This window comes from Scyliorhinus canicula, chromosome 1 (genome assembly GCF_902713615.1).
Source record: "Scyliorhinus canicula chromosome 1, sScyCan1.1, whole genome shotgun sequence".
Lineage (NCBI taxonomy): Eukaryota > Metazoa > Chordata > Chondrichthyes > Carcharhiniformes > Scyliorhinidae > Scyliorhinus > Scyliorhinus canicula.
The window spans coordinates 275,250,553-275,538,910 of NC_052146.1; the positions used below are offsets into that span (position 1 = coordinate 275,250,553).

The 288,358-nt window shown below is 48.0% G+C and overlaps 2 protein-coding genes and 1 long non-coding RNA gene across 3 annotated transcripts; 1 reads left to right on the plus strand and 2 right to left on the minus strand.

The window, feature by feature from the left end:
- Window positions 1–101,930: 101,930 nt before the first annotated feature.
- On the minus strand, window positions 101,931–213,333 carry stpg4 (sperm-tail PG-rich repeat containing 4). The gene is made up of 7 exons (XM_038819472.1): window positions 212,509–213,333; window positions 212,325–212,393; window positions 204,980–205,225; window positions 174,689–174,750; window positions 165,839–165,926; window positions 109,601–109,708; window positions 101,931–102,078 (listed from the first exon to the last, which is right to left on the minus strand). Exons 1-7 carry the CDS (start codon window positions 212,632–212,634, stop codon window positions 101,995–101,997), a joined length of 783 nt encoding a protein of 260 aa, XP_038675400.1. The 5' UTR covers window positions 212,635–213,333; the 3' UTR covers window positions 101,931–101,994.
- A 6,330-nt stretch (window positions 213,334–219,663) lies between these two features.
- On the minus strand, window positions 219,664–226,251 carry calm2a (calmodulin 2a (phosphorylase kinase, delta)). Its single transcript, XM_038813652.1, has 6 exons — window positions 226,112–226,251; window positions 224,205–224,235; window positions 223,139–223,282; window positions 222,945–223,051; window positions 222,094–222,229; window positions 219,664–220,340 (listed from the first exon to the last, which is right to left on the minus strand). The coding sequence occupies exons 1-6, from the start codon at window positions 226,112–226,114 to the stop codon at window positions 220,312–220,314; spliced, it is 450 nt and encodes a 149-aa protein (XP_038669580.1). The 5' UTR covers window positions 226,115–226,251; the 3' UTR covers window positions 219,664–220,311.
- Window positions 225,523–240,768, plus strand: LOC119974629. Its single transcript, XR_005462538.1, has 3 exons — window positions 225,523–225,694; window positions 235,907–235,976; window positions 239,388–240,768. It is a non-coding gene; the product is annotated as an uncharacterized LOC119974629 (long non-coding RNA).
- Window positions 240,769–288,358: the final 47,590 nt, after the last annotated feature.

Consider the following 288,358-nt stretch of genomic DNA (forward strand, 5'->3'; position numbering starts at 1 on the left):
AAAAACGTGGTCTTAATGAGTGGTCAGGCTTTGTCCGCATGTCTGGGGACCTACTGGGCGTAATAGGAGAAAAGCCCCAAGCACCGTTTGAGTGCCTTGAGGCTACGGGGAAGGGGAAGTTCCTTAAGGGGGCGCATGCGGTCGGGGTCTGGGCCTAGGACCCCATTATCCACGACGTAGCCGAGGATGGCTAGCCGGGTTGTGTGAAACACGCATTTCTCTTTGTTGTACGTGAGGTTGAGGGCCGGGCAGTCTGGAGGAACCTCCTCAGGTGTGTGTCGTGGTCCTGTTGATCATGGCCGCAGATGGTGACGTTGTCCAAGTACGGGAAGGTGGCCCGTAAGCTGTACTGGTCCACCATATGATCCATTGCCCTCTGGAAAACGGAGACTCCGTTTGTGACACCAAAAGGGACCCTGAGGAAGTGAAACAGCTGACCGGCTGCTTCGAAAGCCATGTAGGGGCGGTCCTGTGGGCGGATAGGAAGTTGATGATAGGCCGATTTAAGGTCGACCGTGGGGGATACCCGATACTGGGCGATTTGGGTCACCATTTCTGCTATGCGGGGAAGTGGATACGCATCGAGTTGCGTAAAGCGGTTTATGGTCTGGCTATAATCCACGACCATTTGCTTCTTTTCCCTGGAGCGGACTACCAATACATGAGCCCTCCAAGGGCTGTTGCTGGCCTCTATGACCCCCCTCTTTTAGTAGCCGCTGAACCTCTGACTTGATGAAGGTCATGTCTTGGGTACTGTACCGGCGACTCCTGGTGGCGACGGGCTTACAGTCGAGAGTGAGGTTCCCGAAGAGGGGGGGTGGCGCAACTTTGAGTGTCGCCAGGCTGCATACTGTGAGTGGGGGCAGGGGGCCCGCCGAACTTCAGTGTCAGGCTCCGGTGGCTGCACTGAAAGTCCAGACTGAGCAGCAGGGGGGGCGCAGAGGCGAGGGAGGATGAAGAGTTTAAATCGGGTGTATGCAGCGCCTTGAATTGCGAGGTCAGCGACACAATACCCCATGATTTGTACCGAATGGAACCCCGAAGCGAGGGCGATAGTTTGGGAGTCAGGGTGGGTGCGCAGGGGGCAGCGCCTTTCCGTGTCTGGATGGATAAAGCTCTCCGTGCTCCCGGAGTCGAATAGGCAGGGAGTGTCGTGGCCGTTGACTTGAACCCGCATCATCGAGTTCCGCAGGTGCTTTGGCCGCGATTGATCGAGTGTGATCGCTCCTAGTTGCGGGCCGTCAGAGTCGAACTCACAAAATGGCCGCCCGGAGTCACAAGATGGCCGCCGCCACCGGTCGAACGTGTCAGGTTTCGAAGATGGCCGCCGCCAAGATGGCCGCTCCCATGACTCGCACGAGGTCGATGACGTGTCGGAAGTGGGCGTGCCCGGCCGCAGCGCAGCTGGCTGCAGGTTGAGAGCAAATGTCTGGCGTGTACCTCGTTAGTAGGTTTTATGAAGCGTTTCTTCAGTATTTCGACCGCGCATCATAGGTCGTAGCGTTCTCGATCACGGCGGAGAGCCGGTGGCCCACCCGGCCATGTAGTAAACGCAGCTTGCGAGTGCTGTCGACATCAGTCGTTGAGGAGTCCAGATAGTCCTCGAAACACCGGAGCCAATATTAAAAAATTTCCGGGGCTCCCGGCGGCAGGCGTCCAGGTTGAGTTTCTCCGGTTTTGTGTCTGTAGATTAAATTGAGGCACCCTCAATTATGACGCGAGAGCGAGGTCAGTAATCAAAAGGCTTTAATCTACAGAGAACTGAACAGCATCCGAGAGAAGTGTGCTCACCACATGGAGCCTTATCCTATAGACGGTTTCCTGGGGGCGTAGCCAGAGGCGGAGTCCCCCAGGGTTCCTAGTATCTTAAAGGGGCAAGGTATTAAAGGTCAGGTACCGTTTACAGCAGTTATTAATGCCGTTCATCACACAAGTAAAGGAGCCTACATTATTTTCTTTTCATCTAAATTAAGGAAGGAAAAAATCAAGCCAATTCCTTCCTAGGTGCGTATATTGGCTCTCCCCACTTTCTGCAGTCCAGTGCTTCCAGCTCATCCAATCTAACCAGAGGCAGACCCAGGAAGATCTCGTTGAAAATTTAAATGAGTAATGACTGATTGCACCGGTCTTAAATGTACATAGAGCCAAGCCAAGTGTTCAACTGTACAGAAACTTGGCCAGGATTTAGGACTGGACCTTGTTTAGGAAAGCACCACAATGATTATATCATGGCCTGATCTCTCTATTTGCTTTGCAGCTGATTCCACATCAAGAGACACAGATGGAAGAATTTAATTTCCATTTTTTTTTAAAACAGCAGCCTTTTGAAAGGTAGGAAATTATAGAAACTCTTTTAGGAGGATTCCACCCCCTCACCCGCTCCCCGGCCCCACAACCCCCACCAAAAAGGCTGCAGCCGTTTTATGCATATGCATGTTAGTTCGATTTAATCAGATGAAAAAAGTCATAGCTCCTGCTCCTAATTTCTAACTAATGTTTTCAGTTGGAAATGTGTATTTGTTAACATCATGTGAAGCCAGGTTTACACTCCTGCTTATGACAGCCCAATCAAATAACCTGCGGATTGCTTCCTATTTAGCTCCACATGAGGATAATGGCCAACTCAGCACAACAACATATATAAAATCAGATGGAATCCCGACATGGAAGCATCCCCAGCAATGAGTCCATCCATCCTTGAGGAAAGAAAAGAGAAAAATAGGCAAGGAAAAGTAAGGGAAGCAGAAGTAGACAGAAGAAATCGCCAAGAAATAGATGCTGGCCAAGTCTTCCCTGTATTAAGTGATAACCGTTTGAGAGACTTGATGTCCTTTAAATCCAGACGTATCTTGTTTCCTATGTACTACATCCTTAAAGTAATTCAACCACATGAAAAACTGCATTTCACTGCTTGTTGCAGTCAATCAGTGTTATTTGTCCTGAAGTTTCCTCCAGCTGTAAGCCTGATTGTTATCTTGCATTTGTCACTTTGATTCTGTGTGGTTGTTTGGAACTTCATCTTTTTTGCGCTTTAAGAATAAGTTGGATAAAAAAATGACTGTCAGTCAACCAGCAAGATATGTTCAGGACTCTAGCTCGAGATTTGGCTGCACACTGCGGCTGGAGCTGGCACCACAGGACGTCAGAGGCCCTTAGAATGGCGGCTCGTGCTGCCTCTTCTGGCATGCCCCAAGCTGAATAGTGCCAATGTGCTTGTGCCAGAAGTGATCAAACTGGCAACAAACAGCTGTTCCGGCAGATTTGATGAAGGTTTCTGAAGCTTGGACTTAACAGGTCCCATGAACACATGACCTAACTAAGGAGCATGTGAGAGAGGACATCTGTACCAGCATAATTTAAAGGGTGAGCCCTAAACCTGGCTGTTAGGGGGAGTTAAGTTAACGTCTGTGGTGATATGCATATGCACAGTAATGTATATAGCTATCTATGAATGTTTGTAGTGATCTTTATGACCTCCAACCAGCAGGTGGCGATAGAGATCCATCATGTGACTCCACAGATCAACAGTTGGTAGTAAGTCATACTGGAGGACAGTCACATTAGAAGTAGTTCCAGAATTCATTTATTCACTACCGTTTGTATTATAGTTCGTTAGTCACCTTTCCACTTGTTCATTTTGTCAAAAAACTATCTTACTAGTAAAGGACTCGATGTTCCATCTGCATCTTTACAATGGCCACAACACAGAACATAAAACGTCTGTTATTGCAAAGTCTGCAAGCCTTTGGAGGTGTTGTGGCGAGTTCCTGGAGTTTATAAAGAGTGTTGTCGGATCCTGAAATGGAAAGGAAGAGTATTTGGTGACCTGTCCGCACACAGGATGCACCAGGTTTGGGCTTCAGGTCTCTGAGACTGCAACAAGGAGATGGAGCAAAGGCGGTGGAGAGAGATTTAGATTTGTTGTCATGTGTACTGAGGTACAGTGAAAAGTATTGTTCTGCATACAATCCAGGCAGATCGCTCCATACATGAAACAACATAGGAAATATGATAGATACACAATGTAAATGCACAGACATGGACATTGGGTGAAGCATAAGGAGTGTAGTGCTACAACAGTAGAGAAGATCTGTGGAGATATTAGTTCAAGTGATCATAATACGGATGTTCAGGAGTCTGGTAACAGTGGGGAAGAAGCTGTTTTTGAATCTGTTAGTGCGTGTTCTCAGACTTTTGTATCTTCTGCTCGATGGAAGAGGTTGCAAAAGGGAATAACCTGGTGGGAGGGGTCTTTGATTACGCTGCCTGCTTTCCCAAGGCAGCGAGAGGTATAGACAGAGTCAATGGATGGAATCTGGATTTGCATGGTGGACTGGGCTGTGATCACGACTCTCTGTAGTTTCTTATGTTCTTGGGCCGAGCAGTTGCCTGCTGTGATGCAGCCAGATAGGATGCTTTCTATGGTGCATCTGTAAAAGTTGGTAAGAGTCAATGTGGACATGCCGAATTCCAAGACGAGACTTGCACTGAAATGGAGGAGAAGGAGAAAGAGGCGGATGCAGCCTTCACCCAATGAGTGTCTCTGTTCAGACTCCAGTTCCCATAAGATGGTATATCCATCATACTGTCACTCTACTATTCCTCAGCTTTCTACACATCATTGATGTCACATTAAGTTCTCTTGGATAGAATCCTACATTGAAAGAAACCATGTAATAATTATTTTATCATAATAACCTCATCATGACTTGTTCAAACAACACATCCAATTACACAAGAATAATCTATTAATCATTGTGTGTTGCCTCAGTGCCTGTTTTGTGGGTGCTTTGTCTGACCTAGTTCTGTTATGCAGTGCTCCCCCATTAGTTACACAATGCCTGCTCTCTTTTTGTTGGAGGACCTTGCAGGATAACCTCAAGCAGCTCTGGGCCTTGAAGGCTGGCTTGAGACTGCACCATCTCATCATGGGCGATATTGGTCTATGCTGGCATGCTAAGAGACAGCAACAAGGGCACGGATGGAGTGATAGTGATGGGAACAAATGTTGTCATCCTGAAGGAGGATGGAAGGAAACCCTGCCACTTCCCTGAGGTAGCACCACAGCAACCCTTGCAATCCACTGGGTGACTGACTGTCAGACTGCTCCTTTCAGCACTGAGAACCGCAGCCATGGTGTCAACAGTCTGAAGCAGCATGGAGCACATTACATCAGTCTAGGCTTCCATTGTGCCACTGAGTCAGGTGTTGTTGCAGCAGAAATGGAGGCTTTGGTCAGTGGACACTGCATCACAGACAGGTCTGGGAGTGCTGTTGTTGAGTTGGCCGTTGTTTCCACACTGGGAAGGATGTGCTACAAGCTCTGTGAAGTCCTGTGTTAGGTGTCCTGCTTGACAGTGTCAACAGGCTGTTTGACAGGCCTACCAATGCACCAAACAAGTAATCAAGGGATCAAGCAACAGTCCTTCTCCATCAATGATTTTGCCCTTCCTTCTGAGACTGCTGTAACAGGGCAGTTGGCTGTTCTTGGGTGTCTGGGAACAGGAAACCAGAAGGGAAAGATTAGGTAAGAGAAAGGGTGGGTGAGGTGGAAAGTAGGCGTTGACCATCACATAATCAGCAGCTTGTACATCACGTCATGAAGCAGAATAACGTGCAAATCAAGTAGCAGCATAAGACAGAAATGTACCATCATCGGCAAAGTTCTCAGCAATGCCAGATGCAACAAGCTCTTTCATAGCCAGTCCCAAGATGCAAAGAACCATCTCCTCCATGCGGCTCAGGAGATGCAAGAGTGCCTGCCCCAGCAGTGCTGTCTGTTCCTGGTGGGTATAGGCCATCTTGTTCTGCAAGAGTCAGGGCAGAATGTCAGTGATTGTGCCGACTGTGTTTGTGTAATGTACCGGTCACAACTGAGGAGCAGGAGGAATGTGGAAGTAGCAGGGGTTTGGGGTTGAGGCTCGTAGAATTGGAAGGTTGAAGTGCGGTGGAATATCTAGATGTTTGGCCTGGGACGCGACTGCTAAAAACTGCTGATGGCTGAGTAATTGGGATTAGAACAAGGAAAATGACAGCATAGGAACAGGCCCTTTGGCCCTCCAAACCTGCATTGACCATGCTGCCCATCTGAACTAAAACCCCCTACCTTACCGGGGACCATAGCCCTCTATTCCCATCCTATTCATGTATTTGTCAAGACGCCGCTTAAAAGTCACCCTTGTATCTGCTTCCACTACCTCCCCCGGCAGCGAGTTCCAGGTTGCCACCACCCGTTGTGTAAAAACCTTCCCTCGTACATCTCCTTTTAACCTTGGCCCTCATATCTTAAACTTAAGCCCCCTAGTAATTGACTCTGCCACCCTGGGAAAAAGCTTCTGACTATCCACTCTGTCCATGCCCCTCATAATCTTGTAGACTTCTTTCAGGTCGCCCCTCAACCTGCGTCGTTCCGGTGAGAACAAACCAAGTTTCTCCATACCTGGCAACATCCTGGTAAATCTTTTCTGTACACTCTCCAAAGCACCCACATTCTTCTGGTAGCGTGGAGACCAGAATTGAACACTATATTCCAAGTGCGGCCTAACTAAGGTGCGATAAAGCTGCAACATGACTTGCCAACTTTTAAACTCAATGCCCCGGCCGATGAAGGCAAGCATGCCTTATGCCTTCTTGACTAACTTCTCCACCTGCATTGCCACTTGAGGTGACCTGTGTACCTGTACACTCAGATTCCTCTGCCTATCAATACTCTTAAGGGTTCTGCCATTTACTGTATATTTCCCATCTGTATTAGACCTTCCAAAATGCATTACCTCACATTTTTCCTGATTAAACTCCATCTGCCATCTCTCCGCCCAAGTCTCCAACTGATCTTTATCCTGCTGTACCCTGACAGTCCTCATCGCTATCCGCAATTCCACCAACCTTTGTGTCATCCGCAAACTTACTAATCAAACCAGTGCTGCATTGAACAGTGTGAGAGGTTGTGGTGGGTTGGAGATATCATGTGAAGATCCATTCACTGACCTTGGCCATGTGCGTAAGGTGATTGAAATTTGTGTGGCACTAACACATCTTGGGATCAGACTGCAGGCACTGACCTCTCTAGCCACTCGCACCCATTCCTTTCCGAGATTAATCTTTGAAGACTTACTGACCCCCAATAGGAATATGACCTCTCTCTTCCTGCCCTTTTCCATATCTAAGGCCTCCAATGCTGCATTCAAGATCCCAAGATCCAGGTGCTCCATTTCTACAGAACTCTCTCACCAGTATCAGTCAGCAGCATCTTCTGCTGAACACAACTCTCCTTAAAGGGAGACAAGTTGCCTTTAAAAGGGGTTAACTTTGCTTTGAATGAGGGCAGCACGGCGGCCTAGTGGTTAGCACAGCTGCCTCACAGCGCTGAGGTCCCAGGTTCGATCCCGGCTCTGGGTCACTGTCCATGTGGAGTTTGCACGTTCTCCCCGTGTCTGTGTGGGTTTTGCCCCCACAGCCCAAAAATGTGCAGAGTAGGTGGATTGGCCATGCTAAATTTCCCCTTAATTGGAAAAAAATAATTGGGTAATCTAAATTTAAAACAAAAAAAAAACTTTGCCTTGAATTATCAATGCTGTTGGGCCTCCTGCTGATCACTCAGCCAGTACGCAGAACAATACTTCTCACTGTACCTTGGTACATTTGACAATAAATCAAATCCAATCTAGTCATCAGTGTGGGTACTGCTTAGTCCAACGCTACAATCATTTAAAAGGGAGATTTAGCTGTTAGCCCATAATCTCATCAGGGCTATTTACATGATGGAAATGAAATAAATAAGCAATTGTTTTGAAGCATTAATATGCTGAGGCTGAGACAAGAGCTTTTAAAAAACTTTTTTATGGAGAAACTCAGTGTTGCAAACTGTTGCAATTCTAAAGAAATTCTGAAAAGAAACCTCAAAATATCATCGAATCGCAGAAAGGTTACAGCACATGAAGGAGGCCATTTGGCCCATCTTGTCCATGCCAGCTGGAGGACACCCAGGTGGCCTTTCTAATCCCACCTTCCTGCACCTGGTCCATAGCCCTGTAGCTTAGAGCACTTAAGGTGCAGATCCAGGTATTTTTAAAAATAGTTTAGGGTTTCCGCCTCCACCACCAACTCGGGCAGCAAATTCCAGACTCCCACTACCCTCCATGCAAAAATGTTCTTCCTCATGTCCCCTCTACACCTTCTGTCACTTATCTTGAATCTATGACCCCTGGTTCTAGAATTTGTCCCCTGGTTCTAGAATTCTACACCAGGGGAAACAATTTTATCCTGTTCACACTATGCCTTCCCCTCATAATTTTGTACATCTCATTTAAGTCACGCCTCAGCCTTCTTTGTTCCAAGGAAAATAACACCAATTTATCCAATCTCTCCTCGTAGCCACACTTTTCTAGCCCTGGCAACATTCTTTTAAACCTCCACTGCACTCTCTCCAGAGCAATAATATCCTTCCTGTAACGTGGCACCAGAACTGCACACAATATTCCAGTTGTGGCCTCACCAGTGTTTTATACAATTCCAATATTATAACCTTACTTTTATATTCTATACCTCTGCCAATGAAGCATTCCATATGCTTTCTTAACAACCTTGTCTACTTGGACAGCTGCCTCTCGGGACCTGTGTACCTGTACACCAAGATCTCTCGCTTCATCTACCCCTCTAAGTATACTCACATTTAGTGTGTACTCCTGATAACTGTTTGACCTCCCTAAATGCAGGACCTCACTTTATCGGCCACTCTATCAATCCATCTAAATAATTTTGGAGATTATAGCTATCCTCTACACTGTCCACCACTCGGCCAATCTGTGTCTTCTGCAAATTTACCAATTATTTACCAATCATGCCCCCCCTGTTCACGTCCAAATATAACACAAACAGTAAGGGTCCCAACACCGAGCACTTTCCAATTGCAGGGCCAACCATCAACCATTATCCCTTGTTTCCTGTTGCTAGGCCAATTTTTTATCCAGTTTGCGACATTGGCCTGTATCCCATATGCTTTCACTTTCTTGACCAATCTGCCATGTGGGACTTTGTCAACCACCTTGCTAAAATCCATGTATACCACATCCACTGCACTACCTTCATCAACCCTTCTTGTCACTTCCTCAAAGAATTCAATCAAATTCGTGAGGCAAGACCTTCCTTTATCAAATCAATGCTAACTATCTCTGATCAGTCTATGCCTTTCTATGTGACAGTTAAATCTATCTCTCAGGATTGATTCTAGTAATTTGCCCAACACTGATGTAAAGGTAACTGCCCTATAATTGTTTAGCATTTCCTTTGATCCGTTTTAAACAATAGTACCACGTTTGCATTTTTCCAGTCCTCCTGTACCTCTCCTGTATCTAGTGATGATTGGAAAATCATCCTCAGAGCGTCTGCTATCTCCTCCCTGACCGCCTTCGGTATCCACGGAAACAATCCATCTGACCCTGGCGACTTATCAACTTTCAAGGATTTCAAGCTTTCGAGTACTTCTCTCTTTATGATTATCCCATCCAGTATCTAGATCATAGAACAGCACAGAACAGGCCCTTCAGCCCTCGATGTTGTGCCGAGCAATGATCACCCTACTTAAACCCACCTAACCCGTATACCCGTAACCCAACAATCCCCCCATTAACCTTACACTACGGGCAATTTAGCATGGCCAATCCACCTAACCCGCACATCTTTGGACTGTGGGAGGAAACCGGAGCACCCGGAGGAAACCCACGCACACACAGGGAGGACGTGCAGACTCCACACAGACAGTGACCCAGCCGGGAATCGAACCTGGGACCCTGGAGCTGTGAAGCATTGATGCTAACCACCATGCTACCGTGAGGCCCCATCTCACAGTGTTTCTCTTGGACTACTATATCTGCAGCATCCATTTCCTTTATAAATACAGAGACAAAATATTCATTCAAAACCCTTCCCACAGCCTCTGCATCTACACACAAGTTCACTTGTTCATCTCTGGTAGGTCCCACTTTTTCCTTAACTAACCTTTTACCATTAATATATTGGTAAAACATCTTTGGGTTTTCTTTAACTTTACTCACTAATCTTTTTTCATGCCCTCTCTTTGATTTTCTTAGTTCCTTTTTTAATTTGTCCCTGCACTTTCTATATTTGTCTAGGCTATCTGCAGTGCTTGCTTCTTTATGCCTATCATATGCTTTATTTTTCTGTTTGATCTTCCCCTGTATTCATCTCCTCAACCAGCGAGGTCTAGATTTGGCAGTGCCACTCTCATTTTTGGAGAGGACATGTCGACTTTGTACATTTAGGATCTCTCCTTTTAGTGCTTCCCACTGTTTTTCCACTGATTTATCCTCTAGCAAAGATGGCTACTCCACCTCAGCCAAGTCCCTTCTAATTTCTTCAAAATTTGCCTCCCCCCGTTCAAAATTTTTACTCCTGCTTCATCTCTGTCCTTTTCCATGGTAATACTGAATCGAACTGAATTGTGATCACTATCCCCGATATGGTCGCCAACTGTTGCTTCACCCCTTCTTCATCTCCCAAGACTCGGTCTAGAAGTGCATTCCTTTTGTTGGGTTTGTCACTAATTGATTGAAAATGTTTCCTGGACACACTGAATAAATTTTTCTCCCTCAGTTCCCCTTATATTCTTTGAATCCCAGTTTATATTGGGATAGTTAAAGTCTCCTACTATTATTGCCCTCTTGTCCTTGCGGGCAGAAATCTGCCTACATATTTGATCTTCTATCTCCCTTTCACAATTTGGGAATCTATAGTATATTCCCAGTAGTGTGACTGTCCCTTTTCTATTTCTATGTTCAACCCATAAGGTCTCCTTTGTTGACCCGTTTAGTATATCACCCCTTCTCACAACTGGAATTGATTCTTTAACCATTAGTGCTACTCCCTTCCTTTTTTATCTCACTCTATCCTGCCTGAAAACCATGCATTCAGGGATATTGAGCTGCTAATTTTGGCCCTTCTTTTGCCAGGTTTCCGTTATAGCAATGACATCCTGCTGCCATGTGTCTACGTGTGCCCTTAACCCGTCTACCTTGTTTATAATGCTCCTTGCATTGAAGTATGAACAGTTTAACCCCGCCATTTTGCATTGCTGGAGACTTTTAAAACTTTGTTTCTTCTGTAATTCCAAGTCTATCACTACATCTTCTACATCACTAGCTAATGTTCTACCTCAATTGTCCTGACCTTAATTTGACCTATCTGATCCTACTCCTGGGATCCCAATCCCCTGCCACATCTAAGAATCTTGAGCAGGTGCCACAGGAAACATCTCAAACTCTCACACGTCCACATCAGTGTCACATCGGAATTTCTAGTGAAGGAATAGGGAGGTACAGAGTCCTTGGATTTTATGGTATCCCAAAAGCCGTCATAGTATTCAACTGGGTAATTTGCAAAAAAGCTTTCTTGATTAAAAGAGATAGTTCTATTGCTGATAGGTGTGTGACACAAACCTAAAGATTCAATCACTCCAATCTTCAAAATTAATGGGATGATTTGGTAACAAATGTTTTAAAACTCAAAAATCATCATTACACTAAAAACATTGCTCAGGTAATATTACAAGAAGCAAGGTGATTAGAGTTGCCGGAAACATTGTTTCGGAGAAACCTTGGAAGCAATTAAATGTTTTTGAATGCTAAAGTTTCAGGGTGAGATCTACAGGCTTCATTGCAACCCAAAAAGCTACGCGGCTTGGCCGGTAGATCCCAGATCTAATGTGATCTTGCGAGACGATGCAATGTAAATCCTGCCCACTGTGGGCAGGATTGCTTTCTGGCAGATCTGCACGTTAGAGTGAGACAGCTTGTCACACTCTAATATGTGTTCCTGAGATCTAACCAAAGCGTGGGATCTGACCCCCTTGCCTTGGCGAACTCGGGTGAGCGCCATTCAGTGCTGCCCTCCACAAATGGGGATCAGACGGAACAGCATTTGTGGGGGTCTCCCAAGGGATCCAAGCCCCCCAGGTGCTTTCCCTCTGGGTAGGGTGGTATCTGGGCACCCTGGCACTGCCAAGGAACCCAGGTGGCACTGCCATCTTGCAGGGGCACTTTGTCCAAAGGGGATTGAACCTGGGGGGTTCCTGGTGGGGAATGGGGGGGGGGGGGGGCAAGGACCCCCTTATAGGTGAGTTGGGGCTTGGGGGGTGGGGTTTGGGGATCAGGGGGCTGAGAACTCCTCAGAGCAGGGAGATATTATAATGCCATTTTTAAATGGCGTCCCAATCTCTCCCTGCACTGACGAGTTCCGGCATGAGCGCTCCTCGGAGCATAAAATAGGATTAAGTGCTCCTTGTCCGCGCTGAGGCACCTGAGGTTCCTGAATGGCCGTTCAATAATGTGGTGTTTCTCAGCACTCCAAGTGCTGGGAACCACCCGGCTAATCACCCTCTGGGGCTCTGTGAAGGTTTGAGAGATGTAATAGCTCTGATGATAATGAATTGTCATGCAACCTTTTACCTCTTTCCCCATCACTAACAATGTATTTTAGCTTAATTGTAATTAATACGTAGACCGAGCGGTCACTTGGACAGAATGATGACATGGCTACTTAAGGGGCCATGCGTCAGGAGTGCAGGAATTCTCAGCGGAGCACGGGCAGAGTCACAGCATGTAAGAGCTGTAAGAGTACTTCATAAAATGTTGTTCTTATAAGTTGTTGTTGGTTGCTTCTACAACATGATCAAAGAGGTTTTCCTGTTACGGCCAAGTGGCCCAGTCCACTACTTACTGAGCAAACCTGAAATGACCCAAATTGGACCAGTTTAATTTGTGGTGAATGAACTTATAAGAACCTTCTTGCAGGAAACATGGGATGTGGGCATAATGAAAGGTTATCTCTTGCTTAAGGAAGGGGAGAAGGAAGGACAAGAAACAGGAAAAAGATCTGGGATAATTACTGACAATTGGCTGAAAGTACCAGTCTGCGTGAGTAAGTACGCAGGGCTAACTTCGCCTGCTCCATCTCAAGGGCATTTGATTATTAGTCATAAGAAATTACATTAACCCTACATAATTGGCTTTCAAGGCCACATTTTGCGCATTATGTGGAATTCAAGATGGTATCATAAGTGTGGAACTGGATAATGTTCGCGCAAACCAGAAGCAACAGGCCTTCAGTCACCAGCGATGTGGGTGCCCCTTCACCAGAGGGACTACAGGATAGGCCACCTTCTCAAGGGCAATTAGGGATGAGCAAACAATGCTGGCCTAGCCAGTGATGCACACATCCTCTGAAAGAATATTTTTTACTAATAATAATAATCTTTATTATTATTAAAATTCCCTATACCAGAAGGCTTGAGGGCCGTGTGATATTGGGACTCAGGCTTTATATAAATCAGTTGGGTGCAGCTAATGTTCCCTGTGCCAGAACAGGTTGGCTCGACAAACCACCATTAAGTCAGACCAAATGTCGATACACATTGTAAATTCCCAGGGAGCAGATCAAGCGTCACGTGGCCCAAGTGGAACTCAGAGCGGGGAATCTCTCTAGGGGGTGGAGCCCTCTTCGGGAAAAAAAACATGTCGGGCGGGATTTACCGGCTGATCACGCCGGTGGGAAATTCCGGTCCAACGCCGGTGCACTGGTTTCCCGACGACGAGGGATTCAGTCAATGGCAAATCCCATTGACAACGGCCGGACTGATAGATCCCGCTGGCGAAAAACACACGGAGAGGGTTGGTCAGTAAGGTGCTAGCTTAAGCCATGCTGCTACTGAATAATTCTGATTAATAAATATCTTTTGTGATCACTAATGGAGTCTCTAAAAATGCATCTTTACACTTGCAGAGCCAGTATATATAACAGGGCTACATAGAGAGGAAAGTGTGCTTTACTTTACCACAACAGCACTAAATGCAGAAGATCTAATACGAAAGCAGTGTAACATCTCCATTTCCCACCGCCGCCACCTGATCTTTCTGTATGAGGAAGTGGAGAAGGCAGGTTGCTCTTCAGTGGCTGCCCTTTGGCAATCAGACGGCAGCCCCCTGAGATCGAACCACCTGCTCCACTTCCTTCCTACCTACTTCCTCCCTTAAACCCACCCCCTCCCCCACCTCTCTTCCTATCCTACCCAAACCCTCTCAGTCTGGACTTACCTCCTCCAGGGATCCACAGGCGTTGCTCTTCTTTTTCTACAGTCCCGACAGCCACCATTGACACCTTCCTGGAGCTGCCGGGACAGATGGAGGTGCCGGTCAATTCTTTCGATGAGAGCTGGAAGTACCTCTCTGCACTTGTTAACCGCTCACAGTGCCTTATGGATACAAGGCGGGTCAGCCTGGAGTCTGTCAGCTCCACACTGACGTTGTTTCCGGTGGGGTTGTTGTGGGGGGGGGGGGGGGGGGGGGGGGTGGGGGGGGGGGGTCGTGCCGTCTGTTCCCCTGTATTATTCAGCCCAAGGGATCTTTTTTGACCATCTGAAGATGCAGGCATGATCTCAGTTTGAGAGTTCAGAGGATTGATGTAAAAGCATATAAAAGAGTAGGCGAAGCTTCGGACATTGGTTACTCTCAACCTGCTCCAACATAACAGTTTTAGCTTTGTGTGCACCTCGAAAAAGCACCCTGATTCTAATTATTGAATGGGTTTTCGTCCCAGTTGGCAGTGTGAGAGGACCTCGCTTGGCTTTCTGGTCAGTGGACCTGACCATGGCTACCTTGGTGCATTTTGCATCCATAGAATATACAGCACTGAGACAGGCCCTTCGACCCAAACTGCTCCATGCTAACCAAAAAGCCCGTCTATGCTAGCCCCATTTGCCTGCATTTGGCCCGTATCCCTCCAAACCTTTCCTATCCATGCATCTGTCCAAATGCCTTTGAAATGTTGTCAGTGTCCCTGCCTCAACCACTTCCTCTGGCAGCTGATTCCACATACCTACCACCCTCTGTGTAAAGAATTTGCTCCTCAGGTTCTCACTAATTCTTTCCCCTCTTAACTTAAATCTATGCCCACGAGTTCTCGTCTTCTATTATATGTGATCTCGACTTCGATTTCTCTCCTGCTGGTAAATATGCTGCATGATCTTGGCTGTGCTCCTGTAATATTTCTTAACAGTTCATAGCATTTGTGCAGGTGCCAATAGAAATCAGGAATTGGTCACAAGCAGCATTGTTTATGAGTGAGAGGAGCAAAGCAAAATAATCGAGAGGTTGGCAATGGAATAATCTGCCCATTCTTAAGTATATCCTATTTCTCAATTTAAGGCAGAGAAAGTAGTTGCATTTTGATAATGCCGATTTGGGTTTTGAAATGCAACCGTTCCACATGTCTTTTCTGGCTTGCTGTAGTCAGGTGACCTGAGCGATGAGGCAAACTCTATAAGCTGCCATCTTTGATCAGTTCCATAAGGACCTCTCACTATAACGCACAGTGAGAAGCTGTGCTGTCTTTAAGCATGATTTCAAGAAATGGAGCTAAAATAGAGATTTAAAATCCTGACAGATAATCCATTTTAGTGTTACTATTAGCCAAGAAGATCTCTCCTGCTCCCCATCATTGAGTGCCATGAGATTTTCTTATTCACCTGAAAGGGTAAATATGACCTCAGTTTAGCATCAAACCTGAAAGAGAGTGGCTAGCATTTCATCATCAGTATGTCCTTCCCAACATGGAAACTGGAACCGTGCGTCACTTCCACTTTATCACTTTTTGCCGCTTCCCACATCATTATCGTCAAAATTCTAAGTGCCAGTGGCTTACATGGAAAACGTACGATTTTGTGGTTGGGGAAGATTTTCAGTGGTGAAACCCACCACCAGCTGACAATGCTACATCTATGGACGGATTATTAAAGAACCTGAAAGAGCGAGGCTGTGCATCACTGCCAGCAGAGCCCATCGCTTGGGACTGTCATATTCTTTGGAGAGGTGAATGACTGCAGGGTCAGACTAGCCCCATGGTTCAGCGATGCCACCCTGCACGTTCCCCTCCAAACTATTAAGGAAAGGTGGTGGACTCTTTCCTGAAGATGGCATCAGAAGACACTCGTACCAAAACACACGGCCTGGATAGAGGTGGCAGAGGAAGTGAGCAACACTGTGATAATGCACCTAATCTGGATCCAGTGCAGGAAATGGGTCAATTACCTGTTTTGATCTGCAAGGGTAAGTGTCAGTGTTACGTCTTCAACAGGTGTCTCGTGTGATGACAAATGTACGTGGGTGAGTGGGCAGCTATGTCCGAACGGTGAATGCATGATCATCCCTTGTGCCACTTGATACTTGGGGACAAAGAATGTGGATGTATGTCTTTTGTGTGTGCTGGGATGCAACATGCGCATGAGAGGCCTGTATGTGTGATGCATGCAGACAAGGGGGAATAAGTGTCATTTGACACTTTGTCATGCAGCACATAATGCCAAGGAGAGGAGACACACAGGAGGAGGAGTTCCTGACCGCAGGCTCCTCACAGCCAAGGAGGAGGCGATGGACATTACTGGTGAGGTAGGAGTGCAATCAGTCACAAAGGGTGAGGCTAGGCTGGCCAAGGATAAGGAGGAAAATACCTAAGGGTACACAGCATGGATGTAATGAAATGTGAAGCCAGAGCATACAAGGCTACGGACCAAGTGCTAGAAAATGGGAGTAGATAGCTGCTTGATGGCCAGCGCAGACACGATGGGCTGAAGGGCCTCTTTTTGTGCTGTAAACTCTAGCACTATAACAAACTGCTGATTCTTAATCTGATTCTTTTTGTTCTCCACTGCAGTTCATCACTATCCAAGGTCCAGGCTGTGACAAATGGAGAAGCCTGAAGACTCCACCTCTGGGGCTGAAGAAGCCAGTTCCTTAGAGGATGCACCATCAATTTCCACATCAACCATAGAACGCCTACTGTACAGAAGGAGGCCATTCAGCCCATCGATTCTGCACCAGCCCTGTGAAAGAGCACTCTACCTAGGCCCACTCACCTGCCCTATCCCTTTAGCCCCATAACTCGACCTGACCTACACATCTTTGAACACAAAGGGGCAATGTAGCATGGCCAATCCCCTAACCTGTAACATCTTTGGACTGTGGGAGGAAACTGGAGCACTCGGAGGAAACCCACGCAGACACGGGGAGAAAGTGCAAATTCCACACAGGCAATCACTCCGAGCCGGAATTGAACCCGGGCCCCTGGCGCCGTGAGGCAGCACTGCTAACCACTGTGCCACCAAGCCACAGTTCCACACACATGGTTCTCAGAGGGGTCATGTGTACATCTGGTGTGCACACCACAGACACATCCCAACAGCTGAGGGAGGATGTGACAGCCGAGACCTCAGGCAATTGGAGGACTGTTGGGCAATATGAACTCACCCACCCAAACCCACCCTTCTCCCAATCCAAAACGAGCTTACATTCTGAAAATCTGTGTTTGAAATGGGAGCCTAAAATTCTGGTGCATGTGATTTTTTTAGATCCACTCCTGAACGTTCGAACCTACTGTCACTCTCATTCTTGCCCCCATCACTCTTGATCCGCCCAACACAACATTAACCCCAATTAAGCCTAACCCCTCTGTTACCCTTGAACCTCCTCTATTTGCTTAGGCCAATTACCATTTCCCTACACATGCCATATTTTCCTCGTGTCTACACCTGTGATTATCCCAATGCCCTCTCTGACCCTGAACCCACCTGTTATCCTCCTCAATGATTTTATTTGTGACCCAACCCATGGAGCCGTCCAAACCCTGACTCTAGACTTGCACTCATTCCAAGTTAAATTCCCCCCTTTGACTGTGACTATTCCCCCCACCACCCAGCACCCTCAATTTGACCTTCAGTACCCTTATACTGTTAGCGACGACCCTGCCATTAGGTTATTATCCATCTTTCAATCCAAGCCTCTAATTACAACCCCACCCCTATAAGCATCACAGGACCACTACACCCATGATGCTAGGCCCTTCCTTCCACCACATCGCCCTGCACCAGTTCATCAATCCTTGGCCACCCTTCCTTCCCTCCACCTCACTTCTTTGAATCCGAGCACCAACATGTCAATGTCTACCGCCTTGTGTCACGGAATTCAACACGGTCAACCACTGCATAAAGTTGAGTGGTGCTCATCACCTGAAAATATTACGATTCCTGTGCGCCACTACCTTTATTCCAAAGGCAGGGCTTTATTGACAATGGTTTCGCAATGATGAGTATTCATAGCATTATGAGTATGAACGTGCCACGGGCCGGAGTGATGCTTGATGCGTCACAAACACGCCACTGACTTTCTCGGTTCATTGGGGAAACCAAAATTTCAAATCCACCAACATGCCACGTTTCCCGCCGTTGTGGGCTCCATAAAATCTCCCTCAGCATCTCCAATGGAACAATAGCATGGTAGCATTGTGGATAGCACAATTGCTTCACAGCTCCCGGATTTGATTCCAGCTTGGGTCATTGTCTGTGCGGAGTCTACACATCCTCCCCATGTGTACTCCGGTTTCCTCCCACAGACCAAAGGTATGCAGGTTAGGTGGATTGGCCATGATAAATTGCCCCTAGTGTCCAAAATTGCCCTTTGTGTTGGGTGGGGTTACTGGGTTATTTGGATAGGGTGGAGGTGTTAACCTTGGGTAGGGTGCTCTTTCCAGGAGCCGGTGCAGACTCGATGGGCCGAGTGGCCTCCTTCTGCACTGTCAATTCTATGTAAAAAAAAAATACTCCCTCCGTACTATGCTGAAGTGTCTGCTTACACAATGTGCTCAAGTCCCTGGAGTGGAGCGAGATTCTGCAACCTTTTGCCTCAGAGGTGAGATTGTTTCTGCTGATCCATGACTGACTTTTGAATTAACTCTGGATGGTGGCGGAAAATGGGCAGATCCTTACTCTGTTGCGTTTAATGGAAAGAAAAATAAAGCCGGAATCGCATCAAGGGTCACTGACCTTCTGTCATTATCCAAATTCAAAACCAGCCCTTGGAGTTCCATGTAGCTAAAACCTGTGGAACCAAATGTTTTTCAGTATTCTGTCATGTGACCAAGAGAACACCGAATTCAGAGGATGGAGAGAGACAGTTTTATTGGTAAATACACCCTCAGGTTATTCTGTGGTTTTAGTAGATTTTCAGCCCTGCTTAATATTATATGACCAATTCAGTTGCCGCTGCACCCTGTTCACGTCGGCACAGAATGATATTCTTGCATAATGTCAGATTTCTGACCAAGTACAATGCAAACAAATCAAATTACACGTGCTTTTTTAAAAAAAACGCCTAGTCTTCAAGAATAAAACGTGTTCCTTTGATAGGTAATCTAAAGCAGTGACACATTTAGATTATTTGTGGAATTCTTGCGAAATGATCTGTGGCCCATTGTCGTTAACAAGTTGTTCAGGATAACCAAATCTTGTAAAAAAATTCGCATCCAGCCTTTCCATTGTTCTCTCGGAGGACGTAGTCCTCATAATGGTGACTTCAGATTATTTCGAGTGTCCGTCTACCACAACGAAAAACATTCATCCTCCAAATGCTCCGGCATAACCAGCATGAATCTTTGCCATTGTCCTTCTGGCCATTCCCATGGCTGTGATGGCATTGGTGGAAGTTGATTTAGAATCTTAACGCAAGCCAATCACATACCTGCCTTCTCCTCGATTTCACATTCGAGCCCTGGCCACCAAAAAACAGCTTCGGCCTATTTCCTTCGTCCTTCCTATCCCAAATGATGCTTGGGCCATACACCGGTATTCCCCTTCATGAAGTTGGTTTCGGACATTTTTCCTTCACAATGGCGGAATGATGACTCTCATTCCCCAGACGAGACAACCAGTTTGTATGGACAGTTTGAGTCTTCGGATAACAACAGGCTTCAACTCTTCCACGGTCTTGCCACAAAGTGCCTTGTCCATAACCTCTGACAGTACAGGATTATTTCTGGTATACTTCTTAACTTGTCCTGTGGTTGCAGGAATGTTATTGATGTCTTTGAAATAGAAAATATTACCACTCAATGACTCATTAGGTAAAGTAATCCCGAGCGTCCACCAGCGTCCATGGAAATTTGATTGACGATATCTTATTGTGTATGTGTGTGCTGATGACAGCAATACCAATCTCTGCATCTGGCTCGCTGCTCATAGATCATAGAACTTACCATAGATTATCATAGAACTTACAGTGCAGAGTGAGTGAGCGAGTGTGTGGGTGAGAGTGAGTGGGCGAGTGTGGGTGCGAGTGAGAGTGAGTGAGCGAGTGTGGGTGCGAGTGATGGTGAGTGAGCGAGTGTGTGTGGGTGGGAGTTAGTGAGCGGGTGAGTGCGAGTGGGAGTGAGTGAGCGAGTGTGTGTGGGTGAGATTGAGTGTGTGTGGGTGGTAGTGAGTGAGTGTGGGTGGGTGTGTGTTTGGTGGGAGTGAGTGAGCAAGTGTGGGTGGGTGGGAGCAAGTGAATGTGTGTGTGAGTGGGAGTTAGTGAGTGTGGGTGGGTATGTGTGTGTGGGAGTGAGTAAGCGAGTGTGTGTGGGTATGTGTGAGTGAGCAAGTGTGAGAGTGAGAGAGTGTGTGTGGATGTGTGTAGGAGTGAGTAAGCGAGTGTGCGTGGGTGGGTGAGAGTGAGTGAGGGAATGTGTGTTGGTGGGAGTTGATGTGTTATGTACTCTGGGATAACACAGGCTGCAACTTGATGCAGCTTTAACCAAAAGATACTCCAGACCTTGAAGTTAGTTCAATCTGATTTATTGAACCAGTAGCACAGTTAGCACAGTGCTCTATGAGTTCGACTCTCTGCTCACCTAAGTGTGGTTACTCTGTCTGACTGAACCAGACTAGCTCTAAGCCACATGCTGGAGGTGTGATATTGTACATACACCCTGACTCACTCTGTAGATGTTCATCAGTGGAGAGGCGGAGTGTGAGTGCCTCGTACCTTTTATAGTGAGATACCACCCCTGAGTGTCCTGCCTGCTCATTGGTCATGTTGTGTTCTCTGTGCTCCTTAGCTGCCTGTCTGTATATCATTATGTGTGTGCCTGAATATCATCACAGGAGTGAGCGAGTGTGTGTGTGTGGGTGAGAGTGAGTGAGTGTGTATGAGCGTGTGTGGGTGGGTGTGAGTGAGTCTGGGTGGGTGTGAATGAGAGAGTGTGGGCGAGAGTGAGTGAACGAGTGTGGGTGGGTGTGTGGGTGGGTGTGTGAATGAGTGTGGGTGGGAGTGAGTGAGAGACTGCTTTACCCCCAGTCTTACGTTTTTCGCTCACTCTTACCGCCATACACCAACACATAGACACATGAACACTCACACTCACTCACCCTTTCAAACGCTGGTTGTTTCTATTATTTATTTTAGTATAACAATGTATTGCTGATATAGCTGTACTTATGCTCAGAAATTCCTGCTTTCCTTAAAACCTCAATTTTGTTTCTGAAATACAGATAATTTTTGTTCCGATTCTTCTCTTTCAGAGATTTGCTTAGCGGCTGCCCAATGTGACCAATGAGCGAGACAGTTGGATGAGCCGGGACTGGAAGGAACAATTTTCTATTCACGTGTAATGGGCGGGATTTTCCGCGTTCCCCACGGAATATTTTGAGAGGAGGGAGTTGGCCAGCCGTTGGCTAGTGGCGGGATCGTCTGCTCCTACCATTATCAACGGGGTTTCTCGTCGGACTGACCCCCCTCACCAGGAAACCCACGGCAGGAGTTCGCTGTCGGTGAGACTGGAAGATCCCGCCGGAGGGAACGGCCGGAAAATCCCGGCCAATTACTTTCCTTATAGACTGTGGATGCGGGTACCTTGGGACCGCAGATATTGGTGCGTGAAACTTTTTTTCCCCTTTTATGAATAGGGGTATGTTTGGAGAAATAACTTTGTCCACTGCTGCCTCTTGTGTACTGTGGCTTGCCAGAATCATGTGACCTCTGAGGTAATCTTGGGGAAAACAAAGGTTTTTGGGGAAGAGCCATTTTTATACAGCGGCTGGAACAAGGCAGGACTTGCAGGGTGAAATAGGGCCGCAAGGTCAAGATAGGGCCCACAGGGTAGATCGAAGCATAATCCAGGGCTACACTAATCAAGGAAAAGCCAACAGGATAAGCATGAGTTGTGTAGAACAAGATATAATCCACAGTGAGGCAGCACTTTGTGGGATTGACAAAGCAAGAAGCTTTGCAAAATCCACACACCAAAATGTTGGAAATAAAGCTTACCTGCCAGTTTTACAGGAAGTAAAAGATCAATGTTCCCATGATTTGTACCTGGGAACCACCTATCCACTATAATGCGGCCTGGAAGAGATTCATGATGTTAGGCCTCCATCCCTATTACTTTACTCAGTTGTTTAACACTGTAATCCAGGATTTGAGCACACAATCCAGAATATCCCTTTCGTGCTGTACTGAGGGGGTGCTCCTTTGTCACGGTAGCCTATTGGATGTGACATTAAGTTGTGACTGTCACTACCTGTCCAGATGGACTCAAAAAGATCCTATCTGATCATTTTTTTGTAAAAGGCAGAGGGCCCTGCCTGTGTCTCGGTCAACGATATTTTCTTAACCTTCACCATCAAAAAAACTCTTAACTGACTTTTACTCAGTTGTTCTTGGTGGGACCTTGCTGTTTGAAAATGAAAATGAAAATCGCTTATTGTCACGAGTAGGCTTCAAATGAAGTTACTGTGAAAAGCCCCTAGTCGACACATTCCGGCGCCTGTTCGGGGAGGCTGTTATGGGAATCGAACCGTGCTGCTGGTGTGCCTTGGTCAGAAGCACCTTGCTGTTGTACAATTGGTTGTTGTGTTTGACTGTGTAACAATGACTGTGCTTTACAAAGTAATTCACTGGATGTTAAGGGCTTTTTGTCAAGTGACCCCAACCTCTTTGGCTTTTTTGGTGAAATGACTTCCCCCGCGGATTGTGGAAGCGTCACAAAATGGTGTCCCGAAATTTTAGAGCTTCATGGCAACTCTTGTGTTGAGATCAGGATTTGTTGGTAGTGCTGGAGGAACAGACTCCCAATACGTGAGGCAGCCACCGGCAACTGTAAACTAAAATTTTTTTTTTTTAAATGTATTTATTCAAAGTTTTCAATAAGCTTACAAAACCCTCCAAAAAGGAAAATAGTACAAAGAAAGAAGGGCAACATGCCAACAGAACAGAACAACTTAACCCTCTAAACGATAAACAGTTTAGCAAATTAACACCCAATTCAAAACAGGATAGAGCATGCGACCCTTTCAAAAAGGAAAAGATATCCCCCCCCCCCCCCCCCGGGTTGCTGCTGCTGTTTTTTTTTAATTAAGGTTTTGCAAAATTTTCCATATTAAATAGTAATAATCTTAACACAGCAAATCAGTGAACATTAACATCGTGCAACAAGAGAGTATACATCAGCAATCCACTAGATGTTACCCCACGCGCCTCAGTCCTCCCACCCCCTCCCATCAGGGCACTCCCCCCCCCAATGGGTCGCTGCTGCTGCTGAAGTGTTAATTTTCCCCGCGAAGTCAGCGGACGGTATTGTGCCCCCGTCCAACAGCGGCAGCTCTGTACCCTTGGCAAAGTTATTTACACACATATGTAGGCATCCATTCGTGGTGTTGGCCCTTGCTTCTTCCGGACGGAATTCGCTGACGTCGTCGTCTCGTGCGCACTTCCGCTTCTGCGGCCCTCCCGTCTTCCCCATTTTCTCTGTTCCTGTGGATGTCAAGTTTGTTAACATTTCCCTGGCTCTCCTCTATTGTTCCCTGACTCTCCCCTCTGCCCCCCCCCCCCCACCCCTCTCCCCGCTTCTGCCCTCCCCCCCCAGCCCTGTGGTTCCCCTTTCCTTCCTCTTAGATTTAGCTGTCCCTCCCCCCCCCCCCCCCTCTCCCGGTCTATCCCTCCCTCCCCCGCCTCGGCTACTTTCCCCTGATTCTTGGCTACCTGGCTATTCTTCTGCTTGTTCGTTGGCCACAAACAGGTCCCGGAACAATTGGGTGAATGGCTCCCACGTTCTGTGGAAGCCGCCGTCTGACCCTCGGATGACGAATTTGATTTTCTCCATTTGGAGAGATTCCGAGAGGTCGGACAGCCAGTCTGCGGCTTTGGGTGGTGCTGCTGACCGCCAGCCGAACAGGATTCTACGGCGGGCAATCAGGGAGGCAAAGGCGTCCGCCCTCCTCCCCAGGAATAGATCTGGCTGGTCTGAAACCCCGAAGACCGCCACTATCGGGCATGGCTCCATCCTCACCCCCACCACTTTGGAAACGGCCTCGAAGAAGGCTGTCCAGTACTCCACAAGTCTGGGGCAAGACCAGAACATGTGGGCGTGGTTGGCCGGGCCTCTTTGGCACCATTCACATCTGTCCTTCACCTCTGGGAAGAACCTACTCATACGGGTTCTTGTTAAGTGGGCTCTATGTACCACCTTTAGCTGCGTCAGGCTGAGCCTTGCGCATGTGGAAACTGTAAACTAAAATAAAAGCAAAATACTGCAGATGCTGGAAATCTGAAACAACAATAGACATGTTGGCGAAACTCAACAGGTCCAGCAGCACCTGAGGAGAGAGAAGCAGAATTGATGTTGCAAATCTCAACGACTCTTCTTAAGAGCTGAAGAGAGGGATAAATTTGATGGGTGTGAAGGATGCGACACAAGGACTGGGTGACCACTTTGCGGAACGCCTTCACTCAGTCCACAGTCAGAACCCCGACCTTCCCGCCGCTTGCCATTTCAGTGCAGCACCTTGCTCCCACGCCCACGTGTCCGTTCTTGGCCTACTGCAATGTTCCAGTGAAGTCCAACACAAATTGAAGGAACAGGACCAGCTCTTCTGACTAGGCACTTTACTGACTTCTGGACGTAACATGGAGTTCAACAACTTCAGACCATGGCCTCTCCCCCTGAACGTTCGCAGAGCGCTGACCTCTGTTCTGCTATTAACACTTTCCGCTACCTCACCTTTTGCCACTATTAGCACCTTCTTTAGTCTTTAACGCTACCATTAACACTCCCTTTGTTTTGGGCTGGTTTAGCTCAGTGGGCAAGACAGTTGGTTTGTGATGCAGAACAAGGCCAGCAGCACGGTTCAATTCCCGTACCAGCTTACCCAAACAGGCGCCGGAATGTGGCGACTAGGGGCTTTTCACAGTAACCACACTTGTGACAATAAAAGATTATTATATTATTATTATGTCCATGCCATTTTAGTCAAATCTCTCCTGAGCTCCCACCTGTCCCTGACTTGGTTTCTTCCACTTGCTCCACCTCCTCTTAAACAGTATAAAATCCATCACGTTGCTCCCTCTCTTCAGCTCGCAAGAGTCATACAGACTTGAAATGTTAACTCTGTTTCTCTCTCCACAGATGCTGGCAGGCCTGCTGAGTTTTTCCAGCATTTCCTGTTTTCATAGCAACTGTAAGCTCGCTGCATTCGCTATTGTCAGAAAGGGTTGTTTTTCTAGGTCGGCCCAGCATCCAGCAAGTTTACTTTAAGTTTCCTGCTTGCTGCAGAAAACCTGTACTCAGGACTGGTTGTCCTAGCAACCCGCTAAACCTAATATCAAATCAGTGAACAGTTGGCAGACAGGCTGCTACTCTGGCTTGTAATCATTTGGATTCAGCATAAAACCTAAAAATAGAGATAGATAGATAGAGAAATACAGCACAGAAAAGGCCCTTCGGCCCACGATGTTGCGCCAAACTTTTGTCCTAGGTTAATCATAGAAATTTGGACAATTTTTCATGGCCAATCCACCCAACCTGCACATCTTTGGACTGTGGGAGGAAACCGGAGTACCCAGAGGAAACCCACGCAGTCACGGGGAGGATGTGCAGACTCCACACAGACAGCGACCCAAGTCGAAATCGAACTTGGGACCCTGGAGCTGTGAAGCAATTGTGCTATCCCCAATGCTACCGTGCTGTCCTTAAGAAGTTAACCTACACTCCATTATTCTACCCTAATCCATGTACCTATCCAATAGCCGCTTGAAGGTCCCTAACTTTTCCGACTCAACTACTTCCACAGGCAGTGCATTCCATGCCCCCACTACTCTCTGGGTAAAGAACCTACCTCTGACATCCCCTCTATATCTTCCACCATTTATCTTAAATTTATGTTCCCTTGTAATGGTGTGTTCCACCCGGGGAAAAAGTCTCTGACTGTCTACTCTATCTATTCCCCTAATCATCTTATAAACCTCTATCAAGTCGCCCCTCATCCTTCTCCGTTCTAATGAGAAAAGGCCTAGCACCCTCAACCTTTCCTCGTATGACCTACTCTCCATTCCAGGCAACATCCTGCTAAATCTCCTTTGCACCTTTTCCAAAGCTTCCACATCCTTCCTAAAATGAGGTGACCAGAACTGCACACAGTACTCCAATTGTGGCCTGACCAAGGTTTTGTACAGCTGCATCATCACCTCACGGCTCTTAAATTCAATCCCTCTGCTAATGAATGCTAGCACACCATAGGCCTTCTTCACAGCTCTATCCACTTGAGTGGCAACTTTCAAAGATCTATGAACATAGACCCCAAGATCTCTCTGCTCCTCCACATTGCCAAGAACCCTACCATTAACCCTGTATTCCAAATTCATATTTGTCCTTCCAAAATGGACAACCTCACACTTGTCAGGGTTAAACTCCATCTGCCACTTCTCAGCCCAGCTCTGCATTCTATCTATGTCTCTTTGAAACCGACAACAGCCCTCCTCACTATCCACAACTCCACCAATCTTCGTATCATCTGCAAATTTACTGAGGAGGAATTGGCTGTATGAGGCAGTGGGTACTTTCTGGAGGACAGGTGGCAGAGTTGGGGAAAGTGCTGGATGGACATTGTCAGGGATTGATCTTGGGGACCCCACCCTGCTTCTAACTTACACGACCGAGCACAGATTCAGAAGCTCAAATTCTCAGCTGATATCGATTGTATCTGAGGAGGCAGCCAGGGACATGCAAAATGACTGTTGATAAGGAAAAAGGTCAGAGGCAAGCAGATGAAAGTTAACACAGACAGGTGTAATGGACTGCACGTAGGGATGTTGAGTTCTAAATTTTTCTCTGTAGGAGAGGAGAAATCCAGATAGATTTCCTGCCACCAGCCACCATCCAGTACACGAATGCCAATGCTGGGTGAGGACCAGTTTAGGCAGAGTTTGAAATGCCTCGCAGGGTAGAAGAGCAGCAGCATTCAGTGTCTGGATCATATAACATAGAACAAAGAACATACAGTGCAGAAGGAGGCCATTCGGCCCATCGAGTCTGCACCGACCCACTTAACCCCTCACTTCCACCCTATTCCTGTAACCCAATAACCCCTCCTAATCATTTTGGACACTAAGGGCAATTTAGCATGGCCAATCCACCTAACCTGCACATCTTTGGACTGTGGGAGGAAACCGGAGCACCCGGAGGAAACCCACGCACACACGGGGAGAACGTGCAGACTCAGCACAGACAGTGACCCAGGCCGGGAATCGAACCTGGGACCCTGGCACTGTGAAGCCACAGTGCTAACCACTTGTGTTACCATGCTGCCCCAGATGCTGTGTCATTGCAAAATGTTACTGTGAGTTGTTTTGTTTCCCTTGTCGATTTGTAGCAGTTTAAATGAATGATCAACCCGTGTACATCTTTCATGTGCTGGTATATATTAAAAGGACAGCAGCAGCAGCAGACATTCCTATTGCTTTCGTTACAGACAAAGAACACTTTGAAATTCTCAAATCTTCTTACAATGTCAGCTGCCCCTGAAGAGGACGTGAACGTTGGGCTGAAGATTTGCTTGCGAGGGGGAATGCCAGGCTTTGCCTCAAGACCGACTGGAGAAATACCTCCGTGGCCCCCTTTGTGAGTTTGGCAGTTATCCTTACTCATCCAGGCCTCAGGCTCTGTCCTAGTAGGCCCTGCTATTGCTCCTGGTCAGAATGGTGCAATCATTGTGCAATTACTGAATTTCTAATTGCCAGCTGTTTGCCAGGAATAATTGCATAATAACAGTCAGAGTACATATTAAGCATTATAGATATCCATTATGTTGGAATGAGAACGATTGGTTGCTAAGGGCTGTTGTCTAAACAAAGCTCTGAGCTGGTGTGTATCAAGATGACTCGGCAATAGGAACTTGACTGAAAAGAGGTTTGTGAATGTTTCCTATCACCACGTTGTGTACGGTCTGAATGTGCCCTGCCTCAATTTTATCATTCAAAAGTTTGCTTCACACATTTCTTTTATCAATTTCCTTCTGTGCCGAGTCTGATTTTAAAGTCCGTTGCACCCTGTCTAATTTCCAAGTGCAGATGTGACGTACTGGAGCTCCAAACAATGAAAAATCAGTTCCTGCTAACAGCTCGAACCAAATTTGGTCTGCGCCCAGGCAGCTGTTAGAAATTCCCATCTGATGGGCAGCACGGTGGCTCAGTGGGTAGCACTGCAGCCTCACGGCGCCGAGGTCCCAGCTTTCGCCCCCACAACCCAAAGATGTGTAGAGTAGGTGGATTGGTCAATCTAAATTGTCCTTTAATTGGAAAAAATGAATTGGGTACACTAAATTTACATTAAAAAAAAGAAATTCCCATCTGACGAAAGTGAGCATTTTGTGACTAAAGTCAAAAGATGGGGGGGGCGGGATTTTCCGTTGCCTGACGCTGAAATCGTGTTCGGCGATTGGGCGGAGAATGGACTGCGACGCGGAAATCGGGGCCGGCACCGGTTTGATGCCCGTCAGCCATGCTCCGCCCCCTCGGAAATGGCATCATCGTGCCGCATGCCATTGGAACGGCTTTGGTACGTTACTGGCCGGTCCATCCACGGTGCTCCGCCCCCTGATGGGCCGAGTTCCCGATGGTGTGGGACACGTGTGCTCTCAACTGTGCAAGAACCCGGCGTGGCGGCTGCGGTCTGTGTCCAGCGCTGCCACCCTTGGCCGGGATTCATACCACTGGTCTGGGGGCTCCTGCAAGGGCTGGGGGGAATGGTGCAGGGTGACCAGGGAGTGTGCTGTAGGATCCATGCAAGGCCAGCGCCATGTTTTTCGGCGTAACGGCTGCAGATCGTCAGCCGTGCGCATGCACGGCCCAGGACTCGGCTGTTTTCACCGCGGGAGGCCGAGGTTTCACTCGCCACCGGTGGTAGCCCCTCACTGGTCCCAGAATTGGTGAGGGTTTCACACCAATTTTGTGGTCGTAAAAGACCACACATGCTCCATTGACACCGACGCTTAGCTACTGAAACGGAGAATCCAGCCCGGGATTTGGGGAAGAATTGTATTCCATTTATGGTCTGCAGGATTTTTAAAAATCACCCAGGAAATAGCAGATACCGGAGAAGTGATGGTCCTGATTTGAAGCTGGGGTCTGAATTTGGGATTTGACATGGGCAGGAGGCACTCATGACCTTTGTGGAGTGAGGCTGGATAATTTTAACTCCAAAACCTCATGATCATGTAGCAGATACATCTGCGACAATGCCTGTGGAGACCAATGTCTTTTAAAAAGATATTTTAATTGCCACTGACAGACATGGAAGAGTTCAGGTTTTAAGACGCTTACTGCAACAAACAAACAAAATGCAAACATTAACAAAACACTCATAGGAAAGTTATAAATTATACATTAAACTACAGAAAAGATCTCCTGCGTGACCTTTAGACAAGCAAAAATCCCGCAACAGGGTTATACCTTATACTATCACTGAAGTAGATATTTATTCTCCCAGAACCAGTTATTCTGCACTCAAGGTGACCTGCTTCTTTTTTCCTTTCACAGCCGGCTACCTTCTAATCCCAGAACTGACTTGCACTGTGAGAGCTTCATTGGAGATTCCTCTTGCTAGCCCTCCTTTCAGTCCTCAAAACCCTCTTCAAGCTGAGTATGCACTCCGACCTGTATTCTAAGAATCAGCAAGGATCATAAACCCTACTAGACTCCTTATACACCTATGACTGTGTGGCCAAGTTCCCCTCCAACTCGATTTTCAAATTTGCTGATGACACCACAGTAGTTGGTCGGATTTCAAACAACAACGAGTCAGAATACAGGAGTGAGATAGAGAATCTGGTGAACTGGTGCAACGACAATAATCTCTCCCTCAATGTCAACAAAACGAAGGAGATTGTCATCGACTTCAGGAAGCGTAGTGGAGAACATGCCCCTGTCTACATCAATGGGAACGAAGTAGAAAGGGTCGAGAGCTTCAAATTTTTAGGTGTCCAGATCACTAACATCCTGGTCCTCACATGCCGACACTACAGCCCACCAACGACTCTACTTTCTTAGAAGACTAAGGAAATTTGGCATGTCACCTACGACTCTCACCACCGTCTACAGATGCACCACAGAAAGCATTCTTTCTGGTTGTATCACAGCTTGGTATGGATCCTGCTCTGCCCAACACCGCAGGAAACTCCAAACGGTCGTAAATGTAGCCCAATCCATCACGCAAACCCATCCATTGAATCTGTCTACAATTCCCGCTGCCTTGGAAAGGCAGCCAGCATAATTAAGGACCCCACGCACCCCGGACATACTCTCTTCCACTTTCTTCCGTCAGGAAAAAGATACCAAAGTTTGAGGTCACGTACCAACCGACTCAAGAACAGCTTCTTCCCTACTGCCATCAGACTTTTGAATGGACCTACCTCGTATTAAGTTGATCTTTTCGCTACACCTTGCTATAACTGTAACATTATATTCCGCTGTCTCTTCTTCCTTCCCTATGTACGGTATGCATTGTTTGTACAGCATGCAAGAAACAATACTTTTCACTGTATACTAATACATGTGACAATAATAAATCAAATCAAATCAAGCATTTCCTCTGCTTCAGGTGCAGGAGTAGCTGCCTCTATCACTTGCTCTCTATCTTTCTCTCTCTCTATCAGCTTCATGCAGACTCATTTGGGTCACTAAAGCCCCACTGATATGCTGATATCGCAAGAAACCTTGTAACCTGATACTTCAATGGCAATGAGAATCACATGAGCCTTGAATCCAGGTAGAAATGCTAATTTGCAATCCTGTAGACCCTCAGTTCCATTTAGTCTTGCAATTAGACAGACAGTTTGAATTATAACCATTTATAAAACCTGACACTCCTAAGACTTCCCGATAAGACATGGGCCAGAATTTTACATTAAAAGTGCAGGTACGCGCTCGACCCAGAAGCCCATGGGAAGACGTTGGCCATGCATCCTGGCATCATCACACACCTGCACGATATTTCGGTTGGCGAGAGCAAATCAGATGTGTTCCCGCCAACAATTAAGCAGCTAGTTAAAAGGATTAAAAGTACAATTAACTTGAATTTTATGTTGCCTGTCTGGTTTCAGGTCAGTGCACGCGCAAGATGGGCAGACAGCCAATCCGGTTTTGCGTTTTTGTCATCCAAGGGTGGGATAAAAGGAGGCAGGAACAAAGCAGACTGAGTTGGCAGGTGATAGAGTTTGATGTGGGGTTAAACTGGAGATTTGTGACTGTTTTCTGTGCTTTCTTGTGAAGTTTTTGCATATGCTCTGGACTTGTCAGGACATTTTAATCTGGTAAGATCTCTGAGACTTTTATCCCATTGGCATATACAGTGCAAAGGTCGGCTCCATTTGCATATCAGCAGATGGGTATTGTTTACTCAGCAGGGTGCACCTCCTCCTATGACAAAGAGAGGAGCTGGGGAGAGAGCAGGCCAGGTGGATGCAGGAATTACTTCAGAGGAGAGGCGCAGGCACAGGGTGTCCAGAGCCAGCAGGAAGGGCCAGGAGAGTTGGCCAACTGCAGAAGACGCAATTATCTATCTGCCGGGGTCTACAGGCCACGATGCAGCCAGCGTAACATGACAGAGGTCCAGTGCTGCAGGAAACCCTGCCTCTCAACGGAAACCATCGCTTGATGATTGAGCCAGAGATAACTTCCAACTATGTGGGTGGACACCCAAAGTTTGTGGCTCTCAAGGTCACTGTAGCCCTTAAGACTCAGTGATGATCTTTATGGAGTCTCCCAGTCAGATGTGTATAGCTGCATTAAGCTGGTCACTGACTCTCTGTACAGAAGGATAATGACCTTCATTAATTTCAGGATGGACTAAGCAAGCCAAGCTGATTGAATCAGGGGTCCCTCGCACCAGGGTGCCATTGATTGCACCCAGGGTGGTACAGCGGCACAGTTATCAGCATTGCTGCCCGACAGCCCCAGGGACCCAGGTTCAATTCTGGCCTTAGGTGACTGACTATGGAGTTGGCATGCTCTCCCCGTGTGTCTGCGTAATTTTCTTTGGGTGCTCCGGTTTTCTCCCACAGTCCAACAATGTGCAGGTTAGATGGATTAGCCATGCTAAATTGCCACTTAGTGTCCAAAGGTTAGGTGGGTTTGGGGGATAGGACGTGGTAGTGGGCCTGGATTAGGCAGCACTATTGGAGGGTCAGTGCAGACTCAATGGGCTGAATGGCCTCTTTCCGCACTATAGGGATTTTATGTGGCTATGAAAGTGCCAGCTGACCATCCGGCACCTTTGTCAATAGGAAGTGGTATTACTCCATGAATGTTCAGACAGTGTGCAACTACAGGACCCAGATTCTGCACGTTTGTGCGAGTTTCCCTGTCAGTTCCCATGATGCCTGCATACTGCGCCACTCACAATTGCAAAGGCTGGTGGCAGCTCCAGCTCGCCTCGATAAACAGTTGCCGGATGACAACGGGTATGACTTGAAAAGGTGACTGATGATGCCACTCAGGCACCCAAGGTCAGAGATGTAGGAAAGATGCAATCGCTGGCATGCTTCTAAAGGTGCTGGTGGAGACCTGCTCTTGTAGCCTCTGGTAAAAGCAGGAGTCACCAAAATTCTTAAATGGGGAGGGTGGCATATCGGGATGGAATGGCTGGAGGTGATTATGATGATGGTGGGGCAGGAGAGGCCTATAGTTTCCATGTGGGAGCCAGAAATATATACTTGTTCCTCTCAGCGAAAGAAACTTGAAAGAAAATATTTTAAATGAAGTGGACATCTCTGACAATGTTCTTGCCAACTGTTAGGTTTCACTGGCAGTCTAATACTGAGGATCACTGCTTACAAACAGCAGGTAAAATTTATATTCAGAAGGCCCCTGCCAGCCTGTACAATCCCACAGTTAAAATGGCAGAGGCCAGACTACCCCAGCAGTAGGTTTCTCGTCTCAAAAGACCCTGGGCGGGATTCTTTGATCCTGAGGCTAAGTGTTGACGCCGTCGTAAGCGTCAACGCGTTTTACGACGGCGTCAACATGCCCTCAGGAGCAGCGATTCTGAGCCCTTTGGGCGGCCAGCACGGCACTGGAGCGACCCACGCCGCTCCAGCTGCCGACACCGGCATCAAATAGGCGCCGCGGGTATGCGCATGCACACCGCGACCAGCGCGATTACGCGCATGCATGGTGGCTTCCTTCTCCGCGCCGGCCCCGACACAACATGGCGTAGGGCTACAGGGGCCAGGGCGGAGGAAAAGAGGCCCTCAGCCCGAGAGTCCAGCCTGCCGATCGGTAGGCCCCAATTGTGGGCCAGGCCACAGCGGAGGCCCCCCTGGGGTCAGACCGCCCCCTCTCCCCACACCAGGCCGCCCCGGAAAGGATGTATGCGCGCCCAGGTCCCGCCGGGTAAGGCCACACGCGGACGGACCGGGGGGACTCGGATTTGTTTTGCGACCACTCAGGCCATCCCGGGCAGAGAATTGCCGGGGGGGGGGGGGGGGGGGGGTGGCGTAGAGCGGCCCCAACCGGCGCCGAGCAGACCGCAGCAGTGCCAATGGCGGCGATTCTCCGCTCACCGGAGAATCGGCGGACCGGCGTCGGGACTGTGTCGCGCGATTCGCGCCTGGCCCGGCGATTCTCCAACCCGGAGTGGGCGGAGATAATCCCGCCCCATGAGTCGTAAATCACACTCAATTCAAAGCTACCCAAATGAGCATCAGTCCCATGAGAACTAGCCAAATGAGTACTAGCCTGAGGTGCATCACTCATGGGTACAAGAGTGAGGAGCAGTATTCTGTATGTTCAAATAGGCGGTTCATCAACACCTTCTCAAGAGCAATATGCCATGGCATGAGATGTCTCTCTCTCTCTCTCTTGGGCAGTCCCTCAGGATCGAGGATGATTTGCTTACACTCCGGGAGGTGGGTTCTGCGGTGACTGAATAGTCCAGGCCTTGTTCCGCTGACTCTGCCACAAGTTTGGCAGGTGGTTGTTGAAGAGGTGGGTGGGTGGGATGTTCTGGATTCTGCTCTCTCCTTTTGCTGTTTGTGCTTGGCCTCCACGTGCTCCACCCTGCAATGCTCAAGCTGATTGGTGCATTCGCAGATGCTTTTTCTCCAGTTTGTGTGTTCAAAAGCAAGCGATTCCCACGTGTCGGGAGGGATGTTGCATTTATTTAGGGAATCTTTCAGGGTGTCCTTGTAGCATTTCAGAACATAGAGCATACATAGAACATACAGTGTAGAAGGAGGCCATTTGGCCCATCGAGTCTGCACCGACCCACTTAAGCCCTCATTTCCACCCTATTCCCGTAACCCAATAACCCCTCCTAACCCTTTTGGTCACTAAGGGCAATTTATCTTGGCCAATCCACCCAACCTGCAGGTCTTTGGACTGTGGGAGGAAACTGGAGCACCCGGAAGAAACCCACGCAGACACAGGGAGAACATGCAGACTCCGCGTAGACAGTGACCCAGCGGGGAATCGAACCTGGGACCCTGGTGCTGTGAAGCCACAGTGCCAGCCATTTGTGCTACCGTGCTGCCCTTCTAGTGATCGCTTGCCATTTCGGAGCTCGGAGTTTTGGGAATCTTGTGTTGGGCATGCGAGCAATGCGACCTGCCCATCGCAGCTGGTTGAGCATGACCAGTGCCTTGGTACTGGCGATATTGGCCTGGGAGAGGACACTCACGTTGGTACGTCTATCCTGCTACTGGATTTGCAGGATTTTACAGAGGCAGTATTGGTGATATCTCTCCAAGGGTTTGAGGTGTCTGCTGTACATTGTCCATATTTCTGATGCGTACAGGAGGGCAGGGACCACGGCTGCTCTGTAGACCATGAGCTTGCTGCAGGGTTTGAGGTCTCAGTCTTCAAATATGCTGTTCCTCAGGCATCCGAAGACTGCATTGGCGCATTGGAGTCGATGTTCTCGTCAATGTCTGCTCACACCGAGAGGAGATTCCTGAGGGAGTGGAAATGATCCACATTGTCCAAGGGTTCACCATGGATCTAATGGTTGGGGGCAGTTTTGTGTGGCAGGAGCGGGCTGGTAGAGAACCTTTGTTTTCCGGATGTTTAGTCTGAGGGCCAATCTCTTAGATACCTCGGTGAATGTGTCGGCGATGGTTTGTAGCTCAGTCTCTGAGTGTCCACACACAGGTGTGGTCTGCTCGATGACGGAGTTTGGGTGGTCTTGGTTCTGGCCTCGAGGCATCGGAGGTGCGGTAGTTAGCTCCACTCCAGCGGGCAGCTTCAGGGTGACGGTGTGGAGTGTTGCTGCGAGGAAGATGGAAAAGAGCGTTGGTGCGATGACACAGCCCTGTTTGACCCCAGTTTGCACACGTACTGGATCTGTGCTGGTGAGGATCACAGCTTGCATGTCATCATGGAGCAGGCAGAGAATAGTGACGAATTTCTGCGGACAGCTGAATTTAATAATAATAATCTTTATTATTGTCACAAGTAGACTTACATTAACACTGCAATGAAGTTCCTGTGAAAATCCCCTAGTCACCACACTATATCGTCTGTTTGGGGACACAGGCAGAATTCAAAATGTCCAATTCACCTGACAAGCACGTCTTTTGGAACTTGTGGGAGGAAACCGGAGCACCTGGAGGAATCCCACGCAGACACAGGGAGAACATGCAGACTCTGCACAGACAGTGACCCAAGTGGGAATTGAACCTGGGACCCTGGCGCTGTGAAGCAGCAATGCTGCCCACTGTGCTACCATGTTGCCCATGACGTAAGGAGGATGCTCCACAATCCCTCACAGTTGACAGAGTCAAAGGCCTTTGGGAGATCGAAGAAGGCCATGAATAGAGATTGATGTTGCCCCCTGCACTTATCCTGGAATTGTCAGGTGCTGACGATCATGTCCATCAAGCCTCTTGATGGGCAGAAGCTGCACTGAGACTCAGGGAGGAGCTCTTCAGCCACGGGGAGGAGGCGGTTGAGGAGTATTCTCGCGATGACCTTTCCATTGGGGGTGAGTAGGAAATCTTTCTGTAATTCCATAGTTGGACCTGTCTCTTTTTTTGTAATTGGTCACAATTAAGGCATCTCTGAGATCATCCGTATGCCCTCTTCCTTCCAGACAGCGGTGATGAGGTTGTGGATTCTTGTCAAGAGCACATCTCCATCGCATTTTAGTTATTTTGCAAGGATTCCATCTGTCCCAGAGTCCTTGCTGTTCTTTAGCTGTCGAATGTTTTGTTCCACCTCATGGCAAGCTGGGGTTGTGTTTAGCTGGCAGTGGGTAGCGTGTTGCGGGATGATGTCGAGAACGCTTGTCTCGAAGGCTTTGTCTTGGTTGAGGAGGTCCTCAAAGTGCTCTTTCCAGTGGGCGTTGACTACCTCTCTATTTTTCTTTTTCTTTTTTTTTAAATTTAGAGTACCCAATTATTTTTTCCAATTAAGGGGCAATTTAGCGTGGCCAATCCACCTATCTTGCACATCTTTTGGGTCGTGGGGGTGAAACCCACGCAGACACGGGGAGAATGTGCAAACTCCTCACGGACAGTGACCCAGAGCCGGGATTCGAACCCGGGTCCTCAGCGCCGTAGGCAGCAATGCTAACCACTGTGCCACCGTGCTGCCCGCTACCTCTCTATTTTTGATGACTGCCACTCGTTTCTGGCTCTCAATGGGGTGGGTCCCTGGGTACCAGGAATGGAGAGGGTTTTGATTGTGCTGAAGAAGCTTATTGTGACTGTCGGTGAGTTACTGACTCTCCTGCGCTCTTTCCACGCACCATCTGTTCTTTAGTTCGTGGATTCTTTGTGGCACCTCGGCCTCCAGTTGCCTCGAGGCTTGTTTCCTCTCACTCGAGTTTTGGTGGAGCTGCCAGTTCAGGAAGATCCTGTATCTCCTGATGATTCTTGTCGAACCAGTCATGTTGTTTCCTAGTCGAGAGCCTGAGCGTCTCCTCACAAGTGCTGCTTCTGGTGGCTTTTAAGGTGGACCAGGTGTTATGGGCGTCCTATGGCTCTGGCTTGTTGGTCGTTGCCAGGTTCGCTGTGAGGCCCCGACTGAGTAGCTCCATCTTCTTGGGATCTTTGAGTCCAGCGATGTTGAGTCTCCTGCGGCAGAGTTCCTTCTGTCTGTGTCGGTTTGGGGCAGGGTGATGGAGATGGTAGAGAGGATTAGTCAGTGGTCAGTCCAGCAGTCGGCAACTCTGCTCATTGTGCGGTTGATGCTGACGGCTTTGCAGTCCCTTGCCCGGACGATGATATAGTCTATTAGGTGCCAATGTTTGGAGCAGGGTTGTTGCCATGAGATCTTCTACTTGTCTCTCGGGCAGAACAGAGTTTGTGATAACCAGGTCATGTTCTAAACATTTTGTCAAGAGGAGGACTCCGTTGGCATTTGTTTTCCCTACGTCTTTCCAAAGATTTGCATCATTCCTGACTCTAGCATTGAAATTGCTGAGGAGAATCAGCTTGTCTCCCTTTGGGATACAGGAGAGCAATTGGTCAAGGCTGGAACAGAATCAGAGAATTTACATTGCAGAAGGTGGCCATTCGGCCCATTGAGTCTACACCAGCCCTTGGAAAGAGCACCCTACATAAGCTCACGCCTCCACCCTATCCCCGTAACGTAGTAACCCCAGATAACCTTTTTGTTTTGGATACTATGGGCAATTTATCATGGCCAATCCACCTTACCTGTACATCTTTGGACTGTGGGAGGAAACCGGAGCACCCAGAGGAAACCCACGTAGACACGGGGAGAACGTGCAGACTCCTCACAGACAGTGACCCAAGCTGGGAATCAAATCTGGGACCCTGGAGCTGTGGAGCAACTGTGCTAACCATTGTGCTACTGTGCTGCCTAAATAGAATGCCTCTTTTGTCTCTCCATTGCATCTAAGGTTGGGACGTAGACACTGACGGCTGTGATGTGCTTATTCTGGGCCAGAGTGAGCCGTAGGGTGATGAATCATTCGCTCAATCTGCAGAGGGGTCCGTTGAGATGTCCGAACAGTTTGTTTTTTATGGCAAAGCCCACCCTGTAGAGACGGCGTTCTTCTTCTACTTTGTCTTTCCAGAAGAAGGTGTATCGACCACCTTGTTCTTTAAGCTGGCCATCTCCTATCAGTCGTGTTGCTCAGAGCAGTTCTGTCAATGTTGTGACGTCCGAGTTCCCGGGCTGTTGCTGTTGGGGTTGTCCATGAGAGCCCTGGCGTTCCAGGTCCCGAAATTCATTTGGTGGGTGGGGTGGGGTTGAGGTAGCAGGAAATTCTGAGACAGCTGGAGACCAGGCTTTGCTGTAGGAGGAGGACTAACACACACCCTCATCATCCTCCGGTCATCTGTGATCATCAGTGATGTCACATCCTGTACGAATGGAGAAAAGGGAAACCTATTCAGAAAAGTACTACATGTTGAGCATTTGGGCATCAAGAGATGTTCATTCAATCTTCGGTCTGTAAACTAATTCTTCAACTTTCTGGCATTTGGGAAGTTGGTGTATGGTCTGTTTTCCTGGCAGTTGATTAGTCTGCCTTGTCAGAATGTCATCGATATAGAGGTGGGCTGAATAGGTGACTGTTCCTTAGTGTAAAACAAAGGGGGTGTGAAGGGGGGGTAACAGGAATATTAATGCACAGGGCTTCTTGTCAGTTGTTGGGTGGGTTTATTGAGCAGGTCAACAAACATGTTGAGACGTCAACTGCTCCCTGTCCTATCTGGGTAACAGACATTATACTGCACTGCACCTCCTCCTTCTCACTCTGTCTCATCTTAACTCAATTCTTCCTTATTTGATGGCACGTCTCTTGTAGCGGCTGTGCCTCCTGAACTCCAATCCTTATTGCAGAGCTGTGTATGTAGAACAAAGTATTCCATTATGATACTGCTGGAGCCTTCAATTCAAGATTCCAAAAGTATGTTCACTTATGTCCCTGGCTGTGGTTTTTATTGTACCAATGTTGCTCAAATCCTTTGCTTAGGTTTCTGAATAAAGAACTGAGAAATGCCACTATACCATCCCATTTATGCTCCTGCCGTTACCCTATTAATTCGGAATGATGATGCATTTTAGTGGCGGATGCTGATATCACAGCCTTATCTTTCATTCTGCTTTGCAGCATTTCATGAATAATTATGACCTTGTTGAAAGCAAATGTTTTTTGTCAGCAGGAAGAGGGATTTTGAAACTCTACAAGCAGGCGAAGCCTCTAAGCACAGCTTGAACCATGCCATACGCAAGATGATAAGAGCACCTTACTTTAGCATTCATCAAGGCGAGAAGGCAGTTTTTTGTAATATTGCGTTCCTGGGTGAGCTAACCCCCATAGCCACTTGTGAATGGAGTTCCTCATTGCTGCAGCCTCTGCCTAGCACATTAGCAGTTGCTGATAACTGAGACCTTCACTTAACCTCGAGCTTTGTGGACTGGGTTATCTGAGGTAGACTTGGTCAGCGAAATGGAGGGAGGTGGAATCGTTTTCTCATTTCAGGGACTGCACACCCGTACTTAAATGTTGAAAAAACAACTGAATGTCTTTTTGGATTTAAATGGGGTTTCAACATTTCCTGGAATAATCAGGCCAGCAGGAACCTTACAGCGTAACACAAGCATTTTATTTTTCTTACTTTACCCCTGCGTTTTAATTTCTTCAAACATCTGGCTTCCATCTTTGCAGTTCTTATTTTGCTTCTTCCATTTGATTGAGATCCAACTCCACCTTATTATTCCTGAGCTGGTTACAAGAAATAGCCTTTTCCATATAAGCGATCCCTGTCCTTACAGGTTGAGGTCATCATCGAGTTGGACCCTGGCCGTTCCTCTTGTAACTCATGTAAATGAGCCTCCATTATCAAGCCAACAGGGCTGAAGGGCCTTTTCTGTGCTGTATCACTCTATGACTCTATAGCATCTACCCTTGGTGCTCACAGCCATGATCATGATTAAATAATGGATTTCTGGTCCTGACAAACATCTTGCATTAATATAGTAAATAAAAATGGAAAGTGCTGAAAATGCTCAGCAGGTTTGGCGGCATCTATAGAGACAGAAACACTTTGAGTCCAATATCTGTAGTATGACTAGCGTATGACATACAGAAGTAATGGAACCAGGCATTTTCTTTTTGTTCATTCATGGGATGTGGACGGTTCTGGCTGGGCCAGCATTTATTGTCCATCCCTAACTGCTCTTGAATTGAGTGACTTGCAAGGTCATTTCAGAACGGCATTTAAGAGTCAACCACAATGCTGTGGATTTAGGTTCACATAAAGGCCAGACCAGGCAAGGATGGCAGATTCCTTCCCTTAATGCGTGGGTTTTTACGGCAATCGACAATGGTCTTATAGTCATCGTTAGGCTTTTAATTCCAAATATTTATTGAATTCAAATTCCATCAGTTGCCACGTTGGGATTTGAACATTAACCTGGGCCTCTAGATTACCAGCCCAGTGACAATATGATATGGGGCAGCACGGTAGCACAGTGGTTAGCACAATTGCTTCACAGCTCCAGGGTCCCAGGTCCGATTCCCGGCTTGGGTCACTGTCTGTGTGGAGTCTGCACGTTCTCCCCATGTCTGCGTGGGTTTTCTCCGGGTGCTCCAGTTTCCTCCCGTTGTCCAAAAATGGGTAGGTTAGGAGGATTGGCCATGATCAATTGCCCTTAGCATCCAAAAAGATTAGGTGGGATTACTTGGTTACGGGGATAGCGTGAAGGTGTGGGCTTAAGTAGGTTGCTCTTTCCAAGGGCCAGTGTAGACTCAATGGGCCGAATGGCCTCCTTCTGCACTGTAAATTCTATGATCTATGATTGTGCCATCGCCTCCGCTAGTGACTAAATGCATGGCCTAAAACATGGGTCAACAGCAGATTTATTGAGGCATTCAGAGAGTAGCAAAGACAAAGTGGTTTAATGAGAGAGTTCAGGAGGAGGTCTAATCTCAGAATGCTCTGCCAATGAAAGAGTGAGTGGAGGACTGGGGGTGTACAGGGCCAGGTGTTCCCTTGGGCATAAATCTGGAGACGTTAACAAAGGCATGGTGGGGTTAGGCATTGGATGGGTTTGTAAACAAAGGTGAGGAACTTGAATACAGTTGATTAAGGAAAGAAGAACAAGTTGATGACCGTGGGTGAGGGTACGTATTACGGGATGGAATTCAAGCCACAGAGTTCTGAATGAGTGTGAGTTTCTGTAAAGTGACATTCAGGAGGCTGACGAATGCAACAACGGATTGAAAGCAATTGCTTCCCTCCAGGAACTTCAAATATTCTCAATCATGAATGGCCTCCTTCTGCACTGTAGGGATTCTATGATTCTATCTCCTTTCCTTACATTACAATGAAGTACTTTTAAAAGTACTCCATTGGCTCCAAGGCAGCTTGCAACATCTTGAGGTTATGAAAGTGTTATGGTCCCAATGGGGAAACCATAAACCATAGACCAAATATACTGAATGGCCTCCAGGTGGAGAATTACTAACAAGATTTCACTTTTTGTAACTTTTACTTTAACACAAATCAGAGTCAATGTAACTTAAATATAACTTAATAGACAAATGTAATTTCAAATAAAAAGGTAAATATCATTTTATCTCCTTTGCGTCTGCCAGCCACAAGGCTTTCATATGTTAACTTCCTTCCATACAGAAGTGTTACATTTTTCACAATCATAAGAATTCCCTTCAGCATGTACAGCATTACATAGCTACACAATATACTGTTCCTTATTCATGCAGGATAGGTCTGGACTCCTATCCAGCAGCAGCTTTTACCTCTGAGTTTCATGGATGTGATTATCATCACCAAGGTATACTTATACAAGCCCTCTCTTGCTTGGGTCACAGCAGTCCTGATGGTGTAACTCTCTCGAATTGCTTTGCAACCCGCTACGTGGTTTGACCACCTCTGATAAAACACCCAGCTCTTCAGTATCTCCAAGCTAATTGAACAGCCTTCGACATTATAGGCCTTTTTAACCCACTGGCATTGTGCCTCAAAGAGCCTCCGCTAATGTGTGCTGATCACCTTCTGTCTTCAGCTCTCCTTTGTGTCTGCCAGCCACAAGGCTTTCATATGTTAACTTCCTTCATATAGGTACTGTTTCCCAGTCAAGGGTCGCCAGGTAAATGAATCAGTATTTCTTATTAGCCAAGAAATCTACAATTTATCCCTTTACAATTGATGCAAAGTCAGTTTTGAAGTTAGACTAGGTTTTAATCTGTCCAACATTTCCTGGGTAACTATTCAAGTCAGTACATTGGAACTGTCCCGACTGTCCAATTCTAACTCAGAGTCGGAGACATTTGAACAGGGTCCTGAGGAAAAGGGGATTGTTTGTTGGAATTTCAAACTTCCCGGGCCATCCCACATAGGTCTTCCATCGGGTCCTGACACACATCTTTGGTCATATGTCCAGCCTTTGATGATCTGGAGAGCGGGAGATTTGGCCCAATATTGGAAAAGAATGTATTCAGTTACTTGTGGATCTAAATTAAAATTAGGAGTGGTGTTAAGGGGTTCAAGTGATCCTTGTAGTGCATCAGAGGTGGAGAAGCTGCAACAGAAAGTAGCAACTTTAAGAACAAGAGACAAATGGCCGGCTGTGAGAGGGGGTGAGGGGAGGGTTTGCATTGAGGCAGTAAATGTATGGGGTATTTTTTAAAAAGGAGTTTAATATGGAGGAGAAAGGTTGCTGACCTCAATGTTGAGTCCCGAGGCCTGCCATGTGTCCAACCGAAGGATGAGATGCTGCTCCTCCAGTTTGGGCTGGGCATCACTGGAATATTGAAGCAGGCCAAAGACAGATACGTGGGCATGAGAGCAAGGCACCAAGTTAAAATGACACGCTCCCTCCACCACCGATGCATATTAGTAGCAGTGTGAACCATTTTAAGATGCACTGCAGGGACCCACTGAAGCTTCTTTGGCAACAACTCCCAAACCCACAGAAGGACAAGGACAGCAGATAGCTGGAATCTCCACCACCTGGAAGTTCCCCTTCAAGTCACTCCCCATCCTGACTTGGACATATATCACCGTTCCTTCACTGTCGCTGGGTTAAAATCCAGGAATTTCCTCCCTAACAGCACAGTGGGTGTGCCTACACTACATGGACTGCAGTGGTTCAGAAATGCGGCTCACCACCACCTTCTCAAGGGCAATTAGAGATTGGCAATAAATGTTGGCCTAGCCAGCGGTTTTCACACTCCTTGAATGTATAAAAAAGTTGGATTGAGATTAACTTCCCTCTCCTTTATTCAATCTCCAGTTTTAAAAAAAGCGCGGTATTGTTAATGGGAGACAGATGTATTCCAAACCTTCATGCGGCAAGTGGATTAGCCAAATATAAAATAGAAGTTTTAGCCCTATGGACCGCAGATTAATAGCCCGGGATATGAAGTATTAGGGCTATTAGTTTTATTTTTCTGTAACCTTCTGCTTTGTTAAACTATTACCTGGATTGGGCGATTGTCTTATGAGGAAAGGTTGGACATGTTATCTATCCAGTCAGAGTTTAGAAGAGAAAAAGATGACTTGATTGAAACATATAAGATCCTGAGGGATATTGACAGGCTGGATGTGGAGAGGATATTTGCAATTGTGGAAGAATCTAGATCTAGGGGTCACTGTTTACAAATAAGGGGTCATCCATTTAAGACAGCGATGAGAAGTGTTTTTCTCTCAGAGGGTTGAGTCTTTGCAACTCTCTTCCTCAAAAGGTGGTGGAAGCAGAATCTTTGACTATTTTTAGGGCAAAGCTAGATCAACTCTGGATAAGCAAAGAGGTGAAAGGTTATCTGGGGTCAGTGAGAATGTGGAATTGAAGTTATAATGAGATCAGCCAGAATCTTATTGAATGGGGGAGTGGACTCGAAGGGCCGAGTGAATGACTTCTGGTCTTAATTTATATATTTGTGAACTATTTATCTTGTATACCTTACCAGTGGTTTGATTTGTGTGGATCCATACACAGAGACATATATTCCATCATTTCATGGTGCAACCAGTTACTAGGGCCAGAATTATGAGAAGATGTTGGGTGCCTTTCAGCTGGGAGTCGCGTGCAGGATTTGGAAGTGTAGGTGGGCAATGAGGCCCATGAAGGAGCCAATTGAACACAATTTCACATTGCCCATCTACTTTTATGGTTGGCAGGCCAATTGGGCTTCACTGTTGAGCTCCATCCTCGATCCAGGGTGGGACGAAATGTCGGGGCTGGAACAAAATTTTAAAAGGCATCTGGAAACTGAGGTTTTCTGAGTTCTGCTGTCAGGCGCTTGAACGTGCTGCCTATTCACAGTTTGCTGGGTTTAAATCATCACATTTAACTTGTAAATGTCTGCAGCAGCTGTCAGCCATGAGGAAGCCCATTAGGAGCACTAGCCCGCCACCGCCCTTTTCTTAGCTCCACCCTCTTCTCGCATTCCAACCCCCCCCCCCCCCCTCCCCCGCCCCCACCTTCTCATTACGCATGTTACACTGATTGCCCGCGTGAAATTGCGTCCCAGGGCCAACCGTGGGCGGAAGCACATTTCGCATCCGCTTCCGGGCCTGCAGAGGGATCGCGCCCGAGCGGTGTAAAAAGCAGACCTTGAGTTCCAGGAAAGCAAGTGGAGAATGCGTCTGTCTGATCTACAGCCTGATTCTGTGAGAACATGCATGGACTTTGATGGGTGGCTGCATGCAACAGGACAGCTGAAAATGGAAATTTGCAGAGGAGGGAAAGGGGCGGGGACAGGAGCTCAAAGGTATATTATTTATATTTTCAGCCATGAGTGATTATCTGATTTTCCATGGTATGTGGAAAGTACACTATTTTTGTACAAAGTTCCCCTGTTGTTGTCTCCAATGTGTTCAGCACCAAGCACCTCAACTTTTCAAATAAACCAGAAGCAGCTGCTGGAAAATAAACTCATCACTTACTTGGAAACATAGAAAATAGGAGCAGGAGGAGGCCATTCGGCCCTTCGAGTCTGCTCTGCCATTCATTATGATCATGGCTGATCCATCCACTCAATAGCCTAATCCCGCTTTCCCCCCATATCCTTTGATCCCCTTCACCCTAAATGCTATATCTAACTGCTTCTTGAAAACATGCAATGTTTTGGCCTCAACTATTTCCTGCAGCTACAAATGCCACAGGCCAACCACTCTCTGGGTGAAGAAATTTCTCCTCATCTCTGTCCTAAATGGTCTACCCCGTATCTTCAGACTGTGAGCCCTGGTTCCGGACACACCCACCATCGGGAACATCCTTCCTGCATCTACCCTGTCCAGTCCTGTTAGAATTTTATAGGTTTCGATGAGATCCCCCCTCGTTCTTTTGAACGCCAGCGAATACAATCCTAACCAATTCAATCTCATAGGTCAGTCCCGCCATCCCAGAAATCAGTCTGGTAAGCCTTCCCTACACTCCTACAGAAAGAGCATCCTTCCTCAGATAAGGAGACCAAAACTGCTCACAATATTCCAGGTATGGCCTCATCAAGGCCCTGCATAATTGCAGCAAGACATCCCTGCCCCCAAACGCGAATCCTCTTGCTATGAAGGCCAAAATAGCATTTACCTTCTTTACCTCCTGCTGCACCGGCATGCTTACCTACAGTAACTGTTGTACAAGGTCACCCAGGTCTCGTTGCACATTCCCCTCCCCTAATTTGTGGCCATTCAGATAATAGTCTGCCTTCTCGTTTTTGCTACCAAAGTGGATAACCTCTCATTTCTCTGGAGATCTCTGCATCTCCTCACAGCTCACCCTCCCACCCAACTTAGTGTCATCTGCAAATTTGGAAATATTACATTTTGTTCCCTCATCTAAATCATTAATATATATTGTGAATAGCTGGGGTCACAGCACTGATCCCTGCAGTGCCCCAATAGCCACTGCCTGCCAATTTGAAAAAAACCCATTAATTCTGACTGTTTGTTTCCTGTCTGCCAACCAGTTTTCTATCTATCTCAATACACTATCCCCAATCCCATGAGTTTTCATTTTTAACACTAATCTCTTATGCGGGACTTTGTCAAAAGCCTTCTGAATGTCCAAATATACCACATCCACTGGCTCCCCCTTGTCAACTCTACTAGTTACATCCTCAAAGAATTCCAGTAGATTTGTCAAGCATGATGTCCCCTTCATAAATCCATGCTGACTCTGTCCAGTCCTGCTACTATTTCCTAAGTGCTCTGCTCTCAAATCTTTGATAATGAATTCTAGAATTTTCCCCACTTCTGACGTCAGGCTTATCGGTCTATAAATCCCTGTTTTCTCCCGACCTCCCTTTTTAAATAGTAGAGTTACGTTAGCTACGCCCCAATCTGCAGGAACTGTTCCTGAGTCTATTGTATCCTGGAAGATGACCACTAATGTGTCTGCTATTTCTAGAGCCAGTTCCTTAAGTATTCTGAGATGTAGATTATCAGGCCCTGAGGATTTATCAGCCTTCAGTCCCATCAATTTCCCCAACACCATTTCATTACTAATATTGATCTTCAGTTCTTCCCTCTCACTAAATCCTGGATCCCCAACATTTCTGGTATATGGGGCGGCATTCTCCCCTACCCGGCGGGACGGGGGGTCCCGGCGTAGGGGAGTGGCACCAACCACTCCGGCGTCGGGCTTCCCCAAAGGTGCGGAATTCTCCGCACCTTTGGGGGCTAGGCCTGCTCCAGAGCGGTTGGCACCACGCCGACTGGCGGCAAAACCAGAACCAGCGGCCTCTCAGGCTGGCCGCCCGGCGCCAGGGCTGGCTGAAAGGCCTTCGCCGGTTCACGCATGCGCTGGTGGTGACGTCAGCGGCAGCTGCCGCTGACGTCACCATGGCGCATGCGCGCTGGGGGATTCTCTTCCACTTCTACCATGGCGGAGGCCGTGGCAGCGGCGGAGGAGAAAGAGTGCCCCCAAGGCACTGGCCCACCCGCCGATCGGGGGGCCCCGATCGTGGGCCTAGCCACCGTGGGGGCATGTCCCGGGGTCTGATCGCCCCGTGCCCCCCCCCCCCCCCCCCCAGGACCCCGGGGGCCCTTTCGCGCCGCCGATCCCGCCGCCACCAGAGGTGGTTCAAACCTTGGCGGCGGGAGAGGCCTCCCAGCGGCGGGACTTCGGCCCATCGCGGGCCGGAGAATCGCCTCAGGGGCCTCGCCGATCGGCACGGGCGTCACGCCGATCGGCGGGGCGTGATTCCGCCCCCGCCAATTCCCAGGTGGCGGAGAATCTCTGCCACGGCGGGGGCCGGATTTTCGGCGGCTCCAGGTGATTCTCCGACCCTGCTGGGGGCCGGAGAATTTCGCCCCTGATTTGTGTCCTCATTTGTGAAGACAGAACCAAGGTCTGTATTTCGTTGCTCAGCCATTTCTTTGTCCCCTATAATACATTCCCCTGTTTCTGACTCTGAGGGATCTACATTTGTCTTCACCAATCTTTTTCTCTTCACGTACCTATAGAAACTTTTACAGTCAGTTTTTATGTTCCCTGCAAGTTTACTCCTGTACTCTATTTTCTCTTTCTTAATCAATCCCTTGGTACTCTGCTGAATTCTAAACTGCTCTGAATCCTCAGACCTATTGGGTGGGATTCACCGTTCCCCGACGCTGGTATCGTAATCGGCGATCGGGCAGAGAATCCCTTCCGATGCCCAAATCGGGGGCGCCGCCGGATTGACGCTAATTTTCTATCCTCTGCCCCCTCCGAAATGGCGTCATCATGTCGCACAGCGCACGCTGTTGGAACGGCGTTGGTGCGTCACCTGAAGGCCCTCCCCTGATGCTACACGCCCGATGGGCCGAGTTCCCGGCCGTGCGGGGGACGTGTTTTCTCAGCGGTCAGGAACTCAGCATGGCGACAGCGCACTGTGTCCAGCGCCATCACATTCGGCCGGGAGCCTTGCTGCTGGCCAGTCGGTGGCTTCTGCGAAGCCTGGGGGGAACTATTTAGTAGGTCGGGTCTGCGCACAGCTGGTGCCATGTTTTATGGTGCGACTGCTGCACGGCCGTGCGCATGCGTGGCCACAGACCTGGCCATTCTCCAGTCATTTATATCGTGGGAGCCAGGAGTTTTATTCGGCATGGCGCCGATTTTGGCATCGTAAAACGCCAGTTACCACGCCGGTGGTGAATCCAATGTGTATGCTTCTTCCTTGGATCAAGTACTATCTCTAATTTTATCATACAATTTACAGTGCAGAAGGAGGCCATTCAGCCCATCGAGCCTGCACCGGCTCTTGGAAAGAGCACCCTACCCAAGGTATCCCCATAACCCAGGAACCCCACCCAACACTAAGGGAAATTTTGGACACTAAGGGCAATTTATCATGGCCAATCCACCTAACCGACACTTCTTTGGACTGTGGGAGGAAACCGGAGCACCCGGAGGAAACCCACGCACACACGGGGAGGATGTGCAGACTCCGCACAGACAGTGCCCCAAGCCGGAATTGAACCTGGGACCCTGGAGCTGTGAAGCGATTGTGCTATCCACAATGCTACCGTGCTGCCCTTTCCCTTGTAAGCTAGGGATTGACCACCTTTTCCATTTTATTTTTGTTCCAGGCAGGAATAAACAATTGTTGCAGTTCGCCCTTGCGCTCTTTGAATGTTTGCTATTGCCTATCCCTTTAAGTAACGTTCCCCAATCGCCTCATACCATTGTAGTTTCCTGTATTAAGATTCAGGAACATAGTCTCAGAATCAACTACTTCCCTCGTCACCTTGATGAAAAATTCTTATCATATTGTGGTCAATCATCCTCAAGGGGTTTTGCACAACTAGATTGCCAATAATTCCATTCTCATCATACAGTACCCAGTCTAGAATGTCCTGCTCTTTAGTTGGTTCCTCAATGTATTGATCCTGTAAACCATTCCGTACACACTCCAGGAATTCCTCCTCTACGGTACTGTGGCTAATTTGATTTACCCAATCTATATGCAGAATAAAATCACCCATTATTGCAGATGTTCCTTTATTGCATTTGTCTCGAATTTCCTCTTTAATGCCATTACCAACATCACCACTGCAGTTTGGGGGTCTATATACGACGCCCACTAATGTTTTTGCCCCACTACTGGGGCTCTACCCATACAGATTCCACATAGTCAGAGCTAATATCCTTCCTCACTATTGCGTCAATTTCCTCTTTAACCAGCAATGTCACTTCACCGCCTTTTCCTTTTTGTCTGTCCTTCCTAATACTGAATACCCCTGGACGTTCAATTCCCATTCCCGGTCACCCTGCAGCCATGTCTCCTTAGTCCCAATTATATCATACCCGTTTGTCTATTTGCGCGATTAGTTCATCCGATTAGTTCATTGCGAATGCTCCACACGTTAAGGCACACAGCCTTTAACCTTGTCCTTTTAACATTACTAGTCTTGCACCCCATATTTTTCTGTGCCCTTGTTTGAATCTGGTTCTTTGTTTGTCTGCCTATCACTTTTCTTATTCCCCTTTCTGCCTTTTGTTTTTGTCCTTGTTCCTCCTCCTCCTCTGACTCCTTGCATAGGCCCCCATCTCCCTGCCATTTTAGTTTCAACCCTCCCACCCACTCTAGCAAATACCCCCTGGGACATCAGTCCTGGTCCTGCCCAGGTGTAACCCGTCCAGTTTATACTTCCCCCAGAACCGGTCCCAGTGCCCAGGAATCTGAAACCCTCCCCCTCGCACCATCTCTTCAGTCACATATTTATCTGACTATTTCTGCTCTGACTAGCATGTGGCATTGGTAGTAATCCTGAGATAACTACCTTTGAGGTCTGACTTCTCAACATTCTCCCTAACTCCCTATATTCTGCTTTTAGGACCTCATCGCTTTTTTTACCTATGTCGTTGGTACCGATGTGCACCACGACCACTGGGTGTTCACCCTCCCCCTCCAGAATTTCCTGTAACCGCTTCAAGACATCCTTGACCCTAGCACCAGGGAGACAACATACCATCCTGGAGTCTCGTTTGGGGCCACAGAAATGCCTATCTATTCCCTAAGAATTTAACCCCTATAACTATTGCATTCGCACACATTTTACTCCTCCCCTCTGCAGAAGAAACAACGGCGATGCAATGAATTTGACTTTTGCTGTTTTCCCTGAGAGGTCATTCCTCTCAATAGTATCCAAAGCGGTATATCTGTTTTGCAGGGGAATGGCCACAGGAGATTCCTGCACTGCCTGCCTAGCTCTCGTGCTCTGCCTGGTGGTCACCCATTCCTTTCCTGCCTGTGGAGTTTGAGCCTGTGGTGTGACCACTTCTCTATATGTGCTAACCATGACATTCTCCATTTTGTGGATACCCCACAGTGTCCCCAGCCGTTGCTCCAGCTCTGAAACCCAGGCTTCCAGGAGGCTGTAGCTGGAGACATTTCCTACACACATGCTGGTCCTGGACATTGAGAATATTCCCGGCCTCCCACGTGGAGCAAGAGGAGCAAACCAAGGCTTTGAGCTCTCCTGCCATGATTTGCCCCTTTGAATTAAATCTTTGAAAGATGCTTGCTATTAGATTAAATGCAATTCTTTATGGCTCTTTTTTTCTTGTCACTACCAATAATAGCCCTTACAGTTTATTAACCACAAATCGTATTTTCAAATATAAGCGATAAAAGTTATAAAGACTTCCTGATGTTTACCCATTACTTACTACTCAGCTCTCTCCCTTATAGCCTCAGCTGCAGCAAGGAGCTGCTGTTGGCACAATATTGTCAAGTTGAATATTGGAATCGGTTATGCTTTTTACATTCCAGAGCAGGGTTTCTGGGGAGAGTGTCACTGGAGATGATCACTACAGGGATTTTGAAAATAACTCTCGTTGAAAGCAAACTGAAAAATATGTCAGGACCAGTCAACCATGGTTACGCCTGCAAATAGCACCAGCTTTATTGCTGGATTTTGGCTGCAGGTGAACACTTATAGACAAAGATGGATGGTAAACCATAGGGTTAGCATGTGCTCTCAATCCACTCGACTCAGCTATAAAAACCCTCACACTGTTTGGACATTGTAAGGTAGATTTATGCTCATTTATATTACACCCAACTGCTGAAAGAGGAGTAACACACTCACCCACGTACTGTTTGTCTTTGTATTTCCATATTCACTTCATTAAGTTTAGGTACAAATCTTGAAAATATTCTGGGAGCACACTAGTCCTGGCAGAGAGAATTGGTGAAATTTAAAGGAACACTGGGTATTATAGGAAAGTATCATAGAATCAGAAGGACCTGTGAGTCTGCACCTACGCTCTGAAAGAGCACTCAAAACAAGCCCACTCCCCCGCACCATCTCAATAAACTCATAACCTAAGCTGCCAAATGCAGCAAGGCCTGGACAATATCCAGGCTTGGGCTGACAAGTGGCAAGTTAAGTTTGCACCACACAAGTGCCAGGCAATGACCATCTCCTATAAGGGAGAATCTAACCATCGCCCCAAGACATTCAATGGCATTACCAAAGCTGAATCCCCCACAATCAACATACCATTGATCAGAAACTGAACTGGACTAGACATATTAATATTGTGGCTACCAGGGCGATCAAAGTCTAGGAAACCTACGGCGAGTAACTCACCTCCTGACCCCCCTCAAAGCCTGTCCACCATCTACAAGGCACAAGTCAGGAGTGTAATGGAATATTCCACTTGCCTGGATGAGTGCAGTTCCAACAATACTCAAGAAGCTCGACACCATCCAGGACAAAGCAGCCCGCCTGATTACTCCCTTCCACAAACATTCAAACCCTCCACCACCAACGAACAGTGACAGCCGTGTGTACCATCTACAAGATGCACTGCAGTAACTCATCAAGGTTCCTTAGCCAGCACCTTCCAAACCCACAACCACTACCATCTAGAAGGATAAGAGCAGTAGATACCTGGGAACCCCACCACCTGGAGGTTTCCCTCCAAATCACTCACCATCTGACTTGGAAATATATCGTCGTTCCTTCACTTTCGCTGGGGCAAAATCCTGGAACTCCCCTTCTAACAGCACAGTGGGTTTACCTACACCTCAAGGACTGCAGCGGTTCAAGAAGGCAACTCACCTCCACCTTCTGAAGGGCAACTAGGGATCAGCAATAAATGCAGGCCTAACCAACAGCGCCCACATCCTATAACTTATTTTTCTTTTTAAAACACATCTTTGGACACTAATGGGAAATTTAGCATGGCCAATCCACCTAATTGGAACATTTATGGACTTTGGGAGGGACCTGGAGCACACGGAGGAAGCCCATGCAGACACGGGGAGAATGTACAAACTCCACACAGTGACTCAAGGCTGCAATTGAACCCCGGTCCCTGGCGTTGTGAGGCAGCAGTGCTAACTATTGTGCCACCATGCCACCATTTGTCAACCCGTGCCATGGCTGAAGGCAAAAAGTTGAGAAGATGTGCTCACAAATAAAATGAAAGGAAATCTAATGTGTTGGCATGGCCACATGCAAGTGGCACAGCAAACTAATCCTCACCATTTGTTGACTTGAAGACAGTGCTGCAAAAGGCAGTGATGAAGGAGGTAACCGTCACTTTCACTCGATGTTAGCATTCTTTAGTTGGAGTGCTCCTGCGGGTAGGTGATGATAGGTTTTAGGCAGCAATTGATGGACATTGTCAGTCAGGCACAGGGTCATTCCAGGTATCCTATCAGCAGATGGCACTGTTCTGCATTTGCTCGAGTGATGATCCAGAAACAGTGAAGCCATTGCCAGGTAGTTGTGACAATGCCGACACACACAGTCAGTGGCATTCGATAGTTGCACACAATCGCAATGTGCTAGCCATTGATTACATTGGCATGTCTTTCCTCAAATACCACTGAAAGCATTGCTCTTCTCAATTCCTTATCCAGAACATCGCTTGCTCGACTGCATCACTGAGTCCAATAATCATCTGCGTTACATCAAGTGGCTCTGCCGCTAAATCACTGTGCTATTCAAACTCCAAGATTACTGCATTACCCCACTGAACTGACCCATTTTTTAAACTTACCCCCTAACTTACACGATCCAGCCCCCTTGACACATTCGTTTTATGAAAAATGCAAACCACAGAGGACACACTCAAACAAAATAATTATGTTTCCCATTTGTTATAGAAATTGTCAAATGCTGAGTGCCTTTCATTTTAATCCATCACACAATTGCTCGATATCCCTGGGCTGATGTGCAAATTTCATGCATACATGGACAGTGCTTTTGTTCCGCCTGCTAATAATGCTTGAGGGTGCTTCATGGGGATTTTGCCGGCTGGCTGGTTAACAGGAATATTCGCTATGGATTAAGGAATAGGAGGTTGTTTACATGTCCCCAGCCAATGGCACTTCTCCATTACTCTTGTCCTGACTCAGCTATACCTCAGTCGCTACCACCAGAGATAGGACGCTAGAACTGTACATTTGTCAGTTGCCACATTGAATTAGTCACGTATTGAATATAAAAGTACCTCACCACATCTGAATGTTGCTGCAAGCTATTGCAGATATTCAAACCTAGCTATTTCCTCACTGAAGCAGTTTTAAACAGTCACGTTACCTGGACTCAAAGTAAAAATGCCCAGTAACAAAAAGATGAGAATACTCTCAGTGATATTTCTCAATCTTTCTCTTAGTCTTCCTGAACAGCAAAAATTCTATTCCACAGATGTTCCTCCAACAGCCTTGTTCAGCCGAAATTAAGACTGATTGCGCAGTTCTCTACTCCCAACTCATGCTCAAAAATTTAGCTCCCTCGACCTTCCCTTGTTTCTACAATCCGCAGGCTTTTAAAACACAAGCTTGACCTCAGCTAACCACTGCTTTTAGATTCCCTTCACCCTCATTGCTTCGTTTTCAAGCTGGTCTTAGTGCTTCATACACCTGCCAACTTCCTCAAACAGGAAATAAAACAATTCACAGCAAGAGACAGCGAGGATATGGCTCCCAAAGTATATAAAATATTACATGGTACAGATACGATAAACCTATATTCATATTTTTAAATAACCTATGAAAGTAGGAACATATATTTAACAAATACAGGAAACAAATTGAATCCATCTTAGTTCACACATCTGGAGAGATCTTAATGTCTCCCTAACCTTTATATTCTTCTTCAGTTCAATGTCTGAATGCAGGACCTTGGTGACAGTTAAGTACTGAAATGATAATTCTAAAGGTAAGGCAAGGAGGAGGGAGTCTTGTGGTGCAGTGGTAGTGACCCTACCTCTTGGAAAGAAACTCTGGGTTCGGTTCCCATTTTAGCATTTGATGGCCAAGGAAGGTAAGTTCGTAATGTGGCCAAATATGCCGATTAGCAGTTTGTAAACCCCTTTTAATATACCTGGTGGCAGGTGGTATGAGCAGGAAAGTTTCCTGCTCAGTCATACTGCAGAAGGCAATGGCAAACGCCTTGGACCAAGCCAATGGAAACCCATGGTCACCAATGCCCTCTTAGGGCATGGTATCTGAAGGAGGAGGTCATGGAGCCAGGCCCAAAGTTTATCTCAGCCAGAATGGGAATCGGCAAGTTGTTGGTGTTAATCTGATCCATCACATGCTGGCCAAACAGCCAACTGAACTAACTCGCCCCCCCAGCCTCCATATTGTGGCACCAATTATTTCTCAAACGATTCTGGGGATTAAACCCCATGCTTATGTCTGAGAAGTTTATTCCACATGTTGATCACTTTTGGCATGAAAAACAATTTCCTAACATCAACCCTTAATTTTTTTACTAGTTTAAAGCCATGGCAAGTGACTCAACCTGCAGTGTTCCACTTAACTTAATCGTCCTGATGACACAATGTTCAACACCATTCACAATTCCTCAGTTACTACATCAGTCTATGCCCATATGCAGCAAGACCTGGACAATATCCAGGCTTGAGCTGATAAGTGGCAAGTAACCTTCACACCGCACAATGCCAGGCAATGGCATCTCCAAAAAGAGAGTCTAACCATTCCCTCTTGACATTCAATGGCATTAATCACTGAATCCCCCACTACCACCATCTTGGGGGTTGCCATTGGCAGAAGATTAACAGGATAACCATACAAATATTGTGGCTACAAGAGCAGCTCAAAAGTATCTCAGCTTCTGATTCCCCAAGGCACAAGTCATGAGTGTGATGGAATACTCTCCACTTGCCTGGTTGAGTACAGCTCCAACAACATAAAGCTTGACACCATCCAGTACAAAGCTGCCCATTTGATCAGCACCCCATCCACCACCTTCAGCACTAATTTCTTCCACCATCATTGCACAGTGGCAGCAGTGTGTATCATCTACAAGATACACTGCAGCAACTCACCAAGGCTCCTTCAACAGCACCTTCCAAACCCCTACCACCTAGAAAGACAAGGGCAGGAGATGCATGGGAACACCACCACTTGCAAGTTCCTCTCCAAACCACACACCACCTGCTCAAGGGCAATTAGGGATGGGCAACAAATGCTGGCCTCGCCAGTGACGATATTCCGGATTAACCTTTTTACACAAATCTTCTATAAGGTCACTTCACAATATATGTTAAGTACGTAGAATGGACAGAACCTAGGGTCTCTTTCAAGGTGGAAATGGTGGGTAGTGAGGAGGGGTGCACTGTTGGACAGTAAGCTAGTCCTCCTCCACAAAGCGGGTGGCGATGAGGGCGACACTAGCCCCCCCATGCCTTTTTGCACCCTTGCCTCCGCTTGTTCATGCTCGTCACACTAATTGGCCGTGAAGAGTTAGCTCTTACCAGATAAAAGCAAATTACTGCGGATGCTGGAATCTGAAAGTGGGAAATATTTATACTGTGGAGTGATCATCTCATCTTTCATTCTCACTCCACAGTATAAATATTTCCCACTTTCTCTGTCTGTTAGCTTTGACAAAGAGTCATCGGACTCGAAACGTTAACTCTTTTCTCTCCCCTACAGATGCTGCCAGACCTGCTGAGATTTTCCAGCATTTTCTCAACTCTTATTAGAGTCAGCTCCCCTGTCTCAAAGTCAAGGAATGGGATGAATCCTCAGGGTTCAGGTTTTAAAGCTTGGTTGCATTGGATCAAATCGCTTCTCTGCCAGGACCCCAACACCTGCCAGTCATATCCATAAGTGGGTGAGGGCATAGGCCTGGGCCAGTTCTGTTCTGAGATGTGTGTGAGTGGTCACTATCGACTAAGGTCTGGGACTAGCTGCTTCCAGGTCACTAAAAACTGAGGTCCGGATCGCGTCACCAGGGTTTTGCCAAAATTGATACTTTGCCAGTTTTTGGGGAAAACCTGCCCCATGATTTCTTTCTCCATTGGCTTCAGTTCCATTCCTTGTTGGGTGGTTATGAGCATCACATTAAACCTGCTCATATGAATAACATTGCACTTGTCGAAGTTGAATACAGTTTGCAAAAGGACTTAACTTGGGGCGGGGGGAGGGCTTCTTCATCCCCACCCTTTTCTGAGTGGGGGGGGGGCCCACACGCAGTTGCACATTCAGTAAACTGTTAAATGCCATCAGGGTTCTCTGGACATCAGAGGACCCCCTTCAATTATCACAAATGAATAAGGTTGCCGTCTGAATCAGCTCTGAAGAAGAATCAGCCGGACTCGAAACGTTAACTGTTTCTCTCTCCTCGGGTGCTGTTGAACCTGCTGAGTTTTTCCAGAGTTTCCTGTTTTTATTTCAGATTTCCGGCCTCTGCAGTATTTTGTGTTTATCGTTATGCTGCCTGAATAATTTGGGCCAGTGGAGCAGAGCTGAGATGGAAAAGGGTGATAGATTGGTGTGCAACTGTATTACCGTGCCTTTTTTCACAACAGAGATCCCTGCCACTGAGGGTTAGAATTGAGTCTCTCCTCTGCTTGAGTGCAGGAAACCAAATTCAGAAAATCATTATGGAGCTGCTTCTGTGAAAGAAAACCTGTAAGAGGCGTTTTCCCCGAAGCGTTTGGTTTTACAGTACACGGCATGCAGCCAATGGTTTATAATTATCCCTCCATTCATCACCCACCACCTCTACCAGCCCGGACTCCCCACTTGGCCTTTGCAAAAATTAATCCTTTCAGCCTTCATAAAAACTTGTCACCTCAGGGGTCACTAGACCCAGTGGGAAGGTGAGAATAAATAAAAAAGAACAATCATCAAATGCGGGGACTCTAAAGAACAGAAAGAGCAGATTAATGTTTTTAGGAGGTCCCTTCATCAGAACTAAAAATTAAAGATAATCAAGCATGGAATCAAAAAATAAACTAATACAGATCACAGCGAGGAGTTTGGGGTAAAATGGTCTGCACGATGGGAAGCAGATGTGAGACAATGGAAAGAGATTTTAAAGATATGCAAATAGGCAAGGGGTTGGAAGGCCCACCTAGGGAAAAGGATAAGAAAATTGGAGAAATTGTCATGAAAAATAGAGAAGAATTACAGATGCAGATTTTAATTTAAGGCCAGGGTTTTACCAGCCCTCGGGAGACATGATAATATATGGGAGAGCTGGCAAAATGGCGGCAGAAGGCACCAGGAAGGACGCCCCGATGACTTCACGCTGTCACAAGATATTCCCAAAGGCGGGACGAGCAGCAGATGTCAGTGGCCAATTAATCCAGTTCACAGGCTACTCAATATTCATTTTATGAGCCTGTCAGCATTTTACAGTGTTGGGTCAGGAGACTGCCAGGAAAATGGAGGTGGCCTCCAAGGGGCTTCCAGAGGAGATTTTCATTTCTGGCAACTCCATGTCCCAGAGAGGGATGCACTGGCAGCAATTGCCGCCCTCTGTTGTAATATGCCTTACAAATGTATCAGCATGGCATCATGAGAAGGGGAGTGTGTTTATGATCTGGTCTTAGTTTTACTTTCATTTTGTGTAGAGCACACACGCACAGCTCTGAGGTCTTCAGGTTTTATGCCTAGGTATAATTTTTCTAATGAGCCTAGTGTTAATAAGTGAGTGAACAATGTGTTGGACCCAATCCCTTAAGAGAGATTGGTGGCTATGTCATTATAATAACACCGTACCCCCAATGTTGCCACCGTTGAAGTAGTGACCCCTCCAATTCCGGGGCCTGCCTGTGTGGTCCTGACACAGAAGTAGGTGTGCTAACTTACCTGCAAGGGCGCTGATTGGGCCAACAGTTTTGAGGGAAAGGCTGCTGTCCAACCCTATGTGGCAGTCCTGCTGATGGCCTCTTAATTGCCTGCCATTGATAAAACAGCTCCTGTGGTTCCACTAACCCCAGCATTTTCTGTGACGTCTCTGGCTCCGATGATGAGGTCCACAATGTGCCAGCAAAATTCTGATCTGAAGTATTGGAAACGTACGGTGGATGTGACAGCCCCATAAACTATCCTACTGCTCCTACGACGAGTCTCCACAGTGCCTCCCACCTAGGAGGCCGAAGGTTGCTGAACTTTCATTAAGGATATTTCAGGTGGCCATGGAGCAGTGGGTGACCACAAATGACTCTGAGTTTTAGATTGGATTGTATTTGTTTATTGTCACGTGTACTGGGGTACAGTGAAAAGTATTGTTCTCCGATCCTTCCAAATATGAAAAAAAATTGTGTAAATACATAGACACATGAATTGGGTGACGCATACAGGAGTGTAGTACTACCCAGTGGAGAAGGTGTGTGAAGAGATCAGATCAGTCCATAAGAGGGTCGTTTAGGAGTCTGGTAACAGCAGGGAAGAAGCTGTTTTTGAATCTGTTAGCGCGTGTTCTCAGACTTTTGTATCTTTTGCCCGATGTAAGAAGTGATGCAGCCAGATAGGATACTTTCTCTGGTGCATCTGTAAAAGTTGGTAAGAGTCAATATGGGCAGCACAGTAGCACAAGTGGCTAACACTGTAGCTTCACAACGCCAGGGTCCCAGGTGTGATTCCCCGCTGGCTCACTGTCTGTGCGGAGTCTGCACATTCACCCCATGTCTGTGTGGGTTTCCTCTGGGTGCTCCGGTTTCCTCCTACAGTCTAAAGACATGCAGGGTAGGTGGATTGGTCATGCTAAATTGCCCTTAGTGTCCAAAAAGGTTAAGAGGAGTTATTGGGTTATGGGGATAGGGTGGAAGTGAGGGCTTAAGTGGGTCGGTGCAGACTTGATGGGCCGAATGGCCTCCTCCTGCACTGCATGTTCTACGGTCTATGTATGTTCTATGGACATGGCGAATTTCCTTCGTTTCCTGAGGAAGTATCGGCACTGTTGTGCTTTCTTGGTCGTAGCATCGACATGGGTGGACCAGGACAGATTGTTGGTGATGTGCAGACCTAGGAATTTGAAGCTGTCAACCATCTCCACCTCAGTCTGTTGATGCTGACAGGGGTGTGAACAGTACTTTGCTTCCTGAAGTCAATGACCAGCTCTTTAGTTTTGCTGGCATTGAGGGAGAGATTGTTGTCGCTGCACCACTACACGAGGTCCTGTATACCCTCCTGTATTCTGACTCATTGTTGTTCAAGATCCAACCCACTACAGTCGTGTCACCAGCAAACTTGTAGATGGGGTTGGAGCCACATTTTGCCACATAGTCATGTGTGTACAGGGAGTATAAGTGAGCCTGGCTACTGGCTGCAACACCTCACCATGGGCCAGAGTAATCTCGCCAAGGTAGTGTTGTAGTACTAACAAAGCCATTGCAGATTTCAGTAGGAGGCACAAAAATCAGTTTTATGCTGGCATAAATTTCCCATAGAATCCTGGCATTGCAGAAGGAAGCCATTCTGCCCATCGAGTCTGCACTGACCCTCTGAAATACCTTGGCCCAATCCCCTGCCCTATCCCTGTAACCCCACCTAACCTGCACATCTTTGGACTGTGAGGGGGGAACCATAGCACCCGGAGGAAACCCACACAGACCTGGGAAGAATGCGCAAACTCCAAACAGTCAGTCCTGGTTGGAATCAAACCCATGTACCTGGTGCTTTGAGACAGCAGTGCAAACCACTGTTCCACCCTGCTGCCCCGTGAGATCTTTGGCTAGTGCCACCATGGCGGATTGGGATAACCGGCTGGAGTCCGGTAAGAAACCCACCACATCCCACTAATGGAATGCAATGCCCGATTCTCTGCGGCAGCAGTGGGCAAATTCGCCAGTACAAAACATTGCTGGTGAACGTGGCGTGCAGAATGTTCCTGGAGATTTCCCTTAATTCTCAGGAGGTCCATCTTCCAGCCTCAGAGATCTCACAGAGATGCATCTACATTTTCAGGATATCCACTTCTTTCTTCAATAGTGGGGCAGTGATGCTGGGCACCTTTTCAATATGGCACACGGATTGATCGTCAGACTACGCGCCATCAGGCCTGCACCACCACGGAATATGCTGCAGAACACCCCATGTATAATTAATGAGTTTGGGGCCATAAGATTTGGCATGCTATCCTGCCAGCCTCCGCAGTGGGACCACTCCATAGTCCTGCTCCCAATACAGCATTTAGTCACAACATGGGAGAATTGTACCCATAGACTGGCACTAGGGGAAAAACATACAAGATAGGGGAGAGAGTTCATGGTCTGAAGTTGTTGAACTCAATGTTAAATCCAAGAGGTTGTAAAGTGCCTAACTGGAAGATGAGGTGCTGTTCGTCCAGTTTGCAATGGGCTTCAGTGGAACATTGCAGCAGGCCAAGATCAGAAACGTGAGCAAGAGAGAATGATGGTGAATTGAAATGGCAAACAACAGAAAGGCCGGGGTCCTGACTGTGGACGAAATGGAGATATCCACAACGCAATCACCCAATCTGCTTTTGGTCTCCAATGTGGAGAGGTTTCCTTCTTTGGGAGGCTGGGTCCTCAGAGCGAACGTCTGTCCTCTACAACAGAGATGATATGTAATCTCACCCTGGTTCTTGTGACAGCTACCCTAACTCGTACACATCCCAGTGATTTACCAAGCGTGGAGCCATTCTCTAGCCTATCCTCTGATTTATGTTTGGTGCCAATCTTTGAGCTGGGGATTGCCTGTTTTAATTTGTATCCCAGGGAATTGGTTCATGTAAACCAGCTCCATTCTGGTAACTTGAATTTCCATAGATCAGATTCAACAGAGTAAACGCCAGGAACAATCTCACAAATAACAGGATCTTGTGACCCAAATTTTTAAAATAAATGTAAAACCAGCTTACGTAGTACAGCCTACTGACTCATCGTTGCTGTTAATGAGATTCTGCAATTCACAAATTAGCTAAGTGGTCCCTTACAAAACAACAGTGATCACTCTTTCAAAGCAATTGATCGGATGTGATGCAGTTTAGGATACTTGATCATGAAAGTATAAAAGATTCTAATGATATGAGCTCCTGTGACTAAAAACCTGCCTGATTTAAAAATACGTCATGTATTGACAGGGAATATTTTACCAAATCAGACTGCCTTTGTCAGTTCAGTTTCTGTTACAGCGCTGACTCTTTCATATAAACCAGTGCATGCGCCCAGAGGCTCAGGACACCATCTTGGAGACAGAGTTGTTTCTTGCGTCTAGTTTGCATGCGTTGTCAAAGGTGTGCAGCAGCCATTTTGTTTTCTATGCTTAACCAGCATAGAAAAATACAAACCAAAAGGAAATAAAGGACAAATACAAACGACTTCATGTCCTGAGTCTCCAGGTTTAAAATGGTCTGGCTTGTAGGGAGCACTTGCTGTGTCCTCCTTGCTGCGTTTGTGGTGATATAATTGCTGAGGGATCGCTCTCCAGAGGCAGCTGGAATGTGGGTAAATCCATTGTGTCAGTACTGGGGGGGTGACTGTGAGGTGCCTGGTTAGGGGTCCCACGAGAGGTCAGGCTGCCTGGGCAGAGTGGGGAACACTGACAAGGGGTGTTTTGCAGCTTGAGGCAGCATTGTGAAGCCAGAGGATATGAGATGCCTGGAAGTTCAAGGCCTCTGGTTATGGAAGCCAGGCTGTCAGGAATTAGTGCCCGGGTGGCTGGCTGTTTGTTTATTCCGCAGCCCATGTGAGCTGGGGCAATGATAGTGCCCTCTAAGGATGAAGTTCACATGCTAATTGCAGTCTTCACACAAATCAGATGTGCCACGTCTGCCACAAGGGGAAACCAGTTACGTAATTAGCTCCCTGACCCTTCATTGGTGAGTCAATTGTGCCAATTAAGTCAGCATTGCAATGCATGAGTGTGCCAATGTTTGGCAACCAAATTTGTAACCCTTTGGAAGCATGGACACCAAGCATTGAACTCCAAGGCTCATAACAGAGAGGTGACACAGATGTGGCCCCCAATATATTATGGTGACGTCTCATATCAGTTACACCATGCAAGAGATGACGGGAACAGTGTCTTGTTTCCCCTTGAGGTTAGAACATGTAATGCACTCAACCTGCCTCCCTCCTCACCCTTGGGGAAGCACACGGACCACTGAGACTCTCAAGGGTGGAAGCTCTTCAATCATATGGAGTTGAGAGGGACAACTGTGGTTATTGTGTGACACAGTGAGGTTTAGTGGAAAGGTGCTCACAGAGGGGAAAGCACATGGGTGGGTGTCCCAGATCCTGAGAGGGCTGAGGGTTAGAACATAACAACTAGGAGCAGGAGTAGGCCATCTGGCCCCTCGAGCCTGCCCCATCATTCAATTAGATCATGGCTGATCTTTTGTGGACTCAGCTCCACTTTCCGGCCCGAACACCATAACCCTTAATCCCTTTATTCTTCAAAAAACTATCTATCTTTACCTTAAAAACATTTAATGAAGGAGCCTCAACTGCTTCACTGGGCAAGGAATTCCATAGATTCACAACCCTTTGGGTGAAGAAGTTCCTCCTAAACTCAGTCCTAAATCTGCTTCCCCCTGGGGCAGCAGGGTAGCATGGTGGTTAGCATAAATGCTTCACAGCTCCAGGGTCCCAGGTTCGATTCCCGGCTGGGTCACTGTCTGTGTGGAGTCTGCACGTCCTCCCCCTGTGTGCGTGGGTTTCCTCCGGGTGCTCCGGTTTCCTCCCACAGTCCAAAGATGTGCGGGTTAGGTGGATTGGCCATGCTAAATTGCCCGTAGTGTCCTAATTAAAGTAAGGTTAAGGGGGGGGGTTGTTGGGTTACGGGTATAGGGTGGATACGTGGGTTTGAGTAGGGTGATCATGGCTCGGCACAACATTGAGGGCCGAAGGGCCTGTTCTGTGCTGTACTATGTTCTATTGTTGAGGGAGTTGGTTGGTGTAGAGGCAATGCCACTGGGCTGGTAATCCAGAGGCCCAGGCTCATGACATGGGTTCGAATCCCAGCACTCCAGCTGTTAACGAATCCGGAATTGAAAGTTAGTCTTGGCAATGTTGACTGAGAGTGAGCATCGTTTGTTATGAGCACAAATCTGGTTCACTCCTGTCCTTTGGGGAAGGAAATCTGCTGTTTTGGGGCAGCAGGGTAGCATGGTGGTTAGCATAAATGCTTCACAGCTCCAGGGTCCCAGGTTCGATTCCCGGCTGGGTCACTGTCTGTGTGGAGTCTGCACGTCCTCCCCCTGTGTGCGTGGGTTTCCTCCGGGTGCTCCGGTTTCCTCCCACAGTCCAAAGATGTGCGGGTTAGGTGGATTGGCCATGCTAAATTGCCCGTAGTGTCCTAATAAAAGTAAGGTTAAGGGGGGGGTTGTTGGGCTACAGGTATAGGGTGGATACGTGGGTTTGAGTGGGGTGATCATGGCTCGGCACAACATTGAGGGCCGAAGGGCCTGTTCTGTGCTGTACTGTTCTATGTTCTATGTTCTATTTTGAGGCTATCCCCCTAGTTCTGCTTTCACCTGCCAGTGGAAACAACCTGCTCGCATCTATCCTATAAATTCCATTTATAATTTTATATGCTTCTATAAGATCCCCCCTCATCCTTCTAAATTCCAACGAGTACAGTCCCAGTCTACTCAACCTCTCCTCGTAATCCAACCCCTTCAGCTCTGGGATTAACCTAATGAATCTCCTCTGCACACCCTCCAGCGCCAGTACGTCCTTTCTCAAGTAAGGAGACCAAAACTGAACACAATACTCCAGGTGTGGCCTCACTAACACCTTATACAATTGCAGCATAACCTCCCTAGTCTTAAACTCCATCCCTCCAGTAATGAAGGACAAAATTCCATTTTCCTTCTTAATCACCTGTTGCACCTGTAAACCAACTTTCTGTGACTCATGCACTAGCACACCCAGGTCTCTCTGCACAGCAGCATGCTTTAATATTTTATCATTTAAATAATAATCACTTTTGCTGTTATTCCTACCAAAATGGATAACCTCACATTTGTCAACATTGTATTCCATTTGCCAGACCCTAGCCCATTCACTTAACCTATCCAAATCCCTCTGCAGACTTCCAGTATCCTCTGCACTTTTCGCTTTACCACTCATCTTAGTGTCATCTGCAAACTTGGACACATTGCCCTTGGTCCCCAACTCCAAGTCATCTATGTAAATTGTGAACAATTGTGGGCCCAACACAGATTTGTCAGGACTCCTCATTGCTCACTTTGATGTTCTCTTCCTTTCAGTTTATGATTCTGGAGAATCATGGAACCAGTCTACTTGGCAATTCTTTTGATTGCAATCGACCACACGGCCAGGAACAGCGGCCTGCAGAGGAGGGGGAGATGGGCCCCATTGCTCTTGTGGAACAGGGCCACAGATGGTGGAGACACTACCAATCATGGATATTCCGGTATCAAACTACCTCCAGATGTCAGATGTCCAGTGTGGAACAGTGGACCACCTGTGCCAGGGGATGCAAGAGTTGGCACCAAATGGACTGGGAGGTCACCCATTGCCTGTGGCCCTGAAGGTTTGAACTTCAATGCCAGTGGCTCATTTCAGGGCTGCACAGATGACTGTGGCATATCCCAGTTTGCGGCGCACAAGTGCACAAGGGAGATCGTATTGCACTATTTCTGAGGGTTCACATGTGCATCAACTTGGACCGGGACTAGGCGAGCCAGGACACCAGGGCCATGGGCTTTGCCAGACAGCAGGTATTCCCCAAATGCAGGGTGTCATAGAATCATAGGATCCCTATAGTACAGAAGGAGACCATTGGGCCCATCAAGTCTGCACCGACTCTCTGAAAGAGCACCTTATCTAGGCACGTGCCCCGCCCAATCTCGTAACCCAGTAACCCCACCTAATCTTTTGGACACTAAGGGACAATTTAGCATGGGCAATCCACCAAAACCTGTACATCTTTGAACTGTGGGAGGAAACTGGAGCACCCGGAGGAAATCCATGCAGACACAAGGAGAATGTACTAACTCCATACAGACAGTCATCTAAGGTCGGAATTGAACCTGGATCCCTGGCATTGTGAGGCAGCCGTGCTAACTACTGTGCCACTGTGCTGGCCCAACATGCACCCACATGGCTCTGCATTCCCCATGCTTCCATGGGGCATCAATTGTGAGCCGCAAGGGGATGTCACTCCCTCAATGTCCAGGTCGTCTGTGACCATGCGATGCGCATCATGTAGGTGTGTGCTATTTTCCAGGGGTGCGTCTATGTGAATTACATCTTGGGCAATCACCGCTCCCAGCTATTTTTGAGGGAGAGCAGCGCCCCACTGATTACAGAGATTAACATCGGTATTTACCGAGTAACCAACTGTGTTTTTCGCGGGCGGCGAGAGGTGGCCAGCCATTTGCCAGAGGCGGGACTTTCTGGTTCCACTGTTGCCATGGGGTTTCCCATTGAATGCAACCTTCATGCCGGAATGCACTGCCGGGGTCTGCTGTCAGCGGGAGCGGAAGATCCCGCCGGCTGAATGGCCGGAAAATCTCGTTAAGTTTTCCTGGGGTGAGTGAATCAGAGACAAGCCACGAGCGCTACATTCATTCGATGGGGGAAACAATTGTTAAGGAGGCTCAATATTCAGTGAGTTCTCCTGCCGTTGGCGTCGGTGGGATTCTCACCCACTTCCTCACTGGAACCAACACTTCGAAAAAGGATAGTAAGAAAATGTGCGCATCGTATTAATAAAGTCATTTTGAAGTAACCTACTGGAGTCTGATCAGAAGTTGGTCATGGGGAGAGGGAAACCCTGCTAATAGATTAGGCCATGAGACAAAGTACATAACATGGTGGCAGCGAAGGGATCTCAACCTACGCCCCCGAAGAGACTGGGCAAATCACAAAGTAAATACTTCACACCAGGCCACACAAGACTATTTTAGGGCAAATGACCAAAAGCTGAATCAAAAAGGTAACTTTTAAGGAACAAATTAAAGGAGGAAAAAATGCAAAGGTTTTGCAAAGGGAATTCCGAGTTTTGGGGCCTTGAAGCTAAAGGTACAGCCACCTTTGCAGCTATTAAAATCAGCGATGGTTAAGAGGTCAAAGTTGAGGAGAGCAGATTTCCATGAGTGTTGTGGGGCTGGATGAGATTACAAAAATCAAGCTCATTGGTGGATTTGGAAACAAGGATGGGAAATTTATAATCCAGGCATTATTCAGCTGTAGGCTGACAAGTGCAGGAGTGATGTGCGAACAGGACTTGGTGTGAGTAAGAATATGGACAAAATAGTTCAAATATAGACAAGGCAGAGCTTGAGCTGACCAGAGTAAGTAAAGGGAAGGGGAGGAATCTTGCCAGAATTTTCAGGCCCAGACTGAAAACCCAGGTGTTTCTTTCCAGAAACACAGCTGAGTTTTCAGATCAGGTTTTCTGGCACTTAGTGAAGCCGCCAGAGGCAAAGGCTCCATCACGGGCTGGTGTTACAGCGTCAGCCATTTAAGTATATTCAATTTATTCAAATTATTGCAAATCAGGTTCACACCCTTTTTGGGGTTGAAGGGAAGATCTCAAACCAGGATCTCGGTGGTGCAAGGCCCGCTTTGGCCATTATGGGATTTGTGCCCGCAGCGATCAGGGCCGCTAGATTGCACCCAAGGTATATTCGCCACCCCTGCCTATCTCCAACCCACCCTCACTGACAAGAATGGAGGTGGGAGCGTGGTGGGGTACTGAAAATATTGGCATCAGTGGACATGTTAGTCTCAGGACACAGGGGGCGATTCTGAGCGGGATTTGCGGCACATGCAGAAAATCCCGCGAGAATTGGGAAATGCCGTTCTCGCCGGAGAGATTGCGTTTCCCTATTTTCGCCGTCCCTCGCTGGCGACGTCACACGGTTCATGCCCTCAAAGCCAGGGCCGGCTCAAGGCACCGGCAACTCGGGCTGTTGCCCGGGGCGCCATGTGCTAGGGGGCGCCAGACTCGGGTCCCGCGCATGCGCAGTTGGGCCGGCGCTAACCAGCGCATGCGCGGTGGCCGCACTCCCCCAGGGCGGCCCCCCTCCCCCAGGGCGGCCCCCCTCCCCCAGGGCGCCCCCCCCCCCCGGTCCGTCCCCTCGGTCCGCCCCCCCGCTCGGTCCGCTCCCCCCCCCCTCGGGTCCGCCCGCCCCGCCCCCCCACTCGGGTCCGCCCGCCCCGCCCCCCCCCCCCTCGGGTCCGCCCGCCCCGCCCCCCCCTCGGGTCCGCCCGCCCCGCCCCCCTCTCGGGTCCGCCCGCCCCGCCCCCCCATGGGTCCGCCCACCCCTCCCCCCCCTCGGGTCTGCCCGCCCCGCCCCCCCCCCTCGGGCCCGCCCGCCCCGCCCCCCCCTCGGGTCCGCCCCCCCGCCCCGCCCCCCCCCTCGGGTCCGCTCCCCCCTCGGTTCCGCTCCCCCCGGGTCCGCCCCCCCCGGGTCCGCCCCCCCTCTCGGCCCCGCCCCCCCCCCAAGGGCGCCGAAGTTCAGCTTGCCCGGGGCGCCAGCAACCCTAGGGCCGGCGCTGCTCAAAGCACATTGTAGTGATGTGCCTATGGGCTGGATCATAGTTGAAAGGTGTACGACCTCCAGCCAGCAGGTGGTGGGTACAGACACCCCATGCGGCCTCTACAGTAAGGTCATGGGACCTGTGACTCCAATATAAAAGGAGACACATCCGGCCATCTTCAGTAGAGGTTTGAGAGGGTAATGAGACAGACATGTAAATGGTCAGCATTGGGTGCAAGTTCCCGAGGAGTAGTTAGCAGACTCCATGATAATGTGCTCTATATTAAATTGCTATCTCACAACACATGACCCAATAAAAGATTCTGGTTTGGACAAGACAAAGTGTTTGGTGAGTTACTTCATGAAGTACAAAGGCCCAAACACAACAGACATGAACCTTATTTGAATAGATTTCCATGTATTTCAATATTAACAAGTGCCCCACCATATGATCCTCCCCTTCACTAAATATTTGTACCTCGCCGAGGTTTACAACATGTTTGGCCAGTTGAGACGCAGTCGAGGGGATCACTATGGGTGGCACAGGTTAAACATAGCCCCTGAGGTAGTAGAGGGACATGCCCGGGCAGTGTCTTGGCACACCCCCTGGCATGGGTCGCAGTATTAAGTTGGTGCTGCCAGGCTGGTACTTCCATGTTTGCACTGTGCCAACCTATGCCGGAGGCAGTGCCAGAGCAGGCCCAAGTGGGAGGCAAATTGGGGCAGGCAGGTTGCATTTATATGTGGTGGGGGGGAGACCGGTCACTGAGGGGGGTCGGGGTAGTGCCGGCATGTCGGGGGGGGGGGGGGGGGGGGGGGGTGCGGTGAAATGCCAGTGAGGATTGTCAGGGGATAGCCCCTGATACCTCCGTGATGGGGGTTAGGGGTCGTTAGGCTGCAGTGATGATCAGGGTGCCTTTTAAGGATGGCACCCCCATCTCTGTGGAGCCAGTTGCCAACTCGCGGAGGCCCTGCCCTGTCGAGAGTGACAGCGTAAACCACGGCCACTCATTTGTTTTTCTCTAAGAGTCTCAATATTTGGCGGGAAAACTGGGGCTGGATTCTCCGTTTCAGCGGCTAAGTGAGGCTTAAATGGAGAATTTGCGGGCATTTTACGACGGCAAAATCGGCGCCGAATTCTCACCAATTCAGGGACTGGTGAGGGGCTAGCAGCCGAGCCATGCCCTGGCTTTACCTGCCGATGTGTACGCAGAATGGCCAGGTCTGTTGTAGCGCATGCGCATGGCGGCGTCCTGCAGCGGTTGCGATGTACAATATGGCGCCGCCCGCCCGCAGACTTGGCCTGGCAAAAACTGCCTCCCTGTAACTTCCCTCACCAACGTTGGAGCACCCCCCCACCAGTCCGCCCAGCTCCCGCTGAAGCCCTATCTGTCAGCAGAATGGCTCGCCACCCCCACCGACTTTGGCGTGCTGGACACCGTCCGCACCCGCCACGCCAGGTTTCCGAAAAAAGAGAGGACGTGTGTCCCACCCAGTCGGGAAGTCGGCCCATTGGGGGCGGTGCATCGGGGGAGGGCTTCAGGTGCCGTCCTGAGGCGCTCCCGACAGCTTGTGGCGTACTCCTCGAGTATGTTGGTTTTGTGGGGGCGGAGCAGCGGATAAACGACGCCACCCCAGATTTTGGTATAAAAATGGATTCTCGGCGAACGCAATTTTGGCATTGGAAATCGTTGAATCCCGCTCCTAGTCTATGCAACCGGAGAGTTACAATCCAGCTTTCAGTCTGAGCCTGACACTTTGCCAAATTCCAACCACAAGGCACTATTCTCCGGAATCGTTGCGATCTCGCTCAAGTGTAATGAGGTTGGTGAATAGCGGGAAGGGACAAAAAGAAGAACCACGCCAGGCGCTAAACTGTTTGCGATGCAACCAGCCCACACCTGTAGGCGTAATCATGATCTCGCCGTAGCGTGGCGAGAAACCAATTATCACCACTTAAGCCCCATTTCCATACAATTAACGAGAGCGATCCCATATCCAGCAACCTCCCGTCATTCAGCGGCCTCCCCTGTCAGTGCTCACGTTGGCGCCAATTAGTACTCCTTTTGAAAAAGGTGAACCTTGCGGAAGGGCTCGATGCCACCACCATGCCAACCCTGGATCATATTTTCCCATTCCAGGGGCAGCCCTTGTCCCTGCCTGTCATCCCATCAACCAGCCATAACTGCCACTGACTGCTGAGGCCTCTGGTTGCGTGGCTGAAGGCTATTGCTGATAGGGAATTGGCAAGTGAGCCCTTCACAGATGCCAAATGGATTCCCGTGGGTGGGTGGGCCATGTAGCATGTGGGAGTCATTGCCTAGCATCCCAATCAAACTTTGATGCCTGGACACGATGCCTGAACACTGTGGGAGCTTGCACCACACACACAATATCCAAACACCCAGGGGATGGGACACAGCTCCGGGGAGATGTCCACGGCCATGGGTGGGTGAGTGCCACGGGGAGGGGGGTGGAGGGGACGCCTGGAGAGATGGGCAAAGGATCCAGGATCAGCCTGCATTGCGGAAGAAAGTGATAGAGGCATCATAATGGATGGACAAAAAGGAGTTTAATGTGCTCTGCAATGCCCCACTCCTGGTGGTGCCGCCCAACTCCGGGGCCTCACGGTAGCATGGTGGTTAGCATCAATGCTTCACAGCTCCAGGGTCCCAGGTTCAATTCCCGGCTGGGTCACTGTCTGTGTGGAGTCTGCACGTCCTCCCCGTGTGCGCGTGGGTTTCCTCCGGGTGCTCCGGTTTCCTCCCACAGTCCAAAGATGTGCGGGTTAGGTGGATTGGCCATGCTAAATTGCCCGTAGTGTAAGGTTAATGGGGGGATTGTTGGGTTACGGGTATACCGGTTACGTGGGTTAAGTAGGGTGATCATTGCTCGGCACAACATCGAGGGCCGAAGGGCCTGTTCTGTGCTGTACTGTTCTATGTTCTATGTTCTATGTTAACACCGCCCCCCCCCTCAATCCCTTCTAGTCAGGCCCTCCTAGTTCTATCTGTATTACTAGGTGTGTCCCCAAGATGCACTTCTGAGGTGGAGGCAGCCAGCTGCCTACCTCATCCTGTGGTCCTCGATGTGCCTGGCGGGCATCCTCTGGGGGCTCTGGGGCCAGAGGGACCCGGCGCACTTGTCGGTGGCACATGCACAGCCTTGCTGGCCTATCCTGACTCTGAGAAATGGCCTGATTGGAGGGGTGGAACTCGGAGGAGCTGGTGCCCACCGTCGTCAATCCATGGGACAGGTCTGGGTTGGCACTCAGCGACCCCTCCTCCCAGTCGGTGCCCATACGGCCCTGGGGTCCACCTTGGGGTGGAGGGGCAGCTGGTTTGAGCTCCGGCTGCCCCTGCATCATCTTCTCCAGTGTCTGCACCATGGTGTTGACGCCCTCAGTGTTGCCCCTCAGTGGCTGGAACATGCTCTGCAGCATCTCGGCAATGCCTACCTGCGACTGGGACAAGCTCTGCAGCACCTTGCCCATACCCATCTGAGAGCGGGACATGTCCTGCAGAACCTCATCAAGGTCAGCCTGGGTGACAGCCCCCAATGAGGCAGGCATACTGCCGAGACCCTCAGCTATGGCCTTGACCGCGTGAAGCCTTGGACACCCTCACTCATGGTGCCGCTGTCATGTCCCAGGTTCTCCACTGCGGTCGGCATCCTGGGCACTGTGGCCTCGGTGTCATTCATTGCCAACGCCATCTCCTGCATTCGTAGCCTCTGAGACTCCTTTAGTCGGCTACGGATCTTCTGGAGTGACGATGACATCTCCCTCTGAATGTCCTGGCTGCTCCCTATTGTCTCCATGAGTCCTGAGTACCACTGTACCAAAGGCTCAGAATCAGGTTGGGACCCAGCTGGGTGCAGGGATCCAGCAGCCCTCCGACTCGAGACAGCAGACTGTCTCGCCTGGGGGTTCCTGCCCCCACCTGATGTTCATCGTCAGCAGTGTGGTGCTCACCAGATTCTGCCCCGGAAGCCTCACCACTAATATTTTCCACCGAGGTGTGTGTATCTGCGCTGTTGGAGGGTGGGGATGACAGCTGTGCCACGTCTATAACAGTTGCATCCTCGGAGCTCTCCTCTGAGGTATTCCCATCGGAGTCAGGAGAGAGTGCCGCCCGGGATGGGCCAGCTCCGTAGGCTGGATGACCTGCGGGAGAATGGACATGTGGTCAGTGGGAGGAGTGGATCAGTAAGACAATCAGTACTCATATTTGACAGGGTGGAGCCTGGTGGTTCCACACCTCTACGGCGTCCGCCAGCCTCCACATTGGTGACAGTCCTGTCCTCGGCCACAATAGTCACCTCCAGGGCCCCCTCCTCAAAGGAGGTGAGGATTCTGATGTTCGGCACCCCGTTGCCAGTCTGGGCCTCCTCCCGCCGATTGTAGGAGAGCTTTTCCTGAGGAGACACAGGGGGGTATCGTTAGCCACACACATGGTCCACAGTGGTTGGGGGTGTGCGAAGAAGGGGTTCAGAGGGGTTAAAGGCGGAGAGGGGGTGGATGTCCCATGGTGGGGGGGAGAGAGAGATCTGGGAGGGGAACGTTGGTGTCTACTCACTCGTGCTGCCCGCTGTAGGTCATTGACCTTCTTCCTGCACTGGAGGCCAGTCCTCCTGGTCACATTCCCAGCATTCACAGCTGTCGCCACCTCGTCCCAGTCAGCACTGGCTGCCCTGTGGCTCACCCTTGGGGGGGACAGGACATCCCTCTTGGCCTCGTGTCCTGAAACCTCCCCAGGTCAGCATCCCCGAATCTTGGGGCTGCTCTCCTCGGCGCCATTGTTGTGAGCTGGCTGGGGTTGACTGAGCAAGTGCAACCTAAGTGCTGCTCGACCCTGTTAGCGAGGGGGCTGGTGAGCGCAGTGCCAGCGAATCAGCTGACGAGCTGTTATTTGCCGCAAAAAGCCTGTGAGGGCTCGTTGAGTGGACCAAATAATGTTGACTAGCGTTGCCGGCCTTGCTGAGCCGAGCGCTAGGAAGCCCATGGTAATTCCCTCTCGCTGCCAGAGAATTGTGCCCAAAGTTTCTGATCCTGGCAACCTTAACCCAAATTGTGGAGATTAATCGGACTCTCCTCCCTTTCGAGGTCAATTAAAGAGCTATGTGGGGGAGGACAGTGCGGCTTTATACAGGCATGCGGGATTCTTGAGGTGTCGGTTGCAGATCTGCTGAGGGAGGCAGGTACCCTGGAGACAGGGTAACCAGTGATGCCTGTCCCAGGAAATTAACCCAGCCCCAGGAGAGGGTCAGTGGGAAAAGGGTGCTCAGCACTTGGTAACGGGCTGCCCTTGGTGCTGTGTAAGTGGTGGGCACACCACACGGGCATTGAATCCCTGGTGTCATGGGGGCAGACAATCAAGGGCAAGGCCAGCAAACACAATAAGGTGCCAAAAGAAAAGCTGCAGCTGGCAAAAGGGCACAACTGCCAGATTTTGGGACCAGGGAACACTCGTCACAGAAAACGCAGGATCCGGAGAACCAGGACGACACATGAGAGGTAAGTCAGACAAGGAGGCAATGAAGCCAAACCATCAACTCAAGAATTGACCGCCAAATATGAAGCCAGCTGGTAGTAACCAAGAGCCAGTGCAACAGGAGACTGTAGAAAGTCACAGACATCTGTGCCCTCATCACCAAAGACCTCACACTGGTCACCAGTAGGGGCTGGTTTAGCACAGGGCTAAATCGCTGGCTTTGAAAGCAGACCAAGGCAGGCCAGCAGCACGGTTCGATTCCCGTAACAGCCTCCCCGAACAGGCGCCGGAATGTGGTGACTAGGGACTTTTCACAGTAACTTCATTTGAAGCCTACTTGTGACAATAAGCAATTTTCATTTCATTTCATGGCCTATCAGTGGCCATCAAAGTCAGTGTAGCCTGGAACCTCTTCACTTCTGCCTTCTTCCAAAGATCAATTGCGGACCTGAATAGCATCTCAAAAACAATTGCAGAACCCTCTCACCAGTCACTGATGCCCTCTTTGCCAGGACTGGGCCAACAGGAAGGGCTTCCACTCCCACAATGTCCGACTGGTCTGTAACCACAGCAAGAGCCTCCTCCTCCAACTCTATACTCGTTTTCCTGGAAGTTGCCACATTTCCTTCACCCTCTGCCAGTCCAGGCTGCCTCAGATCTTCATTGTGACCCCCCATAGTGTGTGGATGGATCCTAGGATATAAGGGAGATCCCCTGAAGAGCTGACTACAGACCTCTCTTCAGGAGCCCCAGACAGTGACAAAGGAGTGATGTAATCAATGCCACTTGCTCAGTACGGTAACCAGGGAGCAGACCATCAAGGTTTTGAAGATGTGAATCCTGTGTCAAGACAGGACAATTGCTGCTCTCCCATACATTTCTGCTATGGTCTTGGTTATTGTGGTTGTCTGCTGTGCTCTCTGGAGAGGTATGAACCTGGAGGACATTGAAGCTCCGACAGGAGACATCGGGGTAGGAGCAGGAACTTAAGGTGGGAGAGGAGAAGGAATTGGAAGCAGAGGAAGATGAAGCTGTCCCCCTACTGCACAATGAGGTGGCCTGTTCCTCCCAGATGTGGGGCTCCTCCTCTCCCTCGGCCTCCAGCCTCAGATCCAGGTCGGTATTGATGTAGTGAAGATTTACGCTGCACTCAGTGCCAGGCGCCTGACTCCCCTGTGACTTCCCTCACTTCCCTCTGGTGCAATCAGCAGATCTCTCCCTGTGGACACTCAGCATCCTCAATGATGGAGAGTCTAAATCAGCCCAACACCAGCTGATCCATCTCCATTTCCATTGTCTCTCAGTGCATAGGAAATTCATCTCTGCACCAAATAAGGTACCTTGTTAAATTCTGAACTATCATCAGTTTCCCATTGGAGGCAGGTTTCTGACCCCCAAAACACTATTACTCCCACCCATGATACAAATTCAGCTTCAGGGTTGTCTGTATACAGTATACACACATAGACACATATTACACCAACGTGGACACACAGACACAAGTAGATGTACACCTGCAGAGTCATACACGCACAGAGAGAAAGTAGTATGTGCATCTCAAGACACAAATACACAGTGTGCAACAGGTGCACACACGCAGAGGAATATGCAAGAACAAAAATACAAAGACACGCATAGATTCAGGAAAAAAGAAAATTCACATTCACAGATAAATATCGGGAAAGTGGGAGATATCGCCTTATGAAATAAAAACAGAGATAAAAAATTTGATAATTCAACAAATTGTACATACATTTTCGAAAAACATTCAAATTGTTTTCCGATATTTTACGTCTGACATATTTGACATGATTTCAAACCCTTATTTAAAAAGATGGCTTGAATCGGAGAAACAGAAAACATGGTTTTAAAAACAGATTAACCTCTCGAGTAGAGTGATTTTGCCGAGGTTTATTTGGAAACTCTGAACGGCTGCAGGTTCAGAGAGTCATAAGTCAGACAGAGCACACAGGAACCTCCTTCTTCACAAAGCAGATGCTGCAGGAAGCCATGCAGTGGGCCTCCTCATAGATTATCATAGAATTTACAGTGCAGAAGGTAAGAGCACTCTCAATCACTCTCAATCAAATTAACGTCAGTGCTACGTGTTTATTTTTCATGGCACGTTCCAGCTTCGTCCCTGGTAAATAAACATCTAAGGCTGGCATTGGACAAACATGGAAAATGTAAATGTGATGTCACCACTGGCTCAGGGGACTCTTTCCGCTCACAACTTCCATTTCTCCTGAAGTGACTCAGATAACAAACAAAGTTCATTCCCATAGCGCAATTCTCTGGAAAATTTTCCAAGTTAATCTGTGACGGGTTTTTCAGGGAGCTTCCTGCCGGCTCTGCTGGCGACTTCCCCACCGCTATTCAACAACACTTAGTCATTTTCTGGGACCCTGGGGAGTTTCTCACTGGTTTAGCCGACACTTGGAATTTCCTTCAACGCTGGGGACCTGAACTCAGAGAGCACGATTCTCCGGAAAGTATTCTCAGGGCGGGATCTTCCCAAAAGGGAACAAAGTCCTCGAGCGACTGCCTTTAGCCGCATATTTCCCGGCACTCGCAGTGTCGACAAACACATGGGGCTATTCAACATGACTTGTTTTGAACAAGGGGCCTGAAGGGGGAACACACGGCCGAGGCCGCACATCACCCCGCTTTTCACAATGGGGAACTCCACTCACCGCAGCTCCCCGTTGGAGCGAGAGATCAGGACGCCAATTAAAAATGGCGTTCTGATCTCCAAGGCCCCAAAAAGAATCCCTGACATCCCCCCCAGCATAAACACAACATGGGAGGGTCCCCCAGCACCCCCCAACATCCACACCAGGCAACCGCAGTCCGATCACACACAACAAATGCCAGCTTGGCACCACCACCTTGGCAGTGCCAGGCTGGCACACAGGTAGCACCGTCAGGGTGGCAGGATGGCACTGCCAAGGTACTTAGATGGGACCAGCAGTGCCAGGGCATGCAGTTGGGGGCCTCCAATCCCATTGGAAACACCGACAAGTGCCATTCCGTCTTGTCCCCATTTGTCAGGATCAGTATTAAACAACACTCACTCAAGGTCTAGACTGCAAAGGTTTGAATCCCAAAGCCTCAGGTACCTCAGGAATCTGCACTTTAGAGTAAAGCAAGCTGGTGACGGCCACAGTGAGCTCAGGGATTGTGACCAGGAGAGCTGGCCTCCAGTGCAGGAAGAAAGTCAATAACCTACACCGGGCAGCACAAGTGAGTCGCCCCCCCCCCCGGAGACCTCTTTCCCCCACGGAAGCATCTACCCCCTCCCCCTTCTAGCCCCCAACCCTCTGCCCCCTCTCTCTTCAACCCCCCCCCCCCAATCCCTCCTTCACATCCCTCCCCTATCACTGTGAACATCGCATGTGACTAATGATGCCCTCTCCGTGTCTCCTCAGGAAAAGCTGTCCCACAATCGCCAGGCGAGGGCCCAGTCGGGGTGTGCCAGACATCAGGACCTTCACCTCCTTTGAGGAGTGTACCCTGGAGGTGATGGGTGTGGCTGTGGACTGAGCGGTCCACAGAGGTCAGGAACCACCTGGCCCTACCTGGAGGACCTGTCAAACGTGAGTTATTATTGCCATACTGACTGACTCACCCCTCCCACTAACCACAGGTCCATTCTCCCGCAGGTCCTCCAACCGACAGCTCCAGCCCATTCCTGGCAGCACCCTCTCCAGTCTCCCAGGAGACCACCCCGGACGAGAGCGCCAAGGATACCACCCTAAAAGTCGCGGCATAGCTGTCATCCACACCCTCCGACAATGCAGATACACACCTTGGTGGAAAATGGTAGTGGACAAGCTTCTGAGGCACAATCTGGTGAGCACCACACTGTTGCTGATGCACATCAGTGGAGGCAGAAACTCCCAGGAGAGACAGCAGTCGGAACCCTTGGCCCAGCTCTCCAGGCATCTCTCCGTCCCTGTGACACTCAACCACCCTCCGGCCGTAGACATGTCCCCGGAGCTGTGGACCATCCCTTGCATGTTTGGATGTTGGCGGTTGCGTGTCTGATGTTGCCTCCCACAGTGTTCAAGCACAGTGTACAGACATCAAGGTTTGATGCTGGGCAAGTATTCCCAAATGCTTCATGGCCCGCCCATCTACAGGAATCAATTTACAGGAATCAGGCTCTGGCGAGATCCCGATTTTGCCTAGGGAGTGGGCCGCTTGCAGCGCAACCTGTTGGGCGCCTGGCACGGTTCTTGTTTTGGCTAATTACTAGCCTCATTTTGCTTGAGTAAGGACGCAAAGAGGCTGGAGAATTGTACCCAGGGATCAGGCTGCCATTTTGAAAGGGTGAGCTGATCTCTTAGTGAGCTTGTGGGTCCCTCACACCCCCACCCATGGCCAATGTCATCCCCCACACTCCCCCATGCCCCCTTACAGCACCCCTTCCCTTCCAGGACTCCCACCCATCACCCCCACACCTTCCCAGAGGCCCTGCTTACCTGCCCTGCCCTGCACTGCACTGTCCCCACTCTTGGCAGTGCCACCCTGGCATTTGTGCACCCTGGCACCCAGGCAGTGCTCCAGCCAGTGCCACCTGGGCACCTTAGCAGTACCAGGATGGCAATGCCAAGGTGGCAGCTGGCAGGTGCCCGTGTTCCAGGGGGAGGGCCAGGGAGCCACCTGCACTTACCCTGACCACCCAGGGGTCTCCACAGAGACCCACCGGGTGTCATGGTGAATCAAAGGTGGATCAAAGGTCCCGGGCAGATAGGTCGTAAGTAGGTTTTGATGTGTTGGCTAGTGTAGGCTTGAGAGATGAACAGACACTTCCAACACAGATGAAGGTTCAACTCAATTTTATTAACTACTTCTAACTAACTAACACACGATGACTGTGGATCTAAATAATGCTAACTTGAACTAGAGACCTAAGCCTTGTCCGAACCAGTTGATTCTCTCAGCACGTGTTGTGAGTCTGTGCTGGGCTGAATGAGTTCCTGTTACACTCAGAGGCAGCACCCAGAATGAGCAGGAACCGTGGTGCCCTCTGCCTTTATAGTGTGTGTATTCTAACTGGTGATTGGCTGCGGTGTTTGTACATGTTGATTGGTCCCTTTGTGTGTCCATCAGTATGTATCTGCACCATGTTATATTGGTGTATATTATGACAGGTTTAAGACCAACTTCCACGAGCGTCATTAGGATCCGCCCTTTTTGGCAGAGTTCCGACGTCTTGCGGGACTTGGGTGAATCCCGCGAGGCCCAGAGGCTGTCAGGAGACCCGCTGGAGGGCTCTCCCAAGATCCTTCGGTCACCTTGTGCTCCCGCTTGAGAATTGCGCCCGTGTTAGAATGATGATCTTTGGTTTTTTTTTTATTCGTCATGGGATGTGGGCGTCGCAGGCTGGGCCAGCATTTATTGCACATCCCTAATTGCCCTTCAGGGGGCAGTTATGAGTCCACCACATTGCTGTGGGTCTGGAGTCACATGGAGGCCAGAGCAGGTAAGGATATCAGGTTTCCTTCCCTAAAGGAGATTAGTGAACCAAATTGGTTTTTACGACAATCGACAGTGGACAATGGGCAATGGACAATGGACAATGGTTTAGACTTTTAATCCCTGATTTTTATTGAATTCAAATTTCACCAACTGCAGTGGTGGGATTTGAACCTGGGTCCCCAGAGCATTCCAGTGACAATACCACTACGCCACCGCCTCCTCAGAATAGTTTGATAAACTATTGTCTCTGGAGTTTATAAAAGGGATATCTTAAGGAAGACCTTAAGTGAGATATTTAACAGGGGAGATAAAGTAATCCCACAGTCATACTTTCAGAAACAAAACGGCAACAGGGTTGTGAGTGGTAAGTTTACGACAGGCGCCAGGAGGTAACCCTTTATCCAAAGTTTGGGAAATAGATGGAAGAGGTTGCCAGGAAGGATGGCTGAGAATTAAACACTCAGCTCGATGCTGTCATGGAGAAATGGCAGGATTGATAATCTGGAAAGGGATGAGTTTCTTCACCTGACCCTTGCTTGCAAAGAACGATAAGAAACAAATTGAGAACAACCTTCACTAACAGTTTAATGTGGAGAATGCAGGAGATCCTAGTTTAGTGGTTCCAAAACATTTTAGATTTGAAATACAAATGCTCGTCAGAAGGCTCAGTCGCTAAATGTGCTGCCCAGTGTAGAAAGGGACTGTTACGATCAGGACATTTCCAAGCTCAGTTCTTTATGGGGGTTGATCGCAGCTGATGAAACAGCAACAATTACAACTCAAAGTTCTTGGTGATGAGGGCCTGGAATGCAGGAAACGTATGTACTGAAGCCAAATTTGCAGACAAAAGTATGTGGAAAGGCAAGTTGCAAGAGGGATACGGATAATTTGTAATAAAAAAAAGGTAAGTGGGCAGCACGGTAGCATTGTGGATAGCACAATCGCTTCACAGCTCCAAGGTCCCAGGTTCGATTCCGGCTTGGGTCACTGTCCGGGTGCTCCGGTTTCCTCCCACAGTCCAAAGATGTGCAGGTTAGGTGGATTGGCCATGATAAATTGCCCTTAGTGTCCAAAATTTCCCTTAGTGTTGGGTGGGGTTACTGGGTTATGGGGATAGGGTGAAGGTGTGGGCTTGGGTAGGGTGTTCTTTCCAAGAGCCGGGACAGACTCGATGGACTGAATGGCCTCCTTCTGCACTGTAAATTCTATGAAAAAGTTGTCAAATGGAGTATAATGTGGGAAAATGTGAAGTTGTTCATTTTGGAAGGGAGAAAAAAACAGTCGAGTATTATTTAAATAGAGAAAAACTGCAGAAAGCTACAACACAAAAGGGACTTGTGGGTACTTGTGTACAAAACACAGTAATCTAGCACACAGGTGTAGCAAGAAATCAGGAAGGCCGGAATGTTGTCCTTTATTTCAAGGGAGTTGGAGTATAAGAGTGGGAAAGTCTTGCTGCAAATGTACAAGGTACTGGTGTGACCACATCTGGAGTATTGTGAGCAGTTTTGGCCCCCTTATTTACGGAAAGTTTAATAAGGACATGGGGGAGTCTATACTGGGTAAGATAAGAAAGAAAGTTTATTTACAAGAACGACATATATACTATCCAATAGATCCCTACCGGGTTCTTCTCTGGTTGGTGCCTTACTGCCGACCTTTTATACAGTAATAAACAAAATACCCTACCCCTAGAATGGGGAAAACAAGCGTTCCCTCCCCGTAGATCCCATGCGGGATATTCTAGGGGCCCTGGTTCCAAGCTCACATGCACCACCCCTGAAATGACCTTGAAAATCTCCCTCCAATACTTCTCCAGCTTCGGACAGGACCAAAACATGTGAACGTGGTTTGCGGGGCTCCACCCACAGCGTCGCATACATCCTCCACTCCTTCAGAGTCGGCTTATCCTCGCCCTCGTAAGGTGGACCCTATACACGACCTTTAGTTGTATCAGCCCCAGCCTTGTGCATGAGGTTGAGGCATTCACCCTCCGGAGCACCTCACAACACATATGGGATTCTTAAGGGGCTTCACAGGGTAAATGTTGAGCGGATGTTTCCCCTCATGGGAGAGTCTAGGACCAGAGGGCATAGTCCAAAAATAAAGGGGTGGCAATTTAAGACTGTGATGAGGTGGAATTTCTTCTCTCGGGGTTGTGAGTCTTTGGAACTCCTTGCCACAGAGAGCTGTAGGTTAGAGTCCTTGTGTATATTTAAGGCTGAGATTGATAGATTCTTGACCAGTAAGGGAATCGAGGGTTACGGGGAAAGGGCAGGAAAGTGGATGTAAGGAATGTCGGATCAGCCATGATCCTATTGAATGGCAGAGCAGGCTCGAGGAGCCTAACGGCCCACTCCTGTTCCTATTTCATATGTTGTCATGCTCACTGCCTGAGTGTGGAGAAGGCAGATTCAACTGTGGATTTCCAAGAGGAATTAAATAACTATCTAAAGAGTAAAATGTGCAACACGATGGAGAAAAGAGTGAGAACAGCTTCTCTCTTACAGAGAGCTAACATGGACGCAATGGGCCAAATAGCCTCTTTCTGCGCTGCAACCACTCTTTGGTTGGAATTTAATGGAAGTTTGGTGGGAACCTAGAACATAGAACATAGAACAGTACAGCACAGAACAGGCCCTTCGGCCCTCGATGTTGTGCCGAGCATTGTCCGAAACCAAGATCAAACTATCCCACTCCCTGTCATTTTGGTGTGCTTCATGTGCCTATCCAATAACCGCTTGAAAGTTCCTAAAGTGTCCGACTCCACTATCACAGCAGGCAGAACGGGAGGGCATTTAATCAGGTGGGCGGGTGCCTGTTTGGACCCCCATATCGACGTCCCGCCTCTGCTTCTCTGTATATTGAGTTCTTAGTCCTAAAACATGTTTTTGAGCCTGTAAGAGTATGGTCCACCCTAATGACCAGAAAATGTGCATCTTGGTATCGATGAAGGTGCCCACAAAAGTGCCTGTCTGGATAGGGTTCTCAATGCTCTGCTGATCTTTACCATTTGAAATTAGAACAAAGGCAGGAAAATGAAGTTGAAATACAAATCAGCGATTATGTGATCAAATGTCAGAGCATCCTCAAGGAGCTGGGATCTACGGCTGTTCTCAATGTGCCTAACTTGCTATAATCTGTTTTGATGATGCTACACTCTTTTAATGGTACAATGAAAAGAATGCATTCCTCATCACAGGTGTTCCCTTTAAAACATTTTAATTATGTTCCAATTTTATTGGTTTGCAGAACGTGCCGTACTTAACACCCCACTGGAGAGGCATGATCACCAAAGTCAAAGAGCTGGGAATCAAAGTCCAGCATGTAAAAGTAGTCAAACAATACTTTTGTAATGGCTCAGAGCAATTTCAGTCAACAGAAAAACAGACATGTGTTCAAGATGTATTGAGTTAATTAGAATGCTGTAACTGCCCAGGTACTACAAAGATATCCACAAACAAGACCAAAATCATGAAGCAGTTCATGTATTATTCAGGGGTTTCTTTTTGCTCTGCTTCAATCATAATAACTGGGGACCAATTTTGGAAGATAATCTCAGAATCTTAATAAACTTTCTCTGCTTCTGAAGCTACCAACAACAATTGTGCCATTAATATAGTAAAATGTCCCAAGGTACTTCACAAGAGCAATATGAAACAAAATATAAACTATAACGATATACAAGTGTTGATAATCAAACGCGTAGAGAGGTTCAGGGAGGGAATTCCAGATTTTAGGGCCTAAGCAACTGAAGGCAGAGCTGCCAATGTTGGAACTATTAAAATTGAGGAGCTCCAGAGGGCACGGTAGCACAATGGTTAGCACTGTTGGTTCACAGAGCCAGGGTCCCAAGTTCGATTCCTGGCCTGGGTTACATTCTGTGCAGAGTCTGCACGTTCTCCACGTGTCTCCGTGGGTTTTCTCCGGGTGCTCTGGTTTCCTCCCACAAGTCCCCAAAAACGTGCTGTTAGGTAGTTTGGACATTCTGAATTCTCCCTCTGTGTACCTGTGGTGATAACCACTGTAGATATGTATACTTGCAGTAGGGGGATGTATGGCTGTACCTGTAATACAGGTTCCTCCGGTAAGCCCTGCCGGCTAGCTCCGCCCACAGGGAGCTTGTGTATAAATATGCATGTGAGTCACTCAGACTCTAGTCTACAGTTGCAGCTGGAGGAATAGCATCACACAGCAATAAAGCCTCGATTGTACTTGTCTCTCGTCTTTGAGTGCAATTGTTAGCGCCACAGTACCCGAACAGACGACGGAATGTGGCGACTAGGGGCTTTTCATGTAACTTCATTGCAGTGTTAATGTAAACCTACCTGTGACAATAAAGATTATTATTGGGTGAGCTCAGATATCTCGGAGGGATGCTGCAGGAAATTAAAGAGATATAGATATACGGGGGCCACATAGAGATTTGAACACAAGGATGAGACTTTTAAAATCAAGGTTTTGATTGACTGGGAGTCAATTTAAGTTGCCAACTCTGCTTGGGCGTGTTCCTGGAGCTTTTACCACCAGCTGCCCTGCCTCCAATTGCCCTGACCCACACTCTTCTGGAAGGGAGGGAAGGAGCAGAGGCATGTCTCAATCTTAGTGACAAAGTAATCAATGGGTTACTCACACTTATTGGTGAAGATAAAAGTGGCAGAGGTTGGGAAGAGGGCTTTAAGGATACAGTCTGCAGTTTAGAAAATAAGCAGGGGGTGGGCATGGGAGTGGTGTTATCCTTGCATTGCAGGAAGTGAGCAGTTTTACAGATGAAAGCAGGACCCACTAAAGTGGTCCAACCAGATCCGTTGGTGAGTGCTTAAACCAGTTGGCCACCATATCCTTTCAAGTCTGCATCCCTTGGATGGATTAGCCAGAGAGAGAGAGAGAGAGAGCAGTGGTTTCATTGAGGACTAGGGCATCAAAGGAGGAGCTGAAGGTGGGGTCAAGCAAATCAGTAGTTTCAGAGATATCGTGGTGACTAGACTGTCAAAGAATTGATTGAAAAAAATACGAAGCATTCATAGGTTAGGAGTTTGAATCCTTGGCCGTGCACTTTGTTAGGTAGATTGGAAAATATCAGGCGGGATCTGTCCCGCCGCACCCGTTTTGTGGTGCAGCATTCTCCCGCCGGCAGTGGGATCCTCCATCCCGGCAGCAGGCCAATGGGGTTTCCCATTGTGGGCTGCTCCATGCTGTCGGAAAATCCACAGGCGCGAATGTGCTGCCAGCGAAGCGGATATTCCTCCGACGGAGAATCCAGCCCCTCACATTTAACTTCCATGACCATATGCTTCAATGTTGAACCTATTATTATGCTCTCAATTTCTGAAAAGGGCACTTTTGGGATGGGTAGGAAAGAAACTCCCGCCATAGCTCGGTGCGAAGCTCAGGCCATTTTAATTCAATAATGAAACCTACTGGAGTGACACTCGGGCAGGAGACTGAGAGCAGAAATAGTTGCAGGGAGGAGGTACTGAAGATGCTGGGACTAAGGAAACGATCCTTTGCATGATCTATGTTCTGGGTTAATGGCTTTGACAGCTGATACCAGTTTACTGAGAGAGGCAACAGCAGGACTGGTGGCCTGAAGTGCATATGTTTTAATGCAAGAAGTATAACAGGTAAGGCAGATGAATTTAGTGCTTGGATTAGTACTTGGAACTATGATGTTGTTTTCATTACAGAGACCTGGTTGAAGGAAGGACAGGATTGGCAGCTAAACGTTCCAGGATTTAGATGTTTCAGGCGGGTAGAGGGGGATGTAAAAGGGGTGGAGGAGTTGCGCTACTGGTTAGGGAGAATATCACAGCTATACTGCGGGAGGACATCTCAGAGGGCAGCAAGGCTATATGGGTAGAGATCAGGAATAAGAAGGGTGCAGTCACAAAGTTGGGGGTTTACTACAGCCAGCGGGAGATAGATGAGCAGATAGGTGGACAGATTTTAGAAAGCATTAAAAGCAACAGGGTTGTTGTGATGGTAGACTTTAGAGAGGGTGAAGAAGAGATTTACCAGGATGTTGCCTGGTATGGAGGGGATTAGCTATGAAAGAGGTTGAATAAACTTGGTTTGTTCTCACTGGAACGACGGAGGTTTAGGGGCGACCTGATAGAGGTCTACAAAATTATGAGAGGCATAGACAGATTGGATAGTCAGAGGCTTTTTCCCAGGGTAGAGGGGTCAATTACTAGGGGCATAGGTTTAAGGTGCAAGGGGCAAGGTTTAGAGGAGATGTACGAGGCAAGTTTTTTTTACAGAGGGTAGTGGGTGCCTGGAACTCGCTGCCGGAGGAGGTGGTGGAAACAGGGACAATAGTGACGTTTAAGGGACATCTTGACAAATACATGAATAGGATGGGAATAGAGGGTTACCGACCCCGGAAGTGCAGAAGATTTTAGTTTAGACGGGCAGCATGGTCGGCACAGGCTTGGGGGGCTGAAGGGCCCATTTCTGTGTTGTTCTTTTTTTTGTTCTTTGTTAGATAGGGTGCTCTTTCAGAGAGTTGGTGCAGACTTGATGGACCGAATGGCCTCCTTCTGCACTGTAGGGATTCTATGGTTCTATGTAGAACTGGGCCTTACAAAACTCAATCCCTAGCCTCCTATCTGACCGTACCTCAGGTTGATGCTATAGTTGACTTCGATGTGGAGATGCCGGCGTTGGACTGGGGTGAGCACAGTAAGAAGTCTTACAACACCAGGTTAAAGTCCAACATGTTTGTTTCAAACACTAGCTTTCGGAGCACTGCTCCTTCCTCCTCACGCCTGAGAAAGGAGCAGTGCTCCGAAAGCTAGTGTTTGAAACAAACATGTTGGACTTTAACCTGGTGTTGTAAGACTTCTTACTATAGTTGACTTCAGCATTGGTGGGCTAGGAAAGGGGAAGTTCAGCCAGGGTTCCTACCGCTGAGCATTATGCAATGACTCCTCTGGGAAAGTACGTATATATGTGAATGTTTGGTGAGAATATATTTGTGCTTAACTCTAGGGGTAGAGGTGAGATGGGGGTGGGGTTGCAAACCCTGCACCAATGTACATTTCTGCTCCTTATCACCATTGGAAAGGTCATGTGTTTAGGACAATTAAGGTCAGTTGTTATGCTCCAGAGCATCAAATGATTTTCAATGATCACTTACACACAAACAATAGCAAGAACAGATCCTGGTAAATGTTTGCAAGGATACATTAGTGCTTCCATGAAATAGGCAGGACTTTGTATCAGCAACATGTTCCATCCAGTCCTCACATGGTGCTCAAAGACATGTACTTCTCAGTATAGATTATGAAATAACAGTAACTCTGATTTCCAAGGATATTGAAGGAAGTGAGAGGGGAAATTGCAGGGGTATTGGCCATAATATTTAAGTCTTCCCTAGTCTTAGGGAGGTGCCAGAGCACTGGAGAATTGCAAACACTATACCCTTGTTCAAAAAAGGTTGTACAGATAGCCCAGCAATTACAGACCAGTCAGTCTAACCTCAGCGGTGGTGAAGCCTCTAGAACAGGGGTGGGCAAACTATGGCCCACGGGCCGCATGGGTCTTTATGCGGCCCACCAAGATCAAGTCATTTTTTTTTATTTTAAGGTTAATGGGAGGGGGGGGGGGGGGGGGGGGGTGGCTGTTGGGTTACTGGTATAGGGTGGATACGTTGACTTGAGTAGGGTGATCATTGCTTGGCACAACATGTGTTTCATGTGAAGTTTCTACTTTAAAATATTAATTAATAAAAATTTATTGCTTTTTTTTCTTTAAAAACCTTTTATTTTGGCTATTTTAAATATTAATTATTTTACTTAATATCCTATGCGGCCCTTTAAAATTGTGAATTTCTGAATGTGGCCCTTGCACGGAAAAGGTTGCCCACCCCTGCTCTAGAAACAATTATTCACATTAGAATTAGTAGTCACATGGCAAAGTGTGGGTTGATCAGGAAGAATTCTGATTTCTAAAGTGTAAATTATGTTTATCAAACTTGTTTTGGTTTTTTGAAGAGGTAACAGAAAGGGTTGATGAGGGTAATGCTGTTGACATGGTATACATGGGGAGGGATCCGATCTCCGATGCCAAAACCGCATTTGACGATCGGCCGGAGAATCCAGGGGCGGGGTTCTCCTTTCTGGGGACTAAGTCCCCGTGCCAGTGGGAGAACCGGCACCAACCACTCCGGCATCAGCAGCCCCCGAAAGCGCGTTTCCAGGGGCTAGGTGGCTGTCGGAGGGGTTGGCGCCGCTCCAACGGCGTCGAAGGGACTGCGCAAGTTTGCGCCAAAGGGCCGGCGTGATCTCGCGCATGCGGGGAACCGCCAGCATGGTTCCACGCATGCGCAGAGGGGCCGACGTATTCTGGCGCATGCGCAGGTGGTTGTCATCTCCGCGCTGGCCATGGTGGAACACTACAGGGGCCGGCGCGGAAGGAAGCCATCGTGCCCCCCCCTCCCGGGGTCAGATCCACCCGCATCAGGGGTCGGATACCCCTGTGCACCCCTGAGAACCGCCCCCGGCTTAGCTGCCAGGTCCCGCCATGTGGACCATGCCTAACACACGCCGGCAGGACTGGCCAAAAACGGACGGCTGCTCGGCCCATCGGGGCCCGGAGAATTGCCGGGGGGGGGGGCGCTACCGATGGCCCCCAACCGGCGTGGTGTGAACCCTGCCCCCACCTGAAAACCGGCGCCGGAGAATACGACAGCCAGCGGTGGAGCGGGATTCACGCCACCCCCTGGGGATTCTTCGACCCTGATTGGTTGGAGAATCACGCTGCACGTTGGTGCCAAAATCGCTTCTGCGATGCTCGCCCCATCCAATATGGCGTACTCCTCACGCCATTCGGATGGCCTCAGGATGTTACCTGAGGCCCTCCCCCTAACGCTCCGCCCCTATGGCCCGAGTTCCCGACGGAGCTGGTCACGTATGGTATTTTTTTCGGGAACTCGGCCTGGCGGCTGCGGACTGAGTCCAGCGCCACCACAGTCGGGGGGGGGGGGGGGTGAGAGCTGATCCGCGGGCAGGGGAGGGCTTTGGCAGCGGCTGGGGGCACTGGTGGGGGTGGTCCGGGGGTGACGAGTCTGGCCAAGGGGGTTATTATTTGGCAGGCCGGATCCGCGCGCGGCCGCGCCCTGTTGCACGACGTGGCCGCTGCAGGCCGCCACGGTGCGCATGCGGCCCATGGACTCGGCAATTCTCCAGCCGTATCCGCAGCTGGAGCCGGGTGCTGTACGCTGCGTGCCTGCTAGCCCCCATCCAGACGGAGGATTGGTGGCCGTTTTGCACCGTTTTTTCGGTCGTGAAAGGCCACCGTTCCCACGCCGGCGTCAGCACAGTCTCAAAATCGGAGAATCCCGCCCATGGACTTTGAAAAGGCATTCGATACTGTGCTACAGACTTGTGAGAAAAGATTTAGCCAATGGAATAAAAGGGATAGTGTAACAGAGTAATGGACAATGGATATTTTTCGGGTTGGAGGAAGGTTTGTAGTGGAGTTCCCCAGGGTTTGGTATTGGCACCCTTGTTTTTCCTGATCTATTTTAATAATCTAGATCTTGGAAGTATTGTGAACTGTGAGGAAAGTGTGGAGCTTCAAAAGGAAAGAGACAAGTTGGTGGAGTGGGCAGATAAGTTGCAGATGAAGTTCAATGCGGATGAGTGTGAGGTGATGCATTTTGGTTGGAAGAACGTGGAGAGACATGATTATCACCATGCCTTTCAAACAAGCTCGCATAATTTCCTCCTTTATGCTCCACCCTAACAAGTGTTGACCGTTAGGGGGCCTGAACATGATGCCCAAATGTGACTTGCTGCATTTACCATCTCTACCCAAACGTCTTCACATCCTGGTTTCCTGAACTTAGGTCATCCATCTCTATTTTGCGAATACCATCATTACCTATCAGAGCCACCCCTCCACCTTTTCCTAATTTCCTGTACTTTCTAAATACCCTGTACCCTTCAGTATTCAGATCCCAATCCATGTCCTCCTGCAGCCATGTCCCCGTAATGGCTATCAGATCATTCACGTTTATTTCTATGTGCCCTCTCAGTTCTTCTATTTTGCTTTGAATATTCCATGTATTCAGTTACAGAGCTTTTAGTTTTAATCCTTTATTCTTTTTATACCTTCTAGATCACGATTTAACGGAAATTAAACAAAGAGTAGGATTTAGGACAGCACGGTAGCACAGTGGTTTCACAGTGCCAGGGTCCCAGGTTCGATTCCCTGCTGGGTCACTGTCTGTGTGGAGTCTGCATGTTGTCTGCGTGGGTTTCCTCCGGATTCCTCCCACAGTCCAAAGACGTGCAGGTTAGGTGGATTGGCCATGCTAAATTGCCCTTAGTGACCAAAAAAGGTTAGGAGGGATAGGGTTGAAGTGAGGGCTTAAATGGGTCGGTGCAGATTCGATGGGCCGAATGGCCTCCTTCTGCACTGTATGTTCTATATCGATATAACCCGCCACGTGATTTTCGGTGGCGGAAACAGCCCGCCAGCGGGATTTACCAGCCCCGCTGTTGTCGACGGGATTTCCCAGTGACTGCACCCCTCATCACCGGGAAACCTATGAGTTGGCATGGGACTGGAATATCCCGCTGGTGTGAACAGCTGGTAGATCATGCCCAAAGACTCGTGTTGAACGCATTTAGCTAGGTGTTTCCTGACGATGGCAGAGCCGAAAAAGACCCCTCTAATAAACAGGACTCAGTTTAATTGCTGGGCCTCGGCGAGTAACGCGCCCCACTGAGGCCATACGTAGTCCCATACGTAGTCCCGTTTCCTGCACTAAAGAGCTCCGCACGCCAAGTTGCCATCCAGGAGCTTCCACATGCTGCAGCTGTGACACTTCACCTGTCCTGCCTTTTTTTTTTTTAATTTTATTTTCTATTTTTAATTTTTTTATTACTTTATCTTAGTTACACAGCCAGGGCTCAGAGTGTGGACAGAGGTGAACCCCTAATCCAGCTCTTTGCCTGCTCCAAAAAACAATTCAAATTGAATCCAATTCATGGTCCCCATAAAGGAGACATACCAGATCTGAGCCAAAAGGCTCAATCTATGCTCAATCTTAGCCAAAAGGCCGAGAAGCGATGTCCTGCCAATCTTAATGTGTTTAAATTAACTATTTAATTCTTTTATTCATTTATATATTTTGCTTTTGTTTTGATATATTTTATTAATCTTATCACCTGTTGCTAAACTATTTTGAACCTTAGGAGTAGAATAAACCTTAGTCACTTACCAAATAACTAGCTCCTTCCACTGTAGCAGAGTAAGATGACTTCCTGAAGGCTAAGATAGCTGGAAAGCAAAAAAGTACCTAATTTCCTAACTCTCTTAATGACCCAACTCCCAGCATTCTATCCTAAATCGCACTCAAGTGCTAAGCCGCACTAAGTTGGCTTTAGATGCTGCATGGACAAAGGCTACCAGTTTGAGCTGCCCTTAATTAGCCAAGTCCAACGGCTTTTCCAGTGGCTGTTTAGCACAGGGCTAAATCGTGACTTTGAAAGCAGACCAAGGCTGGCCAGCAGCACGGGTCAATTCCCATACCAGCCTCCCCGAACAAGTGGCGACTAGGGGCTTTTCACAGTAACTTCATTTGAAGCCTACTTGTGACAATAACTGATTTTCATTTTCATTTCAGTGCAGGCCTTGTTAAAACCCTGCTTCAGGCTGCGAACATTATAATTTAGACTTATGGGCCGGAATTCTCCGCTACCCAGAAATTGGCGGGAGCGTAAATCACGCCCCGCCGATCGGCGTGCCCCCAGCGGCGATTCTCCGGCCCGTGATGGGCTGAAGTCCCGCTGCTGTCAGGCCTCTCCCGCCAACGTGGTTTAAACCACCTCTGTGCCAGCGGAATTGGCGGCGCAAGCGGGCCCCCGGGGTCCTGGGGGGGGGTGCGGGGCGATCGGACCCCGGGGGGGGTGCCCCCACGGTGGCCTGGCCCGCGATCGGGGCCCACCGATCGGCGGGCAGGCCAGTGCCGTGGGAGCACTCTTTTTCTTCCAACGCGCCATGGCCTCCACCATGGCGGAGGTGAAAGAGACCCCCTCCACCGCGCATGCACCGGTGGTGACGTCAGCGGCTGCTGACGCTCTGGCGCATGCACGGACTCACGCCGACCAGCGAAGGCCTTTAGGCCAGCCCTGACGCCGATCGGCGTAGTGCCAAAGGCCGTTGACGTCAGTCGGCGGAGCGGGAGCCACTCCGGCGCGGGCCTAGCCCGTAAAGGTGCGGAGTATTCCGCACCCTTGGAGAGGCCCGACGCCGGAGTGGTTGGCTTCCTCCGCTAAGCCGGGACCCCCCGCCCCGCCGGGTAGGGGAGAATTTTGCCCTCAATTTCAATTGATTGCTAACTACAAACAAAATTTGATTTTTGCAAAGAATTTAAGAAGTTAAGACTCCTTACTCACCACCCACCAGCACCCAGTCCTAATTACTCCTGGAAATCTGTAGACATTGTACATTATAGGTTATTCAGCACCTTTTGTCAACAATGATTTTAGCAATGGTGTCAATACAGCCAATTGAAGAATGGGGAATGTAAACAATGAGACAAAAAAGAGAAGAGTGAAGCAAATAGAAAGGAACAGCGGGGCAGACGCACACACGGGAAGGATGACAGGCAAGGGAAAGGGATAGACTGAAGCAGAGAGAAGAGAATGAGAAAAAGACATGCAAACATTTCACAAACTGGGTAAGGGAAAATGAAGGGAGAGAAACACACATAAAAAGAGAGGAGAGGAACATAAACAGAAGAGAATAAAGATGCATTTATATAGTGCCCATTTACTCCCCAAAGTGCTTCACAGCACTTGTTTAAATGTAGAGAAACACAGTAGCCAATTTATGCTCAGCGAGTTTCCATAAAAAGTAATGAGATAAATGACCAGATTATCTGTTTTTTAATGTTAATGCAGCGAGAAATATTGGCTCTACAGAGAAAAACCCTCGGGAGAACTTGGCTGTTTTTCTTTTCTTTCCACCAAAGAGGATGGGGCGTGAATTGATTTTATCTGAAAATAGCACCTCTGTCAGTGCAGCATTCCCTCAGTATTGCACTAAAATGGCTGTGAAGACTGTGTGCTCTGGTCTCTGGCACAGGCCCTGAACCCACAGCTACCGGATTCTGAGGCAAAAGTGCTACCATTGAGTCAACCCTGAAATCTAGGAAGAATAGGATCAAGGGACTGATGTACCATCAATTGGACGCGATACACGATGAAGGTCCAAACTTAGGCTTTAATCAGCTAGTTGTTAGCCCAGTGGTCAACTACAGTGAAAGGCCGACCGCCGGGAACTCTGGGTACTTATACCCCGCCTCGGAGGCGGGGTCTACTTGCATCTCGACCAATTGGTGAGCAGTCACATGACTAGTCCCAGCCAATCAGCCGAGAGGCACATGACCAGCCAGAGCCAATGGGAAACCAGTGCTCTGCACCAATGGCAGTGCTCCTATTCATACCACCACATTCACCCCTTGTGGAGAAAGAAGCCGGGGGGGTGGGTGTTGTAAGGGGAAGAGAGGGGGGGGGGCGAGGACTGGTGGTATGTGTAGAGACAATCGAGAAGATGGGGGCTGCCCACTGGCTCGTGGCAAAAGTGAACAAAACCGAATACAGTTGGGTGCAAAAACAAATTACTATAGAGTCCAATAAAGTCCCATGGTTGCATCAGATGGACACGATCAGCCTGTCGGGTGCAGTGGAGCCGGTGACGTCGGGCCGGTGGTTGTCCTTGACCCCGGAAGCGTCGGTCGTAGATGTGTCTCCGTACCCCGGGCCAGTGGTGGAGACGCTGTGATCGGGGAAGGGGGGGTCTGTGCGCTGGGTCATAGGGGTGCTGGGGGGAATCGGGATTGGGGGGGAGGTGTTGACGTAGGGGAGGAAGGCCACACGCCGGCGGGTGCCAGGTCCTGAAGCGAGACCGTATCCTGCCGACCGTCGGGATATTCCGCGTACGCATACTGCGGGTTGGCGTGGAGTAACTGGACTCGCTCAACCAACGGGTCGGACTTGTGCACCCGCACATGCTTCCGGAGCAAGATGGGCCCGGGGGTGGCCAGCCAGGTCGGGAGAGGGGATCCTGAAGACGACTTCCTAGGGAAAACAAGAAGGCGTTCATGAGGTGTTTGATTAGTGGTGGTACAAAGGAGAGACCGGATTGAATGGAGGGCGTCGGGGATGACATCTTCCCAACGGGGGATAGGGAGGTCTCTGGACCGTAGGGCCAGCTGATGGTCTTCCAGACTGTGCCATTTGCCTGCTCGACCTGCCTGTTACCCCGAGGGTTATAACTGGTCATCCTGCTAGAGGCTATGCCCCTGCTGAGCAAGAATTGACGCAGTTCATACTTATAAAGGAGGACCCCCGGTCGCTGTGAATGTACGTGGGTAACTGAACAGGGAGAAAATGGACAGGAGGGCCTTTATGACGGTTGTTGTGGTCATGTTGGGGCAGACGATGGCGAAAGGGAAGCGAGAGTACTCGTCAATAACACTCAAGAAATATGTGTTGCGGCTGTTGGAGGGGAGAGGGCCCTTGAAGTCTATACTGAGACGCTCGAAGGGGCGGGACGCCTTGATCAGATGCGCTTGCTCGGGGCGGTAGAAGTGCGGTTTGCACTCTGCGCAGATGTGGCAGTCCCTGGTGACGGCCCTGACTTCTTCAACGGAGTAGGGAAGGTTGCGGGTCTTGATAAAGTGGTAAAAACAGGTTACCCCTGAATGGCAGAGGTCCGTGTGGAGGGAGCGGAGGCGGTCAATCTGCGCGCTGGCGCAGGTACTTCGGGATAGGGCATCGGGAGGCTCGTTGAGCTTCCCAGGACGATACAAGATATCGTAGTTGTACGTGGACAACTCGATCCGCCACCGCAAGATCTTGTCGTTCTTGATCTTGCCCCTTTGTGCATTATCGAACATGAGGGCTACTGACCGTTGGTCCGTGAGGAGGGTAAACTTCCTGCCGGCCAGATAGTGCCTCCAATATCGCACAGCTTCAACTATGGCCTGTGCCTCCTTTTCCACCGAGGAATGGCTGAGTTCGGAAGCTTGGAGGGTCACGGGTCTGCCCGCTTGGTTCAGGGTGGTTGACAGATCTACATCGGACGCGTCATTCTCGACCTGGAATGGGAGGGACTCGTCGACAGCATGCATCGTGGCCTTTGCGATATCCGCTTTGATGCGGCTAAAGGCCTGGCGGGCCTCCATCGACAGGGCAAAGGAGGTGGACTGGATGAGGGCGATCCGCGGTCGCTGTGCAGAACAGCAGCGACTGACTTGGTCTGACAGACCACAGCGTAATGGCCCTTCTTCCCGCAGATCTTACACAGAGCGGAGCAGGCCGGGCAGTGCGGGCGGGGGTGTTTTGCGAGGCCGCAAAAATAGCAGCGGGGCCCCGCTAGCTTGTCGGAGCGTCCCGCAGCGCAGGCCTGGGGCGGGGGGGGGGGGGGGGTCGGGGTCAGCGGAAGACGGTAGTGGCGTGTGCCATGAAGTCCAAGGGGTTGCCGCGTGGCCGGGAGCGTATGCGCGGGCGTTCAGGTCGGTGACCACCAGGGAGGTTGCGAGGGTCCGTGCCTCAGCTAGGCTGAGGGCGTCCTTTTCCAGTAATCGCTGGTGGATAGAGGAGGATTGCATGCCGGCAACGTAAGCGTCTCTGATTAGAAGTTCCATGTGCTCTGTCACAGAAACTTGGGGACAGGCGCAATTTCTCCCCAGAACCGCGAGGGCCTGGTAAAACTCGTCGAGGGACTCACCAGAGAACTGTTGTCAGTAGTCAGGAGATGCCGTGCATATACTTCATTGACCAGCCGGACCATAGCCACGTCATAATCGTGTTCGTCCTTAATCATTGAGTATATCACCGTGCCCACGCACGAGCGGAGGATGTGGAGTTTCTGCTCCTTGGTGGGCTTGCTGCCTGCAGTCGCCAGGTAACTGTTGAAACACGCCAGCCAATGTTTAAAGGTTGCAGGTGCGTTCGAAGCATGCGGGGTGATGTGGAGGCAGTCAGGCTTGATGTGTAGCTCCATTTCAAAATTCTAGCTGATTAAATTGATGTACCATCAATTGGACGCGGGACACGATGAGGTCCAAACTTAGGCTTTAATCAGCTAGTTGTTAGCCCGGTGGTCGACTACAGTGAAAGGCCGACCGCCGGCAACTCTGGGTACTTATACCCCGCCTCGGAGGCAGGGTCTACTTGCCTCTCGACCAATTGGTGAGCAGTCACATGACTAGTCCCAGCCAATCAGCCGAGAGGCACATGACCAGCCAGAGCCAATGGGAAACCAGTACTCTGCACCAATGGCAGTGCTCCTATTCATACCACCACAGAGACCCAAGAACAGTCAGAGAACAAAGAGAAATAAAGAGGTACAAGGACTTGCAAATGGTGAAAGACAAAGAAAGCACAAGGATAAAGATTGCATGAGCATTTTAAGTGCCTGATTCCAGAAGCCTTCAGAGCACCATGTTTTATATCAGTAAAGAAAACACTGCCAAACTCAGGCAACTCTGAGATAGCTGAAGCATATTATGATTTATTGAGGACAAGTTTATTCTTTATTCTGGAGTAGAATGTTTGTGTGATGAGAGCCTATTTCAGTGCTGCCATGTGACCTTACTTGGGACTTTGGCAGAGGTACAAGCAGTACAGCTGGTAATCTGGAAACAGAACTGCCACCCTATTAGCACTGCATCATTTAATTCATATATGATTTCATCTTCACAGCTACAAATGATCTCTTGGTGAGAAATAACTGCAGGGATAGACTTACACATGCACCCTGCTTCTCCACAGTTATTTCCTGTTAAGTGCAGGAACTAAGCTGCAATTGCAGTTGCCTGGAGTGCTACAGGAATGACAGGTGACAGCTTGATCTTAAAGTCATGCAGGCTGAATGTGGAGTCTGCATTGAGCTGCTTCCCTCAATTGTGTGACAATTTGATCACAAACCTGACCCAAATGTCAGGGGCCAGGAATAATTCACTGGAGAGAAAGCTTAGGAAGCTTGATTTATTTTTGAGTGGCAAGAAAAGGAATTTAATTTGTGGTTTTGATCAGGGCAGCTTCGATGTTTCAGCAGAGTTGGAGGCCTGGCCGGATAGGTCGCACCCCATGTTCAGGGAAAACATACATGGATTTGGGAGGTGGAGATTGAAAAGAGAATGGTAGTTTGCAAGGAGTTTTTTTTTGAAGAAGGGAGGTGATGGTAGCAGTTATGAAAGGAAGTAGCTGAGGGAAGGGAACCATTTTAACACGGTCCAGGAAGGGAAGCATGCTTAATAGGGAAAGGGTCACGAGGGTTCAGGGACTGGTGGGGTCAGACAACTGGAGATGGGAGAGAAACCAGAGAAGGATGAGGGTTCGAGGTCAGGGCGGGGAGACTTTGAAGAACTTCAGGCAGCCAGTAAGGAAGAGAGGGTAAGTTTTGGGTTGCACTTCAGAAAGGCGTCACACCTTTTCCATTCCTCCTGTTCCCAAAATGGGATGTTTTCCACTTTGATAGCTGTCAACCTTCTTTCACCTTGTGGGAACGCCACGGTGACTTTCCACTCATCTCCCTGCTTAAAATGTGATCAGAATCAATGGATGTAATAGCACTCCAATCCGTATTCATTAATGAGTCTCTTTCTTGCTCCCCATGAGGGCCTCAGTCAACTGAGCTGCAGCAACCATTTAAAATAATGGTCAACAGGTTTCCAGTGGAAGAGAGACAGCAAAGGCTACTTTTTAAAGGCCCTCTCCCATCCAGTTCCCCTCAGGACACTGTGGAGTTAAAATTGAGACCCTGGATTTTCTGTCCATTCCAATTAACGGCTTGCGATTTCCTGACGAGCAGGCATTGCAAGTTCAGCTCCTTGCTCAGAGCGTCAGGAAAGGTAATGAGAGTTATTGGAAATTCAGTGTGCTACTCCCGCAAAATGCCATCCATTACAATTAAAATGCTGGAACTCTGCACTGGAAGCACTAAAGATGAAAATTGACCTTATTATTTTTCTGCTATAGGACCTGCCATTCCGATGGGGAAAGGGCTTGATTATTCTGCAATCCTGTATTAGTCTACCAATCCCCCTGCTGTCAGGGAAGATGGTTGTGAAAACCTAGAAGGAGAAAATTAATATATTAATTGAAACATTACTGCGAGAAATCTTGCTTCCTGACTTATTTTGAAACAGTTTTGAAGCAGTCCTTCATAACCCCAGCCCCTCGCCAAGACAGTTCAACTCGAACATCAATGGAGTGAGAGAAACACAGTTTAAAACTTGTTTTATTCATGTGAAAAAGCCTGCACACTTTCAACTGGGAATCATTTCTGTAATTCAGTAGAATTGAGCATACTGTAAATTTGCGACAGCGCTGGCCCCGCACCTGCGGGAGATGTTCACAGACTCGCTAGCTAGGGGTACACTGCCACCCACGTTAGCACAGGCCTCAATCTCGCTGATACCTAAGAAAGACAAAGACCCAACGGAATGTGGGTCATACAGACCCATATCTCTGCTGAACGCAGACGCCAAAATACTGGCCAAAATCGTAGCCAAAAGGCTAGAAGACTGTGTACCTGAGGTGGTCACAGAGGACCAGACGGGCTTCGTCAAAGGTAGACAGCTCACCTCGAACATCAGGCGCCTGCTGAACGTGATAATGACCCCCTCCGGGGAGAGAACACAAGAGGTGATCGTCTCCCTGGACGCAGAAAAGGCCTTCGACAGAGTCAAATGGAAATACCTCATAGAGGTACTGGAGCGGTTCGGGCTTGGAACAGGGTTCACCGCGTGGGTAAAACTCCTATACAACGCCCCCATGGCGAGTGTACGGACCAACAATACCAACTCCCAATACTTCCAGCTGCACAGGGGCACCAGACAAGGATGCCCACTGTCCCCACTGCTGTACGCACTAGCAATCGAACCGCTAGCAATTGCGCTCAGGGCAGCAAAAAATTGGAGGGGGATCCGAAGGGGAGGCAGAGAGCACAGAGTCTCACTCTATGCAGACGATCTGCTCCTCTACATCTCGGACCCACAAAGCAGCATGGACGGAATCATCGCGCTCCTGAAAGAGTTTGGAGCCTTCTCGGGCTACAAACTCAACATGAGCAAAAGCGAGATCTTCCCAGTACACCAGCAAGGGGGGGGGGGGGGGGGGGGGGGGGGGGGGGGGCAGCACTAAAGGGGCTGCCGTTCAAACAAGCCCGACATAAATTCCGCTACCTGGGGATCCAAATAGCCCATGACTGGAAAGGGATCCACAAATGGAACCTCACCAGCCTGGCGGAGGAAGTAAAAAAGGACCTGCAAAGATGGAACACACTCCCACTCTCCCTCGCAGGAAGAGTCCAGACGATCAAAATGAACGTATTGCCCAGGTTCCTCTTCCTGTTTAGATCCATTCCGATCTACATCCCCAAGGCCTTTTTCAAAGCGCTGGATAAACTAATCATGGCGTTCGTATGGGGGGGTAAAAATGCTAGGATCCCAAAGAAGGTCCTACAGAAAACAAAATCCAGGGGGGGGCCAGCCCTCCCGAATCTACAATTCTACCACTGGGCGGCAACAGCCGAGCGAGTAAGGGGATGGATCCAGGAGCCAGAAGCCGAGTGGGTGCGTGCGGAGGAGGCCTCCTGCATGGGGACCTCCCTCCGGGCCCTCGCCACGGCAGCACTCCCATCCCCACCCAAAAACACTCCAGCAGCCCAGTGGTGACAGCCACCCTCCAATCCTGGAACCAACTGCGGCAGCAATTTGGCCTGAACAAAATGTCGGACAAGGCTCCCATCTGCAACAACCATAGGTTCAAACCAGCACTGACTGACGCCACCTTCAAAAGGTGGAGACAGGACGGGGGGACACTGACAGTCAGGGACCTATACACGGACGACAGGATCGCAACACTGGACGAACTGACAGAGAAATTTCAGCTAGCTGGGGGGAACGAGCTACGGTACCTGCAGCTCAAAAACTTCCTACGAAAGGAGACAAGGACGTACCCACAACCGCCACGACAGACACTACTGGAAGACCTACTGGACGCAAGTATCCTAGAGAAAGGGAACTGTAGTGACATGTATGGCCGACTGGTAGATAGGGACGACACCGTACTGGACGCAACAAGAAGGAAATGGGAGGACGACCTGGGGATGGAGATAGGGTGGGGACTCTGGAGCGAAGCACTGCATAGGGTCAACTCCACCTCCACGTGCGCAAGGCTCAGCCTGACGCAACTAAAAGTGGTACATAGAGCCCACTTAACGAGAAACCGTATGAGTAGGTTCTTCCCGGAGGTGGAGGACAGATGTGAGCGGTGCCAAAGAGGCCCGGCCAACCACGCCCACATGTTCTGGTCTTGCCCCAGACTTGTGGAGTACTGGACAGCCTTCTTCGAGGCTATGTCCAAAGTGGTGGGGGTGAGGGTGGAGCCATGCCCGATAGTGGCGGTCTTCGGGGTTTCAGACCAGCCAGATCTATTCCTGGGGAGGAGGGCGGACGCCCTTGCCTTTGCCTCCCTGATCGCCTGCCGTAGAATCCTGTTTGGCTGGCGGTCAACAGCACCGCCCAGAGCTGCAGACTGGCTGTCCGACCTCTCGGATTCTCTCCAAATGGAGAAAATCAAATTCGCCATCCGAGGGTCGGACGACGGCTTCCACAGAACGTGGGAGCCATTCATGCAATTGTTCCGGGACCTGTTTGTGGCCAACGTACAAGAGGAAGAATAGTCGGGGCAAGGTAGCCGGCGGGGAGGGGGGGGGCTATGGGCTCGTTACGGGGGTTTGATGGCTAGCTAAGGCCCAAAACCAAACTAAATAAATGCCAATAAACATGTTGGGGAATGTAAAATATGTATGCCGGCGAAGAGGGGGAGGCCACAGTTATTACTACGAAGATGCTCACCTGTAAATATATATGTTAATTTTTGCGTGTTTTTTTTTCTCTCTCTAACAATTTGTAATTTGTTCAATATAAAACATGAAAACTGAATAAAAAACATTTATAAAAAAAGAATTGAGCATACTGTGTGGTGATTTATAGCACAATTGGCAGGTCAGTCCATCAAGCATATCACAATGAGATCTGCAAGTTTAAATTGTCTACAGTCTCAATCGAAATGTGCCATGGAGGTTTGGCACCACCCCTCCCACCCCAGCCAATTACCCTCGGTACACAAACTGAGTTAAAATTGAGGGGTGAGATAGCAACCGATGCGATTAGCAAAGTGATTGCACACTCCTCTGTACAAGAGCAGATTAAAGCACCTTCCAAATGACAACCCCAGCTTCCTCAAAGTTGGTGCAGACACCAGAAAAATAATAAATGCTATACTCCAGTGTGACAATGGATACAAATGATCTCCTGACCTCCAGTCACTTCTGCGCAAACCCTGCATCACAAATAAGGCTTTTGATTGACAGTTGGTTACAATACAGAAGAGAGCATGTAGATCTTAAGCCAAAGTCTGTCTTTGAATATTTTTTCAGTGCTAATTCAATTCAGCAGAGCACATGAATAAACACTTAAAAAATCGGAGCAAAGATATTAACATCCATACTTAACTTCATAGATTCATAGAATTTACAGTACAGAAGGAGGCCATTTGGCCCATCGAGTCTGCACCGGCTCTTGGAAAGAGCACCCTACCAGGCCCACATCTCCACCCTATACCCGTAACCCAGTAACCCCACCCAACACTAAGAGTAATTTTGGACACTAAGGGCAATTTAGCATGGCCAATTCACCTAACAAGTATGTCTTTCGAGACTTGTGGATGGAAACCGGAGCACCCGGAGGAAACCCACGCAGACACGGGGAGGATGTGCAGACTCCGCACAGACTGTGACCCAAGCTGGGAATCGAACCTGGGACCCTGGAGCTGTGAAGCAATTGTGCCAACCACTATGCTACCGTGCTGCCCCTTCTGGAGATAATTCTGGAGATAATTCATTTGTGCTGGTACTTTACAAAGACATAGATGCATAACCCCCTTTGTATAATGGTTACACGCACTGATATGTCAGGGACATTTTTCAGATTGGCCTATTCAAACAATTCACAATCTCAGTGGAAAATCACACATTATGGCCGGAATTCACCAGTCATTGGGATTCTCGTTTCTCGCTGACAGCGCATCCCATCCGCCAGCGGATTTCCCGGTGGGGTGGGGTGGTTACAATGGGAAATCCCATTGACAGGAGGTGGAAAGAGAGATTCCCGCCGCCAGAAAATGGCAGGCTGCCAAGAAACACACAGCTGGGAGACCGGAGTATATAGCCCTATTTCTTTTCAATTTTGCATGGGATGTGGGCGTCACGAGCTTGACCAGAATTTCTTCCCCTTAATTATCCTTGATAGGAGTCGGCCAGACAATAGATTTCCTTCCCTAAAGGCCATTAGCGAACCAACAACAGTCATCCATTCCAGAATTGTATTCAATATTGACCATCTGTCGTGATGGGATTTGAACCCATGTCCCCTGAGCAGGGTCACTGGATTACTAGTCCAGTGACAATGCCACCACCTCCTCCCCCTGGTTTATGGAAAGAGTGATCCAATTATTTCCACTTACCTACCTTCCCGATAGTTCCCCCAGAAGAAAAAAACAGTAAAACAGGGAACTGGTCCGAACTGTTTTTTCCTTCAGGAATTCTCTTATAGAGAAAGTGAATCTGCTTCCATCACCTTTCGTTCAGGCAGTGCATTCCAAATTACAATTGCTGCACAAAAAAAAACTATTCAGACATCCTTGGTTCTTTTATCAAATCTTAAATCTACTCCTTTGCAAGTAAAGTTTCTCCTCATTCACTATCGAAACCCATCATAATTTTGAACATTTCTATTAAATCATATCTTATTTGAAATTTGGTCCCTCTGATAATGCTTCCCTCAGTTCTACACTGTGATTGAGACATTGGATTGGTACTTGAATGCTGAGACGAGAATGTAATTACCACCACTTGAGTCACAACTTTAAAGATTTAGCACAACTTCTTTGTTGTTGTACTCCAATATTTTTACCTACTTTCTCTTGTGGCACTTCAGGTAACTGTGCAAAAGAGTTTGTTTCATCCACCATTTTGTTCAACTCGGGAACTATTTTCTTCAGCTTGGCAGCCATTTTGTTCACGTGTACATGATGCTTGCATCAAGCTTTCTTATTTAAGCATGCAATCTCAGTTAGTGACACACTCAGGAAACCATGGCAACAAAAATTACATGTATTTGAAGCTGAGCAAAATCTGAAGGGAGTTGAGATATTAAGTGATTTACGTGTTTAATTGGTAATAGTACAGACCGGTCGCAGCTCTGGTCTGTCTGATAGGGTCATAGGTTCCTGGTCCTGGGGTTTTCTGTTAATACATAAAGAATAGATTAACCACTGATAGATTAAATATTTTCTGCACCATCATTTCATAATGTATTTGAAAAAAAAGCCCTTAATACAGATCTAATCCTTAAATGTTGCTCGTCAAATTTTTACCCCCCTCCTCTCCGAAAGGCTAATGGTATGATTTTATGGGTAGTGAAAGTCCTCTAGTACTACTTAAAAGTAGATGTTGGGCAGTTAAATCAATCATGAAAATATCACAGCCGAGCCTTATTCTTTGCTCATCTAATCATTACATTGCACCTTCCAACAAAGATCAGTGGCTGCTGATCCATGCCGTAGCAGAACTCTTAGATGATATTCCTCTCCTTATCATAGGGCCACTGATGGCAACTGAGAGAACAAATTAATGAGCTTCTGCTGTACAGGGCTTAGGGGCTCATCGTATATTGGACCAAATTCATTCTGTCATAGTTCATGTAACAGGGCAAAGTATTTATCCGTGAAAGAAGCCAACAGTTTATGAGGCAGAGGAGTTGAGCCAAATCTTACAGTCTCCAGAGTGTCAGAGACTGGATGTACCAGTGTCAAGAGCCTGTTGAAATTCTACATGGGGATTTCCCAGAATTGCGATGAGCAATTTTCCTGTTCCCTGGGATCCTTCACAAGTGTCGGAGTGCAATCTTCCGGCCACGCTGTGCCGGGAAAGCAGCTCGGGCAGCGCATCGTTGCTGGTGAAAGCAGGGAGATTCAACGCAATCTCGTGAGATGTTACAAGGTGAATCTCGCCCACAATGGGCGGAATCAGATTTTGGCAAATCTGCATATTAGAGCGAGGCAGTAAGTTTCACACTATTGTATAGATTCCCAAGATATCTGAGACTTTGGGATTCAATCGCTCCACCCAGGGGACTTCGGGCGAGCGCCATTTGGTACTGGTCCCCACAAGTGGGGACCAGATAGAACATAGAACATAGAATAGAACATAGAACATTACAGCGCAGTACGGGCCCTTTGGCCCACGATGTTGCGCCGACCTGTGAAACCATCTGAAGCCTATCTGACCTACACTATTCCATTTTCATCCATATGTCTATCCAGTGACCACTTAAATGCCCTAAAAGTTGGCGAGTCTACTACTGTTGCAGGCAGGGCGTTCCACACCCCTACTACTCTCTGAGTAAAGAAACTGCCTCTGAAATCTGTCCTATATCTACCACCCCTCAATTTAAAGCTATGTCCCCTCGTGTTGGTCATCACCATCCGAGGAAAGAGACTCCCATTGTCCACCCTATCTAACCCTCTGACTATCTTATATGTCTCTATTAAGTCACCTCTCAGCCTTCTCCTCTCTAATGAAAACAACCTCAAGTCCCTGAGCCTTTCCTCGTAAGACCTTCCCTCCATACCAGGCAACATCCTAGTAAATCTCCTCTTAACCCTTTCCAAAGCTTCCACATCCTTCCTATAATGTGGTGACCAGAACTGCACGCAGTACTCCAGGAGCGGCCGCACCAGAGTTATGTACAGCTGCAGCATGACCTTGTGGCTCCGAAACTTAATCCCCCTACTGATAAAGGCTAGCACACCATATGCCTTCTTAACAGCCCTATTGACCTGGGTGGCAACTTTCAGGGATTTATGTACCTGGATGCCGAGATCTCTCTGTTCATCTACACTACCAAGAATCTTGCCATTAGCCCAGTACTCTGCATTCCTGTTACTCCTTCCAAAGTGAACCACCTCACACTTTTCCGCATTAAACTCCATCTGCCACCTCTCAGCCCAGCTCTGCAGCTTATCTATGTCCCTCTGTATCCTATAACATCCTTCAGCACTATCCACAACTCCACCGACCTTCGTGTCATCTGCAAATTTACTAACCCATCCTTCTACTCCCTCTTCCAGGTCATTTATAAAAATGACAAACAGCAGTTTGCCCCAAAACAGATCTTTGCGGTACACCACTAGTAACTGAACTCCAGGATGAACATTTGCCATCAACCACCACCCTCTGTCTTCTTTCAGCTAGCCAATTACTGATCCAAACCGCTAAATCACCTTCAATCCCATACTTCCTTATTTTCTGCAATAGCCTACCGTGGGGAACCTTATCAAACGCCTTACTGAAATCCATATACACCACATCAACCGCTTTACCCTCATCCACCAGTTTGGTCACCTTCTAAAAAAACTCAATAGGGTTTGTGAGGCATGACCTACCCTTCACAAAACCGTGATGACTATCGCTAATCAACTTGTTCTTTTCAAGATGATTATAAACCCTATCTCTTATAACCTTTTCCAACATTTTACCCACAACCGAAGTAAGGCTCACAGGTCTATAATTACCAGGGTTGTCTCTACTCCCCTTCTTGAACAAGGGGACAACATTTGCTATCCTCCAGTTTTCTGGCACTATTCCTGTCAACAAAGACGACATAAAGATCAAGGACAAAGGCTCTGCAATCTCCTCCCTGGCTTCCCAGAGAATCTTAGGATAAATCCCATCTGGCCCAGGGGACTTATCTATTTTTACATTTTCCAAAATTGCTAACACCTCCTCCTTGTGAACCTCAATTCCATCCAGCCTGGTCGACTGAACCTGAGTATTCTCCTCGACAACATTGTCTTTCTCCAGTGTAAACATTGACGAAAAATATCCATTTAACGCTTCCCCTATCTCCTCTGATTCCACACACAACTTTCCACTACTATCCTTGATTGGCCATAATCTTACTCTAGTCATTCTTTTGTTCCTGATATACCTATAGAAAGCCTTAGGGTTTTCCTTGATCCGATCCGCCAACGACTTTTCGTGTCCTCTCCTCGCTCTTCTTAACTCTCCCTTTAGGTCCTTCCTGGCTAACTTGTAACTCTCAAGTGCCCTAACTGAGCCTTCATGTCTCATCCTAACATAAGCCTTCTTCTTCCTCTTGACAAGTGCTTCAACTTCCTTAGTAAACCACGGTTCCCTTGCTCGACAACTTCCTCCCTGCCTGACAGGTACATACTTATCAAGGACACGCAGTAGCTGTTCCTTGAAAAAGCTCCACATTTCGATTGTACCCATCCCCTGCAGTTTCCTTCCCCATCCTATACATCCTAAATCTTGCCGAATAGCATCATAATTGCCTTTCCCCAGCTATAATTCTTGCCTTACGGTATATACCTATCCCTGCCCATTGCTAAAGATGGGAAGGCTCTCATGAGGGTCTCCTTTGGACAGGGTGGTGCCCTGGCACTGCTGGTGCCACTTGAGCACCGTGTCAGTGCCAGTCTGGCACCCTGTCAGTGTCACCTAGGTGTCAGCCTGGCTCTGCCCAGGTGGCACTGCCAGCTTGCAGGGCAGTGCCAGGTTGGCACTGTCATGGTCCTAAGCTGACATTTTTTGAGCACGTGGAAACTGGCTGGGATTGCCCAGCCTGAGTGCGGGGAGGGGGGCCAGGGGACCCTCCCATGTTGCGTTCGGGCTGGGGGAGGTTGGGGGTTCTTTTGTGGGCCTCGGAGATCGGGATGCCATTTAAAAATTGTGTTCCGATCTCTTGAGTTCCAGCGAGCGGAGCTACCCGTTGTACAAAATGGGGCTATGTGTGGCCTTGGTCGCACCTTCCCCATTAAGACCCCTTACACAAAACAAGTCGCTTTGAATAGTCATGTGTTCTCAGCACTGCAAGTGCCAGGAAACACACGGCTAAACGTGCTACTCGGGAACTTTGCTCCCTTTTGGGAAAATCGTGCCCACCGACTCTGAACTAGAGTCGAAGACTTTGGAAAGCACCGACTTACTTACTTGGGTAGTTACCCAGGAAATGTTAGACAGAATAAAACATAATCTAATACCTGGGTAAGCCCACAGCTGATCCCTCCATCATCCTCCCTGACCCCATCTGCATCCCATTTCTCCTATCTCGCCGGCCACCTGACATACTCCTGACCTGACTATCTTCCCCTCTTGACCAGACTCAACTACCCCCCTGATCTTATGGGACTATCCCGTCGACTCTACTACCCTGCCGAACACCTGACTAATTCCCAACCTGACCCGGCTAACCTCCCTGACCCAGCCAACTACCTCCACGATCAATCTACCAACTTACATACCTCATCCACCTACCCCTACCCACCTACCCACCTCACATTTTTACCTATCTACCTACCACCTCCCACACTTACCTACTTATCCACTCACCATCTACCGCCTACCCATTTACCCACTCACCACCTATCAATTTATCCAGTATCCACTTACCAACCCATCCACATACCCATCTACCCACACCCACTTACCCACCTCACCTACGTCTTGAACCTTATCCACCTACTCATTAACCCACTTACTCAGCCATTCATTCACCCACATATTTACTAACATTCAGCCTGACCTTTAAACTTCCCATACGGCTGACAGTGCTGTACAAAATGGGGTGTGTCCTGATTCCCTCCTGATGCTACTCACTTCAACAAAATTCCCTGATAGACGCTGAACTGTGCATTTCTCTGAAAGCTGGGCTTGGAAAAACCTGGAAGAAATGTGCAGCAGCGTCGAGTTGGGGGAATTCTCGAGTGGGGCAGCAATCCGAGTATCATTGTCGCTGCTCAGGAGACCCCGGCCATTGTCTGATCACAATGAGCAAGCAAATCAAACTTTTATTGCAGGTTAAGTCAGATCAGACACATGTATGGCACCAGAGAGTCAACCGGACATGTGGGTCAAGCCTCAGAAATCTGTAAAAATGATCCAGACAGGCAGCAGCTGAGCACTTCTCAAATGTTTGGATGTCTTATCATTGATGAGCCCTCAGACGGTGAAAAGCACCAGGTGGTACAGTAGGTAAGAACACTGGCCATTTAGCCCTGGGAACATGATCAGACAGAATGAAAATCTCCTTCTCTATTGACTGAAAGGGTTCTATATATGATGTGGGTGAGAACCTGAGTTCAGTTCCCATTCAGAGAGATGGACCATGCTCTAACCCATCTCTAACCTATGCCCCACCCTATGTGGGAGTGGCCAATACAGACTGGTGACCTAAATGAGAAAGTGTTCATTTTCCTATCAATAATGCTTCCTTCAAAGGGCCCAAAATTCACTGAAAATTTGGGAATAGTATGAGTGCTCAGATACCTGACTCAGATTGGAACTATTTAGAAGGTTAGTCTTCAGTTAAACACCTTTGATGATGAAACTCTGCTTTAGAACCATACAAAGATTTCATTTACATTCGGACCACAGTATTTCTTTAATACTCTAAAATGGGCAATGATGAATGATTTTGCTACTTCCAATTAAGGAATTTCCCTCATCACCCAGGGCTTTAATAATTGACAGCACAAAGCTATTAATTTTGTCAACCGTTGGATGAATAGCTTGGTTAATTCACATACTGTTTGAGACCTAACAACAGTAAATGATTGCTGCAAACCAGCACACTCTATGCAGGAAATGTTAGTTTCGGACTGTATTTTCAGCTGTCAGCGTTGGAGTAGGGGCGGCATGGTAGCACAGTGGTTAGCACTGTTGCTTCATAGCACCAGGGTCCCAGGTTTGATTCCCGGTTTGGGTCACTGTCTGTGCGGAGTCTGCACGTTCTCCCCGTATCTGCGTGGGTTTCCTCCGGGTGCTCCAGTTTCCATCCACAAGTCTCGAAAGACATACTTGTTACGTGAATTGGACATTCTGAATTCTCCCTCAGTGTAGCCGAACAGATGCTGGAGTGTGGCGACTAGGGGATTTTCAGAGTAGCTGAATTCCCCGCCCCCCCCCTCCGGTCTGGAAGTAGTGAGAGCGAGTGTGAAGTCAAGTCTTACCCCTCTCCAGTTGAACTCGTCTCTCAGACGGCATCTTGGAACTCTGTAGTTTGCACGAGGCAGTTTCAAATTGACACTTTGCCATCCAATGGCGAGGTTTTTGTAGAGTTCCATTATTCGAGGAGTTTAATCTGAAGACTCACTTGTTATGTATTGTTCACCACCAATGATAATGTCAATACAATTGGAGGCGATATCTTAAAATATCAGCAGCCTTAAGAAAGTCTGTACAAATTTTGACAAAGTAGCGCATTAAGTGGCTACATCCCTTTGGCTGTTCCTACCAGCCCTTGAAAAATTGCTAACACGTCATTTCCAAACCGTTAGCCAGCACCCAGTTCCTCAGGTGAACACTTAACTAGAGCTGACCATGAAATATAATTTCAGCTCAGTCCAGTGCCTGGGCAAGCATTTGTTGCTCCATTATAGCTCTTCCCTTCCCTTCATATTGCGAAATTTGTGAATGCATCATTGCTCTTGGGATTACACATTGGATGGTATTTTATCATAATCTGTCAGAGTGTCAAGCTCTGACTGAAAACCGGCATCTATCTCTCCGGATGCACAGCCTGGTTTTTAGACCAGGTTTTCTGGCACTTAAAGCAAAAGAAATCTGGGGACGTGGCATATGCCACCACTCCAGCGGGGCGTGGCCTGATGGGTGCCATCTTTAAAGGGCGCCCCGATCTATGCTAAAAATAAACTTCAACCACCCTCCCATGGGCTTGAGGATCTCCCCACATGCAGGGCGCAGGGCTCACTCATGGAGGTGTTGGGGCTCTCTTTCCCCCTCCTCCCCATATAACCACGCAAGTATTGGGGGCTCTCTCCCCCACCCCACCCCACAACCAAACAACTATCAGGGGCTGTCTTCCCTTAACCCTCCGCAGCTGTCTCGTGGGGACTCTCCACCCCCTCACAGATGTCGCCCCCAAGCCCCTCACAGGCATTGGCCCTCCCCCCCAACTACACCCAAGGGTAAACTTCCCTCCCCCACTGGGACTTCCCAGAGGTTGGCACTGCCAGGTTGGCATCACTAGGTTAGTCGGGCCAAGGGACAGTGCACTGCATACCCCTCTCCGCCCGCCCGGGGCTAAACATAGCTTGCGCCCTGGCAGGATCCCCTTGACTGAATCCCATTCTTAGAAAGCTGTTGTGAACCTCCCCAATGTGAGGTATGAACATTCAGTGAGGGGGATAATGTGGCAGGGAAGCCCGTCAATAATATTTAAATGTCGTAAAATGAATTTAAATGAGGTACCTGCTCATTGTATTATTGGAGCGGAGGAGGGAAATTTGGGAAATCGCCGACAAGAATCCCTGGCTGGATTCTCCACCAACTGATGCTCCGTGTTGCCAGCAGCCCGCGGGTTTCCTGACGGCGTGTGGCTGCCCCACAGTACCACAATGGGAAACCCCATTGGCCAGCTGGTTTAATGGAGTATCCTGCCAGCGGGGTGAGACAGAAATGTGGCCTGGCGGGACGGAGAATGCAGCTCCCCTTTCATGACTCACTGGATTTCACATCCACATCGCCATTTACACTTTTGGCAGACACTGGCTCGTAGTTCGGCCTATTGAAAAATGACATACCCTTTGGGCAAGCATCATGCTCCAAAAAGCTTACCGCTTCTGAAGTTGTGTTGGTGAATTAGTGCTCACCTTTTCAAATGTCTAAAAAGAACAATATTTTATTTATACAAGTGCTGGGCCTTCTAACTCTTCATACTCACATTGGGATGAGTTAAGAACCGAGGCACTTTTGACTGGAAGGAGGATGTCATCATCTGCGACAAGGTTTCATGCTTCACATTGTATTGCCCCGGTGCTGGTCCTTCTTTCTGTGGGAGTAAAGAAAACTCAGGAGCTATACCAGCCAAATCATCAACAAATACTTACAAAATAAATATATTCTCTTCATGTCTCATGAAGATGTTGATCCCTGCTGGGATATAGTCCCACGGTTGCGAATCCGTGTCACACATTGTCACACTGGAGTGACCATTCTTCTATGCGCCTAGAATGCCAATTATTGGCAGCCTGTGCCCACTGCTATATTAACCAGGTACTCAAGCTACCACGTTACCAGCGGAACTTAACACAGCAGTGAGTACAATTGGCTCCAGAAATCCAAAAATTAGATTGGTGGTAGCACATTCATGGATACATTCAAACTATGTGAGGAGTGGACATGGAGAAAATGTTTCCACTAGTAAGAGAGACTAGAACCCGAGGGCACAGCCTCAGACTGAAGGGACGATCCTTTAAAACTGAGGTGAGCAGGAATTCTTCAGCCAGGCAGTGATGAATCATTGCCGCAGAAGGCTGTGGAGGCCAAGTCACTGTGTGTCTTTAAGACAGAGATAGATACGTTATTGAATGATAAGGGGGTCAGGCATTATGGGCAGAAGACAGGAGAATGTGGATAAGAAACATGTCAGCCATGATTGAATGGCAGAGCAGACTTAATGGGCCATATGGCCTAAATCCTATGGTCTTATGATCAGATAGAGGAAAATAATCACCCATTGTTAATTATCCTGTTTTGTTCACAGAAGCCTTTATTTTATGCTTAGAATTATATATCTAAAAGAGTGAGCTCAAGAAACACGAAGAACCAGTATATAAACAAGAAAACAGAAATTCAGACTGATCAAGATTTCATTGAGAGAAGATGCATTGAAGTGTCAATATTTAGTCAATATACTTGCACATCTCCAGACTCCGACACTTGATAAATAACCATTATATGCATAAAGATACAGCAAACCTGTTTTCAAAATTTTGGGCAGGACGTTCCAGTCCCGCCATCAGTTCTCCAAATTTTCCTGTCCTGCCTGCGGAAAATACGGACCTTTCTTTTGAAATGTAAATTTTGGCCAATCTACAAAGCCGCCTGGTGATGCCTTTTTGTTGGCAGCTTTTTTGTCAGTGGTGTTTTGCTATTGCCTTCCACTCTCAGGAATAGAGGAAGGAGGCAAGTCCCAATTCGATTTCAGCTGGAATTGGAATTGAACCCCTACCGTTAATACCATGTGCTAACCTACTAGCCAACTGTTACTCTCCCAATCAGAAATCCAAAATTAATGTGAGAGACTGAACATATACACACGTGTCATTAAAGGCAGTTAAGTAGGGCAGCACAGTGGCACAGTGGTTAGCACTGCTGCCTCACGGTGCCAAGGTCTCAGGTTCGATCCCGGCTCTGGGTCACTATCCATGTGGAGTTTGCACATTCCCCCCCATGTTTGCATAGGTTTCCCCCCCATGTTTGCATAGGTTTCACCCCCACAATCTAAAGATGTGCAGGGTAGGTAGATTGGCCATGCTAAATTGACCCTTAGTTGGAAAAAAATAATTTGGCACTCAAAATTTATTTTTTCAAAAGACAGTTAAGTGCTTTCTGCAGAGAAAAAGAGGACGTAATAACACAACTAGCTTTGATGTGATCTAAGAGCTGTCAATCACCGCGAGCTGTTTATAAACATTGCGGTTAGTTTCACAGCTAAATACTTGAAATGTACTCAAGCATGAAGGGAGATGAATTGAAAATCGAAACAGCTGGGTGTGGTGTGTGGAAGCTGTCAATCACAGCTTAGTAAAATCAATTTCACATGGATATAAATGAAAAGCTTTCAGAATAAAGATCTGAGAGGGTTTAAACCAAGCTGACGTGATTTTCTCTTTCTCGGAATCTACAGGTGCTGCTTTCTGTGTCTGAGCCAGCAGGTGAATTGTTCATGTGAGTTTTAAAGCAGTGATTTTTTTTATCATTGCCTATGTCTGGACTGCTGTCTAGCTTCCAGGCAGGAGTCTTTCTTATGCGGTCTCCCAAGCAGGGGAGGTAACCAGGAGGTCTCTAGTGGTGCCTCTGCAATTGGGGGGTCTCTGATGGGAGTCCCTAGTATTTGTGGGTCTCTGGTAGCGGGGCGGTGGGAGGATCTGGTGGGGGTGGGTTGGGTAGGATTTGCATTGTAGGGGGAGGGTGGCCCTCCGAGGGTCTTTGGGCAAACTCCCTTAAAAGAGTTACCCCATTGGCCCATCGCGAGATCCACCGCGTCAGGTCTACGCTGGTAAATACCTGCACCAATTCTCGTCCACATGAATCCCGGCCCGGAGAAGTGGAGGTTCACAAAGGCTTGTAGAATATGTGCCCTGCTTGTTAATAGGAGGCAAATTGATCAAATTGAACCATTTGCTTCCTCCAGCTGACGATGGGCGTGAACCTCAATGCCACCGCCAGTGAGAGACCCAGAGCATTGGGCGCCAATCCCGTTTTTTGCCCAATGCTGTTTTGTCCGCCACATCGGGAACTCTGCTATCGGTGGTGGGTGGCAGAGACCCCGCCTGGTTTTTCCTCATGTTGCCATCGCTAGTTTTGCCAATTAACTTAAAGCTGTGCCGTCTTGTTCTCAACCCTTTCACCAATGGGAGCAGTTTGTCCCTATCTACTCTGTTCAGATCCGTCATGATTTTTAGTACCTCTAGCAAATTTCCGTTCAACCTTCCCTTCTCAAGGAAAACAGTCCCAACCCTCTCCAATTTAGCTACGTAACTGAAGTTGCTCATCCCTGAGACCAATCTTTTCTGCACACTCTCTAACTCACATCTTTTCTAAAGTATGGTGCCCAGAACTGGATGCAATCCTTTAGTTGAGGCCAAACCAGTGCTCTACACAAGTTTAATGTACATTGCAGAGCAAGGTTAGACATCGCCCCTTCCTCCCCCACTGTCCTGGACAATACATTACCTTAACCAACATCATTTTCTCATTATCACATTGTTGTTTGTGGGAGCTTGGAAATTGGCTGGTTGGTTACTACACAACATTGATGGGATTTATGTCGCAACGTCTCACGAGATTGCTTTTTGGGAGCAACGTGGTCGATCGATCAGGCCCATTGTCTCTCTCTCTCTAATGGAGAAAGGTGTCCATGGAACTTGGTGGACAATGGCTAATTCTCTATTGAGTTCATTTTGCAGTGTATACATTTTCTCCTTACTTTTCATCCAGAAATAACATGTATATCCACCTCCACCCCCCCCCCCCCCCCCCCCCCCCCCCCCCCCCCCCCCCAATCCCAACCGATTTTCATCTGTATTTGAGAAGTATTGAAAAGTTGCTTGCTTTTTTTTAAATAAGGGGTGAGATTCAATGAACAAAAGTTAAAGTCCACTTTTGGGCACATGTGGTGGAGCGTCGCCGAGATTCACCCCCTTATTCACCAGCCAGATCTTTGGGCCCCGGGAGTTTCTCCCCGCCGAGACCACACTTTAGTTGACCAGCTCTCCAGCAGGACTGGCCCCTTGCAAATCGGGGCGTATTTTGAACAGCAGCTCTGATCTCTATAGACTCCCCCTTTCAGGCCCTTGCCAACTTTATTGACCACCCCTTCAACCCCCAAACTTCTCTGGACCCCTGGACACCTCCCTTAACCTCCCACTCCGATTGGATAGGCCCTCGCAGGCCATAACCCTGGCAGTGCAAACCTGGCACCCAGGCACTCTGGCAATTCAAGCCTGGCACCTTGGCAGTACCCCTGGACACCCTGACAGTGCTAGGGTGGTACTGTCAGGACGTCCAGGTGGCATTGTCAGGATGCCAGGCTGGCAATGCCAAGGTGCCCAGGTACCAGTGTGAGTGCTAGGGTACCACCCGTGCCCTGTCTCTGACCACCCGGGGTCTCTAATGGCCTGCGAAAACCCCCCCCCCCCACCCCGCCCCGAGATGCTGTCACGCCTGGTCCACGTTTGTGGAAACCAGTGCTAAACGGCTACCAGTTGAGATCTTACAGGCGTGGCTGTTGACTCCCGGGCGCCGGGTGCATATGGTGGTCCGGTATTTAAATGAGCCTAATGGCGAGGGTATGACCCAGATCGCGCTGGATGGAGCGAGTCGGGTGACCCGTGATTTGCCCAGCGCAGATCCCGATTTGCGGCTCTCGCGCAATCCAACCGCTGCGCCTGGATCTGCGCCATGCGCAGCGCAGTTGCCGAATCGCACCCAAGACTTAAAATGAAGAACTTGAGTCCTAGAACAGTCACCGTTTTGTGACTGAACTAATTCCCAAGGACGTTTAGTTCTTGTCTAGCTACACCGCAAATCAATGGATAATTCATCTGCTTAAGTGCCAGGAGTAAATTTCCTTGAAGGAATATTGCTGAAAAATTAACACATCCGCTCCTGTAATTACTCCTGCAGGATGTCTGCCATCCAGATATGTCACGCTCTTCTGTCTTGAACATCCACTGTAGCCCATCTGAAACAGTCCATCATCCAACTACCCTTACACCGAGGCTGACCCCTCTTTCTGCTGTCCTCCACTTTGCCCTCCAGCAGAGATCTCTGTCGCTTTTCTGCTCTGATTAAATAGCTGGAATACTAACATTTTCTTTTCTGAATGCCACTTTTGAAGAGTTATTTTTGTTCTTGCAATTTCATCTACCTCTTCATTGATCTTATGGCATGTACATGGAATTTTAAGCAGTGTCCATTTTTCATAGGCCTCCACAACCCTATTTATTGTCCAGGTTTCTGACGCAGAAAGGAAAATAGATAGAATGTTTGTTTTCCATGGTACAAGCTTGAGTTTTCTTGTTGTTAACACGTCCTTCTTCTTCTCAAAATTATCTCTCTCCTTAGTTTCAGAATCACAGCTACCGTCATCTGATATTATTTGTCCTAAATAAACAAACTTATCTATTTTTCTTAGCCAATGAAAACCATTCATCGTGTTTATCACCAAAAGCGAATGAATATGTTTCTGAAACCATCCACTTCAATCTTCACTCTTGTTCTTTCTAAGGTTTTCCATCTGATGACCATTATTTTTGTCTTTTTGGTGTTCATACTCAATCGTATTGTAAATTTATAGATTTTACTTGATCTATGATATTTTGTAGGAGCTCTATGGAACCTGTAAGTAGCACTGTGTTGTCAGCATTCTGCAAGCTTGTTATTTTCTTACCTCTCATTTTTAGCCCGAGAAATACATCTAATTCTCTAAACATTTGTTCTGTGTAGAGATTGAATAATTTTGGCCACGGTACACAGTGTTGCCTTTTTTTGCTTGCTATAAATATGGCCGTCAATGAGGTTGCCCTTCTTTTATCTAGATAGTGATATGATATGCTCTTAGAGTCGCCAGGTATCAAATGATATCTCCACAAGGTTCAACTGGGCATCGATCAAAGAACCAAACAACCAGTTAGTGAGTTCAAGATCAATGGTACTTTATTTACACACAAGATTAACTTACACATGCAACATAAACACTACTAGTTAAACTACACCTAACAACTATGACAAACTGTACTTAACTTCAGGCACCGGTCTTAGGTCAGAGGAACAGTGGACTGTGTTCGAATCTGGATCTACTGGGTCTGGCGAAGTAACTACTGTTCAACTGGGCTTATCCGTCTGGTAGTGAGCGTTGAACTTGAACTTGCTTCTGGTCATGGTGCTGCGATTGGAGATGGACTTTCCGGAGCGCCAGGTCCAAAAGAGATCGAACACATTGCAGTGTCTCTCTTTTCATGCTCTTTTGGGCGGTCCTGAGGTTTGGACCCGATTGATTGGGCAGTTCTCGATCACAGTCTTCGCTCTGAGCCGATAAAGGGGCTGGTGCCTTGATGGATGGGCGTGTCCTAAGCGGTCATTGACCCTGTTGTTGATGCTTCCTGAGTACAGGGAGTGCTGCCAAAATGTCTGGACTTGTATCGGTTACCTGAGTATCAGTCCTTTGTCTTGCAGAGCTGGGCCATTAAATGCTAATCGGCTGGGGGTTTCGATACTGTCTGGATTTTCTGTTCACGAATATACATTCAGTCTCTGTGCCTGCCTGAATCTTACATTGTCCAGATTTCCCGTTAGGCTTTGCGAACATCCATGTTTCTTGTTGTAAGTGGCCATCCCAGATGGCTACAACAGCTTTGTTGTATTCCTCTTTTCACTTAAAACCTATCTGATTGTCCATCTTCTAGCCTGATGCTCATTATTAGGGCCCAATATAGGCTCTGGATAAATGTCACATCTTTACTGTCAATTTCACATTTCAAAAACACATTTATTCGATTTTGGTGATAAACACAATGAATGGCTTTTCATTGGCTAGGAAGCAGATGTGAATGTTCGTGTTTACTTATAGATTTTTTTTTAGGTTGTTCTTAGGTTAAATATTAACTCTCTTATTCATAGGGACAGCACGGTAGTGCAGTGGTTAGCGCTGCTTCCTCACGGCACCGAAAACCTGGGTTCGAACCCACCCCAAGTCACTGTGCATGTGGAGTTTGCACATTCTGCCCGTGTCTGTGTGGGCCTTACCCTCACAACCCAAAGATGTGCAGGTTAGGTGGATTGGCCAAGCTAAATTGCTCCTTAATTGGAAAAAAATAATTGGGTATTCTAAATCTATTTTTAAAATTCTCTGATTCGTATTCCAGAACTAAATCCAAACTTTATTCCACCAATTTCTGCTTCAAATGCATTATTATTTCTTTGTATTATGATTTTCAAGATCAATTTAATTAATTTAATTAAATGACTCATTAAGCTTATAGATCTAAATTGAATGCACTCCATCGCTTTAGGTTTCTTAGGTAACTTAACGAGTAACTAATGTCTCAAGTCACTTGGAATGTATCCTTTGCTACATATTTAATCACAACTGTCTGTAATCACTTCTAATTCAAGGGATTTTCGATTTTCTGTTGTTACTTTATCAATGCCTGGAGCTTTTCCTGTACTCATCAATTTCAAAGCATTCTTTACCTCTGATCTTAATTCATTTGCCTCTATATCTTGAGGACTCCCTTGATTAACACTTCAAACATTCATAGTTTAAATAATGCAGTAAAAGATTACAAGCCTTGAACTTCCACAGTCTGCATTTAGAATTGGAGGCAAACTGCTGGCAAAGACAGAAGAGGAATACTGGAACTCCACAATTACAATTCATCTATAGCTTCGCTGGAAGACCAACAGGAACCCAAGGTAAACCAAGCAATTAAGATTCTATGGATCTTTTGCTGAAATTGCTTCCAGCAACTGATGGGGAGGACCCCATCCCAATTGCACGTCGGAGGGTGCAGAGGAGATTTACACAGATATTTGCTAGGGCTGGAAAAATATACAGCTATGGGAAAAGATTGGTTTGGCTGGGGATAGTCTCCTTAGAACAGAGGAGGCTAACGGGAGATTGAATTGAGATGTACAACACTGTGAGGGATCTGGACAGAGTGGATGGGCAGGGCCTATTTACCTTAGGTCAGTGACTCTGGGGCATAGATTTGAAGTGATTAGTACAGGGGAGATGAGGGAAACATTTTCACTCAGAAGGCTGTGAGGGTCTGAAACTCACTATCTGAAAGGGTAGTGGAAGCAGTAACCCTCAACTCACATAAAAGATGCCTGGATAGGCACCTCAAGCACCGTAACCTGCAGGGCAATATCCAAAAGATGTAAAGTGGGATTAGGCTGGGTGGCTAAGTTTTGGGCCGGCACAGGCATGATGGGCCAAGTGACCTCTTTCTGTGCCGTAAACTTTCTCTGTGCTATGATTCTAACCCTCAGTGAAATTTTCAACATTTCAAAAACTTTGCTCTTGAGATTTGACAATACAAGCAGTATTTATTACCAATCCACAGTCACACTGAGAGCACCAAGGGTGAACCGCATAGGCTAGAAGTGGAACTACTGTAATGCACAATTTAATAGACACAGGCGTAAAGTTACCAGCCTCACCCATCGCGGGAACGGAGCATTTGACGTACCAACAAAAGGTCCATTGACTTCGGGTGGGAGTTTCTGGTCCCGCAGCGAGTTGGACTTGAAAAGCCCACCCACAGAATCATAATTTGAATAAATTATTCTGCATTTAAAATGCTCCTGATGTTCCTGCTTCTAACTTCCGAAATATTGCTCTTCCTCCCTGCCGTATTGGGTGCACAGCAGGCAGTTTCTGGCCACAATTTGTTCAGTATATTTACTGCCACACCCAAATCACTGTCATAGAACATAGAACATAGAACAGTACAGCACAGAACAGGCCCTTCGGCCCTCAATGTTGTGCCGAGCCATGATCACCCTACTCAAACCCACTTATCCACCCTATACCCGTAACCCAACAACCCCCCCTTAACCTTAAGATAACCCTGTCCTGAAGATAAAATGGTACAATTATCTCAGGGTGGAGATAGGTCGTAATTGTGTCCACTTTCTAACTGCTTCATCTACTAAAAAGCAATGGGACCATTGGGATGGAGTCATCTGCTGGAATTCAACTTGTTTCGTCACATGAGCTGCCGACAGACTGTCTGGTGGCACAATGCAGTTTTGTAGTATACTTGCATGGCTAAGGTGAGGCCCTCGAAATTGGCTTATTGGTCTGGAACAGGGCAAGAAAAAGGTTCTGGACGTTGTAAATCCATCTCTCTTACAAAGGGCGAATTTAATCTCTGTGGTTTTTTTTACTGGGAACCTGCAAGGTGTAGAAGCCCTGCATTTTTCTGCCCCCTCCCCTGAATGATTACTCAAACCTGTCAATATTAATGTGGTGGTCTGGGACTTCTATTGGAGTCAAACACTTAGGACACCAGTAGGTGTAACACATCTGGTCATAACCTCAGCATGACTGTGTTCTTCCAAGTCCAATAGAATTTAAACACCTTCTGCCTTTCGTAGAAACATACAAAATAAAAGCAGGAGGAAGCCATTCGGCCCTTCGAGCCTGCTCCGCCATTCATTATGATCACGGCTGATCATCAAGTTCAATACCCTGTTCCCGCCTTCCCCATCATATCCCTTCATCCCTTTAGCCCCAAGATCTATATCTAATTCCATTACATTTCCTTCATTCTCTTCTCTTTTCCATATTCTCTCAGCATTTTTGAAAGATTTTTAAAATCATTATCGCTACCTTATCAATCAATCTATTCCCACATTTCTGTAATCCTGGAAGTATCTTCAACAACTTTTATTTATCGTCTTCTCCTTCACCTCCTGGCTCAAGCCAACCATTTTGGTGGTGGAAGCTGCTTTCACCAATTGGATTTTTACTGGCTGAAGAATATCTTTGTTTAAGCCAACTGATAATAATAATCTTTATTAGTGTCACAAGTAGGCTTACATTAATAACGCTGTACTGAAATTACTGTGAAAATTCCCTACTTGGCACACTCCAGTGCCTGTTCGGTACACTGAGGGAGAATTCAGAATTCACCTAAAAAGCACGTCTTTTGGGACTTGTGGGAGGAAACCAGAGCACCCGGAGGAAACCAACGCAGATACGGGTGAGAACATGGAGACTCCGCATAGTCAGTGACTCAAGCCAGGAATCAAACCTGGGTCCCTGGCGCTATGAAGCTACCATACCGCCCTAAATCATGAGATTGATAGGTCATGGGACTGATTAGTTCACATCACAAAGACAGTGGGCGCGATTCTCCGGACTCACGACGGTTCGGAGAATAGCGGGCGTCGGAAATTTTTACGGCGACGCTGTTCCGACGCCCTCCCGCTATTCTCCGAACCCCGCAAATTGTCAGAGTCGCGTTTCCCGACAGACGCCTCCTTCCCGTCCCTGACACGACCAGAATCGCCACTGAGAGCCCCCCTGCTATTCACCGGCCCGGATGGGCCGAAGTCCCGACGTCATGGCGCCCTGTTTGGACGTCGTGAAACACACCTGCTTTTTAAATTCGTCAACCAGTCGGCCTGGCTGACGACTGCTTGGAGGAGGTCAGGGCACCACTCTGCGCACCGCTCAGCGCACCGTTCAGCGCACCGCTCGAGTCTGGCCACAACGGGGAAGGCATCCCTGGGAACGGGAGGGGGTCCGGAACGGGGGCAGTGGGGGGGAGACGGGGGGGGGCAGTGGGGGCGACGGGGGAGGCAGTGGGGGAGACGGAGGGGGCAGTGGGGGCGACAGGGGAGGCAGTGGGGGAGACGGAGGGGGCAGTGGGGGAGACGGAGGGGGCAGTGGGGGAGACGGAGGGGGCAGTGGGGGAGATGGAGGGGGCAGTGGGGGGGAGACGGGGGAGGCAGTGGGGGCAATGGGGGAGGCAGTGGGGGAGACGGAGGGGGCAGTGGGGGAGACGGAGGGGGCAGTGGGGGGAGACGGGGGAGGCAGTGGGGGAGACGGGGGAGGCAGTGGGGGGCGACGGAGGGGGGGGGGGTTAGGTAGAGAGTGAGCCGTCCAAGCCCGTAACAAAATGTCTGCCACCATGCCATGGTGTGCCGGTCACGAGGACACGGCCGCTGGTTGCCCTGTGGCTTATGGCCACAGGCCACTGACGCACCCGTGAGGAGGCCATAGTTTACTGGCCGTTGGATGCAGAAAGTGACCAGGGGTTAGGCTGACCGCGTGTCAGCAGCGCGACCAGGCCACCGGGACACACTGGTATCCCATGGCTGGCGGCTGCCGAGGTGTCGACTAACGCCCGTCTAACATGTCCCGTTTCTCTGCCTCCTACCACCCTTCTGTAGGTTAGCACGATGCATGGGAACAGAACGGCTATGTTCTGCGCAGTGGTTGGGGCCGCTCTCCTGGATTTGGAGATGCAGCAGCATCCACACCCACAACCCGCAGTGGCTGCAGGGCCAGCTGCAGCAGCAGAGGGAAGGGCCGAGGAGTTGCCAGTCGTCGAGCAGCATGGGGGGGAGGAGGAGGAGGGGGAGGAGGAGGAAGAGGAGAGAGTGAGGGTGCAGCCAAGGCGTCAGAGGCGACGACCAAAGCCGAGGGTGTACCGTGTCCGGGTCTCTTTCCTAACAATGCCGGACATCACCTGCAGGAGGAGACTCCGGCTGAGTAGGCAGACGGTGATACATATCTGCGAACTCCTGTCGCACCTCGCCCCACGTGGAACGGGGGGAGGACACGCGATCCCGGTAGCCATCAAGGTGACGGTCGCTCTGAACTTCTATGCGACCGGCTCCTTCCAGTCTCCGAGCGGGGACGTCTCTGGGATCTCCCAGTCATCGGTGCACAGGTGCATCCGGGATGTGACCGACGCCCTCTATGCCATCGCCGATCGCTACATCACCTTTCCCGAGGACCGAGCAAGTCAAGACTCACGAGCCCGTGGATTTGCCAGTGTGGCCGGGATACCGAGGGTTCAGGGGTCAATCGACTGTGTTCACGTCCCCATGCGGCCGCCTGCAGGGGACAGGGACGTGTTCACAAACAGGAGGGGGACATACTCCATTAATGTCCAGGTGGTATGCGACCCCCACATGAGGTTCATGAACGTCTGTGCAAGGTTCCCAGGGAGTGTGCATGACTCCTACATACTAGCGCAGTCGTTCATCCCTGCGATGTTTGAGGGACGTCCCCCCCGGCTGAGGGGCTGGTTGCTAGGTGACAGGGGTTATCCGCTGAGGTCTTGGCTGATGACGCCTATACGGAGGCCTCAGACCAATGTGGAAACACGATACAACGAGGCCCATGCAGCAACCAGGGGTGTGGTGGAGCGCTGCCTTGGCCTCCTGAAGATGAGATTCAGGTGCCTGGACCGCTCCGGAGGGGCCCTGCAGTACCAGGCCGACAGGGTCGCTCGCATTGTAGTGGTCTGCTGTGCGCTGCACAACATCGCGATGCAGAGGGGAGATGACCTGTTGCAGGAGGCGGAGGGAGAAGCTAGTGGCAGTGGTGCCAGCACAGAGGAGGAGGAGGAGGAGGAGGAGGAGGAGGAGGAGGAGGAGGAGGAGGAGGACGCTGGCGGAGTGGCGGGCGCAGCACGCAGACACGACCCAGGTGCTGGTGATGTCCAGGAGGCGGCACGACGGACCCGGCAAGGACGGCGGGCACGCGACGCCATGGTGGCAGCACGGTTCACGCATCGCATGTGACGTCCCCGATGAACACCAAACCACCACCTGAATCGCTAGTCATGCAGAGGGTCACCACACAACTGCCACCACCACAACCCCCCCCCCCCCCTCAGTGTACACTGCTCCACTTCGACATGACGCTTATCACTGGGTACAGACGGAATGGCACAACATTGATGGCTGTGTCAGCGGGTGTGATCAGTGCCATGTGGAATGATGACAGCCCGCTCTGCGAAGAGCTGTGAGCTCAGAATCGTTAGAGAGAGTCTGACCCATGGCATTAGCTGAACCATCCACCTTGGTGGCCGCTGAGTTCGTCACTGACACTCCATCATGTGCCCGCGTGGGCTAGCTGTGGGAGGGGGGTAGGGGCAGGGACTGCACACCCGGCACCGAGGTTTCACCACCCGTCACCCCCAGCGACACTCGGTCACCATCACGATTCCTGTGGCTGTGGAACAATCACACGGTATTACAAGTAAGGTGGAACAGTGCGTTTAATATTAACAATTATTTACAGGTGCCCTAGCCCCTACAACTAAACTGTGCCCTTCACCCGTGCCAACTTACTCAGTGTCTATCTTAGTTGCCTTACGGGCCCTACCACTACGTCTAAGTGAATCCCCAGATGATACAGCAGGAGTGGAGGAGGATTGCTGCGAATCGCCCCCCTCGACTCGTTTCTCCTTGGCCAAGCGTTTCCTGGGGCGACCCGGCCTTGATGGGCCAGGCTGCTCTGCGGGCGTCTCGGGTGACATTGTGCCACCCTGCTCTGCCTGCTGCCCACCCGATGCACCAGGGATGGGACGGGGGGAGGCCGAGAATTCCGGGACGTCCCGTGATGGAGTTAATGGGACGGGTCCCGAAACCTCCTCCTCCCTCGGGGAGCCCGGTGGCCCCCGGGCCTCACTTTGGGACAGAGGTGCGAGCGGGGAGGTTCCCCGTCGCACCACCGACACCTGGCGCTGCCAGTCCTGGAGGCCTGCAACGGTATCCACCAGGATCCGAAGGTTTGCAGAGACGGAGTCCAGGGAGTTAGACATTCCCGCCAGGGATTGTGCGATCTCAACCTGTGTGTGCACGACGCCATCCAGCACATGTGTCAGGCGGTTGATGGTCTCCGCGACTGACAGCTGGGACTGTGCCAGCGACTGCTGGGACTGTGCTATCGACTGCTGGGACTGTGCCATGGCGTGCTGCGACTGGCTAATGACCTGCTGAGACTCGGCCATGGCCCGCAGGGCGCCGGCAATGTCGGTTTGGCTCTGGCACATTGCTGCCTGTGAGAGGGCAACCCTGTCCAGGGCCGAGGATGACGCGTGCACATTAACCCCAACGTCTTGCATAACCTGACCCATTGCCTCCACCGCGGGTGCCACCCGTGCGGTGTCGGCCTGGGTCTCTGCCATGAGCGGCACCACTCCCTGCTCTTGGACGCGGTTCGACTCCTCTAACAGCGTCTGCAGAGTCTGGAAGGAAGCCCTCATCCCGTCATTGTTTCCCTGGGTTTCCTGAGGCATCGGCTGTGCGGGTGGGTTGATAAACTCCAGGAACTCCGAAAGCGTCTGGAAGCCAGCTGCATCCTGGGCCTGGTCTGGCCTTCGCGAGTCCGGGCCCTCTGTTGCTCCGACCTCCACCTGCTGTACCTGCTCATCTGTGATGTGCCAACCAGACTGTGCCCCAGGAGACTCATCACTAAATAGGCCCGCCGGGGTGTGTATCTCTGGGATGATGGATGTGGTGGGAGAAAGCAGTGCCGCAAGCCCGACGCTCTCAATGCTTAGGTCCTCGTCCATGGTGTGGGGCTGCTCAGCGACAGGAGGGTTGTCCCTGGCCATTTCTGGTGGTGGTGGTGGACTTCGAACCCTCTGTGCGTCCTGGTCCGCAGATTGGGTTGGGGCGGATAGGGCTGCCCGCTGATCGGGCACCCTCTGTTGTGAGGCCCCGGGTGAGGTGGCGGCAGATTCCTGTCTCCGTCTGCAGCCAGACGGCCCTGGTCGTTCGGCATCACGTCCTAGGGAAGAGAATGAGACGGGTTATTTCGATTCGCTCGGCAGGCCGCTGGACGGTCCCAGTGGGCAGGGTGTGTGAAGGGACAGAGGATGGGGGAGGTGTCCCAGTGGGCAGGGTGTGTGAAGGGACAGAGGATGGGGGAGGTGTCCCAGTGGGCAGGGTGTGTGAAGGGACAGAGGATGGGGGAGGGGGGGGTGTTTGTCAGGGAGGGTTGTCTCACTTGCTGCAGTTCCGCCAACCTCGCATTGCGCGATATCGCGGGTGGCAGACCCCCCAACAAGGTCCAGTGCCCTCTGTTCAAAGGTGCTGAGGGGGTGCATGTTGGGCGAACCCCCTCCAGTCTTGTGCCGCTCACGGTGGTTATGACCGGCCTTGGCCTGTTGGGGGAGGGAACATAGGTAGATCATTACAATACGGTAGGTATCAGCAGTCCGTTCAGATACTGGCACAGTTTGGGGGGGGCAAGTTGTCATCAGATGATTGCATCTCTCCTCGGGGCCAGAGCGCTGGGTCTGTGACAACTTTGTGAACCACCCTCAAATAACTCTGCCCCAATCCCTCTCCCCCCCCCCCCCCCCGGGCAGTTAAGGGGGAGGGATGGTTGTGACTAGGGGGCACCCTCATGGCACTTACCCTGGCAGACCTGGTGAGGTCGTGTAGCTTCTTTCGACATTGCTCTGCTGAGCGAGGGGTCTGCCCCACAGCACTGACGGCAGCAGCCACGTCACGCCAGGCCTGGCGTACCGTGCTGGCAGGTTGGCGATGCCCTCTCCGCGGGCGGATGATGCCCCTCCTCTGCTCCACGGCATCGAGCAGCGCCTCGACGTCTGCATCTATAAAGCGAGGAGCAGCTCGCCTAGGCTCCGACATCCTGCCCGACAGATTCTGTGGTCGCCCGCGCCTTTTTACGGCGTCGGGCCGCGTCACATGGGCGGGTTCGTGTCGTCGTCGCGTTCCGTCGTCATCACGCACGTAATTGACGCGGCCGCGCTACTAGCCCATTTCCAGGAAGTGAATCCGTCGGGAAATGAAGCCTTCGCGACCGTCGTAAAACGGTCCCGATTTTTACGACGGTTTGCCGACTTTCCGCGGGTGCGGAGAATTTCGCCCAGTGACTTTGACAATCTTCAGTGATTCCATCACACTCCCACTGTATTGACTAGAAAATTGGATTGGATTGGATTAGATCTCTTTATTGTCACGTGTACCGAGGTACAGTGAAAAGTATTTTTCTGCAAGCAGCTCAACAGATCATTCAGTACATGGAAAGAAAAGGGAATTAAACAAAATTCAAGAAAATACATGATAGGGCAACACAGGATATACAATGTAACTACATAAGCATTGGCTTCGGATGAAGCATACAGGGTTAGTGTTAATGAGGTCAGTCAATAAGAGGGTCATTTAGGAGTCTGCTGACAGTGGGGAAGAAGCTGTTTTTGAGTCTGTTCGTGCGTGTTCTCAGACTTCTGTATCTCCTATCCGATGGAAGAAGTTGGAAAAGTGAATAAGCCGGGTGGGAGGGATCCTTGATTATGCTGCCCACTTTCCCCAGGCAGCGGGAGGTGTAGATGGAGTCCATGGATGGGAGGCCAGGATATACATAAGGGAGGGTGATGGCCCAAAGAACAAAGAAAATGTAAAGCACAGGAAGAGGCCCATGGGCCCTCCTAGCCTGCGCCGACCATGCTGCCCAACTAAACTAAAATCTTCTACATTTCCGGGCTCCGTATCGCTCTATTCCCATCCTATTCATGTATTTGTCAAGATGCCCCTTAAACGTCATTATCGTCCCTGCTTCCACCACCTCCTCCGGCAGCGAGCTCCAGGCACCCACTACCTTCTGTGTAAGAAACTAGTCTCGTACATCTCCTTTAAACCTTACCCTTCGCACCTTAAACCTATTTCCCCTAGTAATTGACCTCTCTACCCTGGGAAAAGGTCTCTGACTATCCACTCTGTCTGTACCCCTCATAATTTTGTAGACCTCTATCAGGTCGCCCCTCAACCTCCGTCGTTGCAGTGAGAATAAGCCAAGTTTATTCAACCTCTCCTCATAGCCTAGTGACAAAGTGTTCAGGGGGTCTCATGGGGTTGAAACCCCCAACCACATACTTATACCCTCACAAGGTGATTGAAGTGAGAGGGACCAAATACTAGAGTTCTGTCCCAAGCCTTCTTTGATGTTCTGGCAAACACATTGACAGATGTCAGCGCCATTTGGAAACCCAGGCCGCGTTCAAGGCCTAAAATTATCCCAACTCTTTTTTAAAACATTTTTTAAAGCGATCCCCTTTAATAAAGGAGCTTTATGGCCACCTCCCAAAGGGACCAGCACCCCTCAGGCCCAAATTCTTCGGCAGAACTTCCGGCAGTCTCTTTGGAGTGTTGAGGGCTATTGCACTATCCTGCCAAAGGTGGCTCGATGACTTGAATTTTGTGGCAGAGATCAAGTAGATGCAAAATGCACAGATGAACTAGTTGGTAAAATTTGTGACTGATCGCCTTAATCTATGTTCATTAAAAAAAATCAAAGAAAATCATGTCATCCAAGTAAACTCATCAGCTGTCCCAAAAACCCATACAAGTAAATTCACAAGGGGTTCCCTGCTCTCCCCGCTCTACTATCTGTGGCTGCTCATCCACCCACCTTTATCTCGGTCTTTGGAAATTCCTCCCTCAGCATCTCTACCTTGATATCTCATTCAGAAACCTCCTTAAGATTCTTCTCATTTAAAGAATATTTATCCTCGCCTGGCCCTCATGCTCTTCCTCCCCTTGGCTCACTGTCCATTTGCTTTATATTTTGCAAATAAATGATTTAAATTTTCGAAGTTGCGAAGATGAATCCGTGTGATGGTTACTGCTCCTGTTCCAAGGGTCAGAGATATCCTCCAGTTTTTTTAAAGAATCTCAGTAACAGACAGTTCACAGTAGGAAGTTGCTCCCGGTTCAACTCACCTTTGCCTATTTATTCACAACTGACTTATCTCCTTGGCTCTAACAATGGTTACTGCACCTTACGACAAGTCTTAAATTTTGCTGTAGTGGAACTCTTCCCATACCACCATCTCTACACCAGTATGAACTGCACCAGGAACTGATGCATATGTAGAGCAGTTTCATGTGTAATTGTTGGCATTAAATGGACAGAAATCTAGCATGGTCAATCTCACAACCTGGTTTGATGTTTTTTCTGAGCTACAATGGTGGCAGGGGTATGTGCTAACTGTGTGCGCAAAGCATCCTGGGACTGAAGATAGTCCTCGCCTCTCAATAACCCAGTCCTGAAATGGACTTTCTGCAGATAGTGACACTTACACTGATATATAGATCCTCTGGCAAGTGTGTTTTCTGACACCTGTACTGGTACAAGCAGGAGTTGGCAAGAGAGTCAACATCAATGCATATTTCAGCAATGCCCCAACTCCTGGGCACTGCTCATTACTGTCAATGATAGGTGAGACAGCAGTCCTTCTGATACCACTGCAATCAGTAAAGACTTACCTCTGGTTTTCTCCGACCAGTTCCCAAGTCTTTCAATGCTGGAATGGAAAACCCATTTCATTCTTGAACGCTGGACCTCTATTGCTACAGTTTGAGCATCTAAGGGAGAGAAGTCCTAACTGCCTGTCTGGTATCACATCTGCAGATGTCCTGGAATTGCCATAAAGTCCATGTTTTATTTGCCGTAAAAAGCACCAAGTGGGGCTGCTTATATACAACTAGTGGATCCCTCCAGCTGAGCCATCATCAGTAACACACTATTGGGCAAGGTTTCCAAAGCCTGCACCAACACTTGATACTCAGCGAGCCTCTATTTTTTTGTGTGGTCCAGGTTTTCAGAATTATCAGGAGGCTGACCCAGCCGGTAGCAGGCTCCACCTCCTCCTCTGCCAACACCACCCATTCCGGTGTACTTATGACTTGTGCTTCATCTAATGCATTCCCCTCTAGCTGAATTATTACATTCCCAAGGATGAATATCTGATTAATGTTTTGGAGAGAAAGGGTGAGTGATGGCATGTCCTGGAACAGTCAAAAGTTAATGGGGCCTTGCCTGACTTCCTGTGGCATGGCTAAAGAAAAAGGGGAAGAGAGATTGAATGATGTCTGATGAACAATGTATACATTTCAGTAATTCGGTCGGAGTAGCATGATAAAGAGCTTAAGATGATGCTTTGCTGGCTGTTAGTAAATAAGAAAATAGAATGAGAGTAGACTTTTACAACACATCATAAGCTGGAGCCATCTCTTATTTCCCTATCACTTTACAGGGTTTTCATCATATAGGATTAAATAGCTAAAGTTAAATGGTTTTCCAACAAGTGATTGCTGAGAATTCTTCTGGGCTGTCTCCTGCAAACAGAATAAAAGTGAGATGTTCCAATTTGTAATATCCAAGTATCAACATGCTGCCCACATTTGGGTTCAAAGACAAGTACATAAAATGATAGAATTCTTGAGGATAATGCAGATGTAAAGATGTAAACAAAGGAACAAGTCAGAGTGAAAGCTGAGGGGACTTTGTTGTCACTTTGGCATTTGTAATAAGGTAGTAAAGATTGTGAGACCTGCCATAGTACCTCGTGCATAGAGTACTGGAATGTCAGGACCTGGTAGTATCATTGAACTTTTTCCTGCAGTTTCTAGGTGCACAATGTTGTCGAAGAAGCACTTCCACTCATAGGACAATGAGTTTCCATTCAGGCTAAACCAGCAAGGAAGTGAAATGTGCACAAAAAAGCCCAAGAGGAGGCAGGAGTGCTCCTCCGTCCCCCAGAAGGGAAGTTTAGGCCTCCATGTTCTCTCCCACCTTGTGGATTGTGCTACACCATTCATCACAGGGTGGCACCGGGCTGCGATATTTTCCGTAAATTTCTGAAGATGTCCTACCTGGAACAAGTGGGGAAGTTGTTCAGCTGGATTAACGTGAGGCCTAGCTATTAAAATTGCTCTCACCCTACCACGGGTACTTGTGAAATGAAGCCGTCGACCCAGTTTTCCACGGGAAATCCACTGGTTGTTAAAACCAGAGCCACAGAAATATTCCGACATTCAAATTCTTGAAATCACGATGAATCTCTGATGTTTCTGCAGATCAGTAAATTGTGTAGCAGTGTGAGACTATCCATCCACTAGTGAGCCTCTTCCCAATTACAGGTGTTTCCTAGGCCTGGAGCTAATACATTAAAATCAAAATCAAATTGACTGTGAAGATTCATATGGGGTTGGATGGGCATGTTTCATGCATGACTCCACATCAAGATGATCTGTAACATTAAGTACAATTCTACAAAACCTACAATTTGAAATCTGTGACCAATACTGACATATTTTGCCTTTGTATATGTTTTTCTCCTACTTTTAGGTATTTGGTGCCCCTTATTAATCTTTGGATGCCCGAGGGAGGGAAGGTGTCATAATCCTACAGCACCAGGAATCTGGAATCTCAGTGGCCTCACCTGAGTACGATCTACCTAGATTGGGGGGGGGGGGGGGGGGGGGGCACCCCTTAAACCAGGGGTTGCTGGGACATAAATACCCCGGCTCAAGTGTGGGTCAGATGGAGGAGACCCTTCGGGGAGTAGGAGGTGTAAATATGTAAGGAAATAAATCTCACTTTTTTTCTACAGTTGTTGCTTCCGAGTGGCCGTTTGCCTGAGACTTTACAGGAAGGTAAAAGAAGAGGAGAATGGGACGACTCTCTAGTACCCGGGATCTGTGTCCTGCAGTTTAATATCGTTCCCAGTTCATTCTGAGGAAGTCCAATTGCCAACAGGCTTCCTACCGCACTGAAGGTCGCCAATTTGCCGCACCATTTCATATCAATTCAGCAACAGAACTAAGTTCTTCAATGAAGTAATAGCACTGAAATAAAAGCTCCGAGGAAGAGACATGCAGACTTGAAATGTGAATTCTGTTCCTCTCTCCGCAGGTGCTGCCAGACCTGCTGAGTTTTTCCAGCAATTTCCATTTTTGAGTTCTCAAGTATTTGTTTCAATGACCCAGGGGCCTGAACTGTGAGATGTTTTAATGGATTGGTGGGTATTTTGGGCTTTCAGTGGTGGTGTTATCACTGCCTTTATGTAAATGGCTTCTAACAAACCATGTGCAATTGAGGTTGTGTTTGTGTTATCCCGGTCCTTTCATAGAGCAGCACTTCTGTGTACAAGGCAAATTAATTACAAGAGGCTGCAGACATGGTGACCTCCTGAGTCTTAGCTTCAGCAGAAGACGCAATTAGTTTACTTCATGATTACCTCACATGTGTTTAGGCCAGAGGATTATGGGATTCATCGGGAGTAGTTAAGTTATTTTTACTTGATTTTATTTCGAATGTTCCCTCTGGGACTTACCCTCAGTGGCTCAGATGATAAATACAATACAATTCCATGGGGTAGAACTGAGCTTTACAGACAAGAAAGTCCCACAGCAAACCTGCGTGAAGGAGTGGTGGAGGCAGATTCGACAGCAAGTTTCGAAAGTGAACTGTGTATGTACTTGAAAGGAAAAAAAATGGAAGGCAATGGACAGGGAGAGGGGATAACTACACAGCTCTCTATATCAGAGAGACCAAACGCAGACTGGGTGACCGCTTTGCTGAGCACCTTCGGTCTGTGCGCATTCAGGACCCTGACCTTCCTATTGCTTGCCATTTTAACACAAGACCCTGCTCCCATGCCCACATGACTGACCTTGGCCTGCGGCAATGTTCCAGTGAAGCTCAACGCAAATTGGAGGAACAACATCTCATCTTCCGGTTAGGCACGCTACAGCCTTCTGGTCTCAACATCAAATTCAACAACTTCAGATGACTAGCTCTACCCCATCTTGACCCATTTGTTTTCATCCCATTTCATTTTAATAGTCTTTTACTATTTCATTCTTTATTGTCTTTCTGTATATATATTTACCCCCCCCCCCATCTTGTTCCCCTTTCCTTACCTTTGCTTCCCCTCCCCCCACATCGACACCTGTCACAGTTTACCCTCTGATGTTAGTTTCTCTACTGTTTGGCCTTTCGCATCTTTTGTTCTCTCTGGGGACTGCCATTAGCACCCTTTCCCCTTGGTTTCTGTGGCTATTAGCACCCTGTTCCCTTTGTTTCTGTGGCTATGACTCATCTTTCATTCTCTCACCCCGCAGTATAAATATTTCCAACTTTCTCTGTTTTTTAGCTTTGACAAAGGGTCATCTGGGCTCGAAACAGTAGCACGGTAGCATTGTGGATAGCATAATTGCTTCACAGCTCCAGGGTCTCAGGTTCGATTCCGGTTTGGGTCACTGTCTGTGCGGAGTCTGCACATCCTCCGGGGTTTCCTCCGGGTGCTCCGGTTTCTTCCCACAGTCCAAAGATGTACTGGTTAGGTGGATTGGCCATGGTAAATTGCCCTTAGTGTTGGGTGGGGTTACTGGGTTATGGGGATAGGGTGGAGGTGTTGACCTTGGATAGGGTGCTCTTTCCAAGAGCTGGTGCAGACTCGATGGACCGAATGGCCTCCTTCGGCACTGTAACTTCTGAAACGCTAGCTTTTTTCTATCCCTACAGATGCTGCCAGACCTGCTGAGATTTTCCAGCATTTTCTCTTTGGTTGCTCTTTTAAAAGGGCCAGAAGAGGCACGATGGGCCGAATGGCCTCCTCATGTGTTGTAAAATCTATGATAGTTTGTGGTGAGATAGTTAATCTCTGAAGTGGTGCTACGATTGACTGTGGTTCATGTGAGGTAGTGAGGAGCAAATCATGTCATGCTTATAATCACGCTTGAAGAAAAGATATGGATAAGGAGATCAGATCCCAATGTATACCTCGAATGGTGAAATAACCTGCCAACATTCATTATCCATGATCTCTCATGAAAAATAGCCACTTTGTTAAGATACTGGAAAGCTTTCGCCACCTGTGAAACTGTATCCCAGCAAGAATAACGAGCAAGTGTTCTCTGGAGAGAAACGGAAAGGAAACTAGGGTAAACATTTTTTTCATAGTCTGTACAGCTGCAAAATGTTTTGTTTGGTATGTGAGAAGGGAGGCATTTAGACATTGACGTTCATTTCCATTCTCTACACATTTCTTTCTCGGGTGACATAGAGAGAAAGCCTGATCAACAGTGAAATGATTCTTCGTGTGTGGCTGGGCAGCGAATGTCAACAGGTTCTTCAACCATGATTCACAATTGAGGCTCATCTTCTCTTCACATGACCCCCAGTTTCCACGAGGGATCAGTGCCTAGTGATCACGAGTGGGGAACACAGCCCCCAGGGCACTGAAGCCAATTATAGCATTTCAACTGCAGGCTTGGCTAAAACAGCAAGCTCAGCGGCTAGGAGGAATTGAACCCGGGATCGTCTGATCTATAAAGTTAGCACTGCACTAGTGAGCCGTAAGGGATTAAAGTTACAATTGTAGGCATGTACAATGAATAAAATTATGGAGTTTATATCAGCAGAGACTGGAATGTCTTTTTTCCACTGTGTCATGTGTTTTCAGCGATAATATCATTTTTATAAAATATAGAAGCTTGTGGAGATGCTATCACCATCTCCCCGCCCCTGCCTCCACAGGACTCGACTACCTACCTCATCCATATCAGACCCCCCCCCCCCCCCCCCCCCCCCCAATCACAATGTCCCTGGCCAACATCACTCAATAAAGGCCAACAGTAAAATCCTTCACTCACTAAATTTATTCAACAAAATAAATTAATCACTTCTTTGCATCCCCTTAGTCCTGTCTTATGAATCTCCTTGTCTGACTCAGAGCTCTTATGCAGTGCTGCCCCATTGGCTGTGATCCCGCCCTCTGAAATGTTTGCATATGAGCTAACCTATCCCCCAATCGCAGCCGCAGCCTCTTGTGCACAACGACTCATTACCTGTAGATCCTGATCCTGAATTAGCCTCTAACGTTTGTGCAGTGCCAGTATTAGAGCTGGACACTGTGAATCTAAGGTCAAATGATGGTGCCTCTCAGAGGCATATTTCTCCTCTCACTCTTCCATGTGAGGCTGCAGTGACTGTGCCGTTGGCCGTTCTTCACCATCTGAAAGTGTTAAAGTGTAGTGGAGGGTAAGGGTGAGAAAAGGAGGTAGAGCTTAAAGCAGGGGGTTCGTACACTCTCATGGCAGATTACACTTCAGGGGGTTTTCAGATGTGGGGAGATGTGAGTGGATCTGATGCATAAGGCATCAATTTGTATTCACCCAGAATGGCCTTTGCAGTGCTCGGTGCCACCGAGGCATAGTTGCCTATTATCCCGTGGACCATCTCCATGAGAGCATTTCCTCCACTGGTCCTTTGCATGTTCCTGTTTCGCCTCCTGCACTCCTGGCTCCACTGCAACCCCACAAATTGCGAGTCCCCAGCCTGGATTGACCCTGGATCCCACCACCCTCAACACCGTCCTTGCTACACCCTTCCAAAACTCCCCCAGTGCTGGGCACGCCCAAAACATATGGGCGTGGTCCGCTGGGCTCCCTGAGCACCTCGCACACCTGTCTTCGCCCCCGGAGAACCTACTCTTCCTCATCCCAGTCATGTGGGCCCTATGCAGCACCTTGAACTGTATGAGGCTAAGCCTCGCACAGGAAGAGGAGGAATTCACTCTCTCCAGGGCGTCTGCCCACGTCCCCTCCTCAATTTCCTCACCCAGCTCCTCTTCCCATTTACCCTTCAGTTCCTCCACCGAGGCCCCGTCTACCTCCTGCATCACCCGGTATATGTCCGAAATCCTCCCTCCTCCAACCCACAACCCCGAGAGCACCCTATCCCGCACCCCTCGTGGGGGCAGCAAGGGGAACCCCTCCACCTGCTGCCTGGCATACGCCCTCAACTGCATGTACCTAAACATGTTCCCCGGGGGCAGCCCAAACTTCCCCTCTAACTCCCCCAAGCTCGCGAACCTCCCCTCCACAAACAGGTCCCCCAACCTCCTAACCCCTGCCCTGTTCCAGCCCAGAAATCCGCCATCAATGCTCCCTGGGACAAACAGATGGTTCCCCCATATCGGGGCCTCCATCGAGCCCCCCACATCACCCCTATGCCGTCTCCATTTCCCCCAAATTTTGAGGGTAGCCACCACCACAGGGCTCGTGGTATACCTCGTTGGATGGAGCGGCAACAGCGCCGTTACCTGCGCCTCCAGGCTCGTGCCCACACATGACGCCGCCTCCATCCTCTTCCATGCTGCCCCTTCCTCGTCCATTACCCACTTACGCACCATCGCTGCATTAGCAGCCCAATAGTACCCACAGAGGTTGGGCAACGCCAGCCCCCCCCATCCCTGCCTCGTTCCAGGAACACTCTTCGAACCCTCGGAGTCCCATGCGACCACACAAATCCTGTGATACTCCTGTTGACCCTCCTAAAAAAGGCCTTCGGGATAAGGATGGGGAGGCACTGGAACAGGAACAAAAACCTCGGGAGCACCATCATCTTAACGGACTGCACCCTCCCCGCCAGTGACAGCGGTAACATATCCCACCTCTTAAACTCCTCCTCCATCTGCTCCACCAACCTTGTGAGGTTGAGCTTGTGCAGGGCCCCCCAGCTCCCAGCCACCTGGACCCCTAGGTACCTAAAGCTCTTCCCTGCCTGCTTCAATGGGAGCCTACCAATCCCCTCCTCTTGATCCCCGGATGCACCACAAACAACTCACTCTTGCCCAGGTTCAACTTATACCCAGAGAAGCCCCTGAATTCACTAAGAATCCTCATCACCTCCGGCATCCCCCCCACCGGGTCTGCCACATACAGCAACAGGTCTTCCGCATAAAGCGACACTCGATGCTCCTCCCCACCCCGCACCAGGCCCCTCCAGTTCCCTGACTCCCTCAACGCCATGGCCAGGGGCTCAATCGCCAACGCGAAGAGCAAGGGGGACAGTCCCCCGGTACAGCCGAAAGTACTCCGACCTCCTCCTATTTGTGGCTACACTCGCCATCGGGGCCTCGTAGAGCAGCCTCACCCACCGGATAAACTCCTCCCCAAACCCAAACCTCTCCATCACCTCCCACAAATACTCCCACTCAACCCTATCGAAGGCCTTCTCCGTGTCCAACGCCACCACTATCTCCGCCTCCCCTTCCACGACCGGCATCATAATGACATTGAGGAGCCTTCGCACGTTCGTATTCAACTGCCTTCCCTTCACAAATCCCGTCTGGTCCTCATGAATGACCCCGGGCACGCAATCCTCTATTCTAGTGGCCAGGATCTTTGCCAGCAGCTTAGCGTCGGCGTTTAGCAGTGAAATCGGCCTATATGACCCGCACTGCAGAGGGTCCTTGTCCCGCTTCAGGATCAAGGAAATCAGCGCCCGTGACATAGTTGGGGGCAAAGCCCCCCCCCTCCCTTGCCTCGTTAAAGGTCCGGACCAATAGGGGGCCCAACAGGTCCACATACCTTTTATAAAATTCCGCCGGAAACCCATCCGGCCCCGGAGTCTTCCCCGACTGCATGCTCCCTATCCCTTTGACCACCTCCTCCAGCTCGATCGGCGCCCCTAGTCCCTCCACCTGCTCCTCTTCCACCCTCGGGAATCGCAGCTTGTCCAAGAGGCGCCCCATTCCACCCCCCTCCACCGGGGGTTCCGACCGGTACAGTTCCCCATAGAAGTCCCTGAAGACCCCATTAACATCCACCCCCCTCCGCACCACCTTACCAGCCTTATCCGTCACTCCCCCAATCTCCCTGGCCGCGTCCCGCTTTCGGAGCTGGTGTGCCAGCATCCTGCTCGCCTTCTCCCCATACTCATACACCACCCCCTGTGCTTTCCTCCACTGAGCTTCCGCCTTTCTGGTCGATAATAGGTCGAATCTGGCCTGAAGGCTACGCCTCTCCCCCAGCAATCCCTCCTCTGGAGCCTCCGCATATCTCCTATCCACCCTCACCATCTCCCCGATCAATCTCTCCCTCTCCCTCTGCTCCCCCCTCTCCCTATGGGTTCGGATGGAAATCAATTCCCCCCTTGCCACCCCCAGACCGTCCCCACTCGGACCTCCCCGTTGTCATTGGCCTCAAGGTACCTCTCGATACACCCCCGAATCCTCTCGGCCACCTCCTCCTCTGCCAGCAGCCCCACCTCCAAGCGCCAGAGCGGATGTTGGTCCCTCTCTTCCCCCAGCCCGAGGTCCACCCAGTGCAGGGCATGATCAGAAATGGCAATGGCGGAGTATTCCACATCCTCCACCCTCGAAACCAACCCCCTGCTCAGGACAAAAAAAATTAATCCTCGAGTAGGCCTTGTGTACGTGGGAGAAAAATGAGTACTCCCTGGCCCTTGGCCTCGCAAACCTCCAGGGATCCACCCCCTCCATCTGGTCCATAAATCCCCTCAACACCTTAGCCGCCGCCGGCCTCCTACCCGTCCGGGACTTGGATCGATCAAATGTGGAATCCAGTACCATGTTGAAGTCCCCCCCCATGATCAGGCCCCCCACCTCCAGGTCCGGAATGCGGCCCAACATACGCCGCATAAACCCCGCATCGTCCCAATTTGGGGCGTAAACATTCACCAACACCACCCACTCCCCCTGCAGCTTACCACTCACCATCACATATCTCCCGCCATTGACCGCCACCACATTTGACGCCTCAAACGACACCTTCTTCCCCACCAGAATAGCCACCCCCCTACTCTTCTCATCCAGCCCTGAGTGAAATACTTGGCCCACCCATCCCTTCCTCAGCCGAACCTGGTCCACCACTCTCAGGTGCGTCTCCTGGAGCATGGCCACATACGCCTTCAGCCCCTTCAGGTGCGCAAACACCCGGGACTGTTTGACCGGCCCATTCAGCCCCCTCACATTCCAGGTTATCAGCCGGATCAGAGGGCTCCCTGCCCCCCTTCCCTGCCGATTAGCCATACCCCATCCCTTGCCCATCACCGGCCAGCTTCCCCCACTCTGCCAGTTTCCCACGGCTGCAACTCCCCCCCTCCAGCACCCCCTGCGTCTTCCAGCTCCTTCCTGACCGTTTCAGCAGCAACCCGGCACTGCCCCCCCCCCCCCAGGCTAGGACCCCTCCCAGCCGCGCCCCTCCCTCCATAGCACTCCCGTGAGCCAGCTAACTTCTGCTGACCCCGGCGACTCCCACCCTACCTCTGACTCCTCCCCATGTGGGACTACCCCTCCTCCATCGTGCCCGTCAACGGATCCTCCTCTCCCCCCCCCCCCCGCTCTTGCGCGGGAAAAGAAAACAGCCCGCAACGACCCGCGCTTCTCAGCCCCGACCCCGCCCCCACCATCTCCCAGCGCAGGAAACCCGCAGAAAGCCCGCGCTTTCGCCCTGCCCAGCCCCGCCTCCTCTAGGGCTACTCCCATTGTCAGTCCCCCCCCCCCACCAGGTCCCCGAACTCCCCGTTTACCCTCCTGCCCGAGCCCATCCACCAGACCCCTACAGAAAAACCCATACAGAAAAGACAAATCGACATCACCCCACCCACCCTAAGGCCAACCCACATCTTACATTAAACCAAGCAAATACAAATACAGTATTATACAGCATCCCCCATCTTAGACCCTCAGTTCGAGTCCAATTTCTCGGCCTGCACAAAGGCCCACGCCTCCTCCGGGGACTCAAAATAATGGTGCCAATCCTTATAGGTGACCCACAGACGCGCCGGCTGCAACATTTCTGAACTGCACACTCCATCTGTGGAGCACCGCCTTCGTCCGGTTATACCCGGCCCTCCGCCTCGCCACCTCCGCACTCCAGTCCTGGAAGATCCGCACCTCCGTGTTCTCCCACTTGCTGCTCCGCTCCTTCTTGGCCCACCGGAGCACACACTCACGATCCACGAACCGGTGGAACCTCACCAACACCGCCCGCGCCGGCTCGTTCGGCTTGGGCCTCCTAACCAGAATTCTATGGGCCCCCTCTAACTCCAGGGGCCCCTGGAAGGACCCAGCTCCCATCAGCGAGTTTAACATAACCACCACATAGGCCGCCAGGTCCGACCCTTCCAGCCCCTCCGTGAGGCCCAGGATCCGCAAATTCTTCCTCCTCGACCGGTTGTCCAGTTCCTCGAACCGCTCCTGCCATCTTTTATGGAGCGCCTCGTGCATCTCCACCTTCCCCGCCACCACCACCGCCTCATCCTCCCTTTCAGAGGCCTGCTGCTGCAGCTCCCGGATCGCAGCCCCCTGGGCTGTCTGGGTCTCTATCAGCTCCCTGGTGGTTACCTTCAGCGACTCCAGCAGCTCCAACCTAAGCTCCTGGAAGCAGCGCAGCAGAGTCGCCTGCTGCTCCTGAGCCCACTGCCTCCAGTCCTCCGGGTCTCTGCCGGCCGCCATTTTGTCTTCCTTCCTCTGCTTTTCCAGGGGTGCTTTCTCCGTTTTTCTCCTTACCCCACTCCTGGTCCGGACCATAGGACCGTAGGGGTCGATTCCTGTCCTCTTCCCACGTCGGGATTTGCCGATACAGCTCCGTTGGGGGCCCTGAAAAGAGCCCCAAAGTCCGTTTTCAGCGGGAGCTGCCGAATGTGCGGCTTAGCTCCGCATTGCCGCCACCGGAAGTCCACCGTCTTGTACAACTTCAACAAGACGTCCCACTCCTGTATTCAATATTCTGACCAATGAAATCAAGTATGTCAAATGCCTTCTTCACCATCCAGTCCATCTGTGCCTCCACTTCCAAGGAGCTATAACCTGAACTCCTTGATCTCTTTCATCTAAAACTGTCCCCAACACCCTACCATTAACTAACTGAGTAGGTCCTGCCCCGATTCGATCTACCAAAATGCATCACCTCACACTTATTTTGACCTTCTTGAGGCCCCGGTGTCTCATGCCACTCAGACTTGCTCCTCTTGACCCAGTGCCAACCTGTGATGGGCACTCCTTCTCCTCATCTGGATGAGTCATTAGCAAGACAGGGTTTCCTGCAACCTGCATCATTAATGCCTCAGTGGATCTGTGAATGTATTGCAGTGAAAAGTTTAGTAAGCATGTATTTAACCAGTTTCCGACCATCTCGAAGATAGAGGGAATGTGCTACACCCTTCGCCTGGCCTCGCTACCCCATCCGTTTGAGGTTCCCCATGGTAAGCTATTGCAGAAAATACAGAGGCATGGGATTCAGGGTGATTTAGCAGTTTGGATCAGAAATTGGCTAGCTGTAAGAAGACAAAGGGTGGTGGTTGATGGGAAATGTTCAGACTGGTGTCCAGTTACGAGTGGTGAACCACAAGGATCTGTTTTGGGGCCACTGTTGTTTGTCATTTTTATAAATGACCTGGAGGATGGCGTAGAAGGATGGGTGAGTAAATTTGCAAGTGACACTAAAGTCAGTGGAGTTGTGGACAGTGCAGAAGGATGTTACAAGTTACAGAGGGACATAGATAAGCTGCAGAGCTGGGCTGACAGGCGGCAAATGGAGTTTAATGCAGAAAAGTGTGAGGTGATTCATTTTGGAAGGAATAACAGGAAGACAGAGTACTGGGCTAATGGTAAGATTCTTGGTAGTGTGGACGAGCAGAGAGATCTCGGTGTCCATGTCCATGGATCCCTGAAAGTTGCCACCCAGGCTGAGAGGGTTGTTAAGAAGGCGTACGGTGTGTTAGCTTTTATTGGTAGAGGAATTGAGTTTCGGAGCCATGAGGTCATGTTGCAGTTGTACAAAACTCTGGAGCGGCCACATTTTGGAGTATTGCGTGCAGTTCTGGTCGCCGCATTATAGGAAGGATGTGGAAGCATTGGAAAGGGTACAGAGGAGATTTACAAGGATGTTGCCTGGTATGGAGGTAAGATCTTACGAGGAAAGGCTGAAGGACTTGAGGCTGTTTCCGTGAGAGAGGAGGTTAAGAGGTGACTTAATTGAGGCATACAAGATGATCAGAGGATTAGATAGGGTGGACAGTGAGAGCCTTTTTCCTCAGATGGTGATGTCCAGCATGAGGGGACATAGCTTTAAATTGAGGGGAGATAGATATAGGACAGATGTCAGAGGTAGATTCTTTACTCAGAGAGTAGTAAGGGCGTGGAATGCCCTGCCTGCAACAGTAGTGGACTCGCCAACACTAAACGCATTCAAATAGTCATTGGATAGGCATATGGACGATAAGGGAATAGTGTAGATGGGCTTTAGAGGGGTTTCACAGGTCAGTGCAACATCGAGGGCCGAAGGGCCTGTACTGCGCTGTAATGTTCTATCCCCTGTAGGTGAAGGACATCCCGGAGGACCAGAGGTGGGTGTTCCTCCTGTTCATGCATGACTGTGCATGGAGACATTGCTTTGACCAGGCTGATGAGAACCATGTGCAAGAAGCCTCCCCCGACACTATTCAGCATACCTCCATTACGCTTGAGTCCCTATAGAGAGACCACTGCCTTGGCAGCATAGAAAGATTAACCACATGAGCCCTTGTCAGCCATGAACATTCACCAGGTCCATAGGGTTTATTCCCGGATAGACTTTTTTGTCCTGAGCAGGGGATTGATCCCGAGGGTGCAGGATGCCGAGTATTCGGCCATAGCGATTTCGGACCATGCCCCGCACTGGGTTGATCTGGAGATGGGGGAGGCACGGGACCAGCGCCCGCTCTGGCGCCTGGATGTGGGGATGCTGGCGGAGGAGGAGGTGTGTAAGAGGGTTCGGAGAAGCATTGAGGGGTATCTGGTTACCAATGATACAGGGGAGGTCCAGGTGGGGATGGTCTGGGAGGCTCTGAAAGCAGTGATCCGGGGAGAGCTGATCTCCATCCGGGCCCACAGGGAAAGGAGGGAGAGGAAGGAGAGGGAGAGACTGGTGGGAGAGCTTCTGGAGGTGGACAGGAGATATGCGGAGGCACCGGAGGAAGGGTTGCTGGGAGAACGGCGCAGGTTGCAGGCCAATTTTGACTTGTTGACCACCAGAAAGGCGGAGACACAGTGGAGGAGGGCGCAGGGCGCGGTATATGAGTATGGAGAGAAGGCGAGCAGGATGTTGGCGCATCAGCTCCGTAGGCAAGATGCGGCTAGGGAAATTGGGGGAGTGAAGGATGGGGGTGGAAATGTAGTGCAGAAGGGGACAGAAGTAAACGGGGTCTTTAGGAACTTTTACAAGGGATTGTACCGGTCGGAACCTCCGAGGGGGAGAGAGGGGATGGAGAGCTTCATGAACAGGCTGTTTCCCAAGGGTTCAAGAGAGGCTGGTAGAGGGGCTGGGGGCGCCGATAGAGTTGGAGGAGCTAGTCAGGGGGATTGGACAAATGCAGTCAGGTAAGGCCCCGGGGCCGGACGGGTTCCCGGCAGAATTTTACATAAAATATGTGGACCTGGTGGGTCCCCTGCTGGTGCGAACTTTCAATGAGGCGTGGGAGGGGGGGGCTTTGCCCCCGACGATGTCGCGGGCACTGATCTCTTTGATCCTAAAACGGGATAAGGACCCCTTGCAGTGCGGATCATATAGGCCTATCTCGCTCCTTAACGTAGACGCTAAGTTGCTGGCGAAGATCCTGGCTACCAGGATAGAGGATTGTGTGCCAGAGGTAATTCATGAAGATCAGACAGGATTTGTCAAGGGACGGCAGCTCAACACGAATGTGCGGAGACTGCTCAATGTTATCATGATGCCGGCAGTGGAGGGGGAGGCGGAGATAGTGGTGGCGCTGGACGCAGAGAAAGCGTTTGATAGAGTTGAGTGGGGGTACCTGTGGGAGGTGCTGGAGAGGTTTGGATTTGGGGAGGGATTCATCAAATGGGTGAGGCTGCTTTACGCGGCGCCGATGGCGAGTGTAGTCACAAATGGAAGGAGATCGGAGTATTTTAGGCTCTATCGTGGGACCAGGCAGGGGTGTCCCCTGTCCCCCCTGCTCTTTGCACTGGCGATTGAACCACTGGCCATGGCGTTGAGGGAGTCAGGGAAGTGGAGGGGTCTGGTGCAGGGTGGGGAGAAGCACCGGATATCTCTGTATGCGGACGACCTGCTGTTATATGTGGCGGACCCAGAGGGGGGAATGCCGGGGGTGATGGAGCTGTTAGCGGAATTTGGGGGCTTCTCGGGCTATAAGCTGAACTTAGGAAAGAGCAAGGTATTTGTAGTGCATCCGGGAGATCAAGAGGAGGGAATTGGGAGGCTCCCTTTCAGGAGGGCAGTGAAGAGTTTCAGGTACCTGGGGGTGCAGGTGGCCAGGAGTTGGGGGGCTCTCCATAAGCTTAACTTCACCAGACTAGTGGAACAAATGGAGGAGGAATTTAAAAGGTGGGACATGGTGCTGCTATCGCTGGCGGGCAGAGTGCAATCCGTCAAAATGACGGTTCTCCCGAGGTTCTTGTTCCTCTTCCAGTGCTTGCCCATCTTTATCCCTAGGGCCTTTTTTAAAAGGGTGACCAGCAGCATCATGGGATTTGTTTGGGCGCATGGCACCCTGAGGGTGAAGAGGGTCTTCTTAGAGCGGAGTAGAGATGGGGGGGGGGGGGGGGCTGGCGTTGCCCAACCTCTCGGGGTACTACTGGGCGGCCAACATGTCGATGGTGCGTAAGTGGGTGATGGAGGGGGAGGGGGCAGCATGGAAACGGATGGAGAGAGCGTCCTGTGGGGATACAAGCCTGGGGGCCCTGGTAACGGCGCCGTGGCCACTCCCTCCCACGAGGTATACCACGAGTCCGGTGGTGGCGGCTACCCTCAAGATTTGGGGGCAGTGGAGGCGACATAGGGGAGAAGTGGGGGGCTCGATGGAGGCTCCGTTAGGGGGGAAACCATAGGTTCGTCCCGGGGAACATGGATGGGGGATTTCGGGGATGGTATAGAGCGGGCATTAGACAGCTGAGGGACCTGTTTATCGACGGAAGGTTTGCGAGCCTGGGGGAGTTGGAGGAGAAATTTGGGCTCCCGCCGGGAAACATGTTTAGATATCTGCAGGTAAAGGCATTTGCTAGACGGCAGGTGGAGGGATTCCCTGCGCTCCCCGCAAGGGGGGTGAATGACAGGGTGCTCTCGGGGGTCTGGGTCAGGGAGGGGAAGATATCCGATATTTACAAGCTTATGCAGGAGGTGGAAGAGGCGTCAGTAGAGGAGCTGAAAACGAAGTGGGAGGGGGAACTGGGGGAACAGATCGAAGACGGGACATGGGCTGATGCCCTGGAGAGGGTAAATTCTTCCTCCTCGTGTGCGCGGCTTAGCCTCATTCAATTCAAGGTGCTGCATTGGGCCCACATGACTGGGACGAGGATGAGTAGGTTCTTTGGGGGTGAAGATAGGTGTGTCATGTGCTTGGGGAGTCCAGCGAACCATGCCCATTTTTTTCTGGGCATGCCTGGCATTGGAGGAGTTCTGGAAGGGGGTGGCGAGGACGGTGTCAAGGGTGGTGGGATCCAGGGTCAAGCCAGGATGGGGACTCGCGATCTTTGGGGTTGGGGTAGAGCCGGGAGTGCAGGAGGCGAAAGAGGCCGGTGTGCTGGCCTTTGCGTCCAGGTAGCCCGGCGAAGGATTTTGCTACAGTGGAAGGACGCGAGGCCCCCAAGCGTGGAGACCTGGATTAATGACATGGCGGGCTTCATTAAGCTTGAGAAGGTTAAATTCGCCCTGAGAGGATCGGTGCAAGGGTTCTTTAAACGGTGGCAACCTTTCCTCAACTTTCTGGCTCAACGATAAGGTACTGGGACAGTAGCAGCAGCAACCCGGGGGGGGACGTTGATTATGTTTGCTTATTTTATTTAAATTTGATTTATTTAATTTTAATTTATGGTTAAGTTCTCTTGTTGGGGGGGGGGGGGGTGGGGGGAGTGTGATACATGTGATGTTACGGTATGGGGGGAATTGTGGGTGTTATGGGGCTGTTAGTTGCATATTACTGCTTGTTGCTATACTTGTTGTTATATTTTTATATTTTCTGTAAAAAATTCCAATAAAAATTATTTTTTTTTAAAAATGAACATTCACCAAGGAGGGTGGAGGTTTGGAGTTGCGTGTTGGCGGATCCACCTCCCTCTCTCCCTCTACCCCTGCCTCTGACTGTGTCTGGTAACAAATGACACAGAACGAATGGCAACTCCACACCTGCTGCGATCTCAATGTTATGAGGCCTATGAGTTCGCCATAGAGGGCAGCACGGTAGCACAAGTGGGTAGCACTGTGGCTTCACAGAGCCAGGGTCCCAGGTTCAATTCCCCGCTGGGTCACTGTCTGTGCGGAGTGTGCACGTTCTCCCAGTGTCTGCGTGGGTTTCCTCCGGGTGCTCCGGTTTCCTCCCACAGTCCAAAGACGTGCAGGTTGGGTGAAATGGCCATGCTAAATTGCCCTTAGTGACCAAAAAAAAAGGTTAGCAGGGGTTATTGGGTTACGAGGATAGGGTAGATGTGAGGGCTTGTGGGTTGGTGCAGACTTGATAGACCGAATGGCCTCCTTCTGCACTGTATGTTCTAATGTTCATAGAGAGGAGAACATAACTGTTTAGCACAGGGCTAAACCGCTGGCTTTGAAAGCAGACCAAGCAGGCCAGCAGCACGGTTCGATTCCCGTAACAGCCTCCCCGAACAGGCGCCGGAATGTGGCGACTAGGGGCTTTTCACAGTAACTTCATTTGAAGACTACTTGTGACAATAAGCGATTTTCATTTCATTTTTCATTTTCATAACTGAGCAGGCTGACTTCCAGTTGCCTGATAATTATTAGGGTGTACCTTTAGTTGGTCACTTGTGCTGATCTAGTCCCGGCTATTCCACTGGAGTCCTGGCTGGTCTCCTACATGCTGTCCCATGCAAACTTGAAATCATCCAAAACTCTGCTGTTGTAGTCATAACGCACATAGCAAACCTCGCTGACCTAGAATGGCTCCTGGTCAAGTAATATCTTGATTTTAAAATTCTTATCCTGTTTTCAAACCCTTCCTCGGCCTCTATATCTACCCCTATCTCTTTAATCCCCTCCATCCACATAACCCTCTGAGATATCTGTGCCTCGCTAATTCTGGCCTCTTGAGCAACACCAATTTTATTCACTCCACCATTGATGGCTGAGCCTTCAGCTGACTAGGCCACAAGCTCTGGCGTACCCTCCCCACTTTTCCATCGTCACACCTCACTTTCCGTCTTTCAGACATTCTTTAAAATAACTACCTATTTAACCAGGCTTTTGGTGTATGTTTGGTGTCATACTTTGTTTCTAATGCTCCTGAAGCATCTTGGGATATTTCATTTGTTACAGGCGCCTAATAAAGACAAGTTGTTGTTGTAGTCACCTTAGTCACCTCATTTCCATTGAGGATTGGGGTGAATGCATTTCACACCCATAGGGTTCAACATGCTCCTCATCTATTTAAGCAAATATCTTTAATTGGCTTCAATAGTTAAAAAATGAAACCATTTTTCCATTTAAATATATAGATTGTGAATATTTCCATTCTGCAATCTGAGCTTCCTGCTACCTGCTTAGCCAACTTGTTTTCCTCATCACCCCTTTCATTGGCTCAGTAACGCAAGAACGTTGGACTGGAATTTCATACTGTCATGGTCTGGGCTCCAAGTCTTTCTACCCTTCTCTTTAACCCAATCTCCAGCAGGACAGCCACTGCTAGCCCCCTCCCCCACCTACAGCATGTAATTTCTGGCAAGCAGGAAGGACTTGGCAAACTACCAGGTTTTTAATGAATGGAATCTTACAGATATTACCAGTCATATGATGTGCAGGATAGGTGGATTAGTCATGCAGAATAGACCCTTAATGTCCAATAGATTAGGTGATGTTACAGGGGTAGGGCGGGGATGGGGACATAAACCTAGGTAGGGTGCCCCTCCAGAGGGTCGGTGCAGACTCAATGGGCCGAATGGTCCCCTTCTGCACTGTAAGGATTCTATTATTCTATGAATTTGGCAAAATGTCAGACTCAGACTGAAAACTGTTGTGAAACTCTCCAGTTGCACAGACCAGTTTCCTCTCCAAATATTGAGCCTCATAGAGAGAATAAAAGGAGTAGGTGTGGTTTATGGAGACACTCTGGCAGGGCTGGATCTCACATAGCCGACAACAGGTTCCACAGAGAATTGGGTGTCATCTTTAAAGGAGCCCTGATCAGCGCTGCCAGACCCCATCACAGAGCTTTTGGGAGCCCTCCCCTCCCCCCCACCTCCCCCACCCCGATAAACCTCAACAGCATAAACCCCAGCCCACCAACATTCAGTGTCAGCATTCTAACCCCCCTCCCTCCACAACGCCACAAACTTATAACCAGAACTCTGACACTTCCCCCCCCCCCCCCCCCATCAGGATTCACTCTACCCCCCCTCCCCCCCACCACCACCACCATACGAATCACTAGGATCCACCCCTGGCACTTCTCTTTGTCACAGGTTGGCACTGTTCTAATCTGGCAGTGCCAACCTGTGCCAGGGAATAGTGTCAGGGCACTGGCCCAAGGATGCCCCCCCAACCCGGGCCATGCCTCTGAACCCCGGAGGATTGTCCTCAATCTCCTTATGTCTGGCCAAACCGGTTGTGAACCACGGCAATGTGATGTCACGTCGGTGAGATATGAATATTCAGTGAGGGGGGAATATGTGGCGGGAAGGCTGCTAATAATATTTAAATAAATTTAAAACTAATAAAATGAAGTTCATGCCGGCTGGACGAGAATCGTGTTTCCCGATTCTTGCGAGAATTTCATCCGTGCCACCAATCCCGCGGCTAGTGTGGGCTCAAAATCGTTCCCTCTATCTCAGGTATTCACTTTTCAAGATGAGGTTGAATAAAAGCTAATGTCTAAAGAAGCACCAAATCCTCACTCTCATTTATTCATTTTGTTTTAATCCTAATATTTTTCTTGCATTTTAAGCTGAGGGCTCTGTAAGAGTTTGTTTTCTGATAATCAATCTTCTCTTACTGCAGTCCATAATCTTTATTTTATAGATAGTATTATGGTCATTGCTGCTCTGAACTTTCCTCTCTTGTTCTTTCTGAGCTGCACATTTATCTACACACCCTTCCTTCACCTTTTCCTCATAGAGAAACCAAACGTGTTGTGCTGTCTCCTCAATTAAATCCTTCAAAAACTCTGTAATTCCTTACCTCTCTCCATTTCCTTCCTTTTTCAATATCCCAGTTATTTAAAATTAAAGTTTTGAACTCCTCAGCACAGCTTTGTGATTTAGCTAGTGTCACAAACTCAAGGTAAATGTTAATTAAAATAGGACTTTGAACTGGATTGTCGTGTTTACTATTGCAAGTTTGAACATGCTGTTGTACCATTGTTGAGTGCCTTGAATTTAGTTATGGGGCAGGATTCCCCCATTCGGCGGCAGAGTGTCCACGCCGTCGGAAACGTCGTTCATGCCGCTCCAACCTCCCATCCCGGCGCAAAATGTGCGCCGTGGGATCCGCGCATGCGCCGGCGTCAACGAGGATATGCGCAGTGGCGCCGGCACCAACCCACGTGTGTGTGGTGGCCTCCCTCAACGTGCCGGCCCCGACACACCATGGCGTGGGAGTTCAGGGGCCGGCTCGTATGAAAATAGGTCTGGGGAGTGGGAGGCCGAACCGCCGATCGGTGGGCCCCGTTGCGGGCCAAGCCCCATCGGAGGCCCCCCCCAGGGTTGGAGCCCCCCTATCCCCACCTATAGGCTGCCCGCCTGCCGACCCTACGCGCAGAGTTCCCAGCCGTGGACGGCGCCAGCGGGACTCTGCCTTTTTAGAGCGGCCATTCGGCCCATCCGGGCCGGAGAATCGCGTGCCAGCGTCGGGGCATAGTGACCCAGTTGCAGGGATTCTCCGGCCTGGCCCCGGGCTAGGAGAATCCCGCTGAACAGCTTTGTTAATTATTACATGAAAATATTCAAAATGTGATTCCCCTTCCCATCGTTCAGCATCACTGTTACCTTTCTGTTTTAAAAACTACTCCACAATTACAAAGACTTGCTTTGATAAAGTGCTTTTCATGATCTCTCAACATCATGAAGTGCTTTATGTCAATTAAGTACTTTTGAAGTAGGAAACATGGCATCCACTTTGCACACAGCAAGCTCTCAGAAGCAGCTATGTGCAGGGCAGCTCAGTGGCACAGTGGTTAGCATTGCTGCCTCACGGCCTCGAGGACGCAGGTTCGATCCTGGCCCCAGGTCATTGTCCGTGTGGAGTTTGCACATTCTCCCTGTGCAGGGTAGGCGGATTGGCCACTTATTGGCTACATTGCCTCTTAATTTGGAAAAAAAGTATTTGTACTCTAAATTTATTTTTTTAAAAGAAAGAAACAGCAATATGATACGGAACAGATTATCTGATGTTGGCTCAAGAATAAACACTGGCCAGGCCACTGAGGAGAACTCCACTGCTATTCTCCAAAAGAAAAATGTCAGGGAATCTTTTATGTTGACTTGAGAGTGCAGACTGGGCCCTCAGTTTTCATATCTCAACTGGAAGACTTGGGGTTAAACTTTCTGGCCCTGCCTCTGCAGGAATGTCAATGGCAGGGTGGAAAATTCAGCGGACCATTTAAAGGTCCGTTGATCTCGGGCGGGAATTTCTGGTCTCTAACACTGCAGCGTTCGCTCAGTATCATTGAAGCATCAGCCTAGATTAAGTGGTCAGATCTCTGGGTGCAACTTGAACACGCAACTTCCTGACTCCAAGATAAGAGTGTCACCACCACAGAGCCTTGGCTGAAACCTTCAATTCATTTACTTTCACTGTGCATGTGAAGATTGAAGAAGGCACATGGAGAGTTCATATTGGCAGGGAATTGATGCAAGACAGGCGATAATCAACCAGCAGCTTGATTTACTCTTTACTCCATTTTCTCTTCCTTGGCAATAATAGGAAAATGGAATAGTGACTCAATGGTCCCCATTTGGCAATACTTCCCAAAACAAATTTCAGTGCCAAAGAATGTGTTGCTGGAGAATCATGATCTGGGAGATCTCCTGGAAGAGGCTAGCTTCCAAATTTTCAAAAAGCTCCGTTTGATGCATTGCCCATGGTCCATGGAAAAGAAAATGGAAGGGATTGTAAAGCTATCGCCTATCGTTCAGTACCACCCAAGATAAATATAACTCCCCACATGCCTTCTTTGTCACATATGCAGCGAAAGTTAATGAATTGATGGTCCAAGTCTCAAACCTTCAAATTCAGAGAATCATTGCAATTACAGCACAGAAAGATGCTGTAGATCTTTGTTCAATTGGAGCTGAGTCTCGGAGTGTGAATAAAGGAATAAAGCAAATCAGCCCAGATGACACTTAGTTTTTTCACTGAAGGAGTGTTACACCATCAGAGGTTCCAACTTTCAGGTGAAACGTTAAACTGAGGTCCAGTCTTTTCTCACAGGTGGATGTAAAAGACACCAGGGCACTCGTGGAAGACCAGCCAGGCTGTTTATGCCGTGTCCTGACCATTATTATCCCTAAACTAACACAACTTAAACAAATGATCTGGTCACCTATCTCATTTGCGGTTTGCGATACCTAAATTAGCTGCTGTGTTTTGTTATATTACATCGGTGATTGTATTTCAACACATATTTGGCTGTGTGTCGCTTTGAGGCATTCTGTGGTTGTAAAGATCCCGATATAAATTCAACTTCTTTCTTTCATCATCATACTTGCGCGGAAGCCAACTGTGCTTTTTTAAAATAAATTTAGAGTACCAAATTCATTTTTTCCAATTAAGGGGCAATTTAGTGTGGCCAATCCATCTAGCCTGCACATCTTTGGGTTGTGGGGGTGAAATCCACGCAGACACGGGGAGAATGTGCAAACTCCACACGGACAGTGACCCAGAGCCGGGATCAAACCTGGGACCGTGGCACCGTGAGGCAGCAATGCTAACCACTGCACCACCGAGCTGCCCCAGGAAGCCAATTGTTCAACTGGATCTATCTACTCTTGGGCTATAAAATTATTTAAATAATTAGTTGTGATTAATCTCTTGGCTTTATCACAAATTAATTGATACAGTTACTGGAGGCAGTGCAGAGGCCAGGGTGGAGATTGGAGATTCTCTAAAAATGGGGCCCCACGCCGGCGGGAAAACCGGCGCCAACAACTCCGACGTCAACGGCCCCCGAAACTGAGGACTTCTCACCTTTCTCGGGGGTTAGGTTGCCGCCGTAGTAGTCCCCGCAGCTCCAGCTGGCGTCAAAGGGCCGGCTCGAGTTCGCGCATGCGTGGAATGGCTGGCAGTGATCACACGCATGCGCGGACCGGCGGCGTATTTCCACGCATGTGCTGGGGTTCCCTTCTCGGTGCCAGCTCCCGTGCAATATGGCGGAGCCCTACAGGGGCCTGGCAAGGAGGAAAGAAGGCCCCACGGAACCAGCCCACCCACAGATTGCGGGCCAGGCCAACGTGCCCCCCCCACCCCCCCACCCCCGCAGGACGGCCTCTGCACGCTTACCTGCCAGGTCCCGCCATGTGTGAGGTGAGTAATTCACGCCGGCAGGACTGGGCAAAACTTGACGGCCACTCGGTCCATCAGGGTCCGGAGAATCGGCGGAGGGGTCGCTGTCAATGGCCCCCGACTGGAGTGGCGGGAATCCCACCGGCGCCCGAAAGGACAGCGCCGGAGAATAGAGAAGCTGACTTTGGGGCAGGATTTGCCCCTCCTCCCGGGGATTCTCCGACCCGGCGCAGGGTCGGAAGCTGGGGGATCGAAGTTTTTGTGATAAGATCGGGAGAGTATAATTGAGGAATATGTGGGTTTTATTTGCACAGGGGAGGTATCGCAGGTGGTTATGTGGGAGCCTCTGAAGGCGGTGTTGAGGGAGGAGATGATATCGTTTAAGGCCAAGGTGGTTAAAGAGGACATGGTGGAGCGGAAACGGTAGATAATAATAATAATCTTTTCTTGTCACATGTATGAAGTTACTGTGAAAAGGAGGGGAATAGTGTGGGGGGGGGGGGTGGAACATAGGGGGCGGGATTCTCCGATCCTCCGCCAGGTACACTCACTGGGGGGTGGCATGAATCCCACCCCACCGCTCCGACACCGATTGCCGAATTCTCCGGCGCCGGTTTTTTGGCGGGGGTGGAGATCATGTCGCGCCAGTCGGGGGCCGTTGGCAGTGGCCCCCCCCCCCCGGCGATTCTCCAGGCCCTGATGGGCCGTGCAGCCGCCCGTTTTCCATACTGGCGGGAGCTGCCTTTGAGGGCGGCCTGTGGAGTCCTCGGGGTGGGGGGGGAGGGATCCGGCCCTGGGGGGGCCCCCACGCTGGCCTGGCCCGAGATCGGGGCCCACCGATCTGCGGGCGGGCCTGTGCAGTGGGGGCACTCTTTCCTTCCGCGCCAGCCTGTGTAAGAAGCGCGGAGAAGAAACACCCTACGCATGTGCAGGAATCACGCCAGCGGTTCTGCCCATGCACCAGAACACGCTGACGGTCCTGCGCATGCGCCAACACACGCCGGCCAGCGGAGGCCCTTCGCCGCCGGTTGGCGTTGTGCCACCCACTCCAGCACAGGCCAGGCCCCGGAAGTGCGGAGGATTCCACACCTTCCGGGCGGCCCGACGCCGGAGTGGTTCACGCCCCTCTTTGGTGCCGGTACAGCCCGCCCCACCGGTTGGGTGAGGATCCCGGTCAGGGTGTCTGTGGACATGGATGATTTATTACTGTTTGTGTCAGAGTCAGAGCTGAGTGTGTCGATATGGGGAATATTGGAGCTTCTCTGAAGGTTCAGGTCCTTTTCGGGCTATAAATTAAACCTGTAAAAAAGTGAATACTTTGTGGTGTCCCAGCCGGGGGTGGGAGAAAGGTTGGGGGGGGGGCTGTTATTCCGCAGGGCGGCGAACCACTTTAAATATCTGGGGGTGCAGGAGGCACAGGACCGGAGGGTCAGGAAGGTAGTTTTGCAGAGAGGACGGCAGGCAGGGGGGGGCTGAGCTTCCCAAATTTATTGTACTAATATTGGGCGGCGAATGCCGAAAAGGCGAGAAGTTTGGTTAGAGGAGGGAATCCCAGTGGGTTAGAATGGAGGACAGTCTGTGCAGGCGGTTGGGGCTGAGGACGTTGGCAACAACGCTGCTCTGGATGGTCCTGGGGAGATATTCCGGTGGTGGTGGCAACGCTGAAGATTTGGAAGCAGTTGAGACAGCACTTTAAGTTGTGGGCAGGGTCAAGAGAGATGCCGACTAATGGGAATCATAGGTTTAAACCAGGGAATTTGGGAGATTTCGGAGATGGGAAAAGAGGGGAGTCAGGGCATTAAAAGACCTGTTTCTGAGAGGTCATTTTGCAAGGCTTGAGGAGTTGTGGGAGAATAATGGACTGGGGCAGGGGGAAGCATTTAGGTACCTACAGCTCCAGGACTTTGTCAGGAAGGAGGTTCAGAGCTCCCCAGAGGCGCCGGCCCCCATGTTGTTGAAGAGGTATTGACAACAGGGGAAATGGAGAAGGCGGTGGTCTCGGCATTCTATGGAAGGTTTTTGGGAGAGGATAAGGTATCCTTGGAGGGGAGTAAAGCCAAATGGGAGGAAGAGTAGGGGGAGGTTATGGAGGACGGTTTGTGGTGTGAGATGCTCGGGAAGGTAAACGCCTCAATCTCGTGCGCGAGGTTGGGCTGATACAGCTTGAAGGTGGTGTATAGAGTGAGCCTCGCAGGGGCGAGGATGAGCTGACTCTTTGAGGAGTCGAGGATGCATGTGAGCTCTGTAGCAGGAGTCCCACAAACCATGTCACATGTTTTGGTCCTGCCTGAAGCTGGAGGGGTATTGTAGGGAGGTTTTCAAGGTCATCTCGAGGGTGGTACATGTGAGGTTGGAACCAAGGCCCCTAGAAGCCATATCCGCGGTGTTGTACCGGCCCGGGCTACAAGCGGGTGCGGGGGAAGATGTCTTAGCCTTCGCCTCGCTGATTGCCCGGAGGTGGGTCCTGTTGGGGTGGAGGTTAGCTTCTCCGTCCTGTGCCTCGTCTTGGCAGGGGGACTGTTGGAAGTTTTGACGCTCGAGAAGGTAAAGTTTGAGATGAGGGGAAGGATGGAAGGGTTCTCCAATTCATGGGGACTGTTTATCTTGCACTTTCAAGAATTGGGTGCCATTGAACATTAGTGGAGTGCACTAATTGGGCGGTTGAGCACATTGATTATGGGATGACCATTGATTCTCTTTTGGTCTTTTTGTTTTGTTGTATTTGTAATGTAGGGGTGATGTTTGGCTTTGTAATTGAAGGGGTTGTTGGTGGGGGGGATTGATACTATATTTATTATTGTTGGTGACCTTTCGTTGTGTATTTGATGAAAATGTGGAAAATGAGGAGAATAAAAAATGCAAGAATAAACATTGATACAGTTACTGGATCTATCCTCGTCAAGTTAATTTCATTACCGATGATAGAATATCATTATCATTGCAAAGAAATGTACAGAGAACCTCATGAACTGAACTGTTCATGGTGAAGAGCACTTCCGTGATCCTGGAACCAGGTTTGAAAATGGATAGAAGTGACCATCGTTCTATCCGATGAACTATCAGAATGTTTTTAAAAGATAAACTTCCCATTCACAAATCCACCAGTTTTAGTGCTTCGCACCATGATGTTTTGGTTTATCTTTTTTTGTTTTTTCCTACCTTATTTCTGTTGCATATTGGATCCATTTTAACCACAATTGTATTCTTGTTCACTTGATAGCCCTATTTGCTGTGAGCCCTCTACCCGATTTAGCTCAGTTGGCTGGACAGTTGGTTTATGATGCAGTATGAGGCCAACAGTGCAGGTTCAATTCCCATACTGTCCGAGGTTATTCTCAACCTTGCCCCTTGCCAGAAGTGTGGTGATCCTCAGGTTAAAAGGGGAACGCAGCCTATGGTCATTTGGGACAATGGTGGCTTTACTTACCCAATTTTAAGGTTGGCTCTCTGCTCTATCTGGGATTTATAGATTTTCAACAATTGAGCGCTGAAACTACTGCTGTCCATGAGAGTTTTGCCACCAATCAAGTCAGGTGAATGGTTGCTGTTCATGGCTCATGTGGCTTCTACACTTATGAGCGGATAAGTGTTTGCAATTGCTGTGGGCCGAGATTCTCCGATCTCGATCGGCCCGCTACCGCTGCCAGCAAACCGGGGAATTTGGCGCTCAGCCAAAATTCCATTCACAGCAACAGGACTGGAGAATCCCAGCCTTGGGCCTGGTTTTCGGCTATTCGATTATTTAATAAGTCTGAAGGGCACTTTTGATCACAGAGTTTAACACACAGGTAGGTACAAGTTAACACTATTCCATGCTCAACTCTGTCAAAGTCTTCGGGTCGCGATATCCATTATGTTTTTATTGTTTATAAATCCATCCACTAATCAGCCTAAGGCTTTAAAACTGTTTCCCAATTCTCTCCTCCAGTATATACATTAGAGGCTTTGAACCACAAAGAAGGTAATTGGGGACAAGGTGAACTGCAGATAAAGATCCTTCTCCAGATCTCCTCAATTATTGCATTCGATGCTATGTGTGAGAGCTTGTGTGCCTTCTCACTCTATCACTGAGCCATCCTGAAACCTCCTCTGTCAGCCAGCATTCTCCACACCTTTCAGTGGAAGTGGCTGTGTGGAGTCCACATATATTCCTCAAACGTTGGGCTGGACTCTCCGCAACCCCACACCCAAATCGCAGCCGGCGGAGGGGCAGAGAATCCACTTTCATGCCGTAATCGGGCCCGGCGCTGGTTCAGCGATTCTCCGGGATCCAAAAATCAGTGTGACCGCAGAGTACGCCGCGCAGCTGGGGTCGATTGACAGAGGCTCGCCCATCAAACCTCTGCTCCTGACTGGCCAGGTTTCCGACGGTGTGGAACTAACCACCTATTGCCAGCCGGGACGCTGGTGTGGTGGCTGCGGACTCAGTCTGCAGCCACCCTGGTCGGGTTGGGGGGATTGGACACCTGGGGGGGGGGAGCCTCATAGGCGGCCGGGGATTAGATCCACGCGGTTTGATGCTCGGGCACGCGGCCAATCAGGGAGGGGGTCTCATTTTTCCGTCTGGCTCCGCGGTCTGAGTCCGCCATGGAGCTCGGCGCGGCCGCTGGAGGCCGCTGCCATGCGCAAGCGCAGACTCCAAACCGGAAGTGCGGGGGCCCGTATCCGCAGCTAAAGCTGCGAGATTTACTCCGGGTCCCTGCTGGCCTGAGAATTCGTTCATCTTTTTAATGGGCGTTTCGGGAGTAAAACTCCATTTTGGAGAATCCGGCCCATTGTGTCTAATCAGTGCTTCAGCCCTAAATCAACATGTGTTTGAGTTAGGGCCATCACAAATTCAAATTATGGCCTTTAGGAGCAATGTCATGTAAATTAAGACCAGAGTTGTGTGCGAGAGCTGACTTTCAAAATAGGCAGGTCTTATTAGACCACCTCAGTGCTGGTTCACCAAAATAACCATAATTTTATAGTCTGTTAGCATTTCCTTTACCCTTCCTTACACATGGTGTGTAATACCTGCTACGCTCCAAACTTTTGGCAGACTTTTATTTACAGGCTTTTATTTCCCCCTCACTAAGATCTTCGGAAAATTATGATTTGTGTCTCAGCTACATCCTCCCCAACCACATTCCATATTCTGGGCTGGATACAATCTGGCTCTGCTGGATTTTCCTGCTCCATTTACATTTTGAGTACAATCGCCTCCTGAATATTTATCTTCAGAATGTATCCGAGTCCCATGAACTAAACCGCTGTCATCTATAGAAAGGATATTTGTGCTTGATGTTTGTATTTTGTTGTTTATGATTAATTTGAGTTATTTTCACTCACTTAAAGTTATTTTTTAGAAAATATTTTATTGAGTCATTTATAATTTTAACACTTTTCAACAATAACATCCAACAGAACCCACAACGAAATACCCATTATTCCCCCCAAACACAAACCCCAGCCAACATTGGTTTATAGAAGCACACCGCCAGCCCGTCCCGGCCCTCCCGCCATTAGATTTTCCAACCCTTATTTGCCACTTCCATGCCTCCCCGTTTCCACGCCCCCCCCCCCCCCCCAACCCCCGCTGACATGTATAATTTTTCTCTAATAAGTCGATGAACGGCTGCCATAACGAACCCCTAAAGGCAAATTTAATTTTCTCAGGCCTGAGAAACCCCATTATGTCGCTAACCTAAACCCCCGGCTTTGGGGGCTCCAAGCAACTCCATCCCAGTAAAATCCGTCTCCGGGCCACCAGGGAAGCAAAAGCCAAAATGTCGGCCTCTCTTCTCCCCCCCCCCCCCCCCCCCCCCCCCCCTGTGGACCACCTTGAATTGGATCAGGCTATGCCTTGCACACGACAAGGACGCGTTAACTCTCCGCAGGGCCTCCTCCCAAAACCCAGCCTCCAACATCCCCCTCCAACTCTTGTTCCCACTTTCTCTTCACCTCCCCTGTTGGGGCTCCCTCCCATTCCATCAGCTCGTTATAGATTTCCGAGACCTTCCCCTCCCCAACTCCTGTTCTCAACATCCTGTAACCCCCTTTGTGGGAGGCATGGAAAGCTCAAGACCTGCCTCTGCAGGTACCGGAACCCGTTCCCACCTGGCAATTCAAACACCTCCTCCAGCTCCTCCAAACTCAGAAAACCCTCATCAAGAAAGAGATCCCCAAATCTCTCGATTCCTGCCCGCTGTCACATCCGAAACCCCCTCCAGACACCCCGCCCTGAGCAAACCGATGATTATCACATATCGGTGCCCAAACCGACCCCCCCTCCAAACCCTTGTGCTGCTGCCACTATCTCCACACCCTCAGAGCTGCCACTGTACCGGGCTTGTGGAGTACCGAGCCGGCGAGAACGGCAGAGGTGCCGTTAACAATGCCCTCAAACTCGTGCGCTTGCAGGATGCCGCCTTCACCCGCTCCCACACTGACCCCTCCCCCACTTCCAGACCATCAATATATTCGCCGCCCAGTAATAGTTAATAAAGTTCGGAAGAGTCAGCCCCCCCCCCCCCCCCCCCCCCGCTCCCAACGCCCCCCCCTCCAGCAGCACTTTCCTCACCTGCGGGGTTTTACCGGTCCAAATAAATTCTGAAATTACCGCATTCATCTTCCTAAAAACGCCTTGGGGATAAAAATTGGGAGACACTGAAGAACAAACTGCAACCTCGGGAGGACCGTCATTTTCACAGTCTGTACCCTCCCCGCCAGAGACAGCGGGAGCGTGTCCCACCTCCGGAAGTCCCCCTTCATCTGCTCTAATAGCCTACCCAGGTTCAATTTGTGAAGCTGTCCCCATTCCCGTGCCACCTGGATACCTAAGTACCTAAAGCTCCCTCCCACCACCTTGAATGGCATCTCCCCCAATCACCTCTCCTGGCCCCTTGCCTGGATGGCAAAATACTTACTTTTGATTCAATTTATACCCCGAGAACAGGCCGAATTCCTCTAGAATCCCCATAATCCCTCCAATCCCCCCCAATGGGTCTGATATATATATAAGAGCAAATGTTCCGCATAGAGTGAGACCCTATGCTCCCCCCGCCCCCATACCATCCCCTGCCAGACCTTTGAAGCTTGCAGCGCCATTGCTAAAGGTTCTATGGCCAGGGCAAGCAGCAGTGGGGAGAGTGGACATCCCTGCCTCGTCCCCCGGTACAGCATAAAATATTCTGACCTCACTCGATTTGTGCGCACGTTTGCCACTGGTGCCTCATAAAGCAACTGGACCCAGTGCACAAATCCCTGCCCAAAACCGAACCGTCCCACGATCTCCCATAAGTACCCTCACTCCACCTGATCAAAGGCCTTCTCTGCATCCATAGCCACAACCACGACAACCTCGCGTCCTTTGAAGGCATCATGATAACGTTCATGTGAAGGCCAAACTGCCGGCAAAGATCCTGGCCACATGGATCGAAGATTGTGTCCCAGGGGTAATCATAGAATTGACCATAGAATTTACAATGCAGAAGTAGGCCATTCGGCCCTTTGAATCTGCACCGATATATTAGTCGCCAGGTGTGCCCCTTAACACCCCATCCGATCTTCCCTTATTATGGCATGGTAGAACAGTGGTTAGCACAGTTGCTTCACAGCTCCAGGGTCCCAGGTTTGTTTCCCGGCTTAGGTCACTGTCTGTGCGGGGTCTGCACGTTTTCCCCGTGTCTGCTTGGATTTCTTCCGGGTGCTCTGGTTTCCTCCCACAGTCCAAAGATGTGCAAGGTAGGTGGATTGGCCATGCTAAAATGTCCTTAGTGTCCAAAAAGGTTAGATGGGGTTACTGGGTTACGGGAATATGGGTGGAAGTTTGGGCTTAAGTAGGGTGATCTTTCCAAGTGCCGGTGCAGACTCGAAGGGCCGAATGGTCTACTTCTGCACTGTAAATTCTATGGTCTACTATGATTACCCCTGGGACACAATCCTCGATCCGTGTGACCAAGATCGTTGCCGGCAGTTTGGCCTTCACATTGAATAAGGAGATTGATCCATAAGACCTGCAGTTTTCCGGGTCCTTGTCCCACTTCAAAATGAGAGAGATCGATGCCTGTGACAATGTCGGGGGGGAGTACTCCCAACTCCTTTGCTTAATTGAAGGCCTTTACCAACAATGGTCCCAGCACCCCCGAAAACCTCTTATAAAATTCCACCCTTCCTCAACCTGATCTGGTGCCTCTTGCAGCATGGCCACATCTGCCTTCAGTTGCCTCAAGTGTGCAAACAAATGGGCCCTCTTGACTGGCCCATTCAAAGCCCGAACTTTCCACGTGACCAGCCTGTGTCCCACACCTCCCTTGGCCCGTCCCCGGGCACCCACTGTCATCAGCCCTCCTCCTCCTCCATTTTAAAGGCCCCACCCCGTCACCAGTATTCCCCCCCCCACCCCCTCAGAAACCCCAGCTCCCCCCATCCCCCCTCCCCTTGCTAACCTTCAGCTCACCCCCCACTGTGCGTCTGTGAATTAGCCCGCCCAGCTAGCCTGGCAGCTCCCGCCCCTGGCGCCAAGCATCCTACCCACCACTGATTCCCCACCCCCCTGCTCAAACATTAGTGCAAACACCCAATGGGAACAGAAAAAATAAATCCTTTGACAAAGAACAAGAAAGAAAAACAGAACTGAAGCCAAAAACAAGGGAAAAAAGAAATGGCCCCGAACAAAAGTTTGTTTTAATAAATTTAGAGTACCCAATTATTATTTTTTTCCAATTAAAGGGCAATTTAGTGTGGCCAATCCACCTAACATCTTTTGGGTTGTGGGAGCCCGAACAAAGGTTTTTACAGCAGCATCACAACTCCTCCACCAGAGTTCAAGGTCCATCTTCTCCTATCTGTCTATTTTCTCTCGTAAACTCCGCTGCCTCCTCCAAAGATCCAAAATGCAGCTCCCAGCCCCCATAAGTCGCCCATAGGCACGCCGGGTACAATAGGCGAAACTTCACCCCTTCTTGTAGAGGGCCACCTTGACCTTATTAAAACCTGCCCTCTTCTTGGCCAGCTCTGCACTCAGGTTCTTGTACACACAAATCTCACTGCACTCCAAGGCGCAGCGCCTCATCTGCCTAACCTACGTTATGATTCACTCCTTATCAAAGGAACCGGTGCAACCGCACCACCATCGCACTCGGCAGCTCATTCCCCTGTGGCCTCCTCATCAACGCCCTGTGTGCTCGGTCCACCTTCAACGGCCAGTCAAATGCACCTTCACCAAGCAGCTTCTCGAGCATATTCCCCACGTCCACGCCAGCATCGACTCCTTCGTACCCCTCCGACGGACCCACGATCCGAATATACTGCCAGCATGACTGGTTCTCCAAGTCATCCACCTTCTCCTCCAATCGCTTCTGGTGGTCCTGCATTAGTCCCATCTCCGTTGCCATCAAGGCGAACTGTTCATTGTGCTCCCTTGTCAGCTCTTCCAACTTCTGGATTGCCTGACCCTGAGCTGCCAGCCTCGTCGCCACGCGGTCAACCACTGCCTTGATCGAGTCCACCGCCTGGGCCAGGTCCTCCAGACTCTCCTTTTGTTGCTGGGTGAACTTCTCATTCAAGAAGCTCACCAATTCCTCCGTCGACCATTGAGCCGGCAAGGCCGCTCCCTGCCCCTCCACCAGCTCCACATGCGTTGCCAGCTCCACACCCACTTCGATCAACTTATTCCATCTTTTTCAGGCACTTCTGGTCCTCAGCTCCACAAATTAGAGGGTCAATCTCGAACCACACTCCTACACCTTTTCCCATCTCACTTCCACTTGAAAACCGGGGGGGAAAGCCCACAAAAGACCGCCACGAGCGTGAGCTACCAAATGTGTGACCACTCACTCCATGGCCGCATCCGGAATCCATTAAAGTTATATTTAATTACTGCGGTTAATATTTGCGCTGTGAAGTATTACGATCCCGGACCAGACCCCAACCTGGCTTGGATACTGGTCAGAAACCCAATATTTTGTAATTTGTAAGACTGTGAGGAAAGAACACTTCAATCCAGGAGTAACTCCACGCAAAAATAGGGATATGATGTTATTATTTACACAATATTAAACTAACTTTAACATCATATGCAAAATGGCTTACCAGCCAGTTAAACATTACTTAACAATAAAATGAAACACTTTAACTGCTATCTTCGTTATCTCCAATCAAGCAAAACTAATTTCAGGTCACAATGCACTTTTAAATACAGGAATACTTTCTATAGAGAGATGTCTTGGAGAGAGAGAGATCCTTCAGGAAATACCCTGCAGATTCTTGCCTGTGTCAAACCACACCCTGTTCCAGAAGCTGTTGTTCAGTTCACAGCAACATTTAAACTTCCTGACTCAATGCTAGAGATCTGACACAGAGCTAGCTCCTCCCATTAGTTACACCATCCTTATGTTGCTCAAATCTCGTGACCTGATTAGTTAATCTTAAACACAATAGGGTGAATTCTCCACTGCAGGGATTCTCCGTACCCCCACCTGCGAGTTTTCCGGTGGCAAGAGGTGGCTACAATGGGAAGTCACATTGGCCAGCGGCAGAACAGATAATTCCGCTGCGAGTGACGGCTCGCCGCTGAGAAACACTCGGCTGGAGTGGCAAAGAATTCACTTAAATATCTCAAATGATCTACTCCCCAGAAAACATAACAAAAATCCATCAGGCTAGTCCTTTTACATATAAGAATGGTTTGAAATAAGGATGATCTCATTTTTTAAAGTGTCTTATCTGTTCTGTAGCTAGTGTCTGCCTATCCTTTAAACCAGGATTTTAAAAAATCTTCCTGCAGCAGATATACACACACACTAACCCAGGATTTTAACCATTACTGCACTACATACATATAATACAGTATAGGTCTGAAATTCCTACATTCATCAAATATGATTGGCATTTTGTGATGATGCTCATTTTACCAGAGGGGCAAAATCAGGAGCTTTATGGACGTCTGTAAACAATTGATTGCAACTGAGGTTAGATATGGGATCTCTAAGAGCATCGATCCTCATGATTTTAAAATGTTGAAAATGAAAAGGCTGCTGTTAAAAAAACTTGAATTGTAACAACCTGGTTTCTGTCCCAGTCAATTCAATTTTGTTGGTCTCCTGCATTGCATTCCTAAATTTATACAGAGGATAAAGCGTGAAATCCTAATTCATAATCCTTTGTTGTGACTTTGATAAAAATGGGATTGTGGGCGGGTAAAATTAGACATGCTAGCAGCGTGAAATGTGCTTGTAACGAATAGGTCGGCAACCTTTCACCACATCTGTATTGAGGGGTTTGTTCTGTTTTTAGCCAGGTTTGAACCAGCACTGACTAGCAGTAAGGGGGTCCATAGTCAGACACTCAGTGTCATTGATGGGCACAAACAATGTCATAATAATAATTTTTATTATTGTCACAAGTAGGCTTACATTAACACTGCAATCAAGTTACTGTGAAAAGCCCTTAATCACCACACTCCGGCGCCTGTTCGGGTACACAGATGGAGAATTCAGGATGTCCAATTCACCTAACAAGCACATCTTTCGGGACTTGTGGGAAGAAACAGGAGCATACAACAAGATTAACAACTGCAATGTCATAGTTTTATCAGGAAAATAATCTGGGTGTGTATTGTATCTCGCTATGTCATTTTGGTATTGTGACATCTGGTCTCTGTTCAAAATGAGCTGACAAACCTGTTTCTGTGTAGGAATTGCATACCATTTTCATTTTGGTGCTCGATACTAGCAGTTTGTTTGCATTTGCAGATTTGTTCCAGATGTTTCATGATGTATTTAGATTCTGGGAGCAAGGACACTATATTGTAATTAGTTTTTGCGCAAATATAAAAGCATATTGGAGTGTTCCGATCCCAGTTGATGTTACAACTGGACAGGAAGATCTCAGACTGGAAACCTGGCTCAACAACTTTTATTTCCTTTTATAAAATGTAGAAGAAGCGAGTCACAAGACCATTAACTTGTTTTAACAACAAGAAAAAAAAATGAAAAAATTGAATTTTGATACAATACACCTCTCCCCTTAGCTGAACAATTACACTTGGGTTTTAAGATTAACATGGATTACAGAGTACATATTAATGTACTATAGTCACATTAAGACGGCTAGCATTGCTGCCTCACAGCGCAGGGACCCAGGTTTAATTCCTGCTGTGGGTGACGGTCTGTGTGGATTTTGCATGTTCTCCCCATGTCTGCATGGGTTTCCTCCGGGTGCTCCGGTTTCTCTCACAGTCCAAAAATGTGTAGGTTCAGTGGATTGGCCATGTTAAATTGCCCTTAGTGTCCGAAGGTTAAGTAGGGTTACGGAGATAGGGCGGGGGAGTGGGTTTAGGTAGGGTGCTCTTTCAGAGGGTAGGTGCAGACTTGATAGGTCGAATGACCTCCTTTTGCACTGTAGGAATTCTATGAATTATTAACATAATGTCCCTTTTAAGCACATCAGATGACTGTGGACAAATACAGTCTCCACACTGAACCCAAGGTGAATGTTTGTGAATGCCTCCTCGGAATCCCCCCAGATGGTTGTCGCATGAGGGTTTCCAAACTCCACTTTTTTTCCATTCTCCACTTTCCCAAACCACGCTTTAAAATCTTCTCTCATGATTATGCTTTCCCTTAGCGGTTTGCATTTTGAAATTGAGCCCAGCTTCCAAATGACACTTTAGAACAAAGCTCCGCTCCACTGTTAACAGCGAATCAAGTCCAGGATTTCACACCAACCACTTTTAGGATTTCTTATCTTGGCTGCTGTGAAAATTGCTCACAATTGCTTTAATTCTCAATTCCCAGACAGCATTAAAATGGCATCAGACATTTGGTTTACCTTTGAAGACTGCTGTCGCATTTTAAATCTGGTTACTGCAATTGTCTCTGTGACTTGGAACACTTCTTTTTTGAATTCTTCTTAACAATACATTGGTCTCTGTTCACTTAACTCCAGTTGCCTAAACATTCTACTTATCCCAATTCCCTGGTTACCTGGACTGTAACTTGTACTTTAGTAAATCTGTCTCTTTACAGATCCCATCCTATACTGTCTTTCTTCGAGCAGAGCTGAGGGACATCTACTCCATGAGGAGCAGTCTTCAACTGCCAAAAACATTTAGCTAAAACTAAAAGTATTGAGCTTTTTTTTTATCCTTACAAAGGTCTCCAGTCACTAAGCAACCCCTGCTAGTTCTATTTATTCTTCACGCCATAGCCCTCTCTAAGCAAAATAGAATCACAGTTGGAATTGAAACCAACCCTCACACATACAAACATTTCTGTCCAGCATGAGTCGAACTATAGGCTTTACCCTTCCAGGCACAGAAACATCAAATTAAACCCACTTAAAACTATACCTTATTTCTAATGTTCACCAATGTAAATGCAAATCCCTTAAAACTACCTTTGTTTTCCTAAGAGGAATATAATCAATACCGGCAGGCAACTGATTTCCCTTGCTTTGAAAATTGAACATGCTTAAACTCAACATACACTTACTACACCTTCTTTCTCAGCCAGTGGAATGGAACAGTTTGTATTATGAACTGCTGAACTTCCCATACATGTCCAACACCAGGTTGATCGACAGACTCAGTGGGCGGAATCTTATCAGCTCTGCAGAGGAGGGGTTGAAGGAAGAACTGGGAGCAAGATTTGTAAATAAAGGGTCCGGTCAGATCTGTGACCATTCCCACCACATAGTAAGCTCACTGGAGGCAGGGTCAGTGCTGGATAATAGGCTAATTAAGGAACCAATTGGGGGAAAGTTGCTAGTGCAACTTTCGGGATCTTCCCAATATTGGGGGCCAGCAGAGGGGGAGGGGTGAATGTAGGTGTGCCCCCCCCCCCCATTGAGGCAGTAAGATTTGTCTTATCTCTCCTTCATAGAATTGAATAAATGCAAGCAAACTTTTATTTCTTAAAACACATTTTGGTACATTCACATGAAATTAACTCGAAAATGCTTTCTCCGTGTCTCTCGAAGTGTCCTTGAACAAGTAGAAGCAAAAACTTCAAGATAAAAGTGACCTCAGATTTTAAAAGTCATTTCAACAGAGGCCTTTGATCCCATTCTTAAGGGAATCCTTATCTGGATTTAGCCCTTTACTTAGTTTCATTGGTTCTAATTCTCAGCTGAGACCCCCTTGATTTGTTCAGAAAAGTGTCAGTCACTTAACAGACGATTGGTTAATTAGACATTAATCAATTATCCCAAATTAATTAAGTGGCCCATGATATTTGTCCCATGTTCAAACTCCCTACGTCACGTCTGGTCTCAGCTAAGATATTGTTTCAATCTTGTTGAATGTATCTTCATATCAGATCATATCAGAACATGTAATATGTTATTTGTAACATTTAAGACAGCTAGGGACAGTATTCATACAATTGTAACTTACTCATATTATTCTACAAATTCAGTAATTTTCAGGAATCATGTTAGCTAATATTTTAAAGGACTCCCCTCTATAATTGCTGAATCCAACAGAGGCCAAAGCCCAGCAGGTACCTTGAGGCCCCAGTGTTGAATATATTTCAGAATAGGGCTGGCAGATCTTTCCTCTCTTGGCAGTAGTCAAGGGATTTTGGGAGTTTGCTGGAAAGTGGCGTTCTGGCCAAGATTAGCTGTGGTTGTATTGAATCACAGAGCTGGCTGGACAGATAGAATGGTCTATTTCTGTTCATGTTCCAATGTTCTTCCAGCAGCAGGCTGGAGGGTCATCAGTCCCTCCTCAATCCGCCCCCATTATAAAGCCACTGTAGCCAAAGCTATTCTGTGGCAGTGTTCTCCCGGCATAATGGTGGCTTGTCAACCATGACCATTCTTTATTTTCAAATTCTCAAACTTGAGAGATGCTTCCATTCTGTGGCACCTTCATGGTCCCCTAACTACCTCAGCACGGTCTACCTCTCCCAGTGGGGCTATCAGCCATCCAGAGCTATTAGCTCTCTGATTGGGTGTCCCACCTATTGAGCCCACCCATCATTCTTAATTGGGATGGCGATTGCAGAGGCCGCCTTTTCAATGGGCTGTCTCCTATAAGATCAGGACACCAGCCTGGTTATGATCTGCTTATGGTCCTGATAGCAGAAACATTTTAAAGCTGTTAAGATTCCACCCTAAGAAAATAATAAATGCCCCTGCGATCATTGTCATATTAAGTGCATTTCAACCGTTCATAGAACATAGAACACAGAACAGTACAGCACAGAACAGGCCCTTCGGCCTTCGATGTTGTGCCGAGCAATGATCACCCTACTCAAACCCACGTATCCACCCTATACCCGTAACCCAATAATCCCCCCATTAACCTTACACTACGGGCAATTTAGCATGGCCAATCCACCTAACCCGCACATCTTTGGACTGTGGGAGGAAACCGGAGCACCCGGAGGAAACCCACGCACACACGGGGAGGACGTGCAGACTCCACACAGACAGTGACCCAGCCGGGAATCGAACCTGGGACCCTGGAGCTGTGAAGCATTTATGCTAACCACCATGCTACCGTGTTCATGCCTAATATAGTCCAGTGCCACATAACAATGCAAGAAATAAGAGCCCTTCAGCCCATCGACCCTGCTCCTCCATCAATAAGATCATGGCTAATCTACTTGACCCATAATCCTCGACTCCCTTGTCTATCAAACACTGAACTCATCCTTGAAGGTATTCAATGACCCAGCCTCCACTTGTTTCTGAGAAAGAGAATTCTAAATTACAAATTACAACCAGACAAATCGACTCGAGGGAACAACAGACTGATATAGACTTCAATAAAGTAAACATTTAGCCCAGCTTACAACCCATCATTCTTACAATTTGCTGATAATGACTACTCGGTACTTACAGGCACAAAGTAAATGGTTGGAAACCTCTTCACAGAAGACCGAAAATTACCCTGGCTAAACGATGAAAGGAAATCGACTTTACCAAGCCTACAAGAAATGGACAGAATAATGAATAAACTGCAGGATGTTACACTGATATAATTCAGATCAGGAAGTTCAGGGGTATGGAAAAGGGATAGTGTAGCGGAGGGGGGGGGGGGGGGGGGGGGGGAATAGAGCAGAGGGTGTCCTTATATGCAGATGACTTGTTATTATACCTGTCGGAACCGAGTGTGTCGATAGGGGGAATACTGGAGCTGCTTCGGGTGTTTGGGTCTTTCTCAGGGTACAAATTAAATCTTGACAAGTGTGAATATTTTGTGGTGTCTCGGCCAGGGGTGGGGGAAAGGGTGGGGTGGCTGGCATTCTGTAAGGCAGGGACTCACTTTAGATACCTGGGGGAGCAGGTTGCTCAAGATTGGGGGGGGGGGGGGGGGGGGCTCCGTAGGTACATTTCTAGTTTGGTGGGGAGAGTGAAAGCCGATCTGCCAAGGTGGGATGGTCTCCTTCTGTCACTGGCGGGTCGGGTAAAATGAATGTGCTGCTGCAATTCCTGTTTATTTTTCAATGTCTGCCGATTTTCCTGTCAAAGGCATTTTTTAGAGAGATTGAAGGGGTAATTACCTCGTTCATATGGGGAGGGAAGGTGGCCAGAATTAAAAAGGTGCTACTCCAGAGTGGAAGGCAGGCAGGGGGTTTGGGTCTTCCAAACCTGATGTATTATTAACGGGCGGCAAATGTGGAGAAGGTGCGGAGCTGGGTAAGAGGGGTTGACTCCCAATGGGTCAGAATGGAGGAGAGTTTAGGTAGGGGGTCGGGATTGAAAGCGCTAGTGACAGCGCCGCTCCAGACGGCCCCGGGGAGATACTCAGGGAGTCCAGTAGTAATAGCTTCGTTGAGAATTTGGAGGCAGTTTCGACAGTACCAGGTTGGGGGCAGGGTCATGGGAAATGTCGATTCGGGGGATTTGAGCCAGGGAAGTGGGATGGAAATTTTCGCAGATGGGAGGAGAAAGGAATTAGAACACTAAAAGATTTGTTTCTTGGGGGTCGTTTTGCGGGATTGAAGGAGCTGGGAGCGAAGTATGGACTGGAGCAGGGGAAAATATTTAGATACATGCAGGTTCGAGACTTTGCCAGAAAGGAGGTACAGAGCTTCCCAGTAGAGCCGGCTTCCACATTGCTGGAGGAGGTGCTGACGACAGGGGGACTGGAGAAGATGAGCCGGCTCTTCCAGGGAGTAGAAGATGTGTGTGAACGGAGGGGGACCGCAAACCACGTTCATGCTTTGGTCCTGTCCAAAGCTGGAGGATTACTGGAAGGAGGTTTTTAGGGTAATCTCGAAAGTGTGCGTGGTGCACATGAAACTGGACTCGGGGCCCCTGGGAGGCCATATTCCGGGGGGGGGGGGGGGGGGGGGGGGGACTGTATGTGTTAATGGTGACTATGGGCGATTCCTAATTCCTTTTTGTAATTTGTTTATGTTAACATGCAGGCTAATGTCTGGGGGTTTGGTGGGAGGATGGGTTCATTGTTATTGATATGGGGATTGACATTACATTTGTTATTGATTTTTGTTTATTGTTGGGTGTAAATTTGGGAGAAAATGTGAAAAAGGAGAATAAAAAATATTTTTAAAAAAAATAATTCGGATTGGGAATCCTGATGACCCAGGCCGCAATGGTGGAGGACAAATTGTTCCACTATTCCACATCAGCATAATTCCATAACTGAATAAAACAACTTACATCCCAAATACATCTGAGGTTCTTTGTTAAAATAGTACGGTCTACAGTAAAGACAGGAATATAGGGAATTGGGGCAGGAACAGGCCATTTGGCCCGTTGAGCCTACTCCGCTTTTCAACTAAATCAAGTCTAATCTTCAATACCATTTTCCCCACCCTATCCCCATATCCCTTGATATCTTTAATATCTAGAAAACCATTGATCGCTCCTTTGAATGGGGCAGCACACTGGCACAGTGGTTAACACTGCTGTCTCACGGCACCGAGGTCCCAGGTTCGATCCCAGCACTGGGTCACTATCCATGTGGAGTTTGCACGTTCTCCCCGTGTCTGCGTGGGTTTCGCCCTCACAAGCCAAAGATGTGCAGGGTAGGTGGATTGCCATGCTAAATTGCCCCTTAATTGGAAAACAATGAATTGGTTATTCTAAATTTATTTTTTAAAAAGATCACTGTCTTGAATGTAGTCAACGGCTGGGATCTTCTGGTCCTGCCCCCACTGTGGCGGGTTGGCTTCCCATTGGCTGCCATTGGATCTTCCAGTCCCGTCATTTGCATTGTTCACTGGCCATGCTGTTGGGGAACCCACCACGAGAGACTGACTTCGGTGGGGCCAGAAGGTCCTGCCAGCAGGACCTGAAGATCCCAGCCAATGACTGAGTTTCCACAGTACCCTGGGTAGAGAATTCCAAAGATTCACCAGACTGCGAGTGAAGAAATTCCTCCTCATCTCAGTCCTAAATGGCCTACCTCTTATTATGAGATTGGGTCGAAATCCATGGCCACCTGCACCCACCCAGTCAAAACCTGTAAGGATTTTGTATGTTTGAGATCAGCTCACAACCTCCTAAATGCTGGAGAACAAAGGGCCAGCCTCCTTTTTTTTTTTAAATAATTTTTATTGGAATTTTTTACAGAAAATATAAAAATATAACAACAAGTATAGCAACAAGCAGTAATATGCAACTAACAGCCCCATAACACCCACAATTCCCCCTAACCGTAACATCACATGTATCACACTCCCCCCACCCCCCCCCCCCCCCCCCCCCCCCCCCCCCCCCCCCCCCAACAAGAGAACCATAAATTTAAATTAAATAAATCAAATTTAAATTAAATAAGCAAACATAATCAACGTCCCCCCCCCGGGTTGCTGCTGCTACTGTCCCAGTACCCTATCGTTGAGCCAGAAAGTCGAGGAAAGGTTGCCACCGTTTAAAGAACCCTTGCACCGATCCTCTCAGGGCGAATTTGACCTTCTCAAGCTTAATGAAGCCCGCCATGTCATTGATCCAGGTCTCCACGCTTGGGGGCCTCGCGTCCTTCCATTGTAGCAAAATCCTTCGCCGGGCTACTAGGGACGCAAAGGCCAGCACACCGGCCTCTTTCGCCTCCTGCACTCCCGGCTCTACCCCAACCCCAAAGATCGCGAGTCCCCATCCTGGCTTGACCCTGGATCCCACCACCCTTGACACCGTCCTCACCACCCCCTTCCAGAACTCCTCCAATGCCGGGCATGCCCAGAACATATGGGCATGGTTCGCTGGACTCCCCGAGCACCTGACACACCTATCTTCACCCCCAAAGAACCTACTCATCCTCGTCCCAGTCATGTGGGCCCTATGCAGCACCCTGAATTGAATGAGGCTAAGCCGCGCACACGAGGAGGAAGAATTTACCCTCTCCAGGGCATCAGCCCATGTCCCGTCTTCGATCTGTTCCCCCAGTTCCCCCTCCCACTTCGTTTTCAGCTCCTCTACTGACGCCTCTTCCACCTCCTGCATAAGCTTGTAGATATCGGATATCTTCCCCTCCCCGACCCAGACCCCCGAGAGCACCCTGTCACTCACCCCCCTCGCGGGGAGCGCAGGGAATCCCTCCACCTGCCGTCTAGCAAATGCCCTGACTTCAGTCGTAATGAAGTGCTTTGAAAGGTTGGTCATGAAGTGCATCACCTCCATACTCCCAGAACACCTTGATCCACGGCAATTTGCATACTACCACAACCGGTCCACAGCAGATGCCATTTTCCTGGCCCTACACTCATCCCTGGAGCATCTCGGCAACAAGGACTCCTATTCATTGACTACAGCTCTGCCTTCAATACCATAATCCCAGCCAAACTCATATCAAAGCTCCAAAACGTAGTACTTGGCTCCTCACTCTGCAACTGGATCCTAGACTTCTTGACCCTCAGACCACAATCAGTAAGAATAAACAACAACATCTCCTCCACAATAGTCCTCAATACCAGGGCCCCGCAAGACTGCGTACTTATCCCCCTACTCTACTCCCTATACACACACACCGGATCTCGAATAACGACGAGTCAGAATACAGGAGGGAGATAAAGAACATAGTAGAGTGGTGCAGCGACAACAATCTCTCCCTCGATGCCAGCAAAACTAAAGACCTGGTCATTGACTTCAGGAAGCAAAGTACTGTACACAGCCCTGTCAGCATTAACGAGGCTGAGCTGGAGATGGTTAGCAGTTTCAAATTCCTAGGGGAATTTCTCCAAAATCTCCAAAAATCTGTCCTGGTCCACCCACATTGATGCTACCACCAAGAAAGCACAACAGCGCCTATACTTCCTCAGGAAACTAAGGAAATTCAGCGTGTCCACATTATCTCTCACCAACATTTACAGATGCACCATAGAAAGCATCCTATCTGACTGCATCACAGCCTGGTATGGCAACTGCTCGGCCCAGGACCACAAGAAACTTCAGAGAGTCATGAACTCCACCCAGTCCATCACACAAATCTGCCTCCCATCCATTGACTCCATGTACACCTCCCGCTGCCGGGGGGAAAGCGGGCAGCATAATCAAGGATCCCTCCCACCTGGGCTTACTCACTCTTCCAACTTCTTCCATTGGGCAGGAGATACAGAAGTCTGAGAACACGCACAAACAGACTCAAAAACAACTTCTTCCCCGCTGTTACCAGACTCCTAAACGACTCTCTTATGGACTGACCTCATTAACACTGCACCCCTGTATGCTTCATCCGATGCCGGTGTTATGTAGTTACATTGTATACCTTGTGTTTCCCTATTATGTATTTTCTTTTATTTCCTTTTCATTTCATGTACTTAATGATCTGTTGAGCTGCTCGCAGAAAAATACTTTTCACTGTACCTCGGTACACGTGACAATAAACAAATCCAATCCAATGATGTTAATGATTCTATGCTTTCCATTGGGTGCACTGTTGTACCCTCGACTTCAGTTAGAAATCGCTGAATGTTGAAAACATGCCCTTTTAAGCTATTAGCCTTATTAAAAGCTCTTGATAAAGCAACCTCTTATTGAAGAGATATACATTTAACAGTATTATTAAGTTCATAATTACTGTTGAATAGCCTCACTATACTTGAAAAATAATTTATTTGCTGAATCATAAATTCCTCCATTATGAACAATTCACATATCATTTTTTTAAATAAATTTGTTGTAGAGATTTCAGTATCTACATTAATCCCATATTCCAATGACTTCTTTAACTTGCCGTAAAAGTTTAATTAGAAGTGAGTATTTCAGTTCTTTTTACTTCCTTGTTTGCTGTCCGTCAGAATCATTCAATATGATTGGCTGCTTGATGGCATCACTATTGCTGGATGGCAGGAGAACCCCTTGACTTGGTGGCAAATTCAAAGTGACATCTTAAAGAAGAAACCTACATGACAGTAATCGAAAGAAATTTGCGGGAAATTGTCTTCAACGTCAGCAAGGAGTGCGATCACTTTTCAGCTGACCGCGAAATCTGAGCCATAAGGTCAAGGTCAAAAAACTAGAAAATTCAACTCATATGACTGGGATGTTTAATTGTGGATGCACTATTTGATTTTGCTTTATGTATTCATTCATTGGATGTAGGTGTCACTGTCTAGGCAGCATTTATTGCTATTGGATAAAATATAACCAATAATCAATTTTTAAAATGTAACGTACAATAATAATGACATAAAAATTAAATGAAAACTTTATTTCACAAAGTGCTCAACCTCTGCACAGAGCAGCAGTTATATTTTTGATGAAGCCAGGAAGATAGCACTTAATAGTTACTGCCAACTGTCTGCCATGCTTAGAAACACTAATATAAGGAAAATTGTCATGTACTTGCAAGCAGCCAAAAATATTTCTCAGAAGTAATACAAGCAGAGCAGGCATATAATCACTGTCAATCATTAAGCTTATGTAAAACAAGATTTTATCACTAACATTTTAAAGGCCACATGTCACTTCTGGTCAATGACACATTCTATAAAAAATGAGACTAAGAATTGAAAAGTTCAGATTGGCTGAAAGGATGATCAAATTGGACACTTTTTTATTGTCTTTTTAATGGTTCAATGCCAAAATTGGATTTATTGTTCCCTTACTAAGTTGTCTCAGTCTTTCAATGTTAAAATGACAAATATCTTTCACATTATTAGTCTCTTTCAGTTGTTATTTTGTTGAATTGCTGGTCAGAGGTTGTCTGTTGTATTGAACTCTCTACATGTGACAATATTAAAGGTTTGCCCCTGTGGCACTGTGAAAGTTTGCTCCAATGCGCTCATGATATTCTGTCCCCGTGACATTCGAAAGTTCCAGTAATATAGTAAAAGTTTGATCCAGCGACACTGGAAAGTTATACACTGATACCGGTTGAAAGGGCTGGATTCTCTGATTCTGCAGCTATGCCCGCAAGATCCATCTGGTCTTACAACCAAAAAGTTTGCGCCATGCCCGCACCAATCCACCGCATGGTATGGAGGCTAGCAGCCACGCTACGTAAAGTCCCTGGCTTAACCTGTGGATACGGCCGCAGAATGGCCTGGTCCGTGACCACACATGCGCATGGCAAACGCTGCGTTGTACAACATGGCCTGCCAAAAAACTGAAAAACCAATGTAACTCCCCTCACCATCCCCGGACCACCCCCCACCAGTTCCCCCCCAGCCCCCGCCGAAGCCACCCCTGCCAGCGGAACTGCTCCACCCAACTGTGGCGGCGCTGGACTCGGCCCATTGGGGCGGAGCATCTGGGGAGGGCCTCAGGTAACGTCCAGAGGCCGTCCCGACGGCGTGAGGCCTACTCCTCGAGTATGCCGTTTGGAGGGGGCGGATCATCGGAAAAACACCGCCGCCCCCGATTCCAGCGTAAAAACACATTCTCCGGCTGATCGCCGAACGCAATTTTGGCGTCGGCCATCGGAGAATCCAGCCCTATGTTCTCCTGCCGGAGCTGATTACAACTAGTTTGTGATCCCCCTGGGAGCGCAAACCGGTAAGCAATTCAGTGTTCAACACTATGCAGATTTATGCATGGCTTAGAATATGAATGATTCTCAGGGAATCCTGCTATCGAGCCACCATGTTGAGTGGGTGACCCAATAGCAAGGCCCCCAGGCCGGCAGTGAGTGCATCCATCAAAGAGAGGTAAGTGTGTTCCAAGCACTAGGTGCAGTCCAACCATTCAATGTGTGATTTCACTGCACTTACCTCTCTTTGATGTAGTCAATGTTTAGAAACATTGGGGTTCCACCACTTAGGCCACTGAATCATGAAAGGAGATTAATGAATCAAAGCTTCAGATAGTTTATGGAAGCTGTCAATCACAGAGCACTATTAGAAAGCTATGAATGGCTTGCAGCTAATGGATCTGTGGAAACAAGACACAGGTCACAGATGTTCACCTTTGAGGAATGGGCATGTGGAGCTTCAAGGTAAGTGTTCCAGCTGTAATTCCTCTCGCTGGTCCTGTCTGGACTGCTCTCTAGCTTCCAGTCAGGGGTCTCTTTTCTGGGAAGGGGCCTGTGCCAGGGAGGAGACTGTGGGAGAGGTGCCTTGATGCAGGGGTCCCTGTGGAGGTTCCCCTAATGAGGAGATCCCTGTGGGGGGAGGGGGTCCCTTGGAGATTCCCCCTATTACAGGGGTTCTGGGGGTGTCCCACTATTACAGGGGTTCCGGGTGAGGGGGGGGGGGGGGTCCATCATGGAGAGGCAGTGCATTGTTGGGGGGAGAGTGGCGCTCAGATGCGCTAGGATGGTCTCTACCAGCGTGTCCCTGGCAAGATCCACCACACCAGGGACACGCTGGTAGAGACGCCAAGTGATCCGTGCCTATGTGTTCCTGGCCACAGGCACCGGAGAATCAGGGAAGGCTGAAGCATTGGGCACCAGGCCGCTAAATAGATGCATATGGGTCATTAAGACCCATATGCATTTATTTATATCCCTCCACTGGTGCGTATCGTGCATCTTGTTCACACTGTGAGGGAGGCGGGCGGAGAATCGCATTCGGGTGCCGATCCTGATTTTTCCCCGTCGCCCGATTTTCTGTCCATCGTGGAACACAATCCGGGTGTCCTGGGACGGAAAATCCCACCCAAGTTAATTACTTATTTTTCCACTAACAATTTGACAACACTTACTTCAAAATGGTATCTTATAAACCTTTTTCTCAAGGCTTCTAAGCGGCTCCTCTTCGACCTCCAGACTACACCACACTACCCCTCCAAAAACACAACCTCTTATACCAGGTATGAAATGCCATGAAAGATCCACCACAAAGAAGTATTTACAATGGACTGGACATAGCTAAATATATGTCTTAGGTGGTTATGTGCAGATCTTTTGTTACCAATTTCACTTAACAATAATCTTTATTATTGTCACACGTAGGCTTACATTAACACTGCAATGACATTAATGTGAAAATCCGCTAATCGTCACATTCTGACGCCTGTTCGGGTACACAGAGGCAGAATTCAGAATGTCCAATTCACCTAACAAGATACCAATTGTGAGAGCGAGCCGCATTGGTCTTAGAAGAACAGCATTGGTGGAGAGGGTCTGGAATAGGACCCACCAACATGAGTGAGAATTACACCCTGATTGGCGGCAACCTCAAGGAAAGATACACAGAGCTGAATAAAATATAAGCGCCTTCTGAAAGATAAGAGCATCGGAATGAGAACGTATTAGATTAAAACAAAGTTTGATTGAACTAAAATCAGACTGCTGCTGCATTTTGTTTGATTAGATGTGTTATCATAAGACTGCCCTCACACTTACTTGGCTGTCGACTTTCCGAACACAGGAGTTTTGAGGTTGTGAGATGTTGCAGTTAAGGTGCTCTGGAAAAGATTTTTGATAAAATAAATCTTTACAAAATCATCATGCATTTAGTAACATAGAATTCCGTATTCATTTCTCTCATCTGTACACTATCTATCTTTTTTATGTATAGCATCTGTTATCACACACTCCTGTAAATCCTGCAATGTTTCTGTCTCATTCTTAATCGTAGGCAAATTTACTTTAATCTAGGCAAATTTACTTTAATCTAGGCAAATTTACGAGTTAAAAGTTATTCGTTTTCAGTGTCTGACTCCCAACACAATCCTGCTTTCTGTTTTCTCAATAGCTGCAGCATAAGGCAAACCACAAAATAAAACAATTAGATTGCTTCAAGTTAGCTGCTAATGTAGGATAGGTTAAACTTTTTAAATAGAGCTACTCACAGCTTGAATAATTTACCTCCTACTCTCACAGACGCAAAGCAATCTTGGCATGCTGTGCTTTTCAGATCCCTCTCAAAAAGGACGGACAAGATCCAGTGTCTCCATTTGTTAATTGACATGTTAATCAAACAAACAAGGGGTTTTCATCTTCAACCTGACTTGTAAGTGACCTTAACATTCAGAATTACACTTAAAGGGAAAAACACATCAATTCTATTTTCCACGGTGCAATGTTCTGCATGGCGGCACAGTGGATAGCAATGCTGCCTCACAGCTCCAGGGTCCCGGGTTCAAATCCGGCCTCGGGTGACTGTGTGGAGTTTGCACTTTCTCCCCGTGTCTGCGTGGGTTTACTCCGGGTGCTCCGGTTACCTCCACAGTCCAAAGATGTACAGGTTAGGTGGATTGGCTATGCTAAAATTGCCCCTTATTGTACAAAAGATTAGGTGGGGTTACTGGGTAATGGGTACCGGGTGGATGCGTGGGCTTAAGTAGGGTGTTCTTTCCAAAAGCCAGTGCAGACTCAATGGGCCAAATGGCCTCCTTCTGCAGTGTAAATTCTATGATTTTATGGTTCCTGTCCTTATGAAACTGTGCATTCTCTGACCACAGAAGCTTTACCAATACGGTTTATTAAAACATCATAATTTCTTTGTGATTCTTTCCTGGCAAATCCTGCAAATTTGTCAAACATACAATTTTTTGCATCATAGAAAATCATGGAATGGTTACACACAGGAGTCCATTTGGTCCATCATGGGCGGGATTCTCCGACCCAGAATCGCTGGGTGGGGGCAGTGTGAATCCCGCCCGCGCTGAATTCTCCAGCACCGGAGATTCGGCGAAGGCGTAAATCTCGCCGCGCCAGTCAGCGCGCCCCCCCCCCCCCCCCCCCCCCCGGCAATTGTCCGGCCCGCAATGGGCCGAAGTCCTGCTGCTGTAATGCTGGTCCCGCCGCCGTGAATTAAACCACCTCCCTAACCGGCGCGGGCGGGTTCCGGGGTCCTGGGGGGGGCGCGGAGCGTTCCGGCCCCGGGCGGTGCCCCCATGGTGGCCTAGCCCGCGATTGGGGCCCACCGATCCGCAGGCGGGCCTGTGCTGTGGGGGCACTCTTTCCCCTCCGCATCGGCCGTGTCAGCCTCAGCGATGGCCGACGTGGTGACCCCCCCCCTACGCATGCGCGGGGATGATGTCAGCAGCCGCTGACGCTCCCGCGCATGCGCGGACTTCCGCTGGCCGGCGGAGTCCCTTCGGCCCCGGCTGGCGTGGCGCCAAAGGTCTTCCACGCCGGCCGGCGGGACGCAGACCACTGCGGCGCGGGCCTAGCCCCTAAAGGTGAGGGCTTGGCCCCTAAAGGTGCGCAATTCTACATGGTGAAGCTGGAGCAGGAGCGTGCCAGGAGGCGGCAGAGTCTACCTTAGAGGAGCGTGCCGTAGGCAGTCAGGTGGCAGCTGCCCAGGCTGGAGGGCCGCCCGCACGACAGGACGAGGAGGAGAAGGAGGAAGAGGTGGTGGTGGTGCCACGGCGATGGAGACGCCCGACGAGGTCCCGTGTGTACCGGCCACACTCGTCGTACCAGGAACTCATGGACCGGGCATGCAGGAGGATACTCCGCATGAGCCGGGACACAGTAGTCCATATCAGCCACCTGATGGCACACCTGGCACCGCGTGGCACTGGGGGAGGACACCCTCTCCCCGTGGCTGTCAAGGTTACGGTGACCCTGAACTTTTATGCCACGGGGTCATTTCAGGGGCCGAATGAGGACCTGATCGGCATCTCCCAGGCGTTGGTGCACCGGCACATCTGTGCAGTGACAGACGCCCTGTATGCCATTGCGGACCGCTACATCCAGTTCCCTGTGGACCGGGCCAGCCAGGATGCCTGGGCAGCGGGCTTCGCTGCTGTGGCCAGCTTGCCCATGGTTCAGGGGGCGATCGATGGGATGCACATCGCCATGCGCCCACCTGCGGATAACAGGGCCGTGTTCACGAATAGGAAGGGGACCTATACCATGAACGTGCAGGATGGTCTGTGACTACCGCATGAGGACCCTGCACGTCTGCGCCTGGTACCCAGGCAGTGCACATGACTCATCCCTATTGGCGCAATCTTTCATCCCCACCACGCTCGAGGGTCGCCTCCCCCCCCCCCCCCCCCCTCCCCCCCCCGGCTGAGGGGCTGGTTGCTGGGCGACAGGGCTTACCCGTTGCGGCCGTGGCTGATGACGCCTATATGGAGGCCACACACATTTGCGGAGAACCGCTATAATGATGCCCATGCAGCGACCAGGGGTTTGACAGAGAGGTGCTTTGGGCTGCTGAATATGCGCTTCAGGTGCCTGAACCACTCTGGAGGGGCCCCTCCTGTACCCATCAGATCGGGTCGGCCGGATCATTGTGGTCTGCTGCGTCCTGCACAACATAGCCCAGCAGAGGGGCGATGTGCTGCAGGAAAGGGAGGGGGAAGGGGTGGAGCAGCAAGATGAAGCGTAGACTTCCCCAGATGAGAAGGTTGGGGGCAATGGTCAGGACAGGCGGGCTGGACATGGACGGGAGTCTGCCCACCGTTACCGGCTGGGCCAGCGGGCACGAGACAGATTGATAGCCGCCCGGTTCACGGGCTAGGGGGGTGTGGGAATTGCTGAGTATGGGCACAGAGTGCACACTACGCCACCAGCCTACCACCCTCGCCCAACCCACCCAACACCAACCACCCTCACCCCACCCGCATGCACACTAACCCTCCATTGCACATCCACCTGCGGCACAACAGGCCGGGCTCACACGGTTGCTGGTGGAAGCGTGTCTATTGGAGGCTGTGGTGGTATGACTAGGAGGTTTACGGTACCTCAGAGTAGTGCTGCCATTGGTGCAGAGGACTCGCTGCCCATTGGCTCAGGTAGGTCATGTGTCTATCTGCCAATTGGCTGAGGTCAGTCATGTGACTGCTCGCCGATTGGCTGAGAGGTCGGTAGCCCCTCCTACGAGGCGGGGTATAAGAACCCGTAGCAGCCGGCAGTCGGCCTCTCTCTGTAAGTCGACTGCCGGGCACACAACTAGTTCATTAAAGCCTGATATTTGGAACTTCTTCACGACTCGAGTCCAATTTAATGAACTAGAATTTGGAAATGAAGCTTCGGATCAAACCAGACTGCCTCCACGTCAGCCCGCATGCTACAAACGCGTCAGCAACTTTTAAACATTGGCTGGTGTGCTTCAATAGTTACCTCACCACTACAGACAATCAACCAACAAAGGAGCAGAAACTCCACATCCTCCACTCGTGCGTGGGCACCGCCGTTTATTCGATGATAGAGGATGAACAGGACTATGACGCAGCCACGGATCTCCTGAAAGGACATTTTCTCAGGCCTGTAAACCAAGTCTACGCGCGGCACCTCCTGGCAACAAGGCAACAGTTCCCCGGTGAGTCCCTTGATGAGTTTTATCGAGCCCTCATTATCCTGGGGAGAAATTGCGCCTGCCCGCAAGTTACCGCGGCAGATCACACTGAACTGCTAATCAGGGATGCCTTTGTCGCAGGCATGCAATCCTCTCGGATACGCCAGCGGCTCCTAGAGAAGGACACTTTGAGCCTCATTGAGGCACGGACCCTCACATCCACCCTGGAGGTTGCCGACCGAAACGCCTGCGCATATGCCCCCGGCCACGCGGCGACCCCTTGGGCAACTTGGCACGCACCTCCCCTCACCCCTGCCGATTCCGACCCCCCCCAGGCCTGCGCTTCGGGACACCCCGATAAGCCCACGGGGCCCCGCTGTTATTTCTGTGGCCAGGCCAAGCACCCCCGCCCGCGCTGTCCAGCCCGCTCCGCAGTCTGCAAGAGCTGCGGGAAAAAGGGCCACTACTCTGTGGTCTGCCAGTCCAGGTCGGTTGCTGCTGTTCCGCGCAGCGACCGCGGATCATCCCCCCCGCGCCCCCCCAAGGCCCCAGGCGGCCCACAGACCTCTCTGCCCCCACTCCCAGCCACCACGAGTGACCCACGGACACCACCATTTTGGGGCCCTGACGTCACGTGTGGACCCCGGGCGCCACCATTTTGGGGCCCCGGGTCCACGTGCGAGCCACGGGCGCCGCCATTTTGGGGCCCCGACTCTACGTGCGGGCCCTGGGCGCCGCCATTTTGGGACCCAACTTCACGTGTGGCCGACGGACACCACCATCTTGGGTCGGCACGGAGGACCCCACCAGTGAATACTCCATGGGAGAAGGAAGGAGTTTGCTGAAGGAAGGAGTCATTGAGGCCAGCAACAGTCCCTGGCGAGCCCAAGTGCTGGTGGTTAGGACTGGAGAGAAAAACCGGATGGTCATTGACTACAGTTAGACCATCAACAGGTTTACGCAGCTGGACGCGTATCCTCTCCCCCGTATCTCCGACCTGGTTAACAGGATCGCGAAGTACAAAGTCTTCTCCACGGTGGACCTTAAGTCCGCCTACCACCAGTTCCTCATCCGCGCGAGTGACCGAAAGTACACTGCGTTCAAAGCGGATGGGCGACTCTACCACTTTCTAAGGGTTCCATTCGGTGTCACAAATGGGGTCTCGGTCTTCCAACGGGAGATGGACCGAATGGTTGACCAACACGGTTTACGGACAACCTTCCCGTATCTCAACAATGTCACCATCTGCGGCCACGACCAGCAGGACCATGGCACCAACCTCCAAAAATTTCCCCGTACCGCAAAACTCCTTAACCTCACATACAATAAGGATAAGTGCATGTTTAGCACCGACCGTCTAGCCATTCGCGGCTACGTAGTGCGTAACGGAGTGATAGGCCCCGACCCCGAATGCATGCGCCCCCTAACGGAACTCCCTCTCCCCAACTCCCTCAAAGCCCTCAAACGCTATCTGGGCTTCTTTTCTTATTATGCTCAGTGGGTCCCGAACTACGCCGACAAAGCCCGCCCCCTCATCCAATCCACCATGTTTCCACTGTCGATGGAGGCCCGCCAGACCTTTAGCCGCATCAAAGCAGACATTGCAAGGGCCATGATGCGTGCTATCGACGAGTCCCTCCCATTCCAGGTCGAGAGTGACGGGTCTGACGTAGCTCTGGCGGCCACCCTGAACCAAGCGGGCAGACCCGTGGCCTTCTTTTCCCGGACACGCCACGCTTCCGAACTCCGCCATTCCTTGGTGGAAAAGGAGGTACAGGCCATAGTTGAAGCTGTGCGATATTGGAGGCACTATCTGGCCAGCAGGAGATTCACCCTCCTCACAGACCAGCGGTCAGTGGCCTTTATGTTCGATAATGCACAGCGGGGCAAGATCAAAAACGACAAGATCTTGCGGTGGCGGATCAAGTTGTCCACGTACAACTACGATATCTTGTATCGTCCTGGGAAGCTCAACGAGCCTCCTGATGCCCTGTCCCGCGGTACCTGTGCCAGCGCGCAGGTAGACCGCCTCCGCACCCTCCACGCGGACCTCTGCCATCCAGGGGTAGCCCGCTTCTACCATTTCATTAAGACCCGCAACCTACCCTACTCCATTGAGGAGGTCAGGACTGTAACTAGGGACTGCCACATTTGCGCAGAGTGCAAGCCGCACTTCTACCGCCCCGAGCAAGCGCATCTTCTAAAGGTGTCCCGCCCCTTTGAACGTCTCAGCATGGACTTCAAGGGTTCCCTCCCCTCCAACAACCGCAACATATACTTTCTAAGTGTGATTGACGAGTACTCCCGCTTTCCTTTTGCCATCCCCAGCCCTGCATGACCACAACCACCATCATCAAGGCCCTCCTCTCCATTTTCTCCCTGTTTGGTTACCCCGCGTACATCCACAGCGACCGGGGGTCCTCTTTCATGAGTGACGAGCTGCGTCAATTCCTGCTCAGCAGGGGCATCGCCTCTAGCAGGACGACCAGTTATAACCCCCGGGGTAACGGACAGGTCAAGCGGGAGAACGGTACGGTCTGGAAGACCGTCCTACTGGCCCTACGGTCCAGAAATCTCCCTATCTCCCACTGGCAAGAGGTCCTCCCAGACGCCCTCCACTCGATTCGGTCTCTCCTCTGTACTGCCACGAACCAAACACCTCATGGACGTCTTCTGGTTTTCCCAGGAAGTCGTCCTCAGGATCCCCGCTCCCGACCTGGCTGATCACCCCCGGGCCCATCCTGCTCCGGTAGCATGTGCGGGTGCACAAGTCCGACCCGTTGGTTGACAGAGTCCAGTTACTCCACGCTAACCGGCAGTACGCGTACGTGGAGTATCCCGACGGGCGGCAGGACACGGTCTCCCTTCGGGACATGGCACCCGCCGCCGTGCAGCCACAACCCCCCACACCAACCCCCCCCCCCCAGTTCCAACCCCCCCACCGGCGCCCCCGCAACCCAGCGCACAGGAACCCTCTCCCCCGGCCAGAGCTTCGCTAGCACCGACCAGGGGTACAGACACAGGACCACGACCGCCGCTCCCGGAGACACGGGCGACCACCGCTCCAACGTCATCGGCGCCGCTGCGCAGGTCCAGCAGGACATTGAAGGCACCCGTCAGACTGATCGAGTCGATTTGATGTTCCACTGGACTTTTTGTCAGACTGTTCGCGTTGTTCAGCGTTCCCTTGTACACTGTTGCATCTTCCTTTTCGTTTTTTTTTTTTTTTTTGCTTGTTTGTTCCTCGATTGTTCATAAGTGCATTGTGCGCGGCATTGTTGTTCTTTTGTACATTCGTCGCGGGCCAGTGGGCAGCCACCAGACATCGCGGTACACCCCGTTCTCTCTCGTCATACTACAGTTCGACGGCTCCCCACCTTTTCTCCTCTCCTCGTCTCCCCCCCCCCGGCTTCTTTCTCCACAAGGGGTGAATGTGGTGGTATGACTAGGAGGTTTATGGTACCTCAGAGTAGTGCTGCCATTGGTGCAGAGGACCAGCTGCCCATTGGCTCAGGCAGGTCATGTGTCTCTCTACCAATTGGCTGAGGTCAGTCATGTGACTGCCCGCCGATTGGCCGAGAGGCCAGTAGCCCCTCCTATGAGGCGGGTTATAAGAACCCGTAGCAGCCGGCAGTCAGCCTTTCTTTGTAAGTCGGCTGCCGGGCACACAACTAGTTCATTAAAGCCTGATATTTGGAACTTCTTCACGACTCGAGTTCAATTGATGGTGCATCAGAGGCCATGGAGGATGATGATAACCCACTCTGTGATGAGCTCTGGGCTCTACGTCGTTGGACAATGTCTGACCCATGGCCACAGTACCACCCTCCACTGGGACCGCCCCTGCATGCGGCCGTGACACTGCAGCGCACGGTCCTGTCGTCTGCCCGGGGGGTGGCGAGGGCATCCTGGGGGGAGGGGGGACATGCTCACCCCTGAGGCTGACGTTCTATCACCCCTCACACACACACTGGCACTCACCTCACACCACACCCCCGCACGCATCGGACAGAGCACAAAGGCAGCTTCTGTAGGTGTGAAAGTGATTTCAATAACAAACAGTTCATACACATTCCCTAGCCCCAGAACTAATCTGTGCCCCGCACACGTGCCAACTTACTCAGTGTCTAATTGTTTGGCCTTACGGGCCCTATGACTATGTCTAGGTAGTTCCCCAGACGGTACAGCAGAACTGGAGGTGGACTCCTGTGATTCCTGCCCTGTGACTAGGGATCCCTTTGGCAGCCGTTTCCCGGCCTTGATGGGCCAGGCTACGGCTCGGGCAATTGGGATGGCGAGCTGCCAGCCTGTCCTGCCCGTTGCCCACCAGATGCACCTGGGACGGAAGGGTTGGGGGGGGGGGGAGTTCGAGGTGTGGTGGTGTTCCGGGACCTCCCCAAGAGGGGGACCCGGAACGAGCCCCAGCACCTCCTCCTCCCTTGGGATGCCCGATGGCCCCCGGGCCTCTACATGGGTCGGGGATGCGGACAGACCGAGCACTCGACACCCCCCTCCCAACACCTGGCGCTGCCAGTCCTGGAGGCCCCGGTATCAACAAGGATCTGCAAATTTAAGCCATGGAGCTCAGGGAGTTGACCATCCCTGTCTGTGTCTGGGCGACGCCGGCCAGCACATGGGCAATGGCGCAGATGCCCTGAGCGATGGCCTGTAGAGACGGGGCCATTACCTGCTGAGACTGGGCCACGGTATTGAGCGCCTCTGCGATCTACTGCTGGCTCTGGCTCATGGCTGCCTGTGAGAGGGCAGCCATACCCTAGGCCACAGACGCCACCTGCACGGAAAGCCCCACACCTGGCATACTGTGACCCATGTCTGACACCGTCGCACCCATTGCCTCCACCGAAGACGCCACCCGTGCATGTCAGCCTGGGTGGCACCCATATCCCCTTCCCCCATATACCCCATCCCCCATATAGGTATATGGGGGGAAGGGGGATATGGGGGAAGGGAGATATGGAAGGATATGGGGGAAGGGGGATATGGGGGGAAATGGGGGAGGGGGATATCGGGGAAGGGGGATATGGGGAAGGGGATATGGGGAAGGGGGATATGGGGGAAGGGGATACGGGGAAGGAGGGATATGGGGAAGGGGATATGGGGAAGGGGATATGGGGGAAGGGGGATACAGGGGAAGGGGGATACGGGGAAGGAGGGATATGGGGGGATATGGGGGAAGGGAGGATACAGGGGAAGGGGGGCTACGGGGAAGGAGGGATATGGGGGGGGTGTGGGGGAAGGGGGGATACAGGGAAAGGGGGGATACTGGGAAGGAGGGATATGGGGGAAGGGTGGGTATGGGGGTATGGGGGGAAGGTGTATATGGGGGAAGGGCCCAAAAGCCCCACATCCAGTTTCCACACCGGCCTCTGCGCTACCCCCTTCTCCAGTACCATATCCACCCAATGCGGAGCGTGATCTGAACTGCAATTGCCGAGTATTCCGACCCCTTGACTCTAGCCAGCAATGCCTTTCCCACCACAAAAAAGTTGATCCACGAGTATATCCTATGGACTGCTGAGAAAAACGAGTACTCCCGTTCCCCTGGGTTCAGGAACCTCCAAGGGTCCACCCCTCCCATTTCCACCATTAGCCCAGCCAGCGTCTTCGCGCCCCCTCCCCCCCCCCCTCGATGGGACCAGCGAGCACGGCGTGATCTGTCCAACCTTGGCTCCTGCACCAAGTTCCAGTCTCCCTCTCCCCCCACAATCAGCTCGTGTGTGTCCAAGTCAGGAATGGCCCCAAACACCTTCTTCGCGAATACCACATCGTCCCAGTTGGGACCGTATAACAGGGCCACTAATCTGCCCTCTAATGCCCCTGTCACAATAACATATCTACCCCCCTGATCTGCCACCACCTTCTCCATCTGGAAGCGTACCCTTTTGCTGACCAACACCGCTACCCCTCGAGCCCGTCCATCAAATCCAGAGTGAAACACTTGGCTAACCCAACCCTTTTTAAGTCTCACCTGGTCCTTCACCCTCAAGTGAATCTCCTGCAGCATTGCCACATCGGCTTTCAAACTTTGAAGATGCGCAAGCACCCTTCACCTCTTGACTGAGCCTCCTAACCCTCTCACGTTCCACGTGGCTATCCTTACTGGGGGTCTCTCCCCCCCCCCCCACCTTTCTTATCCACCATCATCATTTCACCGGGCCCTGCCCCATAAGCCTGACCCGCCCCTGTCCATTGTTGACATTGAACGCCTTCCCCCCCTCCCAAGAACCCCCCCTACCTTTCCCCCAGAAAAACATCGCCCAGCATCAATCCCTTCCCTTCCCATCGCTCGCCTCGTAGGCCCATTGAAGCCTGCTATCCAGGCTCCAACGTCCACAGCCCTCCTCTCACCTCACCTCCGTCCACTAGCTGACTTCAGTTAGCTAGCGTAGGTGTCTGCCCTGCCAAGACATCCCCTTGCACACTGTCCAGATAAATAATTTTAAAAAAATACAAAACCAACAATCCAACCCATACAATTCACTAATATAACATTTAACCATCGCAATACAGAACGCCAATCAATCCACCATTAACTTAAACGCTTTAACAATGCAAAGAGAAGTAAATTACAACACACATCAGTAAACAGAAAGTTGTAGCATTTATACATTTTCCAGCTGCTCAAACACAGTCCACGGTCTCTCTTCCAATTCCGCTCCTCACGTCTGTCCCAAGCCTTCTGCCCTCACGAACACCTCAACCGCCTTCGCTGTCTCAAAATAAAAGTTTTTGGCGTTATACGTTACCCTCAACTTCGCCAGGTACACCATACCAAATCGCACCCCCTTCTTGTACAATGCCGCCTTCACTCGCCCAAACGCCGCTCGTCTTTTTGCCAACTCCACCATCAAGTCCTGGTAGATCCAAACCGCAGTACCATCCCACAGCACCTCACGCTTCTGCTTCGCCCAGCTTAATACCTTCTCCTTCGTGCAGAACTTATGGAAGCAGATAATTACTGCTCTTGGCAGCTTGTTCACTTTGGGCTTCGGCCTTAATGACCGATAAGCTCGGTCTAGTTCGTACCGGGAGGGGTTCTCACCCTCCCCCATCAGCTCCGCCAACTTCTTAGCGAAGTATTGTGTTGGCCTTGGGCCCTCTGTCCCTTCGGGCAAGCCCACAATTCTCAAATTGTACCGCCTTGAGCGGTTCTCCAAGTCTTCGCTCGGAGTCCTCTGTCAACCTCCACCACCCGCCGCAGCTCGTCCCCCATCGAGGTGACCTGGTCGCTGTGTCGTGACATGGCCTCCTCCACTTCCTTCCTCTTCTCACCCTGCTCTCTCACCTCGGCCGATGCCTTTGTCACCACCACCCTCACCGGGGCGATTGCCTCCTCCACCAATGACTTCAATGCGACCACCGTCTCCTTCCTCAAGGCCTCCATGTGCCTCGCGAACTGCTTTTCCAGCTCCACCACCATCACCTCGGTCATCTTCTCCACCGTAAGTAGTGCGGCCCCGCCTTGCGGTTCGGCTTCCGCCATCTTGTCAGCACTTTTGCTCGTCCTCTCATTCAGCGGCGAACCCACGTTTCCTCCTTTCTTCGACGCTGCTCTTCGCATCCTTTAGCGGCTTATTGTTTTTTCTTCCTTTTCTCTTCTCTCCCCTTCCACCCTCCTGACCTTCATCAATCTGAATTATTCTTTTTTTTTTTAAAAAACAATTTTTCTTCTTTCACACACAAAAAAAGGGAAAAGAGGAGAGAAAAAAAAACTTTCACCGAACTTCTTTAAACCTTCTTTCTTTCTCCTCTTCATTCCCCCAGGGCTCCCCTGGGACCGGACTTCAGCCTTCTTACCATCCTAGGTAGGGGCCATCCGATGTGGGACACCCCACCTACATTGCACCCTGACCTCGGACCTGCCGCCTCGGCCTCCTTGTAGCTCCGCCTCCGCTGCTCCGACCTCCACGCCGCGCTGGGCCCAGCGCCTCAGCCCCCGCCGCCCGACACCCGCGCGGGGTTCTTCAACGGTTTTTAAACCAGCCCCGCTAGCTGCCCGTGACGGCCCCAAAGGCCGACGATAGTCGGGGGGTGAGTGAAGACTTGGGGAAATGCCCAAAATCGCCGCAAATCGTGGCCACTGGCAGGAGCTCTTCTTGCTGCAGCCGCCCTGCTCGCCTACGCCTAACTGGCGGATGTGTTAGCGGACATCTTAAACCTCTCCCTACTCCGTGCCGAGGTTCCCACCTACTTCAAGAAGTCCACCATCATACCGGTGTCAAAGAGGAACCAGGCAATGTGCTGCAACGACTACTGTCCGGTGGCCTTGACATCTATCATTATGAAATGCTTTGAGAGGTTGGTCATGTGACATGTCAACTCCATACTCCCAGAATGCCTTGATCCACTGCAATTCGCATACCGCCACAACCGGTCCACAGCAGATGCATCTCTCTGGCCCTATACTCATCACTAGAGCATCTCGACAACAAGGACAGACTCTTATTTATTGACTACAGCTCCATCTTCAACATGATAATCCCAGACAAGCTCATACAAAGCTCCAAAACCTAGGACTGGGCTCCTCACTCTGCATCCTTGACTTTCTGATCCACAGACCACAATCAGTAAGAATGAACAACAACACCTCCTCCAAGATAGTCCTCAATACCGGGGCCCCGCCAGGCTCTGTACTTAGCCCCCTACTATACTCTCTATACACACACGCTAACGTGGCAAAATTTGGCTCCAACTCCATCTACACGTTTGCTAATGATACCACCGTAGTGGGCCGGATCTTGAACAACGGTAGTCAGAATTCAGGAGGGAGATAGAGAACCGAGTGGAGTGGGGTAACTGCAACAATCTCTCCCTCAACATCAGCAAAACTAAAGAGCTGGTCATTGACTTCAGGAAGCAAAATATTGTACACACTCCTGTCTGCATCAATGGTGCCGAGGTGGAGATGGTTGACAGCTTCAAATTCCTAGGTGTGCACATCACCAACAATCTCTCCTGGTCCACCCACGTCGATGCTACCACCAAGAAAGCACAACAGCACCGAAACGTCCTCAGGGAACTAAGGAAATTTGGCATGTCTACACTGACTCTCACCAATTTGTACAGATGCACCATAGAAAGTGTCATATCTGGCTGCATCACAGCCTGGTATGGCAACTGCTTGGCCCAAGACCGTAAGAAACTACAAGAGTCGTGAACACAGCCCAGTCCATCACGCGAACCCACCTCCCATCCATTGACTCTGTCTACACCTCCCGCTGCCTTGGGAAAGCGAGCAGCATAATCAAAGAGCCCTCCCACCCTGGTTATTCACTCTTCCAACTTCTTCCACCGGGCAGGAGGTAAAAAGTCTGATAATATACACAGACCCAAAAACAGCTTCTTCCCCGCTGTCACCAGACTCCTGAATGACCCTCTTATGGACTGAACTGATCTCTTTACACATCTTCTCTATTGAGTAGTACTGCACCCAATGTCTGTGCCTATGTATTTACTTGTATATTTATGTATGTCCTAGGTTTTTTTTCACGTATGGAATGATCTGTCTGGACTGTATGCAGAACAATATTTTTCACTGTACCTCGGTACATGTGACAATAAAACAAATCCAATCCAAGTGGAGCTAATTTTTACACCTTTTTTCCAAGCTGTTATTTACAGAGATACACAGTACAAATATGCACAGCCAACCCAACCAACCACTGTTTCAATATTTTCTTATGTACAGGGACACAAGTGAATCCCCTGTTAAAGTCCATTGTCTGCAAACAATGAAATACAAATAATGTGCAATTCCTAGATTCCCTTCTCTCTCTTTAAATAAAAATTAGAATTAACATGTACAACCAAAATTTCAAAACAAATTAAATCAAAAACTCCCATATTCTGTGTAAAGCATTACCTTACCCTCCTCTAGGCCCTCTACCAATTTCTTTGTGTGTGCATTTCTCTTTGAAAAACCATTTGACAATTGATGATGTGCATCCACCCATTTAATTTTAGAGATTTCCTTTCCCTCCAGCATTTGTTTCAACTGACAAGGTCAATATGCAGCTTTTCCCACTCAAGTTTTTAGTAGAGTGTACATTATCCCAAAAGGAACAATTATCTATGTAATATTAAATGAGTATACTATCTTCAGCATGCCAACTGTATAGAATCCCACTTAAAATGTTTGGTAAATAGAATCCCACATACTTTGGCTGCACAAGAGCCAATGTCCGTTTATATTTGCCTCAACGTCCCAATATAAACGATAATATTACCCACTCTCACCTTTCAAAAACATTATGAAACCACTGAACAGAAAGATGAGCATGCGAAGCATCGCTAAAAAATTATAGTTTCATGTTCCTTGTGTCACCTAAGGATGGGAACTTAAATATGCATTTATCTAAGTTTAACTTCCTCAATATTTTAATTTCCCTTAAAACGTTCTCTAACTTAGAATGTTTAATCATAGTACTTAACCCTAACATATCAAACCCAGCATTTGCTCTGAGTGTGCAACCAATTCAATTGACCAGTCAAGCTTCACAATTAAGATCGTCTATATCTGTTGGCCTGGCATTATTATTTGGGATGTGAATAATACTCTCAAAATAAGATTGTTAATTTAAAGTTATTCCAGGTCTATTTTGCTTAATATCTAAATATATTTAAAAGCCCCACAAGCCTAAACGCCAATTTTAAATTCTACTCCAATCTAATAATAATAATAATAATAATAATCTTTATTGTCACAAGTCGGCTTGCATTGACACGGCAATGAAGTTAAATTAAATTCGCCTTGAGGGGTTCGGAGCAGGGGCTTGCTCGGAAGTGGCAGCCGTTCATCGATTTCTTTGAGAAAAATTAAGCTGTCAGCAGGGGGTGGGGAAGGGGAGGCATGGGGGGGACGAGTAAGTGCAGGAAAACCAACGGGGGTTGGGGGGGTTGGAGAAGATGGCACTGTATGTGTAAACCATGTTGGCTGGGGTTTGTTACTGGGGGGTTTGTTGGTTATATTGTTGCGTTTTTGTTCTTGTTGAAATTTGATGTTTAAAATTGTTAAAATTATAAATGCCTCAACAAAATATTTTATAAAATAAAACACCGTGCCGCCCAATCTTACTAATAACACATTTTGCAAGTACTGATGTAAGAAATAATAAACATGCATCATGAAGATGCATGAAAGTTTTCCTTTATGATCACAGGATCGTCTTTTGGTTTGTCAGCAAAATATATCTCACCAGTAAATCCCCGATCCTGGAGGCATGAGTCAGGCCTCAGATACAATTGTTTAGTTTCCACAGATTTCCATTTGCACCTGCTACCTATCTCTTTGGATGATTTCAGATACATTTCTCTCTGAAAAGTATCACCCTGCAGAAATATGCCTTTTGTGTCAATTGACCTTTACTCCCATTAATATGTGGCCAAAAGAGCTAAAAAATAATTCCAAGATTACGTTTCCATCTGCGGGAAAGTCCACTCTAGCATTCATGTAACCAAATCACTTTTCAAAACCATTCGCATCTAGTCTCACTCCAACTTTATAGTTTATGTAGAGAGATCAACTAAAGGTGCTTTCCTTCTTACTCTGCCTGTCTTTAATCTTGTTGAATTGATGTTTGATTCTAGTATCTGGATTATTTTGAAATCTGAAAATCATTGGGCTGGATTCTCCGATTTTGCGGCTAAGTGTCGACGCTGTCGTGGGAACTCTGCCGTTCTAATCGGCACCGAACCATCACCGATTCCGGGACCAGTGAGGGGCTAGCAGCGGGGCCGAGTAAAACCCCCGGCTCCGGTGCCAAAAGCGGACAGAGAGTGGCTGGGTCTGTAGCCGCGCACGTGTATGGCAACGACCTGCAGCGATCGTGCCGTACAACATGGCGCTGGTTGTGCGCGGACCCGACCTGCCAGAGAGTGGCCCTCTAGCTACTCCCGGACCACCCCTCACCAGTCCCCCCCCAACCCTCCCCGAAGCCTCCCCGGCCAGCGGCACATCTCCCCCTCCACCCCGTGTGGTGGCACTATACAGTCCACAGGTTGATGAAAACTGAGAGCACAAGTGATCCACGCCATCATGAACTCGTCCCATCGTGGGCGAAGCATTGAGGGAGGGCCTTCAGGTGATGTCCTGAGGCCGTCCCAATGTCATACTCCCCGATGAGGCCGTTTTGGAGGGAGTGTAGCATCTGAAAACAGGCACCGCCTACGATTCGGTCGTAAAAAGGGATTCTCCGCCCGATCGCCGATTACGATATAGCCGTCGGGCAACAGAGAATCCCGCCCATTGAGTTTTTTATTCTTTGTGTCATCATGGAATGCCTCATTTATTCCCTGAAGGCTGAACAAAATGATTGCTCGCCAAGATTTTTTTAAAAGGCAGCACAATTAAACACAAGTCACCTTCTCCAAAATTTAAATTATTTGAAAGCCAGCTAGAGTAAGGGAGGTGGTGGCGATGGTAATGATATTATCACTAGAGACACGGGGTAATGCTATAGGGGGGGGGCCAGGGTCAAATCCCAACATGGCAGATGGTGAAATTTGAATTCAGTCAGAATCTGGAATTTAAATTCTAATGATGATTGTGAATCAATTATTTTATCTGATTCACTGATGTCCTTACCTGGGTGTGCCTCCAGACCCAAAGCAATTTGATTGACTTTTAACTGCTCAATTAAGGATGAGCAATAAATGCTGGCCCAGCCAGTGATGCCCATGAAAGAATACACAAACAAAATTCACACGTAAGCTATTAGGTGATCAGAGTGTTGGAGCTAAGCTGAGCTGACAAGGATATACAGATGGACTGACAGAGAGACAATTCATCGCCTGAATTTCTGTTGCTTATATTTTGTTTGCATATCCCAATGTCCCAATCAAAAACAGTCAAACCGTGTCTGCGTGGGTTTCCTCCAGGTGCTCCTGTTTCTTCCTACAGCCCAAAGATGTGCTGGTTAGGTGGATTGGCCATGATCAATGCGTGGGGTCATGGGGATAAGGCGGGTAGTGGGCCCATGCAGGGTATTCTTTCGGAGGGTCAGTGCAGACTTGATGGGCCGAATGGCCTTCTTCTGCATTGTAGGGATTCTATGGATTCTATGGAACTCATGTACTGAGCTCTGTCAAATCCTAGCAACACCACCAGTCCATGCTGCTAAACCAAGGGATTCCTATAAGTGTTGCCATTGTCCAGTGTCACCCCTTTTGGGTACTAGCAAGTACTAGTAAAAATCTCAGAATACCATGTTGTTAATAGGATCCAAGCTGTTTGGTGAAGACAATACCAAGAGGAGAGGTTGAGTAGACTGGGACTGTACTCGTTGGAATTTAGAAGGATGAGGGGGGATCTTATAGAAACATTTAAAATTATGAGGGGAATAGATAGGATAGATGTGGGCAGGTTGTTTCCACTGGCGGGTGAAAGCAGAACTAGGGGGCGTAGCCTCAAAATAAGGGGAAGTAGATTTAGGGCTGAGTTTAGGAGGAAGTTCTTCACCCAAAGGGTTGTGAATCTATGGAATTCCTTGCCCAGTGAAGCAGTTGAGGCTTCTTCATTAAATGTTTTTAAGGTAAAGATAGATAGTTTTTTGAAGAATAAAGGGATTATGGGTTATGGTGTTCGGGCCGGAAAGTGGAGCTGAGTCCACAAAAGATCAACCATGATCTCATTGAATGGTGGAGCAGGCTCGAGGGGCCAGATGGCCTACTCCTGCTCCTAGTTCTTATGTTCTTATGTTCTTAAGACCCAGAACCTTTCTTCATTATGTGTTTATTGACTTGTTCAGTCTCACAGCCCTCCTCCCACACAACCAGTGTCCCAGCTTTTCCTTATTTGTTCAAAGACAATTAACACTGTTTCTCTTAAGCTTGACAAAAATTGACAAGATATTAACACACACATATAACAGGAGCACAATCTGACTTATTCAGCCAACTAAACCAAAAGCCCAAATGATACAGTGTACATTAGATAGAGTGCCGAACCTGTTGTTACAACACAAAGTACTAACCCAGTATTCACTATCATTCCCGGGGAGGCCATTTGGGAAGGGTCCCACCTTACCCCACTTTCTGTTAAGAATTGGGGAAAATTAAAATTAAAAAATGTGATTGGGATAAAATTAATAAAATCAAAAGGGGAATTGATAAGGGCAGGTAGTTGAAGGGGCATTTTGATATGTGAATTTGCATACCAGTGAGAAAAGCAAGTGTTCACCTCTGTGGTTAGGAGAGAGCTATGGGGTAGAAAAGAGGTGAGAGATAAGGGAATTTATATGCTAAAAGCCAGGTCCATAGGATGGATAGTTTTAAAGGATTTATATTTGTATTGGTAAACATTAGAAATGATTTAGGTGGATCTAATTTAATAGGCGGTATTTTCTTTCCCCTCTGCAATGTGTTCTGCAGTGATAGAGGGCAGCTTGCCAGTGGCCAACAACAGGATCTTTTGGTCCTGCCATTGTCAATGGGGTTTCCCATTGAACGGATCCCTTGCCACTGCGGAGCCCCCGGCAGGGTGCGCCATTGGCAGGATCATTCGATCCCACCAGCATGAACGGCCATAAAACCACGACCACTGTTTCTCTGCCGGAAAACCGATAGTTAGATTCATGCTGGACAAAGGTGTTTGTATGTGTGGGGGTTGGTTAAGTTCCAACTGTGTTAGAGGGGGCTATGGCACAAAGAGTAAATAGAAGCATAATAATAATAATCTTTAATAGTGATCTTGATTAGTGTCACAAGTAGGCTTACATTAACACTGCAATGAAATTACTGTAAAATGCCCCGAGTCGCCACACTCCGGCGCCTGTTCGGGTACACGGAGGGAGAACTCAGAATGTCCAAATTACCTAACAGCATGTCTTTCAGGACTTGTGGGAGGAAACCGGAGCACCCGGAGGAAACCCACACAGACACGGGGAGAACGTGCAGCCTCTGCACAGACAGTGACCCAAGCCAGGAACCGAACCTGGGATCCTGGCATTGTGAAGCAACAGTGCTAATCACTGTGCTACCGTGCGCCCATAAGCATGTGGGTGTTGCTTAACAAATGGGGCCTTGTAACGTTGCGATACTTTTAAGTTTAGCTAATTTGATTGTCACTGGAGAAAGGTGGTGAGAGATAAGGCACCTCTCAGCTCTCACACCTTTGCTAAAAGCAGTTTGTTTAGAAGGCTAAAGAGGGAACATCTATCTCAGCTTTGCTGGAAGAAAAGCCATACAGTAGAGTGATGGTTAAGTAAACACGTGCAGAGATCTGAAGAACTTAGTTAAGGAAACTTGAAATGAAGAGAGGCTTCCAAGAAGTCTGAAGTTAAATGTACTAGAATAGAGAACTATCTAGTAAGGACAGACTAAACTGAGAAGAAGGCTGAGTTCCCAGAAAGATATCGGAAGTGATTTCCAGGTTTCTGAGATTTTGCTACAGTCTGTGGAACGTGAGATGAAATAACAATGGAAATTGGTGGCTGGATCTCGGAGTTTGTGTAAAAGCAGTTAAGACACTGGAAACCTAAAAAGAGCTGATGTAAAATCCTGGACAGGATTTACTGTTAAAAGCGGAACGGAAGCTTTGCTTAAAAGTGTAATTTGGAAACCCTAGTATGGAATTTGGAATGCAAACTGCTAAGGGAAAGCACAATTATGGGAGAAGATTTTGGGAGTAGAGTTTGGAAACTCTCAAGTGACAATCATCTGGGGGGATTCTGAGGATATAGCCACAAACATTCACTTGGAGTTCAGAGTGGAGAGTATTTGCCCATCTCCATCTTGTGTGCTTCAAAGAGACTTCTGTGTTTATGGTGGTACATGACAGAGCACGTTCTAGTTTGTCATCTGTGTAAATCCTAAAACCTGTGTGTAATTGTTAAACTAAGGGGGGAGTGAAGGTTTATTGCATCGTAATCCAATTTTTTCATGTTTAATAATTGTCTTTTTGAAATGAAATGAAATGAAAATCGCTTATTGTCACAAGTAGGCTTCAAATGAAGTTACTGTGAAAAGTCCCTAGTCACCACATTCTGGCGCCTGTTCGGAGAGGCTGATACGGGAATCAAATTGTGCTGCTGGCCTGCCTTGGTCTGCTTTGAAAGCCAGCCATTTAGTCCTGTGCTAAACAGCCCCTGCTTTTTCTTGCCGTTGAAACTAATTAGTGGTTATGTGACTCTGTACCTCTACGTTTTACTTTACAAAGTAAAAGTTACGGTCTTAACATCATCTGGGATCATAACAGGTAACATCAAAGGGAAAGAATTATATTCCATGGCACAATAAGTGGAAAAAGGGAACAGTAGTAGCAGCTACTATCACAGCCACACCGAGCTGTAGAAAACAAAGTTATTACTAAAAGGGCAGCTGGTTAAAATCCAAAACTCAAATCTAGAAGATAACAGTTGAGAGGTGGTAGATTTAGAACTGAGATGAGGAGGAACTACTTCTCGCAGAGGGTGGTGAATTTGTGGAACTCCCTGCAGTGGAGTCTGACTCATTAAATTGTTTCAAGAAGGAGATAGATATATTTCTGATTTTTAAAAATGGGTTAAAGGGATATGGGGAATAGGTGGGGAGGTGGATTTGAGACCAGGAAGAGATCAGTCATGATCTGATTGAATGGTGGATCAGGCTCGAAGGGCTGAATTGTCTACTTCTGCTCCTAATTCCTATGCTCCTATGACGCCTTTCCTGAAACTGAAGACACTTTTCCCAAACATAGACAAATAACCTGGGCGAGGTAACTATCTGCTGGATTTAGCTGAAAGTAATACAATATTGGATGTTGTTTGAGAAAAGGGGCAACTCAAAGATCAGAACACGTAGGTAGTTGGGAAGGGGTAACGTCAGGAGATAAAGTGTGCGTACAGCCATCAGTGAAGTTAGATGTACTGTTATATTGTGATATAGTCCTTTTAGTTATATGTTTTTCTTTTAATAAATATTCTTTATTAATTGATCACAAAACAACTGGACTATTCCTCCCTGGTTTGCATATCTCTTCTCACGGTATACCAAATTAAAATTGTACACCACTAAGAACTGGTGTTCCATGTTAGCTTTCTGGGATTTGGAATAACCTCACATTTAACATCAGCGGGGTTCTTAACAATTCTTGTGGTGTTCCAAAATATTCTGGAGCCTCAATACTCCATAACAGTACTGCCAAACTTTAAGGCCAAGTTTCATATCCATGAATCCTTCCTCCTCACTTCCCCACAGGTGCTAGCAAATCCTTGGACTACCCACCAAATGCTGTTAAACTCCAGGCACCCTCTCCATAGTGTTAGCAAATGCCTCACTCCTAGAACATCATGCTGACTTGGGGTTTCTTCTTCTCTCTTCCCGTTCCTGGTGGTACATGAGACAGATAAAGCACATGCTTTCCATAGCTAATTTTCACTGGAACTGGTCACCAGAGTCTATTGCTGCAGGGACATCGCACCATATCAAGCATGGCTAACCAGGACTCTCCCACTCTTACCACCTTCCGTAGATGCATTGAAAGAATTTACAGGTTAATAACCAAACTATTTGGACATATTGTGAATGCATCTTCTGTGAGCAGCAGGTTTTGGAGTGGGACTCAAATCTGGAGTGCCTCGCTCAGAGGCAGGGACACTACCCATTGTGCCACAAGGGATCTTTATAACTAAGGTTTAAAAGTAATAATCAAGCCAACTGATTCTATTTTTCACCAAAAAATTGAAATAACCGGGAACTCATCAGTGGGACCCTCGGCATACTTGGGTTAAAAAAGAGGAGCAAAATTGGCAGCTCAGCATCCTTGGATGTAAGGTGTTCAGACAGGATAGAGAGGGAGCTAAAAGAAAGGTGGGGGTGCAGCTTTACTAGTTAAAGAATCAATTAGCGGTGAGGAAGGATAATATATTAAATTAATCATCGAATAAGGCAATATGGGTTGAGCTCCGAAATACAAAAGGGATAGCGACACTATTAGGAGTATGCTATAGACCCCCAAATAGTGAGAGGGAGATAGTAGAGAAAATATGCAGACACATTTCTGAATGCAAAAGCAACAGGGTAGGTAGCAATAGTTGGGGCTTTAGCTACTTAATATCAATTATGATATGAATAGGATAATGTAAAGGATACAGAGGGCAGAATATTCTTGAACTGCATTCAAGAGAACTTTTTAGCCAACAATTTCCCACGGCTGTTTTTTTTTCCAGTCAATTGAAAGCCAGAACTTTGTTGTTTGATTTGACTATTATTAGAGGATCTAGTCTAAATTTCTTATCTCTTTTGCTGTCTAACTTAAGCCACCTTATGACATGATCTAACAGACATACAAATAGTATCAAAAGCCTATTAACTGAGGGTCAGAGAGTTAATAGTTTAAGAACTAAACTGATCATAACTTATCTACCATGTTGTTAGAACATAAGAACTATGTGGTAATCACCAGTGTTGTACATATTAGGAGATGTGTGGTAAGACCCTGTACTACAGGTACGGGGGTAGTCCCTGCCTGCTGGCTCCACCCAGTAGGCGGAGTATAAATATGTGTGCTCCCTGTACAGCAGCCATTTCGCCAGCTGCTGTAGGAGGCCACACATCTTAGTGTAATAAAGCCTCAGTTGTATTCAACTCTCGTCTTTGTGCAATTGATCGTGCATCAATTTATTACACTAAGATTTTCAGAAGAAGGACCTCTGCATCAAGTCGGATCGCCTGCAGGTGGATCCACAATCAGCGACGCCAAAAAGGACTTTCAACATTGGCTAGCTTGTTTCGAAGCTTACATCAGGTCTGCACCAGACCCAATTCCGGAAACTCAGAAGATCCAGATACTCTACTCGCGGCTGAGCTCCAATGTATTTCCTCTTATCCAGAACGCGCTGACCTACGATGCAGCCATGGCGCTACTGAAAGAGAATTACGCCCAGCGGATGAACATGCTCTTCGCCAGACACGTACTTTCTACTTGTCGTCAACTCCCTGGTGAGTCCATAGAAGTTTTCTGATGTGCCTTAATTCCCCTGGTCAGAGACTGTGATTGTTAGGTCGTCACGGACACGGAACATTCGAACTTCCTCATGCGGGACGCTTTCGTTACGGGGATAGGGTCAGACCACATACGCCAATGACTTTTAGAGGGGGCCAGGCTCGACCTCGCAGAAACCGATGACGGTCGCCTCACGCAATATTCAGGCCGACACCTCCAGCCGCGCGGCCCACCCCTCCTACGTATTGTGGACTCCACAGACGGCCGCCCCACCGGAGGCCCAGCCAATCCTACGCCTGTGCCACGCGCCAGCCAGCCAACCCCGGTGGCCCCCGATGTTACTTCTGCGGGCAACAGAAACACCCCCGCCAATGCTGCCCGGCCCGCAGCGCCCTTTGCAAAGTCTGCGGCAAGAAGGGGCACTTCGCTGCGGTGTGCCAGGCCTACGCAGTTGCCACTATCGCCCTGACCCCCCTCAAGTACGGACAGTGGCCGCCGCCATCTTCCCCTCCTCAGACCATGTGCGGCCCATGGGCATCGCCATCTTGTCCACCCCAAGATCATCAGGCACCGACATCTTGTCTCCCCCACGGCACATGGGCGCCACCATCGTTCCAGAACCCGTGACCCCCGGGCAACCCCATCTTTCGACACCAGCGACGACCAGCCGCGACTCTCCTCGGTCACGATTGACCAGTCTCGTCCGCACAATCTAGCCACCGCCTCAACAAGCGTGACGATCGATGGGCACGAGATTTCCTGTCTGCTGGTCTCCGGGAGTACCGAAAGTTTCATCCATCCAGATACGGTAAGGCGCTGCTCCCTCGTGGTACACCCCACCAATCGGAAAATCTCCCTGGCCTCTGGGTCCCACACCGTGGCGATCTGGGGGTACTGTATAGCCACGCTCACGGTCCAGGGCATAGAATTCAGCAGCTTCCGCCTCTACGTCCTCCCCAACCTCTGCGCTGCCCTGCTACTCGGCTTGGACTTCCAGAGTAACCTCCAGAGCCTAACCCTGAAATTCGGGGGGCCCCTACCACCCCTCACTGTGTGCGGCCTCGCGACCCTAAAGATCGACCCACCTTTCCTATTTGCAAACTTAACTCTGGATTGCAAACCCGTCGCCACCAGGAGCAGATGGGGCAGCGCCCAGGACAGGACCTTCATCAGGTCCGAGGTCCAGCGACGGCTTCGGGAAGGCAAATTCGAGGCAGCAACAGCCCCTGGAGAGCCCACGTGGTAGTGGTGAATTCTGGGGAGAAACACAGAATGGTCGTGGACTACAGTCAGACCATCAACCGGTACACGCAGCTCAACGTGTACCCCCTCCCACGCATATCTGATATGGTCAATCAGATTGCACAGTACCGGGTCTTCTCAACTGTGGACCTGAAATCCACCTACCACCAGCTCCCCATCCGTAAGGCAGACCGCCCATACACTGCCTTCAAGGCAGATGGCCGCCTTTACCACTTTCCCAGGGTTTCCTTCGGCGTCACCAATGGGGTCTCGGTCTTCCAAAGGGAGATGGACCAAATGGTCGACCGGAACGGGCTGCAGGCCACTTTCCCGTATCGAGATAATGTCACCATCTGCGGCCATGATCAGCAGGACCATAATGCCAACCGTGCCAAATTTCTCCACACCGCCTCTCCCCTAAACCTCACCTATAACAAGGAGAAGTGCGTATTTAGCACGAATCGCTTAGCCATCCTCAGCTATGTGGTCCAGAACGGAGTTCTGGGGCCTGATCCCGACCACATGCACCCCCTCATGGAGCTCCCCCTTCCCCACTGCCCCAAGGCCCTCAAGCGCTGCCTGGGGTTATTTTCTTACTATGCCCAGTGGGTCCCAAACTATGCAGACAAGGCCCGCCCACTCATTCAGTCCACCCTATTTCCCCAGACGGCCGAGGCTCAACAGGCCTTCAACCGTATTAGAGCCGACATCGCCAAGGCCGCGATGCACGCAATCAACGAGACGTTGCCCTTTTAAGTGGAGAGCGACGCATCAGACGTCGCTCTAGCCGCCACGCTCAATCAGGCAGGCAGGCCCGTGGCATTCTTTTCCCGCACACTTCATGCCTCCGAAATTCGGCACTCCTCCATCGAAAAAGAGGCCCAAGCCATCATTGAAGCTGTGCGACATTGGAGGCATTACCTGGCCGGCAGGAGATTCACTCTCCTCATTGACTAACGGTCGGTAGCCTTTATGTTTAACAACACACAACGGGGCAAGATCAAGAATGATAAAATCTTGAAGTGGAGGATCGAGCGCTCCACCTACAACTACGAGATTTTGTATCGCCCCGGTAAGCTCAATGAGCCCTCAGATGCCCTATCCCGAGGTACATGTGCAAGCGCACAAGTAGACCGACTCCGGACCCTGCATGACAACCGTTGTCACCCGGGAGTCACACGGTTGTATCACTTCATCAGACCCGCAATCTGCCCTACTCCGTCGAGGAAATAAGGACAATCACCAGGGACTGCCAGGTCTGTGCGGAGTGCAAACCGCACTTCTACCAGCCGGACCGCGCATGCCTGGTGAAGGCCTCCCGCCCCTTTGAATGCCTCAGCGTGGATTTCAAAGGGCCCTTCCACTCCACCGACCGGAACATGTATTTCCTCAGTGTGGTCGATGAGTACTCCAGATTCCCCTTCGCCATCCCGTGCCCCGACATGACATCTGCCACCGTCATCAAAGCCCTCAACACCATCTTCGCTCTGTTCAGCTTCCCCACCGACATCCACAGTGACAGGGTATCCTCATTCATGAGTGATGAGCTGCGTCCGTTCCTGCTCAGCAGGGGTATCACCTCCAGCAGGACGACCAACTATAACCCCCGAGGAAACGGGCAGGTGGAGAGGGAGAATGGGACAGTCTGGAGGGCCATCCAGCTGGCCCTACGGTCCAGAAATCTCCCGGCCTCCTGCTGACAGGGGGTCCTCCCCGATGCACTGCACTCCATTCGGTCGCTTCTATGCACTGCGACTAACGACACACCCCATGAACGTCTCTTTGCTTTTCCCAGGAAGTCCACTCAAACATTTGACCATGCTGCTAATGCCACTGGTAATGTATCAGAGAAGATAGAATGATTTCTAAATCATGGTATAACCAACTTGATGCCATATTAAATTACAACGAATCTGAATTAAACATGCAAGCCCACATCTATATGTTTCCCTACTTTGCCTGAAAGACTAAATTGTCTCCTATCTTTAGCCTCCTGAATGTATTTGTTTGTGATTAATCCTTCCGTACCCAATTAGCCAGCTTGAGTTATGTCTCTGGAGTTCAATCCATTCTCTAACATTTTGTGTTTCTCTTCAAGGTTTTTCCACAAATGTAACTTCAGTTGCAGAAAGACCAGAGTTGGAACAATGTCAAACTCTGATTCAGGAACACCTGCAGGAAATTCATCAAATTTCTAGTGTCTGAATATTAAACCGAACATATATCTGCTATTTATAACACTAAAGGTTTCTCATTTTAATAAGCTGAACAAAATAGTTCAACCTGAGGTCAGCAAAGAAGAGCTGGAACTGAACTAGGTTCAGTTCGGACCATGAAGGTTTAAGGTTTTCAAAGATCATTCCAAGATTTCATCCAAGATCGACATGACATTTTGTCTTGGTCGAGATGCCAGTGAAAGGTTTCCCTACACCGCAGTGCACCATTGCTCTCTGCCCACGCTTGACTACATTTGACAGATGGTCACTGCAACTTAACACAGAGCAGACAGGTCCACTGTGGGACATCTGGCAGTGTTTCCAGAATTTTCTATGCAATTGAGGCTCAGCATCTCTCTAAGAAATATACTAAGCATATTTAGACCAAACTACAGTATTATTAGGAATTAGCCCAACCAGGCCATCCACTTTCCGCCAATGCATGTGTGTTGCAAACATTTATGAACAAAATGGAATTGACTAATATTTGTGAATAATATCTCAGTGGGGGTCCCCTTAGTTAGGGGGTCTCTGGAGGGCGTCCCTTTAGTTTGGGGGTCTTGGGAGGGTACCTTTATTTAGGGGTTCCTGTGCGGGGTCTCCTTAATTAGGAGTTCTCTTTCAGCGATCCCTTTAATTAGGGGGTCGCTGTGGAGGGGTCTACCTATTTAGGGAGTCTGTGTGGGTGTTTCCTTTAGTTGGGGGTCCCTGTGGGGCCTCCCGTTTTAGAGGGTCTCGGTGGGGCAGCGGGTTGAGTGGGGTGGGGAGGAGCGTCAGGTAGTGGAGGGGTGGGCAGGTAGCAGATTGTTGTGTGGGGGGGTTGGTGGTCCTCAGGTGCACTTTGGGAGCAACTCCCTTAAGTAGTTATCCCCTTGGCCCACCATGAGGTACACCAAGTCAGGTTCACGTTTGGTGATACTGGCCCAGAGGACCAGAGAATAAGGAGAGCCCGGGACTCTGGTGTCGGGTCCGTAAGTGGATGGGCTATTAGCATGAGAACTCCAGTGGGGGCCAGAGCTTAGCGGTAAGTTCAGCGCCAGACATGGACCTCGATTCTCCACTTGATCACAATCCACATAGCTGGCGTCATGGGGTGGAAAGGATGCCCCAATCTCAAAGTGAGTTGAGCGTCCCCCACATCCTGACCCACAGGCAATGTCACCTCCCATACATAAAAGGGATTACCCCACAACCCTCCAAGTGAGGATACCCCACTATGAGGTCGCTGAGTAATCCCCATTTACAGGTTATCCCACCCGTCTTTCTGGGCCCCCATCCTTAACCCCCCCCCCCCAACCTTCATGAGGTCCATTCATGCCCACCCTTCACCCTCCATCTTTTATAGCTCCCCCATCCCCCCTTTCAAAGAAATGCCCCCCCCCCCCCCAGGCCCCGACCCTTGGCCGTGTCACCCTGGCAACTGGGCGCTAACACCCCAGAAACCTAGGGGGGCATGGTAGCACGGTTGCTTCACAGCTCCGAGGTCCCAGGTTCAATTCCCAGCTTGGGTCACTGTCTGTGCAGATTCTGCACATTCTCCCTGTGTCTGCGTGGGTTTCCTCCGGGTGCTCCGGTTTCCTCCCACAGTCCAAAGGTGTGCAGGCTAGGTGGATTGGCTATGCTAAATTTCCCTTAGATTAGATGGGGTTACTGGGTTTTGGGGGTAGGGTGGAGGTGTGGGCTTAAGTGGGGTGCTCTTTCCAAGAGCCGGTGCAGACTCGATGGATCAAATGGCCTCCTTCTGTACTGTAAATTCTATGATTCTATGAAACCTGGCAGTGCCCATGCCAGCCTGGCAGTGTCACCTGGGTGTCAGTGCCAATGTGACCAGGTGTCAGAGGCAGAGCCAGGGGGCCACTCTGCCCTGTCCCTGACCACCCAGGGGTCTCCAATGGCCTGGGGAGCACCCAGGTGACATTATGCCTGGTCCACATTTGTGTGGACCAGTGCTAAACGGCACCTGGTTTAGGCCTTGCTGGTGAGGTTGTTAGTTCCTGGGAGCCAGGAGAATCCGGTGCAGAGATATTTAAATAAACCACCTGGTTGTTGCAGAGTGTTACAAATATCACGAGCTGCAGTCTAGAAGGAGCCACATACAGAAAGGTTCATGACCATGGTCATCACAGCCACTAGTAATGCCATCCTAACCCTACTCTGAGGCTCTAATTGTGGCTGCAGCAGTTGGTAGATTTCAGTGAAGATGTCACTGATGTGGAAACATCTGACACACTGTTGAGGTTCAGGTGGGAGAAGGTCTCCCTGGATATCCTGAATATAGCTTCCTGCTGACAGCCATTCTATCCCACCTCCCCCTTCCTCCAACAGCTTGTCCTGCTCTGTGTAACCTTTACTCATTTTTCTCATCAGGCTAGAGGAAAAGGGGAATGTTTGCAACTGCAGCTGTATCTGGAAGCAGGTGGTTTCAGGACAAGGCCCTACAGGATGTGCCGCACCTCTCTCTACAAACTTCAGCAACTTTAGCCAATGTTGGAGACCACCAGAAATTTCTACAATTGCAGCAACAGTCACTAGAAATCAATCAGCAACTAAGCTTAACACGCTTGATGATCCCTTTAAATAGACTGGTGTGAGTTCCTTCCTGCAGCTGCATGTATGTTCATTTAAAGGGCTGCAGCATTGAACGCCAAAGTAGTACACCTCGTGTTAAGTCAGTTTGTAAGATCACATCTGATGGATGTTCACTGCATCTGGACTAAGGCTATCACCAAAATTAGGGGGTTCCTGTTAGTAGACTGTGACTTGCACAGGAAATGTGTGCACGCACTGCGGATGCCATTTTGGAGGTAAAATGACACTCACAGCACTGTAAAATCAGGTGCTACCAAGTTAAATTTCAATGCAATAGACAAAAAAATGCTTGTGAGTAGAAGACATGGCAGTAACAACATTGGCCAAGGGTGTTTGCTGTATAACTTCAGTGGTGAAGCAGTATTCGTAGATTAAGGGATCCATTAACTATTATGTGGAAAGATACCAGTTCATAAACAAAAACATTAGCTCTCTTTTCTCTCCACAAATGCTAACAGACCTGCTGAGATTGTCCAGTATTTTCTGTTTTTGTTTCAGATTCCAGCATCTGCAGTAATGTGCTTTTACCAGTTAATAAAGCCTGTTCTTCAAAGAGGTTACGAACAGTTAGGTCAGGGAGTCTTAATTGAAGGAAATAACTTTGGACTAAACAACCACATTTGTTTACATGAACAGACTGTCTCCAAAAGGATTTGGGAACAGATACGCCATGAGGTGATATCTGTGACAAGCACCTTTGACATAACAAAATATGGCGGACAGAAAACCTTGATGTTCAATGTAATTGCAAACAGAAGATGTTAGAAAAATTTAGCAGTTCGGTAACACCTGCAGGGAGAGACACAGGGTTAATGTTTCAGGTCATGACCTTTCATCAGAACACAACCTGAAAGGTTAACTCTATCTCTTTCCCCACGAATGCTACCAGACCTGCTTAGTACATCTGGCAATTTTTATTTTTGTGTCAGATTTCCAACATCTGCAGGATTTTGCTTTTGGATTATGGTTTTAAATAGTTCTTCCAAGACTTTGAAAGATGCTGAAAAGTTGCTCTCTCCTGTATACAGTTGGGCTGGATCACTGTGTAATATAAATAAATGCTGTTCCACCTACTGCACCATGAAGTGTCCCATGTATATTTGAAACATGTTGCTGTGAACCAGAATAAGAAAGAAGTTGGCTGCGAACAGAAACCTCTTCAGTCGCTCTTCCGTCGGCACTCAAGAATATCATGTGTGAAACAGGAGTTGTGACCCAATCTAGGGCAGAATACAATGGGCAACAGTTGCAATATTTCTCCTCTCTGCTACTGTATTGTGTTTCGCCAGGACTTCAAAGCTATAGAACTCCTTTCCTGCTTCAGCCTTCCCTTCATTTCATTTTAAAGTAATTAATGGCCACTTTTGTTCGGGACATTTTAAGAGGAGGACATATAGCTGATTGATTAATAAATTCATAAGTGCGCATTTCATTAAAGTAAATGACATCACCTTTTGAGATGCACTTTTCTTTTTGGTAGGACTTTTGAGAACTTGCAGGGAGGACGATTTCTTCCCCACCTCGGTTAATGTCACTGGATTCTGACCATGTTTTACTAGCTGTTCACGTGACTGTGATTCTGATGAGGTAGTGCTGACCCTGCCTTGCGCTTTAAAATTATATGTCCGTTTTACTGGATTTAGAAGCCCCTCTTCGATAAAATCTTTTATGGGATATTTTCCAGGTGGTGGTGTATCCTGAAAGGAAATAACATTACACATTTGGTAGTATGGAACTTGAGTATTGCTAAAATAAAGACATTAAGTTAAAGCGTTTTATTTTGCACTCAGCACACTTTGCAAGAATTTATTTTTATTCGTTCATGGGACGTGGGCATACAGGCTGCGCCAGCATTTATTGTCCATTCCTAATTGCCCTTGAGGGGCAGTTTAGAGTCAACCACATTGCTGTGGGTCTGGTATATAGACCAGACCCACAGTCTATATAGACCAGACCCAGTAAGGGTGGTAGATTTCCATTACAATCGACAATGGTCTCATGGTCATCACTAGACTTTCATGCTAGATTTTTATTGAATTCAAATTTCACCACTTTCAGTGATGTGATTTGAATCTGGATCCCCAGAGTACTCTAGGTCACTGGATTACTCGTCCAGTGACAATACCACTACACTACCACCTCCCCTATACCATAGAATACCAATAGAAGAGGGAAAACAACAATAATAACCTTTATTATTGTTACAAGTAGGCTTAAATTAACACTGCAATTAATTTACTGTGAAAATCCCCTAATCGCCACATTCCAGTGCCTGTTGAGGTAAACTGAGGGGAAAGTCAGAATGTCCAATTCACCTAGCAAGCACGTCTTTCAAGGCTTGTGGGAGGGAACCGGAGCACCCGGAGGAAACCCCGCAGACACGAGGAGAATTGCAGACTCCACACCGACAGTGACCCAAGCGGGAATCAAACCCGGGACCCTGGTGTTGTGAAGCAACAGTGCTAACCACTACGCTACCGTGCCGCCTAAATATACTGTACGAGAAGAGAATGCTACTTAATTTTCCAAGCACGCGCTGGTTAGGGTATGGTCTGTACCTTGGCCATTGCAAACAACGGAAGGGACATGCTGTTTGATATGATTGCCAGTCTTTGGGGTGTATGGCCTACATAGCTAGCATAATACTGGCACTGAAATTCATTGACCACATTACTCATTGGTGTGGTCCTGTTAGTGGCGAATACCACTTGTATTGTAGCTGAATAGCAACAGAGTAAAAGAGCTTACACCACCTGTTTGCTCAGGTTTCTGAGATACCTTACCCTTCCATGGTAATCAGAGGCAGACTGGGCCTTTTCAGGGCCAAAAAGTGACAGCCTTAGGCCCATTCATGAGTTTGCGTGAATTAGAGGAACACATTTATCTTGGAGGATGTGGGGCTGGAAGAGATCAGGGATGTGGAGGGGCACGGTTACAGAATGATGAAATTCTAAAAATCAAATTGTTGCTCAATCAGGAGCCAATGTCGATCAGAGAGGTCAGAGGTGATGGGTTTACTGTTGATGCGCGATCAATGAACACAGAAATGAAGGAGTAGTCCGAATCGAAGGCTTTAATCTGCAAGAAGTGTGCCCAGCAGCTTGAGTACAGAAAGAACGATGGCTGCTGGGAAACACAGGTTCTTATACTCCGCCTCGTAGGCGGAGCTACCTTCCTCACGACCAATGAGAAGACAACACTTGGGCCAATGGGCAGCGAGCCTTCTACACCAATAGCAGCTCACACTCCCAGGTACTGTAGTACCTCTAGTTATACTACCACAACTGTACTTTGAGAAACTTAGGGCAGATGGAGCAGAGTCTTTGATGAACTAAAGTTTACAGAGGATAGAATGTGGGAGGCTGGGCAAGAGTGATTTGAAAAGGTTAAGTCTAGAGGAGTGGATGAGTGTTTTAGCAGCAGATAAGCTAACACAGGAAGTTACAGAGGTGGAAGCAGGTAGTTTTAGTGATGGCGCAGATAAATAATCAGGTCATCATCTGAGAGTCAAATATGATGCCAAGGTTGCACACTGTCTGCACCAGCCTCAGACTGTGGGCAGGGATGGAGTTTGTGACTAGAGAACAGAGTTTGTGGCAGCAAAGTCAATGCATTCAGTCTTCCTAATATTTAGTTGGAACAGATTTCTGCTCATCTAGTACAGGATGGGCATCGTCAACATACATGTGGAAACTGACACTGTGTTTTCAGCTGATGTTGTCAAGGGACAGTATCTAGATGAGAAATAGGATGGCGAGATTAGATCCTTTCGGAACATCAAAGGTACTGGTTTGGGAGCAGGAGGAGATGCCGCTGCAAGTGATTCTCTGGCTACAATTAGAGAACAGTACGTAAGAATGGAACCAGGTGAGTGTAAGTCACACCCAGCGGGACAACAATGGAGAGGGATCAGAAGGATGATGGTCTGGACAACCATGCCAAAAGCTGTAGTCAGGTCAAGAAGGGTGAGGAGGTGCAGTTTACTTTTTTCAGAGTCAAACAGGATGCCATTTGTGCCTTTGATAAGAACCAATTCAGTACTGCGGCAAGGGTTCTGCTATGAATGTACTTTTGAGGCTGTATTCCCGTTTGGAATATTGTGAGCAGTTTTGGGTTCCATATCTGAGGATAGATGTGCTGGCCTTGGAATGGGTCCAGAGGAGGTTCACGAGAATGATCCCTGGAATGAGGAGCTTGTCGTATGAGGAATGGTTGAGGACTCTGGGTCTGTACTCATTGGAGTTTAGAAGGATGAGGGGGGATCTCATTGAAACTTACAGGATACTGCGAGGCCTGGATAGAGTGGACGTGGTGAGGATGATTCCACTTGTAGGAAAAACTAGAACCCGAGGGCAGAGCCTCAGACTGAAGGGTTGAAGCTTTAAAACAGAGATGAGGAGGAATTTCTTCAGCCAGAGTGTGGTGAATCCATGGAACTCTTTGCAGCAGAAGGCTGTGGAGGCCAAATCACTGAGTGTCTTTAAGGCAGCAATAGATAGCTTCTTGATTAATACGGGGATCAGGGGTTATGGGGAGAGGGCAGGAGAATGTGGATGAGAAAAATGTCAGCCACGGTGGCTACCAATGCTGCCTCACAGCTCCAGGGACCCGGGTTGAATTCCAGCCTCAGGTAACTGTGAAGTTTGCATTTTCTCCCTGTGTCTGTGTGAGTTTCCTCCGGGTGCTCTGGTTTCCTCCCACAGTCCAAAGATGTGCAGGTTAGGTGGATTGGCCATGCGAAATTGCCCCTTCGTGTCCAAAAGGTTAGGTAGGAGTACTGAGTTACAAGGATAGGGTGGAGGCATAGGCTTAAGTACAGTGCTTTTCTAAGGGTCGGTGCAGACCCGATGGGTCGAATGGCCTACTTCTGCATTGTAAATTTTCTGATTGATAGCCACGATGGGCTGAACGGCCTAATTCTGCTCCTATGTCATATGGGCTTATGACTAGCCTCAGCCCTATCCTCTGGAATTATTTATATCTTTCAGACACTCAATCTCTTTGTTTTGACAAGATGTGTGTTTCAGACGTTGTTCTGTGAAATACTGTGAGATGTTCTTTATGTTAAAGCTGCTATATAAATGCTGGTTGATGTAATGCTAATTGTGTGGCCCAGTTCTGCTCAAAGTTCATTGATCGGGGAACCTTGGCCCTATGCTTCTGTCTCACTGGGTGCTGTCTGACCTGAATGTTTTCTGCTTTTACTTTGGAGTTTCAGGAACTATGGCAATTTGTTCCCTGTTTTACTGTGAATTGTGTGAATTATTTTTTCTGTGAAACCCTGCAGATATTAAGACTTCTCAGATGATGTTCTGAAAGTTCTCAAGAACATACAAAGGAGCTCTCTTAATAAGATGAGAAAGTTTGTTAGAAAGTCACCCAGATCCAAAAAAATAACTGAGGTTTACACTCCTTATGTGCTGGAGAGTAAAAAGGGAATTTTAGCTCTTGGGCAGAAAACCAACAGATCCTCCCCACCCCGATAAACTGTGAGGGATGCCTGTCAGATCCTAACTGCGAGGCTTCCTGCCAGTGAGTTGCCCATGGAAATGCAGGTACAGCAAACAATTAGGAAGGCACATGGCCTTTATTGCAAGTGAGGAGGAGGTGGTGGGACAGTGGTATTGTCGCTGGGCTAGTAATGCAGAGACCCAAGGTAATGATCTGGTGACTTGCCTTCAAATCCCACCACGGCAGATAATGGCTTAAAAAAAAAGCTGGAATTAAAAGTCAATGACATTGTTATAAAATATCCCCAATATCCTTTAAGGAAGGGAATCCTCCATGTGACTCTAGACAAACAGCAATGTGGTTAACTCTGAAATGGCTTAACGGCTATTAGGGACAGGTGAGCAATAAATGTTGGCCATGATTTAAAAGAAAAAGTGGTTTGGAGAACAGGAATAAGGCCACATATTGAAGAATATAAGGCATAGATAATACTGCATAAATTATGAAAAAGTTGTTCTATGATGAGAGGCTGAATAAATTGGGCTTATATTTTCTGGAGTTTAGAAGAATGGGCATGATTCCATTGCAACATACATGATTCTGAGAAGTGCTTGATCGGGAAGATGCTGAGAGATTGTTTCCGCTGTTAGGATAAATAAAGAGGAACCAGTTGATGTAATATACTTGGATTTCCAAAAGTGTTCAACAAGGTAGTGTACATAAGGCTACTTAATAAGGTCCATAGTGTTGGGGGTAGTACATTAGCATGGATAGAGCTTTAACTGACTCATAGAAGGCAGAGATAAGAGGGGAACTTTCAGGATGGTAACCTGTATTCAACGATCAGAGCTGGGGCCACAATTATTTAAAATATAAATTAATGACTTGGACAAGGGAAGTGAGTTTTTTTTGCCTCGTTTGTGAATGAGTGGTGAGGATGACACAAAGAGTCTACAGAGGGATATAGACAGATTAAATGAGTGGACAAAAACATGGCAGATGGAGTATAATATAGGAAAATGTGAAGTTGTGCACATTTAAGAATTTGTGCACAGAATAAAGAAGCGGAATATTATTTAAATGGAGAAAGACTGCAGAAAGTGCGGTAGCACATGGTTAGCAATGTTGCTTCATAGCGCTAGGGTCCCAAATTCGATTCCTGCCTGTGCAGAATCTGCACATTCTCCGTGTCTGCGTGGGTTTCCTCCGGGTGCTTCAGTTTCCTCCCAAAAGACTTGTTGATTAGGTGAATTGGACATTCTGAATTCTCCCTGTGTACCCGAACAGGCGTCGGAGTGTGGCGTCAAGGAGCTTTTCAAAGTAACTTCATTGCAGTGTTAATGTCAGCCTACTTGTGACAATAATAAAGATTATTATTATTTGAGGGTGCTCATGCATAAAACACAACAGTTTTGTTCCCCTTATCTAAGAAAAGATATACTGGCATTGGAGGCGGTCTAGTGAAGGTTCACTAGGTGTTTCCCGGGATGGAGGGGTTAAGTAGATTGGGCCTGTGCTCATTGGAGTTTAGAAGAATGAGAGGCAACCTTATTGAAACATATAGGCTTCTGAGAAGGCTTGACATGGTGGATGCTAAGAGGTGTTTTCCCTTGTGGGAGAGCACAGAGGGCTTGTAGAGGCTGGATCGTTAAGGATGTTCAAGGCTGAGATAGAAGGGCGGCATGTGTTGCAGCGGATAGCACTGGGACTGCGGCGCTGAGGAACCGTGTTCAAATCCCGGCCCTGGGTCACTGTCCATTGTTGGGTTTGCACATTCTCCCCATGTCTGCATGGGTTTCACCCCCACAACCCAAAGATATGCTGGTTAGGTGGATTGGCCACGCTAAATTGCCCCTTAATTGGAAAAGAAAAATAATTTCTTATTTACTATAAATTTATAAGAAAAAAAAAGGCTGAGATAGTCAGATTTTCTATCAGTAAGGGAATCAAGGGTTATGAGGATAAGGTGGGAAGTGCAGTTGTGGATTATCCTATCAGATCAGTCATGACCTCACTAAATAGTGGAGAAAACTCAATGGGCCAAATGGCCTACTTCTTCTTCTATGTCTTATGGCTTATCATCTAACACAATGGAAGACCTTGGTTATCATGAAAATGTATTTGGCAGATCTTTTTTGCAAGAGCTGGCTGTAGAAAAGGCATTCATGGAAAGTTTTGAAATTACAGGAGGTAACAGTGATAGTCTCCAGGCGTAGTTACGAATTGGAGAAGAGGAGGGAGAAAAGGAGACAACATCAGAGATACTGGGAGAATAACAGAAAAATGCTGGGACATATAGACACATGAAAAGAGTGAGAGAGAGGGAGACCATCCTTTGTATTTGACATCATAAAGAGATGGTATGAGGCAGTATCTCATCCAAATCTGGGCAAAGGGAAGTGGACATTGGCTAAATGTACCAGGTACCTCCTGTGCCCTACAATAAAATAAAATCACTAACAATAAACAGTGACTGAACCAGGCAGATGCACCTAAATACAAATCAATTTCACTTTGCAGATTGACAAATGCCCTCGACTGCACTCTCCAGGGGCAAAAGGAGCGCACTCAGCAGGCCAACAAAGCAGCTTTTATAGGAGGTTCCCAAATCTCAAGAGGCAACTCCAGCCATCTGTCATCCACAAGTAATGTATTTTATTATGACTTGCAATATCAAGTGCATGTGTTTGCAAACAAAGGCTTGTCAAATCTTTTTTGTGAGGCCTGTGTCACATTCAGCATTTACTTCATGAGTTTCAATAGGTTTTAATGGTTCTTTTATACGAGTATTGTTAGTTTTTCAGGGGTCCTATTCGAACTAACAATCTCAGAAAATAATTTTGCAACAACTTATTTCCATTAGTTAACTGACAATCTTATGGCCACGAAGAGACGTTGTCTGTTTGTGCTCACTGCCAAGGCAAACCAGTGAACTTTAGCTGCTCCTCAGTAGCAATAGTCTTTTTAAAACAATTTGATAAATTTGCCTTTAGTTTCAATGGCATTTGTCACATTTTAAAGTTTTAAATTTGCGGCAATAGAAATTTATGGAGACTGAGTGCCTAAATTCTCTGCAAGAGCTTCTACTGGGCAAAACTGCCATTTGGAAATGCACCCCAACAATACTTCTCCTGTCTCACTGTGAAGAATGAACCACTTTGCAATGACACAGATATGGCTGTACCTTTCATCCAATTTTGGACATGTAAAAAAAAAGTGAAAACACCAATGCCCCCAGCTAGGTTAAAAATCAAGAGATCATCGATTTCCAATTTTTTAATAATGGTATAAACGACAATCTTATGAGCTGCTATATTTGCTGCCTATCTTCCATTCTACACTTACTTTGATATTTTCTCGCAACCACCTTCCTCTACTCGATTCATGCACTTCTGATAGCGAATTTCTTTTTTGCTGGAATAGTCAGCGCAAAAATAAGTTAGGATGGCATTACATCCATGATGAACACTAATTTAAATATATATATATAATATAGTAGTCGTAAAGCCAAAATGTCACGTGCCACTACCTTGCTATTACGATTAACTTTAGCGTTACTGGCTCCCTTCACTTTGGATTTTATTTCCGATTGGTTGGTTAAGCGTTTTGCACTCGCTATTTTCTCAGCAGAGGGGTTGGAAGCGGTTGCAGCCATATTTACACCATTACCGAGATCCTAGTCGCAAGCACAGCCCTGATTTCTTAGATTTCCTCCTTTTTTCCCAAAGACTGAACCGCTACTTCCAATTTCGGAACATTTTATTCCCTTGATCGCCTTTCACTTTCAAATCAAAACTATCGTAAGGGATACTCGGATCTAAATTCTTAAAATTGCTCCCAGTGAGAACGGGTGCACAGCCCTCCTCTATAATCAGCGGTAAAAAATAATAAGTGTCTGAAGCGTCGCCTTCAATCTTGCTCAAGAAAACCCCGTTACGTTCAGGGATAAACCACTGTGACGTGCTCCTGCAGCTTTTATTCGACACAATTACTTCTGGTCCCAGTCTCTTTCCCGGTGGTCCTTGTGGCGACAGAGAGAGACAGCCACCACTGGTATTTTCTCTTTTCGCTGAGGTTTGCTCACAAATATATTTCTCGATCCCCCTTCAATAGAATACTTTTGCCCAATAACTTTAGAACAGACTGAACAAGATATGGAAGGGCTTTAAGGTGCGACACCTTACTCTTGAACTGTCGTTTCCTTGATGGAGCAGCCAAATTTGTCATTGTTTCTAGAATTCGGTTCCAGAGATGACAGTCCAACCGTACTTCCAATGTATTCATTCCCTCGCTCAAGTGAATGGGGCGGAAGCATGCTGAATGTATTCTCTAATCTCACCGCGAACAGTGTGGAATTTAAAAAAAACTTTATTGTCACAGGTAGGCTTACATTAACACCGCAATGAAGTTACTGTGAAAAGTCCCTTGTCGCCACACTCCAGACCTGTTCAGGTACACAGAGAATTCAGATTTTCAAATTACCTAACAGCACGTCTTTTGGGACTTGTGGGAGGAAGCTGGAGCACCCAGAGGAAACCCACGCCCACTCAGGGCGAACGTGCAGACTCCACATAGACACTGACCCAAGCCAGGAATCGAACCTGGGACCCTGGAGCTGCGAAGCAACGGTACTGTCTACCATGCCGCCACTAGAGAAGTCTCAGGTGGATTTCTAGTCTTTTTACCTAATAACTAACCCATATGGTAATAACTAGCCTCAGAACTGTTTGCCTGTTGCAGATTAGGGGTGGGGTGAATGAAGGGACATGGATTTAGCCGAGATGAAACCATTTGTGACTAGACTGTTGTCATCACTTAGCTATAAAGCAAAACATACTTCTGATGTTATAGCACGCCAAACAGTGGCTCTCACTCAGAAAAAGATTAGATTGCCAAAACATTATTTCAAATAAAAAGCTATGTATATTGCAGTTTCATTTTCCTCACAGTTGTCCTAACAAAAAGAAACATGCCGGTAGCTCAATTTAAAAGGATTACTACTATTGGAGTAGCTAATTGTCACAAGTGGTTCTCCAGACTTTGAAGCACATAATCTGGCAGACATTCAAGTACAGTGCCGAGGGGCTGCTACAATGACAGTCTTGGATGCGGTACTAAACAGAGGTTTTAGTACATTCTCAGGTGAGGCTATAGTCTCCACAGTATATCCCAGGTTTCTGGGCAATATGTCTACATCAGCAAATATTCAACATTCACTGTTTCATTGCTATTGTTGGGAGTGGTTTCCAACAACAGTGCCTACAAGTATGTCTTGGGAGCATTCTTAAAGCCACCATTAGATCCAGATTTCAAGCAATTCAAAATATCAGTTAAACAGAAAGAACAGTCTGCAATTTGAAAGAAGGAAGGTAGAATCAGATGTAAAGGTTTTACAGTTAAATAAAGGTAATTACAGGCACATGAGGGAGGAACTGACGAAAATCGACTGGAAGCAGAGCCTAGTGGGAAAGACAGTAGAACAGCAATGGCAGGAGTTTCTGGGAGTAATTGAGGACACAGTGCAGATGTTCATCCCAAAGAAAAGAAAGGTTATCAGAGGGAGGATTAGGCAGCCATGGCTGACAAAGGAAGTCAGGGAATGCATCAAGGCAAAAGAGAGAGCCTATAATGTGGCAAAGAGTAGTGGGAAGTCAGAAGATTGGGAAGGCTACAAAAACAAACAGAGGATAACAAAGAGAGAAATAAGGAAGGAGAGGATCAAATATGAAGGTAGGCTAGCCAGTAACATTAGGAATGATAGTAAAAGTTTCTTTAAATACATTAAAAACAAACGGGAGGCAAAAGTAGACATTGGGCCGCTCCAAAATGACGCTGGTAATCTAGTGATGGGAGACAAGGAAATAGCTGAGGAACTTAATAAGTACTTTGCGTCAGTCTTCACAGTAGAAGACATGAGTAATATCCCAACAATTCAGGAAAGTCAGGGGGCAGAGTTGAATATGGTTGCCATCACAAAGGAGAAGGTGCTAGAGAAACTAAAAGGTCTGAAAAATGATAAATCTCCGGGCCCAGATGGGCTACATCCTAGAGTTCTAAAGGAGATAGCTGAAGAAATAGTGGAGGCGTTAGTTATGATCTTTCAAAAGTCACTGGAATCAGGGAAAGTCCCAGAGGATTGGAAAATCGCTGTTGTAACCCCCCTGTTCAAGAAGGGAACAAGAAAAAAGATGGAAAATTATAGGCCAATTAGCCTAACCTCGGTTGTTGGCAAAATTCTAGAATCCATCGTTAAGGATGAGATTTCTAAATTCTTGGAAGTGCAGGGTCGGATTAGGACAAGTCAGCATGGATTTAGTAAGGGGAGGTCGTGCCTGACAAACCTGTTAGAGTTCTTTGAAGAGATAACAAATAGGTTAGACCAAGGAGAGCCAATGGATGTTATCTATCTTGACTTCCAAAAGGCCTTTGACAAGGTGCCTCACGGGAGACTGCTGAGTAAAATAAGGGCCCATGGTATTCGAGGCAAGGTACTAACATGGATTGACGATTGGCTGTCAGACAGAAGGCAGAGAGTTGGGATAAAAGGTTCTTTTTCGGAATGGCAACCGGTGACAAGTGGTGTCCCGCAGGGTTCAGTGTTGGGGCCACAGCTGTTCTCTTTATATATTAACGATCTAGATGACGGGACTGGGGGCATTCTGGCCAAGTTTGCCGATGATACAAAGATAGGTGATGGGGCAGGTAGTATTGAGGAGGTGGGGAGGCTGCAGAAAGATTTAGACAGTTTAGGAGAATGGTCCAAGAAGTGGCTGATGAAATTCAACGTGGGCAAGTGCGAGGTCTTGCACTTTGGAAAAAAGAATAGAGGCATGGACTATTTTCTAAACGGTGACAAAATTCATAATGCTAAAGTGCAAAGGGACTTGGGAATCCTAGTCCAGGATTCTCTAAAGGTAAACTTGCAGGTTGAGTCCGTAATTAAGAAAGCAAATGTAATGTTGTCATTTATCTCAAGAGGCTTGGAATATAAAAGCAGGAATGTACTTCTGAGGCTTTATAAAGCACTAGTTAGGCCCCATTTAGAATACTGTGAGCAATTTTGGGCCCCACACCTCAGGAAGGACATACTGGCACTGGAGCGGGTCCAGCGGAGATTCACACGGATGATCCCAGGAATGGTAGGCCTAACATACGATGAACGTCTGAGGATCGTGGGATTATATTCATTGGAGTTTAGGAGGTTGAGGGGAGATCTAATAGAAACGTACAAGATAATGAATGGCTTGGATAGGATGGACGTAGGGAAGTTGTTTCCATTAGCAGGGGAGACTAGGACGCGGGGGCACAGCCTTAGAATAAAAGGGAGTCACTTTAGAACAGAGATGAGGAGAAATTTCTTCAGCCAGAGAGTGGTGGGTCTGTGGAATTCATTGCCACAGAGGGCGGTGGAGGCCGGGACATTGAGTGTCAAGACAGAAATTGATAAATTCTTGATTTCTCGAGGAATTAAGGGCTATGGGGAGAGAGCGGGTAAATGGAGTTGAAATCAACCATGATTGAATGGTGGAGTGGACTCGATGGGCCGAATGGCCTTACTTCCGCTCCTATGTCTTATGGTCTTAATTTGGTTTAAAGTTAAGAATTTTTCCCACTAGTAAACTAAAAATCATTTATAACAGTTCCACAAATGGGGTAATCGGCAATATAAACATGGGGTGACGTTGGCTTTTAAATGGCTGCAGGATGCAAGTTCACAAACAAGGATGTAAGTTCACAAACATCAGTTCCCACAAGCAAGCTTCAGCAGGATGCCAAAATCATCTCAATCCAAGTTCACACTTCCAAAATGGATCCAGGACTTTGGTGGCTGCAGGGTTACATGTTCTCCACATGGCAGTGTGGGTATCTTCTGGGTGCTCTAGTTTCCTCCCAGTCAAAGGGTGTGCAGATTGGGTGGATTTGCCATTCTAAATTGTCCCTCAATGTTCAAAAGTTAGGCGGGGTTATAGGAATGTGGTGATGGAGTGTGCCTAGTTTAGATGCTCTTTAAGGGTCAGTGTAGACTCAATGGGCTGAATGGCCTCCTGCACCATAGGAATTCTAAGATTCTATGTAGGCATTGAAGCAGATATTTGAGGAGAAAAAATAAAAAACTGTTGCAAGTGTCAGGTCAGACAGCATCTGTGATGAGGAAGGCAGGATTAAGGCCAGGTCTATCCTGACATTGACTATTTGTAGCATTTTTCATTAACTTCAGATTTCCAGTATCTACAATAGTGAAATAACTGAACACAAGCATGATTATACAAGCATGCAATCAGACAAGGAACTCAAGCCACCAGCTTGTCATTAATGCTTCAAATAATCTACCTTACATTAGATTTGTGTATTGACAATTTCTCCCACTCAACTTCGACGCCTAGCACACAAATGCAATTCCCAGTGATTGGCTCCTGGGAGATCAGGTCCTTTTATAAAGTAGCAAGGTAAACATTAGGATATTGACTTAATACCACCCAATAAGGCAAATTCAACCACCCAATAAGGCAAATTCAACCAGTGAATTATGCAAGACCCATATATGTGCATGAAGTTTGCATCTAGCTTTTAGTTTGGGATATAAACATTATTGAATGCAAATCTTCGCAAGAAATCTACTCACCATCTTCAATTCTCAGTACAAAGCTAGTTACCGCAAACATTTTAATTATATAGGTAGTGCAGAGAATGTTAAAACTTTTACACTGGTTTTGCTGGGAAACTGTATTAGGACCACTTACTGCTCATGCACATAATCTCAAAGTTGCAGAAAATAAAAAGAGACTTACAGTAATTGGAAAACCCGTGGGAGATGAAAACAAGAGTTGTGATGCAATTTGGGGAAGGGAAAATAGGGCAAAACCTAATGCAAGAACAAGCTTGGCTTTATAAAATGTCTTGAACATCAAAAAGTTATGAAAGCTTTTATGAAAGGTTAGCCCTCAGCTGGAATAGTGGCCACTTCTAGAAACTTGCATCAAGATCTTAACAGCAGGTGCAGATATTTACCACAATCATATCCACGAGGAATGACTGGAGAGAATCTGGGATTTTTTTTTTTAAATAGAGGAAAAGCGGTGTTCAAAATGGAGGGGCTGTAATAGAACTGGCAATGGTGACTGGCAATGGTGACAAGAGAGTCAGTAACCAATACAGATAATTGTCAATAACAACTTGGCAAGTTTCAATCTGAATGCAATACAGGGTAGTAGAGCAGGATTATACAATTTCCTTGGATGCTACTATGTACAGGAGAAATTTGTAGGGCTATGGGGAGAGCCAATTAATTATTGAATGCAGAGATACAAAAAAGTTGCCAAGTGATGGCACTAAAAGGGTTTCCTCCCAGTTCAAAATTTGTGTAAGTCAGGTGGATTGGCTAGTGTCTAAAGTTTAGATGGGATAGTGGGGTCTATGTAGGGTCGGTGCACTCAAACCAAATGGCCTCCTTCTGCACTGTAGGGATTCTATTAATGCATTGTGAGCAAATCCATTTGATGTTTACTTTTTGGAATGGGTTCTCCCAAGCTTTGATTTCGTGGTGTAATACTGGTTTGATTCCTTGTGCTCACTTTCAAGCTGGTTTGTCTTGAGGATAAGCAATTATGCATTTATAAATAAATGACACTCAAATTTCTCATGGGCAAGAATGGAGCTATTAAATGATGTAGCATGAGTAGTAAATTAGAGAAATTTCCTCTTTTCACTTGTGGTCTTTGCATTAGAAGTTGTGTACTATAATCCATCCAAACAAGAATTAAAAGTAACAAAGAAATGTCCAGCAGTAAAGAAATAGTTGACTTCATATTTACAAAATATTTGAAAATTAAGGATATTTAATTTGTGGGCTTTAGTATCTACCTGGTGTATGTAGAGAATTCTGCATGGATAATGTGTGTAGGCAACTGATGCAGTGTTTGAGAAGCAGGCAAATATGTTTTTCTGCCTCCTGGCTTGGAAATTTCCCTGGGGTAAAGGATTTTTGAATCCAGATGGTACTAGACATCAACCTCAATTATGCTGTACCGACAGCAAGAGGTCTGTCAGCCAGTTTTGCTGTCAGTTCTCCAAAAGCCAGACTAATTTGGGTACTCTGATTTGTAATTTAATTGCTATCTACCATCCCATGCAGTTCGTGCTGGGAGAGAATTTACTCAAGCATTTCAGCATAACTCAAAAGCTTAAGAGTAATGGATACAATGGGACTGTCAAAATATGGAGCAACTAGGATGCAAAGATCAAAAAAAAATGTAGCTAGTGGATTTGTTGTTCACAGGTTGGCTAGCCTTTTCCAGAGGTTATAGCCACACCTACAGCCTACATCAGAAATCTACCTTATTTAGTTTCCCATTCAACCAAGATATACATTGAATGTTGAACAGAGTAGCATCACAGAACTGGACACCTTGGTGAACATCAAATTGTCTTTTGTGATTTTACATCTAGGAACAGAATCCTTTTGATGGAAGATTTAGTATAAATTCGTAGGACCTGTCTGATCTTTTTGGTCAAAATGGAGAACAAAGTATTATTTCATCAGTTTAATACAAGTGTAGATCAGGAGGAAAAGATTTTCCCAGTATCAAAAATGTACATCTGGAATTTAAATGGTTACACAATATGAAAGCTAACAGTCTTTTACAAACTAGTATTTTTAGTCCAATAGGAACAAGAACTACTGAAGTTATTTGGGTAAATTGTAGTTTTATTGGAAAAAAATATACAACTTGGAATGGATTTCAGGCATGTCAGTGCCAAAGCAGATTTCAGAAAGAACTAAGTGGCTAAACAAAATTTTGAAAGAGCACAGTAAGAAACAAGAATGCTTCCTTCTATGGAACAGCAAATACAAAAAGGTTTAGTGTACGAGTACCTGGATGATACACCCGTTTTGCTATAGTGCAATGCTGAGAAATTTTAGGCTTTCTGTCCTTTACTCTATGCAGAGTGATAACTCTGCATTTAAACAGCAATGCAACACATGCTGATACCAGCCATTTCCTCACAGCAGCATACCCAGATGATCCCTCGTTAAACCACAAGTCCTTATGTAGCTTTGAATGTGTAGAAGAGCTTGGATGCACTTCAAGATAAAGCCACATGCAACTTTTGTTACACCAAAGTCTTGTCTCAAATGCAAAAGAAAACAATGACAAGAAGATACTGAAGGGAAGGAAAATAACATGGACTTACTCTACCCACTATACATGCACATGTTATAGACAGTTGGGGCAGGAGAGAAACATTACAGAAATTACAAACAAAGGAAAGGCAAATAAACAATGCTTATTTTTTTTTACAAGAAAATTAAAAGGTTTTCTGTACAAGATCTTCACTTTGCAGTCATCATTTGTACAAACTCTGTAAAAAGAAGAAGAAAATGTCATTCTAATTTCTAAAGCAAAGCATCAAAACTTGTGCAAGGTGATTTGAGATCAGTCAATTTTCAACTCCCATTGATGGAACACATTTGGAACAATTGACTGATGCAGTGTTGGAATATCAAAACAACTATTCCCATGCATTATCAACAGACAATCTTTGATAACGAATCAAGCCAAGATTGATACAGTAACAGGGTGGAGGGGAAACATTAAATGGGTACTTGGGTTGAGCAGCAAATACTTGACAACCAGCTGTCAACACGTTCAGGCAGCTGAACAAGTTCAGAATTTTGAGCAACTGTTGGTAAACACCAGAGCAGCAATGTTCATGCCGCCCCCCCCCCCCCCCCCCCCCACAACAACCAAAATCACTGCATCAGAATTAGAGCACCTTTTAGACACAAGAAGCCATCCAGCTTAAACAAAAATCAATTGGATAACCTCTTTTGATCAAGTCTGAATAGCAAGATCATTGCATAAAGATTTACAAGACAGTAAATCCAAGAGTTAAAATTAGTAAATTGCTTATAATGAGTAATTATAAATGAAGTATCATGGTCAGTGTTGAGCTATTTCTCAGGTTTGGTTCCTGAACAACCAGACGCTGATAGATGTACTTAGTTCTGATGCAGGTAATCCAACATTTCAGAAGTAATTTAACAGTACTGTCCATATTTACCTACTCAGAATTCCCAAACTTCTAGAATTACCTCAATGAATAAGAAATCTAGTGATATTAAACAGGCTAATAGGTCACTCTAGAGGCGGGTGTATGGCAGAGCTTTCCAGTTTTTAAAATTTCTAACCTGTTAAAGATTTTGTTTAAACACTTTGAAATAAGGGATATCTTTTATATCCACATGTCTGGGGTGAGAAAGGCAATAGAATTATTGGATCACTACTATGGCACAAACTTGGGTAGTCATAAACAAAACTCAAAGCTTAAATGATTGTGGATTCTACAAATAAATTTGGATGCCAATTAATACTCAAGCCAAAGAAAGGAGCACAATAACAATGGAAAGACTAGTTTTCTTCACTATTACATCTCTATTGATCAGCATTAGGTACCCTGCTATCGCATCCCATGAGCAAGTAAACCTGAAGTTAGCATCTAATTGTGTAGTTACCTTCCTTGGGTTGAAGCTATTGTTTGAATAATTACATTTTTCACATCAAGTACCATACACAATTTCAAAGTAATTGCATTTTGCTCAGCAAAAATATGCTTGCAGATGGGACATGTCACAAACAGTTTTTGCAAAAAGAAAAAAAAAAAAATTGCATTCACCCACTCGAGATCCTGAAAGTAACAATTTCCAGTCAAAGTTCAAGTGAGGACGAATAAATGTATTGTGGGGAATGCTGATCAAAAGTAGATGAATGAAGAATTCCAATCATCAATGGAAAACAGTACAATACTTGCAGAATGAACTAATATGCAAGTACTCAGCAGATCAAATCTTTAACAGTACATTAAAACAAGCTAGAATTATAAAATAGTGTACAGGTATGGGTTCCAGAAGGCTTGGCAATTGCTTCAGGTTGATAATTATGGTTCTCCTTGCAGGAACAGAAATTATTGTAACAAATTCTGGTTGGTAGAGTGCAGGATAACAAAATTGAAATCTAAATACTGAACCAGATGTAGGTACGAAATCTATAATACTGAACCACTGTAGGTATGGGGGATGGGGGGGGGGGGGGGGAAAGATAGCAACTTCCTTTACCTTCATAGTTCACTTGACCATCACCATCAATATCTGCTTCTCTGATCATTTCATCAACTTCTTCATCTGTCAATTTTTCTCCAAGGTTTGTCATTACATGACGAAGTTCTGCAGCACTAATGTAACCATTACCATCCTGGAAATAAAAGAAATGCAACAGTTTGAGATCATTTCCAAGAAAAAATGTTGGGATCAAAGGACCATGCAAACGAGGTCCAATCTGGACGAACGCATATTTTGGCTAATATTTACAAAAAAGCAACGCACTTTTGAAGTGGCATTTTCAGACAAAACATCACCCCCAAGCAGATGAAGGTCCTATGTTGCGATTCTGAACAGCATCCACACTTGCAGTATCCTGGTCAATTATCCTCGACCAGTAATCTGGACGATATTATACTACAACCAACATCAGAAACAGATGATGTACTCTTGTCCATGAAGTCTTGCTGTGCACAAAATTGCATGCTGCTGCATTTGTACAACATGCTTTGAATGTCAGTGTGAAAGTTACAATATAAAATGCAAGTTAGTCCCCTTGAATTAAAGTCCAAATCATATTAAGACGTCTCTATGTTCACTTACTTCAAGGCTTTCTGAAACTGTAGTCTCAATCTAATTTAGTGGCCAAAAGCCCACAGTGCCAAAACAAAATGTTCCAATTTGGGACTGTAAAAGTAATATTGAATAAGGTTCAGAGTCACATTAAGGTAGTGGATTGCTAGCCTTGCCAAGTCCGCCGAGGGGGAAAAGACTGCATTGAGCTAAACGTGAAGCACACAGACTAATTCACATAATGTAGCAAAAAAATTCATTTTCTAGCAACTTGAATTGCCACAAGTATACTATACCTTGTCAAACACTCTGAATGCTTCTCTGATTTCTTCCTCACTATCTGTATCTTTCATTTTCCTTGCCATCATTGTCAGGAATTCTGGAAAGTCAATTGTTCCATTTCCTGCCCCCAAAAAAAAAGTGGTTAGTGAAAACAGCACACAGTAATAGGAAATGCTCAATACAAGGGATTTTTGCTCCTCCTGCTCACCATCAGCATCAACCTCATTGATCATATCCTGTAGTTCTGCCTCAGTTGGGTTCTGTCCTAGTGATCTCATAACTGTCCCAAGTTCTTTTGTTGTTATGGTACCATCCCCATCTTTGTCAAAGAGTGAAAAGGCCTCTTTGAATTCTACAAGGAGGGAAAAATTCAATATTGTAAAGATATACTAGCACAGTATGCACTGAATGCATGAGAATTTACTATTTTAAAGCATTCGACATAATGTAAATTACTCTTTAAAGTTGTGCAAGGCAATATATAGATCAAGTTTATTGCTAAACTGGTGAAGGTCTCAACTAACAACCATGCCTCATGCCAATTGCAAAAATGGAGGTATCACTATTAGATTACTCTAAGATAAAAGTTGCAGATTTCTTAGATATAAAGAAAGTACCGCCAGAAGGTTGAAACTGCTGATTTTAACTGGCCCAGGTAAATAAAGGGTATTAATCCCAAGGTCGAAATCTAGCTTTGCAAAAACAGTACAGATGTTTATTGACTAGATATTGTTAATTCATATAACCAGCTTGGTTTAATACATGGATTTACTACAGAAAGACCACAAAATTGCTTCCGTCAAAAAAAAAGGCAACCCAATCATTTATCTTGTTCACTTCTCGCCCCACCCACCCTAGATAAATTAGTTCTGTCAATGTTCAATGCCAACTGATGCATATGCACTCTATACAAAGCTCCAAGTTCAACCAGGAAAAAACACTTCACTGGTCTGTTGGTTGTACTTTCTGGACAATTTGCAAGCTCTTTAAACGATAACAATGAACCAAAGTTCAAGGATGGGCAATTAAATTAACCTCAAGTTAATGTAACTTTACTTGGAAGTTCAACCACAATAACTTCCCAGCTGTACCAATCAAGTTTAAACTTACACCTGCCCCATCAAATTTCTTGCACCAGAATTCACAACATATTTACAAACTTTTTAGTACTAAAAACAGAGCTTTGAATATCTTACCCACACCCCTCCCCCAAAATAAGAGATTTTTACACAAAAGCAAGCTGCAAACAATTAGGACAGTTTTTAAATACTTGCCAGCAATTTGCTCCTCTGTTAGTTGATCAGCCTGAAAAAAAGAGAATTACAGATTATGAACTAGTCATACATCAGGCTACATGACAGGGCAAGAAAATCACAAATTTGGCCAAATGATACAACTCATTCATTCATTCGTTAGCAACAAAAAAAAAAAGACATGATGCCCAACATAACATTGTTGAAGGTGTCCACACAGAACTCATCCTTACATTAAATAAAGTTTTATACAGGTTAAGACAATGTGCAAGAATATGTTTTAAAATAACAATACCTCACCAGCAACATTGACTCTGGCAAAGACAAATTTCCAGGAGACCAAGTGCAGGGATCGCCTACTTTTCATTCAACAGCCAAAACATAAAAAGCTGCAGGTCTTCAGCAGAGAAACTTTTGAATTCAAATCGTTATTGGGTTACAGGGATAGGGTGGAGGAGAGGTATTAAGTGGATCGGTGCATACTCGATGAGCCGAATGGCCTCCTTCTGCACTGTGTTCTAAAGATTGCACCCAGAGTTCCAAAGAGGGATGTTTTATGATGTAATTAAAACATCAATGGCTACAACAGGCAGACAATTTAACATTTTACACAATAATATAACTCACCCAGCCTTAGTAAATGAACAATACTGGACTCCATTTAAAAGCCCAACTTTTTGGTAAATAGTCTTGTTCAATAGCACTTGAAAGCAGCTCATCTATTCACGCCATATAGGTCAAATAAATTTTAAAAGTCGTCAAGTGCAAACTGCCAATAATGGGTGCGGTGGCAAGAGGAGCTACAGACCAAGCATCCAGTGAGGGAGTGGCTCAAATTCCACAATGCTAACAGTCAGTCCTCAGCTCCAGTGATCCCACAGTAACCATCAAGCCCTGAAGAAAACGCTAAACTTTAAGCAAGTCACAGGGCGACTCAGCCCCCGGGAAAGAGGGAGGGACAAGGCATCCCAGGGCTAAATGAAAGAGTCATTTCGCTGCAGTTCGCTCCACTCCTCCTGCATTGCGCGCGGCTGCAGCCGGAAGTGCCGATAATTTTAACGCCAGCCATCGCCGGAGGACGAAACCCCCCCCCCCCCCCCCCGGGAAATAAATTCAAACCAGCGACGTTAAAGCTTTTTAAACGCCGCTGACGAAATCGCTGGGAGCTAAAGGCAGCGGCAGGGTAAATCCCGGGACCGTTACTGCGCGCCCGCCTCCTCGGGATCTTTCGCCCCGGCCACACCCCCGGGCCAGCCGTTACCGCGCGGGCCCCTAACCACCCCCCGGGGCCGGCCGTTACCGCGCGGCCCCCTCCCCCCTGGCCCAGTCATTACCGCGCACCTCGCGCGTTCCCTCACTCTCTCCCTCCCTCCCCCGCAGGCTCCAACGGTCAGAACCGCCGCCCTCGGGATGAGGTGAAAAGGCGGCGGCACCACCCCCTTCCCCGGGAAAGAAGCCCGCAGCGGCAGGCGCACGGGAGGATCGAGCCGAGCACAAGGAGCGACATTCGGGTAAGGTCGCCGCCGCCACCGTACAGACGGGAACGGGGCGGGAGGTGGAAACAAACCCTCCACCCAACGCAGCCAACTGCCGATATCCACTCCCTCCTTCCCCGCTCGTCCTCTCCTACACCGAGCTCCACCACCCCTCCCAAAACAAAAAGGGAAAGAGCAAAAAATAAAGACCAATGTCGATAGCGGCTGATGGCGACTAATGGGCCGCAGTGGCAGCCCGGCGGCTCTCGTCCTCCATCTCCCAACTCCAGAGGCGTCGTCTCACGTTGCCGAGGGGAACGGGGCAAATGAAAAAATACAGATTAAAGAAATGTCCGCTTGCAGTCCAACGGAAACTACACCACCGGGGAGGGGAATAAATCCAAATCTCTTCCACGGCAGGGGACTGAGGCTGAAAGCCGGGGCGGGACTCACCATTTTTTTTTTTTTGCACCGTTGTGGACTGGTTGCGATTGCCCCGCTCGCGGCTGAACTCCTCTCCGCCCTCACTGCCACTGACTATAAACAGCCCGCTCACAGCCACTGCTTAACACCCCTCTGCCGCTGTATCCCTCCGCACAGCCCCGCCCACCGCGTTCTCCGCCGATTGCCCACCCCAAAGAGGGCCCGAGCGCCCCAGCCTCCCCTCAAAGAAAAACTAGCAACCCAGCTTCGAATTAACCCGCCATCTCCTTTCAAATAAAGGACCCCTTTCCTAACCGTCAACAGCCCCTCACACACAGCCGCCGCCGGATGCCTCCAGCTAGGGATTATTTGGTTCGCCCCGCGGAGGCAGATGCAGACCGGCGTGGCGGCGCGGCTCCCTCTGCGGTCGCTGATTGGTTGGGCCGTACCTGCAATGCGTCAGTGCAAGGCAGCGTCGCTGATGCTGCTTGGCGTCTGCTGGCTTCTGCCCTGTCACTCAGAGCCCGGGGGGAGGGGGCGGGGGGAGGGGGCGGTCAGAGTGCGGAGGGGAGGGGGCTGTCACTCAGAGCGCAGGGGGAGGGGAGGGGGCTGTCACTCAGAGGGAGGGGGCTGTCACTCAGAGGGAGGGGGCTGTCACTCAGAAGGAGGGGGCTGTCACTCAGAGGGGGGGGCTGTCACTCAGAGGGGGGGCTGTCACTCAGAGGGGGGCTGTCACTCAGAGGGGGGGGCTGTCACTCAGAGGGGGGGTTGTCATTCAGAGGGGGGGCTGTCATTCAGAGGGGGGGCTGTCACTCAGAGGGGGGCTGTCACTCAGAGGGGGGGCTGTCACTCAGAGGGGGGGGCTGTCACTCAGAGGGGGGGCTGTCACTCAGAGGGGGGCTGTCACTCGGTGGGGGGCTGTCACTCAGGGGGGTTGTCACTCAGAGGGGGGGTTGTCACTCAGAGGGGGGGGTTGTCACTCAGAGGGGGGGGTTGTCACTCAGAGGGGGGTTGTCACTCAGAGGGGGGGGGTTGTCACTCAGAGAGGGGGGTTGTCACTCAGAGCGGGGGGGTTGTCACTCAGAGGGGGGGGTTGTCACTCAGGGGGGGGTTGTCACTCAGAGGGGGGGTTGTCACTCAGAGGGGGGCTGTCACTCAGAGGGGGGTTGTCACTCAGAGGGGGGTGGTTGTCACTCAAAGGGGGGGCTGTCTCTCAGAGGGTGGAGGCTGTCACTCAGGGGGGGCTGTCACTCAGAGAGGGAGCTGTCACTCAGAGGGGGGGCTGTCACTCAGAGGGGGGCGTCACTCAGAGCACGGGGGAAGGGGCTGTCACACAGAGCGTGGGGGAGGGGCTGTCACTCAGAGCGTGTGGGGAGGGGGCTGTCACTCAGAGCGTGGGGAGGGGGCTGTCACTCAGAGCACGGGGAGGGGGCTGTCACTCAGAGTGGGGGGAGAGAGGGCTGTCACTCAGAGCGCGGGTGAGGGGAGGGGGGCTGTCACAGACCGCGGGCGGAGGGGAGGGGGCTGTCACTCAGAGCGCGGAGGGAGGGGGCTGTCACTCAGAGCGCGAGGGGGTGTCATTCGGGGGGAAGGGGGCCTGTCACTCAGAGCGCGGGGGGAGGGGGCTGTCACAGAGTGCGGGGGGAGGGAAGGTGGCTGTCACTCAGAGCGCGGGGGGAGGGGGCTGTCACTCAGAGCACGAGGGAGGGGGCTGTCACAGAGCTCGGGGGAGGGGGCTGTCACTCAGAGCGTGGGGGAGGGGACTCAGAGCCGGGGGGGCGGAGTTGAGGCCCTGTCAGAGCGTGGGGGGAGGGGGGCAGTCACTCAGAGCCCGGGCGGAGGGGGCTGAAAGCCCAGGGGGAGAGGGGGCACTGTCAGAGCGCTGGGGCAGTCACTCAGAGCCCGGGCGGAGGGGGCTTAGATCCCAGGGGGGGGGGGGGGGAGGGGACCCTGCCAGAGCACGGGGGAGGGGGGCAGTCACTCAGAGCCCAGGGGGGAAAGGGGGCTCTGTCGTGCTATGTACTCTGGGATAACACAGGCTGCAACGTGATGCAGCTTTAACCAAAAGATACTCCAGACCTTGAATCTGATTTATTGAACCGTTAGCACAGTTCTCTATGAGTTTGACTCTCTGCTAACCTAAGTGTGGTTACTCTGTCTGACTGAACCAGACTAGCTCTTAGCCACGTGCTGGAGGTGTGATATTGTACATACACCCTGACTCACTCTGTAGATGTTCATCAGTGGAGAGGCGGAGTGTGAGTGCCTCGTGCCTTTTATAGTGAGATACCACCCCTGAGTGCCCTGCCTGCTCATTGGTCATGTCCTGTTCTCTGTGTTCATTAGCTGCCTGTCTGTATATCATTATCTGCATGTCTGCATGTCATGACATTTTTTTATTGTTTGGTTGGCACATGGGAACATACTTACATGTGGTGGCATATATTAACATATTTACAAGCGGTGGCATGTGTGAACGTATTTACATGCGAAGACAGCTGTCTAATGTGAGAAAACAGAACATGGCAAACAAAACAAATGTTCATAAGTCCAGTCTCGGGGGCTTGCGTCTGATCCTTTTCGACCGCCGGAGAGGTGGTGGTGGGGACGATGGCGCCTTGACAGGCGGGATGGAAGCCTGACTGGTGGCCTCGTAGTTCGAGGTATCAGGACGTGGCAAAACAACGGACGGAAACAGAGAAGAAAGCGGTTGCGGGCAGGAAACTTTGTGCAGTGCCCGTCTGTTTCGTTGCACAACAGAACCATCAGCCATACGTACAACATACGAGCGAGGCGCAGCCTGTCGAACTACGACAACTGGAGCAGACCAGCCACCATCCGATATCTTGATCCTGACAGAGTCTGCCGGGGCTAACAGGGGCAAATCGGTGGCATGAGCATCATAGCCCTGCTTTTGCTGGTTTCGGAGCTGCTGCAACACCGGGAGGTGATCCAGGTTGGGCAAGTGGATGGCTGGAAATGTCGTCTGCAGGTCCCTGTTCATCAGTGGCCGGATCTCGAATAACGACGAGTCAGAATACAGGAGGGTATACAGGACCTCGTGTAGTGGTGCAGCGAAAACAATCTCTTCCTCAATGCAAGCAAAACTAAAGAGCTGGTCATTGACTTCAGGAAGCAAAGTAGAGTACACATCCCTGTCAGCATCAACGGGGCCGAGGTGGAGATGGTTAGCAGTTTCAAATTCCTAGGGGTGCACATCTCCAAAAATTTGTCCTGGTGCACCCACATCGATGCTACCACCAAGAAAGCACAACAGCGCCTATACTTCCTCAGGAAACTAAGGACATTTTGTATGTCCACATTAACCCTTACCAACTTTTACAGATGCATCATAGAAAGCATCCGATCTGGCCGCATCACAGCCTGGTATGGCAACTGCTCGGCCCAGGACCGCGAGAAACTTCAGAGAATCGTGAACACCGCCATCATACAAACAATCCAGTACATCATACAAACCTGCCTCCCATCCATTGACTCCATCTACACCTCCCGCTGCCGGGGGAAAGCGGGCAGCATAATCAAAGACCCCTCCCACCCAGCTTACTCACTCTTCCAACTTCTTCCATCGGGCAGGAGATACAGAAGTCTGAGAACACGCACGAACCGACTCAAAAACAGCTTCTTCCCCGCTGTTGCCAAACTCCTAAATGACCCTCTTATGGAAAAACCTCATTAACAGTACACCCTTTTGCATCACCCGATGCCTGTGCTTATGTAGTTACATTGTATACCTTGTGTTGCCCTATTATGTATTTTCTTTCTTCCCCTTTCTTCCCATGTACTTAATGATCTGTTGAGCTGCTTGCAGAAAAATACTTTTCACTGTACCTCGGTACACGTGACAATAAACAAATCCAATCCAATTCAATCCAGGAGTTGAGCCGGCGACATGTCAGTCGACAGTGGGTTCGCCCTGTACGCAAGCACGCGAGGTAGATGTCAGAAGCAGAATCCGCGGCTTTGCAGATCAGCTGTTTCACAATGTGCACCCCTTTTTCGACCTTCCCATTGGACTGCGGATAGTGTGGGCTGGAAGTGGCATGTTTGAAATGGTATGACTTGGCAAACATAGACCACTCGTGGCTGTTGAAGCACGGGCCATTGTCACTCATGACAGTGAGTGGAATACCATGCCTGGAGAACGTCTCCTTACAGGCCTTCAGGATAATTGGAGAAATAGTCAATAATCAACACGCAGTCACGACCATTCGCACGAGAGAGATCGATGCCAACCTTGGACCACAGGGAAGTCTCGATTTCATGCTGCTGGAGCATTTCCTTACTCTGCGCTGGCTGGAAGCATTGACAGGTCGCACAGTTGAGGACCTTGTTCGAGATGTCCTGGCTAATACCGGGCCAGTAGACAGCCTGTCTGGCTCTGCGTCTGCACTTCTCAACGCCCAGGTGTCCCTCATGGATTTGGCAGAGCACCAAGCTGTGAAGACTCCGTGGAATTTCAATCCGGTCCATCAATCACCATCAAGTCGTCCTTTACATTGTAAAATTGAGGGCACTGCCCTTTCTGCCAGCCATTGGTGAGGTGGTGCATGACACGCTGCAAGAGGGGTCTTTGGCTGTCTCCTCACGGATACGAACCACCTTCTCATCAGATGCCGGGAGGGTGCTCGCACACAGCTGCACCTGTGTGGACCATATGATGATGTCGTCACACGAACCCCTTAAATGCCCTCCATCATCTGCTCCATGATGCGATGGAAGATCTCCGATGCCGAGACAATGCCAAACGGCATGCGATTAAAGCAGTATCTGCCAAACGGTGTGTTGAAGGTGCACAGCCTGCTGCTGGACTCATCCAGCTGGATTTGCCGAAATCTATGTGACGCATCTAACTTGGTGAAAAAAACGTGCGTATGCCATCTCACTGGTGAGTTCCTCCCGCTTCGGGATGGGGTAGTGTCCACGCATTATATTCTTATTGAAATCCTTGGATCAATGCAGATGCGCAGGTTTCCCAAAGGTTTTTTAACACATACCATTGAGTTGACCCAGTCAGTCGGTTCGGTTACCTTTGAAATTATGCCCTGTTGCTGAAGATCCTTGAGCTGTGCCTTCAGGCACTCCCTCAGTGGAGCTGGGACCTGGCATGGTGCATGGACCACTGGCTTGGCATCAGGTCGAATCTTATATCGATATGGCAGCGTGCCCATCTCGTCGAATACATCCGGATACTGACAGAGGATATCGTCAATGCCGGCCTGAAGATCCACATTGGAGGATGTCATTGTGTAAACCCGCTGCACGAGGTTCCGCTGCTTGCAGTCCTGCCCTGTCTGGCTTGACAATTTCAAAACGTAACCGTGCATGGGTGCTCCGGTTGGAGGTGAGTAGATGGCAGGATCCTAGTGCCGTGATGGCATTTCCAGTGTAGTCCAGGAGCCTGCAGGCTGTTGGAAGGAGCTTGGGGGAGCTTCTTGATGCGTTTGAAATCTGCCTGTGAGAGGAGGTTGGCACAAGCACCTGTTTCCAGTTTAAACTGGATGGAGCAGTGGTTGACCTGCATCACCGCCGCCATTCGTCCCCAGAATCCACAGCGAGGATGGATTGAATTTGTGATGAGTTGGATGTGGCATATTCACATTTGGTAATGATGCCCACACAGTCGGCGGAGTCCAGACATTCTTCCTCTGGATCCGTTGTGTTGCCAGGATCAGAATCCTGTAATCGTTGTCGCACACTCTGAACGCGCCGGCATTGGAATTGGGAGCGCTGGCCCCTGACTGTTGCTGCAGACCTGCAGAAGGCTGCATAGTGTCCAGGCTTCCCGCAGTTTAAACATTGCCTGCCTCTTGCAGGGCAGTGTTTCTTTAAGTGGGCGTTGCCACAGTTCGAGCACATCGTCGCACATGTGCAGTGCGGGTGTCGGCCGCTTTGTTATCCCATTCGCATCGCTCATGCGTGGGGCCCCGGGAAAAGGGCGCAAAATGGCCGCTTTCATCAATGCTGAGGTGCTGCATTCGGGAGATTGCCTGCACACTCTTTGACTCGTGGGAGGCAAGTATCTCATTTTCAGACGATTTGTACTGGCATAGCGATTTTTGGCGTGCTCATGCACTGTGCATGTTTCAATCGCGACTGGCAGGTTCATATGCTTGATTTTCGGTAGCTGCTCTATGAGGATCAGAGTCAACTCCAAAAATGATTTGGTCTCTGATCATGGAGTCAGCAATATCACCAAAGTTGCAGGACAGCGCTAGCAGGTGGAGGTTAGTGAAGAAGGAGTTGAAAGATTCATCTTTACCTTGTAGACGCTGTTTGAATATGTAGCGCTTGAAGATTTCATTGGTGTCCACTTCACAGTGACCGTCAAACTTGACCAGGATGGTCTGAAACTTGGTCTTGTCCTGGCCTTCGGTGAAGTGAAAAGAGTTGAAGAGTTTGATGGCTTGATCACCGCTGTTGAGAGGAAAAGCGCAATCTTCCTTGCATCAAGGTCTGAAGCTTCGATGTACAGCAGAAACTTTTGCTTGAATGTCCGCCAGTTGGCACTGGGATTGCCGGAGGCCCTGAGATGATGAGGAGCCTGAATCTTCTCCATAGCGCCGGGATACATTCACTGGTCAGCACGAAACGGACTGAGGTAAACCACCTCGATTAAGCAGTCTCCTGGTAGCATGTCGTGTTATGTACTCTGGGATAATACAGGCTGCAGCTTGATGCAACTTTAACCAAAAGATACTCCAGACCTTGAATCTGATTTACTGAACCAGTAGCACAGTTAGCACAGTTCTCTATGAGTTCGACTCTCTGCTAACCTAAGTGTGGTTACTCTATCTGACTGAACCAGACTAGCTCTTAGCCACGTGCTGGAGGTGTGATACAGTACATACACCCTGACTCACTCTGTAGATGTTCATCAGTGGAAAGAGGCGGAATGTGAGTGCCTCGTGCCTTTTATAGTGAGATACCACCCCTGAGTGACCTGCCTGCTCATTGGTCATGTCCTGTTCTCTGTGTTGAATAGCTGCCTGTCTGTACATAATTATCTGCATGTCTGCATATCATGACAGGCCCTGCCAGAGTGCTGGGGGTGGGGGCTCAGAGTGGGGGGAAGCTGCCACGGAGCCCGGGGAAGGGGGGTGCTGTTACTCAGAGCCCAGGGGGATGCGGCAGTCACTCGGAGCCCGGGGGGAGGGGGGGCTGGCACCAGGAGCCGGGGTGGGGGAGGGGGCTGCCCACAGAGCGAGGAGGGGGGGAAGCTGCCACGGAGCCCGGGGAAGGGGGGTGCTGTTACTCAAAGCCCAGGGGGATGCGGCAGTCACTCGGAGCCCGGGGGGAGGGGGACTGTCACAGAGCCCGGTGAGGGGGGGGGGGGGGAAGGCAGTCACTCAGAGCCGGGGGGAGGGGCAGTCACTCAGAGCCGTGGGAGGGGGACGGTCACAGAGCCCGGGGGGAGGGGGGGGGCGAGAGGAACTATCACTCAGAGCCCGGGGTCAGGGGGGCTGTTACTCAGAGCCCGGGGGCAGTCACAGAGCCCGGGGCGAGGGGTGGTGCTTGGCGCAGCACGGCCTGGGCTGACACAGCGCCTTGAGTCATAAAAGCGAAAAGGAAGGAAACGAGGGTCGGACAAGATAGCCGATGTGCACTGCAGTATTCCAACATTAAGCAGACACTCAACCCGCTGACAGCAGCTTCCTGCTGCACCTTTCTCGCGGCTCATCATAATTCACATGAAACTTTCTCATTTCTGATTATCTTTGCAGCACTTTGCAATGGGTATGATTTTTGTGTGTCACACGCACGTGGCTTTGGCTGTTGAACGCAGAATCTTCTTGCTGTTGATTTTTCCCCCTCGTACCGGGGTTTCTGCTTTCTGGAGTTGCTTTCCATCTATGCGGCTGGTTGACTGTTCCTGCATCGGTGCTGCTTGCCTACCCCAATCAATCGGCCCATTTTTATAATCTGCTATCGTCAGATATTTTGTACTATTTGTGATGATGATGGTATTGGATTGTGACTTTGTTTTGACCACGTGTGTCTGAATTTACTTCTCACAATTTATTGTAAAGCTCTGCAATTTTCGTACTCCCTCGCAAACTTAAATGCCCTATCTTTTTAAATAAAATTATTTTCTCATTGCTTTAAATGTCTCATGTTTGGCTGACTACTCGATGGCCAAAAATCGTAAACTTCTCACTAAGTTTCTAAGCAATTTTCTAGTTTATTTTTAGATGGGGCCTCACGGTAGCATGGTGGTTAGCATCAATGCTTCACAGCTCCAGGGTCCCAGGTTCGATTCCCGGCTGGGTCACTGTCTGTGTGGAGTCTGCACGTCCTCCCCGTGTGTGCGTGGGTTTCCTCCGGGTGCTCCGGTTTCCTCCCACAGTCCAAAGATGTGCGGGTTAGGTGGATTGGCCATGCTAAATTGCCCGTAGTGTAAGGTTAATGGGGGGATTGTTGGGTTACGGGTATACGGGTTACGTGGGTTTAAGTGGGGTGATCATTGTTCGGCACAACATGAAGGGCCTGTTCTGTGCTGTACTGTTCTATGGCAGAACTATAGTTGTACAATAATTGTTTTTAATAACCATTACAAAACTTCAAATTGCTCTGATTTAATGTTTATAGCATCTAAGGTGCTATTTAATCTTGATGTGGAGATGCTGACGTTAGACTGGGGTGGGCACAATAAGAAGTCTTACAACACCAGGTTAAAGTCCAACAGGTTTGTTTTGAATCACTAGCATTCGGAACGCAGCTCCTGCCTCAGGTGAATGAAGAGGTGAGTTCCACAAACTTGGACATGTACTTTATATTCTACAACATAGTTCTATGTTGGGAAACCATTCATGAGAAATGTGCAGCTCTGACCAAAAACTTTTAAAAAATTGATTTGAGGCCCTGGTGTAAAGAACACTGAATTATGTACAGTGTACAGAATTATTTGTGGGTTGCAAATGTGGTAACAAAATATTTTTGTGATAGTTAAACTACATACAGGCACAATTTGCATAATTATTTCCTTTCGCCTTCCTCTGTATATTGTTATTTTATTACATTACTGTACAAATCATCAACTTATTTAAAAGAGCCAGGGTAGAGGAAGGAGGAGATGTTTTTGGGTATCATCTTGCTTTCTATCCCCGCAATACTGTATAAGGTTTAATTAGTTATTCATACAAGTATAAGGAACATCACACTGAGACAATGGTATTTATTAGTGATACTCTTAATTTAATGATTAAATCATTCTCATTAACACCGGTAACAAACAAATAACCAGTAGGTAGTCTTATTATATAGTTCAAAATGTTCTCCACTCACAACACAAATTTAAAAGGATACAATCTATAACACACGCGTACTGCATGTGTTTGTCATAGTTGTCATGGATCCAAGTGCATGAAAACCAGCCAAGTAATTAAAACATTCACATACTGGTAAACTATATGAAAATCTAGTGCCAGAAATAGACAGCATTTTACATTTTAAAGAATGATTATTTTCAAATTAGACTGTAGTTATGGTGCAGATGCCAGTCTGGGATTGCTATCTATAAATGGCAGATTTGAGTTGTATTGCCAACTGTGATTGTCTTATTCTAAGTAGGAATGAAGCTCTGCATGCATCCTTAAAATGCATCCAAAGCACTACGTCCTCAGATGCCAATTTTTAATGGTCAAGAGATCCAGTGGATCATTAGAATTTTTAAATGTAGTTTTTTTACCGGCCCTAATACTAAGGTTTGGAGACAGAGCAACATGAGCAATTGCATGTGATCTCTAATTTCCTGATTTAGTAGGTTCGAAAGTCTGCTCACTGAATGTGTTATACTGCCATTTACAGATTAATCTTCAACCAATTCAAAAGGAGGCAAGAATAAGCTTATTACACGGCATTGAACTTCAACTTCAAGGTAATTATCATGCCACAAGTTGTCCTCCATAAGGAATGCCACATTAAAAGCCTCCTCTTCCTGACATGGAAGTCCAAAATGATAGTTGCTGGAATGAATATGAATATGTCCTGATTACATAAATGCATTCATACATCTAAAGACTAGAGCCAACCTCAATTGGTCTGTAGAGTAGTGCGCAGTTTCTGCTGAAGTTCTTCATTACAAACTATTCAACCTTGTTCAATTAGATATAATGTATTTTAATACTGTGGTTAGGAGAACAATAGTAATGCATTCACAAATTTCATGGTAATTTGTACTTCATACCACTTGGGAAGAGCTCAAAAAATGTATTGCCTGTCTCGTGAGGAGGTAAGCCTGCATTTTAAGTTGTCTGATGACTGATTCATTATTATTCACCCTCAGAGGTAGTAGACAGGGTCTCTTTGGAGTTGAACAGGCTGTAAGACGATGGGCTCTATAATTGAAGATTGGTGACAGGTTAATCTTCTATTTGACAATCAATATCCAAGCTTGGCCAGATCAGCAGCACTCTAGAGTCCTATTGATGATAGACTGAACAGTCTGGTTTATTGACAGGACCTGAAGGTGTGCACCTGTCACTTAGAGCTGGGATTGTTTCTGCTGATTTGCAAATAATTCAGTATTTTAAGGATCGAGCAAACCTGAGGTCACAAGTTTTTGGTAAATTCTGAAATTGAGGTCAATCTAGTAACTTGTGGCCAAGTACATGATCATGAAAGTTGCTACTTTTGTTGTAAAAAATGCAACTAATTTACTAATATCCTTCGAAGGAAGAGACTCCAATCTACTCTCTGTGGACAATGTGACAATAAATATGTTTTTGTCAGTGTTGCCCACAAGAGCAAACATTTTTTTTTAAATAACTGAAATGCGTTTGACGTATTGTTACACAGGCCAAGTGTGAGACAATACCTTAAAATTAGTTTGTGTGCACAAAAATATTCAGGTTATGATTTCAGTTCCTGTCACACTTGAGCTAACTATAATTGATGGTTAAATTATAACTTGCTCCCAGCAGCATTTTTCCCTCTGCAAACAGTTTTGTCCATTATAGGAGCTTAAGAAAATGAGAAGTGATTCAGACACTGAAATTTTAAAAAATCTGATCAGGACATCTAGAACATGGGGCTGGGGCTGGGGGGGCTGGGGGGGGGGGTGGGGGGGCACAGTCTCAGGCTAAGGGACGATCATTTAAGACTGAGATGAGGACAATTTCCTTCACTCAAGGGGTTGTGAAACTTTGGAATTCTCTCCCCAGAGGGCTGTGGCTGCTCTATCACTGAATGTATTTAGGCTGAAACAGATAGGTTTTTGGGGTCTCATGGAATGAAGGAATGTGGAAGTAGACTAGAAAATGGAGTGTAAGACAATAATAAGCCATGATCCCATTGAATGGAGGAGCAGGCTCAATTGGCCCTATGGTCTACTGTTCCTATTTCTTATGTTCTTCAATACCTTCAAAAGATGATAATGTTTTTGCAGGATAAAACAGGAGGCACAGTGGTTCCCACCGCTGCCTCACAGTGCCAAGGACATGGGGTCAATTTCAACCTTATTTGACTGCCTGCATTGAGTTTGCACATTCTCCCTGTGTCTGCGTGGGTTTCCTCCACAGATATGCAGATTGGCCATTCTAAATTGTCTTTTAGTGTTCAAAAGTTAGGTAGGGTTACAGGGATAGGGTGGGGAAGTGGGCCTAGGTGGGGCGCTTTTTCAGAGGATCGGTGTAGACCTGGTTGGCCGAATGATCTCCTTTTGCACTGTAGGTATTCTATGATTCTAAGGAGCGGAAAGCATATGAAACCAGTAATAAGTGAATTTTACCTGGTTAAGCTCCAGCAGTACCCCAAAGTACACATTGGAATTCATTGATGACTGCTGCTGAGCTACACCATTTTCTGATTTAACTACAAGGGTGAGTGTATATTTCATACGAACCAAGCAAAAACTCAATTTATGTGTATAATTTGGTATTTTGCTGATTTTTAAGCATGGCGATAGTTTTAACTGCCCATTAGACAACAAGTTAGCTACTCAAACAAAAAATGCTGTTGTTTGTCTCAAGTTACTCCTTTCAGAGGCACAGGTTTATATGATCGGCTAATTTATTCTTTTTAATAATCTGAAGTATAGTAATATGGATACATTTATGAATATTTCCAATAAATGAGAACTGCACATTTGCCACATTTCATTTGAAGTGACTTAAGCCATTCAAATTCATTTGTGACTGAATCTTCCAGAACAATTCTGACTAGTCAAGTCCCCCCCCCCCCCTCTCTCTCCCTCTCGTTTGACAAAGGCAGATATGAAAAGTACTGTAATAATAACCACCTTTTATTGTCACAAGTATAACGTTACCGTGAAAAGCCCCGAGTCGCCACATACCAGCGCCTGTTCAGTTAAGCTGGTACGGGAATTGAACCCGCGCTGCTGACCTTGTTCTGCATCACAAACCAGCTGTCTAGCTCACTGAGCTATACTAGAACACTTCAAACACATTTTATGAAATGAAAATATTAGGTTACAGTTAATGTCAAATCAAATTAATTCTGATAGCAAACATTTTATCTATACCCTTCTGATTCACAAAGATTAACACTATTCACAAATATCATTAAGTTGCTATGAAGCAGACATTTATTTAAGTGGTAAAATGGTAAAACTCTTTTTTTTGTAATTGCCCGCCTGGGGAGATTTCTAGTTTTGTTTTATTCTCCTAAATAGACATGCTGCTTTTCAATAAGGCTGCATGCAGGGAAGGGGTTGGTTTGAGTACTGCATGTGATTGGCATAATTTGAGATGGATTGTATGAGTTTGCATTTTATTTAACTTTGAACATGTTTAAATTTTTGCAAAGTAAACGATGCCGAATAATTACGTGAAAAATCAGCTAAATGATATATGCTTACTACTCTGGTGAAAGTAAAGTGCTGACCGAATTTGTAAACTTTTCAAATTCTAATAAAATGAACGCAAACCTGAGTTATTGAAATTCTTCCGGCAAGTGAACGAGGAAAAGGCCACCAAAATATCTTACTGAGCCATTTATTATTTATCTGCTTGCTTTACAATATGTAATTGAACTAGAGACGAACTTGCCCACATCTGTGTTCAATTGCTGGGGGGTGGGGGGTTGTTACCGTGAGTCAGTGGTGCAATGCAGTAACTAGGGTGGAAACTCACGCATGCGCAAGGGCAGTGGCAAGTGTCTGCCGTGTAAACAGTGGGGCAGTTTTGTGGATCAGGATTTCCTACAAGTAGAGAGCTGAGAGAGAGGGAGCACCATTAGCAGATAGGGAGCTGAAGACTTGTCTTTCTGTACCATGCACATCCAGGACATCCCCAACATAATGCCTTCTAATTCTTCTGTGCCGTATCAGGAACAACGGACTCTCGAGATCTGTGTCCGCAACAGGAGGCGAAACTATCGTGGAAGGACCAAAAGGCAGGCGACAGTCAGGACAGCATTTGTGCAAAAGACACTGCTACTGAGGCAAACCAATGTTGAAATCGGTAACCAAAGAAACGCAGAATTCAAACAGGGATGCCAGTAAACAGCAAAATCCAAAATAAACTACCAAACATGATGAGACCAAACTAAAAGAAGGCAAACGGAAGAAAGAGGACTAAAAGGGCAGCAGCTGTCAGAAGTAACATTTAAAATGGACGCTACGAAGTGTGTTTGTTGTGCCATGTTTACAAACTAGAAAACCAGAAACAGTGGGGAAAAAGAGGTGACCAGATGGGAAAATTGCAGGTCAATAAGCTTGGAGGAAAAGTGCTTAAGAAAACAAGGGACTCTGAGGCCAGGTGAATAGTACCGTATTCAGATTGTATATGACTAAATACAGGGGGTTGGAATTATCAAAAAAAAGTGCCAGCAAGGCTCAGTGTGGACACACTCCCCCGAGTCAGAGGTTATGGGTTTATGTCTCACTTAAGATACTGGAGCACATGTCAAGTCAACTGTCTTACATCCTATTATGCAGGCTAGCATATTGAAGTTCCATCCGTTCCATCTACCATTAGTTCATTAGTGTCATCCATTCCACCATGACTGCAGGATCTGGAGACTGCAGCAGCCAATTAACACTGTGCATTCTTCCTGCCGATTCAGGCAGCACACAATGAACAGACCAGTGGGGGAGTAAGTGCTCTCATCTAACATTCAACACGTGAAGAGGAAGCAATGCAATAATTGGCTTCAATTCAGGCCAGTACACATTAAATAAGAAACTATAGACATTCTGAAAAAATCACTGAAGGCACAGCGACCCTCGCATCTCCACCCACAACTGCTCGTCCTCAGTTTTTCATTGAATAGAGAGTTACATTTTATGAGACATCACAGATTTCAAGGAATTACAAAATTGAGTTACAACTAATCAGATTGTTCTGTAAATGAAATAACGAACAATTTTTAACCTAGACAGAAGTTAACATTTGTCACACTTGAAATATATAGACTGTCATGATGTACACCATCAGTCTGACAAATTTCAGTTTGCCTTGGAGCATTCAAATTTCAAATAGCCGTGAGTCCTCCAGGCTTGGGAAGGCAGGACCTACCTCTCTGACCTCTTGTTGCCTAGTCTCTTCAAGCCTTCCAAAGTGAAGGATTCCAATTGCAAAACCCACATTCCAATGAAAGGTCACAGACCTGAAATGTTGATAATCTTTATTGTCAGAAGTAGGCTTATATTAACACTGCAATGAAGTTACTGTGAAAAATCCCTAGTCACCACATTCCAGCACCTGTACACAGAGGGAAAATTCAGAATGTCTAATTCACCAAACACCACATGTTTCGGGACTTGTGGGAGGAAACCGGAGCACCTGGAGGAAACCCACGCAGACACAGGGAGAATGTGCAGATTCCGCACAGACAGAAACCCAAGTCAGGAATCGAACCTGGAACCCTGGTGCTGTGAAGCAACAATGCTAACCAGTTAATACTGTTTTCCCTCATACGAACATACAAATTAGGAGCGGAGTAGGCCACTTGGTCCTTTGAGCCTGCTCCTCCATTTAATAAGATCATGGCTGACCTGATTGTAACCTCAACTCCACATTCCTGCTTACCTTAACCTTTGACTCCCTTGCTTCTCAAGAAACCACCTATCTCTACCTTAAATATACTCAAAAGACTCTGCTTCCACCAACTTTGAGGAAGAGAATTCCAAAGACTCATGACCCTCTGAGAGAAATACAATTTCCTCACCTCAGTTTAATGGGCGACCTCTTATTTTTAAACAGTGACCTTCTTGTCCTAGATTCTTCCATAAGAGAAAACATCCTCTCCACGGACCCTTCTTACATGTTTCAATCAAGTCACCTCTAACTCATCTAAATTCCAGTGAACTCAATCTAAATTCCAGTGGATACCAGCGTAGCCTGTCCAACCTCTCCTTATAAGACAACCCAGCCATTCCAGGTCTTAGTTTAGTGAACCTTCTCTGAACTACGTCCAACGTATTTACATCCTTAAATAAAGAGACCATACAGCGCACCGTACTCCAGATGTGGTCTCACCTATGCCCTGTATAACTGAAGCATAATCTTTTTATTTTTGCATACAATTCCTCTTGCAGTAAACAATAATATATTAGCTTTCCTAATTATTTGCTGTCCCTGTATACTAGCCTTTTGCAATACATGCACCAGGACACCCAGATGCCTCTGCATCTCAGACCTCTGCAACCTTTCACCATTTAGATAATATGTTTTTTTATTCTTCCTGCCAAAATAGACAATTTCACATTTTCCCATATTATACTGTCACAATCCCAGAACAGACCCCAACAGTGGCTAGGATACCGGGCAGAAACACTAACATATTTTTTAAATTTTGTAAGACTGTGAGGAAACGATGCCTCACTCCAGGAGTGATTTCACAAAGAAGTTAGGATATGGTATATTAACACAAACCTTGTTACGAGCACAGTATTCAAATATCCTTGACAGCAGAAATAGCTTACAATTACCCTTTAAACAATATTAACCAATACAGTGAATACAGTAATCCTTAAATGCTATCTTTATTCTCATGCAAACAACAGCAAAAAAAATCTCAGCTCTCAATCCACTGTTAAATAAATTTAGCATTCAGGAATACCTGCTTCACAGATATGTTTGGATACTCAATTTGGAGAACAAGAGATCATTTGACACTGCCTTAAAGAAAAGACTTGACTCCTGTCAGAACCATGCAGGAGCTCTAGCTGTATTCCTTCAGAATATGCTTCTCAGCTTGTTTCAGCTCATCCTCTAACCAGTCAATTCTGAACTGCTTGGAAAGAAACTGCTAACATGTCTACAGACATATCTTTAACAAAACTACAGTAATAGCAAAATGCTTGACTTCTGCTCACGGCTCCATCTAACTCTCAACTGAACTGCTTTTCTGCAAAATGCCTGATAGCTTAGCTCCACCCATAAATGACATCATCTTACGAAGATGAAATCTAATTAACTCAACAGGATACCCCTTACTCCAAACAAAACTGTGTTTGTCCAAGCTTTCTACCATGCCTTAATTACACCCCTGGCTCCCAACCTTTCAAACCAGGATTTAAAAAAACATAACTGCAGCAGTCATATACACTTATGTAACCCTTATTAAAAGCCTTTTGCCAAATATTTGGCCACTCCTGATACTCCTTTTGCCAAATATTTGGCCACTCACTTAACCTTTCTATATCCCGTTGTAGCCTCCTTATGTCCTGCTCACAACTTACTTTCCTACCTATATTTACGACATCTGCAAATTTAGCAACCATACTTTCAGTCCCTTCATGCAAGTCATTTAGATAAATTGTAAAAAGTTGAGACCCCAGCACTAATCCCTGTAGCAGGCCACTCGTTACATCTTGCCAACCAGAAAATGACCTATTTATATGTACTCTGCCTCCTCTTAGCTAGTCAATCTTCTATCCATGCCAATGTTTTACCCCTGAACCAGGAGATTTTATTTTCTACAATTAGCTTTTCTGTGGTACTTTATTATCTAAGTACAGTACATCTACTGGTTCCCCTTCATCCAAAGCACATGTCATTTCTTCAAAGAATTCCAACACATTGGTTAAATGTGATTTCCCTCTCATGTTGATTCTGTCTAATTACCTTAAATGTATCTATGTGTTCTGCTATAATGTGTTTAATAATAGCTTCCAATATTTTCCCTATGATAGATGTTAAGCTAACTGGCCATTAGTTTCCTGCTTTCTGTCTTCCTTTTTGAAAAAGTAGTTACATTTGTTATTTTCCAATCTAATGGAACCTTCCCTTAACCTAGGGAATTTTGGAAGATGAAAACCAACGCAGCAACTATCTCACTAACCACTTATTTTCAGACCCTAGGATGATGTCCACCGGGATCCAGGGACCTGTCAGTCTGTAGCTCCAACAATGTGCTCAGTACAACTTCCCCGGTGACTGTAATTTTCTTGAGTCCTCCATAGATGTTGCATGACCTTGCAAAATATATCTAGCATTTTCTGCATTTATTTCAGATTTTCAGCATCTGCAGCATTTTACTTTTGTGATTGGGTGTGTTGTGTTCTATGAATTCAAGCTGATCCAAAACTCTGCTGCTTTTAATCTAACTTGCGGCAATTCCATTCTCCCTTTGCTCATTGACCTACTTCAACTTGAATTTAAAATTTTCATCCCTGTATTTAAATGTGACTGTCTTTGCTTCACTGCCTCTGCAATCTCCTCCAGGTCTTACAATCCTCCAAAACTGTGCATTCCTCCAACCCCCTACCTCTTGTCTGTGCTCACATCTTTCATAGCACCGTTGCATTTGTGGCTACTGTCTTTGAGGCCCTCTGTATCTGTCCATCTTTAAGACACTCTTTTTAAATAAAAACTCTGCATATGAAACTGGGATAGTATGTGCCTGTTTTATGGTGTTCAGTGTGACTTCCAAAATGTAATTCACAGTTTCTGTGCACATTTTCTGGGTGAATTGTGTTGGAGGCAATATTGGTGAGGGTATTACCACATATGCAGTGAATGGCCTCCAGACATTTGCAGAGTAGATAGATCATAATTTGTTGATTTTATGCCAGCCGTGCCAATTTTGAGCTGAATGTTTGGCTAATACCCTCTCTTAACCTTGTGCAGCGGAATCTGTTCCTCAGCAGGAAGATCATCCCTGCCCCCCCCCACCCCCCACTTTTCTCCTTATCAGTGATAGGCAGCATGGTTTTGTGCAGGGAAGGTCATGTCTTACAAACCTAATAGAATTCTTTGAGGAAGTGACAAAGTTAATTGATGAGGGAAGGGCTGTAGATGTCATATACATGGACTTCAGTAAGGCGTTTGATAAAGTTTCCCATGGCAGGTTGATGGAAAAAGTGAAGTCGTATGGGGTTCAGGGTATACTAGCTAGATGGATAAAGAACTGGCTGGGCAACAGGAGACAGAGAGTAGTGGCGGAAGGGACTGTCTCAAAATGGAGAAAGGTGACTAGTGGTGTTCCACAGGGATCCTTGCTCGGACCACTGTTGTTTGTGATATACATAAATGATCTGGACTTAGGTATAGGTGGTCTGATGAGCAAGTTTGCAGATGATACTAAGATTGGTGGAGGTGCAGATAGCGAGGAGGACTGTCAGAGAATACAGCAAAATATAGATAGATTGGAGAGTTGGGCAGAGAAATGGCAGATGTAGTTCAATCCAGGCAAATGCGAGGTGATGCATTTTGGAAGATCTAATTCTAATTCAAGAGCGGACTAAATGGTCAATGGAAGAGTCCTGGGGAAAATTGATGTACAGAGCGATCTGGGAGTTCAGGTCCATTGTACCCTGAAGGTGGCAACACAGGTTGATAGAGTGGTCAAGAAGGCATACAGCATGCTTGCCTTCATCGGCCGGGGTATTGGCTACAAGAGTCGGCAGGTCATGTTACAGTTGTATAGGACTTTGGTTAGCCACATTTGGCAAAACTGCGTGCAGTTCTGGTCGCCACATTACCAGAAGGATGTGGATGCTTTAGAGAGGGTGCAGAGGAGGTTCACCAGGATGTTGCCTGGTATGGAGGGTGCTAGCTATAAAGAAAGGTTGAATAGATTAGGATTGTTTTTGTTGGAACGAAGGAGGTTGAGGGGGGACCTGATTGAGGTCTACAAAATTATGAGAGGTATGGACAGGGTGGATAGCAACAAGCGTTTTCCAAGAGTGGGGGTGTCAATTACAAGGGGTCACGATTTCAAGGTGAGAGGCGGAAAGTTTAAGGGAGATGTGCGTGGAAAGTTTTTTACGCAGAGTGTGGTGGGTGCCGGGAACACTTTGCCAGCGGAGGTGATAAAGGCAGACACGATAGCATCATTTAAGATGCATCTGGACAGATATATGAATGGGCGGGGGACAGAGGGAAGTAGATCCTTGGAAAATAGGCGACAGGTTTAGATAAAGGATCTGGATCGGCGCAGGCTGGGAGGGCCGAAGGGCCTGTTCCTGTGCTGTAATTTTCTTTGTTCTTTATTTTCCTGGTTATACGTTCAAGATGATTAAATAAACAGAATCACCTCAAATTAATGACTTCTTAGCATTGTTCAGAAATTTAAAAAAAATTACTTGCATGACAATTGTATGTCGTAATTAGAGACTTTCACGCAATTTACAACAGGGGTTCCCAAACCATGTGTTGTGACCCCAATTGTGGTCGTGACCCCCAGTGGGATCATGGACAAAGCAACTGAGGTCAAGAGCACCAAGGCAATAATGGTAGCTGCAAAGTGAAAATTCAGGCAGGACAGGCCTGTGATTGGATTCGGGTAGGACATTCGCACCCGCTATTTTCATTTCCTAGCTGGTGTTCATATGTTAAGAATACATGGTCTAAAGTCCTATCACTGTCTCCAACATAGCCTTCAAAACGGTTGGTGAGAAAATTACTCCACCTCCACTTCCCAGACACTTTGACCCCACCACCCCTCACAACTCTTCTCTCTCCTAACCCTTATCTCACTCTGGGGTCACACCAAGTTTCATGCATTAAAGTGGGGTCACAGTGGTGAACGTTTGGGAAGCACTGATTTGCCACAACCGGAATTTCATCAGCTATAATAAAAGACTGGTTTCAGGGTGTCCTCATGCATGAATCTCAGCAAACTAATATGAGGGTACAGCAGGTAATAAGGAAGGCAAATTGAATTTTGGCCTTTATTACTAAAGGAATAGAGTATAAATGTAGGGACGTGTTGCTGCAACTGTAAGGCATTGGTGAGACTGCACCTGGAGTACTGTGCACAATTTTGGTCCCCTTAGATGAGGAGGGATGTAGTTGCACTCGAGGCAATTCAGAAGAAGTTCACTGGATTGATTTCAGAGATGAGGGGTTTGCCTTATGTCAATAAATTGAGAGGTTTAGGCCTATATTCTCTTGAGTCTAAAAGAATGAGAGGAAATCAAACAGGTATATAAGATGATAAAAAGTATTGACAAAGTAGACGTAGATTGGATACTTCATCTTGTGGGGCAATCTAGAATGAGAGGCCATAGTTTTAGGATAAGGAGTAACAGATTTAAAAAGAGATGAGAAGAAATTACTTCTATCAAACTTTTGGGGAATTCATTATCCCAGATTGTGGTGGATGCCGGGACACTGAGTAAATTTGAGGAGATTGACAGATATCTAATTAGTAATGGATTAAAGGGTTATGGAGAATGGGCAGGTGAGTGGAGTTGAGGCTGCGAGGAGATCAGCCATGATCATACTGAATGGCGGAGCGGGCTCGGTGGGCTGAATTGCCTACTCCTGCTTCTAGTTTTTATGTTCTTATGACATGTGGGTAACATTTTTGAATGAACTCAACCTTTACAAAGTTTGAAAATATAATGTTTGGGCTTACCAAGATGTTGCAATACATTCTTTTATAATTCATTACTTTAAACATCAAGGTAATGATAGATGCAGTTGCAGCAATACAGAATCAGGTCTTTAATGAAACATCATTCTTCATAATCCAATATGTGCGCAGCTCTAAATATGTAATGAACCCCTCCTGTAATGTGTGTTCAGGTACAGCACAATTCAGAATTCCAGTGTGAGTGTGGCATACAATTTTTCACATATAACTCTTTGATCAATACATTCCATGCATGCTACCACTGCATTGTAATTGATCAAAGATACATACAAGTGATGTCAGAATAACAACACTGAGCAAGAAAAATGCACTTAACTCTTGCCAATCTCCTCTAACCATTGTTACCATGATTATACTGAAACCATGCTTCTGCTGCCTGGATCACACTGGGAGCCTACAATACACTCCAAGGAGATGGTCAAGTTTTGATGGTGGCCTGCATACAACACAACCTTGCTATCATGAGAAGACAGCCCTTTCCAGCAGCTATAAGGTGAGTGGTTGAGGAGGAGGAAGAAGAAGTAAAGTGGCATTTTGGACAGTTTCCGAAGGACCATTAGTGAGGAAATCATTGAGTATGATACCAATAACCTCAACCCCAATTCTTCGTTCACCAACAGTCCCCAAGCTTACTTATCCTCCATTACTGACCATCACAGTGCCTGCTTGGCCACAATGCAAAAATAAAAACCATCACAAAATGAACATTCCAAGCCATATTTAAAATGAAAAAAATCCGTATTGGATTAAAAGGCCACATAACCACCTTTGTACATTCCTTTAGTGTCTGTCTTCCACATGCCTTTGCCTTTCATTGTACTCTTATGCTATCCCAGTGATGCAGCATGGCTGATGAAAGGCTACTGACTTTCAGTGGAAGAAAATGCAGATGGTCCTGGAGGATGACCTTGGGGCCTAGACAGCCTGGCTGCAGACGTGTTGCGTCTTTTCGTCCGACGTCACTTCGTCCAACGACACTTCGTCCACGTCTTTTGGTCCGTCTTTTTGTCTGCACGTCTTTTGGTCCAACGTCTTTTTGTCCAATTATCCAATTACAAATTAACTCCGTATAAAACCATTTAATTGCTAAAATGCAAGTACAATACAGCAAGTGAATTTAATTGCTAAAATGCAAGTAATTGATAAAATGCAAGTAAAATGCAAGTTGAAAAATGCAGTTAAAAAATCTAAAAATGCAGTTAAAAAATCTAAAAGTTTACTAATTACTTAAAATTCCCGAAATTACTTAAAATTGATGTAAATTGTAAGCAACATTCCTCAAGAAATCAATTTTTGTTGTAGAATCATATTCAACGACCAATCTTTTGAGGCGTTCAGTTATTTTCGTATATCGCGTACATGAAGTTGACTGATCTCCCCGAAGAATTTGAGCCTTTTTGCCTATTATGAACCCTTCCTCTTTCTTCAGAGTTTTGATTAACCTCCAGATATTCAAATGAGCTCCACCCGCCGAACGCTTTATCGCAGAATGAAACCCCTCAGCAGCATTATTTGTTCTCGGTACATCTTGTAGAACACGCTGATTAACATTCCATACAGCTGTCGGGAATGTAGGTGTTTCTCTCCTTCGTCTGGCACCACGTCCTCTCACAATGCCTATGTAAGTCAAGTCGAAGTAAATGATGAATTCAGCAGGTATTTCTTCATCGTCTATCAAATCTTCATAAGCCTCTTCGACATCTTCAACGGGGAGGAAAGCTAATGCTGAAAAACATCGAATTTTAAGACAGAATTCAGAGTCTGTATTGTATTTTTCTTTGAGGCCTAAATCGGTAATTTTTCGAAACACAGATTGGCTCAAATGAAACAAACATGCCACGACAGATGAATTAAGGAATGATGAATTAATTGCCTTGTGAACTGCAACTTCGAAATCTGCCATGATATCAATCGGATCTGCATTAGGTTGCATAATTTTCAATTGGTCAAAGAATAATTCGTATGTCTGCTTTCTTTTATTCGGCAGTAATGCAAAGACCCGTGGAAAACTGCTTCCTTTAACTTGTACATGAATGCAGAACAGTTGAAACCACTGTTGTGGCACAATCTTGAATGTCCCATCGCATGCCCAATGACGATATGATGCTAAATCCTGAAGAGCACTTTCTGATGCGAATACTAGTAAGCGCTGTTGATCCTCGGCGCCCGAATCGTATCTCAGAAACTGTTCGCCATTGTCAAGTTTACAATATTTGTCAGGTATTTCAAAACCGTGTCTAGCCGCTGGATTAGCGGGAAATCCAGAATTTTTTTGTCGGCACCTTTGAATAGTCCTTGAGACGACGGGCAACCTAGGGAGTTGAGAGCAGGTATTTTCTGATAGCTGCGTAAACTTGGCCGCTAGTATGCTATGCGAACTTGCTGCTATGTTTTCCACTGCTTCATGCTTTATTTCTGCAACTGCTTTTCTAGCATTTAACGAATCAACATCAGCTGGATGAAGGTGCTCATTAGAGAAATAAATAATTTTCGGCTCATTGTTTTCCGTTACCGTGTGAATCCGCACTGAACACAGCCTTCTTTTCTCACATCTCCAGTATTCTTTTCCTAGGTTTGGACTACTCGAATGAAAATCGTAGATATAGTTATTTCCATCAGCTACCTTCCTTTTACTCTTCGTTGACACAATGAACTTTGCCATTTCGGGATGGGCGAATTAAGAAAGAGAACGATAATAACTATCCTTTAACAAGGCTTGTTAAAGGAAAGAGACCGGTAATAAAAATCCTTTATTGCATATTATACCTTGCTATGTGCATTAGAGAAGATTTCTATTTACAAAAACTTAATGTGGGGAGTGGAGTAGAGTGCTACTAAGCAAGTTACAAAAAGTCAAGTTACAAAAAGTCTTTGACAAAAAAAATCATCCGACAAAAAAACGTAACAAGTCACAAAAAGTCTTTGACGAAAAAAATCATCCGACAAAAAGATGTTGGACCAAAAGACTTGCGGACAAAAAAACGTTGGACCAAAAGACGTGGACGAAGTGTCGTTGGACGAAATGACGTCGGACGAAAAGACATAGCACCGGCTGCAGACAGTACCATCACAACATGAGCATCAGCAGTCTTGGCTGGATATCAGGAACTTCAAGGAATCATGGAATAATTAATGAAAAAAATGAAATGAAAATTGCTTATTGTCACAAGTAGGCTTCAATAAAGTTACTGTGAAAAGCCCCTAGTCGCCACATTCCAGCGAGGCTGGTACGGGGATTGAACCGTGCTGCTGGCCTACTTGGTCTGCTTTAAAAGCCAGCGATTTAGCCCACTGAACTAAACCAGCCCCTGGTAGCAGGGGAATAGCAGGGGAGAGAGGTTGAATGCTATCTTGGTCTCAACTATCCTGTGCCTCAACTATCCTGCTGACTTTGGAGGACAGCTAGCTGTGCTGTTGTGAAAACCACAAGCCCCTTTGCACACTATAATCCTCAGCCATGGAAGCAGCAGTTTGAACCTTTATTGCAGTGCACAAACGTTGGCTGGGCGCTTTTTATGCTGCAAATAAAATCTGCACATCAGCCATCAGACGATGCATCATAATTGAACACACAAGTGTGCAAATACCTCATATATGCTGTAAAGGAGGTACTCAAGCTCGATGTAAAGCCCTGTGCTAAGTTGGTGCTGGACTCCTCCACTTTTCTGGATTGATTTTGACTGCTGGCTTTTTGAAAAGTTTCTCAATGCACCAAGCATTTAGTTGTACCTATCCATCAACATTCTTCAATAAACTGCCCCATCAAATGTTCATTTGAATCCTCTGCAGCATAACTAGTGTGTTAACTTGCCTTCTAGTGAGCTAGCACCTGTGTTGTCCTTGTCCCCTGCTAGCTGCAGGTCATTCATGCTCAGTGTCCCATCACCTGCACACCCTGCCTTGATGCTATCCCCTAAATGATATAGTGTAAATATCTGAGCTGTACTGTGACATCTAGTGAGGTGCTTCTCAAACATTCTTGTCCTTTGCTGTTCCTCCACAACTTGGCCTGCTTGCACTAGTAAGGTCTCTGAAAATAGAAAGAATCAAGGGTAAGATTGTGACAAGGAGAGGGGACTGAGGGTAAAAGTAAAATGTACTTGTAAATCAGAAGAGATTGTTGAGAAAGTTCTTCGACTTTTGGCCTCATGGCATGTGGTATGGTTCTAGCTTTGAGGCTTTTTGTTGTACTGTTCAGCTTGATTTTAAGTTGAACTTCAACTCCGTTCATTGAGTCCAATTAATCTTCAAACACCTTTGTATACTTCTCCAGACGTTGTCGATCATTCTTTGAATCCACTAATTGATGCACTGCTCCCCAGTTCAGTTTAATTTTTCCCAATCATATTCTACCAAATAAAGCAGGAAAATGTCCACAGACACATGAAGATGGGACTCCACTGTTTGAGTATTTATTTCTACTTTTACCATAATACATCCTTTTAATCACATGACCGCTTCTGTACATGTCTTTAGGATAACATTTGATGATTTAAAGGCAGTTGCTTCTTTTTAAAAGTATTTTTATTCCAATTTTCAATATTTTACATTTTACAAAAAACATCAACATATAAAATCCCCCACCCAATAAGAAGCCCTCTCCCCCTTAACAGTCGGGGTAACCAACTCCCAAAATGCAGAATGAACAAACCCCAACTCTTGTGGAACCATCACTTGCCCCCCTTAGGACAAATGTTACCTACTCCACGGCTAAGAACTCTAGTTGGTCACCCCGCCACACCGAGGTACAGGGTGGAGAAGCTGACCTGGACCTGTACAGGACCCCCTTGTGAGCAATCAGCAAGGCAAAGGCTAAGATATCTGCTCCCGCACCCATCTGCAATTCCGGCCGGTCCAACACCCCAAATATGGCCTCCAGGGGACCAGGCTCCATATCTATGTACAAAACTGCCGAGATATTGCTGGAAACTGACCTCCAGAACCTTTCCAACTTCGGGCAGGACCAGAACATATCCACAGGACCCCTCCCACACCTCTCACAGATATCATCTACCCTCTCAAACAGTCAGCTCATCCTTGACTTCGTCAGGTGCACCCTATACACCTCTTCAGCTGTATCAGTGCAGCCTTGCACACGAGGTCGAGGCATTCACTCTGTGCAGCACCTTGTACCATAGTCCCTCCTCCAATGCTGCCCCAATTCCTCTTCCCACTAAGCCTTAGTCCTCTCCATGGACACCTTATCTTCCTCCAAAATCCACCGCTAAATCGCCCAGATGACCCCCCGTCTCCAACCCACCGACTGACAGCACCTCCTCCAACAACAAAGAGGCAGGCGCTATCGGGAAGGTTGGAAAGACCTGCCTCGCAAAGTACCGCACATGCATGTACCAGAAACTTTCCTCCCACACCAGTCCTAACTTCTCATTCAACTCCTCCAAGCTCATAAATCGCCCTCCCAGAAACAAATTCTTTATCTCTCTGATCCCCTTCTCCTCCCATCCTTGGAATCTTGCATCCATCCTCCCCAGCTCCCAAGAAAAGTAATTTGTGGAATGTTTGAGAGATGGTTTTCTGGAGCAGCTTGTGGTAGAGCCCACTAGGGAACAGGCAATTCTGGACTTGGTGATGTGTAATGAGGCAGACTTAATTAGAGATCTTAAGGTGAAGGAAGCCTTAGGGAGCAGTGACCACAATATGATAGAATTTACCATGCAGTTTGAGAGGGAGAAGCTGGAATCAGATGTAATGGTATTACAATTAAATAAGAATAACTACAAAGACATGAGGGAGGAACTGGCCAGAGTTCTGAGGCTGTATATGGCTCTGGTCAGACCCTGTTTGGAATATTGTGAGTAGTTTTGGGCCCCGTATCTAAGGAAAGATGTGCTGGCCTTGGAAAGGGTCCCGAGGAGGTTTACAAGAATGATCCCTGGAATGAACAGCTTGTCGTATGAGAACGGTTGAGGACTCTGGTTCTGTACTCGGAGTTTAGAAGGATGAGGGGGGATCTTATAGATACTTACAGGATACGGCGAGGTCTGGATAGAGTGGATGTGGACAGGATGTTTCCACTTGTAGGAAAAAACTAGAAGCAGAGGACACAATCTCAGACTAAAGAGATGATCCTTTAAAACAGAGATGAGGAGGAATTTTGTCAGCCAGAGGGTGGTGAATCTGTGGAATTCTTTGCCACAGAAGGCTGTGGAGGCCAAATCACTAAGTATCTTTTAGACAGAGATAGATAGGTTCTTGATTAATAAGGGAATAAGGGGTTATGGGGAGAAGGCAGGAGAATGGGGATGAGAAGGAGAAACACAGATCCTCAATGGCATGATGGTAAAAGATACACAGCCTACACTCTATTGAACTGCCCTGACCCACATTACATTCAGAATGACTAGGCACCCCTGCGCCCTCGGAATAGAATATCCTGCTGTACATTTTCAGACCAAATCTTTACTTAATATGGAATTATTTGAAACAAATCCCGAGTTATAAATGACTTTTTAAAAACGCTTTCATGAGATGTGGGCATCGCTGACCATGATTGAATGGCAGAGCAGACCCGATGGGCCGAGTGGCCTAATTCTGCTTCTATGACTTATGGTCTTATGGCTCAGATCCGTGATTTCCCCCAGAACGGCATCACCCTCAATCCTACTCTCAACCTAAAATGCTGCCAGAACTGCCTCCAAATCTTAAAGGTGGCCACCACCACCGGACTTCCTGAATACTTCCCTGGAGCCAATGGAAGTGGCGCCGTTGCCAGCGCCCGCCACCCCGACCCCTTACACGAATCCATCTCCATCCTTGCGCACAAAGCCCCCACCTCCCTATTCCATCCCTGTACCTTCTCTGCAGTTACTGGCCAGTAATAGTGCATCAAATTCCACCCCCCCCTCCCCCCAGCTGCTGTCCCCTCTGCAGTACTACCTTCCTTACCCTGGCCACCTTTCCCGCCCAGACAAACAACAAAATCAACCTATTCACCCCCTTGAAAAATGCCTTAAGCAAAAAGACCTGCGGACAATGAAATAAAAACAACAGCTGCGGTAAAATGTTCATCTTCACTGCCTGTACCGGGCCCGCCGACAACAGAGGGATAAAAGGGAGCTAATGTTTCGAGTCTGGATGGCTCTTTGTCAAAGCTTTAAGAAAGAATCATCCAGACTCGAAATGTTGGCTCCCTTTTATCTCTACAGATGCTGTCAGGCCTGCTGAGATTGACCAGTATTTTCTGTTTTTGTTTTAGATTCCAACATTCACTCTAATTTGCTTTCATTCTCTTTTGTTATATTCTCTAAGTACCGCAAGAGAAAAGGTATGGAGGTGCCACACTTGGATTTCTTACAAACACAATGAGAGGTTTATTAGGGGATGTTGCTCATATAATCTAAAATGGAGAATTGAAGCCTGTGCAAACACTTTCTAATATTGCCATTACAGTTCACGTGATGTTCCACCAGCAGGGATATATTCTCTGACATATAACAAAATCTCATGTACCTAACCTCAGTGTCCTTTTCCTCTCCATATGCCTGGGAATGGAAGACTACATAGATGAATATAGTGGCTCATATTTGAGTGGATTCTAACAATGATTCTTGTAAGGTTGAAAGCTAGTCACTCTGAAAAAATGAAGACCCCTTTCCTGTCAATGATCAGCGCCTTTAAGAAAAGTGTAAAAACCTTGGCTATACAAAACAATGCTTCAGTGACTAGATGTATGTCATGTTAGATTGCTCTGGCATATAATGGAAACAGTGATAAAGAAGCTCAAGGTATTTGTGACTTTTAGTGCCATTAGCAGAGCCATCTGAGTCATAAAGAATGTTTGGCAGCCTGGTTGCAGATAATGGCAAAGTTCCATGCTATTTTCCTGGTGACGTGTAAGTTGCAAAGGCATCTCTCCTCTGACATACATGTAACTGTGTTGATCTCTACAAATATCACTTCTACTGAATGTTCCTCTCATGCAGGTGAAGGGCTTCTGCTGATGGTTGAAATGCTTCTCCAGTTCCTTGAGGGCAGGAGGATATCTAAAGTAATGCCCGTCTTATACAGATTGCAGGAATTGTCAACGAGTAAAGGTAAATAGAAATATTAGAATAGAGAGAAAACAAATATAAAAAAGAGAACTTAAAATGGAATGCAAAAAATTACACCTGACCATTTATTGCAACCCAAAACATTAAAAAAAAAGCTCCGAAAAGAATCTTATGGAGTCAAACAGCACAATTAAAAAGCTTCTCTTGGTGTTGTTCTTCTGCGGGGTGCTCACACTATGGTGATATGCCTGTAGACAATATTGTATATTGTTGGTGGTGCGACCTCCAACCAGCAGATGGCGGTACAGATCCATCATGTGGTCTGGAGACAGTGGTCATGTGACAAGAGACTCAGATATAAATGAGGGCAGGTCCGGTGATCCTCAGATGGTTGTAAGACGTACATGAGGACAGTCACCATGGGGATAGTTCCAGGGGAGTCTAAAGAAACTTCATGGTAACTTGCTCTGTATCTGATTGTTACCTTACCACGTGTGCTTTAATAAACATCCTGGTTTGTACAAGTCACCAGCAGTTCTGTGGATTCCTTGCTAGACAACAAACACCAAACACAACACTACTGATGGAAATGAGTGGAATTTGGAGGACAGGTTATAACTTGCCACAAATACATAAAACAAAGTTACATAAAATAATGAAGATTGCACCTTGGACCAAAACTGTACATAATGCTCCAGGTGTGGTCTCAACATTGCACTAAAACTTCCTTGCTGTTATACTAGAATCCCTCTCTATAATGACTAACATATCATTTTTTTCCCAATTGCTTGCTGTACCAACACATTAACATTTTGTGATTTTTATACAGGGACACCTAAACCCCTCTGAAGACCACCATTTACCAATTGTGATAAGCTATTTTTTGTATTGTTATTGTTCTTCTAACTTTATTATGGCTGTCTTGTGCTATCATTTACAGTAACATATCGTATATTACTTATGAATCAGGTAATTTATTTACAGACCTCTTGCCATTAGCAATCAGACAACATATAACAGACTGGTATTGAATTAAATTGGCAGCTCTTCTTCCTTAGATGGAGATCTGATATTATATCAGTGAAATCTTTTATGAATCACTGATAATGTGAGCATAATCACAGAGTGCCTCTTGTGTCAGTAGCTCTGTTGACAGCAGTTTTTGTCGGATCAGTTTCCACATTGGTAAACCGAGTCTGAGGAAATTGACTTGCTTGAGAAACAGGTGCCATTTTTCATCATTAGTCTAAATCCATGGTACAAATCACTGTCAGAGCCTAACAAGTGCACTTTCTGAACTTCTTGGCAAACACTGATAAATAGTGATGTAATGTGAATATACTAAGAATATTTGCCAAGACAAACCTTTCAACACTTGCTTCACTAAACTCTCAAGTGTTGCTAATGCTTTACAGAGTCTGAAAGGTACGATAGTAAAATTATAAAGGCCACTTATTGAAATGAAAGTCATTTCTGATAATGCTCCTCAACAAATTTGATTTTCCCATATCCAGGAAATAAATTCATGTTGAAAAACCAGCAACTGGGTCCAAAATCATTGATCAATTTCAGAAAACAGTACCGAAGCAGCTCTTATCAAAGTCACAAATGACATCCTCTGTGACTATGACAAAAGTAATTGTTCCCTCCTTGTCCTGTCAGCCTTGTTATGGCCAACTGCACCATTCTCCTCCAAAGCCTCTCCACTGTCATCCAGCTCAATGGGACTGGTCTCACATAGTTCCATTCTTGAATTCTTACCTATGTACTCCTGCATTGTTACCTCTGTTGTCCTCCAAGGATCTATCCTTGACCCCCTCCATCTGCATGCTGCTCCTCGGTTCATCATCCAAAGACACAGTCATAGTTTTCACTGACGACAGCTCATCTACTGCCCTCACTCATGCCTTTTTAGCTTTACACTCAACTATTCCAACACACACATGGCTGGTCTTGCACATTCTATCCTCTGTAAACTTGATATTGTCCAAAACTTAGTTGCGAATGTCTTCAATTTATTAATGTGAGCTCTGCCCAAAGGCACGTCCTTGGTTTGTTGCCTGCTGATGATTCATCCTGAACTGCTTATTTGCCAGTTTTCGTTTTAGTGTTGGTTTGCCATGGCCTTCTATTCTCAAGGGCAGGATAAGGAGACAGATCACAAATATGTCCCAGCCAGAGCAGGAATCAATCCCATGCTGTTGGCTTTTTTTCTGAACCACACATTATCCATCTAGCCATCTGAGTTAACTTGCTGAACTCAAGTCAGGTCCTGTTCCCCTAACAAAACTATGCTTGCTGATCTACATTGGCTTTTGGTCAAGCAACCTATTGATTTTCCTTTTCTCATCATTGTTTCCAAATCCCTCCCTGGCTTCTCTCCTCGCTAACTCTGTCATTTCATACAGTCCCACAGCCCTCAGTGGTAAGTGCACTCATCTAATTCTGGCCTCTTGAATAATCATATTATAATTGCTCTACTGTTGATGGCTGTGCCTTCGGTTGCCTAGGCCTCACAACCTGGAGTACCTTCCCTACACCTCTCCACCTCTCTAGATCGCTTTCCTCCTTTAAGACACTCCTTTGAAGCTACTTCTCTGACTAAGCTTTCAGTCATCTGACTGATTGTTGATTGGGTGCACCACCCAGGTTGGCAGCTTGGGAAGGCTGGGGTGGTGTGTATGTATAGTTGGGTGCTATAGCGGTAGCATCATGTCTGTTGCCTCCCCACCACCGTCTGGAGGAATCTTGGGCCAACTGAGGCCCTTTAGTGGTCAATTAATTGCTATGTAAGAGCTTTCATCTACCTCAGAGCCTCCAAGCAGAAAACAAATTTGACAGACTTATGATGAGAATTTCAGATGCTTTTTCTACATCATCTTATAGCCTTTGATGGATGGAAATCATATACTTTGTGGGCACTCATTATTGGCACTAGCTCACCAAATATTTAAGGAGGTCATCTCACCTGCAATAGAAACGGATAAGGAAAATACACAGAATATTATTTGACAAAATATAGATCAATCAATAAGTGTGAGACTTTATTCTTTGATTTGGTAAAGAGGATACGTTATCAAAAAAAATTATGTTGACTGTTTGAAAGGGTAAGAAATCAATAAATTGATGCTGAATCTGGGAACTTGATGTCTGAAGATAGAACTGTGACTATCTTCCATGCCCATATAAAGAATCATTAAGGGCAAGAACAGAAAACCATTGTGTTGGGTTAAAATTGAGTCAACTGATCACAAGATGATAACTATCTGGATGAGTAAATGATTTCAATATGATTTAATAAAGGAAAGCGCTGGAAAATACCCAACATGCAGTTAATTACTACGGTTCCGCTTTGTATGGAAAAATGTAGGGAGCAGGATTCTCTGGTCCACCAGCCGGCCCACCTCAGGTGGCAGCAAGATCCTCAGCCGACCAATGGGATTTCCAATTGTGGCTTCCCCACGCCATTAAGAAACCCGCGAGCATGGGTGCGCTGCTGGCGGAGCAGACGATCCGGCTGATGGAGCATTTCACTGCGGGAAACTGGCCATTTCCTACCATCAAAGCAGGCATCAAATGGTAAAGAGGAACAAGATCAGATCAGATAATATTAGCCCTTAGACCAGATAATATTATTTCTGGTTCCAAAAGTGTCAAGCAGATGTTCCATATTGGCCTCTCTCTTATGACCCTGGCATCACAGATGCCAGTCTTCAGCTAATTTGATTCACTCCACATGTTATCAGGAAATGGCTGAGTGCATTGGATACAGAAAAGGCTATGGGGCCGGACAACATCTCAACTGTAGTGCTGAAAACGTATGCTCCAGAATTAATCATGCTCCGAGCCAAGCTGATGCAGCGCAGCTACAACACTGGCATCTACCTGGCAATGTGGAAAATTGCCAGGAATGTGTTGCACACAAAACAAGTCAAATACAATCCAGCCTATTCCTGCTCTATCTGTCTACTCTCAGTTATTAGCAAAGTAATGAAAGGCGTCATTACTTGGCAGGTTGAGCTCCAGCCTGCCTCACTTTCATCCCCTGATGCTGCATATTGGCGCTACACATCAGCAGTCAAACCTTCCCACCCCCTTTAATCGAACTATCTGGCAGGATATTAATTTTAGACCAGAGCTGTTGGATAAAATCAATCATGATTGATAGCAAGCAAATGAGTCAAAAACATTTACACATTGCCCACCAATATAACTGGCTTTTTTGTAAAAATTTTATTAATAGTTTGAATGTTATTACAATACAGCTATTCTGTGTATTTTCTCTGTGATTAACCTAATTACATTTTTCAATCATTTAATTAGAAAACAGAGTTAGGGGGCGGGATTCTCCGATCCTCCACGCCGGAATCGTGCCCAATGTGGGGGCGGAGAATAACCATTCACGCCAGAAATCCAGCGCAACAGCGCTTCCGAAGACCCGTCAGTCTCACGCACGCGGTCGACGTGGCGCGGTCAGAGGCCGTTGGAACAGGCCCCACGGCGATTCTCCGCTGTCGACTGGCCAAACTCCTGCCGGCGTGGTTTACATATGGTACCACCCGACAGGAGCTGGGACCCGTGGCCGTGGTAGCGGTCCTGGTTGGGGGGGGGGGGGGGAATCTGACTCTGGGGGGATCTCAGCGGTGGCCAGGCCCGCAATCGGGGGCCACTGATCGGCAGGCCATCGTGATCTGGGAGGGACCTGCCTTCCTCCACGCGGGCCTGCTGTGTGGCCCGGCCGAGGTGGGCCGCAACGCGCATGAGCGTCCGCGCAGTCTTGCTAGCAGGGCCCCGCCGGCAGCCAGAGCTGCGGGACATACGCTGGTGCTCTGCTAGACCCCTTGAAATCGGAGAATCACCTCGTACCTTCGAAGAAAAAGTCCGGAGTGATTCTCACCCATTTTCCGGCGGGTGTGGGGACTTAGTCCCCAGAAAGGGGAATCCCACCCAGGTTCTTTAAACAGGCATGTGCATGCAGTGATTGGTAAATTGGTAATGCAATTGCTAAAATGAGTAAACAGACACTAACTAGGTTGAACTGAATCCATGATCGAGCAATATACAAGACAGAGAATATTCTTGCGTCAAATTATTTTAAAAACTCATGTTCTATTGACAAGTGACGGTATCTCAAGTGTGTGTCATGATGGCTACAGGATTGTGAAAGGATTCAAACTGTGCTATTAAAATTTGCCAGCTGCAGTGGGTAAAAAATACACACAATTGTAAAATGTGAAAAAATTAAACTTGAAACAAAAACAGTGCACACTATATTGTTTGGATGATAGTCTTGTTGCAAGGCTATAGCACTCTGAGACAACTTTTCATTCTACATTTTCTTCTCTTTTCCACTCTATCCCTAAAGCACTCATCAACCCATCATAGAAGAATAGAGCATTATTTCAAAGGCACATTATAGCTGGCCTCGGGAAGTTGATCAAGTGCTGTCCAGAATGTTTTTCAAACTTTATTCCCATGACCCACTTTTACCACTGGCCGACCTTCGGGACCCATGCCGATCTTCACACCTCATGCCAGCCGACCTTCGCGACCCACTCTAGCTGACCTTTGCGACACACCTTTATTGCTTATCCTTAATGCGACAGGTGAACCTGCTTGGTTTTCACAATTTCACTTGCTTCATCATTCAATGTTACATTTCTGCAAGGATTTCAGCTGACGATTTAAGTTCTTACTATCCTTTGAAAAAAACAGAGGTTTGTCCTCGAACTGATCATGCTTTGTCTTCAAATTCCTTTGAAGATTTGAGGGTTTTAAACTTCCATTTGCCAGTACTTCCCTGCATATAATACACATTGGCTTTGCATCTGATTTTCATTGGTACAATTAATAAAGCCATACTTCAATAAATCATCTTTTTCCTTCCTTGTTCCTGATTTTAGCTTCTTCTTAATGGGTTTTCACCAGAGGTCACAGCACCACTGTTTTGTCCTGCCGTGGACTCACCTGAGCAGCTCTCTCCAGCAGATTTAGTTGTGAGATCCTGGCCTGTTTGTGCCTCTGACCCTCTCTTCCTTATTACAAAATGATCCATTTTCAAATCTTCAGTCCTGTTGCTTGCTTGCGGGCAGCTCAAAATGGGGGAATCTCCCTCATGCCTAGAGCATGCGATTTCAGTGTACGGGGTGCGTGACCTGCTATCTGCTGCTTTTTGCAGCAAGACTCCATCGCTCTTTTTAAAAGAATCTGCTCCTGGGTCAGCGCACTGACGTCAGGAGGAGGAGGTCTGCCCCCCTGGGCTCCGAGCCTGTGCACTGCTGAGGGGGCAGGCATGTGCGGGACGGCTGGCATTTTTAAAGTTGGTTGTGGCCGACATATTTAAAAGCCGGTCCCAGCTGTTGGGCACTTCCTGCTCAATCAGAAATGCCATGACCGATGGCCCCGCGACCCTCTCGGCACCCACCAGCGACCCACCCGCAGGTCACGACCTTGAATTTGAAAATGACTGATTTAGAATGTAAAAATAATAGAACCCCAGAAGTCAGTGCAAGTGGCTTCTTCCTTATTTTGTTAGTTAGCAATCGGCCAACTTTAAACTGTATAACATTTCTTTTCTTACATAGGAGTTCTCCATCTGTGCCTTCACATCATTATGGAATAATGGCCTCACTCATTATAGTAGATGTGTTAGTGATAAAGCAATTTGCCCTCTATATACATTGGACAGTTTACATACACTCCAGTAACTCCTTTATGTGCAATAATACCATAAGAGCATCAGACCATAAGACATAGGAGCAGAATTAGGTAACTCAGCCCATCGAGTCTGCTCCGCCATTCAATCATGGATGATATTTTTGTCATCCCCATTCTCCTGCCTTTTCCCCACGCTTATCATGACGTGCCCAGGGAATTAAATTATTTACCATTGGTTTTGCTAACTGCTCTACTCCCTGTCTGACACAATATTATCTTGCCTTGCAAAGATTCCTCTTAAACATGATAGGAATGGGGGCAGCATGTGGCGCAGTGGTTAGCACTGGGACTGCGGCGCTGACGACCCGGGTTTGAATCCCGGCCCTGGGTCACTCTCCGTGTGGAGTTTGCACATTCTCCCCATGTCTGTGTGGGTTTACACCCCCAAGACCCAAAGATGTGCAGGGTAGGTTGATTGGCCACGCTAAATTGCCCCTCAATTGGAAAAAAAATAATTGGGTACTCTAGATTTATTTTAAAAATTATGGTAGGAACTGGAGTGGGCCTGTGCCATTCAATATGATCATGCCTGATCAGACACGTCAATGTCTTTCCACACACACACTATCCCCATAACTCTTTACTGTACTGTTAATCAGAAATCTATCAATCTCTAGCTTAAATATATTCAATGACTGAACTTCCACATTTCTATGATTGTGGGGAATATTTAACTTTCTTTTCATCTTGCTTTTTTGATGGTTTATATCAATTTGATCTCAGCCAAGGCAGCAGGCAAAATTAATTTATTCAATAACTCACCCCCTTCGTAGTACACATTTATGATAAAAATGAATGTAAAAGTGATCAACATTATTTGTGAGCATAGAAAAACAATAAATTGCAAACTGTAACCCAACACTTTGGTGGATTAAGTTTAAAAGTTTAGCGAGATCTATCTGTTCTGTCAGAAATAGCCTGTGCACTTAATACGCTTTAAGTGGTGATGCAAATTGTATTAGTTTGCACTATTTACCTGATTTTTAAATGATGGGATGATACATTTAAATTTACTTCTCGTTTATGACCATTAGCCATACATATTTAGCATTCCTCAGTACTAATAATTTTTGAACGTTTTAGCAGATATTACCTGAAGCAAACTCAGTAATTACAGATAATCTTGAAGGGAGAACTCTTTCCTTCCAGTTTTACTGAGGTTAAAATGTTTTTTTTTAAATGTTTTAAATTATGGTTTTACCAGAAGTGACAGCAGAAATGAAGGCAAATTTTATTAAGAAATGTCAAGTGGCTCATCTCTAGTTCGCTTGGTTGCTTAACTCCATTATTTATTATCTGTGGTAAATTATCTTGCATGAATACCAGAAATTTACTTTTCTGCAGTAGCTATTTATTCCTTATACCAAACTAATTTCTATTTTTATGCTAGCAACATTGCTTGATACATTTTGCTCATCATTTGTTACATGTCTGAGAGTTGAATGCTGTTATGGACCTCAGAACCACACATATTGTGCAATGCACTTGAAAAGCACAACTTTGCAAAAATAATTCTCTTTGTAACAAGTTCTTAATTTCATTTCTTCCATTGCAGGAAAGCAGATACTTTCAATTGAAAAAGAGAGAGAAGTTGAAAGACTGCTCATCCCAGATAGTTCTTATGCCCCTCCTAGTGGTCGGTTAGAAAACAGCAATAATGGAAGCATGAAAGTATGTTGCTTGCTCATCCTTTTAGTTGAAGGTGAAAAATGCAAGCTTCCAGGAGAAAGGGGAGAATATAAAGATTTTTAAAATTTTAAATGAAAGTGGCTATTTTTAGCTGTAATTCATCGGGAAATATTACAAAATTCTTCAAATTTTCATAAATTTTACTTCATACACTTCTCTCTTCAAGGCAATGTTTCCTTGTTGGAATGCTTTCAGACATTTAGTTAGCTGTTTGATGGCATTAGCTGGAAACTTCTCAAGGAACTAGTACACACAGATAGTCCAAGTGTGAGTTATCAATTTGCAATAATAATCTTTATTAGTGTCACAAGTAGGCTTACATTAACACTGCAATGAAGTTACTGTGAAAAGCCCTAGCCGCCACACTCCGGCACCTGTTTGGGTACACTGAGGGAGAATTCAGAATGTCCAATTCACCTAACAAGCACGCCTTTTGGGACTTGTGGGAGGAAACTGGAGCACCCGGAGGAAACCCACACAGACACGGGGAGAACGTGCAGACTCTGCACAGAGTGACCCAAGCCGGGAAGCAAATCCGGGTTCCTGGCGCTGTGATCTTCATAACGGTTGTAAAGAACACAATCCAGAGAATGTCTCCTCAAATATCCATGGTCATTTTGCTCCAATGCCACCAGAAATATCCAGTGCAGTTACAAAACAAAATAAGCGTCATGCCAGTACCAGGAAAGCAGGTGACTGTTGACCGAGCTTAATGTCACTCAAGACACAGATACAGCAACAGTTCTCATAGATTCCCTAGGTTAGTACGATTGTGAGGAACCATTGAAAACCTGGATTTAAAAATTCCAGCAGGAAACCTGGAATTTGTTTCGCAGGTTTGGCTCCTCCTGACCTATCCCAAAAGGTACCAAAACTTAGTGCAGCCTGCATCCTAACCAACTCAATGGTAACCACAACCACCATCACCAAAACAAAGAATGAAAAGTCTGCTAAAACTATCTCTGCAAAATATGTGCACCATCATTTTGGTGGCGTTCACCACTGAAAGAAGTGGGCAGAGTGCTGAAAACCATCAAGTTTGTGAAGGCTGCCAGAATCGGTGGCTTTTATCCAGAATTCATCTAGTGCTAGGCCCCAAATAGATGGACGTTGCTTGGAAATCTCACCTTCAATGCCCAAAGGCATTGCCATCTTAAGGCCAGGAAGAGCAGGCAAAGATCCCAAAAGCTGCCATTACAACTCTCTTCTGCCCACAGTGTAGAAGAAAGTCAATGACCTTATCCGGATAAAACTCAGCTAGAAATCACTCTCACCAATGAGCATGAAGGCTTCAGGGAAGAAAAAAGCTGTGGTGACCAGGTCTTCGAAGCAAGGTTCCTGAGCAGTTGATGATTGCAGCTGTCTTCACTCACTTGTCATTGGCTCAAGCACTTTGTTTATTTTGTTGGAAAATTGTACTCACAGTCCTCTAGCCGCCAACCAAAGATCATGACCATGCAGCTAAACATTGCCGTGAGGATGGTGTCAGAGATGTTTCTATCCACTTCAGTTGCTCCCAGTTCTGTCCCACATTTCCCTGCTTGCCATCAGCTGAAGTGGTATCAAGCTGCACAAGATGGAAGAGAAGTCACAAACTAAAACAAACCTTTCAATCATGAAGACTTGAAAAATTCACGATGAAAGTGTTTAAAATTATGTCAGCCATTCTGGGAAACAGCACTGATATTCATGAACCAGTATCAACCCATATCCAGATGGACAGAATTATGGGAAGTATGCAGCACAAAAAAAAACCAACCTCATCAATCACCCAATGGCAAAGGGACCTGCTTCAGTCTTGAAAATTTTGGACAATGCTCATTCGAATATGCACAGGACATGGATCTGTTCTGAGGGATGACCCGAAGTGCGATTGTGTTCATGAGAATCAGAACATGGAAATATCACATCAGTCTGCCAACTAAGAACAATTGTGGGAGGCACCTTATTTCTCCACTCCGTATCTCAAGAGGCCATCAAGTAGACAGCCAGACTAAATATTCCATTACAATGAATACAGAAAACGTTGGATATATTCATCCAGACTGGCGGAATCTGGGAGAGAGAAACATAATTGAACATTTCAAGTTGATAATCTTTCATCAGCCTGAAACATTAATCCTGTTTCTCACTCTGTGGAGGCTGCCAGTCCTGCTTAGTATTTCCACGATGTTCTGTTTTTATTTCAGATTTCCAGCATCTGTAGTACTTTGTTCTAGACATCCAGTTCTAAGCTTTTCCCTTCATATGGAAGTAGTTCTAGTTGCTGTGAACCCACTGATACTTCACCAAGTGACTATTTCTCATGTTTGAGTCCAGACCAGTGTTTTTCAAACTTTTTTTCCGGGGATTAATTTTTACCAACCAGCCAACCTTCGGGACCCACGCCAGCCATCCTACAGGATGCACGCTGGCTGACCTTCATGACCCACGCCGTCCGACCTTCGCGATCCACCATTTTCTCTTACATTGTTTGCTGCTGACAAGATGGAGGAATCGCAATCGTGCCCAACGCACGTGATGTAAACGTTCAGGGGGGGGGGGGGGGGGGGGGGCTGACCTGCTCTTTGCCTCCCTTTAGACAGGAAGATTATATTGAATTTAAAACAAAATCTTCTCCTGTGCCTTTGCAGAAATTTGCGCGTAACAGCTGCAACAGCCGGCTTTTAACAATGCCGGCTGCGAGCAGTCTTCAAAATGGCGACTGCAACCATATACAAAAATGCGGGTGCACTGCACATGCGTGCCTGCTCATCGGGGCACATGCACAGAGCCGTGTGATTAAAAGCCGGCTGCTGCAGATGTTGCGCGTGAATTTGCGCAATCTGGAGCGCCGCGACGGACGGCTCTGCGACCCTCCTGACACCCGCCCACGATCCACCTGCGGGTCGCGAACCCGACTTTGAAAATGCCTGGTATAGACCATGGCTTTTCAAACTCAGGGTTGCTGGGTGGGTGTCAGTTGTGGTGTTCCCGCTTGCGGGAAGAAGTCCCAACAGCTGTGACCGTTTGTTAAGATTGCTGGCCGCAGGCAGTACCCGATTGGTTGTGGCATTTAAGGGCGGGGCAGCGGTATGCGAGACTGGGTTGGATGCTGGTCCCTGAGGGGCGTCAACATGGGTGCGCGATGCTAACAATAGTGGCCCCAGCTTGTAGGTCGGCTCTGGTGCTAGTGTCCTGCGTGTTGTTCAGCTCGTTCCCTGCCACCGACCAGCGGTATGCGACATGCGGCTCTGTGACCAAGCTGTTTAATGGTCGGCATAATGCCCGCTTGCACTCCCTCAACGTAAAGTACTGGTTGGGAAGTGGTCAGCAGTCTGTGACTGGGGTGGATGCTGCTACTGAACGTGAGAGGGAAGTCAGGGCATGTTTCTTGGAGAGGTATACTGATCAAATGAGGCCAGTCAATATGGCTGACACATGTCAATACTGGAACAAACCTACAGTCATCACTTTATGTCCCCACTTTTTGGAAAACTGGAAGTAAATGCTTTTGGTGAGAATGGAACAGGATGTTTGGATAGTGTAATGCAGTTGATCCAGTAAAAAATATTGTGACATTGCATGAGTTTGCAAGTTACTTCATCTTAACTAAAGTCATAGTTTATAAAGTAAAAACAAGATTGTACTTTTTCCTATACTTGTTTAAATGTCTAAAGAAATGGGAATATATTTAAAACAATGATTGTGTGCAAATGTAAGGATGCGCATGTTTAACTGAAATTGTTTTAATCTTCAGCAGTAAAAAGTCATAAATTTGGAAAAATAAGGTATTGGAAACAAAGTTTCAAAGTAACAAAAGGAAGGCTGTTCACACCGGCAGATCTACCGGTCCCACTGATGGTGCACCCCCACAGAGGGTTTCCTGCCCTCATGGGGTGGATTCCGTTAGCCGACGGCAGGATCTTTTGTTCCCACCACTGTCAATGGGATTTCCTATTAAATCTACCCCATGCCGCTGGACAAACTGCGGCTAGGGTACAACGCCAGTGGGACAGGAAATTCCAACTGACATGAGCAGTCAGAGGGCCTCGCTCTTGAAGAGCATTACATGGGATCTTACCCGAATCATTAACCTGTCTTTCACTTTATAGAATTTGACTGACCTGTTGTGTATTTCCAGCATTTACTCATTTCTTTGGAAGTCGCAGTTTTTGAGAAAACTAATTCTAAAATGTTAGTAATTCATACATCTTGCATAATTTAAAGTAATCCTAATGATACAGTGAATCATCATACATAACTGATCTACCTCATTTGATTTCACCAACACATTCAGTCCTCAATAACATAATGACCTCCTCAGTCACAAAATGTACTTCTTCAGAATTATGATCAATATAGTTAATGTAATAAAGATCAGCATTTTCAATTTCTGCGGATAAAAATGATCTATCTGGTAAACTGATGGGATGAATACATTTATTTAATTTCACACTAGATTTCTCACTCCCCAGAATCCTTTCTACTCCATGAATTAGTCAAAATATATAAGAATACATTTCAAAGCGATCTGGGGGTATTAGTACACTCAACAGCAGAGTAATTAACAAAGGAAATAAAATACTGTATGATATTAAGATATGTAGACAGTTACTTGGGTGAAATTGGAATTCAAATGTGAGGTTATCCATTTTGGTAGGAATAACAGCAAAAGGGATTATTATTTAAACGATAAATTATTTAAAACATGCTGCTGTGCAGAGGGACCTGGGTGTCCTAGTGCATGAGTCGCAAAAAGTTGGTTTACAGGTGCAACAGGTGATTAAGAAGGCAAATGGAATTTTGTCCTCCATTGCTGGAGGGATGGAGTTTAAGACTAGGGAGGTTATGCTGCAATTGTATAAGGTGCTAGTGAGGCCACACATGGAGTATTGTGTTCAGTTTTGGTCTCCTTACCTGAGAAAGGACATACTGGGGCTGGAGAGTGTGCAGAGGAGATTCACTAGGTTCATCCAGAGTTGAGGGGTTGGATTACGAGGAGAGGTTGAGTAGACTGAGACTGTACTCGTTGTAATTTAGAAGGATATGGGGGGGGGGGGGGATCTTATAGAAATATATAAAATTAGTTTTTAAAAATTTATTTAAAAAAAATAAATTTAGGGTACCCAATTCATTTTTTCCAATTAAGGGACAATTTAGCGTGGCCAATCCACCTAGCCTGCACATCTTTTGGGTTGTGGGGGCGAAATCCACGCAAACACAGGGAGAATGTGCAAACTCCACACAGACAGTGACCCAGAGCTGATATTGAACCTGGGACCTCAGCTAACCCACTGTGCCAACGTGCTGCCCAGAAACATATAAAATTATGAAGGGAATAAATAGGATAGATGCGAGGAGGTTGTTTCCACTGGCGGGTGAAAACAGAACCAGGGGACATAGCCTCAAAATAAGGGAAAGTAGATTTATGACTGAGCTTAGGAGGAGCCTCTTCACCCAAAGGGTTGTGAATCTATGGAATTCCCTGCCCAGTGAAGCAGTTGAGGCTCCTTCATTAAATGTTTTCAAGATAAAGATAGATAGTTTTTTGAAGAATAAAGGAATAAAGGGTTATGGTGTTCAGGTGAAAAGTGGAGCTGAGTCCACAAAAGATCAGCAATGATCTCATTGAATGGCGGAGCAGGTTCTAAGGGCCAGATGGCCTTCTCCTGCTCCTAGTTCTTATGTTCAAGAGACAAAGCTTTCGTGGATAAGAATAATAGGAATACAGGTTTGATGGACTGAATGTCAGTTTCACGCCGGAATGAAATGACAGCCGGATATTCTGCGACTGACCCTCAAAATCCCCTTGAAACTGATTTATATCCCACCAATGGGATGCAATAAAGATTCGACCGGAATCAGCCCCAACCTCATGTCCAATTGTAAGTGACACCAGCAGGGAATCATGCAGGCCCAGAACATGCCAGAACATGCCTGGTCCAAATGCACCAGCACTTATTACCCATCCCTTATTGTCCCTTGAATTAAATGGCTTGCTAGGCCATTTCAGAGGGCAGTTAAGAATCAGCCACATTGCTGTGGGCCTGGATTCACATGTAGACAAGATCAGGTAGGGATGGCAGATTTCCTTCCCTAAAGAACAGTAGTGCACCAGATGGATTTTTATGACAAGGGTTTCATGGTCAGCATTTGACCTTTAATTCCAGATTTTTACTGAATTCAAATTTCACCATCTGCCATGGTGGGATTCGAAACCCAGGACGCCAGAGCATTAACCAGGGTCCCTGGATTACTAGTCCAGCAACAATGCCACTACACCACTCCCTTACCTTAAGAAGACCTTGGGCAGCTTGTGGAGATCTGAAAAGAAAATTGAGGCCTCCAGTGATCACACACTGGAGCACCACATGCAACACTGGGTGGGTGGAACTTCAACTACGTGGATCTTGTCTGTGAAGGAGCATCCAATGGTATGGGGGATACTGAGATGTGAAGAGACATGGAGGATGTTGAGGTGTGAAGGGACTGGGGAGGGGGTTGAGGTGTGGAAGGGCATGGGAAGATATAGAGATGAGAAAGGGCAAGGGGGATGTTGAGATATGAAAGCGCATGCGGTGGTGTTGAGGTGAGAAGCGACATAGGGGGAAATGTTGAGGTGTGAAGGGGCATGGGGTGATGTTGAGGTGTGAAGGGGCACGGGGGAAGTTGAGGTGTGAAGCGGCATTGGGGGTGTTGAGGTGTGAAGCGGCATTGGGGGATGTTGAGGTGTGAAGGGGCATGTAGTGTGGTGAGGTGTGAAGGGGCATTGGAGGTGTTGAGGTGTGAAGGGGCATTGAGACATGTTGAGGTGTGAAGGGGTATGGGGGAAGTTGAGGTGTGAAGGGGCATGGGAGATGTAGAGGTGTGAAGGGGCATGTGAGATGTTGAGGTATGAAGGGGCATTGGGACATGTTGAGGTGTGAAGGGGCATAGTGGATGTTGAGGTGTGAAGGGGCATGGGAGATGTTGAGGTGTGAAGGGGCATGTGAGATGTTGAGGTGTGAAGGGGCATTGGGACATGTTGAGGTGTGAAGGGGCATGGGAGATGTTGAGGTGTGAAGAGACATGGGAGATGTTGAGGTGTGAAGGCGCATTGGAGGTGTTGAGGTGTGTAGGGGCATGGGGATGTTGAGGTGTGAAGGGGCATGGGAGATGTTGAGGTGTGAAGGAGCATTGGGACATGTTGAGGTGTGAAGGGGCATTGGGGGTGTTGAGGTGTGAAGGGGAATGGGGGAGATGTTGAGGTGTGAAGGAGCATGGGGGATGTTGAGGTGTGAAGGGGCATGGGAGATGTTGAGGTGTGAAGGGGCATGGGGGAAGTTGAGGTGTGAAGGGACATGGGAGATGTTGAGGTGTGTAGGTGCATTGGGGATGTTGAGGTGTGAAGAGGCATGGGAGATGTTGAGGTGTGAAGGGGCATTGAAGGTGTTGAGGTGTGAAGGGGCATGGGGGATGTTGAGGTGTGAAGGTACATGGGGGATGTTGAGGTGTGAAGGGGAATGGGAGATGTTGAGGTGTGAAGGGACATGGGAGATGTTGAGGTGTGAAGGGGAATGGAGATGTTGAGGTGTGAAGGTACATGGGGGATGTTGAGGTGTGAAGGGGCATGGGAGATGTTGAGGTGTGAAGGGGCATTGGGGGTGTTGAGGTGTGAAGGGGCATTGGGGGATGTTGAGGTGTGAAGGTACATGGGGGATGTTGAGGTGTGAAGGGGCATGGGGGATGTTGAGGTGTGAAGGGGCATGGGGGATGTTGAGGTGTGAAGGGGAATGGGGGATGTTGAGGTGTGAAGGGGAATGGGAGATATTGAGGTGTGAAGGGGCATGGGGGATGTTGAGGTGTGAAGGTACATGGGGGATGTTGAGGCGTGAAGGGGCATTGAAGGTGTTGAGGTGTGAAGGGACATTGGGGGATGTTGAGGTGTGAAGGGGCATTGAAGGTGTTGAGGTGTGAAGGGACATTGAAGGTGTTGAGGTGTGAAGGGGAATGGGAGATGTTGAGTTGTGAAGGGGCATTGGGGGATGTTGCGGTATTAAGGTTTTCAGAGGGAGGGTTGGTGGAGTCAATGGTGAACTCCTGGGTAAAAACTTCGGGTTGACATTGTGGGGGTGAGTCATGAGGGTTATAGAGGCAGAGGGAGCTGAGAGTCTGAGGTGCTAATGGTTGTTAATGGGGACACGTAGATGGGTACCGATCTGGGGGTGGGGAGAATGAGGGCACCCATGTCAATGGTAATTGGGGTGGGATTCTCAGGGACGTAGGGACTTTGACATTATTCTGGACATTCGTGAAGTGATATGGGAAGGTTGGTAGGAGATTAAAAGTTTTACCTGGGTGTAGGCGATCAGTTTAAGCGTATGAAAAACGTTACTGCCACCATTGCTTGCTGGTTGCAACTATGTAGAGCTTTGTAGTGGAAATTTGAGATGCTGCATTGAACTTGGGTCATTGGGCTGGGCAGAGATGCAGGTCATCTCTATTGGAGAACTGACAGGCAACCCCAGCATGTGGTATTTACAATGATGGGGCCCTAGGTCACATAACGGTTTGAAGGATAAAGGCTCAGTGTGCATGGTAGGGTGCTTGCACATGGCTTGCAAGTGTCTTAGCACATACCTTTGCACCCTGCAGATGCCTTATTCCGGAGGATGGTGTCTGCAGGATGATGAAGGGGGGGCTGTGATGGGGAGGGGGTTGGGGTGGAACACTAAGCCTTAAGGATTGCAGCTAAAACAAGACAAGGGACGTTATTAACGTGATTATATTTACAAATGTTATCTGATTGTGACATTCAATTATTCACCCGCACAACCAGCTGTGATTTCAATATTTCTTGATTTTCCTTTCACTCCTTCTTCCTCTAGGTGCTCCGACAACATCCACAGCATTGGTGGAGGCAGTCTGCTGTCAATTGCCCTTGTCATCTTGGATGACATTAGCGGTTGTCCTCTGGACGGCCTGGAGGGCTTCAGCTTCCTTTAGCCATCCTGCTGTGGGTCAGCTACTGCCACTACAGAGACAGAGAATGACGCTGAAGGGGTCACAGACAATGGGGATTCGGAAAGGTTAGACAATCTCAGAACTTCTTGAGTGGATGTTCCGGGGGTGTCCTGCTGATGCTCCTCCTCCCTTTGGGTGCCTGAAAGCCCCTGACGGACCTCTTGAGGGGAAAGGTATCTGGAGGGAGGTTGAGGTGCCCCATTCCACTCTCGCGTAGCCACTGCAGACCTGCATTCTAACCTCATGGGGGAACGACCACTATCACTTTTCAGCTTCTGAATTGGGTGACTGATTAGCGCTTTCACCATAACGCCTTGCATTGGGGGCCACATCTGTGTAACCTCTCTCTCATGGGGATGTAAGCATTAGCCTTGGAGGTCAATGCTTGGGGGCTATGCTTCTAATTATTTTGATGAACACAAATAACCTCCCACATGTCCCAAAAGACGTGCTGTTGGTAATTTGCACATTCTCAATTCTCCCTCAATGTACCCGAACAGGCGCTGGAATGTGGCAACTTGGGGTTTTTCACAGTAACTTGATTGCAGTGTTAATGTAAACCTACTTGTGACAATAAAGATTATTGTTATCATTATTATAACCAAACAAATTAAATCAAATAAACCTGAGGGACAAATTAAAGGGACAGTCCCTTAAAGGGAACTTGTCTTAAACAAAAAGCAAATCACCCATGAAACTTAAACACATCAAACCAAAATGTCATTAAAGGGGACAATAAGACACCCCAGCCTCTGAGGAAGCCAGCGGGCACGGAAGGTCTTGAGGATGCCAGAATACACTGCATGCTCCCTCAACAGGGACACCCAGCCGTGAATGTCACCATGGTAGAGGGGCGGATATTCAGGTTGGATGACCCTTTGATTGCACGCTGCCTGGACCTGTTAATAGCAAGTTTGGCCAAGCCGGCAATTTACTTCCCATTGAGACAGGCGAGGCACACCTGATGCATGAGAAATCTGCAATTTGCAGTCAGCTTCATCCTTAGATGGTACCCTCATTCCCCAGCTCTCATGGGCTGCGGATTAATCGAGCCTTCCAACTGGGACAGCCAGCCACCCATACACTAATCCCTGACAGACCGGCCTCCATAACCAGTGGCCTTGAACGTCCAGACAGTTCACGCCCTCAGGCTTCAAAGTGCAGCCTGAGTGTGGGGGGTTCATTCTGACTGAACGCATTCTCCCTGCTGTGTGAGGGTCTTTAGCCCTCATGGGGCTGGGAAACCACCCCTTATCAGATTCTTCCACTCTTCCCATGCAGCCTGGCATCCCATGGGACCTCACCCAGGGGCCTCATATTCACCCCCTGTGCTGACCCTGTGGATTCACCTGCTCTCACCCACTTTCCAGCTGCTACTTTGGAAGGACAAGCCCAGCAAGGGTGACACAGGAAATGCTGCCTGCAAACCAGCTGTCAAACTCCTTTAAACTTAGAGGCTCACCTCCATGAAGGGCTGCTGAGGCCAGTGAGGAACCCCACCCCTAGACATGCCAAGACTGAACCCCCACCCCTCCCACTAGCTCAGAGTTGTACTTATTTGGGTCCCCCATGTCCTCTCCAGTGCCCCTCTGCAATTGGCATCCTGGAGGGTGATGGTGCCCTGAGAGCTCACCTCCGACCCCCTTCAGAGGTGAAGTCACCAGGTTCTCATTTTTATACATGATGCGACCATCAATTCACACGAGACGGAGAGTAGGAGTGAACAGTGGTTTTAATACGCTAGATCTATGCCTGCCTGCGACTGCTCTGTACTGAGAGCCACCTACGGGCTTACAGGTTTAAATACCACCTCCGAGGGGGCGGAGACACAGGCGAAGCCCACAAGGGCATCAACATCATACAACACAGTACAATGGTGAATTGTAATAGCATACGTTCACCACATTCACCCCCTGTTAAAAAATTGAAGTCCAGTGGGGGTGAAGTGGGCTCACAGATCGAGTCTGTCTGGAGCCTTGATCATTCTCCATGATTGCCTCAGCTCCGGCTTTGCTGTGGGCACAGGTGTTGAATTCGTCGCTGCGGGCACGGGTGTTGAACTTGTCGCTGCGGGCAAGGGTGTTGGGCTTGTTGACTCTGGGAGCATGTCATCCGGAGCTTCATCACTGTAGGTCGGCGATGGGGGGAGGGGGTCTGTAGGCCATGTAGGGGCGGGGGCAGTGTCCGGTGTAGGGTGGGGGGGGGGGGGGGGTAGGTGATGGTCGCAGGGGAACCGGCGGGTGCCAGATCCCGGAGGGAGACTGTATCTTGTCGGCCGCCGTGGTGCGCCACGTAGGCATGCTGAGGGTTGGCGGGAAGGAGATGGACCCTCTCGACCAGGGAGTCGGACATATGGCTTCTCACATGCTTTCGGAGGTGGACAGGCCCCGGTGTCGTCAGCCAGGACGGAAGCGAGACCCCGGAGGTGAATTTCCTGAGGAAGACACATAGGCGGTCATGAGGGGTCTCGTTCGAGGCTGTGCTAAGGAGCGACCTAATGGAGTGATGCGCGTCGGGGAGGACCTCCTGCCAGCGGGAAACTTGGAGACGTCTAGACTGTAGGGCCAAAAGGACGGCCTTCCATACCGTCGCATTCTCCCTCTCCACCTGTCCGCTTCCCTGGGGGTTGTAGCTGGTAGTCCTGCTCGAGGCAATGCTCTTGCTGAGCAGGTACTGATGCAGCTCGTCGCTCATGAACGAGGAATCCCGGTCACTGTGGACTTAAGTGGGGAAACTGAACAGGGTGAAGATGCTATGCAGGGCCTTAATGACAGTGGCCGTGGTCATATCGGGGCATGGGACGGCAAAGGGGAAATGGGAATACTCGTCAACGACGTTAGGAAATTATGCGTTGTGGTCAGTAGAGGGGAGGGGCCCTTTGAAATCGATGCTGAGGCGCTCAAAGGGCCGGGATGCCTTCACCAGTTGGGCCTTGTCTGGTCGATAGAAGTGCAGCTTACACTCCGTGCAGACTTGGCAGCCCCTGGTCATGGCCCTGACCTCCTCAGTGGAGTCGGGCAGGTTGCGGCCCTTGATGAAGTGGAGAAGCCAGGTGACCCCCGGGTGACAGAGTTCATTGTGGATGGCTCGGAGTTGGTCATCTTGCCTGCTGGCACATGTGCCGTGGGACAGGGCATCTGGGGGCTCGTTGAGCTTCCCAAGACGATACGCAATATCGTAATTATAGTTGGAGAGTTCGATCCTCCACCTCAAGATTTTATCATTCTTGATCTTGCCCCGCTGTGTGTTGTTGAACATAAAGGCTACCGACCGTTGGTTGGTGACGAGGGTGAACCTCCTACCAGCCAGGTAGTGTCTCCAATGCCGCACAGCCTCCACAATGGCTTGAGCTTCCTTTTCGACCGAGGAGTGTCGAATCTCAGAGGCGTTGAGGGTACAGGAAAAAAAGGCTACAGGCCTGCCTGCCTGGTTCAGGGTAGCGGCCAGTGCGACATCTGACGCGTCACTCTCCACCTGGAAGGGGATGGATTTGTCCACCGCGTGCATCGCAGCCTTGGTAATGTCTGCCTTGATGCGGCTGAAGGCCAGGCGGGCCTCAGTTGTCAGGGGGAAGATGGTGGCTTTGATAAGTGGGCGGGCTTTGTCCGCATAGTTGGGATCCCACTGGGCATAATATGAAAAGAACCCGAGGCATCTTTTCAGGGGCTTGGGGCAGTGGGGAAGGGGGAGTTGCAGGAGGGTCGCATGCGGTCGGGGTCGGGCCCTAGGACTCCATTTTCCACGACATAGCCGAGGATGGCTAGTCGGGTTGTGCGGAAAACGCATTTCTCCTTGTTATCGGTGAGATTGAGGGCTTGGGCGGTTTAGAGAAACTTCTGAATGTTAGCGTCATGGTGCTGCTGATCATGGCCGCAGATGGTGGCGTTATCCAAGTACGGGAACGTGGTCTGCAGCCCGTACTGGTCCACCATTCGGTCCATCGTTCTTTGGAAGACCGAGAACGCGTTGGTGACACCAAAGGGAACCCGGAGGAAGTGGAAGAGGCGGCCATCTGCCTCAAAGGCCGTGCAGTGGCCGTCTTCCGGGCGGATTGGAAGCTGTTGGTATGCGGACTTCAGATCTACCGTGGAGAAAACCCGGTAGTGTGCAAACTGATTCACCATGTCCGCTATATGGGGAAGGGGGTACGCATCGAGTTGCGTGTACCGATTTATGGTTTGGCTGTGGTCTACAACCATCCGGTTCTTTCCCCCGGTCCTGACGACCACCACTTGGGCTCCCCAGGGGGCTATTACTGGCCTCGATGACCCCTTCCCTCAAGGGCCGCTGGACCTCTGACTTGATGAAAGTCCTGTCCTGGGCACTGTACCGCCTGCTCCTGGTGGCGACAGGTTTACAGTTGGTGGTGAGGTTCGCGTAGAGCGGGAGAGGTGCGACCTTCAGGGTCATGAGGCTACATACGGTGAGAGGGGGTAGGGGTCCTCCGAATTTCAGGGTCAGGCTCCTGAGGTTGCACTGGAAGTCTAGTCCGAACAGGAGAGGAGCACAGAGATGGGGGATGTGGTAGTCACCACTGTTTGTATATATCACGTACATGAGATGTAATATGGTAAGGCTCCTGTACTACAGGTACGGGGGTAGATCCCTGCCTGCTGGCTCCACCCAGTAGGCGGAGTATAAATGTGTGTGCTCACCGAGGTGCAGCCATTTCAGCAGCAGCTGCAGGAGGCTACACATCTCTGCTTAATAAAGCCTCGATTACTCTCTACTCTTGTCTCGTCGTAATTGATAGTGCATCAGGGGAGAATATAGAGTTTAAAATTGGCGTTCTCGCTGCCCTGTATCACGAGGTTCGTGACACAATACCCCCGGATCTGCACCGAATGTGATCCAGAAGCGAGGGAGATTGTTTGGGATGCGGGGGAATTCTGGAGAGAGCAGTGCCTTACCATGTCTGGATGTATGAAGCTCTCCGTGCTCCCAGAGTCAAACAGACAAGGCGTTTCATGCCCATTGACCCGGACGGTCATCATCGAGTTCTCGAGATGCTTGGGCCATGACTGGTCGAGGGTGACAGCACCGAGCTGCGGGTAGCTGGCGTGGTCGGAGGTAGCGGAGTGGTCCCAAGGTGGCGGCCCCCGTCAGTCGCATGTGTCGGGCTGCATTGATGATGGCGGCCAAGGTGGTGGCACCTGTTGGTCGCAGGTGTCAGGCGGCGTTGCAGATGGCGGCCAAGATGGCGGCCCCCACGAGTAGCATGTGGCAGGTAGGGTTAAAGATGGCGGCCCCCACGGACAGCACGAGGTGGATGACACATCAGAAGGGGGCAGTACCAGGAGGCACGCAGTCATGCTGCGGGGTCTGCGGGCCTGTGAGTCGGGCCTGCGATTTAGGAACTCTGGGTTGGGCCAAGCAGACTTTGGCAAAATGTCCTTTCTTGCTGCAGTCGTTGCAGGTCATGTTTGAGGCCAGGCAACGGTGCCTAAAGTGCTGGTTCTGACCACAGAAATAGCAGCACCCCCCCCCCCCCCCGGGTTGGGTGGGCAGCCGCGCGGCACAGGCCTGGGGCACCCTCTAGTCGGGTGTCCATGAGGGAATCGCGTGGTAGAAGGGGAAAGCGTTTAAGCTCTGGAAAGCGACTTCTAAGGAAGTGGATAGTTTTACCGCCTGTTCTAGGTCGAGGGTGCCCTTTTCGAGCCGGCGCTGTCTGACATAGTTGGACCGGACTCCAGCTACCTAGGTGACCCGGATGGCGAGTTCCATGTGCTGCGAGGCTGTGACGTCCTTGTAATTGCAGTTTCGAGCGGGTGCCCTCAGGTCGCACAGGTATTCCTCCAGCGATTCCCCAGGGCATTGGCAACAAGTGGTGAGGAGATGCCGTGCGAACAGTTCATTCACTGGCTTCACGTAAAGTCTTTTCAGGATCGTGACCGCGTCTGCGTACGTGATCGCTTCCTCGATTAGTAGAGATTCTGTGGCTCACCCGGGCGTGGAGGAGCCTCAGCTTCTGTTCCTTGGTAATGGCGGGTGAGGAAGAGGCGGCGAGGTAGGCCTCAAAACAGCGGAGCCAGTGCGAAAAGATCCCCTTGGCTTCGGCTGCCTGTGGGTCGAGTTCCAGTCAGTTAGGTTTGAGGTCGGCTTCCATTGCGATATCTTAGCGTATTAAATTGATGCGACCATCAGTTCACATGAAATGGAGAGTAGGAGTGAACTGTGGTTTTAATACGCTAGATCTTTGCCTGCCTGCGACTGCTCTGAACTGAGAGCCACCTACAGGCTTACAGGTTTATATACCACCCCCGAGGGGGCGGAGCCACAGGCGGAGCGCACAAGGGTATCAACATCATACAACACAGTACAGTGGTGAATTGTAATAGCATACGTTCACCACAATACAGCTGTCGGAAATCACACCGGCATGACGTCACGCTGGCGCACGATGAATATTCACTGAGGGGGGAAGTCTCTATGGGAGGGCTCGCTAATAAGATGCTAATGTATTTAAATGAGGTTCCTGACCTTGCATGGCGGGGTTCTTATTACGTCGCCAGCAAGGTACCTGGAAAATCAGAAAACATGATCTTGCTGGCGAGAATCGCTTTTCCTGATTCTCATTGTATTTTGTGCTTGCATCACTGTTCTCGCTGAAGGCTAATATAGGCTGAAAATCGCCGCCGAGTTAAGTATTATTATCTGGAATAAAATCAGGGTGAAAAGCATGAAGAATGCAAAATTCTTTAAATGTGCTCAGGAGAATCTTTTTTAGGCCAGTGTGTAACGAGCCCAACAAGAAAAAAGGCACTTCTGAACTTAGTTTTAGTGGATGATCCCGGGTAGGTGGAAGGCTGATCGATGTTTTGGTAGTTGTGACCATAATTCGGTTCGATTTAATGTAGTTAGAGAAAAGGAAAAAGATAGACCAAGAATAAATGTTTCCAATTGGGCCCACTGGGAAGCCAGGCATACTGATTGCTAGTCTCAGACTCGAAAGTAGTGAACATGAGTAATATGCCTACAGCTGGAATTGCATGGTTAGTGATGTTTGATGTATTCTTCACAAAAAATAAACACCTTAAGGGGTCAGCTGGAAACTTTAAAAAGTTCAGTCTGGACACAATAACTGTGCCAGTGTAAAATCAGCGTCATTTGAAAGTATAAATTAAATTGCTGCTGAGATTGGGTTAGTGTTATACTGTTGAATTGTGTTGTATAAACTGAAACAAACTGACGGAAAATCTGTAGTGTAACTAAATATATCTAAAGCAGCCTGATAGTACGCATTACTGGCAACACTGTTAGAAAGTTAACAGTGCCATCTAGCTGCCATAGCAGAATCTTTTACAAAAGCGAGTTAAATAACGACTTATTGCAGAAATAGTTTCCCAAAGACATTGCAAAATCTTTACAACAATAGGAGGGACAAAAAGTCTAATCTTCTTGCAGGATTGTTGTTGGAAGATGATCTACATGAGTTTTTAAAATAACTGCATTAAAGGTGCACTTGAGAATCTAAAGTCTGCAGACATGCTGACTTACACTGCGGCAGAAGCCTGCAAGAATGATTGGAAACTGACCTACCCCAACTCTTAGCAGGTCAGGTAGCATCTGTGGAGAGAGAAACAGTCAACATCAATGATCTTTAGTCCAAGACCATTTGGCCATCATAGTAAGAGGGGTAAGGGTCAGCGACAGGGCTTAATCAAAGGGATTTTTGCCTTCAGAGGGTCAATATACGGTCAGTTGGTAACCCAGATTTAGCCACGCACTGGCAGGATTGTGGCCTAGACCCGTAGAATTTGGAAGTTCAATATTATTGTTTGAGTCTTTAAATCCATACACTCACGAGGGTCTCCTAACACTTTTCATCTCTACTCCCATGCTGGACATTCCAGCATTTAAAAAAAGTGAAAACACCTGATATGTCCTTAATGACACAAATTCCCCAAATCCCAGAAAATCTGTGATGGAATAATCATCTCCTGGCATAATTGCTGGGGTTAGGGCATCATGGTGGCACAGTGGTTAGCACTGCTGTCTCACAACGCCGAGTTCGGGTACAATCCCGGCCCCAGGTCACTGTGTGGAGTTTGCACATTCTCCCTGTGTCTGCATGGGTCTCACCCCCACAACCCAAAACAATGTGCAGGGTAGGGCCTGGCTAAATTGCCCCTTAATTGGAAAAAAAGAATTGGGTACCCTAAATTTATTTAAAAGAATGAAACAATTGCCAGGGTTGCTGGCAAGTAAATTATTGAAGCAATAATGTAAAATCTCAAATACAGGATATCCTAAATCAAAACAAAAAATGCTCTGAATTCACAGCAACATTGAAAAAAAAAGACAGAACCCAGATCAGTAATGAAGGAAGATTGACACAATTTCTAACAGACTCTGAGAATTTCCAATGTTTCCTGTGTTTGTATGAAAAACTACAACCTGGAAAGTCAGATGCTTTTCAGATGCAGTTGAGGTTCAAAATGTGCACATTACTTTAAAAGAACGTATTGTTCAGATATTTCCCTCAATTGTTCATCGTCTTTGTCCCTTCTTTAGATCCCCAGTGATATGCTCATTTTCACACAAGAGCCATCCATACATCACTCACATAACAAGTTCTATGCACCTGTATCACTACATTTACCCTGTAGGTATTAGGTGGTGAACTACTGAAGATGCCATCAAGTGGGTCACAGGGTACAGGTGAGCAAGCCAAATGGTGTTAAGCATAGGAGAGCAGGCTTCTGCTGGCTAAGGGATCATCTGCAGAGCCGGGAGATTTCAATCTCACAAGGCTTTCTTACAGAAAGTAGATTGATATCCGAGCATCATTGCCAATTTGAAGAATTTCACAGAATCTTAGAATTGTTACAGTGCTAATATTCAGTCCATCATATCTACACCAACTCTCTAAATGAGCAATTCCCCTTGTGTCATTCCCCTGCCTTCTCCCCATAACCGTATACATTATTCTTTTCCAGATAATAGTCTAATTCCCTTACGAAAGCCATTTTTGAACCTACCTCCACCACATGTTCAGGCAGTACAATCTTATTCATTCAGTGCTTGCAAAATGTTTTCCTGGTTTCACTTTTGCTTGTTTTACTAATTACTTCAAATATTCACCCTCTCATTCTTGATCTTTTCTACTCTGTGCAGACCCGTCATGATCTTGGATATCTTTATCAGATCTCCTCTCAGCCTTCTCTTCTCCAAGTAAAACAGTCCCTCCTTCTCCAATCTATCTTAGTGACTGAAGTTCCTCATCCCTGGAAGAGTTTTCCAAAATATTCTGTCAGGATTGCCTGAAGTGGATAGAAACCCTCTAGCTGCAGCTTTGCAGTGATTCAGGAAACATTTTCTCCAATGCAGCCAACCACAGAGGATGTTCCGGTTTCAAAGGAATCTGCTCCAGTGTCCCTAATATCAGTAAGAAGTCTTACAATGCCAGGTTAAAGTCCAACAGGTTTGTTTCAAACACTAGCTTTTTGAGCACTGCTCCTTCCTCCGGTGAATCCTGAGGAAGGAGCAGTGCTCCGAAAGCTAGTGTTTGAAACAAACCTGTTGGACTTTAACCTAGTGTTGTAAGACTTCTTACTGTGCTCACCCCAGTCCAACGCCGGCATCTCCACATCATGCCTAATATGAGTGGTCTTGCACAGATTGTGAGTACATTTTTTTGAATGCTGAGGCTGTTGCTGTGGAGAACTTGGTGTTAGACAACCTCTGCTGTCCATTTCAGTGGATTGAGTGGCACAAACCACTCAATAGGGCTTTACTGAGCTTATTGTTGTGCTAAGGTGGATCAGTGGATGTACAGGAGCATAGCTGATAAAGATGGGAATGAAACTGATGTTTTTTTATTCGTTTACGGGATGTCGGGATCGCTGGTTAGGCCGGCATTTATTGTGCACCCCTAGTTGCCCTTCAGAAGATGGTGGTGAGTTGGGCAACACAGTGTCACAGTGGGTTAGCCCTGCTGCCTCACAATGCCGAGGTCCCAGGTTTGATCCCGGCTCTGGGGCAGTGTCTGTGTGGAGTTTGCACATTCTCCCCATGTTTGTGTGGGTTTCGTCCCCACAACCCAAAGATATTCAGGGTAGGTGGATTGGCCACACTAAATTGCCCCTTAATTGGAAAAATGAATTGGGTACGCTAAATTTAAAAAAAAAGAAGATGGTGGTGGGTTGCCTTTTTGAATCGCTGCAGTCCTTGAGATGTAGGTACACCCACTGTGCTGTTAAGGAGGGAGTTCCAGGATGTTGCCCCAGCGACTGTGAAGGAATGGCGATATATTTCCAAGTCAGGGTGGTGAGTGACTTGGAGGGGAACCTCCAGGCGGTGGGGTCCCCAGGTATCTGCTGCTCTTGTCTTTCTACATGGTGATGGTCATGGGTTTGGAAGGTGCTGTCTGAGGAACCTTGGTGAGTTACTGCAGTGCATCTCATAGGTGGTACACATGGCTGCCACTGTTCGTCAGTGGTGGAGGATTTGAATGTTTGCGGAAGGGGGAGCAATCACGTGGTCTGCTTTGTCCTGGATGGTGTTGAGCTTTTTTTTTACAAATTTAGAGTACCAATTTTTTTTTTCCAGTTAGGGGGCAATTTAGTGTGGCCAATCCACCTAACCAGGGGGTGAAACCCACGCAGACACGGGAGAATGTGCAAACTCCACAAGGACAGTGACCCAGGGCCAGGATTTGAACCCAGGTCCTCAGTGCTGTAGTCCCAGTGCTAACTACTGTGCAACGCGCCACCCCTGTGTCGAGCTTCTTGAGTGGTGTTGGAGCTGCACTCATCCAGGCAAGTGGAGAGTATTTCATTACACTCCTGACTTGTGCCTTGTAGATTGTGGACAAGCTGTGGGGGGGGGGGGGGGGGGGGGGGGGGGGTAGTGAGTTGCTCGCTGTAGGATTCCTAACCTTTGACCTCCCCTGGTAGTCACAGAATTAATATGACTAGTCCAGTTCAGTGTCTGATCAATGGTAACCCCCAGGATGTTGATTGTGGGGGATTCAGCGGTGGTAATGCCATGAATGCCAAGGGGGGGTGGTTAGATCCTCTCTTGTAGGAGATGGTTATTGCCTGGCACTTGTGTGGTGCAAATGTAACTTGCCACTTGTCAGCCTAAGCCTGGATATTGTCCAGGTCTTGCTGTATTTGGGCACGGACTGCTTCATTATCCGAGGAGTCGTGAATGATGCTGAAAGTTTTGCAGACATCCAGCTTATCCAACCTGTAGTCTGGAACTCCACCTCCAATGAAAAGGGGTATGAGGAAGTGTGGGAGGATTTCTTTGCGGGGCTAAGGAACCCCCTTCTTCGGATGTCCGCTAACTTGGTACAACAATAGTGAACAGGAGTCAAGTTAGTGACTCCCATGCCAAAGAAGCAACTGAAGGCCAATGCTTTATTAGCACTGTTAAAGGAATGTCCTTAACTCACTGGCTTGACACCACAGTCACATAATCAAAAGAGTACAGCGTAGGAATGTCGACCGGTGAATGGAGGCAATAGAGAAGTGGGCACAGCTGCATCATATATGGCACTCCATCAATAAAGCCAGTCATTGGTTCACCATAAATGTCATTAATTTCAGTTAATTTTACTGATTTTCCATAAAATAGAATAAATGCCAATCATAACTGGCCAGAGGGCTTCACTGATTGATATTGAGCAACTGATAGGTCATGGGTATGTCACTTCAGAGATTGGAGCTCAAGGAAACTCATCTCATTTACACCCTATCATCCCACACAGGGCTCCAGGTGCTACGGGTGGGATTCTCACAGCCCACGCCGGGTCGGAGAATCGCCATGTCGGGCGCGAATTGCGTGACGCTGCCCCGACAGTGGTCCACCGATTCTCCACTGAGTGGAGAATTGGGGCCATTGGCGCCAGCGTGGTTGGCACGGTGCCTGTCGGGGGCCGCGTTTCTCCTGGGATGGACCGAGTGGCCGTCCAAAAAAATCCGAGTCCCGCCGGCGCCGTTCACATCTGGTCTTACCTGGTGGGACCTCGGCATCCATCCTGCGGGGGCGGGCTTGGGGAGGGGGGGGGGGGGGGCCCTCCACCGTGGCCTGACCCGCAATCGGCGCCTACCGATTGGTGGGCCGCCCTCTTGTGGTGGGGCCTCTTTTGCTCTGTGCTGGCCCCTGTAGCCCTAAGCTGTAGCCATGCTGGCCACGCAAAATGGACACTGAGCCAAACTAAAATGGAAGGCTGCTGAGAAACAGACAGTTCAGCCAGAACAGCAGTCTGCAAAGAGCAGTTTGCATTCTGCAGCAGCAGAAACCAGTTTGGGCTCAGGTGAAGAGACCTTAGCTAGGTGCAAATGGCAAAACGCTTTGCATGCTAATGAGGCCATCAGACTTGAACACCCACACAATAGATACATTTGGTTCTGAATGGACACATTCCAATCAAGACCCAGACATCGAGGCACCAGAAACCTCCGAACAAAAGGACATAAGAAACGCCCCCTCCATCACGGAGACCCCCTCGCATTGGGGAATTAATCCAGTATCGATAAGAAATTGATCCAATAGGTAGAGCCCGCCCGAGAAGAGGGAAGGACAACGGAACCCCTATAAAAGATAGGGACCTCGTGTTGTCCGGTCTGTTAAACCTGTGCTCCGGCCCCGACTGACACCTGGTATCCTGACTCCAGCCGTTGAGCACCAGCCGCCGAAACCGTAAGTTCAACGCTCGCTACGCGATCCAAGCCCACTAGACTCCCAAGTGCCAGAACGCTTGCTGAAGGCTGCAGACAAAACCAGGACGAAGGCCTCGTTCTCTGACCTTGCCTGTTCCTGTTAGATAAGTATTCTGTTTGCTTATGTTTAGTTGTAGCTTAGTCTCTTAGTGTGTGTGCATGAGTATTTATTATTAACAGTATAATAAATATTGATCGTTTGAACTTGACTAATCGGTGTATCGTCTTTATTACTTTGAATTTGACCTTGGAATACTTGTGACGTTGCCTATACGGCAGCTGGCGACTCCAGAGCTTAAATAATTACATAGAACAGAGCCTAGCAGTGTTAAGCACACGTCGAACTCGGAGGCGTGTTAATACACTCCAATAAACGCGTTTTACGCCCATAGTAAAACGTGCAACATTTAGTGGCGACATCCGCCGGGACCCTGTTGTAAGTGGAAACACCACAGTGTTCAGGACCCTGAAATTTGAATTAGAACTCCAAATTGCAGAGAAAGAAAGAGATCACAAGTATTCAAGGTGTTCAAAATAATAAGCGAAATTCGGAAGTGTGTTTTAGTGCATGCGTACTAACAGGGCTGTAAGGTAAAACTGAAAGCTTTTTGTTGCGACAAACTTTCGGTAGTTTTGTAATCGGAAAATAGCGTAAGCCGTACCCTTTTCACGAAACACCACCCCAGCAACCCCCTGTTCCAAATTATAAAAAGAGAGTCAGAGGAAATGGCCATGCAGGCAATGGAACGTCTGATGGATCCAGCAAAGTTTGTGGTCGCAGCGACCAGCAGCAGTAGCAGAGTAGGCCAGTGTCCCACGTGGGAGCTGGAACTCCGCAAATATTTACAAGGAAAGGGATGGCCCCTTTGGAAAGAGTTTTGTGCAAATGAGGAGACAGGTCCCGGGAGTATAGGTCATACTTGGTGGGAGAACCTCTCTCAGATACACAAAAAGAGTTTAAGTAAAGCACGCAAGCCGATGGCGATTGTGTCCTGCTTGGCACAGTTGCGAGGCGCAGAGGAGGTTATCAGGACGCTCCGGGCAGATTTAGAGGAAAGGAACCGAATGAGTAAGGTCGATGTCAGGGACGTCGAGAAAGAAAACCTGGATCTTAAAGGGAAGTTGGCAGAGAAGGATAGAGAGGTGGATGATGCCAAGAGGGCTCACCAGTCTTGTCTAGCTCATCTGAACAGTTCCCAGACCCAGTATGAGAAAGCCTATCAGGACGTGCAACGTGCCGTTCTGATAAGACAGGAATCGGAAAAGCAGGTGGAGGCATTGCAGAGGCAATGTTCGGATCTCAAAGCAGCTTTGAGAGCACTCCACGCTGCAACGATCCGAACAAAGACAAAGCACAGTTGACCACGCGAAATGCAGAAAACAGATTGCGGAACTGCAATCTCTGCTTTCGGTGCAGAATGGCTTCCAAAGCACCTTTGGAGCTCAGTTAGATGGGGAAAACGCCCCAGATTGGCAGGAATTAAGCGAGACAGCGCAGCGTTATGTTCAGGGAACATGTGCGCCCGCAGCTCAGCAGAAACGACAGGCACCCCAACCCCCCACAGCTCAGATCATAACCGCACCCATGAATCCCGTAACCACACAGAGGAAAGCCGAATCAGAAGGCGCCCCAGACATAACTTACACCACCCCTTTAACAGTAACCCAGCTAAGGGACGCTTGTGAAAAGATCACTCCGTTCCTCCCCACCGCAGACCCCCACCAGTTCTTTGCGAAAGTAAAACAGCAGGCTACCATGTACGGCCTGGATGAGAGAGAGCAGGTTAAGCTCACCGTGCTGAGCTTAGACCAGAGTGTAGTGGCAGCCCTCCCCGACCCACAAAACGTGGCAGGAGGCAGCCTAGAGGAGATGCACACTGCTATTTTAGATGCCATCGGGTACAATAGAGGTGACCCCGTAGAAGGCTTGAATAAGTGCAGGCAGAAGAGATCTGAACACCCCACAGCATTCGCCGGAAGGCTGTGGATTCACTTCAGCGCAGTTTTCGGACAGCTAGATAGAGCGCATTTAACCCGCGAAAACATGGTTAAGTGGACGCGCACAATTATCTCACACGCAACAGAAGCAGGACAGAGCGCTTGCAATAATTACGACCCCTCAGAAGAGGCCCATAACGAGAAATGGGTCCTCAAAAGATTGTCCCGCGCTTGGGAGCAATCGCTTCAGGCAAAAGGAAAGGTTAGATCCCCAGAAGAGGCTCAGGCTGCTGCAGACATCCAAGCAGTCAGAGAGCACCAGAAGCCCGCATGGGTAAATGAAGGCAAGAGCAGCCCTCAACAGAAAGGACAGGAATGCTATAACTGTGGACAGTTAGGGCATTGGGCAAAAGAGTGTAATGCACCCCAGCGATCTCAGAGAGGCCAGCAGACAGGCACTCTGAACCGCAACAAAGCAAAACCCATCCACAATGTAGCAGTACAGTCAGGACCCACCAATGTGGACGAGACGAACTGACGGTGTTCGGGCTCCCCCACTTGGGTCTGTGACACACTATGGGACTCATCAGGGAGGCCCGTAGTCACGGCAAAAGTCAAAGGGAAGCCCATAGAGTTATTGTGGGACACAGGAGGATCCCGCACCACCATTAACTCCACAACCACGGCACACGCAGACACGTGGCCGACCACCTCCACCATCACACTTAGCGGGTTCACCGGACACTCGCAGCAGGGACATATCACAGCACCCGTAGCGATCCAGCTAGGGAACATTAGCACAAGGCACCCCGTAGTTTTAGTAAATCTTCCCCGGACAGCAGAGCACATCCTGGGGATAGATTTTATGAACGCCCACAGCTTGTCGTTCGACCCAGTGAACCAGTGTGTCTGGCGAATGGCGAGATCAGACAGAGCCCCAGCCACCCTCACAGTAGGAGACTACGCTAATCGGATTAGCGCAGTGGGAGAGTACTCATTCGACCTGACTACACTCCACACCGACCGACAAATTAAGGCCCTACTAAACAAACACAGGACAGCATTTGCAAGTCACCGTCATGACTGTGGCAGAATGACTGGACAAGTTCATGTTACCGGACAGGACCCCCGACCGCAAAAGCAGTATAGATTTCCCCTTGAAGCAGAGGTGGAAATAGAAAAAGTTATAGGCAGCTTGTTGGACCAAGGTGTACTGAGAACGGTAGCCTCCACCAACAATGCCCCTATTTGGCCAGTGAGGAAGCCCGATGGATCATGGCGTCTGACCATCGATTATCGGGAACTCAACAAAGTAACCCCCGCAGTAGCCCCAACGGTAGCTACTAGTCCCGAGACCATGCTCAAGCAGGGTCTCAACGCCAAGTACTTCACGGTATTGGACATCAGTAATGGATTCTGGTCAATACCATTGGCAAAAGCGTGCCAATACAAATTCGCAT

Bases quoted from the DNA above. Each gene is read 5' to 3' on its own strand.
- stpg4 (XM_038819472.1), bottom strand. From the start codon at position 212,634: ATGGCTGCAACCGCTTCCAACCCCTCTGCTGAGAAAATAGCGAGTGCA. The intron at 212,394-212,508 runs GTAGTGGCACGT...TGACTATTCCAG, and splicing joins AAGTTAATCGTAATAGCAAG to CAAAAAAGAAATTCGCTATC. The intron at 165,927-174,688 runs GTAAGTGTGAGG...CATTTCTTGTAG, and splicing joins TTCGGAAAGTCGACAGCCAA to GCTTGGTAAAGTCGATTTCC.
- calm2a (XM_038813652.1), bottom strand. The intron at 223,052-223,138 runs GTGAGCAGGAGG...TTTTGGGGGCAG, and splicing joins CAATGAGGTTGATGCTGATG to GAAATGGAACAATTGACTTT. The intron at 222,230-222,944 runs GTATAGTATACT...TTTTATTTCCAG, and splicing joins CATTCAGAGTGTTTGACAAG to GATGGTAATGGTTACATTAG.